This window comes from Scyliorhinus canicula, chromosome 11 (assembly GCF_902713615.1).
Source record: "Scyliorhinus canicula chromosome 11, sScyCan1.1, whole genome shotgun sequence".
Taxonomy (NCBI): Eukaryota; Metazoa; Chordata; class Chondrichthyes; order Carcharhiniformes; family Scyliorhinidae; genus Scyliorhinus; species Scyliorhinus canicula.
In genome coordinates this window covers 105512725-105777896 of record NC_052156.1, presented here as the reverse complement: position 1 = coordinate 105777896, position 265172 = coordinate 105512725, and the positions used below count along the sequence as shown (strand labels likewise).

General features: G+C 46.5%; 3 protein-coding genes across 12 annotated transcripts in view; 1 reads left to right on the top strand and 2 right to left on the bottom strand.

Moving 5' to 3' along the window:
* The window catches only part of ints13 (integrator complex subunit 13), a 106727-nt gene extending 106125 nt beyond the window's left edge, over positions 1-602 (bottom strand). The window contains exon 1 of the mRNA XM_038810978.1: positions 185-602. Within this exon, the coding sequence (XP_038666906.1) occupies positions 185-409 (225 nt within the window). The 5' untranslated portion in view covers positions 410-602. The remainder of the gene's footprint in view (positions 1-184) is intronic.
* A 23091-nt stretch (positions 603-23693) lies between these two features.
* plekhg7 (pleckstrin homology domain containing, family G (with RhoGef domain) member 7) lies at positions 23694-149569 on the top strand. 5 transcript variants are annotated; one of them, XM_038810975.1, is made up of 17 exons: positions 23701-24455; positions 41432-42160; positions 80946-80971; positions 90204-90337; positions 90525-90565; positions 93337-93432; positions 94659-94808; positions 97588-97683; positions 107042-107125; positions 108519-108629; positions 112015-112189; positions 114340-114455; positions 138623-138716; positions 138808-138887; positions 144393-144546; positions 146275-146372; positions 149299-149569. In XM_038810975.1, exons 2-17 carry the CDS (start codon positions 41456-41458, stop codon positions 149407-149409), a joined length of 2271 nt encoding a protein of 756 aa, XP_038666903.1. In that variant the 5' UTR covers positions 23701-24455; positions 41432-41455; the 3' UTR covers positions 149410-149569. The 5 variants fall into 5 exon arrangements, 3 of the variants coding, with proteins under 3 accessions (XP_038666905.1, XP_038666904.1, XP_038666903.1); XR_005462263.1 differs by lacking the exon at positions 149299-149569 and having other exon boundaries at positions 23694-24455; positions 138809-138887; positions 146275-146326; XR_005462262.1 differs by lacking the exon at positions 144393-144546 and having other exon boundaries at positions 23696-24455.
* An 18025-nt stretch (positions 149570-167594) lies between these two features.
* eea1 (early endosome antigen 1) overlaps positions 167595-265172 on the bottom strand; it is a 142556-nt gene continuing 44978 nt past the window's right edge. For 3 of the 6 annotated variants that reach the window (XM_038810968.1, XM_038810973.1, XM_038810974.1), the window contains 25 exons: positions 265116-265155; positions 262871-262984; positions 261124-261245; positions 258755-258910; positions 257879-257896; positions 248657-248773; positions 244515-244853; positions 238837-238986; positions 231359-231478; positions 229770-229973; positions 227543-227743; positions 222531-222644; positions 210836-210991; positions 208895-209013; positions 206734-207052; positions 200990-201091; positions 197936-198130; positions 196957-197139; positions 189927-190112; positions 186986-187117; positions 178846-179031; positions 176655-176893; positions 174916-175036; positions 172254-172352; positions 167595-169609 (listed from right to left, as the gene is read on the bottom strand). In XM_038810968.1, the coding sequence (XP_038666896.1) occupies positions 169487-169609; positions 172254-172352; positions 174916-175036; positions 176655-176893; positions 178846-179031; positions 186986-187117; positions 189927-190112; positions 196957-197139; positions 197936-198130; positions 200990-201091; positions 206734-207052; positions 208895-209013; positions 210836-210991; positions 222531-222644; positions 227543-227743; positions 229770-229973; positions 231359-231478; positions 238837-238986; positions 244515-244853; positions 248657-248773; positions 257879-257896; positions 258755-258910; positions 261124-261245; positions 262871-262984; positions 265116-265155 (3855 nt within the window). In that variant the 3' untranslated portion in view covers positions 167595-169486. The remainder of the gene's footprint in view (positions 169610-172253; positions 172353-174915; positions 175037-176654; positions 176894-178845; positions 179032-186985; positions 187118-189926; positions 190113-196956; positions 197140-197935; positions 198131-200989; positions 201092-206733; positions 207053-208894; positions 209014-210835; positions 210992-222530; positions 222645-227542; positions 227744-229769; positions 229974-231358; positions 231479-238836; positions 238987-244514; positions 244854-248656; positions 248774-257878; positions 257897-258754; positions 258911-261123; positions 261246-262870; positions 262985-265115; positions 265156-265172) is intronic. The other 3 variants (XM_038810972.1, XM_038810969.1, XM_038810971.1) reach the window with 3 other exon arrangements.

Here is a 265172-nt window from a genome sequence, read left to right as displayed (position 1 = left end):
CCCCCCCCCCCCCCCCCCCTCTCTCTGGGGACATTCTCTCTCCCCCCCCCCCCCCCGGACATTCTCCCTCCCCCCCCCCCCCCCCCATTCTCCCTCCCCCCCCCCCCCCCCCCCCCCCCCCCGGACATTCTCCCTCCCCCCCCCCCCCCCGGACATTCTCCCTCCTCAGGCCCCGGGCTCTCACCAGTTTCCGGGCCGGGAAGATGTCGTACATGATGCGACAATACTCCATGGCCGACTCCACGGCGCAGGTCCAGAGGGATTTGGAGATGGGAGCGAGCGGGATGATGCCCGGGGCCCGGTTCTTGGTGAACATGTCGAACTCCACCGTCTGCCTGCAGGACTCGGCCATGTACGGGCAGTGATCCACCACAAACACCGTCTTGTGTGCCTCCGAGAACAGCTTCATCCTGAGCGGCGGGATGGCGACCGAAGGCAGCGAGCCAGGCGGCGCCGTCAAACCAAAAATACAAACTCACAAACACAACAGGCCGCCCGCCCGCACCGAGCCGAGCCGGTGAAACAATAAGACTAGGAAGCCTGGGCTCGCCCAGGCCCTCCCGAGCAGCAGCGGTCACCAGGCAACCGACATCCCTCTGAGTCCAGCATCACGTGAGCGAAAGAACAGCGGATCAAAGATGGCGGCCAGGAAACGCGCATGCGCAACAAGCTCAAGGCCAGGCCACAGATGTCACTACGTCGGCACGCAAGCCTGAGCACCAAACAAAATATCCTGAGAGGGTGGGCGAGGGTAATGTCGACGTGCTGTACATGGACTTAAACTGGCATTCGATACATTGGCATGCAACAGATTGTGAGAAATGTTACAGAATCCCTGCAGTGCAGAAGCAATTCATCGAGCCTGCACCGACCCTCTGATGGAGCACCCCAGCCAGGCCCACGTCCTCGTACTCCCCATAATGCCTCCTAACTGGCAGTGTTTGACTGTGGGAGGAAACCAGAGCACCTGGATGAAACCCACGCACAGAGAGAACGTGCAAACTCCACACTGACAGTCACCCAAGGCCAGATGTGAGCCTGGGTCCTTGGCGCTGTGGGGCAGCAGTGCTCACCACTTTACTACTGTGCAGCCCACGCTCATGGAATAGTGGCACAACAGTGGCACACATATAAACTTGACTGAGTAATAAATTGATGTGTTTTAGACTCAAGGAAGGTTCGTAGTGGGGTTCCCCAGGGGTCAGTATTGGGACCTTTGCTTTCCCTGATAGATTTTTAAAAATTTAATCTCTCAAATTTACGTCTAGATTTCTTTTTCTTTCTTTTCAGGATGTGGGTGTCACTGGTTAGGCCAACGTTCATTGCCCTTCTCCAATTGTCCCTGAGAGGTTGGTGGTGAGTTGCCTTCTTGAACTGCTGCAGTCCATTTTAGGGAGTAAGCTCCAGGATTTTGACCCAGCGCCAGTGAATGAACAGCGATTTATTTCCAAGTTAGGATGGTGAGTAGTTTGGAGGAGAACTTCCAGGTGGTGGCCTTCCATGTATCTGCTGTCTTTGTCCTAGAAGGTAGTGCTCAAAGGTTTGAAAGCTGCTGTCTAAGTAGCCTTGGTGAGTTCCTGCAGACCATGATGTAGGTCGTAAACACTGCTGCTATTTTGGTGGAGGGAGTGGATGTTTGTGGAAGGGATACCAATCAAGCAGGCTGTTTTGTCCTGGATGGTTTTAAGCTTCTTGAGTGTTTTTGGAGCTTCACTCATCCAGGCACACTTTTTTTTTTAAACAGACAATTTTATTGAGGTATTTTTTGGCATTGTAAACAGTAACAATATGCATTACAATATACAAAAAACATAGTGCAAATAACAGTTCATCTCTCGCAAATAGACCCGCCTATTCTCCTCCCCCCCCCCACTCTACACTATTCTTACCCCCCCCCCCCCCCCCCCCCCCGCTGACAATTAGTTCCCCGCGAAGAAGTCAATGAATGGTTGCCACCTCCGGGCGCACCCGACAGTGATCCTCGTAAGGCGAACTTGATTTTTTCCAAGCCGAGAAAGCTTGCCATGTCCGACAGCCATACTTCGGTCTTTGGGGGCTTTGAGTCCCTCCAGGCCAACAGTATTTGTCGATGGGCTATCAGGGAAGCAAAGGCCACAACGTCGGCCTCTATCCCCTCCTGGACTCCCGGGTCCTCCGACACCCCAAAAATCGCCACCTCTGGACTCATCGCCACCCTTGTTTTCAGTACCTGGGATATGACATCCGCAAATCCCTGCTAGTATCCCCTGAGTTTTGGACACGCCCAGAACATGTGGACATGGTTCGCTCCCCCACATCGAGCACACTTGTCCTGCAGCCAAAGGAATTTGCTCATCCGGGCCACCGTCATGTGGGCCCGGTGAACTACCTTGAACTGAATCAGGCCGAGCCTGGCACATGTTGCGGTTGCATTTACCCTCCTCAGAGCGTCTGCCCATACGCCTCCCTCCAACTCCCCACCAAGCTCCTCCTCCCACTTGAGTTTCAGTTCCTCGGTCCCTGTGTCCTCCGCTCCCATAAGCTCCTTATAAATATCCAAGACCCTCCCCTCTCCTACCTCACCCCTGGAAACTACCCAGTCTTGGATCCCCCTTGGTGGAAGGCGTGGAAAGGACGGGACCTGTCTACGTACAAAATCCCGCACCTGCAAGTACTGAAAGTCATCCCCCTCACCAGCCCGAACTTCTCCTCAAGCGCCCTCATGTTCGCGAAGCTCCCTTCCAGGAACAAGTCGCCCATCCTTACCACCCCTGCCCTCCGCCACGCTCGAAACCTGCCATCCATCTTCCCCGGGACAAATCGATGGTTGTCATATATTGGAGACCAGACCGACGCTCCCACTTCCCCCGCATGCTTCCTCCATTGGCCCCAAATCCGCAGAGCTGCCACCACTATAGGGCTGGTGGAGTACCTGGCCGGCGGGAGCGGCAGAAGAGCCGTGACCAGGGCTGCCAAGCTGGTGCCCCTGGACGAAGCAGCCTCCACTCGCTCCCAAACCGACCCTGTACCCACCATCCATTTCCTTATCATGGCTATGTTAGCCACCCAGTACTAGTTGCTGAGGTTCGGCAACGCCAGCCCCCCCTCGCTACGGTTCCGTTCCAGCAACCCCCTCTTTACCCGTGGGGACTTCCCCGCCCAAACAAATCCCAGGATGATTTTATTGATTCTTTTAAAGAAGGACCGCGGAATGAAAATAGGGAGACACTGAAAAATAAACAGGAATCTCGGGAGGATCGTCATCTTCACCGTCTGTACTCTCCCCGCTAGTGACAGCGGGAGTGCATCCCACCTCCGAAACTTGCTCCCTATATGCTGCACCAGCCAAGACAAGTTCAACTTATGCACCTTGCCCCAGTCACGCGCACTTGTATCCCTAAATACCTAAAACTTTCCCCAACCAGCCTAAACGGTAGCTCCCTCAGCCTTTCTCCTGACCCCTCGCCTGCATCACAAACATCTCGCTTTTTGCCATGTTCAACTTGTAGCCCGAAAACCTGTCAAATTCCCCTAGGATTTCCATAATCCTGTCCATCCCTGCCGCTGGATACGACATGTACAAAAGCAGGTCATCCGCGTAGAGCGAGACCTTGTGTTCTATCCCCCCCCTGACCATTCCCTTCCATCCCCTTGCCGCTCTCAGAGCAATTTCCAGCGGTTCTATGACCAACACAAACAGCAGTGGAGAGAGGGGGCATCCCTGTCTTGTCCCGCGGTGTCATCTAAAATACTCAGATGTCGTCCTGATCGTCCTTACACTAGCCTCCGGGGCCTGATACAGCAGTCTAACCCAGTCCACAAAGCCTTCTCCAAACCCAAACTGTCCCAGCACCTCCCATAAAGAGTCCCACTCCACCCGGTCAAAAGTCTTTTCGGCATCCATTGCCACCACTACCTCGACCTCTCTGCCCTCCGGGGGCATCATAATCACATTGCGTAGCCTTCTTAGATTGGCTACCAGCTGCCTGCCCTTAACAAACCTTGTATGGTCCTCCACAATCACATCCTCCACAATCAGGTACGCAGTCTTCGATTCTGGACGGCAGGAGCTTGGCCAGCAGTTTAGCTCAGGGAGATTGGCCTATAGGACCCACAAGCTTCCGGATCTTTATCCCGTTTTAATATCAGCGAGATGGTGGCTTGCGACACCATTGGGGGTAGAACCCAATTGTCCCTCGCCTCATTAAACACTCCAACCAGCACCAGCCCCACTATCCCCGAGAACGTTTTGTAGAACTCCACTGGATACCCGTCCGGCCGTGGGGCTTTACCTGACTGCATGACCTTCAGGCCCCCCATTACTTCTTCAGCTGTAATTGGGGCCCCCAGCCCCTCTACCATCCACCTGCCCACCTTTGGGAAGGTCAGGCCACCTAAGAAGCACCTCATCCCCTCCGGCCCCGTGGGGGGTTCCGAGGTATACAGCTTGCTGTAGAAGTCCCTGAATACCCTGTTCAATCCTGCCGGGTCTCCCACCCGGTTCCCTGCCCCGTCCACTACCGTCCCTATCTCCCTGGCCACCTCCCTCTTCCTAAGTTGCTGCGCAAGCATTCTGCTGGCTTTCTCCCCATACTCATACACTGCGCCCCTGGCCTTTCTGAGCTGCTTTACGGCCTTCCCAGTGGATAGCGCGCCAGCTCCGCCTGCAGTCTCCGTCGTTCCCTAAGTAGCTCTGCCCTCGGGGACTCCGCATTTTCCCTATCCGTCCGTATCATCTCCTGCACCAGTCTGTCCATCTCTGCCCTATCCGTTCTGTCCCTATGGGCTCGGATTGAGATCAGTTCCCCTCTCACCGCCGTCTTCAGCGCCTCCCAGAGCACCGCTGCTGAAACTTCCCCTGTATCGTTGACCTGCAGGTAGTCCTGCATGCATTTCCCCACTCTCTCACACACCCTCTCCTCTGCCAACAATCCCACCTCTAACCTCCATTGTGGGCGCTGGTAACTTTCTTTGCAGACCTGCAGGTCGACCCAATGTGGAGCATGGTCCGAAATAGTGATCGCCGAGTATTCAGTATCCCTCACCCCCTCCAAAAAGTCCCTACTCATAATAAAGAAGTCAATACAAGAGTAAACCTTGTGAACATGTGAATAGAACGAGAACTCCTTCCCCGTCGGCTGGCTGATTCTCCAGGGGTCGTCCCCCCCCCCCCCTCCCCCCGCACATTTGTTCCATGAACCCTCTCAGTTCCCTTGTCATTGCCGGGACCCTGCCCGCTCTGGAGCACGACCGGTCCAGGACGGGATCGAGGACTGTATTAAAGTTCCAACCCATAATCAACTTGTGCAAATCCAAGTCGGGGATTTTCCCCAGCAGCCTTTTGATGAAATCTACATCATCCCAGTTTGGAGCGTAAACATTCACTATGACCACCTTCACCCCCTCAAGCTTGCCCCGGACCATGAGAAATCTACCACCCCCATCCGCAACTGTGCTGTCCGCCTCAAATTTAACCCGTTTGTTAACCATGATCGCGACCCCTCTGGTCTTAGCGTCAAGCCCCGAATGGAAGACCTGGCTAACTCAGCCCTTCTGTCATCTAATCTGGTCTGCCACTTTCAAATGTGTCTCCTGAAGCAACATTACATCCGCCTTCAGAGCCCGTAAGTGCGCGAACACACGTGCCCTCTTGACCGGCCCGTTTAATCATCTATCATTCCAGGTGATCAGCGTGGTTGGAGGGCACCCTGCCCACCCACCCCACCCCCCACGCCGATCAGCCATCCCCCTTCTTGGGCCCACCCCCTGCCCATGTGCTACGCCTTCCCTGGTCCGCCTCTTGGCAGCTCCCACCCCCGACCCCTTCCCTGTTACCTGGTTCAGTTCCCTCCCTCGTCAGCAGATCATCTTCCCCCACCTACCCCCACCCAGCAACAACCCCTTGTAACCTAACCCCTGCCATATACTGGCTGTATACACACCCCCAACCTCGCTCCCGTTGACTAGCTCAAAGCAGCTAGCCTGGTGGCTCTCAACTCCGGCGCCACCCTGTCTCCCAACTATTGCTCCCCCCCCCCGGCCCATACTTTAAAACTTTCAAACAGGCAAACACAAACACAAGAACACCCCCAATATGAAGTAAAAGAGCATGCCGAACGACATTGCTAACACGAAGGGCAATCTGTGAACAAATGCAAACATCCCTTAATACACTCTAACTTGAGTCCATGGGTCCTCAGTTCGGCACCAGTCCATGCCCCTTGGCGAAGTCCATCGCTTCCTCCAGGTCGTCAAAATAATGTTGCTGTTCCCGGTATGTGACCCAAAGCCGCGCCGGGAAAAGTAGCCCGAACTTGACCTTTTTAAACAGAATCTCTTTAATTTATCTGTAGGCTGCCCTCCTTCTGGCCACCTCCTGGCTCAGATCCTGGTAGATGCACAGGACACTGTTGTTCCATGAGCAGTTCTTCGTGCTCTTGGCCCACTGTAGAACCCGCTCCTTGTCCACGAACCTATGGAACCTGACCACCATCCCCCCCCCCCCCCCCCCCCCCCCCCCCCCCTCGCGGCTGCCTCGCCTGCACTCTGTGTGCCCTGTCCAGCTCCAACGGATACGGGAAGAAATCATCCCCTACCAGCTTCTGCAGCATGCCTGCCACATATGCCGTGGCATCCACTCCCTCGGCCCCCTCTGGGAGCCCAATGATTCTCAGATTCTGCCGGCGAGACCTGTTTTCCAGGTCCTCTAGCCTGTCCATCAGCCTTGATTGTTGCTCCTTCAACTTTCTAATTTCCACGTCCGCTACCGTTTGGAAATCCGCCTGCTCTTCCACTGTCTTCTCCAGTGCCTGGACCTTCTTATCCTGAGCGTCCAGCCTCTGGTCCAGTCGCTCCACTGCTTTCTGGAGTGGTTCCAAATTATCCCGCTTCAGTGCTGCAAAGCTCTCTTTCATGACCTGCAGCATGTTGTCCAGTGCTGCCTGGACTGTCCTTTCAGTGGTCCGTTCATCGGCCATCTTTCCTCCCACTTGAGCTTCCACACTACCTTTGTTCAGCCCCTTCTTCGCCTGTTTTCGCTCCTTTCTGCTCCTTAAGTCCATACAACTCTGTATGGATCCAGATCTAGAGTGCTATTGTTTTTCACTCCAGCGCTCAAAAGTTTGAAAAAGTCGAGGGAAAAGGTCTTAAAGTCTGACCGGAGCATGAGCCACCAAATACGCAACTTACTCCCTCATAGCAGCCACCGGAAGTCCATCCAGGCACTTTTGACTTGTGCCTTGTAGATGGTGGACAAGCTTTGGGAGTCAGGAGGTGATTTACTCACGTAGAAGTCCTAGCTTGCGATGAGGTGGTGGCGTAGTGGTATTGTCATGGACTAGTAATCCAGAGATCCAGGGTAATACTCTAGGGTCCTGGGATCGAACCCCAACATAGCTCTTGACTTACTCTTGTAGCCACAATATTTATATGGCTTATTTAATTTCTGGTCAACAGTAACCCCCAAGATATTGATAGTGGGCGATTCAACGATGGTACTGTCAAGAGGTGATTGATAGATTCCCTCTTGTTGGAGATAGTCATTGCCTGGCACTTGTGGCGTGAATGTGAATGGCCACTTGTCAATCTAAGCTGGATATTGTCCAGTTCTTGCTGCATTTGAACATGGACTCCTCCAGCATCTGAGGAGTCCTGAAGGGTGCTGAACATTTTGTAGTCATCAGCGAATATCCCCACATCCAACCTCATGATGGCAGGAAGGTCATTGATGAAGTAGTTGAAGATGGTTTAGCATGGGATACTCAAATAACTCAGTCCTTACTGTATAGGGAACAATTTCAGAATTTTCAAATGTTGGCTAAGTGACAAGAAACATAAACTAGTGGTTAATGGATGTCTCTAGGCTTAGAGGAGTGTTTTTAGTGGAGTTCCCCTAGGGGTCAGTGCTAGGACCTTCACTCTTCCTGACATAAGGACCTAGCCCTTGATGTACTGGGCGCAATTTCAAAATTTGTGAATGATATGAAACTTGGAAACTTTCTGACCTATGAGTAGGATTAACAGTTTGGTGGAATGGCCAGGCAAATGGCAGATAAAGTTCAATGTAGAGAAATGTGATATGGTTCATTGTGGTAGGAAGATCATGGAGATAAACGTAAAATAAAGGGTATAATTCTAACGGATGCGGGAGTAGAGGAACTTGGGTTTGTATGTTGTTACGCCACCCTGGGCAAGTGTGCGGTCACTTCCAGCTCCATGTGCCCCATAGTCAACACAATAATTCTGATAAAAATTCCCAAAGTCTTTGGCCCTTGGCTGCCCACTTATTATACTCACCAGGTTTGTAAGTTTATACACAATTGCTGTTTATTTATAAACGAGAACTATCATGAAATATGAAGTAAATACAACAGGATAACAACAAGCTAATACCGACTACACCCTTTAATCGTCCCATCCTCTACCCACAAACACTAAACAGATAGACTGAGAGGTGGAAGGGGGGAAAATAATCTTTCCTTCAAATGGTGGTTCTTTAGCACACTTTCTGATTGAAGTCTCTGGTTTACAGCTGGTAGTAGTTTTCTTTGCAGAATCATTTATTCAGGGTCCTTGTAGTTTAGAATGAGAATGCAGTACTCACAGGAAGCAGACTTTCTGGAGCGACATTTTAGTACTTACCAAACTGGGCCTTCAGCTCGAAGTTCACATTCAGGCCTGTACCTTTCTGGACAGACACAATTTCACATCAAACCCTGCCTCCAGCTCATGGTTTGACTTCAGGCCTCTGCAGTCTCACGACAATGGTGCCCAAACTTGCTGGAGAGAGAGTCAGCCCTCACATTGACCTTCTGAAGAGTGTTTAGCTGGATATCTTTGGGAGAGAATTAGTTAGATCCCTCCATCACATTGCCAGAACCAAAACTGAAACCAAACTGGAATCCTTGAGACTCTGAAAACATTCCAGTGGGATAAGATCCGATCACCACCTGTTACCTGGCGGAGCACAGCCTTTTGGGCCAATTCATTGGCCACCAGCTAAATCAATCCAACCGAGTCCCAGCTAATCTCTATCATTGGTACCGGACAGTCCACAGCTCCGGTTTGAACCAGCACAGAATAGCACAATGGTCTCTCCTGCTGCTAAAATCCTGTGCTTGAATTAAAGGCACAGGCCACTGCTTTCTTCTGCTTGAATTAAATATACATGCTTTCTTAAAGATACATGTCCGTAAATCATCCATGGATCAAAAATGTAACGGCAAAAATAAAAGAAAGGAGAAATAAGGGAATAAACGGGAACACACAGGAAGGACCCTTACAATGTGGATAAAGAACAAAGAAAATTACAGCACAGGAACAGGCCCTTCGGCGCTCTCAGCCTGCGCCGATCCAGATCCTTTATCTAAACCTGTCTTCTATTTTCCAAGGTCGACTTCCCTCTGTTCCCGCCCGTTCATATACCTGTCCAGATGCATCTTAAATGATGCAATCGTGCCCGCCTCTAACACCTCCGCTGGTAAAGCGTTCCAGGCACCCACCAGCCTCTGCGTAAAAAACTTTCCACGCACATCTCCCTTAAACTTTCCCCCTCTCACCTTGAAATCGTGCCCCCTTGTAACTGACACCCCCACTCTTGGGAAATGCTTGTTGCTATCCACCCTGTCCATACCTCTCATAAATTTGTTCACCTCAGTCAGGTCCCCCCTCAACCTCCGTCTTTCCAACGAAAACAATCCTAATCTACTCAACCTTTCTTCATAGCTAGCACCCTCAATACCAGGCAACATCCTGGTGAACCTCCTCTGCACCCTCTCCAAAGCATCCACATTCTTCTGGTAATGTGGCGACCAGAACTGCACGCAGTATTCCAAATGTGGCCGAACCAAAGTCCTATACAACTGTAACATGACCTGCCAACTCTTGTACTCAATACCCCTTCCGATGAAGGCAAGCATGCTGTATGCCTTCTTGACCACTCTATCCACCTGTGTTGCCACCTTCAGGGTACAATGGACCTGAACTCCCAGATCTCTCTGTACATCAATTTTCCCCAACACCCTTCCATTGACCATATGGTCCGCTCTTGAATTTGATCTTCCAAAATGCATCACTTCGCATTTGTCTGGATTGAACTCCATCTGCCATTTCTCTGCCCAACTCTCCAATCTATCTATATTGTGTTGTATTCTCTGACAGTCCTCCTCGCTATCTGCAACTCCACCAATCTTAGTATCATCTGCAAACTTGGTAATCAGACCACCTATACCTTCCTCCAGGTCATTTATGTAGATCACAAACAACAGTGATCCGAGCACGGATCCCTGTGGAACACCACTAGTCACCCGTCTCCATTTTGAGACACTCCCTTCCACCACTACTCTCTGTCTCCTGTTGCCCAGCCAGTTCTTTATCCATCTAGCTAGTACACCCTGAACCCCATACGACTTCACTTTTTCCATCAACCTGCCATGGGAAACCTTATCAAACGCCTTACTGAAATCCATGTATATGACATCTACAACCCTTCCCTCATCAATTAACTTTGTCACTTCCTCAAAGAATTCTATTAGGTTTGTAAGACATGACCATCCCTGCACAAAACCATGCTGCCTATCACTGATAAGTCTATTTTCTTCCAGATGCGAATAGATCCTATCCCTCAGTATCTTCTCCAACAGTTTGCCTACCACTAACGTCAAGCTCACAGGTCTATAATTCCCTGGATTATCCCTGCTACCCTTCTTAAACAAAGGGACAACATTAGCAATTCTCCAGTCCTCCGGGACCTCACCCGTGTTCAAGGATGCTGCAAAGATATCTGTTAAAGCCCCAGCTATTTCGACCCTCGCTTCCCTCAGTAACCTGGGATAGATCCCATCCGGTCCTGGGGACTTGTCCACCTTAATGTCTTTTAGAATACCCAAAATTGAAGGTGGGACAGGTTGACAGAGGGTTAATAAAGTATGCAAAATCCTGAGTTTTATTAACAGGGGCATAGAGTACAAAAGCAAAAAAGGTTATGTTGAACTTGAATAAGACACTAGTTCGGCCTCAGCTGGAGTCCAGTTCTGGACACCACGCTTTAGGGAGGCTGTGAAGGCATTGGAGAGAGTGCAGAAGACATTCATGAGAATGATTCCAGGGGTGAGGAACTTCACTTATGGAAATAGATTGGAGACATGGGGACTGTTTTTCTTAGAGAAAGGAAGGTTGAGAGGAGATCTTGTTGAGGTATTTAAAATCCTTATTCCAGCAATCAGTTGCTGTGTGCCCAGTTTTTGCACATCAATGGCAATTTTGAACCTGTGCCAGTTTCAGGTTTCAGTCACTATTTTATGGATTTTAGTGCTCAAGTTAATTATTGCACTTCCTTACCTCCTAGTTCCATAGAGAGCGCGACTTCTAAAGCCTTCTTTAGGTCTAAGTTGCTTTCTGTTAACAGCCTTTTCTGGGTAGCTTTGCTTCTTAACCCACAATGGGTTTCCTCCGGGTGCTCCGGTTTCCTCCCACAAGTCCCGAAAGACATGCTTGTTAGGTGAATGGGACATTCTGAATTCTCCCTCCCAGTATCCGAATAGGCGCCGGAATGAGGCGACTAGGGGCTTTTCATAGTTACTTCATTGCAGTGCCAATGTAAGCCTACTTCTGACACTAATAAAGATTATTATTATTCAGTGTGTCTCTAATGGTGTCGTTCAAGACATCTCCAAATTCATAGTATTCCGCTAATTGCATTAAAGTAGCTACGAGTTGTGTGATTCATTCTCCATCGAATATTTTTGAGCCTGTTATTTCTGGTTGCACCAGGCTTCACAGGAGGTTGAAGGTCGAACACCCCCCCATTCCCCATCATGCTCAGGAAAGTCAACCGAAATTTTGTTTCACCAACATGCAGTCCCTGGCTCCGCGATTGCATCTCCACAATCGATGGGATTGTCCATTCCAGAAGCCAAAAAACCCGTCTGGATGGCAGCTAGTCCCTGGGACCGGCTTGCTCTCCGAATGTCCGCTCCCTCATGAATTCCTACCTCCACCTGCTGTACCAGAGTATGTGTGTGATGTGCACCAGATAGTGTACCAGGAGCCTCTTCACTAATGTGCCCAACCGAGGTGAGTGTCTCTGGGATGTGCAGGGTGTTGGAGACAACTGTGACGGGGTGTCAGTGTCTTCCCCAGACGCGAGTTCTGGTGTGTCTCGGGATGCGGGTCAAAGGCTCCCGCCCATGTCAGTCTCACGTTTGTTGTTGGTCAACACATGGGGTTCTGGTTGCAGCTAAGGTCGGGAGTGAGGGACACCAGAAGGACCTGCATCATCACCAGCAGCACCTGCAAGACACAAGACAAGATGCATGATTGCATCGCGGGCTGGGGCGGAGTGGAGTGGGATGTGTGGGGAGAGGGGAGGAGGTGTAGGGGTGGTGGTGGTGGTAGTGGAGAAGGGGTGTGGGGGTGGTGACACGCATGCCATGGGGAAGCGCAACTCAGTGGGGTCTCATTTCCTCGCTAAGTGACACCCCACTGCGGGGGGACAGAATACGCACAGTGTTAGACAGTCCGACACATCCAACTCGGGGTGGGTAGCTGGTGGCTTCAGTGGCCAGGGCACGCGGCCATAGCAGCCAATGTGAGTGCCGGCATGTGGTGGAGGGGGGTGAGGGTTAGGGTGTATGGCACGGTGATTAATGCCAGAGGCACAGTGCTGCCTACTCACCCTGGCCGCCCTGAGAAGATTATGCAGTTTCTTTTGGCACTGCTGGCCGTTCCGAATGGTGTTGCCCACAGCACTGATGACTTCTGCCACCGGCCCTGCGCACAGCGGCAGCTGGCAGCCTCTTTCCCACCCCGGGGTACAGTGTCGCCCGCCTCTCCTCCACGACATCCAGCAGCGTCTCCAGTTCTGCGTCGGTAAATCTGAGTGCCACACATCTTGCTGCCATCTTGTTGGCTGGGATGGCGTGTGTGGGGAGTGCAGTGTGTCTATGCAGCTGCAAATTGTCAGCATCCTGAGTGCCAATCGCTAATCCGACAAATTGGCACCTTGTCTCTTTGGAATCGATTGTGTTCCACGTGGTGCTAGCTCCTTAGCAGTCGTTTAATTGGTCCAGGTGCGGTGCCAGTTTTGCTGTCGCAGAGGTCCACTAATCCTGCCCTAGTGTCAATATGGAAGGGAGAATCTGGCTGCGCATCTCTGACAGTGCTGCAAGCGTGGTTGTGTGTGCTCAGGTCTCTGGGCTGGGGTTTGAACCCACAATCCTCTGATTTAGAGATGTTATCACTGAGATAAGGCTGACACCCAGAAGGGGGCAATATCAGTAGCAAAACAATAACTTTGCTGGAGAGATATCCTTTACTGCGGCACACCTGGAGTACTATATCTACCTGAACAATGATGATGTTGTGTATGTACTTTGTTTTATCACTAGGTGGTGATATAACCATTTGACCATACTTTCTGAGGTAAATAAAATAACTGCATTTTGGGAATCTGCGTCCAACTTTAATATCCCTGACCCTGTTCACCATTCTATCAGGTCATTCGTTTTAAAATTATGCCCCTTGTCCTGAATTGCCCTGCCAGCGGGAATAGTTTCTCTGTATGTACCCGAGTGAAACCTTTTGGCATTTCAAACACCTCGATCAAGTTAATCCTTAATCCTCTAACCTCAAGGGAATACAGGCCAAATTTATGCAAATTTAAATAAACCCGTGAGTTTTTATGATGCTACTTCCTTTGATTCAACAACAATTTGGTCTATGCTAAAGAAAAAGCTACATAGCAATTCTGTTTTGAGCAACTAAACCCATAAGATGGCTCTCTTGATGTAAATCTTCAGATGGGTTTGGAGATTTAAAACATACATTTTCACTGATAATCTCTGTCTTCCATGTAGAGTTTCAGATTTAGGCTCAAATCTTATGTAATTTTACATCACTCTGTCTGGGTAGCTGCTTCACCTTGACAACTTCCCAATTTACTAACAGTTAGATGACTTTTTGTTTGAAATGGAAACTGGTGCCAAGTTTTTTTAAAAAATACAATGGTAAAGGGAGGGGGCAGGGGAGATGGGATAACGGGAAGGGAAAAGGAAAACGTTTACTGGAAAAAGAGAAAAAAATCTCAATGTTTATTTTTTTACTGATTTATTGTTTGTATGTTGTTATGTTCATGCATATTTGAATAAAAATATAAAATAAATATAATTGAGAACATTTCCCCAGAAATCAGCCTGAGTTTGATGTCATCGTCTGTCATCGCCCTGGAGTCTCCATAGGTCACTTAACTCTATTCCGAAGCACTCTGCAGATGAGTCTTGTGTTTCCATTCTGCGCTCAAGATAGTTCATTTATTTCAATGAACAGGTGGCTCAATGGTCAGATGTTTTTCCTCAGAGTTGCTTTGAAATGTAAACAGGTTCATTTTGAAAATGTGGTTTGGGTGGAATCGAGTTGTACCTAAAGGTAAGGTAAAGTCGCCTTAGTCCCTTTGATGGAGGAGAATTGACTGGTGGTGATTTAACCTGAGGATCACCACACCTCAGGAGAGGGGCAATGTTCAGAAGGCAGGGCCTTCATGAATTACTAATAATAGTTGACCTACCCGCTCATCAGCAAATGTATTTCCGTTCTCTGTTTATTTTTTCCTGTTTTAAGCTCCTTCTCTTCCACTTTGGTTGCTAAGAGTCGTGAACACCGCCCAGTCCATCACGCAAGCCCGCCTCCCATCCTTTGATTCTGTCTGCACCTCCCGCAGCCTTGGGAAAGCAAGCAGCATAATCAAACACCCCTCCCACCCGGGTTATTCTCTCTTCCATCAGGCAAAAGACACAAAGGTTTGAGAACACGCACAAATAGATTCAAAAAAAGCTTCTTCCCTGCTGTTACCAGACTCCTGAATGACCCTCTTATGGACTGAACTGATTTTTCTACGCATCTTCTCTACAGTTGTAGCACTACACTCCATATGCTTCTATGTATTTACATTGTATATTTATCTTATGTTCTATGTTTTCATGTATGGAGCGATCTGCATGGACTGTACGAAGAACAATGCTTTTCACTGTACCTCGGTACACGTGACAATAAATCTAAATCTAAGCATTCAGTGTTACCACTCTCTCTACATTCCCAGATTGCTTATCAGAAAGCTTGAATGGGATGAGCAGAAAAGTCTTCCAATTAAGTGTTGCAAAACTGAAGCCATTGTTTCACTCCCCACTATGAACACTATTCCCTCTCCACTGACTCCATTCCTCTCCCTGACAGCTGTGTGAGATTGAACCAGGCTAGTCACAACATTCGTGGTATATTTGATCTTAAGGTGAGCTTCCAACCAGGTATCCGCGCCATCACTAAGCCTGCCTCTGTGACATATTTCTGCCCCGTCTCTGCTCTTCTGCTGCTGAAACCCGCATTCATGCATTTATTGCCTCCTGATTTCACTATTCCAACACGCTTGTGTTCGGCCTCACACATTCTATCCTCTGAAAACTTGAGGTAATTCAAAATTCTGCTGCATGTGTCACTCAGCAAATACTTAACAACACTTCTGTTTACTTTATTCAAGTTGTAACATTAACTTTATGAAGTATTATTCACTCAACACTAAGGTATTATCTGTGATTCAGTAGGTAGCACTCAACCTCTAAATCAAAACGTTGTGGGTTGAAGACCTATCTTAGCTGATAGTCCAGTGCAATACTGACATAGTGCAGCACTGTTGTAAATGCTGTATTTCTGGATGAGACTTTAAACCAGGACATTGTCTGGCCTCTCAAGTAGACGTAAAATATCCCATCGCACCATTTCAAAGTAGAATAACACTTATGCACACAAGTGCTAAGCAATGACCACCCCTAACAGGAGAAAATCTAATCCTCTCTTTGACATTCAGCGACATTACTATTGCTGTATCCCCCACTATAAACATCCTGGGAAGGGGTGGGGCGCGGGGTACCATTGACTGGAACCAAACTGGACTAGCCATATAAATATTGTGGCTACAAGATTAGTTCAGAGGTTAGGAATCCTGCAGCAAGTAACTCACCTCCCGACTCCCTCAAGCCTGTCCACCATCTACAAGGCATAAGTCAGGAGTGTGAGGGAATACTCTCCACTTGCCTGGATGAGTGCAGCTTCAACAACTCAAGAAGCTCATCATTATCCAGGATAAAGTAAACCCCTTTATCGGCATCCTGTCCATCAGCTTAAACATTCACTCCCTCCACCATTGCTGCACAGTAGCAGCAGTATCTGCAATATGCACTGCAGCAACTCACCAAGTCTCTTGACAGCAACTTCTAAGCCTGTGACCGTTACACCTCAAAGGACAAGGGCAGCAGATACACGGGAACACCACCAACTGCATGTTTCCTTCCAAACCAGACACCATCCTGATTTGGAAATGTATCGCCGTTCCTTCACTGTTGTTGGGTCCAAATCCTGGGACTGCAGAGGTTCAAGAAGGGGCTCACCACCACCTTCTCAAGGGCAGTTGGGGATGGGGAAACATGCTGGACTAGCCAGCGATCCCATGAAATAATTTTAAAAAGAGCAAGTGATTTCTCTCTGGTGACCTGGCCAATATTTAGCCCTCAAGCATCATCATTAACACAGATGATGAGGTTAATTATCTCACTTTTGTTTGTGGGACATTACTGTGCACAAATTAGCTGCTCCATTACAACAGTGAATTGTTAGGATACTGGACAACATTTGTTAGGATACTGTACAAAAACCCAAAATAATTTTTCTAATTGTAAAACTGTGAGGAAATGATACTTCAAACCAGAAGTGATGACTCTGACCAATAGGCCAGAGTCTTTTATGTTAAACTTCAATTGTGACACATATTTAACCAAGCTAACCTCAAGAAATAGAATTACAATTATCAATTAAACAGTTCTTAAATAAAAGAAAAAACTTGAACTTGCTAACTACACCTGCTACTAATTCCAATTAAGCAACCTAGTTCAAATGTCACTTATCAATAAACTTAACAAAACAGGGTTCTTACTTAGCTCTGTAGAGACTTTTGGAGAGAGTTCCTTTCAAGAGCAGATCCTGCACACTTCTCTCTTGTCAGACTCAAATCCTATGGCAAATTGCTGTTCATCTTAAAATCTTATAACAGTCTGTAAAACTACAGACAGGCCTGGCTCCTCCCATGAATTCCAATATCTATCTCACTAAATTCCATGACCTACCTATGACTAAATACAATCCCTCATAACTTTGCTACACTCCAGGGAACCATCCAATGTTTCATCAGCTCTTTATTCATAACTATGTAAGTGGTTTGAATGAATGATTACCTCACTCTTTTATGCCACCTCAATTACAGCTTTAGCAGACATACTTCCTGTATGTATTTTAAAGCAGGTTTTTAAAATAACATTACTGCCACAAATATGAATATGAAATATATAACAATTCCCTACATTCATCACAGACTGCATTTCAAAACTACTTCATTAGCTGTAAAGCACTTTGGGGTGTTCTGAAGCTGGGAAAGGGGTGAAAGAAATACAAGTCTTTTTTCCCTTTTATTCTCCTATTTTTGAAGTGAATTATGTATCTGTCGTTGAGGATGCCCAGCTATGTAACCATTTGTTTTTTTTTGAATATAGGTAATCTATTATTTTTCATTGCAATTGGCTGTACATTTCCGATCTAATTTCAGAGGGAGGATTAACCTCTATTGTTCAGTCTCCCTGGGAAAGTAATTGCTTTTATGATGTTGAAATGTTCCATTCCTTAAAATATCCGTTCTACCCAAGTTATACTCTGTGTATCCTGCAGCCTTAACTTAGAGAATGCTGCCAACAGCTGATCAAGGTAGATCTCGCAATTAAAAATGCCACATGTGCGCAGAAACCCAGAGAGACCAGAAAAAATAACTTGCAAATTGGCTTGCAAATAGCAAAGCAAATATTTCAAAATTGTCTTTTTTGAGGTTGGGGGAAGGGGTTGAAACTTCTTTCATTAATGAAAGAAAAAATGTGTTCATGAAAGAAAAAACAAACCTCCCTCTGAAGATTCTGAGATCTGGTGGTGTAATTTGTATTTACTGTGAGATAACCCATTATTAACTTAGCTGAAAATTAATACAGTTAGAAAAATGCCCTTACACTATGCATAATACAGACTCAAACAATCTGATAAAACATAAGTTTAGAAGATTTAGATCTGAGGCTCCAACATTCTTTCCATCACATGGCTGACTAGCATTCTCTCCAACTCTTACCACCTGCCATTGGTGTGTGTTTGAAGGAATTTAAGGTTGATACTCAGCCTGCCTGGCCATGCTAAGAACACACTTTCCTTGGCCATCAAGTCCTGAACAGGGTATTAATCTGGAGATTCTGGCTCAGGGACACTACCCACTGTACCACAAGACCTCCAATAGAGTAGATAAAGAGAAACCCATTTCCTCTGGTGATGGAATTCAGAATAAAACAGATTAAAAGTAGAGTTAGGTCATTTAGGAGTGAAATCAGGAAACTCCTTCACACAGACCGAAAGGCTATTAGAGTTTTCAAGTTTGCCACTGAGGGATTGTTGTTAGCTAAGGATATCAATGGATATGAACCAAAGGTGGTAAATGGAGTTGAAAAACAGATTAGCTGTGATTTGATTGAATTGGAGAACATCTTTAATGGACTGAATGGCCTCCTCCTCTTCCTATGTTCTATCGTACAAAACTCTAATTTTTCTATATTATGCCACAACTGAATTATCTATTGACATTTTTTGTGTGGGGAATTCTTCATATTGTAGACTGCAATCACTTTAATATTACCTTGCGTTGATGGAGAAAAGTGACTCTTTTCAATCTTTTTTTAAAAAAAATTTATTTAAATTTTTTTATTTATAAAAATTTTTTTAGATTACCAAATTATTTTTTCCAATTAAGGGGCAATTTTAGTGTGGCCAATCCACCTACTCTGCACATTTTTTGGGTTGTGGGGGCGAAACCCACACAGACACGGGGAAATGTGCAAACTCCACGCGGACAGTGACCCAGAGCCGGGATCGAACCTGGGACCTCAGCGCCATGAGACAGCTGTGCTAACCACTAGGCCACCGTGCTGCCCATGCTCTTTTCAATCTTGTTCACATCTTGCAGTACGAACCTTGGCCCTTTACTGGTAGTATGGTAAACTGGGGTTATCAATTCTGGCCCAGGAAAAGGATTCAGAGAAATTCCAATTTCATTCTAGAATTTTTGTATAACTAGGAAGGTCTGTCTTCTTCACTTGGAAAACAGTTTGGAAAAGTGGAAAGATTAACAGGATGGTTAATAGTCTGGCAGCACACACTTGTAACCATCTTAAAACCAGCAGGCTGAAAAGTCCTCAAAACAGGGAGGGCTCTTTGGGCGCTTAGAACCTGAATGATGGTGGGGGAGATCACACACACCTACTGCACACATGTATCCTGCAGTATGTTAACCCAGAATTCAGAGCTGGAGCTCTGATTTCCATTTTCTGGGTTGGTGAGGCATTAAAAGTGAGCCACATGTCAAAGTGTACCTCGCCTATACCCTTTTCTTTTAACCACAGATTTGATATTCTTCATCCCATTAAGCTCATGGCTAGTGATGGCCTGCGATTCAAGAGCATGTTGATGCTCTGTTAATGTTAATGGTGACTTAAGTGCCAAGGAACCAAGAGTAGGTCATTCACCTTGGAGCCAGTAAGACTATTCAGTTAGATCATGGCTGATCTGAACTTGAACTCAATTTACGTGGCTTGGTTCCATAATCATTCATACCCTTCCTAAACTAAAATACTTGACAACGGTAGTGCCACTAACGATCAGGGGGAAATGGCTAAGCTAATCCTTGCTAACAATATTCATTGCCTGGCATATATTTAATACAAATGTTACATGCTTCTTGGGAGTGTAAGCCTGGATATTGTCCAAGTTATGCTGTGAGCTGGCTTGGGCTGCTGCATTATCAGAGGCGATGTGAATAGCCCTGAACACAATGGAATATTTGTTGGACAGCTCTTGACAGGAGAATTGAATTCACCCTGAACTCTCCACAGTGTTCATTATTCACCTTCCAGAAGATAACATGGTGGCAAGTACTCGTTTCACACAATGAATAACTTATTATAACACTCGTCTTCTTGTCATGTATGTAGATATTGAGCAATCAAGGTAGTTGCTGAGTCATAGAGAGTTTTCTTTATTATTTCAGGGGATGTGGTAGTCGCTAGCTAGGCCAGCATTTATTGCCCATCCCTAACTGCCCACAAGAAGGTGGTGCTGAGACACCTTAAACTGCTGCAGTACATGTGCTATTAGGGAGGGAGTTCCAGAATTTTGACCCAGCGGCAATGAAGGAACGGTGATATATTTTCACGTCAGGATGGTGTATAGCTTGGAGGGGAATTTGCAGGTGGTGGTGTTCCCAGGTATCTGCTGCCCTTGCCCTTCTAGGTGGTAAAGGTTGCAAGTTTGGAAGATGCTGTTGAAGCAGTGCCCTCCTTACTGATGAGGATGAACCCAAGAGACTACCCAGTGTAGATGTCAAATTTGCAACATCAATCTTTGTTCTATTAAATGACTACCACATTGCACATGAAATGCTAAAGTACAGTCCTGTCTGTCCCCTCTGGTAGACATAATGGATGGGGTTCTCCTGTCTCTCAGCTGCGTGGAGGATGCGTGCCATTCGGTGGAGGCAGGATTCTCTGCTCCTGCCATTGTCAATATAAATTCACATTGAAGCTACCCCACGCCATCGGGAAACCCACGAGCGGTGGTGTTTTCCCAGAGGGACCAGAGAATCCAGCTGCCAGCGAACGGGATCTAGAGATCCCATGCACAGTTTGCGAAAGAGCGGAAGAATTTTCCTTGGTGTTCTGGCCAATGTTTATCTCTCAGCCAACATCACTAAATCACATGAGCTGTTTTTATTTGCTTGCTGATTATTTTTCATTGGCTGCCTTTTTTGCTTACATTAATCAAAAGGATTACATTGGTTATGAAGCCCTCCTCAGGCTCTGGAAAGACCTTTAAAAGAGTCCTTTTCCTCACCAGTTTCAAATTTAAAATCATACAAAGTGCAACAATCATATTGAAATAGTCCCAGAGGGACCATAGGCTACTCTCCCCTTTGAGAGCTGACTGGTGGTGATTTAACCTGCGGATCACCACACCTCTGGCATTATACCAGACCAGACCCCAACAGTTGCTAGGATACTGTACAGAAACCCCAATATTTTATTTTAATTTGTAAGACTGTGAGGAAAGGATACTTTGCTCCAGGAGTGATTTCACACACAAATAGGGATATGGTTTATTAAAACAAACTTTATTATTATTCACATAGTATTAATAAATTTAACATTATAAATACAAATAGCTTTCAATTACCAGTTAAGCAACGCTTAACAATACAATGAAACAATCCTAACCACTATCTTTATCTCACCTCAAACAACACTCATCTCAGGACAAAATCCATTTTTAAATACGGTTAGAAGACGCAGGAATACTTGCTGTAAAGATCTTGGAGAAACCACTTTGAGAAAGTGATATCCTTCAGGAATCCGCTGCAGATTCTTGCTTATCTCAACTTACTGCTTAAACTGCCAGCCTTTGAAATTGCTTCTTTCCTGTTCACACAGGCAAATCTTTAACTTACTGTCTTGAGATGATCTGTTACACATTCAAATATTTCACTGAACTGTTTTGAAAATAAACTGCTAGTCTGTCCACACACAGATCTAAAACCCTAACTGTAGTGAGAGCACAGTTTCTTGTCTGTTCACATCCTAATCCAAAGCTAAACTCAATACCTGACTGCTTCAGCCCCTGGCTCCTCCCATTAACTACATCATCTTGCTAAGCTGAACACAAGTCTCTAATTATGTACTCCTCCGGGAACCCTCTTATATAAACAAAACTCCATTAGCTCAAACTTTTACAATGCTTTGATTGCACCTGTCTCCAAATAGTCTGGCTGTACTTCAAACCAGGATTTTAAAAAACAAGCCTGCAGCAGTCACACACGAACCCAGACTTTTAACCCTTACTGCACCAAATATATATAATACAATATGTCTGAACTTCCTACATTCATCACACAGGCAAGGGGCAAAATTGGGAAAGTGGGGTCTTCATGAATAACCTCAAGTGGTACAGTAATTGAACCTGCTCTGTTGCTATTGCTCCACATCATGAACCAGCCATCCAATATTGAGCTAACCAACCCCCTCAATATTGGAGGTAAGAGGAAGATCAATCTCAGTGAAGATTTAACTTTTAATAGTCAAATAAAAATAATTCCTCCCTGTGAACCTTGGAAGATTTGACCGGTGAGAAAAGAACACATAAAATCATTTATATAGCTCCTTTTGTGGCCAAATAGTTTTACAGCCAATGAAGTACTTTCAGAGCTCGATCACTGTTGTGTGTAGGATACAGAGCAGCAAGTTGGAAAACCAGGCTCCCATAAAGAGCAATCAGATAAATTTAAAGTAGTCAATCAGGACTAGACATCTTTTAGTGTGTGGGCATTTGTCCCACCCTCCCGATGTTCCAGAATGACTATCTCAGAGAATGACTATCTCATTGATAAGATCACTTTGCACTTTTTCTACTTTTAAGGTGCTGATTTCCCAACGCGACTGTCCCCTCTCAAGGAATTACGTTTGGGAGAGACGGAAGGCAAACCAAGCTGGAGCCTCAAGTCCCAGATCTATATTGGAATTTCACAGTCAAGATTTTAAAAATTATTTTCAAAAAGTTATCTTTTAATAAGAGCGGAGTGAGAAATGGGAGTAAGAAATTCAAAAGGGGATATCAGTAAGAAAAATCACAACAGTCCCAGATGACCGTCGGCTGCTTTCCCCTTTTGAGGGGTAGAGCTGACCGGTGGCAGCGCCGGCCCTAGGGTTGCTGGCGCCCCGGGCAAGCTGAACTTCGGCGCCCGTCGGGGGGGGGGGGGGGTAGTGACCTGGTATATGATCGGGACTCACCGATCGGCGGGCCGGTCTCTCTGTCGACAGGCCTCCTTTCTTCCACCGGCGAGCCTGGATCCATCCGCCATGTTTGTGCGGGGCGGCCTGAGGGAGAGCGGCCACCGCGCATGCGCTGGTTGGCACCAGCCCAACTGCGCATGCGCGGGACCCGAGTCTTTTACGCGGCGCCGGGTCTCTGACGCCGGTCACGCACTCCTTGATGGCGCCCCCTAGCACATGGCGCCCCGGGCGACTGCCCGAGTTGCCGGTACCTTGAGCCGGCCCTGCTGGTGGTGATCTAACTTGAGGATCTCAGGCCAGGGGCAAAGTTGAGATGGCAGGACCTTCATGAATAAACTCAGCCGGTTCAGGAATTGAACCCAGGCTCTGAAGCAGGAACCAACTGTCCAGCCAACTGAGCAAATCTGGCAGTGGAGGGTCGATGAGCATTGGAACCGGACTCCCTTCATCCGCCTTTGCTTTATATTCCTCAACACCCTTAAACGATCTGGCATAAAAAATGTTGTACTGACCCTCCGCACCTGTGTGAAAAAGTGCTTTTTACTATCACTCCTCGATGGCCTTGTTCTGGTATTAAAAGTATGCGTCCTTGTTCGAGATCCCCCACATACTGGAGGATTTGCTTTAATTTGAAAGTTGTGCTTTGGGTTTTGTTTTTGCCTTTTGACATGTAAACGACAATTTACAAGTTAATATGAAATATGTCAGCATGCAGTGTTCAGAGTGACCCTTGGAACTTGGTGCTAAGCCCAGTATGAATGATTTAAGAGGCACAAGTATGACATTGGATACTGCACTGACGTTGTTTGCTATTGAACAAGCTGGATGAAGAAATGATTTTGTATGGAGGGAGCACAGCGAACCTACCTAGCTGCCTACCTTAGCAGGGTGGTGTCAGTCAGTGTAAAGACTACAAAATGGGCAAAGGTTAAACCGAATCTGCTGGTCAGCAAGAGATGTAAATATGATGACGAGAGAACTGTGAACAAAGTTTGCAATTAAAAGACAGATTTTTAAAAAAAATACAAAGTTGGAACATATCACACAGGGAGATGTTGGAAACCGTACTTGTGTAACCAGTTTTTGGAAAAGAGGAAGGAATAATATTCCCACTCTGATATGTTGGAAGGGTCCCTATTTAATTTGAGTCCAGTGTAAGCAAAGCGAGATTGGTGATGAAGAGGAACGTACTCAGGAGGCGCTGAGCAGCTGCAGAAAGCCGTGCTGGACACAGTGTGGGCAACAGGAGATGGTTACTTGGGGAGGTGACCGACTCTCCATAGCCCTTTGTCGCTGTCCCTTGGAGCAGGGGAAAGGCGGCGAATTGCCCGACCAAACTTTCTCCCTCCCTCCCTCTGACCTGACTCCGCCCTACACTGGATTCCTCTTGGTTGGACGAACAAGGTAGGAGCTGAAACCGGATTCTGCATCTGCCTTGGAGCACAACACAGGAGCAGAGTCCCAGCTGAAACGTGTGGATCTCGTCCGGAACGACCTGCCGATTCTCCCAACCTAAAGGTGCTTTTTAATATATATATCAGCGCAGGGTTAGGGAGGTGTGTTTAATCATTTGCCACTGGGGTTTTTATTCAGATGTGTTGGAAAGTTTGATCACTATTATAGCAGAGAGCAGCTGAAAGAGCAGGAGTGGGGAATGATGTGGACGTTTTGAGTTTAAACCTCAAGTGCTGTTGCATGAAGCTTCAGAGAAGCAGCCTGTGAGGCTGGCAGCGTCCACTGAGCTTACCCAAGCTGGCAGAGGTCGCTGTTCCTCCGGACTCGGAGTCAGAAGAGGGGGTTTAAGTCTCCACTGGTACGATTTGAGCATTCCATCTCAGCTGGCCCTCAGTGCAGTACTGAGGGAGCACTGAACTGTGGGCAAGCCCTGACCCCCTCTGCCCTCTCGGGGGCACCTCACAGATCGCCTGCCTCTTTTCTAAAGAGCAGGGGAGGTCTACTCAATATTCATCTTTGAAACCAGCATGCTGCTTGTGGGAGTTTGCTGTGCCACAATTTAGCTGCCTTGTTTCCTGGATAATAACAGCGACCGCACTTCAAAAGTACTGACTCAATTGGCTGTGAAAGCACTTTCTTTATTTTTATTTTTTTAAATTTGAATTACTCAATTCATTTTTTCCAATTAAGAGGCAATTTAGCATAGCCAATCCACCTACCCTGCACAGCTTTGTGTTGTGGGGGCGAAACCCACGCAAACACAGAGAAAATGTGCAAACTCCACACGGACAGTGACCCAGAGCAGGGATCAAACCTGGGTCCTCAGTGCTGTGAGGCCACAATGCTAACCCACTGCGCCACCGTGCTGCCCTGTGAAAGCACTTCTGATGGTCCCATGCAGCTGGATAGTTAGGAATCCATTCCTAGTGACCATTTTCCTTCTTTCTGTGCACATTAGCTCAGTGATCATTGTATCCTGTCACAGGATAAAAATATCTATGTCATCAGAATGGTGTTGTTAACCTCCCCAACAACATTGCACTGTACAAGCCAGAGTGCTTCCTATTTAAAACAAAAGGTACAGACAAGGGAACTTGGTATTACTTCAGTTGCTGATTCAGGGATAGATTTATCAGAAACCAGTCTGACCAGAATAATGCCATTCAAGTCGTTATTCCGGGGAGTCAAAGTAAAGTTGGCGGTCTTTATAAGGTGACCCACAGGCGTGCCAGCTGCAACAGGCCAAACTTGACCCCCTTCTTGTGGAGCACTGCCTTCGCCCGGTTAAACCCAGCCCTGCTCTTCGCCACCTCTGCACTCCAGTCCTGGTAGATCCTGATCTCCGTATTCTCCCACTTGCTACTCCTCTCTCTCTTCGCCCAACGAGGCACACACTCACGGTCGACCAAGCGTTGAAAGTGGACCAGCACCGCCCTGGGCGCTCGTTCGGCCTGGGCTTTCGCAGCATCACCTGACAGGCACCCTCCAGCTCCAGAGGTCCCCAGAACAACCCCGCGCCCATCAGCGAGTTCAGCATCAGGACCACGTAGGCCCCCAAATCCGAACCTTCCAGCCCCTCCGGGAGGCCAAAAATCCGCAGATTCTTCCGGCGGGAGCGTTTCTCCATCTCCTCCATCCTTGCCAACCATTTCTTGTGAAGCGCCTCGTGCGACTCCACCTTCATCACCAGGCCCAGGAGTTGGTCCTCATTCTCCGAAGCCTTCTGCTGCAGCTCCCGAATCTCCGCAGCCTGAGCCGTCTGAGTCGCCCCGAGCCTGCCCAGTGATGCCCTCAACAGCTCCAGGACCTCAGCTTTAGTTCCTGGAAGGAGCGCAGCAGCAACTCCTGCTGCTCCCTCACCCACTGCTGCCACGCTGCCGGTTCCCCGCCCGCCGCCATCTTGTCCTTTCTGCTTCGCACCTTCTTCTGCTGCAAAGTTGATTTTCTGGTCGCTCCACTTCTAGTCCAGCCCATCCACCGGCCTCCAAGCACAGAGGCTGCGTTCCCGCCCGGGGAAAAGTCAAAACAGCGCCGTTGCGGGCCCTTAAAAGAGCCCGAAAGTCCAAAAATAGCAGGAGCCACCGAACGTGCGGCTTAGCTCTGCATCGCCGCAACCGGAACAACTCTCACTGTCTTCTGTCGAGTTTGGTAACCTTGTGATGGGTATCACGTTCCCCGCACAATTCGGTTTGAAATAAGACAACAGAAATTAATACGACCAGTATTTTAATTCAAAGCGGAATAAAACTACTTCAGCTAAAGGTCGTCCAAAAGTCACCATTTGAAGGGAGAAACTCCTTGCTGACTTCAAGGATCATTAGCACATTCCAAATAAATACAGGATAAGGAAATCCTTGCATTGACACACCGTAAATTCTCTAGATCACTCCCCAACACCTATAAATATTCAAACCATGAGGACAGAAACATTGTTCAGATAAACAGTACAACAAATCTTTTCTTAACTATATAACTCTTGACACTTAGAATAACACCCTCAAAGAAGTGTCTGTTTGATAATCTATATGTCCAAGAAACTTGGCAACATTGAAAAGAGACAGATCTCTATACGAGTCCCTCTTTGCCAATGTATCTTAAGACACCTGACATTCACACAGACACTAAGATCATTCAAACATATATTGATGATAATACATAAATTAGCCATTTGGCTATAGGCAATGAACCAACAATAAGTGATAAGATAACGGAAACAGTCCTTGACCGATTAAAAGGTTTTATGTATAGAAGGAGGAGGCACTTTAGCGAAAGTTACCTCTCTTCTTCAGTGCTACTGAAGGGGGAAAAGCTCTGTTCAAACCAGCTTGCCTCGTCAAACAAAGACCTCGTGGTTTTTGTAAGTATGTTTCTGTTAAACGTCTTAGAAATGACTTCCGTTGGCGGCTATGAAGGAGTAAGTCACACATTTGGTGGCTCCCGCTTGGGTCGGACGTTTCGACCTTTTTCCCTGATTTTGTACCGGACTTGATTTGAAAAATTGACGACAGAGGCAATTGTGAACTAAATTCCCACATCGGTGCATGGAGAGGAGGACTAGAAGTGCTTGTAAAAGCAGAAACAGAAAGACAGAGAAGGTGTGGGCTGAAGCAACACTGGGAGGAAGCATGGCAGAGGACTGGACCTCTGGCTTGTCGACCCAGCGGTCAACGGAGCAGTTGATGCAAGTGATCCAGGAGGGCTTCGCCAAGCAGAAGCGGGACTGCTTGGACCTGATTTAAAGAGGCAATTTCGCGGCTGGAACTTAGATTGGATGCCCAAGATCGGCCGATCTAGAAAGTAGAGAAGGCACTGGCTGACCAGGAGGAACATCAAACAGCAGTGGAGGTGGAGGTGGGGATGCTGAGAGACCAACAGAAAAGGCTCCTGGAGAAGGTGGAGGACCTAGAGAATAGGTCCTGTTGGCAGAGCTTGAGGATCGCTGGGCTCCCGGAGGGGTCCAAAGGAGCAGACACTGGGGCATATATAGCAGCCATGTTCGAGAAGCTGCTGGGGGATGGGGCATTCCCCTGACCCTTGGAGGTGGACAGGGCTCACAGAGCGCTTGTGAGAAAGTTGCGAATGGGAGACCCCCTGAGGGCAATGTGGTGAGATTCCACAGATACCTAGATAAGGAATGCATTTTACAGTGGGCCAAGCAGACATGGAGCTGCAAATGGGACAACAGTATCCTGCGGATCTATCAAGATCTGAGTGCGGAGGTGACCAGGAGAAGAGCGGGGTTTAACCAGATCAGATCGACCCTTTTCAAAAAAAAGGTGAAGTTTGGGCTGTTGTAACCGGCCTGCCCCTGGGTCACACATGAGGAGTAACATTACCATTTTGAGTCGCCTGAAGAAGTGCTGGACTTCGCGAAAAGGAAAGGACTGGTGTCGGACTGAGAACGTTGAATTTTGCTGTAGTGTTTATGGGGTTAAGTTTCTTGTTTCTTGCTTTTTTGGACGTTATTTGTTATGCCTGCTGCATGGATCTGGGCCCAGCTGCAGAGCTGTGTAAGATAAAGTTTGCATTTGCACTGTTGGGGGATTTGAACGTCGTTATGGCACCGTCAGACGGAAAGGAAACAGAGGTGGTTGTGGCATTGGACGCTGAGAAGGAATTCATCCACTGCTTGATGAAAGTTCTGGAGCTTTTCTCTCCACCGTGGGACTAGGCAGGGATGTCCTATGTCCCCCCTGCTGTTTGCACTCGCGATTGAGCCATTGGCCATCACATTAAAAAGTTTGGGGGTATGGAGAGGAATAGTGTGGAGGGGGGGGATAGATATAGGCTGTCCTTATATGCCGATGACTTTCTGTTATACGTGTCGGAACCGAGTGTGTTGATAGGGGGAATATTGGAGCTGCTTCGAGCGTTTGGGTCTTTCTCGGGGTACAAATTAAATCTAGACAAGAGTGAGTATTTTGTGGTGTATCGGCCGGGGGCAGGGGTGAGGGGGCTGCCATTCCGTAGGGCAGGACTCACTTTAGGTACCTGGGGGTGCAGGTTGCCTGGGAGTGGGGGGGGGGGGGGGGGGGGGTGCTCCGCAGGCACAATATTTCTAACATCATAGAATTTATGATGCAGAAGGAGGCCACTGTGCCCATTGAGTCTGCACCGGCTCTTGGAGAGAGCACCCTACCCGAGGTCAACACCTCCACCCTATCCCCATAACCCAGTAACCCCACCAAACACTAAGGGCAATTTTGGACACTAAGGGCAATTTATCATGGCCAGTCCATCTAACCTGCACATCTTTGGACTGTGGGAGGAAACCGGAGCACCCGGAGGAAACCCACGCACACACGGGGATGATGTGCAGACTCCGCACAGACAGTGACCCAAGCCGGAATCGAACCTGGAACCCTGGAGCCGTGAAGCAATTGTGCTATCCATAATGCTACCGTGCTGCCCACTAGTTTGGTGGGGAGAGTGAAAGCTGATCTGGCAAGATGGGATTGTCTCCCTCTGTCACTGGTGGGTCGGGGGCGGTTAAAATGAACGTGTTGCCGCGATTTCTCTTTATTTTTCAATGCCTGCCGATTTTCCTGCTTTTTTCAGAGAGATTGAGGGAAGGATTACTTCGTTCATATGGGGAGGGAAGGTGGCCAGAGTTAGAAAGGTGCTACTACCGAGGGGAAGGCAGGCAGGGGGTTTGGGTCTTCCCAACCTGATGTATTATTACTGGGCCTTCATATGTTTTGGTCCTGTCCAAAGCTAGAGGATTACTGGAAGGAGGTTTTTAGGGTAATTTCTAAAGTGGTGCACATGGACCCAGGCCCCCGGGAGGCCATGTTCGGGGTGTCGGACCAGCCAGGGTTGGAAATGGGTGCGGAGGCAGATGTTTTGGCCTTCGCCTCGTTGATCGCCCGAAGGTGGATCCTGATGGGTTGGAGAGCAACCTCTCCACCCTGTGCCCGGGCGTGGCGGGGGGACCTGTTAGAATTCTGACTCTTGAGAAGATTCAGTTTGAACTGAGAGGAAGGATGGAGGGGTTCTGCAATTCATGGGCATTATTCATTATGCACTTTCAAGAACTGGATAACATCGAACATTAGTTGGGGGGGTGGGTGGGAGGGTTGGGGGGAGGGGGGTGTGTGTTAATTGCGGCTATGGTTGATTCCTGATTCCTTTTTGTCATTTGGTTATGTGAACATGTGGGCGAACATTTGGCGTTTGGTGGGAGGATGGGATCATTGTTATTGATATGGGGATTGACATATTTGTTACAGATTATTGTTTATTGTTGGTGGGTGTAAATTTGGGAGAAAATGTGAAAAAGGAGGAGAATAAAGAAATATTTACATTTGCACTGTTGGGGCATGGAGGTGTGTTTGTTTCGATGCTAGATCTTTCGCTTGATCCTTTTTTTATTATGTGTTCAACTTGTTTGTTTTTATCTCTGTCAGGCAATTGTGTTGGGATTGCTTTTCATTTGAATATGTATGTATGAATGGGGGGGGGGAGGGAACAATTGGTGGGAGATTGTCTGGCGCTAGGGGTGAGGGCCACCAAGCTAGCTGGGCAGACTAGCTTATGGAAGCGTAGTGGGGAGTGAACAGATGTTAGGCTTATCAAAGGGGCTGATTTATTTTGTGCTTTTACTGGGGGGGGGGATGTTCTGCTAACGAGGGAGGGACTTTTGCTGAGGGACAGTGAGGAGATCGGGGTGGAGGCTGCCTGGGGCGGGCCGGTGGAGGCGTGGAGGTGGAGGCTGTTGACAGCCCCAAGAGAGGGGATGGCTGAAAGGCGAAGTGGGGGGGGGGGGGGCGATAAGCCCCCCAACTAGACTGATCACCTGGAATGTAAGGGTCAAGAGGGCACGCGTGTTCGCACACTTGAGAGGACTGAAGGTGGACGTGGTAATGCTGCAGGAGACGTACTTTAGAATATATTAGGTTAAAGAAAGGTTGGGTCGGACAGGTTTTTCATTCAGGACTGGACTCAAAGACCAGGGGGGTCATGATTCTGATCAACAAGCGAGTGGTGATTGAGGCGGGAAGAATAGTTTTGGATGTGGGAGGCCGGTACATTATGGTCAGTGGGAAATTGGAGGGAGTGCAGGTGGTACTAGTAAATGTATACGCGCCAAATTGGAACAATGTAGAGTTTATAAAGAGGATGCTGGGGAAGATACCAGACCTGGATTTGCATAAACTGGTCTTGGGAGTGGACTTTAACACAGTTTTTGACCCTGGTTTAGATCGGTTAAGCTCAAAAACGGACAGGGTGCCAGCAATGGCTAAGGAGCTAAATGGGTTCATGGAGCAGGTGTGGGTGGGGGGGACCCATGGAGATTTGGGCAGCCAAGAGTAAAGGACTTTTCCTTCTACTCACGTGCATAAAGTGTACTCCCGGATCGATTTATTTATTCTGAGCAGGGTTCTATTGACGGGGGTGGTGGACACGGGGTACTCGGCGATTACAATCTCAGACCATGACCCGCACTGGATTTACCTACAGGTTAGTAAAAACAGTAATCAGCGCCCGCACTGGAGGTTAGACGTGGGTCTTTTAGCTGACTAAGAGGTGTGCGGGCGGTTGAGGAAATGTATTCAGAACTACCTGGAAGTCAACGATACGGGGGACGTTTCGGCAGCGATGGACTAGGAAGCATTGAAGGCGGTGGTTAGAGGGTAGCTGATCTCGATACGGGCCCACAGAGAGAAGGTAAACAGGGCAGAGACGGACCGACTGGTAAAGGAGAAACTACAGGTTGACAGGAGGTATGCGGAGACCCCAGAGGCAGGGCTTTTAAGGGAATGGCAGAGGCTACAGGCGGAGTTCAGCTTGTTAACCACAGGGAGGGTGGTGGGGCTGCTGAGAAAGGCGAGGGGGGGCGATCTATGAACATGGAGAGAAGGCCAGCAGAATGCTTGCACAGCAGCTTAGGAAGAGGAAGGCAGCCAGGGAGATAGGGGAAGTAAAGGATGGAGATGGGAACCTGATTGGAGACTCAGCAGGGGTGAAAAAGGCGTTTAAGGAGTTTTATAGTAGGCTGTACGGGTCGGAACCCCCAACGGGGCCGGAGGGGATGAGGCACTTCATAGGGTGGCTGAATTTCCCGAAGGTGGACAGGAAGTTGGTAGATCGAAGAGATAGTGGAGGGACTGAAGGTCATGCAATCGAGTAAAGCCCCGGGGCCGGATGGGTACCCAGCGGAGTTCTATAAAAAGTTCTCTGGGATATTGGGGCCACTGTTGATGAGGACATTCAATGAGGCAAGGGAGAGAGGGGTGTTTCCCCGACGATGTCACATGCCACGATCTCGCTGATTCTGAAGCGGGATAAGGATCCGGAGCTGTGAGGGTCCTACAGGCCGATATCCCTATTGAATGTGGACAACAAACTGTTGGCCAAAATTTTGTCCTCTAGGATTGAAGACTGTGTTCCAGATGTGATTGGGGAGGACCACACGGGGTTCATTAAGGAAAGGCAGTTGGTATCCAATGTAAGAAGGTTGCTAAATGCGATCATGACACCCCCAGAAGGTAGGGAGGTGGAGGTAGTGGTCGCACTGGACGCAGAGAAGGCTTTTGATCGAGTAGAATGGGAATATATGTGGGAGGTACTGGGACGGTTCGGATTTGGGCGGGGCTTTATTGACTGGGTCAGGTTGCTCGATCAGGCTCTTGTGGCGAGCGTACGGATGAACAGGACGACATTGGACTATTTTAGGCTACACCGGGGGACGAGACAGGGGTGCCCCCTCTCCCCACTGTTGTTCGCGCTGGCTATAGAGCCGCTGGCAATTGCGCTGAGAGCCTCAAGGGACTGGAAGGGATTGGTCCGGGGGTGGGGGGGGGGGGGGGGGAGTAGAACACAGAGTCTCGCTCTATGCAGACGACCTGCTCCTGTATGTATCTGACCCAGCAGAGGGGATGGAAGAAATCATGAGGATTCTGGAGGAATTTGGCCGGTTTTCGGGGTACAAACTAAATATGGGGAAAAGTGAGATGTTTGTGATCCAGACAAGGGGACAGGAGAGGCGACTGGGGGAACTGCCGTTTTGAGTGGTAGGGGGAAGTTTTAGGTATCTCGGCATCCAAGTGGTGCGGGAATGGGAACGGTTACACAAACAATCTGGCCCGTCTGGTGGACTAAATGAGGATGATTTTCGGAGGTGGGACGTGCTCCCGCTGTCACGAGCTGGGAGGGTCCAGACGATGAAGGTGACGGTCCTTCCGAGATTCCTGTTTGTGTTCCAGTGTCTACCCATCTTTATTCCACAGTTCTTTTTTAAACGGGTTAACAAAATTATCACGGGCTTTGTATGGGTGAGTAAAAAAGGGGCTGATTGAGCGGAGCCGGGGAGAGGGCTGGCTGGCACTGCCAAACTTCAGTAACTATTATTGGGTGGCGAATATAGCTATGATCAGGAAGTGAGTGGTGGGGGAAGGGTCGGCAGGGAGTGTATGGAGGCGGCATCATGTAAGGGCACCAGCTTAGGGGCGTTGATAATAGCGCCTCTGCCATTCCCGCCAGCATGGTACTCCACCAGCCCCGTGGTGGTGGCGGCCCTGAGAGTCTGGGGGCAAAGGAGGAGGCATGTGGGAGCGGAGGGAGCATCGGTCTGGTCTCCAATCTCTAACAACCATAATTTTCCCCGGGAAGGATGGACGGTGGGTTTCGGAGATGGCAAAAAGCAGGAATTGAGAGGGTGGAGGATATGTTTATAGAAGGGAGCTTTCCCAGCTTGAGGGAGCTGGAGGAGAAATTTGGATTGGCGAGGGGAAACAAATTTAGGTATCTGCAAGTGCGGGACTTCCTGCGTAGACAGATCTCAACCTTCCCGCTCCTACCGCCAAGGGAGATTCAGGATAGGGTAGTTTTCAGAGGGTGGGTGGGAGAAGGGACATCTATAAGCAGCTCATGGGGTCAGAGGACACGCAGACTGAGAGCTGAAGCGCAAGTGGGAGGAGGAGTTACGAGGAGAGATAGAGGATGGTCTCTGGGCAGATGCACTGAGTACAGTCAACGCATCCACAACATGTGTCAGGCTCAGACTGATACAGTTCAAAGTTGTTCACCGTGCTCACATGACAGTGGACCGGATGAGCAGGTCTTTGGGGTAGAAGATAGGTGTGCGGGAGGGCCAGTGAACCATGTCCATATGTTTTGGACATGTCCAAAGCTCAGGAGATTCTGCCAGTGGTTTGCGGATGTCATGTCCACGGTGATAAAAACAAGGGTGACACCGAGTCCAGAGGTGGCGATTTTTGGGGAGTCGGAAGATCCGGGAATCCAGGAGGAGAAAGAGGCAGATGTTATGGCCTTTGCTTCCCTTGTGGCCCAGAGGCGGATATTATTAGCTTGGAGGGACTCAAAGCCCCCAAAGTCAGAGACCTGGCTATCTGACATGCCTAGCTTTCTCTGCCTGGAGAAAATCAAGTTCGCCTTGAGAGGGTCACTGTTAGGGTTCGCCCGGAGGTGGCAACCGTTCGTCGGCTTCTTTGCAGAAAATTAAACGTCAGCAGAAGAAGGGGGGGGGTTAGTTTAGATTAGAGTAGGGGGTTAATAAAGGTGGGACCTACAAGGGAGGAAGCAGGCTTTTTGCAGTATGTTTATTGACTTATGTATGCTGTTTATTTTGTCGTTGTTGTAAAACCAAAAATACCTCAATGAAATGTTTATTTAAAAAAAAAACTTCTTAGAAATGTATTAGAAATTGATAGGAGATACTTTAGGATTTTCCATGTTTTAAATACCTCATTCTCTTAAGAACTTAACGTGTTAGCAGATAACAAAGGACTGTTAACGGTTTTACATTATTAACAGATAACAAAAGACTGTTAATCAATTTATATTTTTAATTCTGTATATATCAATTGAGAATATTTTACAATAAAAATTATTAAAATTCTACTGTGTAGACTTACTCTCAAAGTTTAAAATCCTAGACACTCGTTTAAGAAATCTTAAATGACTCGGACCCACGACGACAGAGGTAACGATTTAGTTATGAGTGACACATCTGAACTTTTCCCATCAAAAGTAACTGAGATCCTGTTTAACTGTCTGAGACCCGGAAAAGCATTCTTCCTTCGTGAAATCTATTTTGAGTCTTGGCAGAGAAACGGGTTTAACCTCTTTTGGTGGGTTAACATAAATCATAGGATAATAATAAAGTATTTTCAGGCCCGGAATAACCTAAATCCGTTAAAACCTGCAGACATGTTCCGGGGGAGAACTAACCCCCACCACTCTCTGCACAACATTTCTGCCAAAATCCCCAAAGTTCGGGTAGGAGGGACTAAAACCAACGCCTTCTAACAGGAGCCACCCTGTTTGTGACCACTCACTCCTTGGCCGCCAACGGAAGTCATCGATAAGTTAATCTCCAAGAAATGTGAACAGTCAAGATTTGGAATGATCTGCCTCTGAGAGTGTGGTGGAGACAGGTTCAATCAAGGCATTCAGGAGGGAATTGGATTATTACCTGAAAAGAAATAATGTGCAGGGCTAGGGAGTGGAGGTAGGGGAGTCGCAAAAGGCGCACCACTCACTCGGAGAGCAGGTGTCAACATGACAAGCTGATCTTGACATTCGAACCAGGCCATTCAAAAGTGAAATTAGAAAGATATTTCTTACAAATAGCACAATGGAAATCTAGATCTCGAGAGAGAGAGAGAGAGAGAGAGAGAGAGTAGACTTGACAGCTGGGACCTATTGAAGCTTTCAAGCCCGCGATTGATAGATTTTGATTATCATGGGCGGGTAAATGGGATTTAGGTGTCCATCTGCCATGGTTTTGTTGCATGAAGGCTCGAGGGGCTGAATGACCTGCCTCTGTCCCCATCTCCATAGCATTTCCAACCTCACCCACTGCTGATTTCCCACAGCCTTGTGACAACTACGGCAACCCAGTCTTGTTCAGCATTGACAGTTTTATTGCCATTCCGTTTACCCCACCTTCTTTACCCCAGGGGCAGCACGGTAGCACTGTGGATAGCACAATCGATTCACAGCTCCAGGGTCCCAGGTTCGATTCCGGCTTGGGTCACTGCCTGTGCGGAGTCTGCACATCCTCCCCGTGTGTGCGTGGGTTTCCTCCGGGTCCTCCGGTTTCCTCCCACAGTCCAAAGATGTGCGGGTTAGGTGGATTGGCCATGATAAATTGCCCTTAGTGTCCAAAATTGCCCTTAGTGTTGGGTGGGGTTACTGAGTTATGGGGATAGGGTGGAGGTGTTGACCTTGGGTAGGGGGTAGGGTGCTCTTTCCAAGAGCCGGTGCAGACTCGATGGGCTGAATGGCCTCCTTCTGCACTGTAAATTCTATGTTCTAGTTGAGCATTTTCATTCTGCTGGAGATTCACCAGCCATGATCTCTAGGATCGCCAACCTTTCTACCTTTTGTATTTGGAACTCCTTTCGTCACCCTTAGCTGGCACAATCTTGTGGAGTGGATCACCACAGAATGAACATAATTGGGTTCTGCATCATGAGGGCAATCATCCCTCCTAGATTACCATCCAGGAGCCCAGGATGAAAATAGACCCCCCAGTATTTCTATCTAAAGAGGCTAAAACCAACACAATAGAATACATTGGGTAGGATTCTCCATTCCCCCAGCTGGATGTTTTTCGGCAGCGCGCCATTCACTGCCGGAGGGATTCTCTACTCCCGCCACTTGTCAATGGGATTCCCCATTGAAGCCACCCCACAGCACCGGGAAACTCACAGGCGGGGGTGCACTGCCAGCGGGAAAATAGAATCCCAACGGCCGGAGAATTCCATCCAATATTATCGCTACACATTGAGGTGTGCTGTTTGCCCAGAATGATTAACGACATGGGTGGGGGCAATTTTAACCCCTGCAAAATTCCTTGAGTTTGGTGTCGTCAACATTTTCAAATTGGAACCCAATCCCCTCAAGTCACCTCTCCAGTTTAAATGGAAGCATGTCTGGAGGACGGGGTCTAATCTGCCCTTCGGGGCCAAATCATTAATTTAAATATTTAAATGAAGCTGTTTACTGCAAATTACTTTACAAGCTAAAGAAACAAAGAAAAATGTTACATTTTTCCAACACTTTTCACATCTTCTCGAAGTCCTTCATGACTAAGGAATTAATTTGAAGGCGTTATTGTCATACAAACAGGCAAACTAAGAAACTACATTATACCCAGGAAATTCCAACCGACAGGATTAAGATAAAAGTTCAGATGATCTATTTTAATGATGTTGGTGGGGGTTATGGGCCGCAATGGAGAGCACCTCTTCTATTCTTCAAATTGTACCATGGTATCTTTTATAATCACCCTGAGAGGATCAGCAAGGCCTGAGTTACATCTCATCTAAAAGATGGGAACCTCCGCTAATGCAGCATTCCCTCAGTTCTGCACTGGTATGTCAGCCCCAGATTACGTTCTCGAAGTCTGTGTGTACAATTTTAAGTATGGCGAGCAATTGGCACACACCATCCGAGGAATCAGCGTCTAACGTACAGCCGTCGGCTCTCTTGGTCCCACTGCCATTTAACGCTCACTTGTGCATTGATTGGCAGTGGATGGGACTTCTATCTGCCTTTGGAAGAAGTCCCACCTGTGATTGGCCGACAGCTCTTGAACCAGGCCAGGTACTGCAGTACTGTGCCTGGAACTAAGTTCTGGGACCTTTGAAAATGTACGTCCCAGGAGATCTGTGGGCAGGAGGGTAGGAAACGCCCAGAGTGGTTGGGAGGGGAGGCAGTCGCAGCGACGGGGGTTGACTGGGAGGGGGTCCCAAACTTCAACGCCTCAACTCCAAGGGAGTTTCAGAGTGAGGCGCCATCTCTCCCCGCCCCCCCCCCCCCCCCCCCCCCATTCCTGCCCGAGATGGAGAAAAGCATAAATATCCCTTTCCCACCCTACCACCCTCGCTCCCGCAAGCCTAAAAATTGAGGCTGGGTGGGAAAAGGTGTTTAAGAGGTCCTTAAAGGGCCTTAATAGTTAAATGGTTGGGTTTTTCTGCCTGAGGCCCTGCCCACACAAACGTGAAATTGCGCTTGGATTTGGGCAGATGGGTTCTGGGCGTGGGGTGGCGGGAGGGGGGGTGGGTGGGTGGGGGGAATCCCATTCATTCAGTTTTATGCTCCTCCCCACCCAGCCTCAGAACCCGCCTTGGGGAGAGCATAAAATTCTGCCCTTGCAGTGGGGTGAGAAACTCATCCTGGAGATGACCGCGCCGATACTGAACTAAACCGACACCGAGGTAATAATAACTTCATGCATTCACTTCATGCTCAGTAAATTCTCTACCATGCTGAATAAGGATAGCTGAAAAATGGGCTTGGTATGAAAGGCAGGTGAGAGATTAAAAATAATCTGATAGCGTATTTTTCATGAACCTAAACAAGATAATGAATGGCGTGCTTTTCCCTATGACTAACAGAATAAATCACCTGAATGGCTTGACTTGACAGCAGCATGAATAGCTTATTCATTTATGTTTGGGAACCCAGGCAAAGGAAGCAATGGCAGTTGGGTCTCTCGTTGTGATTCAGGGTGTGTGTTACACAATGGTAAGTCGTTCTACAGGTTTCTCTTCATGACATTAAAGTGTCTGGAATTTCTACACTGGCAGACATAATAAAATGTTGACAGTTAAGTATTTGTCACAACATCAACTGAATTTCATGGACATTGCCTGAAATCACTGATGGGCAACTGAGGCTAGTGAGTGGGCTACATGAGTTCCCCCCCCCCCCCCCCCCCCCCCTTCATCTCAGTGGGCCGCATGTTCACTATAGATTTCATAGAACTTACAGTGCTGAAGGAGGCCACTCAGCCCATAGAGTCTGCACCGGCCTTGGAAAGAGCACGCTACTTAAGCCCACCCCTCCACCCTATCCACATAACCCCACCTAACCTTTCTGGACACTAAGGGCAATTTAGCTTGGCCAATCCATCTAATCTGCACATCTTTGGACTGTGGGAGGAAACCAGAGCACCGGAGGAAACCCACCCAACCCTGACCCTTGAAAAAGACGAATACATTCCGAATAGCTCCTAATTTATTTTAAAAATTCTTAATCATTCATATATTAATAGAATTGTCATCAACTTCAAGTGGTAAAAAGTGGAACACGCAGAGGGAGTCAACGGCTCTCACGGTCAGTGTTGTGAGCAGTCAGCACGCACTTCACTTCACTTGCCCTTGCTTTATGTGCTCATCATATGGCTTCCCGTACCAGCCTCCCCGAACAGGCGCCGGAATGTGGCGACTAGGGGCTTTTCACAGTAACTTCATTTGAAGCCTACTTGTGACAATAAGCGATTTTCATTTTTTTCTTTTCATCATTTTAGTTATACTGGGAGGAAAAATCTACGCTGTGGAAATCAGTGGAATGTGGCAATCCTGCGGGTGGGCACCGGTCAACAACGCCGCACTCAGAACCCTGATGGGTCACATGTGGCTCCCCGCATGTGGTTCCCCGGGTGTTGATTGTCCACCATTGCCTTAACTCATTCGGCCATTTTAGCTACTGATATGTGGCAGCGAGATAAACCAGCCTGTGTTGTACATTGCAACCTTCTCGAGATGACTTCTGATATTCAAAATGCCATAATTTACTTTCAATAACTTCAAAACTCTAGCTGGTATCTTCCCCCTCCCTCCCAAAAAAAACCCTGGCTGGTATCTCTCTCCCCCCCCCCCCCCCCCCCCGGAACAGATGGTGATTAATTCCTTAAAGTAGGTAATACATGGCTGCCACCTCCGGTAGAACTCTTCAACTAATCCTGTACATTCTCTAGGTACAAGAATTCCATTAGTTCCCCCAGCCATACCAAGGTGCTGGGTGGTGAAGAGAACCTCACCCCAGCAGAACCCATCTCTGGGCAATCAGTGGGGCAAAGGCCAGGACATTTGCCTTCGCTCCCATCTGCAGCCCTGGCAAGACCGACACCCCAAAAATAATCACTAAAGGACACGGCAGAAGGTACAGAAGTCTGAAGACCCACACATCCAGACATAGGAACAGCTCTTCCCCACAGCTACCAAGACTCCTCAACGACTCCCCCTCGGACTGATCTTTTCCCTGTAAGAACACTATTCACGATGCCCTATGCTGCTCTTGCTCATATATTTGCTTTGTTTGGCCCATTGTTCCGCACTGTAACCAATCACTGTCGATGTACCATTTGTCAATGTTCTCTGTTGATTATTCTCTTTGTCTACTATGTACGTACTGTGTACATTCCCTTGGCCGCAGAAAAATACTTTTCACTGTACTTCGGTACATATGACAATAAATCAAATAAATCAATCGATCCACCCCTTTCAGCACTTTGCCATGTTCCTTTACAACCTCCAAAGTCTTCTCCAACTTTTCAGGAACAGGACCCAGCATCTCCTCCGTTGACTTACGCATTGCCTCTCGACATGCTTCTCAAACTGTTCTTTGAACTCAATGGCCAGTGCCCTCTTTAGCATATCCACCGTGATTAGGGTGGCCCTGACTGCCACACCCACCGCCGCCACCTTCCCTGCTAAGGCTTGACACGAAGCCTCCGAGTCAGCTGAAGAATTTCCATCTGCAGACTTCTTAGTTATGGTCGTTTTTGACGTACTTCCCATCTCGGACGTCCCTCTTATAAAAAGAGATTGTCCACCAAAAGCCCTGGGATCCTTGCAGAGAGGTCCAAAAAATATGGTGGAAGCTACCTAAGGCACAACCTCATCCGACATTCCGCCACTAGAAGTCACCTTGGGACTCAGTTTGTGGCATTTCTGGATGACAATGAGTTGGGTGTAGATCAGTAAAATTACAAAACATTGGGACTGCAATTTTAGGACATGAGTGAAAACATCCAAGGATATTCATTTCCTTGCCAGGGATGGGGTGTTGGTGGCTAGCATAAAACAAAAGGTACCGGTGAGGTACAGCTGGGTGTGGTCAGTGTACATGCAGAAACTGACCCTATTGTTCAGTTCATGTCACCGAGAGGAAGCATGTAAATGATTTGGAGGGGGTCTAGGACAGATCGCTGGGGGACATCAGAGATAATAGCAGGTGAAAGAGAAGATTCTCTGGCTACAATCAAAAAAGGAACCAGGCCAGTGTAGACTCATCCATCTGAATGATGACGGAGAGGTGTTCGAGGAGAGTGGTGTGACCAATCTTATAACAGGTAGCCGAGATGGATGAGGAGGGAAAGTTTATCTTTATGACACCATTTGTGACTTTGAAAAGATCCGTTTCAGTGCGTTTTGGAAGAGGCGTAATCCTAACTGGAGAGATTCAAGCATGGAGTTCTGGGAAAGCTGGGGACTGATTATGGGTGGCAACGAGGTATCTAGGAAATTTGAAGGGGAAAGGAAGGTTGGAGAGTTGGGGGGGGGGAGGGTTTTGCATGAAGGGTGGAGTTAAGGTTTTCTTTGAGGAGTGGGGAAATGGCGGTGGACAAACGGAAGCTGAAGGGAGAGAACTGTTAACAATATTTGCTAACATGGGGGCCACGAGGGGGAGGCTTCCTTTATCTGAAGACTACGCATGGTGTTATGACAGGAGTGATTAACTATTATATGATTTAAAGTACATCTGTTTTCCTTTTTGAATAGGTTAGGCTCTACAAGCAATAATTCATGGAAGTTAATGTGCAAAACCTGCATGCTGGGACCTATCTGGAAATGCGAGACCGAGGGTGTGAAGCAGTGAACTTAGACGCCGATGAAAATACCTTGGAAGAAAAGAATGGTTTGAACGAGGGTATTTGTGCCTGGAAGCATGACACTGAGGCCCGGACAAGTCCATTTCAAATGGAAGACAACGAGGGCGAATGCATCAAAAGTTTGGCAGACAAGAAACCATTGCCCATCTTTAAATATTCCTCCTCCCCAGACCTCGAGGTTTCCCAAAGTCCCTGCTTTCAGTTTGACAGGTCAGCCCCTGCCAGGGTGTCCTTATCTCCATCTCTTCGAAGAATGAGGAAAAACATGTTGGCGTCACCAGCACCGCAGGAACCTAGTAGGGCAGGGAGGCAATTCAAAGACACAGAAGAGCACGCCCCTGACAGTGACACCTCTGTGCCATCAAATTACTTACAGATTCCTCATTTTGCAGTCGGTCCATCCCTAGATAGCCAAAGACCTTTGAGTAAGGAGACTCCAACGCAACTACAGCAACAGCAAGACACTGTGAAAAGTATGGAAACCCTGTTATATGTGAACCAGCAAAAAAGTAACCATGTTGGTGATGCAGAGGTCACCCCTCATACTGGGAAAGACACTCCTCTATGGGCAAGGCGAGGAGGTGAATGCAAGTTTGCTTTATTGGATAATCTTCAGCAGGTAAAATATACATTCACATTATATTTTTGTGCTTTGTCACTGTATTTAACTATCCTTAGGTTCAGGATAATAAACAATTTTCAGGTATTTACCATTTTATACATAGGAGGGGCCACTGGCTTATACGCATTCTCACTTTGTGACAACATTTGAGTTTCCTTTGCTTCTTGGAAATGCTGCCTGTTCCTTGGCCACCCAGAGGGTTCTGATCCTTTGCTGCTATCCGGTTCCTTCTGCTACCGTAGCCAGTTGACAGTTTATTTTGGTGTGAGTTTTGACAACGAGATTCATTGGGCTGTCAGACCAAGGGAATGGAATTTGCCAGCTCAATCCAGTTGTTATCCGATGCCTTATTTTCATGAGGGCTTGATGATCAGGATGGGGACCCAACCTGATTTCCCTCTTGCCAACCCAAAAATGCTGAAACTAATTGTAGCACTTCTATAACTAACCCAGCAAAGATCTGATAACTCAGGAGAGATCAAAGCTATCTTGTACCACCTGGTCTTCATGGCCAAGTACTTGGGAAGCTATAAAGAATACTCTGTTTCCAATTGTTACAAAGCCGATAATGGGTACATAAAACATGATAAGGGGTGTCATTTATGCAGATGATCTTTTCTAGTAGGTTAGAATCCCTACAGTACAGAAGGAGACCATTCGGCCCATTGAGTCTGTATCGAACTTCTGAAAGAGCACTCCACTCAAGGTCATTCCTCCGCCTTATCCCAATAACCCCCTAATCTAACCTACACATCTTTGGACTGTGGGAGGAAACCAGAGCACCCGGAGGAAACCCACGCAGACACGGGAGAACGTGAAAACTCCACACAGACACTCACCCAAGGCTTGAATTGAACCCGGGTCCCTGGCGCTGTGAGGGAGCAGTGCTAACTACTGGGCCACCGTGATGCCCATGAAGGCAATATTGCAAGGATTGCAGGTAAATTATCATTGCATTTCACGGACGCGCTTGCTTGATCGGCACCCCATCCACCATCTGGAAGATTCACTCCCTCCACTACCGAGGCACAGTAGCAGCAGTGTATACCATCTAAAAGATTCCTGCGGCAACTCACCAAGGCTGCTTCAACAGCAGCTTGCTAAACCGTGACCTCCACCACCTGGAAGGGCTCACCTCCAAGTTCCCCTTCAAGCCACTCACCATTCTGACTTGGAACTATATTGACCCAGCAATCCTGTCTTGCTGCTGAGCCCAAACCCTGGAGGTTCCTCGAAGCGATTCCATAGTCAATTAATCAGATCTAAGCTCCTGCCACATCCAGTTGTGAATGGTGGAGGTCAATTAAACAACTCCTCCGAAGGAGGAGGCTACACACATATCCCCATCTTCACTGATGGAGGTCCTCAGCATCACAGATGCCAGTCTTCAGCCAATTAGATTAACTCCACGTGATATCAATAAATAGCTGAAGGCACTGGATACTACAAAGGCTATGGACCCTCACAATATGTTGGTAACAGTGCTGAAGACTTGTGCTCCAGAACCTGCTGTACCTCTAGCCAAGCTGATCCAGTACAGCTACAGAACTGGCATCAACCTGGCAATGTGGAAAGTTGCCCAGGTGGGTCCTGTACACAGGAAGCAGGACAAATCCAACCCAGCCAATCACTGCTTCATCAGTATACTCTTGATCATCAGTAAAGTGATGGGAGGGGTCATCAACAGTGTTAACAGGCATCACTTGCTCAGCAATAACCTGCTCACTGATGTTCAGTTTGGATTCCGGCTCTGATTCCTCCAGCACCCTGGTTGATCAAAACCTCTGGTTTACAGCTGGTAATAGTCTTCCTTGCAGCATCATTCATTCAGAGTCCCCACAGATTGGAGAATGCAGTACTCACAGGCAGTAGGCTTTCTGGAGAGACACTTTATGTCTTATCAAACTGGGGTTTCAGCTCGAGGTTCGCCTCTGTAGAGATATTTTATTTCACCTCAAACCTTTCATTCAGCTCGTTTGACTTCAGACCTCCGCAATCTCAATAAAATTACACCTAGACTTGCTTGAGAGAGCGAGTCAGCCATCACAAAGGCCTTTTGTAGGGAATTGGTTGGATCTTTTTGGAGAGAGTTAGTTAGGTCCCTTCATTCAGGCTGCCAGAACCAAAGTTGAAACCAAATTGGAATCCTCGTAACTCTGAAAACATTCCAGTGGGCGCAGATCCAATCGCCACCTGTTACTGGGCAGAACACAGCCTTTTGGGCAAATTCATTGGCCACCAGCTAAATCAATCAAACCCAGTCTTCACTGACACTGGCCAGTCTGCAATTACCAGTCTAAAACAGCACAGCCCTCCGGAATCTTCTGTTTGAATTAAAAGCACAGGCCACTGCTTCCTTCTGCTTGAATTAAAGATGCATGCTGCCTTAAAGACACATGACCATAAATCTCCGATTGATCAAAACGTGACGGCAAAAATAAAAGGTGAAACGAGGGAATAAACAAGAACAAACAGGAAGGACCCTTACAATGGCAAGTAATATTCACAGCACACAAGTGCCAGGCAATGACCATCCCCAATGAGAGAATCTAACGTTTTTGTCCCTTGATATTAAATGGCATTACTATCACTGAAACCCCACTATTAATATCCTGGGGGGTTACCATTGTCAAGAAACTGAACTGGACTAGTCATATAAATACTATGGCTACAAGAGCTGGTCAGAAATCCTGCAGCGAATAATTCACCTCCTGATTCCCTAAAGCCTGTCCACCATCTACAAGGCACAGGTCAGGAGTGTGTTAGAATACTCTCCCCTTTCCTGGATGTGTGAAGCTCCAGCAAGACTGAAGAAGTTCAACCCCATCAGGACAAAGCAGCGTAAACTACTTATTGATTTCTTGGTTGAAGACTTTCCTTCCCAACATCTGGCCTAAATTCTTCCACCGATGTTCCCTTGTCCTGTGTGAAGGCTTACCTTGAGGCAATGACACAGTTACTTTATCTAGAAATTTAGAAAGTTCTTGCGTTTATAAATGATATCGAGATTCTGCAAAGTGTTTCCCAATATTTATACTTTTTAAAGGGGGGGGGTGGCACGTTGGCATAGTGGTTAGCATTGCTGCCTCACAGCACCAGGGACCTGGGTTCAATTCTAGCCTTGGGTTTCTGTCTGTGTGGAGTTTGTACGTTCTCCCCCGTGTCTGCGTGGGTTTCCTCTGGGTGCTCCGGGTTTCATCCCACAATCCAAAGATGAGCAGGTTAGGTGGATTGGTTATGCTAAATTGCCCCTCAGTGTCCAAAAGATTAGCTGGGGTTACTGAGTTACAGGGATAGGGTGGGGACATGCGCCAGATAGGGTGCTCTTTCAGAGGGTCGGTGCATATTCGATCGGCTGAATGGCCTCCTTCTGCACTGTAGTGATTCTATGATTCTAATCTAAAGTGTTGTACAAAATGGCAGCCAATTTGTGCTCAGCACACTCCCAGCAAACAGCAATGTGATAATGACCAGCTATTTTGTGATGTTGTTTGAGGGATAAATATTGCCCAGGACACTGATGAGAGATCCCCCTGACAGAATGATTACAGCACTAACGGGAGCCTTGTTGTCCATTGGGTCTCTTCAGCTCTCTGCAAGAGCAACTCAGTTGGTCCCACCCTCTGCACTTTCCCCAGCCCTGCATTATTTCTCTCCGGAGATAATTATCAAATTCTGCTTTAATGGCCATGATTGAATCTGCCTGCACCACATTTGAACATGTGCCACCAACATCACCTGAGAGAGCAGACATGGTCTCATCCAAAAGATGGCATGTTCAACAGTGAAATATGAAGGTTCACCACATGTCTAAATTACAGAATCACAGTGCAGGAGGCCATTCGGCCCATCGAGTCTGCACCAGTCCTTGGAAAGAGCACCTTACCCAAGCTCACAGCTCCACCCTATCCCTGCAACCCAATAGCCCCACCTAACCTTTTTTGGACAGTAAGGGCAGTTTAGCATGGCCAATCCACCTAACCTGCACACCTGGACTGTGGGAGGAAACCGGAGCACCCGGAGGAAACCCACGCAGACACGGGGAGAACGTGCAGACTCCGCACAGTGACCCAAGCTGGGAATCGAACCTGGGACCCTGGAGCTGAGAAGCAACTGTGATAACCACTGTGCTACTATGCTGCCCACTAAATTAAGGTTTCTCCCCTGTCTGGGTGAAGTTTTCCCCGTTCTCAGCCCCACCTTGTGTCCGTGTTAAGGGCCGCCAACCCCCTTCCAGTGTCGAGATGGAGGTTACGAACATACAAATTAGGAGCAGGAGTAGGCCACTCAGCCCCTCATGTCTGCTCCATTAAATAAGATCATAGCTCATCTGATTGAAAACTCAACCCCACTACCCGATAACCTTTCACCCCCTTGTTAATCAAGAATCTATCTAGCTCTGCTTTAAAGATATTCAAGGATTCTGCTTCCACTGCCTTTTGAGGAAGAGAGTTCCAGAGACTCATGACCGTCTGAGAGAAAATATTTCTCATCATCTCTGTCTTAAATGAGTGATCCCTTATTTTTAAACGGTGACCCCAGTTCCGACAAGAGGAAACATCCTCTCCACATCCACCCTGTCAATACCCCTTAGGATCGTAAAGACCTCGATCAAGTAGCCTCTATTCTTCTAAACTTTTGTGTATACAAACCTAAGAGTGCGATTCAGTGGACTATTTGCTAAAAATTCACCCGGATAGTCAATGGCACTTGTTGTTTTTTTGGGCTTGAGGGGATTCTCTCTGCTGATGCTGCACTCAGAGGGATTTCCTGCCAATCTTCCAATTCCTCCCTTTCAGGCCCTCCCCACCCCATTTTCCTGACCCCCCTAACCCCCCCAACCTTGAGGAGGCCCCCGGGAACCCGTCTCTCACCCTCCCTCAACCTACAAGGCCACCCCCGGGCCTGGGTCTGGCACCTGGCAGTACCAACCTAACATCTTGGCACCTTGGGGCCAGTCAAGGACAGTAGTGGGAAGTTGTGCGTAGAGTCCGAGGAGATAGGAGAGGTGCTAAATGAGTATTTTTCATCAGTATTCACGCAGGAAAAAGACAAAGTTGTCGAGGAGAATACTGAGATACAGGCTACTAGACTAGAAGGGCTTGAGGTTCATAAGGAGGAGGCGTTAGCGATTCTGGAAAGTGTGAAAATAGATAAGTCCCCTGGGCCGGATGGGATTTATCCTAGGATTCTCTGGGAAGCTAGGGAGGAGATTGCTGAGCCTTTGGCTTTGATCTTTAAGTCATCTTTGTCTATAGGAATAGTGCCAGAGGACTGGAGGATAGCAAATGTTGTCCCCTTGTACAAGAAGTGGAGTAGAGATAACCCCGGTAACTATAGACCAGTGAGCCTTACTTCTGTTGTGGGAAAAGTCTTGGAAAGGTTTATAAGAGATAGGATGCATAATCATCTGGAAAGGAATAATTTGATTAGAGATAGTCAACATGGTTTTGTGAAGGGTAGGTCGTGCCTCACAAACCTCATTGAGTTCTTCGAGAAGGTGACCAAACAGGTGGATGAGGATAAAGCAGTTGATGTGGTGTATATGGATTTCAGTAAAGTGTTTGATAAGGTTCCCCACGGTAGGCTATTGCAGAAAATACAGAGGCATGGGATTCAGGGTGATTTAGCAGTTTGGATCAGAAATTGGCTAGCTGATAGAAGACAAAGAGTGGTGGTTGATGGGAAATGCTCTGACTGGTGTCCAGTTACTAGTGGTAGATAGAGAAATACAGCACAGAACAGGCCCTTCGGCCCACGATGTTGCGCCGAACTTTTGTCCTAGGTTAATCATAGAATTTTGGACAATTTGTCATGGCCAATCCACCCAACCTGCACATCTTTGGACTGTGGGAGGAAACCGGAGTACCCGGAGGAAACCCACGCAGTCACGGGGAGGATGTGCAGACTCCACACAGACAGTGACCCAAGTCGAAATCGAACTTGGGACCCTGGAGCTGTGAAGCAATTGTGCTATCCACAATGCTACCGTGCTGCCCTTAAGAAGTTAACCTACACTCCCTTATTCTACCCTAATCCAAGTACCTATCCAATAGCCGTTTGAAGGTCCATAAATTTTCCGACTCAACTACTACCACAGGTAGTGCATTCCATGCCCCCACTACTCTCTGGGTAAAGAACCTACCTCTGACATCCCCTCTATATCTTCCACCATTTATCTTAAATTTATGTCCCCTTGTAATGGTGTGTTCCACCCGGGGAAAAAGTCTCTGACTGTCTACTCTATCTATTCCCCTGATCATCTTATAAACCTCTATCAAGTCGCCCCTCATCCTTCTCCGTTCCAATGAGAAAAGGCCCAGCACCCTCAATCTTTCCTCGTATGACCTACTCTCCATTCCAGGCAACATCCTGGTAAATCTCCTCTGCACCTTTTCCAAAGCTTCCACATCCTTCCTAAAATGAGGTGACCAGAACTGCACACAGTACTCCAAATGTGGCCTGACCAAGGTTTTGTACAGCTGCATCATCACCTCACGGCTCTTAAATTCAATCCCTCTGCTAATGAACGCTAGCACACCATAGGCCTTCTTCACAGCTCTATCCACTTGAGTGGCAACTTTCAAAGAACAATGAACATAGACCCCAAGATCTCTCTGCTCCTCCACATTGCCAAGAACCCTACCATTAACCCTGTATTCCGCATTCAGATTTGTCCTTCCAAAATGGACAACCTCACACTTGTCAGGGTTAAACTCCATCTGCCATTTCTCAGCCCAGCTCTGCATCCTATCTATGTCTCTTTGAAGCCGACAACAGCCCTCCTCACTATCCACAACTCCACCAATCTTCGTATCATCTGCAAATTTACTGACCCACCCTTCAACTCCCTCATCCAAGTCGTTAATGAAAATCACAAACAGCAGAGGACCCAGAACTGATCCCTGCGGTACGCCACTGATAACTGGGCTCCAGGCTGAATATTTGCCATCCACCACAACTCTCTGTCTTCTATCGGTTAGCCAGTTTGTTATCCAACTGGCCAAATTTCCCACTATCCCATGCCTCCTTACTTTCTGCATAAGCCTACCATGGGGAACCTTATCAAATGCCTTACTAAAATCCATGTACACCACATCCACTGCTTTACCTTCATCCACATGCTTGGTCACCTCCTCAAAGAATTCAATAAGACTTGTAAGGCAAGACCTGCCCCTCACAAATCCGTGCTGACTATCCCTAATCAAGCAATGCCTTTCCAGATGCTCAGAAATCCTATCCCTCAGTACCCTTTCCATTACTTTGCCTACCACCGAAGTAAGACTAACTGGCCTATAATTCCCAGGGTTATCCCTATTCCCTTTTTTGAACAGGGGCACGACATTCGCCACTCTCCAATCCTCTGGTACCACCCCTGTTGGTGTGCCACAAGGATCTGTTTTGGGGCCGTTGCTGTTTGTCATTTTTATAAATGACCTGGAGGAGGGCGTAGAAGGATGGGTGAGTAAATTTGCAGATGACACTAAAGTCGGTGGAGTTGTGGACAGTGCAGAAGGATGTTACAAGTTACAGAGGGACATAGATAAGCTGCAGAGCTGGGCTGACAGGTGGCAAATGGAGTTTAATGCAGAAAAGTGTGAGGTGATTCATTTTGGAAGGAATAACAGGAAGGCAGAGTACTGGGCTAATGGTAAGATTCTTGGTAGTGTGGACGAGCAGAGAGATCTCGGTGTCCATGTCCATAGATCCCTGAAAGTTGCCACCCAGGTTGAGAGGGTTGTTAAGAAGGCGTACGGTGTGTTAGCTTTTATTGGTAGAGGAATTGAGTTTCGGAGCCATGAGGTCATGTTGCAGTTGTACAAAACTCTGGTGCGGCCACATTTGGAGTATTGTGTGCAGTTCTGGTCGCCACATTATAGGAAGGATGTGGAAGCATTGGAAAGGGTACAGAGGAGATTTACAAGAATGTTGCCTGGTATGGAGGGAAGATCATATGAGGAAAGGCTGAAGGACTTGAAGCTGTTTTCGTTAGAGAGAAGAAGGTTAAGAGGGGACTTAATTGAGGCATACAAGATGATCAGAGGATTAGATAGGGTGGACATTGAGAGCCTTTTTCCTTGGATGGTGATGTCCAGCACGAGGGGACATAGCTTTAAATTGAGGGGAGATAGATATAGGACAGATGTCAGAGGTAGGTTCTTTACTCAGAGAGTAGTAAGGGCGTGGAATGCCCTGCCTGCAACACTAAACGCATTCAAATAGTCATTGGATAGGCATATGGACGATAAGGGAATAGTGTAGAGGGACTTTAGAAGTGTTTCACAGGACGGTGCAACATCGTGGGCCGAAGGGCCTGTACTGTGCTGTAATGTTCTATGTTCTATGTTCTATGTTCTTGGTACTGCCACTCTGCTGTCTGACCACCCGGGGTCTCCAATGGCCTGGGTGACCTCCTCCTAGGTGCCGTTACGTCTGGTCCAGGTTTGTGCGAATCAGTACTAAACGACCTCCGACGTCCTGGCGAGGCCTCCCCGGAACCGTTGGTGAATCCCAGGCCCCGATGAATCTGGCAAACATACATTTAGATGAGCCTTATTTAAATATGCAGATCCCGATCTTGCCCAGCAAGAGCGAGATCCATCTCGCGACCCCTCGTGAGATTCCATTGAGTCATGTGAGGCACGTCGAGCGTCGTGGATCTCATGAGAGGCCTCTCGTGAGATTCAACGGCTTCGTCCCAAAGCAAGTCGGGACCGATGAGGCCGCTGAATCGCTCCTCTAATCCCTCCAACCTTAAGACAACCCGCCCATTTCTGGTGTTAGTCTAGTAAACCTTGTCTGAACTGCTTCTAAAGCATTTACATCTTTCCTTAAACAAGGAGACCAATACTGTACACAATACTCCAGGTGTGGTCTCACCGATACCCTGTACAATTGAACCATAACCTCCCTACTTTTGTAATCAGTTCCCTTCACAATTAACAATAACATTCTATTAGCTTTCCTAATTACTTGCTGAACCTGTATCCTCGCCTTTTCTGATTCATACACCAGAACACTCAAAATCCGTCAGAATCTCAGAGCTCTGCAATCTCTCACCATTTAGATAATCTTTTTTTAGCCAAAATGGACAATTTCACATTTTCCCACATTTTCCTCTTTTTACCAGATCTTTGTTCAGTCACATAACCTATCTGTATCATTTGTAACCTCCTTATGTTCTCTACACAATTTACTTTCCCACTACCTTTGTGTCATCAGCAAACCTAGCAACCATGCCTTCGGTCCTTTCATCAAAATCATTATTATAAATTGTAAGAAGTGGAGGCCCCAACATTGATCCCTGTGACACACCACTAGCATATCCTGCCAATCAGAAAAAGATTCTGGGCGAGATTTAATGGTCACGTTTCTCTTCAGCGAGAGTGCAACTCGGCGGTTAGATTGGGGGAGATGCCAAAATTGGGAACCGCGCTGGGCGGCGATTGGTTTGTGATTTTTTTTTTTTAGAAAATATTTTATTGAAGCATTTGTAATTTTCACAGTTTAACACATTAACATTAACCAACACACGCAAAACACCTAAACGAACAAAAAACAGAAAACAACGTCCCCTACTACCCCGCCCTATTCCTTAATTACCCGTGTACTAAATTCCCGGTTTCCCTGTCCTTATCTAACATCGCATGCCTCCTGTTTTTCCCCCCCCCCCCCATTTCCCCACCCTCCCCCCTTACTGCTGACGTTCAATTTTCCTTGAAGAAATCGATGAATGGTTGCCATCTCCGGGCGAACCTCTGAGTTGATCCCCTCAAGACGAACTTGATTTTTTCCAGACTGAGAAATCCTGCCATATCGCTTACCCACACACCTGACTTTGGGGGCTCCGAGCCCCTCAATCCCAGCAAAATCCGTCTCCGGGCCACAAGGGAGGAGAAGGCCAGGACATCGGCCTCCCTCCCCTCCTTGGCCTCCGGATCTTTCAATACCCCAAATATTGCCAGTTCTGGACTCGGAGTTACCCTCCCTTCCAGGACTGCTGACATAACATCCGTAAATCCCTGCCATAATCCCCATAATTTTGGACATGCCCAAAACATATGTACATGGTTCACCAAAGGGCTTGTAGAGGCGCCATTAGTAGAGCCTCCAAACTTGTACCCTTGCAGGATGCCGCTTCCATTCACTCCCAAACTGACCCCTCCCCCACTACCTATTTCCTGACCATCGATATGTTGGCCGCCCAGTAATAGTTAATGAAGCTCGGGAGGGTCAAGACCCCTCTCCATGACCTCATGCCAGAAGTGCCTTCTTTACTCTCGGGGTTTTACCCGCCCACACAAAACCCAATATAATTTTCCTGAAAAAAGCCTTTGGGACAAAATCGGAAGACTTTGAAAAAAGAAGAGCAGTCTCGGAAGGACCATCATCTTCACCGTCTGAACTCTCCCCGCCAGCATCAGCGGGAGCATGTCCCATCTGCGGAAGTCCCTTTTCATTTGACCGACCGCTTTGCCCAGATTTAACTTATGAAGCTGCCCCCAATCCTTAGCCACTTGAATCCCCAGGTATCTAAAACTCCTCACAGCCACTTTAAAAGGTAACTCCTTCAGTCTCCTTTCCTGCCCCTGTGCCTGGATCACGAACATCTCACTCTTTCCCATATTTAACTTGAAACCTGAAAATCGCCCAAATTCTCCTATTATCTCTATGATATCTCCCCCCCCACCCCCCGAAAAACCGGGTCTGTCACATAGAGCAGCAAGTTGTGCGCATAGAGAGAGGCCCTGTGCTCTACCCCCGCCCCCTCACTATCCCCCGCCAGGCATTCGATGATGTAAGGGCCATTGCCAAGGGATCTATGGCCAGGGCAAATAGTAATGGGAAGAGCGGGCATCCCTGCCTTGTCCCCCTACAGAGACTAAAGTATCCTGACCAGACTCGGTTGGTTCTTATATTTGCCACCGGAGCCTGATATAACAGCCAGACACAATCCACAAATCCCGTTACCTCCGGGACACACTCCTCTATTCGGGTGGCCAAGATCTTTGCCAGTAATTTAGCATCTACATTCAAAAGGGAAATTGGCCTGTACGATCCACAGCTCTCCGGGTCCTTGTCTCACTTCAGGATGAGAGAGATCGATGCCAGTGATAGAAGTGGGGGAAGCACTCCCAACTCCTTGGACTCATTAAAAGCCTAGACTAACAGAGGTCCCACTAGACCCGAAAACTTTTTATAAAATTCCACTAGGAATCCGTCAGGTCCCGGGGCCTTAACCGATTGCATAGCCCCCAATCAGTCTATCACCTCCCCAAGCCCAATTGGGCCCCCCAGGACTTCCACCAGCTCCTCGTCTACCTTCGGGACCTCGAGCCTCTCCAGGAATATATTCATACCCTCCTCCCCAACCAGGGGTTCCGACTCATGTAGTCGACTATAGAATTCACGGAACGTGTCGTTAACCGCCCCCAGGTCCATCACTACCTTCCCCCTCATATCCTTTATTTTCCCTATTTCTCTCGCCGCCTCCTGCTTCCTCAACTGATGCGCCAGCATCCTGCTAGCTTTCTCCCCATATTCATATATTGCCCCTTTTACCCTCCCCAACCGCCCCTCCGCCTTACCTGTGGAAAGGAGCCCAAATTCCATTTGGAGTCTCTGACGCTCTGTTGGTAGCTCCTCATTCGGAGACTCCACATATCTCCTGTCCACCTGTAAGATTTCTCCTACCAACCTGTCCAGCTCTGCCCATTCAGTCTTCTCCCTATGGGCCCGAATCGAAATACATTCCCCTCTAATAACCGGCTTCAATGAAATGAAATGAAAATCGCTTATTGTCACGAGTAGGCTTCAAATGAAGTTACTGTGAAAAGCCCCTAGTCGCCACATTCCGGCGCCTGTTCGGGGAGGCTGTTACGGGAATCGAACCGTGCTGCTGGCTTGCCTTGGTCTGCTTTCAAAGCCAGCGATTAGCCCTGTGAGCTAAACAGCCCCTCCCAGACCAACCCAGCCCCAGTCTCTCCCGTGTCATTGTTCTTTATATACCCCCAAATGGCCTCCCACATTCGCTCACAGATCTCGTCGTCCGCTAACATCCCTGCATCTAATCTCCACTGCGGGCGCTGGGACTTTCCTGTGCTTACCCGCAGATCAATCCAATGTGGCACGTGGTCTGACACCACAATTGCTGAGTACTCAGTGTCCTCCGCCCCCTCTAACAGTGTTTTATCCAGTACAAAGAAATCTCTCCTGGAGTATACCTTGTGCACGAAAGAGTAGAATGAATATTCCTTGCTCCGTGGCCTCTTGAATCTCCACGGATCCACCCCTCCCATGTGCCCCATGAACCCCTACATCTCTTTCACTATTGCTGATACCTTCCCTGACCTAGAACTCGACCGGTCGATTCTTGGATCTCGGACCATGTTGAAGTCACCCCCCATAACCAACCAGTGCGAGTCAAGGTCCGGGACCTTTCCCAGCACCTTCCTGACAAATGAGACATCATCCCAGTTTGGGCATATATATTTACCAACATCACTGCCATTCCCTCAGGTTTCCCGCTAACCATAATAAATCTGCCTCCCGGGTCTGCCTCTACCTTCCCTTTTGTTAACCAGGATGGCCACACCCCTTGTTTTAAAGTCCAGCCCCAAATGGAATACCTGTCCGACCCATCCCTTCTTCAGTCTAACTTGGTCTCCCAATTTCAAGAGTGTCTCCTGCAGCATGGCCACGTCCGCTTTTAGCTGGCTCAAGTTCGCGAACACACGGGCGCTTTTGACCAGCCCATTCAGTCCATCAACGTTCCACTTAACGAGTCTGGTCGGGAGGGCTCTTGTCCCACCTCCCCTGTTGATCAGCCATGACCTAGGAAACTAGGCCAGCCCTGAGCCCATGTCCCGCACCTCCCCTGGCCCGCCCCTCAGCAGCCACCGCCATCTGGTCTCCATCTCCAACCTCCTAAAAGTCCACTAGTAGTCAGCAGTCCCCTCCCACCCCCTCTCCCCACTCTGTCTCTCTCCAGCTGTCCCCCCACTTTGTTCCCGTGAACCAGCTCTCCCAGCTAGCCTAGCAGCTCCCGCCCCTGGCGCCTAGCATCCTACCACCTGCTGGATCCTCACCCCCCCACTCTTAACATTAGTTCTCAAAACAATAGCAATAAACACAGAAAGTAGGTGGCACCTGGGTTAGCACCCAGCTCCCCCTCTCCCAGTCGGTGCCCATAGGGCCCTGGGGGGTCACCTCGGTCAGAGGGGCAGCTGGATTGAGCCCTGGCTGCCCATGCGTCACCTGGCTCTGCCAGCCCTGGTGGCTCCCCAATGCCTCGTAAAGATCCACCTGGGATTGGGACACATTCCCCAGCAACCAGGACATGCTCTGGAGTGCCTCGGCAATGCCCACCTGAGACTGGGACATGCTCCCCAGAATGGTCCACCCGGGACTGGACACATTGACCAGCAAGTCAGACATGCTGTTGAGGTGCTCAGGCATGGCCATCACTGACTGAGCCACGACTTGGACACCACCACTCATGCTGCTGATGTCGTGCAATCGAGTCTCCACTGCGGTTGCCACCCTAGCAGTGTTGGCCTCGGTGCCACACATTGCCGCCGCCATCTCCTGCGGCCACAACTTCTGGGACTCCTCCAATCGGCTATGGACCTGCTGGAATGTAGCTGACATGCCCCTCTGCATCACACGGCCGCACACTATTGACTGCATCAGCTCCGGGTAAACCTGGTCCAGAGGCTCAGCATCTGACTGGGACCCAGCTGGGACCTGGGATCCAGCAGACCTCCGACTGCTGTCTCGCTGGAGTTCCTGCCTCCGCCTGATGTGCTCCAGAAGCCTGACCACTACTGTCGCCCACCGAGGTGTGTGTCTCTGTGCTGTGGAGGGCGGGGCTGACAGCTCTACAGCTGTAGCACGAATATGGTGGTCTTCTCGGGGCCCCCTTCCGAAATGTTCTCTTGGGAGGCGGAGAGCGGCACCGTCAGATGGTGATCCTGCGGGAGGCTGGATATGTGGTCACTGGGATGGAAGGATCATTCTGTCCGGCATTAACATCTCACGTGTAACAGGTCATCTGGTGGGGGCTTGTGGGGGATCCTCACCTTTGCTCCATATGCCAACCTCTGAGCCGGTGATCGGTCTGCTCTCAGCCATCCCTGCAACCTCCAGGGCCCGTCCCTCATAGGGGGTGAGGACTCTGATTACCGGTACCCCTCTGCCCGTCTGGGCCCTCTCCCGTTTGTTGTGGCCCATCTTCTCCTGTGGGGACACAGAGACGGCATTGTGAGCTGCACACTTCATTCATTGCAGAGGGGGATGGGGTGGAATGGGGAGGGGGGGCAAGTGTGTGAGCACTATTGGAAATGGATGGGCCAGGGCACGGTATGGTGCTAGGTGGCACTATTTCCTGAGTTAGTTATATCCGGGACGTTTTTTGGTTCCCCTGTAGTAAAGACCGACGGAAAATACCTGTTTAATTAATCTGCCATCTCCTTATTTTCCATGATTAAGCCCCCAAACTCACTTCAAAATTATTTTCTTATTTAAGTATCTGTTGAAACTCTTACTATCTATCTTTATATTTCTAATAATCTTTCTCTCATACTCTGTTTTTCCCTCCATATTAACCTTTTTGTCATTCTTTGCTGTTCTTTATATTCTGTCCAATCTTCTGAGCTGTTACCCATTTTCGGCACGGTGGCACAGTGGTTAGCATTGTTGCCTCACAGAACCAGGGACCCAAGTTTAATTCCAGCCTTGGGTCACTGTCTGTGTGAGTTTACACATACTCCCCATGTCTGTGTGGGTTTCCTCCGGGTGCTCCGGTTTCCTCCCACAGTCGAAAGATGTGCAGGGTAGGTGGATTGGTCATGCTAAATTGCGCTTAATGTCCAAATATGTGTAGGTTAGGGGGGGTTATCGGGATAGAGCAGAAGATTGGGCCTAAGTAGGATGCTCTTTCAGAGTCAGTTCAGACTCAATGGGCTGAATGGTCTGCTTCTGCACTGTCTAAATTCTAATTCTGATTGCCTTTAACTTTTTTATTTAACCACAGATGGTGGGTCCAACCCTTGGAATATTTATTTCTCATTGGGACATATTTTGTGTATTCTAAAATATACCTTTAAATGTCTGTCACTGCATAGAATCCCCACAGAATCATAGAATCCCTACAGTGCAGAAGGAGGTTATTTGACCCATTGAGTCTGCACTGACCCTTTGAAAGAGCACCCTATGCCCCCACCTCTTCCTGTAACCCCACCTAACCTTTGAACACTAAGGGACAATTTAGCATGGCCAATCCATCTTTGGACTATGGGAGGAAATCAGAGCTCCCAGAGGGAACCCATGCAGACACGGGGCAAAGGTGCAAACTACAGAAAAACATCCAAGGTCAGAATTGAACCCAGGTCTAGTGCTAACCATTGTGCTACCATGCTGTGTCTCTGTTGACATGTCCCTTAACCTCATTCACCAATTCAATTTAGCTAGCTCTGCCTTCATGCCTACATAATAGCGCTTATTTAATTTTAAAAGACTAATCTTGGACCCATTTTTCTCTCCCTCAAACTGAATGTAAAATTTCATCCTATTATGATCACTACTACCTAAGGGTGCCTTCACTATGAGGTTATCAATTAATTCTATTTCATTGTACAACACCAAATCTAGTATATCCTGCCCTCTGGTTGGCTCCAGGATATGCTGCTCGAAGAAACTATCCCAAACCATTCCATGAATTCTTCATCTACGCTATCTTTGCCCATCTGATTTTTATATGTAGATTAAAATTCCCCGTGGTTATTGCTGAAACTTTCTGACAAGCTCCCATTATCTCTTCCTTTCTACTCTGATCTGCTGTGTAGTTACAGTTAGGGGGCCTGTACTCCACTCCCACTAAATGATTTCCTGCCTTTATCATTTTTCATCTCTAACCAAACTGCTTCTAAATTTAAAAAAAAATCATTTACGGGATGTGGGTGTCGCTGGCTGGGCCTGCATTTATTGCCATCCCTAGTTACCCTTCAGAAGGTGACGTTGAGCTGCCTTCTTGAACCGCTGCAGTCCTTGAGGTGCAGATACACCCACAGTGCTGTTAAGGAGGGAGTTCCAGGATTTTGACCCAGCGACAGTGAAGGAACGGCTATATATTTCCAAGTCGGTGTGGTGAGTGACTTGGAGATTTTCCGAGCTTAAGTCATCCCTTTTTAACTTACGAATACCATCATTATTTAACAAAGCTACACTTCCACCTTTTCCTAAATTCCTGTCCTTCCTAAACTTCACACTCCTTTCAATATTCAGGTCCTAATCTATGTCAAGCTGTGACCATGTCTCGGTAATGGTTATCAGGTCATACTTATTAATTTCTATTTGCACAACCAGTTCACCTGTTTTGTTTTGAATGACACTTATATTTAAATACAGAGCCTTTAGCATTGTTCTTGTTTATTATTTTTGTAAATTCTAGTCTTACTTGCTGATTTACTATTAGATTTGTACACTCTGTCCTTTCGCTTGATGGTCAGTTTATCATTTCCAGTGTGAGAAACTTGCTCTCTTGCCTTGTCTCAACTCTTTGGCTTATCGCATCTTCTCGAATACGATCGCTTGACCCCACAATTTAGCTGAAAACACCAACATCTGGGTGAAAATGTCCTTCTTCCACCTTCCCGCCTCCAGTGTGTCTGTATGAAGTGTTCCTCCCTAACCAGGCGTCTGGGTGAAGGTTCCCCCAGTTTTGGGGTAATGTTTTGGTCGGTTCTAGATGTAGGAAAAGATTCTCTTTCATTACAAAGAAAGACTTGCATCTTTACAGCGTCTTTCACAATCACAGGGAGACAAACATTTTTATCAGGGAATCCCCATCTCCCAGTTTTGTTTTTAATGCAGTCTAGTTGATTACAGAGTAACTTCCACATCTACTGGGCACAAAGTTCATTGACAAGGTTAACGTGGCCTCACAATAGAAATCTGATAATATTTCAAAGGAAAGGAAACTGACTAAGTTATGCGGACAATAATTACACCCTGAGCAAGTGAAGCTCACACAACCTTGTCAATCCAACAAGAATCTATCTGTTGGACTTACTCTTACTAACCCCTGTCTCCTGAGCTAGGGAGGTGGGCACTGTCCATAAACCCTGGCATTCTTCTGTGGTGCAAAATGGAGTCGAGGCAGAGATTAAACTGAGGTTCCATCTGTTCTCACATGCGGGTGCCTAAGGTCCCCTGGCTCTATTTCCAGAAAGAGCAGTGGATTTCTCCATGATATCCTGGCTGCTAGTTAACATTCAACCAATGTCACTACCAACAGGAATTTGGTCGTCATCACATTGTTGTTTGTCGGACCATACTGTGCACAAATTGGCTGCTATGTTTCCTACAATATAATAGTAACTTCAAAAGTACTTTGTTGTTTGTAAAGCTCTTTGGGCAGTATGGTAGCACAATGGTTAGCATTGCTCTCTCATAGCATCAGAAACCTGGGTTCAATTCCGACCTTGGGTGACTGTCTGTGTGGAGTTTGCACGTTCTCCCCGGTCTGCGTGGGTTTCATCTGGGTGCTCCAGTTTCCCCACACAGTCCAAAGATGTACAGGTTAGGTGGGGTTATGGGGATAGGGCGAGGGAGTGGGCCTAGGTACGGTGCTCTTTTGGAGAGTTGGTGCATACCTGATGCGCCGAATGGCCTCCTCCTGTAGGGATCCTTTCGGATTCTGTGGGATTTGAGATGCTCTGAAATTGTGAAAGAGACAGTCCACCACAAGTGCCTTCTCTGACTGACGTACCTCGAAATAGATTATCTTCAACACAGGAGTCTTTGACTGCAGGAGTGAAAGCCAGCCCTTGTACAGCACCTTTTCATATCATCAGTATTTCAGAATCCTTCACAGGAACGTCACACATGTAACTGTAGCAACCAGTCTGTGTGCATCAAGGCCCCAGAATAATAACCTATGCCTTTAACATAAAAACGGCCTAAGGTGTTTTACGGAGATAGGAGAAAAGTGAACACTAAAGCAAAGGAGATATTAGGAGGGGGGTGGCCAAAAGCTTGATTTAAAAGTTCAACGGAGGGCCCGAGATGAGGAATGAAAGGGATATCTGGAAAAGCCCAATGTCAGAGGAACGGGAAAATTAGATGGGAGTGTGGGGTTATGGGTCTTGAGGAAGCTACAGATGAATAAAGATCCTATGCAAAAGATCCTATGGAGCTATTTTGAAGAAGAACAGGGAAGTTTAACCATGTGTCCTGGTCAACATTTATCCCTCAATCAATATCCCTAATAAACGATTATCTGGTATTTTATCCCATTGCGACTGGTTGGATCTTTGTTTTTGATCCCTTTTACCTGTCTTTTTGGGGGATTTTGGTGACCACACCCCGTTGTGGGGTTAGAAAACTGCTCCTCAATGAGTCATGTTGAGAATGTCAAAAAAGCCCAACTTGAAGAAAGCTCAGGAGCCCATAGAAGTAAGGTGAAGGAGGGAAGATGGCCTCCAATAGGGTGAAGGCTGTTGTTTACAGTAAGGGCCTGTGATTTGGGGTGGTGTACCCAGCAAGGTCACCATGGATTCAAAGCACCATTTTCTTTGATACGCTGGAGCAGGCCTTCATCAGGGAGAAGTTTGGGCTTTTGTGAGATGGGTTATTTGGGACTTGTGTATGAAGGGGGGGGGGGTGCTTGTGTTCTGTACTTATGCCTTTGTGGGTTCTGTGTTTTTGACCTAATTTGGAGGGGGGATTTAATAAAGCTGTGGGGATGGTTTTGTGTGTTTTGGAATAGAAATGGGTGGTTAATGCTGGTGGGATTTGGGTGTGTTGGTGGGGAGTTTGGATCAGAAGGGATGAGGTGGTTGTTGTTTTTGAGGGGATATTGGAAGAGGGCCTTGGCTGGGAGTCACTTTGCGAGTGATGAGAAGGGAGGCTAGCGAACAGGAGTGAAGTGAGAGGAGAGGCTGCGGTCTGTTGGGCCTGTTTGGGTGGGTTACAATGGGTCTAGTGGTGAGGGGGATGGGCGGTTGGAGCGCCAGACAGTCTGCGGACCTGGCCGGGGCAGTGGATTATAAGGGTGGAGGAGGAGCCTGCTAACAGTGCCCAAGGTTTGTTCTTTCTTCATTTTACGGGTGGGATGGGCGGCCATCTTAGGTGGGCCTGGGAACAGGAATTTGGGCACGAATGTTAACTCACGGTGATGATGGTTAACTCAAGGGGGAGGGCTGGTGAGAGACCCCTGACAAGGTTCAACACCTGTAACGCGTTGGGGGGGGTTACAGTGAAGAGGGCAGGGGCTTTTTCCCATTTGAGAGGTTTAGGGGCCGATGTGGTGTTCCTGTATAAGACTCATCTTCGGGCGTGGGACCAGATTAGGTTGTGGAAGGCTTGAGTGAGCCAGGTTTTTCACTCGGGGTTCAAGTGGGAAGGTGATTTTGGTTAGTAAGTGGGTTTGGTTTCAGGCGAGGATGGCGGTGGTGGATCAGGAGGGTTGTTATGTGATTGCTATGGGTACACTGGAGGGGAAGGCAGTGTTGCAAGTAGTTGTGTATGCCCTGAATTGGGACGATGTGGGTTTTCTAGCTGATCTGGGTTCTGTGTTGAGATTTATAGGGCCATAGGGGGATACGCAGAATGGAATGATATTGGGACAGTCTCACCCTTAACGTTGTGGGAGATGTTAAAGAGGGTGATCAGGGGGGAGGTCATTTTGTACAAGGCCCATATGAATAGGAAGGCAAGGCAGGAGTGCCAGAAGTTGGTGTATGAGATCTTGGTGGTGGATAGGGAATGTGAGAGTGATTCCACGCCAGAGCTTTGGACACGCAGGAAAATGCTGAAATTGCAGTTAGACCTGTTGTCCCACGGGCCGGTTGGTCCATCAGCTGTGTCGGTAAAGGGGGAAGTGTTTTAGTATGGAGAGAAGGCTAATTGCCTTTTTACCCATCAGTGAGATGGCAAGAAGCTGCTGGATTTCTTCTACGCGCCAGCAATGGCGGAACCGTACAGAGGCCAGCGCGGAGGGAAAGAGTGCCCCCACGGCACAGGCCTGCCCGCAGTTCGGTGGGCCCCGATCACGGGTCAGGCACCGTGGGGGTACCTCCCGGGCCGGATCCCCCCCCCCCCCCCGAGGACCCTGTTAACCGCTCTCCAAGCCAGTTCCCGCCGGGATGGACCATGTCCATTTCACGCAGGCGGGACTGGCCGAAAATGGGCGGCTACTTGGCCAATCGGGGCCCAGAGAATTGCCGAGGTGCCACTGCCAACGGCCCTGACCGGCTTGGGGCAATCCCCGGCCCCGCCCAAAAACCCTCGCCGGAGAATTTGCCCCCCCCCCCCGGGATTCACGCCGGCCCCAAACCCCCCCCCAATGCGGAGAAGGTGTTAGGTTGGTTTGGGGACCAGGATGTTTTCTGGGTAAGGAAGGAGTTGGGATCGTGGAAAGGGTCGTGACTGGAGGCGTTGCCAACGGTTACTCTGCCGTTCGCTCTAGTAAAATATTCCTCAAATCCGATGGTTATCTCCACGTTAAAGATATGGCAGAAGCTCTGCCAACATTTCAAATTGCAGGGGTGGTGCGAAGGTGGTCCCCTATCTGTGGAAATAATTTGTTTCAGCTGGGGAAACTGGATGCCACTTTTGGCATTGGAAAGGTAAGGGACTGGAGTGAGTAAAGGATTTATTTTTGGAGAGTTGATTTGGTGACTGGGTGGAGGTGAGGGAGAGGGCAGGCCTTGGTGAGGTGGATACGTTTACTTTCAGGCGATTGGGCCCAGTGCGCCTTTTTACATTCCCGGTGGCACTGGAAAGGATTGTTTCTTGTGCAAGGTTGGAGGAGGGAAGCACGCCCGGTATATACGGACGGATCACGGGGGAGGAGCAGATCTCGGTGGAGGAGGTGAAGGCTAGGTGGGAGGAGGAGCTGAGTCCCATTTTGGAGGAGGATGTATGGAGCAAGTCTCTTCGTAGGGTGAATGCTACGCCATCCTGTGCGAGGTTAAGCTTGATACAGCAGGTTTTTGCTGTGTTCTTACTGTGTTAGCAGTTCATGGGGGGGTAATTTTGAGTTTGGATATTGTCAGGAAAGTGTAAAAATCAGGTTTAATGATTAACAAGCAGCCAAATGGATATTCTCTGCTACACATTGTAAGAAGTCTTACAACACCAGGTTAAAGTCCAACATGTTTGTTTCAAACATGAGCTTTCGGAGCGCTGCTCCTTCCTCAGGTGAAGGAGCAATGCTCCGAAAGCTAGTGTTTGAAACAAACATGTTGGACTTTAACCTGGTGTTGTAAGACTTTTTACTGTGCTCACCCCAGTCCAACGTCGGCATCTCCACATCACTGCTACACATTGTCACCCAATCTGACACTTCAATTTGTGGGGCGGTAAGACTATTGTTCTGAAAGGGTGTGCGAGGCACTTGTTGCCTACTTAGTTCAATTCAAAGCAACACGGCCTTATCTTCAATGAACTCTTGCAGTGTATTTTGAGGTAAACAAGATCAACAGGACAATCATGATTCACCGAATATCAAGGCAGAGAGGCTGTGGCATTATTTGGTGTTCTCAAGAAAGGAAAGAAATATTTTCATTCCTTATAGACCATCTTTTATGACCTCAAGGTGTCATAAAGGGCTTCACAGCCAATGAAGTACTGTTGAAGAGGCTTCATTGTTTTAAATAAGGAAACCCAGCAACCAAACTGTCCACAACAAGCTCCCACTAACTGCAATGTGATACATGGCCGGATAATCTGTTTTGGTTTTGCTGGTTGAGGGATTAATACTGCCCAGGACACTGTCTATTTGACGTCACTTCTGAAAAATGGTGCCTCTGACAGTGCAACATTCCAATCATGTTGGCCTCTCTTTGAGGGGCCTATGGTTCAGAGCCTGAAACAAACCTCATCTGAAACCTTTACTCAAAGGCCAGAGAAGATAGAATGTTCCAGTTGACAGCCGATTTAATATTGGCAGCACACAGCTTCACAGTGCAGATCAGAAAGAAAAATTACAAAAACTTGAAGCCTGAGGTAGAAAAAAAGATTTTAACCAAAATCTTTGCAGATCTGTTGTGTATTTCCAGTATTTTTGACACTTCATGGCTGGGATTCTCCGAGCCTGCGCCGGGTCGGAGAATCACCAGGGGGGGCGCGCGAATCCCAGCACTCCACTTTGACGCCGGGCTTCCGATTCTCCGGCGACCGGAGAATCAGCGCCAATCTCGCCGGCGCGGTCAGCGTCCATTGTAAGCAGCCCACACCACCCCAGCAATTCTCCGCGCTCGACGGGCCGAGCGCCAGCTGAGACCTGCGGGCGTCGTTTGCATATGGTCCTGCCCGGCGGGACCTCGGCGTTCTGGCTCCGGGGGCCATCCTGGTCTGGGGGCGGGGGGGGAACCGACTCCGGGGGGGGCGTTCACAGTGGCCAGGCCCACGATTGGGGGCAACCGATCGGCAGGCAGGCTCCTTCCGGGGGGGGGGGGGCCTATGTTCCTCCACATTGGGCCCATGTGAGGCTCCGCCATATTGCCAGGGGCCGGCACGGAGACGGCCTTGGCGCAAATGCGCGGACTCGCGCCGGCTGTGGCGGGCCGTCTAGCCCCCGAGGAAGGGGTGAATGCCTGGGCCTGGAGGCCCGTTGACGCCGGCGTCGTTCGCGGCAGTTTAGTTGGCCGGGATTTCGGAGAATCCTGGCTACGGGGTGAATTTCAGTTCAGAGTGTCTACGCCGTCGTAAGCGCCGTCGCGTTTTACAATGGCGTGAACGGGCCGACCCGACGACTAATTCTGGCCCAGACAAGTTGTGAAGTTGTCAGATTAAGGTAAACTATCCAACTGGTTCCCTGTTGCTCTTTAGGGAAGGAAACCCGAGGTATTTACCCAGTTTGGCCTACATATGGTTAACATACAACATGATTGACTCTGAACTGGCTTCTCCTGCAGGCTAACAAATCACTTAGTCATGTCAAACCGGTTAGGGATGGACAAGAAATGCCAGCCTTACACGCAACACTCAGAGAATGAACTAATAATTCGAAAGAAGTGTCAATTGCACCAATGATTGCGTCACTGTCCAATTGCTCATAAACACGGCACTATGGATGACAAAATATATTCCCTGGTAACTATTGCTTAAAGGGTGCTATTATCTCAACAGGCATCCAAAGAGTTTTTTGTTAACTTTATAAGGTGGGGCTTGGTCGAGAGGCGCGACACCCACTCAAATTTATCTTTGCGTTACGCTGTTTGTGTCCATGTGAACCCAATAGGAATGCGTGGTGGTCATCGATTACAGTCACGGCAACTCTGCCATAATACCGTCATCCTGTCATGAAGAGTCTAAGGGATTGGCATGCAGACATGACTGTTCCATGATGGGGATTGGCCACGTCCACAGTGAGGGAGACAGCAAAGCGAAAGGGCAAAAAATATTTGGGATTTCATAAATAGGGGTCAACCTGAAAAGTTGGATAGGGCATCAGTATGGCTGCTGTTAGTGTTTTGTTCAGATTTGGGGACCTCCTGGAAGCATAGTGGTTAGCACAAATGCTTCACAGCTCCAGGGTCCCAGGTTCGAATCCCGGCTTGGGTCACTGTCTGTGTGGAGTCTGCACGTTCTCCCCGTATGTGCGTGGGTTTCCTCCGGGTGCTCCGGTTTCCTCCCACAGTCCAAAAATGTGCAGGTTAGGTGAATTGGCCAGGCTAAATTGCCCTCAGGGTCCAAATTGCTCTTAGTGTTAGGTGGGGTTACTGGGTTATGGGGATAGGTTGGAGGTATGGGCTTGGGTCGTGTGCTCTTTCCAAGAGCTGGTGCAGACTCGCTGGGCCGAATGGCCTCCTTCTGCACTGTAAATTCTATGAAAAAAAGAAAAAATACAAAAGGTATTAAAATTGTAAATAATATACAGCACAGATCCACTGAGATTATATGATGAAAGGAAAGCTGTAGTTATGAGGAGAGATTTGTGATACCGGGAGCACAGAGGGTAGGAAGAATCCCTACAGTTCAGAAGAGGGCCATTCAGCTCATCGAGTCCGCACTAACCCCCTGAAAGAGCCCGGACTAGGCCCACTCCCCCTGCATATCTCGGGAGACTTGAGGGGCAATTTATTATGTCCAATCCACCTAACCGGCACATCTTTGGACTGTGGGAGGAAACCGGAGCACCGGAGGAAAGCCCCACAGACACGGGAAGAACATGAGACACAGACAGTCACCCAAGGCTGGAATTGAACCCGAGCCCCTGGCACTGGGAGACAACAGTGCTAACCATTGTGCCACGTGCCGTGGAGATTCAACTGCGTTGTTTTTGACGTGTTTCAATCAATTTATGTTTGTCATTAAGAGAATTAGGAATTGGGGATTAGAAATTATTTATTTTTGTGGGAACAAAAGAACAGGCGGAAGCCATTCAGCCCCTCAAGGCTAATCACCATTCAAGTAGATGATGGTTGATCTGTACCATAACTCTGATTTATCCATGTTTGCTCCATATTCCAGATACCCCAGTCCTGAAATCTTCAACTGAACTCCAGCACCCACAGCCTTTTGGGGGAGAGAGTTCTTCATTTCCATCTTTTGTGTGGAAAAATGCTTCTTGATTTCACTCTTGTATGACCTAGCTCTTATTTTAAGATGATGTACTTTTGCTTTTGATTCCGCGCCAGAACAAATAGTTCTCCTGCCTTACTAATTCATTCTATCATTTTAAAGAGCTCAATCACATCGCCCCTCAGTCCCCTAAACTCAAGCAAGGAGAGGACAGCTTTATTCAAACCTGTCCACATTATTTAATTCTATCAGCCCGCATATCATTCTGTTAAATCTGTACTGCACCTCCTCCAAGGCCAATATATCCTTCCTGAGTTGCAGTGTCCAAGTTGAAATGCAGTTCCTCCAGATGGAATCTGACCAAAGCACCAAACAGTTGTGAAAAATAACTTTTTTTGCTTATCATCCCAGCCACCTGAGATAAAGGGCCTTTGCAGTCCAACCTTCTTTCACAGAGATTAGTTAAATCGTACAATATTATACCACAGGAAATGTTTGATGGAGAGGCTATTCCATCTTTTGGGGCAAAGGAAGAAAGAACTTGCATTTTTGTAGCACCTTTCAGGACCTCAAGACATCCCAGCATGCTTTCATTTATCCCTTCATTGGATGTGGGTGTCGCTGGCAGGGCCAGCAGTTGTTGTCCATCCCTAATTGGTCTTCAACTGAGTGGTTTGCTGGGCCAAGTCAGAGTCAGCCATCTTGAGTCACATGTAAGACAGACCAGGTAAGGACGGCAGATTTCCTCCCCTAAAGGACATTAATGAACCTGATGGGCTTTAATGACAATGGATGATAGTTTTTATGGTCACCATTACTGAACTCCACTTCCACCAGCTGTCAGAATGGGATTTGAACCCTTGTCCCCAGAGCATTAGCCTGGGTCTCTCGTTCCTTAGTCCGGTGACATTACTGCGACACCACCATTTAACCATTGGCTCATACCCAATGAAATCCCTTTGGAGAGTAGTTACAATGTAGAAAGTATGACAGGTAATCTATGCACAGCAAGCTCCCACAAGCAACCATGTGTTAATGTCGAGTGTTTGTACTTTAAAGGCTGGACTTTTCCGGGTCGGGAAGACTGAGCAATCCTTTAGAAATTGCAGCGGCACACAATTGTGTAAGTCCTGTCCCTGTTTCTAACAGATCCAGGTTTGCCGGTAGGGGAATGTGGCCGGAGTGTGACTCACACAGACAGGAAACCCAAACTCAGCTGGGCCATTCAAACTCGGTGCTGAGTTTTGGCAGTCAAGGAGTCACAAATCAAGGGAGTAGCTGTAAATGCTCTTGAAGGACAGTTAAGTTCTGTAAAACTGTCGTGATATGAAGTTTTTTAAAAATCCCTGACTCTTTAAACCTTATTTTAAAAGCCTGCAGCTGTCACCGAGAGTTAAATAACCCCCTGCTGGGCTGTTGTGATTGACAGGCTACCTTCTGCTGGTTAGTAAAAAAACAGTAGCATCTGGTTGCACAGTTTCAGTAGAGTTCTTTGTTGGCATTTCCCCAAGGGCAATTTTTGGGGGCGATTCTCCGAGTCCTGCTCCGGGCCAGAGAATCGGAGCAACCGCGCCACAACGCCCCAACGCTGGCGCGCGATTCTCCCAGTTGCAGAGAATTGGCGCCATTTGCGCCGGCGCATCTGGCGTGGCGCCAGCCACAGGCCGCTGGAATTGGCGGGGTTGCCGATTCTCCGGCCCGGATGGGCTGAGCGGCCGCTCCGACACGACAAAGTCCCGCCGGCGCCATTCACCCCTGGTCGCTGCCGGCGGGAACGACCGGGGGATGGCCTGTAGGCGGGGGAAAGGTCTCCTTCAGCAGGGGGAGGGGGGGCTCCGATGGGGTCTGGCCCACCGATCAGCAGGCTGGCCTCCCACCCCCCTGGTCTACTTACCAGCGCGGCCGGCCCCTGAACACCGACCCCACGGCGCGCGTAAGAAGTTCCCCACGCATGCGCAGGATGGCGCGGCCCAACTGCGCATGCGCAGGATTGAGCTGGCCCAACTGCGCAAGCGCGGAGCCCAAGGCACCGCGTCTTTTAGGTGGCGCCGGGTCTCCGATGCCGCGCCGAAGCCCCGTCCCCACAATTCGAACCAGGCCCCTACCAGCCCCACAGAGGCCCCAGAATAGGGGTCTGGGAACAGGTGCCGACGCCGGAGTAAAACACTCCGGTTTTTACTCCGGCGTCGGCACTTAGACTCCCGTTGGGAGAATCCTGCCCATTCTGTCTTTATGAATGCTTGGCTAAGTTTCAAAAGCAACATTTATTGCAGCAGGGGGTTCTGAATTGGCAGTTTGAGTGACAATTTAAAGAGACTATTAAATAAATAGTTGTCTTTGATGTGGGACCTGGATAGAAATGTGTTTGTTTTGATAAGAGATGAACCATTTAAAGCTTTGAATGAGTTTTTTTGATAGAGTCCTGCACAATAGACTTTTGAGCAGAATTTGAGCTCATGGAATAAGAGGGATGGTAGCAATTGGATGAGCGATGGGAAACAGAGTGTAGTGGTTGGTGAATGTTTTTAAGGCTGATTAAAGGTATATATTGGAATTTCCCAGAGGTGAATTTTTCCTTTTCCTGTTATATATAAATAACCTGAATCTTGGTGTCCATGACACAATTTCAAAATTTTCAGGCAAAGCAAAATTTGGAAGAATTGTGAATTGTGAGGATAGGTTGGTGGAGCGGGTGGCAGATGAGGTGCAATGCAGAGTATTGCGAATTGATTCATTTTGGTCGGAGGAACGTGGAGAGACAATATAAAATAAAAGATTCAACTCTAAAGGGGTAGAAGAGCAGAGAAACCTGGGTTTATGTGTTGATAAGCTAATGAGGGTAGCAGGACTGATTGAGAGCATGATTAATAAAACATATGTTATTTTAGGCTTAATAAATAGAGTACAAGAGCAAGGAGGTTATGTTGAACTTTATAAGACACTGGTTTGACCTCAGCTGGAATATTATGTCCAGTTCCAGTTGCCACACTTTAGGAAGGAGGTGTTTTTGAGAGGATGTAAAAAGGGATTCATGAGACTGGTTCCAGGGTTGAGAAACCTCGGTGATGAAAATAGATTGGAGAAGTTAGATCTGTTTTCCTCGGGGAAAAGAAGGCTGAGAAGAGATGCAATAGAGGCGTTCAACATCATGAGAGGTCTGGATAGAGTAGCTAGAAAGAAACTGTTCCAGTCCCGAATGGATCAAGAACACGGGGGCAGAGATTTTAAAATAATTGGGCAGAAGAAGCAAACGTGATCTGAGAAAAGCTTTTCCACACAACAAGTGGTTAAGGTCTGGAATGCACTGCCTGAGAGTGTGGAGGAGGCAGGCAGGTTCAACTGAAACATTCAAAAGGAGATGTTATCTGCAAAGGAAGAATCTGTCCTCTGTGAGGTATGTATCATTTTAGGTCAATCATATTTTCAAGTTACTTTAATAAATGTTCTGCCTTTCACAATGTTCGATTTCCCAATTGTTATAACCCTTGTGGAGGTCACAGTATAAGGACTATCAGATACCCTGTGACCTCCACAGAATATGAACTTCTCTGGTAACGAGGTGGGGGATTTCCCCTTAACAAGGTGAAACGTCACCAGTATATAAACCCCGAACCTGGGTGCAGGTCGAGGAAGGAGACCCTTCGGGGAGTGAAGGTTATTGTACATCAAAATAAACCCAGTCTTTGTTTTCTACCTGCTTGTCTATCCAAGCTACTTTGGCAGATTCTACACCAACTACACCAATGCATTACACAATTAAATTAATTTGAAGTACAATCGCGTTGTAGTCACTTGTGGCAACCAATTGCATAGAGTAAGGTCTCACAAACAGCAGTGAGATAAAGGCCGGAATTCTCTGGCCGTTGGGATTTTGTATTCTTGCTGGCACCGCACCCTGCCTGCGGATTTCGCTGCTAGCAGTGAGAGTAAAGAATCCAGCCGCCAGCGAATGGTGCGCCACCGGGAAACCCTCTGTTGGGGGCACGGAGAAGCCAGAATTGGAATAGTCCAGTTCAGAATCAGAATCACTATAGTGCAGAAGGAGGCCATTCATCCCCATTGAGTCTGCACCGATCTAAACCCATGCCTCCACCCTATCCCAGTAACCCCACCTAACCTTTTGGACACTAAGGGGCAATTTAGTATGGCCAATCCACCTAACCTCACATCTTTGGACTGTGGGAGGAAACCGGAGCACCCAGAGGAAACCCACGCAGACAAGGGGAGAAAGTGCAAGCTCCAGGGCAGCTTGGGCAGCACAGTAGCACAAGTGGATAGCACCGTGGCTTCACAGCGCCAGGGTCCCAGGTACGATTCCCCGCTGTTTTATTACCTTGTTCTAGAGTCGCCAGGTATCTTAATGATACCACCACGGGGTTCAAGTTCAAGTGCTGATCAATGACTCAGTACACCAGTTAGTAAGGTTCAAATCAAAACACGTTTATTATATACACAGTTAATCGCTACTCATTCATAAACACTAAGAAACTAGGCTACCTCTACCACTACAGGCCAATACTTATCTTTGGAAAGGAAACCCACTGGGTCAGGGAACAATGGCCTCTTGTTCAATCCTGGGCTGCAGGCTTCCAACTGGTATGGACTAAGGGTCAGGAGCACCTATCCCGTAGCGTGCGTTGACTGGACACTTACTTGGTGGTGCAGCTGCAAGGCAGTTCAGGGTCAAGTGTTGTTTCAATCTGCTGCGTGACCCTGCCGAGAAGTCTATCGTGCGAGACTGCCAAGAGGAACTGCCAAGAGACTGAATTGAACTTGGGACCTGTCTTTTATAGGCCCTAGAGGCTTCGCGCCCTTTTGGGCGGACCCCGTCCATGACTCCAATCGATTGGATCACTGGCCCTCATCGCTGGGCGTTCCTTGGGTGCTCGTTAGCCTCTTTTGTCTTGGACTCCTGCTGGCGCCGAGGATTCTGGCTTTGCTTTGGTTATTCTTGATTGTTACCATTGTGCCCGGGAATTGCTCATTTAATATGTATGGCTGCTGGTTTCAGTGTTGTCTGCTTTCTGCGGACTGGATACAGAAAGGGACTCTGCAAACTGCTTGTTTTTGAACATTGTCCATTTTTCCCTGCGCTCTTTGCGAATCTCCATTTTGACTCGGGAAGTGGCCAACCCAGGTGGCTACAGGTGGAAGTGAGGGCTTAAGTGGGTTGGTGCAGACTCGATGGGCCGAATGGCCTCCTGCACTGTATGTTCTATCCACACAGACAGTGATCCAATGTTGGATTCGAACCCGGGTCTCTGGCTCTGTGAGGAAGCAGTGCTAACCACTGTGCCACCATAGGTTATCTCAGAGGATTGCGGGGCTGGAAGAGATTGTGGAGATAGGGAGAGGCCAACCAAGGAGGGATTTGAAAACAAGGTTGAGACTTTTAAAATCGAAGCGTTGTTTAACTGTGAGCCACTTTAGGTCGTTGAACTTGGGGGTGAGGGCTAGAGGGGATTACCTGTCTGCGGGGAGGGGGATTGGGGGGGGGGGGGGGGGGGGGGGGGTGCAGTTGCGGCAGCAGGTAACTGCAGAAGGATTTCTCAACCCCCTTTCCAACCCCTCCCCTTACCAATGATGCCCTGGTTGATTTTTTTTTACTGTTACTTGAATTTTTTTAAATGTTGGTGCGAGGGTGCCTCCATGTTGAAGCATCCTCTCAGTTGCTTACCCTCTCCTGCTGCACCTCTTAAGCTGGAAGGTCTCCAATTGGCCCAATAGTTTTGATAGCCTGCCTGCCACCCTTAATTGGACAGGGAACCCGACTCTCCATAACCAATTGAGGGGGTACCGTCATGAAAACCTCAGGATAGTAACTGTTCATCCCCCCCCCCCTCCCCCCCCAACCCTCTTGGGAGCAGCTTCAGACTCCTGCTCCCCATTCCCAAAGTCAACATCCAGCCCAGTGGGTTACACAGTTCACCACACAGGGTGCGTCATTTATTTTCTGTCACCAAGAGTAGCAGTAGTATTTTTATGTTAACATTTTTATATTTTGGATTATTGAGTCTGATGAAGTTATAAAATCCAACAATCTGTTTCCCCTTCTCTGCTTTGTTGAGTAACAACCTGAAGGTTTTGACATTTGGCTTGGGGAGGCCTGTTCTTAAAACTTAAAAAAAAACATTTTATTACGGCATTTATGGTTTTATAACAATAGACGATACAAATACAAATGTCAACATAATTCTGTGCGTAACACATCCCTCTATAACAACGAAACAACCTTGTCCTGCATGATGTAGAAGCGGAAAGATCGAAACCTGCCTTCACGTAAAATCCCTCACCTGCAGATATCGAAACCCATTCCCTCCCGGCAATTCGAACTCCTCCTCCAAATCCTCCAAACAGGGAAAGCTCCCATCAATAAATAGATCCCCAACCTCTCAATCCCCGCTCTCTGCCACCTCTGAAACCCCCCATCCAACCTCCCCGGGACATACTGGTGATTACCACAAATTGTAGCCCACACCGACACTCCCTTCACTCCCATATGCTTCCGCCACTGCCCCCAAACTCTCAGCCGCCACCACCACCGGGCTTGTGGAGTACCGGGCCGGCAAGAACGGCAAAGGAGCCATTACCAATGCCCCCAAACTTGCCGCCCAGTGATAGTTACTAAAGTTCAGCAGCGCCAGCCCCCCCCCCCCCCCCCCCCCCCCCCTCCCGGCTCCGCTCCAGCAGTACCTTCTTTACTCGCGTACACAAACCTAGAGATCACCCTATTCACCCGCTTTAAAAAGGCCATTGGTAGGGAAGCACTGGAAATCACACAAAATTCTCAGGAGAACCATCATTTTATGGTCTGTACCCTCCCCGCCAGTGACAATGGGAGCATGCCCCTTCTCCGGGAGCCACCCTTCATTTGTTCAACTAACCGGGCCAGATTTAATTTATGCAATTGCTCCCATCCCCGTGCCACCTGAATTCCCAAGTATCGAAAACTCCCATCCACCACTTTAAACTGCAACTCCCCCAATCTCCTCTCTTGCCCCCTTGCCTGGATCACAAAATCCCCGGACTAGCCCCTTCCAGTCCTTTGACACTCTCAGCGCCATCGCCAATGGCTCTACAGCCAAGGCAAATAACAGTGGGGAGCATGGACATCCCTGCCTCGTCCCCTGGTGGAGTCTAAAGTAGTTTGAACTCACCCGGTTCGTCTGCACACTCGACACCAGTACCTGGTATAGCAACCGAACCCAGTCAATAAAGCCCTGCCCAAACCCAAACCGTCCAAGGACTGCCCACAAATAATTCCATTCCACGGTTGAAGGCCTTTTCCGCGTCCATAACGACCACTACCTCCACCTCCCTCCGCTCGGAGGGCATCATGGTCACATTTAGGAGCCTTCTAACGTTGACGTTATCTGCCTACCTTTAATAAACCGCAGCTGGTCTTCTCTTATCCGGAACACAGTCCACTATCTTTGAGGTCAAAATTGTGGCCAACAATTTGGCTTCAACATTCCATAGGAGATTGGTCTGTATGACCCACATAGCTCTGGGTCCTTCTCCCGCTTCAGGATCAATGAGATCGAAGCCCGAGACATTGTTGGGGGAGGGACACCCCGCTCCTTTGCCTCATTAAATACCCTCACCAGCAGCGGGCCCAGCATCCCAGAAAACCTCTTGTAAAATTCCACATGGTAGCCGTTCGGTCCTTGGACCTTGCCTGACTGTATGGCCTCCAATTCCTCTACTACTTCTACTATCCCCATCGGGGCTCCCAACCCCTCCACTAACCCTGCCTCCACCTTCGGAAGCTCCAACCCTTCCAAAAACTGCCTCATCCCCTCCACCCAGCTGGGGATTCCAACTCATACAGCCGACTATAAACCTCCTTGAACACTCCATTCACCATTGCTGGGTCCAAGACCGTATTCCCCCCCTCTGTCCATCACTCTTCCTATCTCCCTGGCCACCTCCCTCTTCCTTAGCTGGTGTGCTAGCATCCTACTGCCCTTCTTCCCATAGTGAAAAATCTCCCCCCTTGCCTTCCTCAACTGCCCCATGCCTTCCTTGTGGATATCAAACCAAACTCCATCTGCAGCTTCTGCCGCTCCATCATCAACCCCGCCTCCGGGGCTTCAGAATACCTTCTGTCCACCTGGAGTATCTTCCTCAACAGCCTATCCATCTCTACCCGCTCCAACTTCTCCCTATGAGCCCATATCAGCCTCCCCGGACAGGTGCTGGAATGTGGCGACTAGGGGCTTTTCACAGTAACTTCATTGAAGCCTACTCGTGACAATAAGCGATTTTCATTTTTCATTTCATTTCATATCGAAATTAGCTCCCCCCGAACCATTGCCTTCAGTACTTCCCATACCGTTGCTGCCGAAACTCCCCGACCCCCCCCCCCCCCCCCCCCCCCCCCCCCCCCCCCCCCCGCCATCTGTTCCATAAAACCCTTTAGCTCCTTCGCTGCGGCTGACAACCTCCCTGTCCTTAAACTCGACCGATCCAATCTCGGATCAATTACCCTTTTGAACTGTTCCCCCCCCCCCCCCATGATCAGCTTATGCAATCCTCCCCATGATCAACTTATGCGAGTCCCAGGTCCGGAATCTTCCCTAATACCCACCTCATAAACTCTGCGTCGTCTCAGTTTGGTGTGTAAACATTCATTAATCCAGCTTCCCACTCACCATGATATACCTACCGCCCCCCCCCCCCCCCCACACCGAGTCCGCCACTATATTCCCTACCTCAAATGACACCCGCTTATTGATCAAAATCGCAACCCACTTCATTTTTAGAGTCTAGCCCCGAATGAAATACCTGCCCAACGCACCCCTTCCTCAGCCTAGTCTGATCCACTACCCTCAGGTGTGTCTCTTGTAACATTGCCACATCCACCTTCAACCTCCTCAAATGCGTGAATACGCACGCGAGCCCTCTTGACCGGCCCATTCAGCCTTCTCATGTTCCATGTGATCTGCTCCCAACCAAGCCCCACCTCTTCCACCCCCCGATCAACCATCACCCTTCTTAGGCCAACCGGCAGCTCGCGTCCCGAGCCTCCTCAGGCCCGCCCACGGGCACCCACTGTCCTCGGCCTCCAATTTGTCTCCCAGCCCCAGTCCCTCCCCTGAACAATTCCCCCCTCCTCCCCACTAACAAAACAACAATCCCAACCCCCCCCCCCCCCCATATCAAACTAGTCACCTGCTCGCCCCCCAATGTGCTTCCATTAGCTAGCCCGCCCAACTAGCCTGGTAACGCCGCCCAAGGCGCCAAGCATCCTACCCCCCATTGTTCTCCCTCCCACCCGCTCAAACATACATATGCAAAATGTAACAATCCCCAACAAACAGAAAGAAGCAAATTCCACCCACCATCTCCCCACAAGAACGAAGTTAACCCACATACAAAACTGAGCAACGGCCCACAAATTGGTACAAAAACACAGCTCATAAAGAAAATAAATTTTAGCAGCACAGGCACAGAATTGCTCGCCCCTAAGTTCAATGTCCTCCATCACCTGCCAGTCCCCTGTCCTTAACAAAGTTCATTGCCTCATCCGGCAATCCGGAATAAAGTCCTTGACCCTCCTAAGTGACCCACAAACGAGCTGGGTACAACATGCCGAACTTCACCCCCTTCTTGAAGAGGGCCGTTTTAACTTTGTTAAAGTTCCACACCCAACTCCTGGTAAATGCGCAGCTCGTTATTTTCCCATTTACAGCTCCTCGTCTGCCTGGCCCACCTCAAGATCTGTTCCTTATCCAGGAACCGGTGCATTCATACCACCACCACCCTCGGCGGCTCATTCATCCGTGACTTCCTCGCAAGCGCTCTGTGCGCCCTGTCCACTTCCAAGGGCCGAGTAAATGCTTCTTCGCCTAGTAGCTTCTCGAACATACGCGCCACGTATGCCCCTGCGCCCGATCCCTCGATGCCCTCCGGGAGACTAACGATCCTCAAATTCTGCCTGCGTGACTTGTTATCCTCCACCTTCTCCTGCCGCCATTTCTGGTGGTCCTTCATCAGATCCATCTCTACTACCATAGCGGTTAGCTGGTCCTTGTGCTCAGCCATCTTCTCCTCCACCTTTTGGATCGCCAGACCCTGGGCTTCCAATCTTTGCTCCACCCGATTAATCCTTGTCTTAATCAGGTCCAGGCACTCCTGTCTTTTCTTGGCGAAGCTCTCCTGAAGGAATTTCACCAGCTGTTCCGTTGACCACTGGGCCGGCAATCCCAGCTGCTGACCCGCCGCCATGCTTTCCTGTGCCACTGACTCCACTCTCTTCTTTGCCCAACAATCTCTTCTTTGCAGACCACTTCTGGTCCCCGACTCCATAAACTGGTGGGGGATTCCTCTTCTCTACCTCACCAGTCTCCAATTTTAACCGATCAAATCCTCCATAAGTCGGGGGAAAAGGTCCCAAAAGTCCACCACCAGCGGGAGCTACCAAATAAGCGACCTCTCACTCCATGGCCGCCACCGGAAGTCGCCTGTTCTTAAAACTTGAGAACAAAAACCCTCGGCATGAGTCGATGTTGGTGATAATCAGGGAATGTTGCAAACATACAATATTGCACACATGATTTTTAATGAAATACTGGTACATTTTAAAACCGGGAAACAAGATTATTTGTAGTTTTCAGGTAAAGCAATATGAAATGGCATAAGGGCATGGGGACAATTAGACCCAGGATGTTCAAATATAATAGCTATACGAGGCCCACGTGGATACTGTAACTAATCTCCCCATGGGGCTTGTGGAATATGAGCTTCCCCACTCGTGGGCAGTGGCCAGCCCAGCTGGGGTTCGTAGTAACTGAGTATAAAGGCCGGCCCATAAAGGCACGTACAGCATATTGCTTTTACAATGGGACTGTGTTGTATGAATAGTTCACTGTCATGACAGCCTTTAAATGACCCTGATTAAAATCTGTGTTCTTCCTACCGCTGACTTTCTGGGTCTTAATACTGTACCATACATTTGGTAATTATTTAACATCTAATACAAAAATTTCCAGTTCCCATTTCTCACTTTGCAATTACACCCTCCCACCTATCGTGATGCTCCAATGCCTCAACTGGTGGGAGGCTATAATTACCACATGACCTGTTTACGCCCAACCTTCCGACCTTTGGCCTCTGCACCTCCCTGACACATCCTCTTGCCGAACCTCCTGTTCCTTGACTTCACCGTCTTGACACTTCCCTCTCTTGAACCTACATTCCCCTTCAAGATTTGATCTAATGCTGGAGCTCCTGGTTTGTGGAAGTGCAAGCCCCGGTGGTACAGATGTGACAAGCTGGGACTGTCATGATCCATGTTTTCTTTTAAATGCCCCACACATCACTTCTCTCTACTGAACCCTTGCTGTGAGCGAGGGCTCTGAGGAGGAGCGGCTCCGGCAAGAGGCAGGAGGAACAGGAGGACCGGCAGCAAATTGGAGCGTTAGAGAGGAGAGGCCACTCCAAAATGGCACCAATCAGGTCACATGGGGAACGATGGTAAAACAGATCTTGCAATAATTACAGACCCAGTTAATTTGCTAATATTAAAACAAAACATCATTAAGCGGGGACTTGCTGTACTTGTTTCTCACTTTTTCTCCTATCTTTTTAACTGGGAGGTAGTGTGAGATTACACGGAATTCATGGTCCTCAGATGTTTCCTTTTCAACAACCCCCACTCATACTTCCATGTACTTTCTCACTCTGTGTGAAATACTCAACTCTTAAATCTTCTGCACCCCCTGTTCTTCTGATGCTCACCTCTACCTACTGAAACCATTTCCCCCAAATCTTCCCTTCATATCAGTTCCTAACAAAGGGGCTTTATTTGCTTTCATAATTTCAACATTTAAGAAAATCATTTTAGAATGAGGAAAGACACTAACGCTCTGCTCTCTGGAAATGCACCTTTCACTCAATGGTAAAGTGTTATTCTCCACAATAAATTGTATACTATACATCAAGACTCCGTTAGCATTGAAAATACATATCACAGCACCAGCTACGGGGGTGGGGGGGGGGGGGGGGGAGTTGGATGGCGATCAAGAGATGGAACACAGGCTGCAAGGTTCATGATTGAAAGAGTCTATAAATAAGAATATTCAACCTCAAAGAGTCAATGACAAAATAAATCAAAATCACCCATGCAAATAGGGCGGCACAGTGGTTGGCACTGCTGCCTCACAGCGGCAGGAACCCGGGTTCAATTCCAGTTTGGATCACTGTCTGTGTGGAGTTTGCAGTTTCTCCCCATGTCTTTGTGGCTTTCCTCCGGGTGCTCCAGTTTCCTCCCACAGTCCAAAGATGTGCAGGCTAGGTGGATTGGCCATGCTAAATTGTCCCTTATTGTCCAGGGATCTATATCTTAGGTTGTGGGGTTAGGGGAATATGGGGTAAATGCGTATGGGCAGAGTGCTCATTTGAAGAGTTGGTGCAGACTCGATAGGCCGAATGGCCTTCTTCTGCACTGTTAGGATTCTATGATTCTATTCTATGAAATATATAAGGACATTTGAACATCTGATAACAAGCATTTTTTAAAAAAATCAATTTAAACCAAAGAGATTTCCAAGAAATAAATCACCTCAGCACCAGTGGCCTGCCAGAGGAGCAGTGAATGGCCGCAGACTGAGGATGGGGTAGGGGTGGGCAGCTGTATCAACAGAGTGGAAGGAGAAGCAGGCTATACAGTATTGACCGAAATGGAGAGGACCTGAATAAAAGAAGTTAAGTGCATTTATATAGAACCTTTCACAGTCACAGGGTGTCCCCAAAATGCATTACAGAGGATATAGTGCTTCTGAAGTGTAGCCAGTGTTGGATTGTGGCAACCAATTTGCACACAGCAAGATCCCATCAATGCCAATTTGACAGTGACCAGATAATCAATTTTTAGTGATGTTGGCTGGGGGATAAGTATTAGCCAGGACACTGGGGAGAACACCCCTGCTCTTCTTTGAAACAGTGCCTTCAATGTCCCTTTGAGTGAAAAGACGAGGCTTCAGTTTAACACCTCATCCGAAAGTTGCCTCTTGCGACAGTGCAGTGCTCCCTCAGCGCTTCCCTGGAGTGTCAACCTGGATTTTGTGCTCTGGGCTGAGGAACAAACCTACGTCCTACTTAGAGACGAAGATGTTACCTCAGCCATCAGCAGTTAGGAACCAGCTCAGTGAGAGGGACAGTTCTCGATTTTCTTCAGTGAACCTGTCTGTGTTTACACTTTTCAGGATCCTTTATTTTCAGGTCAGAAACCTCAAACCAAGTTTATTTGGGGCATTTTAAACTGGGCCCACCAAGGCAGGCTTACACATCTGGCTTTCTGATTCTGCCAACAATCAGGAATTATCCAACATTGTCATTTGGTAAGCATAAAGACATTCAGAACTCACAAAACAGTTGATAGATTAAACCTATGATTATACCTGTCAATTCTGGATGTATGGACGGGGGAGTAAAGGTGGTGAAGGTGGCCACATGTTACACTGCATCCATTGCTATCGATATTTCACATGGGAGAGGCTGATCTGTTCAAGTAACAGGTTTGGTGAAACATGCAATATGTTGGAATTTTTGTTTCAACTTTATTTTGGACAACAGAAATGACAGTTACTGAGAGGAAAAATATCAGAAAGCATTTTGAGAGAAATGTAGGAACCCAGTGGCCAGCCCACTTGATCACAGTGCTGAATTTTCATTCGGAGTTGCATTATGAATTAGGAACTTGTAATGGAAAAAAATTAACACTAAAATGTAGCCTGAACATAACAACAAGAACCCCCAATGGTGCCCACAGGAAGTGTGTCAAGATTTCTCCCTCAATCAACACCTAAAAAAAAATGGGCGGGATTCTTTGGCCTCACAGCCGCTGGGAATTCCGATCGAAGCCACCCCAAACCGCCGGGAAACCCACGGGCAGGGGTGCACTGCCGGGGGGACCAGAGAATCCCGCCTCCAGCAAACGACCGTAAAATTCCGATCACTATCTGGTCATTATCTGTGAACGTGCTGTGTACTAATTGCCTGCTGTGCTGCCCACGTTCCACCAGGGACTACACTAAACATTTCCACATATGATTTTGAATGCACCATCTTCTTTGCTGTCTCGGAACCACATTAAATATTTTGTTCAAACTAATTACGTTGTGCTTGATCATCTAATCATTTCTATATTGTACAGTTCAATCTTCTGTTGCAAAAAGTATGAAAAGTATGAGAAGACTTTCCCGACTGTTTCCTAATTCTCAATTTTTTTTTTCTTCTCTCTTACCAGACGACCCAAGAAGCAAAGCCTGAGAGGTAATGCAGCATCCCATCCATACTTGATTGCAGCTGTAACAATACCCATTCTGTTTTCTGTGCCTGTAGTTTATATGGGAGTTAACTGATAACCAGGAGTACCTGCAAAAACAGATCTCTTCTCATTAGAACCACACAGGTTACGAGTCATATAATGGAAGCGTTTAAAATAGAAAGGGTGGATGGAAGCAGAGAGGGTGCCATGTGTTGTAGTTGTACCATTCCCTCCCTCTGGGCCTGATGCTCCAGGTTCAAGTTCCACTCCGGCATTTGATGGCCATGGAAGATGCGCTCATAATGTGGTTTATTATCGGTAAAAGCAAATTACTGCGGATGCTGGAATCTCAAACAAAAACAGAAAATACTGGACAATCTCATCAGGTCTGACAAAATCTGTGGAGAGAGAATGAAACTAATGTTTCAAGTCCGCATGACTCTATGTCAAAGCTCTTTGTTTATTATCAGCCTGTAAATCCTTCCAATGTGCCTGATTGGCCATGCTGCAGAAGGCAATAACAAACCACTGCAGTACTTTGATCAGCATAATCATGAACCAACCCAATGGAAATTCATGGTCGCCAACATGGGGGCCTGGTACATGGAGGAGGAGGAGGAGATAAAAGAAGAACAATTCCTGTAGTTCAGGGGCCTAGAGTAAGGGGCCACTGTACAGGATTATATATTTTGGATTAGAACAGAGATGAGGAGAAACCTCCTTACGCAGAGTTGTGAGCTGTAGAATTCACTTGCAGAGTTAGTGGTTGAGGCAGACACCGATGTTAACAGTGAAACTCACAGAATTTCAGAATTGTTACGATGTAGAAGAAGGCTATTCAGCCCATCGTGTCTGAAGTGGCTCGCCGAATGAGCATCCTGACTTAGTGCCATTTTCCCCACAACACTGCACATTGCTTCCATTCATATCATTAATCTCTTACCCTCGATTGAACCTGCCTCCACCACACATCCAGGCCGTGCATTCCAGACCCCAACCACTTGCTGTGTGAAAAAAGTTTTCTCTCAGATCACATTTTCTTCTTTTGCAAATCACTTTAAATCTGTGCCCTCACGGTCTTGACCCTTTTAAGAGGGGGAACAGTTTTTCATCATCTATCCTGGACAGCTCCCTCATCATTTTCAACACCTCTATCAAATCTCCTCTTAGCCTTCTTCTGCCCAAGGCGAACAGTCCCAGCCTTTCCAATCTATCCTGAAACCAAAGTTTCTCATCCCAGGAACCGCTCTTGTAAACCTCTTCTGTGCTTCTTAATGTGTTCACATCCTTCCTATAGTGTGGCACCCAGAACTCTACAAAATAATCCAGCTGAGGTCTAACTAGAGTCTTGCATAAGTTCCTTGCTTATGTACTCTTATGCTCCTGAAGCCCAGAATACTATATGCTTTATTAACTTCTCTCCACCTGTCCCGCTACCTTTTAATGATCTATGTACAGATAAACCCAGGTCTCTCTGTTCCTCCATCCCCTTTAGAATATTACCCCTTATTTCATATTGTCTCTCTATGTTCCTCCTGCAAAAATGGAACAGCTCACACTTCTCAGCATTGAACTTCATCTGCCACCTATCTGCCCACTCCACCAACGTATCTATGTCCTTTTGAAGATCTACACTATCCTCCTAACAGTTTGCCATGCTTCCAAGTTTTGTATCAGCTGCAACTTTTCTAATTGTCCCCTGCACACCCAGATCTAGAGCATTTAAAAACCAGGAAAAGCAAGGGTCCCAACACCAATCCCATTACAAACCTTTCTCCAGCCTAAAAAATATCCATCAACCACTACTCGCTGTTTTCTGTTACTCAGCCAATTCTGTATTCATGTTCCTACCGTCTCTTTTATTCCTTGAGTTATGACTCTTCTTACAAGTCTCTAGTCCAGTGAATGCCATTGGAAGTCCATGTACACCAGGTCACAGATTATTGGAACGATTAGGTGGCTGAAGTGATATGGGAAGAGGGCGGGTAAATGTGAATCGGACAAGTTGCTCATGTGGAGAGTAAGCACTGAGCCAGATCAGGAGAAATTAGGAAGGGTGATCAAAAGTTTGATTAAAATGATGGATTGGGACGGCATGGTGGCACAGTGGTTAGCACTGCTGCCTCACAGCGCCAAAGATCCGGGTTCAATTCCAGCCTTGGGCCACTGCCTGCGTGGAGTTTGCACATTCTACCCATGTCCGCGCAGTTTCCGGTTTCCTCCCACAGTCCAAAGGTGTGCTTGTTAGGTAGATTGGCCATGATCAATTGCCCCTTAGTGTTGAGGGATGTGCCGGTTAGGTTATGAGGTGACAGGGATAGGAGGGAGTGGGCAAGGGTGGAGTGCTCATTCGAAGGGTCGGTGCAGACTCGATGGGCCGAATTGCCTTCTTCTGCACTTTAAGGATACTATGATTTTAAAGAGCATCTGTAAATAGAGAGAGGGGAGTAGTTAGGGGGCAATGACAGAGTTTTATGTCTCAGGCGGTTGAATGTATGGTTACTAATGGCGGAATGATTAAAATTGGGGTTGCTCAAGCGGCCAGAATTGAACGAGTGCAGAAAGTTGATGAATTCTCAGGAGAGGAATGGACACCTTAAACTCCTTTAAGAAGGATGAAATTATAATATTCGCTTTGGTGCAGAAGGGCTGCAAAATCTGAATGAAACAGATACTTGAGAGTCCCTTCTGAGTTTGCATTTACATAGAATTGGAGAAGTTAGTGGAAGTCATGATGAAATTATGCCAGCTCTGATCGGGGCACACAGTAAGTAAATGTCCATTTCTGGTGACTGGGACACAAGGCAGATACTGAAGGATTGTTGGCAGTGCAGAGATCCGAGTTATGAGAAAAAACTGGAGGGATTTGGCTTCTTCAGTTGTGAGAACCTTTTCATTCATTTAACTGCAGCTGGAGAATCTTCATGTTCCCACACCAGTAAAGTAAGATAAAGTCGTCATAGTCCCAGATGACCATGGGCTGCTTTCTCCTTTATGACGGAAAGATGACTGGGGGTGATTTAACGTGAGGATCACCACACCAGTAATGCTTCTGTGAAGAAGCTTGGGACATTTCATTGCATAAAAATAATTTAGACATGCAATTATTGTGGTCATTATTATTATTATGGAGGTGGTTGTATAGAAAGGCACATATAATTCAGGGAATGGAAGTAGCAAATCTGGAATATTACTTTAAACATTAAGAGCAGAACAAGGGCTCATGGTTTACAACTGTAAAATGCAAGTTGCAGAGGTTTTCTTGACACCATTGCCGCCGATCTTAAGTTAGCAGCCCATTTTATTTCAATAAGAATATAAAAACAAATACATTTAAAAATACCATTTCTAAAATTGCCAATGTGAAAAATGAAAATGAAAATCGCTTATTGTCACGAGTAGGCTTCGAATGAAGTTACTGTGAAAAGACCCTAGTTGCCACATTCCAGCGCCTGTTCGGGGAGGCTGTTAAGGGAATGTCACCAAATTGTTGGGGGGCAGTCAATACTGAGGAGAGCTGCGGCAAATTACAGGAGGGCATTAATAAGGCCACAAAATGAATGCACACTTGGCAAATGAAGTTCAACATAGATTAACGTGAGGTGGTGCACTCATTACTTCAAAGGTGCAATTCGAAGTGAGGTGTAGGAACAATAAGGATATTCAAGTATAAATACACCGATCACTAAAATTTGTTTCACAGATCAACAAGGCCACAATAAAGCAAACTAAGAATTAGACTGTATGAATTGACAAATGGGGAATTTATGCTCAACCTGTTTTGTTAGGCCACTCTTAAGCAGTTCTAGTCACCGTATTGTAAAAATGATATAGAAAGGGCAGAGAAAATTTACAAAGAAGCAGCCATAAATATATAAGCCAGGAAAGGATATCAAGCAGCTCTAGCAAAACTGGAGTCAATTGAAATCAGAGGAAAACTCTCCACTGGTTGGAATCATATCTTGCAGGAAGGAAGATAGTTGTGATTGTTGGAGGTTAATCATCTCAGTCCCCAAGCATCGCTGCAGGAGTTCCTCGGGGTAGTGCCCTAGGCCCAACCATCTTCCACTGCTTCATCAATGACCTTCCCTCCATCATAAAGTCAGAAGTGTGGATGTTCACTGATGTTTGCACAATGTTCAGCACCAATCGTGACTCCTCAAATGCTGAAACAATCCATTTGCAATAAGTCCTGGACATTATTCCGGATTGGGCTGACATGTGGCAGGTAACATTTATGCCAAACAAGTACTAGGCAAAGACTGTCTCCAACAAGAGAGAATCCAACCATCTCTCCTTGATATTCAGTGGCATTACCATTTCTGAATCTCCCACTATCAACATCCTGGGGGTGACCATCGACCAGAAACTGAAGTGGACGAGCCATATAAATACGGTGGCTACAAGAGCAGGTCAGAGGCCAAGAATCACCTTTCGACTCCCCAAAAGCCTGTCCACAATTTACAAGCAACAAGTCGGGAGCGTGATGGGATACTCTCCACTTGCATGGGTGAGTGTGGCTCCAACAACATTCTAGAAGCTTGACACAATTCAGAATGAGGCAGTTCACTTACTTGGCACCCCATCCTTAAACAGTCACACCATCCACAACCGATACATAGTGGCAGCCGTGTGCACTGTCTACAAGATACACTGCAGGATCTCACCAAGGCTCCTTCAACAGCACCTTCCAAACCTGTGACCCCCTACTATCTAAAAGGATAAGGGCAGCAGACACATGGGAACACTACCACCTGCAAGTTCACCTCTGAACCACACACCATCCTAATTTGGAAATATATCACTGTTCCTTCACTGTTGCTGGGTCAAAGTCCTGGAACTCCTTCCCTAACAGCAATGTGAGTGTACCCACACCCCATGGACTGCAGCGATTGAAGAAGGCAGCTCACCCATTACTTTCTCAGGGCAATTAGGGATGGGCAACAAATACTGGTCTAGCCAGCGACGCCGACATCCCGTGACAGAATAAATAGAAATAATGGTTTGATAGGCTGGGGGTTTTTTCTTCTGAAAAAAAAAGGAAGGCTGAGGAGTCACCTAATAGCGATTCAGTAAAATGTTGAATGGTTTTGATAGAGTGGATGCAGAGAGAATGGTTACTCTTGTGTTGGAAGAGCATAACTGGAGCCCGTCAATACAGGAAATTCACCAAGAAATTGAATAGTTAATTCAGAACTCCTTCACCCAGAGAGTGGTGAGAATATGGAACTCACTGTCACAGTAAGCAGCCGGAGTGAATAGTAGAGATACATTTAAGGGGAAGCTGGACAAATATATAAATGGGAAGGGATTAGAGGGTTACTCTGATAGATTAAGGTAAAACAAGATGGGAGGAGGCTCAGAGTAGAGCATGAACTCCAACATGTACTAGTAAGGCTGAATGGCTCGTTTATATGGCATATATCCTGTGTCATAAAAGCAGGAGGTGTAATCCAGGCGGCCAACTCATTATCACCCATTCTATACCATTGCACAGCCAGAATCTATCCCAGAGTGAGATCCATCACATTCAATTGTCTTCCAGTGCTGTGCAGCATTAAATAAAAGAGGATCAAACCATTGTCCTTTGTCATTCAGTGGCATTACCATCGCTGAATCCCCCACTGTCAACATCCTGGGGGTTATCATTAACCAGAAACTGAACTGGACTAGGCACATAAATACTGTGGCTACAAGAGTAGGTCAAAGGCTATGAGCCCTGCAAGCAACTCACCTCCTGATTCCCCCAATCTACAAGGCACAAGTCAGGAGCGTAATGGAAAACCCTCCGCTTGCCTGGATGAATGCAGTGCCAACAACACTCAAGAAGCTCAACACCATCCAGGACAAAGTAGCCTGTTTGATTGGTATCTCTTCCACAAACATTCACTCCCTCCACCACCGATGAACAGTAACAGCGGTGTGTATCCTTTACAAGATGCACTGCAGCAACTTACCAATGCTCCTTCGACATGTGCGGAGTCTGCATGTTCTCCCCATGTCCGCATGGGTTTTCTCCGGGTGCTCCGGTTTCCTCCCACAGTCTAAAGATGTGCGGGTAGGTGGATTGGCCATGATACATTGCCCCATAGTGTCCAAAGTTTAGGTGGGGGAGGCTGTGTTACTGGGGTAGGGTGCAGGTGTGGGCTTCGATAGGGTGCTCTTTCAGGGGCCAGTGCGGATTCGATGGGCCGAATGGCCTCCTGTGCTGTAAATTCTATGATTCTATGACATCTCCTTCCAAGCCCATGACCATTACCATCGAGAAAGACAAGAGCAGCAGATGCATGTGAACATCACCACCAGAAGGTTCCCTCCAAGTCACTCAACACTCAGACTTGGAAATATATCACCGCCGTTCCTTCACTCTTCCTGAATCAAAATCCTGGAACTCCCTCCCTAACAGCATTGTGGGTGTACCTACACCTCAGAGATTGCAGCAGTTCAAGAAGGCAGCTCAATGCCACCTTCTCGGCCGCAATTAGGGATGGGCAATAAATGCTGACCTAGCCAGCGATGCCCACATCCCGTAAATTAATTAAGAAAACCCCAGAGTCATTTAAGAACCAATTGGGTGGTGGACCAGGGGCCTTTTCTGGTTGGGTAAGCTGGGATCTGTCGCTCATCCGTTCAACCCCATCTGAGTGACTTTTAACACAAACACTGTTGCAGTGTTCAGCAGCTTCAGGCACTGGGTTTCAGAGCCCCCACCATCACTCTGTCATCCGAACTGGCAGAAAAATCTGTTCAAGATTAAGACTGAAACTTACTAATTTTGCTGTTTTGCTTTATGATATCAAGCAGCCCTTTCTATATATGACACTTCCTGAGGTAATTCATCTGTGTCACACGGAAATATGAATAGGATCTCTCAATTCCTTCTGGCAGGTACCTCAGTCTATGAAGACCAACCCCTTCTAAAAGCCTGTTTATTGAAAGCCTCATACTTGCATTATAAGCTTTCTGAATGGATCCAAATTTAATGTATAAGGGTCCTTCCTGTTTATTCCCTTATTTCCCTTTTGTTTATATTGCCGTTTTTATTTTTGATCCATGGATTATTAATGGACATGTATCTTTAAATCAAGCAGCAGAGAGGAGTGTGGAATGCAAAGTTACAGGAGATTACACTCTGCTAGTTTGAAGAGGAAACCTCAGGCGTTTCAGCACCATAGAGAGAGATGGGAGGGACATGGGTTTGATTGAATAGCTGGTGACCAATGAATTGTCCAAAAGGCTGTACTCTGCCTGGTAATAGGTGGTGACTGGATCTTATCCCTTGGGATGGTTCTCAGAGAACTCCGAGAGTAGTTGAGACTCAGACACACGAAGACAAGGACCTACTTTCTCTCACTTGCCAGACAGGCTGTGAGTTTTATTTCTGAAGCTACAGAGACACGAATGAATCTACGGTTAAAAAAAAAACTTCGAACTGAAAGCAAAGTTTGAAGAGGAATAAGGTGCTGGAAACAACAATCTAAAAGAAAGATTATCTTTCCTTTTACTTATGATTTTCATCCTTCCCTCCCCTCTGTCTGTCTTTTGTGTGTGCAGAGGGTGGGAACAAGTTAAAGTGGAGTGTTAGGAATTAGATAATAGTTAACCTGTTGTTTTTGCTGCATATTTCATTATAGTTCTTGTTATAAATAAACAGTAATTGTGTTTAAATTTACAAAACGGTAATTATTGGGCAGCCAAAGGCCAAAGACGTCAGGTATTTTTCTAAGTATTATTGGTTAATTCACTTGTGTTGCGACTCTGGGTCAGGTGCGGCTGGAATTGACCGCAAACTAGCCCAGGGTGTGGTAACAAATACTAGAGGGGCCCATTCAACAGATCAGATTCCATCTGGTAAAGCAGGTCAGATTAGGTCTTGTAAACTGTGTCAGCGAACATACATGGACTTAAACGGCAATTATTTATTTTAATTGACTGCACAAATATTGTGATAGTTGTATGAATAAAGTGTGGAACACTGAACTATTTGCAGCATGGAACCTTTTTAATGGGTAACTTTTATAATGCTCAAAGTATGCCTCGTGGAAAAACTAGCATGCAAATATTAAAGTCCAAACATATGATGCAAATTTGTAAAAAGCAATAACTCGAGCTGATTATTTTCATCGAGTTAGTTGGAGCTTTGGGATAATAAAGGATTAGCTGGTTTAATTACACCTTGGGTTTCCTATCATTCAAATCGATTGGACACTGGTGATTAATGACGAGTGAGTGACTAACAACCATCGGTCAGAAGGAGCAGCCTGTATAGTAACCAGGCAACAGAAACAAAAGCTGTGTTTGCAAGAAACATTTGATCATATTTCGCCCCCCTTCTTAAAAGATTTCCACCATTTCTACAATGATGAAGAATGTGAGAAGAGCAAAAAGCATCATAACAATAATAATCTTTATTTTCACAAGTATGCTTACATTAACAGTGCAATGAAGCTACTGTGAAAAGCCCCTAGTTGCCACATTCCGGTGCCTGTTCGGGGGCATCCTGGCAAAGATTTTCAACTTGCTAACCTAATGTAAAAGCGGGGTTAAGATTTCGTTCCCAGTGGTAGAAATGGCCCAGTTTAAATTTCCAATGAGATCAATGGTGATCGGATTCAGGCAGCTTCGATCTCGGGTAATCAAACCATGTCCGCAGCTTTACAAATGCTGGGAATTTGAAGAACAGAAAGTGCTGGGAATACCAAGGGGAGATGGTGTGGTTGTTGCAAATGATGGTAGTGGTAATGCCACTGGACTAGTAACCCAGAGGCCTAGGTTAATATCTGGGGACAGGAGTTCAAATATTACCAATGTAGCTGACGGAATTTAAATTCAATTAATAAAATCTGGAATAAAAAGCTAGTCTCAGTAATGGTGACCAGAAAACTATCATTGATTGTTGTAAAAATCCATCTGGTTCATTAATGTGTGAGTGGGATAGGAAGTGGGGCAGCAGAAATTTACTCAGAATCTTCGACACACAGAGTAATTCTCCGACTACTTTGGACAGGGCCACTACAGCAAAGAGGGGTGCTTTGATTGCACAGAACAGGGGTAATAGAAGAGTTCAGTGTGTGCCTGATTGGAACATCAGAGGTTAGTTTATTTGGTACTATATCTTTCGAGATTGAGACGGGTGTTAATCTAATATTGCTCTTGTCCCATGTAAGACCCTCTTGACCCAGCAGTGTTTAAATAATGCCAATTAAAATATTCACTCTGTTCCTTTCTCTGTTGCAGGAGCTTGTCACACCGTCGTCGCAGCTCTTTAGTTGTTTGTTTACCTGGGCTGGAGATATTTCCCGGGGATTTATTCATTTCTAATGGCACTGAGCATCTTTATCGTACAGCGTCAACACCCGCTCTGAGTACAGGTAAGCTCACAGACCTCTATGCCAGTCGTATCGGCTCTTCTAGATCCTGTTTGCGATGTTGACAGCTTGTATTTCAGAAGCTTGGTTTCTTGGGTATTCAGTGGGCTGTGCGTTGGCTAATTTGAAGAAATGTGACCTGCCGGATAAGATGGCAAAATTCTAAAGCCACCCCAATTTTCTCTTTCAGAGTCCAAGAAGTCAAAGTGGCCCTTCACCAAACGAGGAATGGTAATGCAGTGTAATGTTTTAATAGACTGTTTAATGTTCTGGCACTCCTTCAGAATTTGTAGGTGGAATATGATACAGATTGAACAAATAGTTCATGTATATTGGGCAACTTGTGTCAGACACGTCCCAAGATAGCAGTGAGTTGTACCTCAGTCACCTCTTTGTACATGAGATCGGGGAGGTTATCTTTCAGTGATTTTCTCAAACACAGAAAAACGTAGCAGGTACAAACTGGTTTAACCTGTTCTGAAGCTTAATCCTAATGCATTGTACCTCTGGTGGTATTAATTGTCTATTCATGTATCAATAACATCAATGACTAGGGGGATTTCTGATGATAGATTTGAGAAGCATTTACTTGTTTACAGATAGGTGACTAATAGAATATTGTTTTGGTTTGCAGGTCCCTGGGGTGTGGATAATTTATATGATGTTGGGCGGGATTCTCTGGTCCATCAGCCACGTGTTTCTCAGCCACACGTTGTTCGCCGGCAGCGGGATTCTATTTTCCCGCCAATTGTCAATGGGATTTCTCATTGTAACCACCCCACATTGCTGGGAAACCTGCAGACAGCGGTGCACTAGCTCATCCCTGGAACCATTCTTGTAAATCTTTTCTGTGCCCTCACTAATGCCTTTTCAAAATCAATTTATGGGATGGGGTCCCACTGGCAAGGCCAGCACATGTTGCCCATCCCCAATTGCCCTTCAGAACTGTTAAGAGTCAACCACATTGCTGTGGGTTTGGAGTCAGATGTCGGCCAAAGTAAAGACACAGGTTTCTTTCCCTAAAGGACATTAGATAATCAATGATATTGGTGGCACAGTAGCACAATGGGTAGCACTGTTGCTTCACAGCTCTAGTGTCCCAGGTTCAATTCCCGGCTTGGGTCATTGTCTGTGTGGAATCTGCACGTTTGCCCTCTGTCTGCGTGGGTTTCTTCCCGGTACTTCAGTTTCCTCCCACAAATCCCGAAAGATGTGCTGTTAGTAATTTGTACATTCTGAATTCTCCCTCCATGTACACAAACAGGCGCCGGAATGTGGTGACTAAGGACTTTTCACAGTAACTTCATTGCAGTGTTAGTGTCAGCCTACTTGTGACAGTAAAGATTATTTTAAAAATTAGTTGTCACAGACATTATTACTGATGTTAGCTTTCAATTGCAGTTTTATGGATTGAATTTAAGTTCACCAGCTGCCATTGGTGGGATTTGAACCTGTGTCCCCGGATCATTAACGTGGCCTCTGGAATTCCCACTATATTACCATCTCCCCAATAATCAACTTCATATCCTTCTTGATGTGTGGTGCCCAGAACTGGATTCAGTATTCCAGTTGAAGATGAACCAGTGTTTTATAAAGGTTCATCAGAGTCTCCTTACTTTTGTACACTATGACCCGATTTATAGATCTTGGGCTCCCATATTTCATTCTAACCACTTTCTCAGCCTATCTTGTTACCTTCAATGCATTGTGCACAAATGCCTTTAGAGACCTCAACACCTGCATTCTCTTTAAAATTAAATAAATCTGCTGTCCGGTCAATGTGATGCCAGTCTAACATGGGTAACACTTCTCTGTCCTCTGAAGTTGCCCAGCAGGTTTCTCATTTGTTACCAGAACTGTAACCATCACCACTGCCACCAAACTGCCATCACCCACCACTGCCACTGCCATCCCCACCATTGCCATCACCACCGTGTCCCCCACCACTACCATCACCATCGTGTCCCCCACCACTGCTGCCACCATTGTCTCTCCACCACTGTTGCCATCATTGCCACCCCATCACTGCCGCCATCATTATCTCCCCACCAGTGCTGCCACCATCGTCTCCCCAACCATTGCTGCCACTATAGTCTACCCCATCACTGCCACCACCATCGTCTCCCCACCATTGCTGCCACTATAGTCTACCCCATCACTGCCACCACCATCGTCTCCGCCATGACTGCCACCACCATCGTGTCCCCATCACTGCCGCCACCATCATATCCCCACCATTGCTGCCAGTATAGTCTACCCCATCACTGCCACCACCATCGTCTCCACAATGACTGCCGTCACTATCGCCTCCGCCATGACTGCCATCACCATTGTCTCCCCCACCACCACTGGCACCATAGTCTCCCCACCACTGCCATCACCATTGTCTCCCCCACCACTGCCACCACCATCGTCTCCCCCACCACCACCACCATTGACCCCCCACTACTGCCACCACTATTGTCTCCCTCACCGCTGCTGGCACCATCGTCTTCCCACCACTAATACCATCATCGTCTCCCTCACCACTGCTGCCATCTTCACCACCCCCACTGCAACCCTGAGGCAAATTGCGAGAGGGCAAACAATGTCCACCTTGCCAGAGATGCCCACATCCTGTGAGTCAAGATTTTAGGAGGTCCACACAGTCGGGGGAGAGACGTACTAACCGCACATATAAATTAGTGACACCATTGAACAATTTCCAGATTGTTCCTTTTCATATGTCAGTAAGTTGTACTCAGTGTAGGTGGTTTTTGTGGTGAGGGTAGATCGTGAGGCCGAGGAGACAAAGGCCTCCATACTCATGGGCTGCACAAGTGTTCGAGCGGGTCAGGGACCTCCCAGCCTATCTGGAGATGTATTTAAGGATTGAGGTAAATTGATCTTGCCTATCCCAAAATCAATCCTTATACAAGCAAACAACGTCCCTCAGAGTTCTGTCTGACAGATGTACAAATGAAATATTTTATCACATCAAATCCACACATTTCTGTTTTCAGAATAAAGTGAAACAAAAGCAAATTTCGGACCTGGAAGGCCTCCTGGCGTCACTTGAGATTGGGAACTGTACAGATCACGGCTTCAAACAGTACCAGGTATTTTGTTCTGGCTCATCACTAGCACTGATCAACCATCTGTCCTGTCCTCACACACACCCTCTCTCAGTCACCAGAGTGAATGAATTGAAAGCTCAGTTCTCCCTGAGTTCTGACCCCTGAAGGAACCCCACTGACGCTGTTTCTAGATTCTGAACTACTGGTATTTACAAACACACATAAATTGTTATGAACCCCCTCTCATCTTAGGAACAGGAAAAAGGCCATTTAGCCCTTCAAACCTGTGCCACCTGTGCTGGATCACAGTTCCGTTTACACACCATACCCTGAGAATTATAGAATGGTTGGATCACAGAAGAAGGCCATTCAGCCCACCATCACCTTGCTGGCTCTTTGCAACAGCAACCCACCTCTTTGCCTGATTTTCCCCGCATCCCTACAAATCTTTTCTCTTCAGGCAATTATCCAAATTCTCATGAAAACCATGATTAAATCACCTTCACCATGATCTCAGGTCCTAATCACTTGCTGCCTTAATAAAGTTTCTCCTCGTGTCGCATCTGGTTCTTTTGCCAGTATTATGTGAGAGTACCTAGGTGTTTGTCAGTGATGTCAGAGTGTGGGTGGAGCTGTGCTGTCTGTCTGCTTTTTACTTTCATTTAACGCTGTTTGCTGCAGGGTGTGTTTTAGTTTCATTTTCAGCGCTGGATAGCTGCAGTCACAGCCAGAAGGTGTATGAGTCTCTCTCTCTGTAATCTAAGGACTGTAAATCGATCATTTGGTGATTTAAAACTAATAACTGCCCTCAGTAGTGACTTTAACCTGATGTGCATCTGTTTAAAGTTTTTTAAAAAGTCTTATGGATGTTAGAAGACAGCTGAAGGATTATTTGGTGTTGCATTCTTTGGGGGTTATATTTGAATGGATGGTTGTTAAGATTTTCACTATGTTTTAAAAAGGTTAACTTGAGTTCATAGAATAAACATTGTTTTGCTTTAAAAAATACTTTTCCATTTCTGCTGTACCACACCTGTAGAGTGGGCCATGTGCTCCTCATACCACAATCTATTAAACATTGTGGGTCAGGTGAACTCCATGGTACACTGTGAGGTTCTCTAAACCCTGGCCCATAACACCTGTCACCTTCAATCGCCTTCAATCTGTGCCCTTGACCCCTCTGCCGATGGGAACACTTCCTATCTACTCTCTCCAGACGCCTCAATTTGAAAGTTCCTATTTCTGTAATGCTTAATCTATCTTGTCAGGATAAAAGCTGGACGTATGCGACAAAGATCCAGAAGTTTAACCCAGAGACCAGACCTGAGCAAAAGGATAAGAAGCTACAGCAGGCCATGTGGGAAATCTTCACCAGTGAATGTACCTACTTCAGTGACAACCTATTGGTGATGGAGAAGGTGTGTTTGGCAATCTTGTCCAGCACTCCTAACTGTTGACGGTGTTCATAAGAAACAAACCAAGAATAGATCCAATGTGCAGTGAACTTGTTAGATATCTAGAATGTTCTGCATAGCTGGGAGTCAATTAATACAGATTCCTGAAGCATGAAGTCTTTAAATTTTTTTTGTAAACTTAAGAGTACAAATAGTTCCTGTGGACATTTTGCTTCCGTTTGTCCTGGTTTCAGCTACTCATTGCCCCAGTTTCAAATTTTCCCATCCCAATTCCTGGAGCCCTTCCCCCAGCCTATCCCTCTATCCTCCTAATCCCCAGCTCCATGTAGCCCCTCCCCCAGCTCCCTGTAGCCCCTCCCCCAGCTCAACGCAGGTCCTCCCCCAACTCCCTATAACACCTTCCCTAACTCACCATAGACCTTGCCCTACCTTTCCTTAGCCCCTCCCACTTTCCCAGTAATCCCTCCCCAGCTCCCTGTAGCCTGTCCCCATCTACCTGTAACCCCCACCCCCAGCTCCCTGTAGCCAATCCCCAGCTCCCTGTAGCCCCTCCTCAGCTTCCTGTAGCCAATCCCCAGCTCCCTGTAGCCCCTCCCATCTCTGTAACCCCCCCAGCTCCCTGTAACCCCTCCCCATCTCTGTAACCCCCCCCCAGCTCCCTGTAAACCCTCCCCATCTCTCTGTAAACCCTCCTCAGCTCCCTGTAGCCACTCCCCAGCCCCCTGTAACCCCCCCCCCCCAGCTCCCTGTAACCCCTCCCCAGCTCCCTGTAGCCCCTCCCCAGCTCCCTGTAGCCCCTCCCCATCTCTGTAACCCGTCCCCATCTCCCTGTAACCCCTCCCCATCTCCCTGTAAACCCTCCCCATCTCCCTGAACCCCCCACCCAGCTCCCTGTAACCCCCCCCAGCTCCCTGTAACCCCCCCAGCTCCCTGTAACCCCCCCCCAGCTCCCTGTAACCCCCCCAGCTCCCTGTAACCCCTCCCCAGCTCCCTGTAACCCCTCCCCAGCTCCCTGTAACCCCTCCCCCCAGCTCCCTGTAACCCCCCCCCCAGCTCCCTGTAACCCCTCCCCATCTCCCTGTAACCCCCAGCTCCCTGTAACCCCCCATCCCCCTGTAACCCCCAGCTCCCTGTAACCCCCCATCCCCTGTAACCCCCCCCACCCAGCTCCCTGTAACCCCCCTCCCCAGCTCCCTGTAACCCCCCCCCCAGCTCCCTGTAACCCCCCCAGCTCCCTGTAACCCCCCCCCCAGCTCCCTGTAGCCCCTCCACAGCTCCCTGTAACCCTCCCCCCCAGCTCCCTGTAACCCCCCCTCCCCAGCTCCCTGTAACCCCCCCTCCCCAGCTCCCTGTATCCCCCCCATCTCCCTGTAACCCCCCCAGCTCCCTGTAACCCCTCCCCCCAGCTCCCTGTAACTCCCCCAGCTCCCTGTAACCCCCCCAGCTCCCTGTAACCCCCCCCCCCAGCTCCCTGTAACCCCCCCCCCAGCTCCCTGTAACCCCTCCCCACCTCCCTGTAACCCCTCCCCATCTCCCTGTAACCCCCCCAGCTCCCTGTAACCCCCCTCCCCATCTCCCTGTAACCCCCCCCCAGCTCCCTGTAACCCCCCTCCCCATCTCCCTGTAACCCCTCCCCATCTCCCTGTAACCCCTCCCCACCTCCCTGTAACCCCTCCCCATCGCCCTGTAACCCCTCCCCATCTCCCTGTAACCCCCCCCAGCTCCCTGTAACCCCCTCTCCCCATTTCCCTGTAACCCCCCCTCCCCATCTCCCTGTAACCCCCCCAGCACCCTGTAACCCTCCCTCCCCAGCTCCCTGTAACCCCTCCCCAGCTCCCTGTAACCCCCCTCCCCAGCTCCCTGTAACCCCTCCCCACCTCCCTGTAACCCCTCCCCAGCTCCCTTTAGCCTCTCTCCAGCTCCCTGTAACCCCACCCTGATCTCCCCATAGCCCCCCCCCCCCCCCCCCCCGCATCACATTGTCCTTCCCCTAGCTTCCCATATCTCCTCCCGAGAGAGTCCCTTCTGCTCCCTTAGCCCCTCTCCCCTTATCTCCACCTCTGTCTGACCATAGTGACTCATACTGCCGTTTAGCCTTTGAGGCACTCTACGTTCAGATCAGGACAGCATGAGGCTAATTCTAATGAGCCAAAACTGTTGTTCAAGAGCAGTGGCAATTTCATTCTTGGGTTGGCAAACTCACTGGTTCATTACCACTTACATTCAGGCCACCATCATTTTTAAAGCAACCGTCTCCTTGTGGGGTGGGGTGGGGAGTGGGTGGTGAGGGTGCTGGTACAATGATCTGTTTCCAAATCATTAGGCCTCTTCACTATGGCAATAGATTTTCTCTTGTAATTCAGCCATTGATAGCTGTAACAACTCATAAAGAAGCTGCTGTGAATGAAGTTGAATTTTATTACAATTACAGGTTCAGTACAGCATCTCACTTCCAGTGCAGACCTCACTGGGAGGATAGATCTGATCAGATCCCGAGTTGTGCCTGCTTTCATCCTCTGCATTCGCACGCCCCAGGTGATTGGCTTCTGCACCCTACCTAGAGAGGTCATACCGAGTCCCACAGGGAGATCAATGATTGTTTCCTCATTGTCCTCATTGTCATATTAGGAGAAGCAAGGATTCCCCAGAATGGCTCTTTACTGGTTCAGTAATGCATCACCTAGCCCACAGAAAAGTATAAAGGGAACCCTATTTTATTAGTTAATGTGTACTTTGACTCCCTGGTTTTTCAGAAGTTTCACACTGTGTTTCTGTTCTCAAGGTCTTCCTGAACACATTGAAACATCTACAGAGCAGAGGATGGCTTCTGGACATTGATTCGTGGAGACTGTTTGCGAACCTTAGGGAACTGTCCAAGGTGAGCAGAGCAGGGAGGTCGTGCAATGGTGTTACACCAGTCTCACACTCACAATGTACTCAGGCTTTGACATCTCTGTATAGAAGTCCATCTACTTCAGGTAGACAGAAGGAACAAAACTCACAACTCCAAGTGGGCCCTTAAACTCGTGGTAGTGACTTGGCCACTTTTCCTTTCCTTTATGCTCTTAGCATGCTGAGTGAGTGGTAATAGTTCTTAGCTTCAGGCCGTGCTGTGAAACTACAACTTAAATTTCCTATGCCTTTATCGAAGCTTCATTGTAGTTCTAGTTACACTGGAGACTCGCTCTGTATCGGCTTCATCTTGGAATAAAGGGGCAAGAGTATATTGTGTGACACCAGATGCTTTGGTGTAAACTGACACACATCATACTCCCAGTTTAGTTTACGCTGAAAGACTGACAACATTTATGGAACAATGCTGATATGCTGTAAGGGCCATATTATCTGCATTCAGTGGAAATCTTATCCATGAGGTAATGTACTTCCCCTAATTGTTAGCAATAGATTTCTTACCAGTTCTGAAGAAATGTCAATGGGCTCAAAATGTTAAATCTGTTTCTGACCACATATGATGCAAGAGCTGCAAAGCTTATCCAGCATTTTCTGATTTTATTTCAGATTTCCAAAATCCTCAGAAATTTTGTTTTCATTTCTTATCTGTAATATTCATTACATCCTGACCATTGCTCCATGACTGGCAGCCTCTCAAATTCTGTTCCCACCACCCGAGTTCTGTTCTTTGTAATTCCCACCCTGAGCCCCTCCAACTCCCTCCCCCGCCCTGAGCACCTCCAACTCCCTCCCCCACCTTGGGCCCACCCAACACTCCCTTCCCCACCCTGGGCCCCTCCAACTCTCCCTCCCCCACCCAGAACCCCTCCAACTCTCCCTCCTCGCCCCGGAGCCCCTCCAACTCCCTCCCCCACCCTGGGCCCTCCCAACACTCCCTCCCCCACCATGAGCCCCCCCCAACACTCCCTTCCCCACCCTGGGCCCCTCCAACTCTCCCTCCTCAACCCTGAGCCTCCCCCACCATGAGCCCCCCCCAACACTCCCTTCCCCACCCTGGGCCCCTCCATCTCTCCCTCCTCAACCCTGAGCCCCTCCAACTCTCCCTCCTCAACCCTGAGCCCCTCCAACTCTCCCTCCCCCACGTTGAGCCCCTCCAACCCCCTCCAACCCCCTCCCCCAGATCCTGAGCCCCTCCAACTCTCCCTCACCACCCTGAGCCCCTCCCCCACCACCCTGAGCCCCTCCCCCACCCTGAGCCCCCCAACTCTCTCTCCCCCCCACCCTGAGCCCCCAACTCTCTCTCCCCCCCCACCCTGAGCCCCCCAACTCTCTCTCCCCCCCACCCTGAGCCCCTCCAACTCTCTCTCCCACCAACTCTCCCTCCCCCACGCTGAGTCGCTCCAACTCCCTCCTCAACCCTAAGCCCCTCCAACTCCCTTCCCCACCCTGAGCCCCTCCAACTCTCCCCCCTCCACCCTGAGCCCCTCGACCTCCCTCACCCACCCCGAGCCCCTTCAACACTCCCTCCCACATCCTATAAGACATGAGAGCAGAATAATTCCACTTGGCCCATCGAGTCTGCTCCGCCATTCAATCATGGCGGATATTTTTCTCATCCCCATTCTCCTGCCTTCTCCCCATAACCCCTGATCCCCTTATTAATCAAGAACCTATCTATCTCTGTCTTAAAGACACTCAATGAATTGGCCTCTACAGCCTTTTGCGGCAAAGAGTTCCACAGATTCACCACATCCTGGCTGAAGAAGTTCCTCCTCATCTCTGTTTTAAAGGATCGTCCTTTTAGTCTGAGATGTCGGTTTGTCGTGGAGGACTCTCAATGGTCCTTGGTAAGCTGGTCTGTGTCAGCTCCGGGGGAGGAAACGAATCTGAGGCCCACACCTGGTCCAGGTGTTTCTTTATTACATGTTTTCCCACACGTATCTCATACAACACAGGTCCTGCCCTGGCCTTGACTGTTCCTGCTACCCATGTGGGGCCATTCGCATAATTTCTGAGCCATACATTTTCACCCGTGCTGAACAGCCTTTCTCGACGAGTGTTGTCGTGGCCCCTGCATTGGGCCTCTTGGTGTCGCTCTATTCTGCCACCTAAATTCAGGAATAATAGACTCAGCCGGGTTCAGAGTCGTCTGCCCATGAGTGGCTCCGCCGGTGCTATTCCCATTGTGGCGTGTGGGGTTATTCTGTAGCCAAATAGCCGGCGCGACAGTTTGGTGTCCAATGATGCTGCTGACACCCGACTTTTAAGGTCTGGACGGCTCTCTCCGCCAACCCATTCGATGCCGGGTGGTATGGTGCCGTCCTTATGTGCCGAATGCCATTTGACTTCATAAATTTTGTGAAGTCCTGGCTGGTGAAAACCGATCCATTATCCAAAACTAACACTTCCGGGATACCCTGAGTTGCGGAGTTTTTCCAATGGTGGTTGTTGAATTTGCAGAGTTCATTTTGCAGATGTCCAGCCATTTGGAATGGGTGTCTACTATTATAAAATAACCATTGAACCCATAAACGGGCCTGCAAAATCGACATGAAGTCGCGACCATGGTCTACCTGGTCATTCCCATGGATACAGCGGGGCTGCCGGTGGCATCTTCTGCCCTTGTTGGCACTGACCTACCAATGCCGCCGTGCCTGTGTCCAAGTCCGGCCACCAGCCATAGCTTCTGGCCAGCATCTTCATTTTTGCGACTCCTGGGTGCCCATGATGTAGTTCAGCCAGTATGGCTCGACGGCCTAGACTTGGAACTATTACTCGAGCCCCCCATAGCAGGATCCCATCTTCCACGGTGATCTGCTCTCTTCAGCTCCAGTAAGGGTGGAATTCCGCCTGGACCAGTCTTTCCATCTCCCCATGTGTTTTATTTTTCATAAAACCGGGTCTCTTTGGGTCCATAAACGAATGTTTTGTGCGGCCACTGGAAGGGTGGCCAGGAAATGTAACGTCATCACCGTTTCCTCTATTTTGGATACTAATGGCGGGGCGTCCAGTAATGGCAGCCTGCTTAGTGCATCGGCGTTTCCCACCCGGGTTCCTGGCCGATGCTCCAGTTGATACTGGTTCGCTACCAGTAGTAGGGCCCAGCTATTGGTGGTATTGCTTTGTCCTCTTTCAACAAACCCAGCAATGGCTTGTATTCTGTAATTAGTGAATTTCCGCCTGTACAAGTACTGGTGAAATTTCTTCACCGCGAAGATCACAGCCAGTCCTTCCTTTTCAATTTGGATGTACTTTCATTCTGTTGCTACCAGTATCCTGGGAGCAAACGCTATAGGCCATTCTTGTTCGTGTTGCCCTCTGTGTGCCAAAACTGCCCCAACGCCATATGGAGACGTGTCGCACGTGAGCACCAACTCTTTCCTGGGGTTGTAGTGTGCCAAGGCGTTCTCCGAGGAAAGCTGTTCTTTTATCTTCTTGAGACCCCTGTAATGGTGGGCGGACCACTCCCAGGTTTGCCCCTTTTTTAGTAATTGGTGTAGGGGGTCCAAGATGGAAGCTGTTCTGTATGAACTTTCCATAATATGTCACCAGTCCTAAAGACCTTAACTCCTGGATTGTGGTTGGGGCCGGGGCACCTTTAATCGCCCTCACCCAATCCTCCAAATGGTATAGCCCTGATTTCTCAACCTTGTACCCCTGACGGGTTACTTGAGGTGCTAGGAAAACTCATTTCTCCCTCTTTAGGCGCACGCCTGCTGCTGAAAACCTCCTAAGGACTTCCTCCAGGTTTTACAGGTGTTCTGCCTTTGTTTTTCCTGTAATGAGGACGTCGTCCAGGTAAATGGCGACTTGTGGTAGCCCTTGCAATATATTCTCCATTGTCCTCTGGAATATCGCACAAGCTGACGATACCCCGAAGGGTAATCCTGTATCCTGAAAAAATCCCTTAAGGGTGTTTATTGTTGAGAAATTTTGGGACTCTTCGTCCAGCTTCAGCTGTAGATATGTGTGGCTCATATCCAGCTTTGAGAATAGGAGTCCTCCAACCAGCTTTGCAGACAAATCCTCAATCCGGGTGAATTGGGTATTTGTCGAGTTGTGAGTAGCGATTAATCGTTTCTTTGAAATCTCCACAAAAGCGGACGGAGCCGCCCGTCTTATGGATAGGCACCACGGGTGCCGCCCATTCTGCAAACTGGACCGGTTTTATTATTTCCTCACACTCCAATTGTTTTATTTCCATATCGACTTTCTGCCTGAATGCGAAGGGTACTGGTCAGGCCTGGTAGAATTTTGGGACTGCCTCTGGATCTACATGCAATGTTGCCTTTGCTCCCTTTATTGTTCCAAACCCTTCTCAGAAAACCTCTGGGTATTTTCACAGGAGTTCACTCAGGCGGCCATTTTCCAGCTGGAAAATGTTTACCCAATCCAGCTGGATCACTTTTAGCCAGTTTTGTCCCAATGAGCTTGGCCCCACACCTTTCACTACCATTAAAGGCAGCCTAACCAGTTGCTCTCCATAAGCCACAGGTATATGTGTTGCGCCCAACACTCTCAGTGGTTTCTCTGTGTATATCCTCAGTTTTGCCAATGTCCTGGTTAGGAATAAGGATTGGAGTCCAGTGCGAGTTTTATTGAATACTGTTTCCCCTAACACTGATACGGCTGCTCCCATGTCGACTCCCATCAGTGTGGCCAGGGCCGATGCTAGGAATTGTGGGCCCAATTAGAAAATTATGGCGGGGCCCCTACTCTACAAAAGTAAAAATTTATGTATGTTTATATTTCGTGTAGTATGCTCGTCTTTAACCAAAAAAAAACATTAAATGCTTGATATACTAAAATTTTGAAACTTACTTACCCGGGCGGAAGGATTTGGCGGCGCAGGGCTGAAGGATTTGTCGACGGTAATGCGGTGCTTTCCCCAAAAGTAAAAACTACCCTATAGTTCCTCTTAGAATACAGAAAAGGCTTCAAACGGTAACTCTGTCGCCGCTGGCGCAGGGCCCCCTTAAGGTGCGGGGCCCCATTTGATTAAATTGGTCAAATAGGCTTAAAACCAGCCCTGAGTGTGGGACATTCATTCAACCTCATGGTTAATTTAATAGGTTTTGATTTCAACATCGTTACACAATTTAGTTGTTCCTCACCGGAGGTAGGTGGGGCTTCTAGGGTATGCATTTTCCTGTACCCTGGCCTCCATGACCTTCTCCACGATGATGGTTTTGGGTTTCTATTCCTCCTTTCTGTCTCCGATCTCTGGCAACAACTACAATATTTTGCCGGGCAAAAGGCTGCAGGGGCTGCCGTCTGTGTGGACTAATTTTCCCTTGCTTGGGAGGGCTTCTGCGAGTGGGCCTGGTTAACTTATCCGAGTCGTTCCTGAGGGTGGCTATGCAGTTGCCTATCCCCCAGCGGTAGTCCCTTAACTCAGTTTCACCGGTATGGGCGTCTACCTCCATCCGAGTACCCTGTAACTCATGCGCTCCGCTTGCTGCTTTTTCTAAGGACAAAGCCAACTGCAATGCTTGGTTGCAATCCAGTTTGGCCTCTGCTAACAGACGTTTCTGTACTGGTAACTTATTTATTCCACATACCAAATGGTCTCGGAGCATCTCATTTAGCATCAGGCCAAATTCGTACGCCTCTGCTAATCGCCTTAATCTTGTTCAAAAGTTTGTAACTGACTCCCCAGTGTCTCGGAACGCTCAGTAAAACCGGTTCCCTCGCAGGATCAGAGGTAGCTTAGAGTCATAGTACTCTTTTGCTAAGTCCGTCTATTCTTGGAAAGTTTTCGTGTCCGGTGCCTCCGGAAAAGTGAGACTGCGCATAATGGAAAAGGCTGCTGGCCCACACGCGGGCAGCAGAATGACCCATTGCTTTTCATCTGGAATTATATCATTTTCTCTAAAGAAGTACTTCATCCGCTCTACATATTGGGCCCAGTCTCCCCTGCAGGGTCAAAAGAGTCCAACTTTCCAAATAAAGGCATTTTGCCTGTCAGTGGCTTATCTTCAATATGCTGCAGCTGCTGACAAGCAGGTTTCTTCGGGTCATTCCATTTTCTTTGTCACCACTGTAATAAGTCCAGGGAGGCAGAAGTCCCATCACCAGAATTCCTTTTATTTACAAACCCAACAGCTGAACAACCATGACCATTCAGGCTGCTGTCTACACCGGGAGTGCAGAGAATCTGACACTCCCTGTTATATACACAGAAAGGAGTTCCCCGATTGGTCCACTAATCAGGGAACTCATTCTAATTGGCCAATCTCAAAGGACTGGCCTAAATCATTACACCCTCCAACTATTCCACCACCACACTAACCCTTCCAACTCTCCCTCCCCTACCCTGAGCCCCTCCAACTCTCCCTCCCTCACCCTGAGCCCTTCCAACTCTCCCTCCCATACCCTGAGCCCCTGCAACTCTACCTCCCACATCCTGAGCACCTCCAACTCTCTCGGCCACCCTGAGCCCTTCCAACTCTCTGTCCCCCACCCTTACCCTTCCAACTCTCCCTCCCCCACCCTGAGCACTTTCAACTCTCCCTCCCCCACCCTGAGCACTTTCAACTCTCCTTCCCCCAACCTGAGCACTTTCAACTCTCTCTCCCCCACCCTGAGACCCTGCACCTCTCCCACCTGAGCCCTCAACCTCTTCCACTTACAATACCTGCCCTAACCCCCTCCACCTCTCTGCCCCACCTTGAGCCCCTCAAACTCTCAATACCCACCCTGAGTCCTTCCACCTCCCCCTCCCCACCCTGAGTCCCTCCACCTCCCACTCACCACCCTGAATCCCTCCAACTTTCCCTCCCACACCCTGAGACCCTCCAACTCTCCCTTTTTAAACATACTACTGAAAACCCACCTCTTTGAGCAAGCCTTTTATTACTCCTCTGAATCACTCATTTGCTTTGACATGCCTTTTCCTCAATTCTCTGAAATACTTTGAGACATTTTTAAAAATTCATCGTTGAGATGTGAGCGGCACTGGCAAGCTAACATTTATTGTACATAGATAGTTGCCTAGGTGGTGGTGGTTTGTTGTATCTGAGCTTGCTAGATAAAGTAAATTGTGTTGGTGTTGGACTGGAGCCACATATTGCCCAGACCAGGTAAGGATGGCAGGTTACCTTCCCTGAAGGCTAGTGAAAAGTTGTTTCATCGACCTTAAAGGTGCGAGCTATCGTTGAGTTGGCCCATTGTAAATAAGGTACACTTGATGAATCCTGAACCTTATCTAATTGATACTGAATGCAAATTGTACAGGGATCACTATGGTGCCATTAGTTAATGGTGCTCATGATTCACATACAGAAATAGTGACTTAGTAGCACAAAATCTGAGTTTTGCTGAAAAAAAAGACATGGGGCGAAATTCTTCCCTACCCGGCGGGGCGGGGGGTCCCGGCGTAGCGGGGGGTCCCGGCGTAGCGGAGTGGCGCCAACCACTCTGGGGTCGGGCCTCCCCAAAGATGCGGTATACTCTGCACCTTTAGGGGCTAGGCCTACGCTGGAGTGGCTCCCGCTCCGCCGACTGGCACCAATGGCCTTTGGCGCCACGCCGCCCGGCGTCGGGGCTGGTCGAAAGGCCTTCGCCGGTCTGCATGAGTCCGCGCATGCACCAGAGCGTCAGCGGCCGCTACGTCACCACCGGCGCATTCGCGGTGGAGGGCGTCTCTTCCGCCTCCGCCATGGTGGAGGCCGTGGCGGCGGCGGAAGAAAAAGAGTGCACCCACGGCACAGGCCCGCACACCAGTCGGTGGGCCCCGATTGCGGGCCAGGCCACTGTCGGGGCACCCCCTGGGGTCCGATCGCCACGCGGGGTGCGGGTAGGGGGGGGGGGCCAGGACCCCGGAGCCCGCTCACGCTGCCTGCTCCCGCCGGCACAGAGGTGGTTTAAACCACGTCGGCGGGTGAGGCCTGACAGCGGCGGGACTTCGGCCCATTGCAGGCCGGAGAATCGCGCGCGGGGGGCCCGCCAACCGGCGAATCCCGCCCCTGCCGATTCCCGGGTGGCGGTGAATTCCGGGCACAGCGGGGGCGGGATTTACGCTGGCCCCGGGCGATTCCCCGACCATGTGGAGGGTTGGAGAATTCTGACCCCTGTCAAAGTTTTTCATCTTGCAGTCATCAGCACAGAGACAATGGGTGAAATTCTCCCCTACCCGGCGGGGCGGGGGGTCCCGGCGTAGCGGAGTGGTGCCAACCACTCCGGCGTCGGGCATCCCCAAAGGTGCGAAGTTCTCCGCACCTTTAGGGGCTAGGCTCGCGCCAGAGTGGCTCCCGCTCCGCCGACTGGCGCCAATGGCCTTTGGCGCTACGCCGACCGCGTCGGGATTGGCGAAAAGGTCTTCGCCGGTAGGCGTGAGTCCGGCATGCGCCGGAGCGTCAGCGGCCGCTGACGTCACCACCGGCGCATGCGCGGTGGAGGGGGTCTCTTCCGCCTCTGCCATGGTGGAGGCCGTGGCGGCGGTGGAAGAAAAAGAGTGCCCCCACAGCACCAGCCCGCCCGCCGATCGGTGGGCCCCGATCGCGGGCCAAGCCACCGTGGGGGCACCCCCCGGGGTCCGATTGCCCCCCCGGGCCCCGGGGCCCGATCGCACTGCCTGCTCCCACCGGCACAGAAGTGGTTTAAACCACGTCGGCAGGAGAGGCCTGACAGCAGCGGGACTTCGGCCCATCGTGGGCCGGAAATCGCCGCGGGGGGCCCGCCGACCGGCGAGGCGCGATTCCTGCCCCCGCCGTGGCCGGAATTCTCCGCCACCCGGGAATCGGTGGGGGCAGGATTTACGCCGGCCCCGGGTGATTCCCCGGCCCTGCGGGGGGTCGGAGAATTCCGCCCAATAATTCAAAGTTTCAGGGTGTTCAACAATTTATTCTGCATGAGACAAAGATGCTGATTGGTTGGCAAGTTGACTGATTGGTTGAGGTGTTGCAATGTAGAATGCACCAGGGAACTATTGTTCCCCCATCTTTCGTTTAATTCAAGAAAATGCAATGCCTGGACACGTTCCTTTTGCCTGCAGATGACAAATGAATACATTTAGCTTCGAGCAAGTGTAAGTGACTCCCATCTTACATTGGTTATATTTATATTTCTTAACACACTCAAGATTATTCAGATAGTGTTGTCCAATTGTGGAATCACAACTAGCGTTATACATTGTTCAGTTCTGAGTTATTTTACTTTTTGCTTTTTTGAGCCTTCTCAGTCTTTTTTCAACAATACTCCAAAATAGTTCAAGCGTAGTTGTAAATTCTGAACAGAACACAAGTTGCAATTGGGTATCTACAGCACAAGGTGTATCTCACATTTCAAATAATGTAATCCTGTGTATTGTTTGATCATATTAGGTGAGCTTTGATTTCTTGACCAGTCTCCTGGATACAATTCAGAGCTCTTGGAAGCTATCATCACTCGCTGCTGTGTTATCAAAGGTACTTGCTACTAAATAGTTTCTGTGTTTGATTTTTAATGCTGAGTGTAGAAGCATAACACCCCAGCTCTGAAATCAGAAGAAATGAATCTTGAACAATTGCCATGGTACCACCTTTAACCATCTTACCCAGTGTCCCCTGTTTTATACAACACTGGAGTTCATGGTCTCAAAATGCTTCTCAAGTCTCTTTGCCATGAAAGGTCACTGCACAGCATGAGCCTTGGCTGGTTTGCTACTCAAAGGGTTGCAGAAGTCAATTAAAGCACCCTTAATGCTAGTCAGCTGAGATGAGCTAACTTAGACAGGTTGGGTATGAAACCTAGCATGTTCTTTTTCGCATGTTTATTGTGGTTTAGATTTCAGTCTTGAGCAATCCTAATCCAATGGACAATCCCAAATCAAAGGCACGTTTTACATCTCTCTAGATTTACATCTCCATTAACCGCTGTAGAAGTCCAGTGTACACTCTCACAAAGTTAAACTGATCTCCATTGTATTTACCAGTGCAGGAGGCTGAGATGTTCGGTTGACCAATATTCTGTATGGAGAAAAAGGACAGAACATTTGAATTGCTCCAGTAACTTTCACAAACTCAATTCCCCATATACATTCCAGCCAATGAGGCAGCCACTATTGTAACATATGTGCTAACCAGTGTACGCACAGCAAGACCCCACAATTTGATAACAACCAGATAATCTGTTCTGGTAAAGTTAGATGATGGATAAATCTTGCCTGGGACACTGGGAAGAACCACCCAGCTTTTCTGTGAACAAATGCAGAGGGATATAACTAGCTTCTATATAAATACATTACAACATTCGATTGTTGCAATTATGGAAACCTCAGGCGCTTGTAGCCCAGGAGGAGGCCATTCTGCCCATCCAGACTGTGCTGGTTAGTTGCCAGAGCAACACCAAATGCGTTAAGAGGCTGATCATTGTGAAAGCAATTGGTCTCATTTTCAGAGTCCATGAGGATCACTCTGCAAAATTCACAGAATTGTACATTTGAGCCTTACATTGTACCAGACGTAAGCAGATGAATTTTATCATATCATTCAACGTTGTTTTGATATCTCCATGGCCACCCCTTCCTATCTGTGTAACCTAGTCCAGCTCCACAAATCTCTTGCTGTATATTTGACCAGCGAGTATTGGTGCCGAGGAAAAATAGATAAGAAATAGAAGCAGGAGTACACCAGACAGCCTGTCCCGCCTGCTCCGCCATTCAACGCCAGTCCATTCCCCTTCAGTAATGTCACTGCACCTGATGCAGAGAACCCATGTTGTATTTCATTTTGATGTGATCACTGCTTCCATATTTTTAGATTTACTGTGTTTTGATGAAAATGATTTTCTTTCCCTGATGCAAAAATGTTTTTCCATCAGTTTCAGGAGAGAGTATGCTGCAGTCATCATGAGTATTGCCTGAATTATTCCTCAGCTAGTCTCTACCTCAATAACCTGAAGACGAGGGAGGACTTTGGCACCTTTCTTAAAGTATAATACCTATTCTGACTCTCTACAGTGCTTTTTTACTTTATTCTTTCATGGGATGTGGGTATCACTGGGAAAGCCAGCATTGTTGCCAGTTCGCTAATTGCCCCTTGAACTGATTGGCTTGCTCGGCCAGTTGAGAATCAATCACATTGCTGCAGATCTGGGAGTCACATGTAAGCTAGACCGGGTAAGGACAGCAGAGTACCCTCTGAGTCATGGTTACCTTTTGTATTAATACAAACTTTAATTTAAATACAGAATTGACCACATTAACAACAGAGAAAAACAGTTACTATTTAAGTGAAAGAAGAAACTTTAACTTATTTCCTAAACCTGTCATTACATTCCAATTAAACAATTAGCTCAAATGCCACTCATGAATAAAGTTAACAACCAGGTTTTTACTTGCTGTTCTCTGTGCAGGATCTTTGGAGAGAGAACCTGTCAGAGCCAAAACTGAAACACCTCTGTTCAGATTAAAATCCTGGGAAGAACCAATATTTTCAGACACACGTGGCTCCTTGTCTTAATTACATCACCTGTACCCAAAGCATAAGGCATTCTTCTGTCTCCCCCCACAAGATGTCCCATGACCTGTTCAGCCAGGACCAAACACAATACCCCTCATAAATTATCTTCACCCCAGTTGTCCTTTATATGCAAATAATATTCCATTAGCTAGCCAGCTGTAAACCACTAAATAGTCCTCAAATCTATTAACAGGACACTTCACCTGCAAAATCAATGATTACTTCACTTTTACCACACCTTAATCACAGTTTTAGCAGACATACTGTCTGTATGCATCTTAACCCATGTTTTAATTGCATTACTGCAAAAATATATATAAACTATAAAACAATTTCTTACATTCACCATAAATTTGTGTTGGTACCAAGTGTGATGAAGAAATGAGCTTTGAAAAATTGGCAGATTGTTGTAAAAACCTCACTGGTTCGTTGGTGCCCATCAAGGAAGAGAAGTTGTTTGGGTTGACACCTGTCTAAGTTGACACGAAATCTCCCAAGAAGTGATGAGTCACTCAGTCGGAACATGAATCGCTATGTTCTCAGCAATACTGTCACAATGACGAAAGAGCCAGAGACGACATCAGGAAACATGTGGAATGTACCACCTCAGAGTGGGTGGAGGCAGATTCAACTGAGCTTTACAAAAGGGAGTTTGATGCTTATCTGAAGAGAAAGACTTAGCAGGACTAGAGGGAATAAGGAACGGAGTGGGACTAAATGAGTTGTCCTTATAGAGAATCAGCACAGATATCATGGCCTCCGTCTATGCCATAACCATTCAATGGTCCTATATATTCCATATCAAGCCAACTGCCTATGGGGCCATGGTAGCGCAGTGATTATATTACTGGATTAGTAATCTGGAGGCCAGCATGAAGAATTCAGAGAGCCTCAGCACAAATTACACCATCAGAATTTGAGGATTGGAATTCAGATTAAAAGGTTTGCGGCACGGTAACATGGCGGTTAGCACAAATGCTTCACAGCTCCAGGGTCCCAGGTTCGAATCCCGGCTTGGGTCACTGTCTGTGTGGAGTCTGCATGTTCTCCCCGTGTCTGCGTGGGTTTCTTCCATGTGCTCCGGTTTCCTCCCACAGTCCAAAGATGTGCAGGTTAGGTGGATTGGCCATGATAAATTGCCCTTAGGGTCCAAAATTGCCCTTAGTGTCCAAATTGCCCTTAGTGTTAGGTGGGGTTACTGGGTTATGGGGATAGGGTGGAGGTATGGGCTTGGGTAGGGTGCTCTTTCCAAGAGCCAGTGCAGACTCTATGGGCCGAATGGCCTCCTTCTGCACTGTAAATTCTATGAAAATATTAAAATTTACCATGAGAGTTATAAAAGACAACCGATACAGTCATGTCACAGCAGGGAAGGAAACCTGCTGTCCTCACCCAGTTCCTGGTTATGTAGCTAGGACTTCCCCACCCTCTAACATTGCCCAGCAAACCACCCCATGGCCTCAAACCTCAAGGGAACACGTGTAGGGCAATAAATGCCAACATCCTGACAATTACCGTAATTGAAATAAAGGAATGATGAAACTTCCTTCCAGTATGAAAATGTGTAGATCCACCAAGAGATAAAGGCTACAATCGTAGGGCCTCGGACATCGCGATCTTGACCTCAATGAGGCAGGATCCAGATTTGCATACTAAAGTGAACAGCTAACGTCACTTAAATATGTCAATGCCGGAGTTTCCCACGGCTGGGATCGAACGTACATGCCTGGAAGACCTCTCCATGGCGCCATTTAGCACTGGTTTCCAGAAACGTGGACCAGACGTAACGGCACTTGGGAGATCTCCCAGCATTTAAAAATGACGCCCCTATCTCTTCCTACAATGGCCAGCAGAGCTCGTCAGTGCAGGAAATAAAGCTAAGAGCAGCCTTGGTGGGACGTTTTTTGCCGAGGCCCAAAAAAGAAACATAATCCTGTTTAATAGCGGGGTTGTTCTTGGCCATGCAGGTGCCTGTCAAACGTTTTTTTCTCATTAAATCGTGCCCAAAATCGTGAGACAAGTTTAGACAATATTACCTTTTGCCATTTTTAATAGTGTATCTTAAACAAATTGTCTTGGAAACTAGACTTGTGGACAAGAGATTCAAGTCATGAAGACTTGATATGTCAATTTTCTATTCATTCTTCGGATGTGGGCATTGCTAGGCTGGGCTAGGTCAGCATTTATTGCCCAACCCTAATTACCCTTGAGAAGGTGGTGGTGAGTTGCCTTCTTGGACCGCTGAAGTCCGTATGGTGTAGGTGTACCCACAGTGTTGTCAGGGAGGGAGTTCCAGGATTTTGACTCAGCGACAGTGAAGGAACGGCCGATATATTTACAAGTCAGGATGGTGTGTGGCTTGGAGGGGAACTTGCTGTTGGCAACGTTCCCATGTTATCTGCTGCCTTTGCCCTTCTAGGTGGCAAATGTCACAGATTTGGAAGGTGCTGTTGAAGGTGCCTTTGTTAGTTGCTGCAGTGCATCTTGTAGATGGTGCACACTGCTGCCAGTTGGTGGTAGAGGGAGTGGATGTTGAAGGTGGTAGATTGGGTGATAATCTACCGGGTTGCTTTGTCCTGGATGGTGTCAAGCTTTACGAGTGTTGTTGGAGCTGCACTCATCCAGGCAAGTGGGGAGTATTCCATCACACTCCTGACTTGCGCCTTGTAGATTATGGGCAGGCTTTGAGGAGTCAGGAGGTGAGTTACATGCCACAGCCTCTGACTTGCTCTTGAAGCCAACGAGAAGGCAAAACCACTTCTACATAACCTATTGTTTGCTGTTTTAAATAATCTGCTGGTGAAGCCCTGCTGTTTCTTCAGAAATGTTCCTCTTTTTTCTTTGCATGGTGACAGTGGTGTGAACAGAATGAGCTGTGCAAGCGACTGCACTTGTCCGACTTGCTGGTTTCTCCTCTGCAGAGGTTGACAAAGTATCCGTTACTCCTGAGGGGCCTTTGGAAGAGAAGCAACGACACAGCAGAGAAACAGAGTGTCCAAGCGATCATCAAACAGGTGGACAATTCGATATGTGAGTGCGCATTTCTAACTGCAGGAGATTCTGTTCAAATTCGCCTGCTTGGGGTTTTCAAACCGCGTGAAGCCAGACTCACTCAGCCCCTTGGCGCTTTTGCCACACAGCAGAGATTCCCCAAAAGCTTTGGTTTTACCGAAGACTATAAGAGAGGGGAGACATCACTTAACTGGAGAATACATCAGAGTAGCCCAGACCTATAGAACATGAGGATGTGGCACTTGAAAGGGGAAACCTGGATAAATTCAAAATTAATCTACAGAAAAGTATTTCAATGAGTGGTGGTGTTGCGGAACATACTAATGATGGTGGAAGCAGTTTGTATTGATTCACTCAAATGCAAAATAGTTTCCTGTTCAGAAAATAACATGTTGCGCATTTATGAGTAATTTGGGACATGACATGTAGTGAGTATAGCCTGTTTAGGAGATTCCGGTGTCTCCAGTCTGCTGTAGACTAATTGATAGAGATTAATTTGTCAACAAATATGTTATTGTATCAGGCCACTGCTAGGATGGTGGAGAGATTAGATGGACATTGATCTTTTTTCTCCAGCTGTTTCTGTGATGTTGCACAATTTTAACTCACCCTGGTTGCCAGGAAGTGGATTAATAATCAAGCAGCTCTGTTTCCCGCTAATTCACCCGCAGTCTTCATCCTATTGCCTCCCCTTCAGCCAGCTGCCTGCTTATCACCAGAAATTGTCATCGACTGACTGGCGGTGTTCCCAGTCCTCAAAGAACAAAGAAAAGTACAGCACAGGAACAGGCCCTTCAGCCCTCTAAGTCTGCACCGACCACTGTGTCCATCTAACCTAAAACCGTCTATACTTCCTGGGTCCGTATCCCTCTATTCCCATGCAATACATGTATTTGGCAAGACGCCCCTTAATCATCACTATCATACCTGTTTCTACCACCTCCTCCGGCAGTGAGTTCCAGGGACCCACTACCCTCTGTGTAAAATACTTCCCTCACACATCTCCTCTAAACATTTCCCCTTGCACCTTAAACCTATGTCCTCTCTTCCAACCTGGGAAAAGCTTCTGACTATCCACTCTATCCATGTCTCTCATAATTTTGTAGACTTCTTTCAGGTTTCCCCTCAACCTCTGTCGTTCCAGTGATAACAAACCGAGTTTATCCAACCTGATTGATTGATTTATTGTCACATGTACCGAAGTACAGTGAAAAGTATTTTTCTGAAGCCAAGGGAATGTACATACATAGTAAACAAAAGAATAATCGACAGAGATCACTAACAAATGGTACATCACCAAATAGTGATTGGTTACAGTGCAGAACAAGGGCCACATAAAGCAATACATGAGCAAGAGCAGCATAGGGCGTCGTGAATAGTGTTCTTACAGGGAACAGATCAGTCCGAGGCAGAGTTGTTGAGGATTCTAATAGCTGTGGGGAAGAAGCTGTTCCTATGGCTGGATGTGTGGGTCTTCAGACTTATGTATCTTCTTAGGGGCTGGTTTAGCACAGTGGGCTAAATAGCTGGCTTGTAATGCAGAACAATGCCAGCAGCGCGGGTTCAATTCCTGTACCAGCCCCCCGAACAGGCGCCAGAATGTGGCTACTATGGGATTTTCACAGTAACTTCATTGAAGCCTACTTGTGACAATAAGCAATTATTATTATTATTATTCTGCCTGATGGAAGGGTCTGGAAAAGGGCAAAGCCTGGGTGTGAGGAGTCTCTGACAACCTCTCCACTTAGCCAGTGCCCTACATACCAGGCAACATTCTGGTAAACCTCTTCTGTACCCTCTCCAAAGCCTCCACAACCTTCCGGTAGTGTGGCGACCAGAATTGTGCACTATATTCCACGTGTGGCCCAAAGTTCTATGTAGCTGCAGCATGGCTCACCAATTTTTACACTTAATGTCCCGACCAATGAAGGCAAGCATGCCGTATGCCTTTCTAACTACTTTATCCACCTGCGTTGCCACTTTCAGTGACTTATGGACCTGTACACCCAGATCCCACTGCCTGCCAATACTCTGAAGTAGTGTATATTTCCCAAATGTATTAGACCTTCCAAAATGCATTACCTCACATATGTTCCAGGTCATGCACAAAGTGTTTCAATGTGAAAATCCCCTTGGTTCATAGATTTTTGTTGTGTTGTGTGTGTCAGGTGACCTTGAGGGGAAAGTGAAATGGTTGGAAAGTTTTCAGAAATTCCAGCAGATTCAAGAGATGATTGTTTGGCCTCCAATCTGGGAAAGAAATAAGAAAGTGTTTCTGCCTGAGGTGAGTCTGCTCTTCTTGCCGTTCGAAAACCCGGGAACTTTAGAATGATCATTTTATGTTTTACAGTTTTGGATTCTTGTCTTTCTGACATGTTACACCAGGTGCCATCAACAGGCCTTGTTGCTCTCAGTTCATTTATTCTTTAATAGGACATGGGTGTTGCTGGCAAGACCAGCATTTGTTTCCCATCCCTAATTGCCCTTGAGCTGAGTGGTTTTCCAGGTCATTTCAGAGAGCAACTAAGAGCAACTAACATTGCTGTCACATGTCGGCCAGACTAAATAAATACAGCAGATTTCCTTCCCTAAAGGCATTGGTGAACCAGATGGGTTTTTATGACAATCGAGGATGGTTTCATGGTCACCATTACTGAGAAAAGCTTTATATATTCCATATTTTATTCATTGTATTTAAAGTGCACCATTTACTGTGGTGGGATTTGAACCCATATTCCCAGAGGATTAGCCTGAGCGTCTGGATTGCTAGTCCAGTGGCATTACCACTACACCACCCTCTCCCCAGTTGTCTCTGTTCCAATAAATCTTCCCTAATTTCTTTCTTCTTTCCTCATCACCAAAGCCTCTCACCAGGGATTGTCTTCTACACTCTTTTTCTCTGATCATGACATCTTTCTGAAAGGAAGGTGCCCAAAACAAGACACTACATTCCAATGGTGGCCTAACCCATGACTTGTGCTGACCAATCATTCGCCTTTACGTTTGTATAGTAGGTGATCCTATTTATAAAGTCTAGTATTCCATTGGTTTTCTTACAGCTTTATCAACTTATCCTTCCACTTTTTAAGATTTGCGTTTCAAAGCCTCTAAGTTCCGCCGCTCACCTGGACCCTTTAAAGTTGACCCATTTGTTGCTCAGCGCGAGATTCTGCCCCCCCCCCCCCCCCCCCCCCCCCCCCTCCCCTCCATCAGCGTTACTTATAATGAGACATGTTTAGAATGTGCCGTCACCATCTCTAAGTGTTTCCAACTGTTTGTGCACTGACCTTTGGACCATCTTGTACAAGTGATGCAATCATCAATTCATGCGAGACAGAGAGTTGAAGTGAACAATAGCTTTAATCGACTAGAACAGTGCCTGCCTGCGACTGCTCTGCCAGTGAGAGCCGCCTACAGGGCAGCTGCTCTTTATACCTCCCCTCAAGGGGGCGGAGCCCACAAGGGCACCAAAATGATACATTCTATGTAATATCGTACAATGGTCCATAGGTGGAGCCCACATGGGCAACAGCGTGATTCAGTGTAATACATGGTGAATGGTTAGTACAATACGTTCACCACAACAAGCTTGTTCATTTTCTAACTCATTGAAATTGGCTTTTGTTTCACCTAAACAGCTTCCCTATTGATTGAGTCTTCACCTTTTCGATACTCAAATCAATCCTGTTACATAAGGCTCCATTTGTTCAGTGTGGGCAAATGTATGATTGCTCAATTTAATCCAAGAAAGATAAATGTTCTCATTGGTGAGACACAGAACTGTAAAGGGATTAAACACTCCCCCCCCCCCCCCCCCCCCCAACCTCGCAGAGGGCATCAAAGGCAATAACAACAACAACCCGCATTTATGCAGCACCTTTACATAGGAACTGAGGAGCTGGAGGAGGGCATTCGGCCCTTTGCAGCTGCTCTGCCATTCATTAAGAACATGGCTGATCTGGTGGTGGTCTCAACTCCACTTTCCTGCCTGGCTCCCATAATCCTCGACACCCTCGTCTGTCAAAAAGCTATTTAACTCTGACTTGAATAAATTCAATGGTCCAGCCTCCACTCTTATCTGGGAAAGAGAATTCCAGAAACAAACAACCCCCGAGGAGAAAACATTTCTCTTCATCTCGGTCTTAAATGGTAGACCTCTTATTGTTAAATCGTGTCCCCTGGTTCTAGTCTCCCCACAAGAGGAGGTATCCTCCCTGTATTCACCCTAAAGTCCCCTCAAGATCTTATGTGGTCCAAAAAGATCACTTCTCATTCTTCTAAACTCCAGCGGATTTGCCGGCCCAACCTGTTCAACCTTTCCTTACAAGATAACCTCTCAACCCAGGACTGAGTCACGCGAACCTTCTCTGAACGGCATCTAATGCAGTTCTACCTTTTTTCAAACATAGAAACCCAAACTGTACACAATATTCCAGGTGTGCTCTCACCAAGGCCCTGTACAACTGTAGTATAAATTTCCCTATTTTTATATTCCATTCTCCGAGCACTAATTCCATTTGCCTTCAGAACCACTTGCTGTACCTTCATAGAGATTATCATAGAATTTACAGTGCAGAAGGAGGCCATTCGACCCATTGAGTCTGCACCGGCTCCTGGAAAGAGCACCCTAACCAAGGTCAACACCTCCATCCTATCCCCATAACCCAGTAACCCCACCCAACACTAAGGGCAATTCTGGACACCAAGGGCAATTTATCATGGCCAATCTACCTAATCTGCACATCTTTGGACTGTGGAGGAAACCGGAGCATCCGGAGGAAACCCGCGCACACACGGGGAGGATGTGCAGACTCCGCACAGACAGTGACCCAAGCCAGAATCGAACCTGGGACTCTGGAGCTGTGGAGCAATTGTGCTAACCACAATGCTACCGTGCTGCCATACTAACATTTTGTGATTCATGTACCAGGACACCCAGATCCCTCCGTACCATTGAGTTCTGCAATCTATCTCCAGTTTTTAAAAAATGCTGCTTTTCTATTTGTTATGTTCTTTGTTTTAGCCACAGAGAGAATCAGGTCTGGCACACGATGAGATTGTATAACATGGTGCAAGGAGTTTATTTACAAAATGCTGCTCAAACTGGGTGCAATAGAGAACGCCACAAAAGCCCGCAAACGCTCCGATTACATCACTGTGTAACATGTGACGTGACAGCAGTCAATGGTGTTACTTTGATAGATGACATTATTCTTCCTGCCAAAGTTGCCAAACACATATTTTCCACCATTATACTCCATTTGCCAAAGTTTTGCCCGCTCGCTTAACCTGTCTATATCCCTTTTCAGACTCTCTACCTCCCCTTTACAACTTATTTTTCTGTCTGACTTGGTGTCATTAACAAATTTGGCTATCGCACATTTGGTTCCTTCATCCAAACATTGGTGTATTGAGGCCCCAGCCCTGATCCCTGGGGCCCTCCGCTGGTTACAACTTGCCAATCCAAAAAAGACCAATCTTTCATCCATGCTAATGTTACCCTTTACACCATGTAAACCATAGAATCTAAAGAAACCCTACAGTGCAGAAGGAGACCATTCAGCCCATCGAGTCTGCACTGACCCTCCGAAAGAGCACCTGACCTTGGCCCACTCCCCTGCCCTATCCCAGTAACCCCACCTAGCTCAGCACGGCCAATCCACCTAACCTGCACACCTTTAGACTGTGGGAGGAAACAGGAGCATCCGGAGGAAACCCACGCAGATACAGGGAGAACGTGAAAACTCCACATAAGAGTCAACCCTGGTCAGAATCAAACCCAGGTCCCTGGTGCTGTGAGGCAGCAGTGCTAACCACTGTGCCACCATGCCGCTTGTATAGAAGGAAAGTGTCTCAAAGTGCTCTACAGGAGTAATCAGATCAAAATTGACCTTGAACCAAAAAAGAAGACATTAGGATAGGTGATAAAAAGTTGCTGAAAGAAACAGGTTTTCAGGAGGAGAGAATTGGAAGTCAGGGAGGTTTAGGAGGGGAATTCCAAAGCTTAGGGCTTCGCCATCTGTGGGGGTATTGGGGTGGGTCCGTGCAAGAGGCCAGAGCTGGAGGGAGAGCTCTTGGAGAGAGAGTAACTGGACTCCCAAATGCTTGAACTCTTTTTAAGGCATGGAGATCTAGTCAGTACCAGGTTATAGATTGGCACTGCTTCACTCATCATCCTGATTGATTTGACAGTTAAACTGCCAAACAAATTGTAAATCATTCAGGAGGATAACATTGTCTTAAGAGACATAATAGAATGTAACTGACATAAGTAATGATTACACTTGCCTCTGCTTACTCCATCACCATTACAATTCTATAATTTAAAGCTCACTTGCCAAGACATTGGAACTTTGACTATCTGCCAGAATCTTCTTAGATTTGCATTTGTGCGGGGGAAGGGTAGAATTTGGGGCAAGTGCTTCACGACCTTTATGACTTCAGCCTGGCCAGTGCTTCAATTTAAAATACCACATGAGGTAGTCTTGATTATCCACTAATTTCCATTAACTGTCAATGTTTTCTGTGCCAAGATCAAACCTCTCCTGATTAGACTGCAGGGTGATAGGAAATAACATTGAAGCCAATTCCTCCTGGGAACGACGACATTTGTGAAGTGATTTTGGAATGTTCCGGTGTGATATTGGTTACTGGAACACACAGGAGTGCTTATTAGCTTCTGGCAGCTTCATAGACTCTGACCTGTCGACATGGCAACCACAATCTCGCAAGTGTTTTTTCATCTCCTGTGCCCATATCTGGGGGCGGCCATGACCTGGTGAGAGAGTTTTCATCCCTTTTAATTATTGACTCTCATCTGCACAACAATGTCAGCAGTGTTGTCAGCAGGGACAAAAGGGTGATTTGATTTTAGCCTCAATGCTTTGAGAGTCTCATTGTCCCTTCAGGCAGCTGGTTGTTTGGAGAAGCATCTCCAATTTTCAGATCATGGGCAGAATTCGCCCCCCAAAATTTCTAAGTCTTGTCCCTGATGAGCCATCAGTTGCACGAGAGCCGAGTTGCTATACAAAAGTTAGGCTTTAATAAGCTAGAACTTAGCCCTGCGGTTGACTACAATAAAATGGACGACCGCCGGGCGTTCCGACTATTTATACCTCGGTATGGAGGCGTGGTTAACTCAGCCTCTCGACCAATCGGAGAGCCGTCACATGACTGGTCTCAACCAATCGGTCGAGAGGCACATGACCGACCAGGGCCAATGGTAAGCCGGTGTTCTGCACCAATGGCAGACAGCTATGCAAATCATACCACCACATTCACACCTTGCGGAGAAAGAAGCCGGGGGGGGGGGGGGGGGGGGATCAACGAGAGCCTGGGGGGGGGGGGGGGGGGGGGGAAAGAGAACTGGTGGTATGAGTAGCAGCCGGGAGAACAAAAATTTTCTCTCCTTTTCTTTTATTACATTTTTGGCTTCCCACTGGCCCAGACAATTAGCAATATTACACAAAGTCCCAACAAAGTCCATGAAGCTGTTTAAATTTAGATCGATTCGATCAGTCTTTTCGTGGCCCGTGATGTTCTGGCAGACCGACGCAGTGGAGTAGGTGACGTCGGTTCAGCCGATGGTGGTGGTTCCACTGACGTCCTGGAGTCCGGGAGCGATGGTCCTTGAATAGTCTCTGTCACCCGAGCTGGCTGTGGAGACGCCATGGATGGGGAAGGGGTGACCTGGGTGGGGCGCTGGGGGGAAAAAAACAAGGGGGGGGTCTGTGGTGAAGGGGGGGGAAGGCCGCACGCCGGCGGGTGCCAGGTCCCGGAGGGAGACCGTGTCCTGTCGACCGTCGGGGTACTCCATGTACGCATACTGCGTGTTAGCGTGGAGTAACTGGACTTGTTCCACCAACGGGTCGGACTTGTGCACCCGCACATGCTTCCGGAGCAAGATGGGTCCGGGGGTGACCAGCCACGTCGGGAGAGGGGATCCGGAGGACGACTTCCTGGGGAAGACAAGAAGACGTTCATGAGGTGTCTGATTTGTTGCGGTACAGAGGAGTGAGTGGATAGAATGTAGGGCATCGGGGATAACCTCTTGCCATTGGGAAATAGGGAGATCTCTGGACCAGAGGGCCAGTAGGATGGTTTTCCAGTTGGTACCATTCTCCCGCTCGAAGCGGGAGAATTCGTTACCACCAGGAAGTAAATGTTGCGGTTGTTAGAGGGAAGGGGCCCCTTGAAGTCAATGCTGAGACGTTCGAAGGGGCGGGATGCTTTGATCAGGTGTGCGCGCTCGGGGCGGTAGAAGTACGGTTTGCACTCGGCGCAGATGTGGCAGTCACGGGTTACTGTCCTGACTTCCGCGATGGAGAAAGGCAGGTTGCGGGCCTTAATGAAATGGTAGAGACGGGTCACCCCTGGATGGCAGAGGTCCGCGTGGAAGGAGCGGAGGCGGTCTATCTGCGCGCTGGCGCAGGTACCGCGGGACAGGGCATCAGGAGGCTCATTGAGCTTCCCAGGACGATACAAGATCTCATAGTTGTACATGGACAACTCGATCCGCCACCGCAAGATCTTGTCATTCTTAATCTTGCCCCTTTGTGCATTGTCAAATATGAAGGCTACTGACCGTTGGTCTGTGAGGGGGGTAAACCTCCTGCCGGCCAAATAGTGCCTCCAATGTCGCACGGCTTCGACTATGGCCTGGGCTTCCTTTTCCACAGAGGGGTGGTGGAGTTCGGAAGCCTGGAGGGTTCTGGAGAAGAAGGCCACGGGTCTGCCCGCTTGGTTCAGGGTGTCCGCCAGAGCTACTTCTGATGCGTCGCTCTCGACCTGGAAGGGGAGGGACTCGTCGATGGCGCGCATCGTGGCCTTTGCGATGTCCGCTTTGATGAGGCTAAAGGCCTGGCAGGCCTCTGTCGACGGCGGGAAGGTCGTGGTTTGCATGAGGGGACGGGCCTTGTCGGCGTAATTGGGAACCCATTGGGCTTAGTAAGCGAAGAAACCCAGGCAGCGTTTGAGGGATTTGAGGGTATTGGGGAGAGGGAGTTCCATCAGGGGGCGCATGCGTTCGGGGTCGGGGCCTATCACTCCTTTACGCACTACATAGCCGAGGATGGCTAGACGGTCGGTGCTAAACACGCACTTATCCTTATTGTACGTGAGGTTAAGGAGTTTTGCGGTTTGGAGGAATTGCTGGAGGTTGGGTCATGGTCCTGCTGATCGTGGCCGCAGATGGTGACATTATCAAGATACGGGAAGGTAGCCCGTAATCCGTACTTGTCGATCATTCGGTCCATCTCCCGTTGGAAGACCGAGACCCCATTTGTGACACCAAATGGAACCCTAAGGAAGTGGTAGAGGCGCCCATCTGCCTCAAACGCGGTGTATTTGCGGTCACTCGCGCGGAGGGGGAGCTGGTGGTAAGCGGACTTAAGGTCCACAGTGGAGAAGACCTTGTATTTCGCGATATCGTTTACCATGGTGGAAATACGGGGGAGTGGATAGGCGTCCAGTTGCGTAAACCGGTTGATGGTCTGGCTATAGTCGATGACCATCCGGTTTTTCTCCCCAGAGAAGCGTGCAGGCCAGGCGCGGGGGCCCGGGGGTGGGGGGTGCGCAGCGTCCGGGAAGGCCCGGAGGAGAGAGAGAGGCGCGCAGGCCAGGCGCGGGGGCCCGGGGGTGGGGGGGGGGGGAGTTGCACGGCGTCCGGGAGGGCCCGGAGGAGAGAGAGAGGCACGCAGGCCGGGGGCAGGGGCCCGGGGGCGGGGAGGGAGAGAGTTGCGTGGGGTCCAGGAAGGGACCGGTAGGGCCCGGAGGAGAGAGAGAGGCGCGCAGGCCGGGCGCAGGGGCCCGGGGGGGGAGAGAGTTGCACGGCGCCCAGGAGGGGACCGGAAGGGCCCGGAGGAGAGAGAGAGGCGCGCAGACTGGGCGCAGGGGCCCGGGGGCAGGGGGGAGAGTGTTGCGCGGCGTCCAGGAAGGGCCAGCAAGGGCCCGGAGGTGGGGATCCCTGGTCGCTGCGCGGAACCGCAGCGACCGTTTTGGCCTGGCAGACAGCGGAGAAGTGGCCCTTCTTCCCGCAGCTCTTACAGAGGGCGGAGCGGGCTGGGCAGCGCAAGCGAGGGTGTTTCACGAACCCGCAAAAGTAGCAGCGGGGCCCCGTGGACTTGTTGGGGCGTCCCGCGGCGCAGGCCTGAGGGAGGTCGGGAGTGGCGGATGGCGGTGGGGAAGCGTGCCAGGAGGCTCAGGGCGCTGCAGCGCGGCTGGGGACATAGGCGCGGGCGTTTAGATCGGCGACCTCCAGGGAGGTGGAGAGAGTCCGTGCCTCAGTTAAGCTGAGGTCGTCTTTCTCCAGCATCCGCTGGCGGATAGCGGGTGACTGCATCCCAGCCACGTAAGCGTCTCTGATCAGTAGTTCCATGCGCTCTGTAGCTGAAACTGCCAGGCAGGAGCAGTTCCTCCCCAGGATGGCGAGGGCCTGGTAAAATTGGTCTAATGACTCACCGGGGAGCTGTTGTCTGGTGGCCAGCAGATGTCGGGCGAATACCCTGTTGACTGGTTTAAGGAATTGTCCATTCAGCTTTAGCATGGCGGCATCGTAATCTTTCTCCTCCTTGATTATCGGGTAGGCTGCTATATCCACGCTGGAGTGGAGGATGTGAAGCTTCTGTGCCATGGTGGGGGGGCTGGTTGCAGACTCCAGGTATCCTTCGAGACATGCCAGCCAATGTTGAAAAAGTTCTGCAGAGTTCGGAGTTTGCGGGCTGATGCGGAGGCATTCGGGCTTGAGCCGGAACTCCATCTTCAAAAATCTAGCTTATTAAATTGATGAGCCATCAATTGCACGAGAGACGAGTTGCTATACAAAAGTTAGGCTTTAATAAGCTAGAACTTAGCCCTGCGGTTGACTACAATAAAATGGACGACTGCCGGACGTTCCGACTATTTATACCTCGGTATGGAGGCGTGGTTAACTCAGCCTCTCGACCAATCGGAGAGCCGTCACATGACTGGTCTCAACCAATCGGTCGAGAGGCACATGACCGACCAGGGCCAATGGTAAGCTGGTGTTCTACACCAATGGCAGACAGCTATGCAAATCATACCACCACAGTCCCCAGCAGGGAAAGCGTTGAGTTTTCCGCTGGATGAGTCGGCGCAATGCAGATCACAATCCACCCACACTTGGTCTTTTCTTTGGACCTTTGGGAGATTCCCACCGGGAAAGAGATGTGCAGGACCTAGAGACGCCAGCCCAGTTGACTCCCTGGAGATCAGAAGCTGTTTTTAATGCATGTTCCATCTCGAGACAAACGTACAGCACCCCACTCACTCACTATAGAGACCCCCTCCCCACTCGCAGTCATCAGGCCCCCCCATAACAGGTACCAGCACCCCCGCCTCAAGTTACCGACGCCCCACATTGGGGTTGCCGAAGGCCCCCTCTTTCAGCCCCCCCCTTCATGTCCTCCCCCTGTTCAGGCCCCCCCCCCCCACCCCCGGCAGTTCTGCTTGGCCAGGTTGACACTGCCTGGTGACCAGCTGCCCTGTCCCCGACCTCCCAGGGGCTGCAATGGCCTCCAAGCCCACCGCTCTGGTCTCCATTGATAGAAGAACAGAAATGATTCCTGCCGTCCTCACACTGCGCTGTAAGGACGTGAACCAGATTGCATCTAGCGGGGCCGGGAGCATTGTTCAGCTCTCGATGATAACTCCATTTAGTGGGTCTCCCGCTATTCTCCGGGAATAGTGGGAGGTGTGTCGGGAGCAATGTGGGCGGAGAATCACCACTGATATTTCCTGGCCCAGGTTTCTCCTGTGTTGTGCTTGTCCAATGGAGGGTCAGCAGCATCTTTGCCAAAAAAGTCATCAGCAATGTCAGAGACACACACATCAGTCTAATGAATGGAAGTCAGGCTTTCCTTGTTAGCAAATAATTCATCACTGGGGAGTTTGGCCTCGTGTCAGTCAGCTGGAGGCCTTGAGCAACTGTTCAATCTTAGCTGTTAGATATTAGATTTTGAAAAAGCGTGTGGGATACTTGGAGATAAATAACTTACGTTGAATGTCATTCCCTGCAGGCTAGTTCTGGGTAATGGAAATAAACAGTGTGGGAGATGAGATCACTTTGCTGCTTCCTCCTGTGTTGATTTTGCAACAGTTTACCTCATTCCAGGATAGAGCCTTCATCTTAAAAAGATTCTACATTTTAAAAATACCTTTCATAATCTTGGGACTATCCCAAAGCCCATCAAAACCAATCACTTTCTTATGAAGTGCAGTTGCTGTTGAAATGTAAGAAATGCGGCTACAATTATTGTCTATTTAGCCAATGCTAAGTCCCAGAGCTAAGCAGCTTCTCCCGATGCTGCTGTGTTGAGTGTGGCCTCGGCTGAGTCTGTGGGTTGGACATTCTTCTATGATGTGGTGCATCGTTTGTTTCTCACACATAGGAGGCTGGCACTAATGCCTGTGATGATCGGAATACCTTGCCCCTTTAAGAGGCTTGTGATGATCGGAATACATTGCCCCTTTAAGAGGCTTGGAACCCTGGGGGACTCCGCCTCTGGCCACGCCCCCTGTGAAACAGTACTTAAGAGGAGACTCAATTTTGCGAGCACACTTCTCATGGAGGCTGCCATTGTTCACTGCTTATTAAAGCCTTTGATTACTGACCTAGCTTTCGTGTCGTAATTGAGAGTGCCTCAATTTAATAAGCAGTGCACATCAAGATGGACAGCGGTCTGAAACCAGAGAAACTCAACCTGGATGGCAGGACGCCTGAAGCCTCGGAAATCTTTAAACATTGGCTCCGGTGTTTTGAGGATTATCTGGACTCCTCACCGTCTGATGTCGACAGCGCTCGCAAGCTGCGCTTCCTACATGGCCGGGTGAGCCACCGAATCTCCGCCATGATTGAAACTGCTACGACCTATGAGGCGGCGATCGAAATATTGAAGAAACGCTTCATAAAGACTACCAATGAGGTACATGCCAGGCATTTGCTCTCGACCTGCAGCCAGCGCTCCGGAGAAATGCTGGACGAGTTCGTGGAAAGACTCACCGCGCTCGCGAGGAACTGCGACCACAAAGCAGTGACGGCTGAAGAACACAGGGACTTACACATTCGCGACGCCCTTGTGTCTGGCATCAGGTCATCGTACATCCGGCAGCGGCTCCTAGAAGACGGGGCGAAGGATCTCCAAGGCACGGTAACGCTCGCCTCTTCTCTCGAAACAGCCCACCATAACCTCCGTACGTACTCCGCGGACCTTACGAATCCCTCCCGATCCCCTCCAGACTCGGCCACGCTACAGGGCTGTGCCACGCGTAGATCCACTCACTCCGGGGGCTCCCCATGCTATTTCTGTGGGCAAGGCCAGCACCCACGTCAGCGTTGTCCGGCCCGATCCGCGACCTGCAACGACTGCGGGAAGAAGGGGCACTTCGCGAAAGTCTGCCTGGCTGGGCCCAAAGGCCACAAACAAAAGTCTCACCGGGCCCAGAAATCAAGCTCCCGGCCTCACATACCCCGCAACGCGGCTGCACTGCGGCCAGACACGCCCACTTCTGACGCGTCATCGACCTCGTGCGAGTCATGGGAGCGGCCATCTTGGCGGCGGCCATCTTCGAAACCCGACACGTGCGACCGGCGGCGGCGGCCATCTTGTGACTCCGGGCGGCCATTTTGTGAGTCCGACTCTGACGGTCCGCACCTAGGAGCGATCACGCTTGATCAATCACGGCCGAAACACCTGCGAAACTCGATGATGTGGGTGCGAATCAACGGCCAAGACACTCCCTGCCTGTTCGACTCCGGGAGCACGGAGAGCTTTATCCACCCAGACACGGTAAGGCGCTGCTCCCTGCGCACCCATCCCGCCTCCCAAACTATCGCCCTCGCCTCAGGGTCCCATTTGGTTCAAATCACGGGGTATTGTGTCGCTGACCTCACAATTCAAGGCGCGAAATACTCCCGTTTTAAACTGTACATTTTTCCTCAACTCTGCACCCCCCTGCTGCTTGGCCTCGACTTTCAGTGCAGCCACCGGAGCCTGACACTGAAGTTCGGCGGACCCCTGCCCCCACTCAGTCTGCAGCCTGGCGACACTCAAAGTTGCGCCATCCCGCCTCTTCGCGAACCTCACTCCCGACTGTAAGCCCATTGCCACCAAGAGTCGCCGGTACAGTACCCAAGACTTGACTTTCATCAAGTCGGTGGTTCAGCGGCTACTAAAAGAGGGGGTCATAGAGGCCAGCAACAGCCCTTGGAGGGCCCAGGTATTAGTAGTCCGCTCCGGGGAAAAGCAACGCATGGTTGTGGATTATAGCCAGACAATAAACCGCTTCACACAACTCGATGCGTACCCACTTCCCCGAATAGCTGAAATGGTGACCCAAATTGCCCAGTATCGGGTATTCTCCACGGTTGACCTCAAATCGGCCTACCACCAACTCCCTATTCGCTCAGAGGACCGCCCCTACACGGCTTTTGAAGCAGCCGGTCGGCTGTTTCACTTCCTCAGGGTACTCTTTGGTGTTACAAACGGAGTCTCCGTTTTCCAGAGGGCGATGGATCAAATGGTGGACCAGTACGGCTTACGGGCAACCTTCCCGTACTCGGACAACGTCACCATCTGCGGCCATGACCAGCAGGACCACGACGCAAACCTGAGGAAGTTCCTCCAGACTTCCTCACCTACAACAAAGAGAAATGCGTGTTCCACACAACCCGGCTCGCCATCCTCGGCTACGTCGTGGAGAACGGGGTCCTAGGCCCGGACCCCGACCGCATGCGTCCCCTTAAGGAACTCCCCCTCCCCCGTAGCCTCAAGGCACTCAAACGGTGCTTGGGGCTTTTCTCCTATTACGCCCAGTGGGTCCCCAGATATGGGGACAAAGCCCGGCCACTCATTAAGACCACGGTTTTTCCTCTGACGGATGAGGCCCAGTCGGCTTTCAACCGTATCAAGGCCGGCATCATCAAGGCCGCCATGCACGCGGTGGACGAAGCCATCCCCTTTCAAATAGAAAGCGATGCATCAGACGTCGCCCTGGCTGCTACCCTCAACCAAGCGGGCAGGCCAGTAGCGTTCTTCTCCCGAACCCTCAACGCCTCGGAAATTCGACACTCTGCAGTCGAGAAGGAGGCACAAGCCATAGTGGAGGCCGTGCGACACTGGAGGCACTACCTAGCTGGTAGGAGGTTCACCCTCATCACCGACCAACGGTCGGTCGCCTTTATGTTCGATAACGCACAACGGGGCAAAATAAAGAACGACAAGATTCTGAGGTGGAGAATAGAGCTCTCCACCTATACGTACGATATTAAATATCGCCCGGGGAAGCTCAACGAGTCCCCAGATGCCCTGTCTCGCGGCACGTGCGCCAACGCGCAATTGGACCGCCTGAGAGCCATCCACGATGACCTCTGCCACCCGGGGGTCACCCGGCTTGCCCACTTCATCAAGTCCCGCAACCTGCCCTACTCCACAGGGGAGGTCAAGACCATGACTAAGGCATGCCAGATCTGTGCAGAATGCAAACCGCAGTTCTATCGACCAGACAAGGCCCGCCTGATAAAAGCCTCTGGGCCCTTTGAGCGACTAAGCGTGGACTTCAAAGGGCCTCTCCCGTCCAACAATCGCAACATCTATTTCCTCACCGTCATCGATGAATTCTCCCGCTTCCCTTTTGCTGTCCCCTGCCCCGATACTACCTCGGCCTCCGTGATCAAGGCACTGCGCAGCATCTTCGCTCTGTTTGGTTTCCCCGCTTATATCCACAGCGACCGGGGTACATCGTTCATGAGCGATGAGCTGCGTCGGTACCTGCTCAGCAAGGGCATCGCCTCGAGCAGGACGACGAGCTATAACCCGCGGGGAAACGGGCAAGTGGAGAGGGAGAACGCGACAGTTTGGAAGACTGTCCTCCTAGCCCTACAGTCAAGGAATCTCCCTATCGCCCGCTGGCAGGAGGTCCTACCCAATGCCCTGCACTCCATTAGGTCACTCCTCTGTACAGCCACAAACGAGACCCCTCACAATCGTTTGTTTGTCTTCCCCAGGAAGTCCACCTCTGGAGTCTCGCTTCCACCCTGGCTGACGACTCCGGGTCCAGTCCTACTCCGGAGGCATGTGAGGAGCCATAAAACGGATCCCATAGTCGAGAGGGTCCACCTGCTGCACGCAAACCCTCGTTATGCCTACGTCGAGCACCCCGATGGCAGGCAGGACACTGTCTCCCTGCGAGACCTGGCACCCGCTGGCTCTCCCACCAACTCCACCGATCCTCCCACCGACCCCCCCCCCCTTCTACCGACGCTCCCGGCCCTACACTGAACGCCGACTTCGACAGCGCCCCCTCCATAGCGCCCCCTGCCCCCCAGCCGACACCAACCACCCTAATCACTCCTGATACCCCCCCCCCTCTCCAAGGCGGACAAAGCTTCAGTCAACCGTGCTCCCGGATAGACCACCATCGGAACCGACCGCATCCACGGACTATCAGACCACCACAAAGACTGAACTTATAATTTAAAAACACTTCATCCCCGACGGACTATGTTTTTTTTAAACAGGGGGTGAATGTGATGATCGGAATACCTTGCCCCTTTAAGAGGCTTGTGATGATCGGAATACATTGCCCCTTTAAGAGGCTTGGAACCCTGGGGGACTCCGCCTCTGGCTACGCCCCCTGTGAAACAGTACTTAAGAGGAGACTCCATTTTGCGAGCACACTTCTCATGGAGGCTGCCATTGTTCACTGCTTATTAAAGCCTTTGATTACTGACCTAGCTTTTGTGTCGTAATTGAGAGTGCCTCATTTAATGCCCCATCTGTGGAGGTTGGCCAAGCAGGGGTTGTGGCTTGTACTGAACCTGTTAAGAGTGGACCACTCTTCCCTTGGAAGGTTGAAACTAGGTGGCGAATTTGCGCACAGTGAGCTGCACTAACAGCAATGTGATAACGGTGATGTTGGTGAATTTGCGCGCAGTGAGCTCCCACTAACAGCAATGTGATAACGGTGATGTTGGTGAATTTACACACAGTGAGCTGCCCTAACAGCAATGTGATAACGGTGATGTTGGTGAATTTACACACAGTGAGCTCCCACTAACAGCAATGTGATAACGGTGATGTTGGTGAATTTACGCGCAGTGAGCTCCCGCTAACAGCAATGTGATAACGGTGATGTTGGTGAATTTGCAGGCAGTGAGCTCCCACTAACAGCAATGTGATAACGGTGATGTTGGTGAATTTACGCACAGTGTGCTCCCGCTAACAGCAATGTGATAACGGTGATGTTGGTGAATGTGCGCAGTGAGCTCCCGCTAACAGCAATGTCATAACGGTGATGTTGGTGAATGTGCGCAGTGAGCTCCCACTAACAGCAATGTGATAACGGTGATGTTGGTGAATGTGCGCAGTGAGCTCCCGCTAACAGCAATGTGATAACGGTGATGTTGGTGAATTTGCGGGCAGTGAGCTCCCACTAACAGCAATGTGATAACGGTGATGTTGGTGAATGTGCGCAGTGAGCTCCCGCTAACAGCAATGTGATAACGGTGATGTTGGTGAATTTACGCGCAGTGAGCTCCCGCTAACAGCAATGTGATAACGGTGATGTTGGTGAATGTGCGCAGTGAGCTCCCACTAACAGCAATGTGATAACGGTGATGTTGGTGAATGTGCGCAGTGAGCTCCCGCTAACAGCAATGTCATAACGGTGATGTTGGTGAATTTGCAGGCAGTGAGCTCCCGCTAACAGCAATGTGATAACGGTGATGTTGGTGAATGTGCGCAGTGAGCTCCCGCTAACAGCAATGTGATAACGGTGATGTTGGTGAATGTGCGCAGTGAGCTCCCACTAACAGCAATGTGATAACGGTGATGTTGGTGAATGTGCGCAGTGAGCTCCCGCTAACAGCAATGTGATAACGGTGATGTTGGTGAATTTGCGGGCAGTGAGCTCCCACTAACAGCAATGTGATAACGGTGATGTTGGTGAATGTGCGCAGTGAGCTCCCGCTAACAGCAATGTGATAACGGTGATGTTGGTGAATTTACGCGCAGTGAGCTCCCGCTAACAGCAATGTGATAACGGTGATGTTGGTGAATGTGCGCAGTGAGCTCCCACTAACAGCAATGTGATAACGGTGATGTTGGTGAATGTGCGCAGTGAGCTCCCGCTAACAGCAATGTGATAACGGTGATGTTGGTGAATGTGCGCAGTGAGCTCCCACTAACAGCAATGTGATAACGGTGATGTTGGTGAATTTGCAGGCAGTGAGCTCCCGCTAACAGCAATGTCATAACGGTGATGTTGGTGAATTTGCAGGCAGTGAGCTCCCGCTAACAGCAATGTGATAACGGTGATGTTGGTGAATGTGCGCAGTGAGCTCCCGCTAACAGCAATGTGATAACGGTGATGTTGGTGAATGTGCGCAGTGAGCTCCCACTAACAGCAATGTGATAACGGTGATGTTGGTGAATTTGCAGGCAGTGAGCTCCCGCTAACAGCAATGTGATAACGGTGATGTTGGTGAATGTGCGCAGTGAGCTCCCGCTAACAGCAATGTGATAACGGTGATGTTGGTGAATGTGCGCAGTGAGCTCCCACTAACAGCAATGTGATAACGATGATGTTGGTGAATTTGCAGGCAGTGAGCTCCCACTAACAGCAATGTGATAACGGTGATGTTGGTGAATGTGCGCAGTGAGCTCCCACTAACAGCAATGTGATAACGGTGATGTTGGTGAATTTGCACACAGTGAGCTCCGGCTAACAGCAATGTGATAACGGTGATGTTGGTGAATGTGCGCAGTGAGCTCCCACTAACAGCAATGTGATAACGGTGATGTTGGTGAATGTGCGCAGTGAGCTCCCACTAACAGCAATGTGATAACGGTGATGTTGGTGAATTTGCAGGCAGTGAGCTCCCACTAACAGCAATGTGATAACGGTGATGTTGGTGAATTTACGCGCAGTGAGCTCCCGCTAACAGCAATGTGATAACGGTGATGTTGGTGAATTTGCAGGCAGTGAGCTCCCGCTAACAGCAATGTGATAACGGTGATGTTGGTGAATGTGCGCAGTGAGCTCCCACTAACAGCAATGTGATAACGGTGATGTTGGTGAATTTGCACACAGTGAGCTCCGGCTAACAGCAATGTGATAACGGTGATGTTGGTGAATTTGCAGGCAGTGAGCTCCCACTAACAGCAATGTGATAACGGTGATGTTGGTGAATTTGCAGGCAGTGAGCTCCCACTAACAGCAATGTGATAACGGTGATGTTGGTGAATTTGCGCACAGTGAGCTCCCACTAACAGCAATGTGATAACGGTGATGTTGGTGAATTTGCGCACAGTGAGCTCCTGCTAACAGCAATGTGATAACGGTGATGTTGGTGAATTTGCGCACAGTGAGCTCCCACTAACAGCAATGTGATAACGGTGATGTTGGTGAATTTGCGCACAGTGAGCTCCTGCTAACAGCAATGTGATAACGGTGATGTTGGTGAATTTGCAGGCAGTGAGCTCCCGCTAACAGCAATGTGATAACGGTGATGTTGGTGAATTTGCAGGCAGTGAGCTCCCGCTAACAGCAATGTGATAACGGTGATGTTGGTGAATTTGCGCACAGTGAGCTCCGGCTAACAGCAATGTGATAACGGTGATGTTGGTGAATTTGCAGGCAGTGAGCTCCCACTCTTCTTCAAAACAGTGCCACAGGATCTTTGACTGGGTGAGGTGGGGGAGGGGGGGTGTTGGAGGGAGTGGAGGAGATGGTATAGAAGGGACTTTGGTTTAACTGAGCTGAATGACAGCACCCCTGACCGAGCAGTACTTCCTGAGTACCACACTGGAGTCTCGTCCTTGGTTTTGTCTTTGAGGCTCTTGAGTGGAGCTTTAAACCCAAAACGTTCTGGCTCACGGCTGAAGATTCTACCCATGCTACCCATTGAGCCATGGCAACATGGTCCTGACATTTACACTCCTAACTTTTGCTTTGGGGAGTGAGGAGGTGAGTTACTCACCACAGAATTCCCAGATTCTGACCTGTTCTTGTAGCCACAGTATTTATATGACTAGTCCAGTTCAGTTTCTGGTCAATGGTCAATGGTAACCCCCAGGATGTTGATGGAAGGGGTCATTGCTGAATCCCCCACTATCACTTTGCTGATGATCAAGAGTAGACTGATGGGGCAGTAATTGGCTGGGTTGGATTTGTCCTGCTCCCTGTGAATGGACATACCTGGATAATCTTCCAAATTTCTGGCTCCTGTAGCTGTACTGGAACAGCTTGGTTAGGGGCACGAGAAGCTCTGGAGCGCAAGTCTTCAGTACTATTGCTGGAATGTTGTCAGGGCCCACAGCCATTGCGGTATCCAGTCATTTCAACCATTTCTTGATATCATATGGAGTGAATTAAGTTGGCTGATGATTGGCATCTGATGAGATCTAGCATGCGGAAGTGGTGAAGTCTTGCGACACTAAAACTCAGTAGAAATTGGAGTTAAACTACTCGGATGCAAACAAGAATCTTTATTGCCTCTATTTGATTACAATTGGGAGAAACTTAAATCGATTCTCAATAAAGTCCGACTAGCAAAAGGACTTAAAGAGGAGTAACCTATAAACAATTTAACTTTCATAATAATACCGGAATGGTTTATTGCTTACAGAAAATAAGGATAGCAAGTAGTTAGATCAAAGTATAGGATGATCCTGGATAAAGGTGGCCGTACGGACCATCATGTTTAAGGAGAATCTTATCAGACTTTAGGCATCTATCTACACCTCTGTCGTCCCAATTGGTTTGGTTTAGAATCAAATACACTTGATTTGATGGTTAACTGTCAATCCTTAATGTGCAACATAAGTTCTGAATGTTTCATGTTTGAATATTTGTGTATGCTATAGAATGCGATTCTGTGCTTTTATCAAGACTGGTTTCCACTGATTTTCTGCTGACTTTGCTTTTATCCACATTCTGGACAATGGCGCCTTCATATTGCTATGGTGCTTACTTGGCCTTGATCTGATTACAGGTACAGCTCATTTCTTAATGTCAAACTGACTTTAAAAATATGTTCATCTGGACAATATCTTTTTCATCTTGCTTAGTGAAAATGTTACTTTTATCTCCAATGAGTTTATGCATGTGTCAGGCTTTTTGTGTCTCTGTTGAAGCTGTGTGTTTTGTCATGGCCTGAGGTTATGAGTGCTGAAATCCTCATTTTAAATGGGTATTAAAACTGGGTCTTAATATTTACATTAAAGTAGCTTTTATACCTATCAGATCTATCAGGAAATAGTTGATTACTATCAGCATCTGTGATGCTGGGGACCTCAGGAAGCCATTCCCAATCCTTAGCCCTGCAAATTTTGCATGACGGGGATTGTGAGGAGTTCCCGGGTGATTTTCTTTTTCACTGCCTCTGTCTGGACCGCTCTCCAGCTTCCAGATAGGGTCTCTCTTCTGGGGATGTTCCTGACAGGGGTCTCTGTTCTGGGAAGGGGGGCTTCTGACAGGAGTCTCTGTTCTGGGAGGGGGGGCTTCTGACAGGAGTGTCTCTTTTGGGAGGGAGCACTTCTGACAGGGGTCTCTCTTAGAACATAGAACATTACAGCGCAGTACGGGCCCTTCAGCCCTCGATGTTGCGCCGACCCATGAAACTATCCGAAGCCTATCTGACCTACACTATTCCATTTTCATCCATATGTCTATCCAGTGACCACTCAAATGCCCTTAAATTTGGCGAGTCTGCTACTGTTGCAGGCAGGGCGTTCCACACCCCTACTACTCTCCGAGTAAAGAAACTGCCTCTGACATCTGTCCTATATCTATCACCCCTCAATTTAAAGCTATGCCCCTCATGTTGGTCATCACCATCCGAGGAAAAAGACTCTCACTGTCCACCCTATCTAACCCTCTGACTATCTTATATGTCTCTATTAAGTCACCTCTCAGCCTTCTCCTCTCTAACGAAAACAACCTCAATTCCTTGAGCCTTTCCTCGTAAGACCTTCCCTCCATACCAGGCAACATCCTAGTAAATCTCCTCTGAACCCTTTCTAAAGCTTCCACATCCTTCCTATAATGTGGTGACCAGAACTGCACGCAGTACTCCAGGTGCGGCCGCACCAGAGTTTTGTACAGTTGCTGCATGACCTCGTGGCTCCGAAACTCAATCCCCCTACTGATAAAGGCTAGCACACCATATGCCTTCTTAACAGCCCTATTAACCTGGGTGGCAACTTTCAGGGATTTATGTACCTGGATGCCGAGATCTCTCTGTTCATCTACACTACCAAGAATCTTGCCATTAGCCCAGTACTCTGCATTCCTGTTACTCCTTCCAAAGTGAACCACCTCACACTTTTCCGCATTAAACTCCATCTGCCACCTCTCAGCCCAGCTCTGCAGCTTATCTATGTCCCTCTGTAACCTATAGCATTCTTCAGCACTATCCACAACTCCACCGACCTTCGTGTCATCTGCAAATTTACTAACCCATCCTTCTACACCCTCTTCCAGGTCATTTATAAAAATGACAAACAGCAGTGGCCCCAAAACAGATCCTTGCGGTACACCACTAGTAACTGAACTCCAGGATGAACATTTGCCATCAACCACCACCCTCTGTCATCTTTCAACTAGCCAATTACTGATCCAAACCGCTAAATCACCTTCAATCCCATACTTCCGTATTTTCTGCAATAGCCTACCGTGGGGAACCTTATCAAACGCCTTACTGAAATCCATATACACCACATCGCTTTACCCTCATCCACCTGTTTGGTCACCTTCTCAAAAAACTCAATAAGGTTTGTGAGGCATGACCTACCCTTCACAAAACCGTGTTGAGTATCGCTAATCAACTTGTTCTTTTCAAGATGATTATAAACCCTATCTCTTATAACCTTTTCCAACATTTTACCCACAACCAAAGTAAGGCTCACAGGTCTATAATTACCAGGGTTGTCTCTACTCCCCTTCTTGAACAAGGGGACAGCATTTGCTATCCTCCAGTCTTCCGGCACTATTCCTGTCGACAAAGACGACATAAAGATCAAGGACAAAGGCTCTGCAATCTCTTCTTGGGGATTTTCTGACAGGGATCTCTTTATTTAGGAGGACTCTGTTGGGATCTCTTTATTTAGGGTGTCTCTGTGGGGGGATTCATTTTACTTAGGGGGTCTCTGGTGAGGGGGCGATAAGGGGATAAGGGGGGACTGGTGGGTGTGTGGTGGGCAGGTCCTGTATTGTTTGGGGGGGGGGGGGTTGTAGGGCTGCCCTCCCATGAACTTTGGGGGCAACTCCTTTCAAGAGTTACCCCCTTGGCCCACCGCACAGGGCCATGTTTGTCAGGACCAGCAGTAATTCTCGCCCATGTGACTCCCGGTCCAGAGGACAGGAGAATCATGAGGGCCCGGGGAATACGTGCCCAGCCCGTTAAGTGGATGCAAATGGGTCTTATCCTCCTGGCTGGCATGGGGCACGAACTTCGACCCTGACACCAGCGGGGGTGGGGGAGGGAGTAAGGGAGTATCGGGAACAGATTGCGACTTTCACCCAGACACTGGATTCTCCGCCTCATCGGGAACTCTGCTATTGGCGGCACAAGGCGGAGAATTCAGCACGTTGTATTTTTGACGAATAAACTAGTGGAAAATGCGTTCAACTCAGTGGAGGTTGGAAAATCAGTTCTCCTTATTGTTGCTCCCCATTGAGACAGTTAATTGATGATGTTTAAGGCAAGAACCCCTTTTTATATTTACGTTTTGCTGCGGACAGTGATTGGTTCTGTAAAAGAAAATGCTAAATATTAAACTGGATCTTAACATGCATGCAAATTTCCATTGTGAAAATCAAAAGATTCACTTACAGCAAGAATAAACCTCCCTGGAGGGTTATCGTAGATCCTTCATCTCCACTCCCTTCCAGCTGGACTTTACACATCCGGGAATATTTGTAAAGGGGTGTCGCACCACTTTGAATAATCAGCTACTATCAGCTCTGTCCTGACAGAGATTCACATAAACAAAGTGGTTGAATAGATGTAATCAGCCCAATTTCTACAATTAAATCTATCCTTAAATTCCTTCACTTCCCCTTTCAGACCCTCCTTAAATTCCACCTCTTTCATCAAGCCTTTGGTCACGCCGTCCAATATCTGCATTGATTGCACCTTTGTGAAGCACTTTGAAATGAAATGAAATGAAAATCACTTATTGTCACAAGTAGGCTTCAAATGAAGTTACTGTGAAAAGCCCCAAGTCACCACATTCCGGCGCCTGTTCGGGGAGGCTGGTACGGGAATTGAACCGTGCTGCTGGCCTGCCTTGGTCTGCTTTCAAAGCCAGCGATTTAGCCCTGTGCTAAGCACTTTGGGTCCTTTTGCTACACTCAAGACACTATCCAAATGTTTTCAGTCCTGATTTGTTTCCTGGTCCTTGTTGGGAACTGTCAGTACCTGCCAGTACCTGCAGTGACAAATTCCCCAGGGTTCCTGGAATCATGTAAAGCCTCTGCATGGTGAGCATAGAATCATAGAATTCCTACAGTGCAGAAGGAGGCCATTCGGCTCATCGAGTCTGCACTGGACTTCCAAATGAACACCCTACTTAAGCCCATGCCCCCATCCTACCCCTGTAAACCCAGTAACCCCACATAACCTTTTGGACACTATGGGTGATTGAGCATGGCCAATCCACCTAACCTGCACATCTTTGGATTGCAGTAAGAAGTCTTACAACACCAGGTTAAAGTTCAACAGGTTTGTTTCAAACACGAGCTTTCGGAGCACTGCTCCTTCCTCAGGGTCCCAGGTTCGATTCTTGGCTTGGGTCACTGCCTGTGCTGAGTTTGCACGTTCTCTCCGTCTCTGCGTGGGTTTCCTCCGGGTACTCCAGTTTCCTCCTGCAAGTCCCAAAAGACGTGCTGTTAGGTGAACTGGGCATTCTGAATTCTCCCTCTGTGTACCTGAACAGGCGCCGGAATGTGGCGACTCGGGGATTTTCAGAGTAACTTGATTGTAGTGGTAGTATAAGTCTACTTGTGACAATAAAGATTATTATTATTAGAAAGTGCGAATACCACATAGTCACCCAAGGCCAGAATTGAATCCGGGTCCCTGGCGCTGTGAGATAGCAGTGCTAACCACTGCGCAAAGGGTAAATCAGTCGAATTACCCAATGCACAGATTGCTTGTTGAGGTTCACTGCCTGTATTCACACATGCAGAAAGTTAGCAGAATATGACTTGTTCCAGCACGGATATGGGATTTTCGTCCAGTAACACTGCACCAGTGTTACTATCTGATCCCATTATCCTGTTCGCTTCCCACAATGAGCTTCAGTACTCCTCTTTAGCTGCCTAATAGTTTTTTAAAAAATCCTTAGACACTGCTTCAACAACTGTTAAGAACAGGAAATTCTGAAGAAAGGCAATTTCCCCAAACCTCTCCTTTCATTCTTGCTGTAATTATCTTCAGTTTTGACCTCAAGATTATGTCTCTTTGCCCAATGGGAACAACCCATCCATGTTAACCTCGTCACTCTCCAGAGTCAATGGAGACACCCTCCAGGAAGTCCAGACTAGTTGACGAAGTGAAAGAAAGCTAGAACAGTAACTGAAAAGGTAGGTTGGAAGATATTTGCAGACACCTGGTTTGACCTAATTCATAAGGACGGCTGAGTGGCACAGTGATTAGCACTGCTGCCTCACAGCACTGGGGACCCAGGTTCAATTCCTTGGGTGACTGTCTCTCTGAAGTTTACACGTTCTCCCCGTGTCTGCGTGGGTTTCCTCCGGGTGCTCCGGTTTTCTCTCACAGTCCAAAGACGTGCAGGTTAGGTGGATTGGCCATGCTAAATTGCCCCTTAGTGTCCAGGGATATTTGGGTTAAGCGTGGTTACAGGGTTGCAGGGATAAGCTTCTCCTTCATAGGGTCGGTGCAGATTAAATGGGTCAAATGGCCCCTTTCTGCACTATAGCGATCCTACAGCGCTATGATAACAAATGGAAATGATGGATTGCCGTTTCCTTGGGGAAAGTGAAGTCAACGGAAATTCTTCCATTCATAAAAATGGCAAGAGTGTAAACGTGCTGCCAATTATCTATCAGCCGTTTTTACACAGTCAACATCCACTGCCATCATATTGAAAATATAGATCAGCTGATCCCTCTAACAGGACGGGTTGAAGCCGAGCTTCCTATTCGCTCTTACACCACCTCATTGAGACATACAAGCAAAATGGTAGATGTTTTATTCCTCACGAGAGTTTAAGATGAGCCCGTTACAGTGAGAGTGAAGGGAATGGCAAGTGGTTGATTGTATTATTCCACCGCCACCCCCCCCCCCCCCCCCCTCCCCACACCCACCTCCCCCACCAGTTATAACAGTAGTGCCCTCAGGGGTAAACTCTTTCTCTTTTATAGAAGGCCCAAGTATGGTCTGATTTTGTGATTTTCTATCCCCACCAGAGTCTTCGACATCTGCTGAAAGATAACATGGCAGAAGGACTCCTCTCACCGGTTAACAGACAGCTTTTAAACGAAGGACGATTAAGTCTCGCAGGTACGTGTTATTCATTCCAGATTGGAAATGTAATTACAGCCTCGTCAAATTCTTGCAACTAAACTGTTTTATTGGTGTTCTTTCCTCACAGGGGCCACAAAATTCCTGGATGTCTATCTGTTCCTTTTTGACGATTTACTTTTAATCACAAAGATTAAAAGCGCTAAAAAGGTAAGCAGTTGTTTGACTTTGAAAGAAAACTTCTGCAGCTAAATGTCAAGTTCCCAAAATCATTAAACAGCCTATGATGTGACTCCAAATTATTACCCACTCCTCACTCTGAGGTACAGCATTGACCACTGATCCATTCATAACAATATCAAATCAGTTGATAAAAGAACTGAGGTCCCTTTTGTCATACAGTGATGTAATGGCCTTGTTGGTTAATCATTTGCAATCAGTCTCCATCAATTAACAGACCCAGACAGGAGATGTGAAAACCCCCAGTGATGAAATTATTTGCGAACCATAGATCAACCATACATTGTCAACTGTTCTCCCCAAGAAACTACCCTCACGCCATGTCATGTCTCAGATTTCCCACATATTTGTAAAGAATTACTCAATCCAGATGCAGTGAATCATTTTGCAACCTTGGAGCAAGTCTTACAAGTGGAAATAATGAGAAAAATGACAAACAAATGCACTAGACACCACAAATATACAAATAATTACAAATCATTGAAACCCCCATAGCTAAGGGGTCAAGAATGAGGAGCAAAAGACAGAAAAATAAAACAATTTAGAACAGCGGTCAAGTCAAGTTTCTGCATAGGTTTTGCTTAACGTATGTTGAATTGGGATGCTGTGCTGAAAGATTGGATCACTGTGTGCTCAGAAGAGTTAGGTTCCCAGTTGGTGTTATAACTGGACGGGAAGACCCCAGAATGGAAACCTGGCTCAAAAGATCATAACCGTTACACTTCTTTATAAAATATTGAGGAACAGAGGTTCAGGACTGCTCATTAGTTTTAACAACAAAAACATGAAGAAATGGATTATGATACAATACCCCTTTACTCTCCTCTTAATTTAACAATTACACACTGGTTTTAGGATTAACATGGATTACAAAGCATATCTTAAGCTACAATGGTCTCATTAATACAAAAGGTCCCTTTTAAGCGCAAAAGACAACTGTGGGCAAATTGCTATAGTTTTGAAAACTGCGGTCCCAGTTTAAAACTGGTTACTACAATTTCTCTTTAACTCAGAACACTTTGCTTCCTCTTCTCAACCATGCCTTGGACACTTCTCTTCATTTCTCTAGTTTCATTAATTAGCTGCTCATCAGATCCCTGCAGTTGTTGTCTTAACCATTGCTCCACGGTATGGCTTTTCTTCTAGCAAAGCTGAGAGATGTTCCCTCCTAGAATTTTCAGCCAACTGCTTCTAGCAGAACTGAGAGCTGTTTTCTTTCTGACAACCTATCTTCAACTGAAATCAAATTAGTTAACTAAAAATTATAAGCTTCTCTACCTTACAAGGCCCAAGTTGCTAAGCAGCACCCACATGCATATGTTTTTTTTTATTTATTCTTTATGCTGTAGCCCTATCTAATCACAATAGAAACACAGTTGGAACTTAACCAACCTCCACACCTACAAACAGTTTTATTCTCCAAGAATCTAACTATAGCTTTTACCCTTCCAGGCACAGAAGTATTAAACCAACGTAAAACCTTATTTCAAATGTTTACAAATATAAATCCCTTAAAACTACCATTTTTGAAAGCTAATGTAAAGATACCATATAATATTAATATACAGTATATAATCGATAGTTATATAATATATACTGTATGTTTATATATGTGGTCATTTGGTAGTACAGAACTTGAGTATTGCTGAAAGGAGCCTATCTGAGGTTATCCTGCAAGGGCAATGTATCTCAAAAATCTCAGCGCAGGTTTCACGCTGCTACTATGCAGTAGCAACATAAGAACATAAGAACTAGGAGCAGGAGTAGGCCATCTGGCCCCTCGAGCCTGCTCCGCCATTCAATGAGATCATGGCTGATCTTTTGTGGACTCAGCTCCACTTTCCGGCCCGAACACCATAACCCTTAATCCCTTTATTCTTCAAAAAACTATCTATCTTTACCTTAAAAACATGTAATGAAGGAGCCTCAACTGCTTCACTGGGCAAGGAATTCCATAGATTCACAACCCTTTGGGTGAAGAAGTTCCTCCTAAACTCAGTTCTAAATCTACTTCCCCTTATTTTGAGGCTATGCCCCCTAGTTCTGCTGTCACCCGCCAGTGGAAACAACCTGCCCGCATCTATCCTATCTATTCCCTTCATAATTTTAAATGTTTCTATAAGATCCCCCCTCATCCTTCTAAATTCCAACGAGTACAGTCCCAGTCTACTCAAACTCTCCTCATAATCCAACCCCTTCAGCTCTGGGATTAACCTAGTGAATCTCCTCTGCACACCCTCCAGCGCCAGTACGTCCTTTCTCAAGTAAGGAGACCAAAACTGAACACAATACTCCAGGTGTGGCCGCACTAACACCTTATACAATTGCAACATAACCTCCCTAGTCTTAAACTCCATCCCTCTAGCAATGAAGGACAAAATTCCATTTGCCTTCTTAATCACCTGTTGCACTTGTAAACCAACCTTCTGTGACTCATGCACTAGCACACCCAAGTCTCTCTGAACAGCGGCATGCTTTAATATTTTATCGTTTAAATAATAATCCCGTTTGCTGTTATTCCTACCAAAATGGATAACCTCACATTTGTCAACATTGTATTCCATCTGCCAGACCCGAGCCCATTCACTTAACCTATCCAAATCCCTCTGCAGACTTCCAGTATCCTCTGCACTTTTCGCTTTACCACTCATCTTAGTGTCATCTGCAAACTTGGACACATTGCCCTTGGTCCCCAACTCCAAATCATCAATGTAAATTGTGAACAATTGTGGGCCCAACACGGATCCCTGAGGGACACCACTAGCTACTGATTGCCAACCAGAGAAACACCCATTTATCCCAACTCTTTGCTTTCTATTAATTAACCAATCCTCTATCCATGCTACTACTTTACCCTTAATGCCATGCATCTTTATCTTATGCAGCAACCTTTTGTGTGGCACCTTGTCAAAGGCTTTCTGGAAATCCAGATATACCACATCCATCGGCTCCCCGTTATCTACTGCACTGGTAATGTCCTCAAAAAATTCCACTAAATTAGTTAGGCACGACCTGCCTTTTACGAACCCATGCTGCGTCTGCCCAATGGGACAATTTCTATCCAGATGCCTCGCAATTTCTTCCTTGATGATAGATTCCAGCATCTTCCCTATTACCGAAGTTAAACTCACTGGCCTATAATTTCCTGCTTTCTGCCTACCTCCTTTTTTAAACAGTGGCGTCACGTTTGCTAATTTCCAATCCACCGGGACCACCCCAGAGTCTAGTGAATTTCGGTAAATTATCACCAGTGCATCTGCAATTTCCCTAGCCATCTCTTTTAGCACTCTGGGATGCATTCCATCAGGGCCAGGAGACTTGTCTACCTTTAGCCCCATTAGCTTGCCCATCACTCCCTCCTTAGTGATAACAATCGTCTCAAGGTCCTCACCTGTCATAGCCTCATTTCTATCAGTCACTGGCATGTTATTTGTGTCTTCCACTGTGAAGACCGACCCAAAAAACCTGTTCAGTTCCTCAGCCATTTCCTCATTTCCCATTATTAAAACTCCCTTCTCATCCTCTAAAGGACCAATATTTACCTTAGCCACTCTTTTTTGTCTTATATATTTGTAAAAACTTTTACTGTCTGTTTTTATATTCTGAGCAAGTTTACTCTCATACTCTATTTACTCTTCTTTATAGCTTTTTTAGTAGCTTTCTGTTGCCCCCTAAAGATTTCCCAGTCCTCTAATCTCCCAGCAATCTTTGCCACTTTATATGCTTTTTCCTTCAATTTGATACTCTCCCTTATTTCCTTAGATATCCACGGTCGATTTTCCCTCTTTCTTCCGTCCTTCCTTTTTGTTGGTATAAACCTTTGCTGAGCACTGTGAAAAATCGCTTGGAAGGTTCTCCACTGTTCCTCAACTGTTCCACCATAAAGTCTTAGCTCCCAGTCTACCTTAGCTAGTTCTTCTCTCATCCCCTTGTAATCTCCTTTGTTTAAACACAAAACACTAGTATTTGATTTTACTTTCTCACCCTCCATCTGTATTTTAAATTCCACCATATTGTGATCGCTCCTTCCGAGAGGATCCCTAACTATGAGATCATGAATCAATCCTGTCTCATTACACAGGACAAGATCTAGGACCGCTTGTTCCCTCGTAGGTTCCATTACATACTGTTCTAGGAAACTATCGCGGATACATTCTATAAACTCCTCCTCACGGTTGCCTTGACCGACCTGGTTAAACCAATCGACATGTAGATTAAAATCCCCCATGATAACTGCTGTACCATTTCTACATGCATCAGTTATTTCTTTGTTTATTGCCTGCCCCACCATCTCGTTACTATTTGGTGGCCGATAGACTACTCCTATCAGTGACTTTTTCGCCTTACTATTCCTGATTTCCACCCAAATGGATTCAACCTTATCCTCCATAGCACCGATGTCATCCCTTACTATTGCCCGGATGTCACCTGTTGTACCACAGGTGTACCACATGAGTGGTATTTGCCACAAACATGCCAAAAAGACGTTCTACCTATCACACAAGTAGGTTATGTGGTGTATGAATTTCAATGCCAGTGTGATGCCAGGTATGTAGGCTGATAGTCCCAAAGACTGATAGATTGTATCAAACAACATGCCCCTTCTACTGCCCACTACAGGCAATGTACAGACCATATACAACCAGCCCCAGCTTACAAAACTTAAAACACAGTGTCCAACACTAGATGCGATTCCGTGATTGGACCCTATTTACTAAATAATCCTCACTGTGCTAAAAGCTACGCTGACAACCAAGTTAAGATTGTCAGTTGGGCTCGCAGTGTGGCACTTTCGCGGGTCCTGGAAGCTACACATATTAATACATAGTGTACTGATCCTTGTGGACAGAATGTACTTATTCAAGTTGATTGAGAATTTCCCAGAATATTTTCAAAGTTAGACTACTGAGTCTGCTCGCAGCAGTGCAACCCAGTCAAAAGTGCCTTTTCTCTGATTCTTTCACTTTAAATCTCTGACCTCTGGTTTCCCCCAGTTAATGTTAATAAATAATTTATAACTTTAACTACAAGTGTTCTTGTGATAAATCAGGCCATCCAACAAGAATATTACATGGTACCAGGAGTGGGGGTAAACTATATACAAGACAACAGGTGAACAACAGCACAATCATGCACATGCAAGCTCTCGCCAGCTTCCCCCAGCCAGTGTCTGATCAGCTGACTTTAATTTCACTAGTTGACGCCTAGTTGTCAGTCGTTGAATTATAACACAATCATGATATCATTACAGTAGGTAAGCTGCCGATTTCAGTGCCCGTCTGCCCCCCTATTATGGGGATGAGTTCTGGACTGTGCACAATGGTGGTTGGATGGGTGCCCACCCCATTTTATCTGCCCCTCCATGCATGAAACACTGACACTAGGGGGCAGGTAGGAGTGACCCTAGGAGTGGAGATAAAATGGGTTCTGCAGTCTCGTTGCGGCTGCTCAGATGGGAACTTTGTACACCTGCAGAAACCAGGAGCCTTGGATGCCAGCCTTCGAAGTCCTTCACCGAATCCTGAATTACACGGATTGGGAAGAGATGGAACTGTGTGTTCTGTACTCGATCAACCGATTCCCCTGGACAGATTAGAACTGAAGAACATTGATCCATTCCATTCAGCAGGTATTTTGCTATTTTAATCTCGATATGGGCAAAAGCTATTTGCAATGTTGCTTTAGTGTAACCAGTGTAAGGCAATAATTAGGAATCCAGATGTAGCTAATTGCATTTCTGGTTAGTTGAAAAATGAATAATAGTCACCGTCATTGGGCACATGATCATCTTAAGCATTTTGTTTGCTTATTGGCAAACCATTAAAATGATGAGAGGAAGACCAAAGAGTAACTTCCTCCCTCAGTTACTGAATGGTGGGAGGTGTTTGTTCAGTAAATATTACATGAGAAGTACAATTTACCTATTACCGTGTGTGAATGTGTGATGGGTTTCCTATGAAAATTAGTGCATGTGATTCTGTAAAACTAGCCACTTGTGAATGCCCAGTCTTAGCGACAATCAGTGGAAATCTTTGGCTCAGATATAATTGATAGAGGGCGGTACGGGGGCGCAGTGGTTAGCACTGCTGCCTCACGGTGCTAAGGACCCAGGTTCAATCCCGGCCCCGGGTCACTGTCCATATGAAGTTTGCACATTCTCCCTGTGTCTGCGTGGGTCTCACCCCCACAACCCAAAAAGATGTGCATGGTAGGTGGATTGGCCACGCTACGTTGTCCCTTAATTGTCAAAAAAACAATTGGGTACTCTAAATGTATTTTTAAAAAGATGTAATTGATAGAATAAACCATGGCGGTTTCTTTAAAAGAAGAAAAGCAGCAATAAAGTCAATATTTTCCTGCTAACATTGAACACCCTCCCAATCTCAGAGGGAAGGAAAGAAAGATTTACAACCAGATACCTACCTAGACACGGAGCAGCCGGCAGTTATAAACTTACGATTTAACGTGTCAATTTAGAGCTTTTCTTCCAGGAGAACACGGGGGGGGGGGGTCTAAAGGACCAATTAGATGAACAAATCTTCACCCCAACTCCATCCCAGGGTATTCATGAACAATGCCACGGGATGTCAGCATAGATTCAATCATAGAATCCCTACAATGCAGAAGGCCAGAGTCTGCACCGACCCTCCAAAGAGCATCCTAACGTAGGCCCACATCACCCTCCCCGCCCTCGCGAGATTCGTGCTTCACCTGAAAACCCAGGCCGGCGCCAGGTGCCCGATAGAATGCCATGCTCTGGTGCCTCAACAGCGGCGCATGCCTGCGTGGGCAAGCAAATTGTATAGTAAATGCCATTGGCATATCATTAACGGGCCCTACCTGGCAATTTCCGGGCCCCCTGTGATGCTTCGCCGCCGCCAGGAGGAATTACCGATGGCGAGATTCACTTGAGGTATTTAAAATCGCCTTGGCTGCTGAGAGAGGAGATACGAAAAGTGTTCAACATTGTTATAGTGAGCTGTCAGTGTGCCGCTGGCCAGAGCTTCTGCCAGGATCGGGAGGAGTAGTGGGGGGTGGCCAGTAGGTGGGCTGTGGGGTCAGGGTGGACGGGCACAGACACCATTGCCGCAGCCTGCAAGGCAGCCTTGTGGCTTTGCATGCCACTGTCTGCCCACTGTGAACTTAGTGCCACGGGTTGTATGGGAGCAGCGCTGCGTTTGGGGCCGTAGAACTCACGCAATTCAGTCCTGGCATCAGCATTTAGTCTCTCAAACGTAGGATCCTCCTCCTTGTCTGTCCAGAGTTGGTCACAGATCCAATGTAATTTGGTCCACTGCATTGTTTTGTGCCATTGAATAAATTCAGTTGATGGTTGATGCACCTCCTTCTGTTGCAGGTTGTGGACTACAAAATGCTTTCTTAGTAATTCATCAAAACAGATATCAGCAATGTATAGGAATCTTCACACTTCAAGCACCTTCAGAAGCTGTTAAGGTAAATCCACAAATGAACAAGGCATGAAAACTGACTTATATTGGTGTGGGTTGGGGTGAGGGGGGCTGGACCGGGGTGAGGATGCGGTGGGGGAGAGGGAACCTCCAAGGGGAGGTCAGTATGGGTGTGTGCAGGGTGTTAAAACCCTTAAAAATGATGTTGGGTTGAAATGATCCTGCCCAATTCTGGGTTTTACCTGGACGGTTTGCAGGTGAGCAGGGAACCCCCTTGAAGCTGTCAGGTAAGCTATTGTCATTATCTGCTGTTTTTTTCACCCATTCTGGCTTTAATAGACAGTGCACCTTTTTCTCAAACTGTGCGGAACTCACTAGGGTGACCGAGGCCAGTGCACACTAGGGAGAGCATCTTCAGTGAAACTGACAGGCTGGGAAGCCTTTGATCAGTGACACTGAAGAGCTGCAGCCATGGCCAGGTGAGAGGTTGCTGCTCCTTCTCAGAGGGTTCGTCAGGTGTTCTCTGGCCATGTACTCACCTTCAGCAACATGTCCCCGCTGTCAATTGTAACCATGGCATAGGGGTGGCTTACGCTGCTGTACCTTACACCTCTAATGAGGAACACAAGGAATAGCAACACCAAGTCAAAAGCACCAATGGCAACAGTACCAACACCTCTTTCGTCATCTACCACTCCACAGGACAGAGGAGATGGGCACACAGATCTAGGTGGAAGCAGTCAGAGCCCCCACCACAGGGTCTACAGGTACAGGATCAACTCCCTGACCTGTCTGACATGTGTGTTAGCACCAGTGGATCAACATGGTCAGGCTTTCACAGCAGGTCATTGCTGATATCTGTTGCATTGTGAAATCTCGTGGAGTAGGTGGGCACACATTGCCAATGACCAGCAAGGTGCCTATCCCTGAAAGACCACCAACAGCCCAATAAACCACCCGCTCCCCTATGTAGTTCAGCAAGCACAGGGCTGAAGGGTGAACGAGGCTTGATGCGAATTAGGACATGTGCAGCAGGGGTTTTGCATGAGTTGACGTTTATGGAGGATGGAAGGCTGGCCAAGGCTGACTATGAATAGTCTAGCCAAGTGGTAACAAAGGCATGGGTGAGGGTTTGGTCAGTAGAGGAGCTGAGGTAGGCGTTACCGAGGTAGCAGTAGGCAGCATTTGTGATAGCGTGGACACATATCCAGTAGTGGTAATGTCACTGGGCCACGAATCCAGGGGCCAAGAGCTAATGCTCTGAAGATGTGGGTTCAAACCCCACCACGGCAGCTGGTAGAATTTAAACTCAATTAATAAAATCTGGAAATGAGAGCTAGCCTCAGTGATGGTGACCATCAAACCATCATCGATTGTCATAAAAACCATTAGGTTCACTAATGTCCTTTAGGGAAGGAAGTCTGCCATCCTTACCCGGCTGGGTCTACATGTGATTCACAGCAATGTGGTTGACTCTTAACTTGGGGCTAGTTTAGCACAGTGGGCGAAACAGCTGGCTTGCAATGCAGAACAAGGCCAGCAGCACGGCTTCAATTCCTGTACTCGCCTCCCTGAACAGGTGCCGGAATGTGGCGACTAGGGGCTTTTCACAGTAACTTCATTGAAGCCTACTTGTGTCAATAAGTGATTATTATTATTATTATTATTATTATTATTATTAATGAATTATCTGAAGGGGACCATCAGCTGTAAACTGGGTGGCATTCCTGGCCCTTTTTTTCATTAGAAGGATCACCATCAGCTGCTTAGTGTCTGTCCTCCTGTCCCCTTCCCTAAATACCTTTTTTAAAAAATTAAACATTCAAAAGATACAATTAAAAGATACATAGTTAATCACAGTTGGTAGTCAACTCGGGGTCCTAGGGACTGCACGGTGACACAGTGGTTAGCACTGCTGCCTCATGGCGCTGAGGGCCAGGATTCGATCCCAGCCCCGAGTTACTGTCTGGGTGGAGTTTGCATATTCTCCCCGTGTCTGCGTGAGTCTCACCCCCACAAACCAAAGAAGTGCAGGGTGGGTGGATTGGTCACGCTAAATTGCCCCTTAATTGCAAAGAAAAATGAATTGGATACTTTAAATTTAAAAGACAACTCAGGGTGCTAACAAAAAGATTTAATCTCAGTTCAATACTCTCTCCAAATCTTGTCCATTGTTTTCTCTTCACAACACTCAGACAAACGGAGCAAAATGGGATTTATTCAGTTTTGTGAAGAACATGGGCGGGATTCACCGTTCTCCGACGCCGATTTCATAATCGGCGATCGGGCAGAGAATCCCTTTTGACTCCGAAAACGGGGGCGGCACCTCTTTGACGCAGGTTGTGTATGCTCCGTCCTCTCCAAAATGGCATCATCGCGTTATGCGCTGCACGTCATTGGGGGGCAACCTTAGCACATCACCTGAAGGCCCTCCCCGATGTTCTGCCCCCCCTTGGGCCGAGTTCCCAACCGTGTGGTCTCGGCGGGTGGGAACCCGGCGTGGCGGCTGCGGACTGTGTCCAGCCCCGCCACAGTCGGGCGGGAACCGTGCTGCTGGCCTGGGGGGGGGGGGGGGGGGGGGGGGGGGGGGCTGGATTCCAAGAGGGCTGGGGGGACTGGTGGGGGGTGGCCAAGGAAACATTACCTGGCAGGTCGGGTCTGTGCACAGCCCGGCCCCATGTTTTATAGTGCGACTGCTGCAGGTCGTCACCGTGCGCATGTGCGGCCGTGGATCCATCCATCTCCGGCCGTTTATATTGTGGGAGCCGGGAGTTTAATGCGGTGTGGCAGCTAGCCCTCACCAGCCGCAGGATCGGTGAAGGGGTGGCCACGATTGTTTTTTGACGTAAAACGCCACAGATCCTCCGCACTTAGCCTGAAAAACGGTGAAACCAACCCCATGGCTTTATAATGTTTCACAGAATGAATTAGTAATGTGAGTGAAAACGGTAAAAATGAATCCTTCCTTTCAGAAAACGTGGCTATCAGACATCAAGACTGCAGCGACTGCCTACAGGAACGTTATAGAACCACCACAACCTTTGCTGAGGAGATTACCGGTGAATGAATCATCTGAAATTTAACTTCCCCAGACATCTGTTAAACTCGCAAAAACTCTGTTCTCAGTCTAACTAGGCCAACCAGAAACTCAACTCATTGCTGGGCCAGCGCACTTTGAAGAAATCTACCTCCTGTATTCAATTTAAAAATCGTTCTTGTTTCTAATAAAAGTATTGTAACAAAGCAGCGTGTATTAGTTTAATATTCGGCGAGAGTACTGAGTATTTCTCAGGCTGGAGGATGATAACAGACAGTGGAGTTCTAATGGGTCAGTGCTGAGCCATTGTTTGTTTTGATATATATATAAATTACTTGAATATTAGGATGGAGTAAAACTTCAAAATTTGCTGAAGAAAGTGAAAATGAAAGTGTGGCAAAGAGTAAGGATGATAATTGACTAAATATGAGAACTAGGAGGAGTAGGCGATTCAGCCCCTCCAGCCGGCTCCACTATTCAATGCAATCATGGCTGATCTCCTCTCGGGCTCAACTCCAGTTTCCTGCCCGTTCTCCATAACCCTTCAACCCATTACTAATTAAAACCCTGTCCATAACATGTCCGTCTCCTCCTTAAATTCATTCACTGTCCCAACATCCACTGCACTCTGGGGTAGTGAATTCCACAAATTCACGACCCTTTAGGAGAAGTAATTTCTCCTCACCTGTTTTAAATCTGCTACTCCTTATCCTAAAACTATGACCCCCTTGTTCTACATTGTCCCACAAGAGGAAGCATCCACTCCACATCTACTTTGTCAATACCTTTTATCATCTTCTCTACCTCAAATAGATCTGCTCTCATTCTTCTAACGTTGAGCTGCTCAATTACTGTCCTGCAACAGGACATAGGTGGAATTTAATATTCAATTATTTGAATATTGCTGAAAGTTGCCTGAAAGTGTAGTGGGGGCGGGTTCAATTCCGGTGTTCATGCAGGAATCTGTTACGGGGAGCAGGTAGGGGAATGGCACTCCGCACATTGCTCATTCAGAGGGCTAGCGATCACATGATGGGCTGAATGGCCTCCTGTGCTGCAACAATTCCGTGTTTCTATTTTGCCAAACCTTTTCATCTTGCACTCATCAGGTTAAACACAAGAATGACAAATTTCAAACAATTTATGCTACAGGAGAAAAGGGTGCTGATTGGTTCGCAAGTTGATTCTCTTTGGCCAGGTTGTTGCCATGGATAAAGCAATGGGGAACTATAGGTCCCCCAGGCTCCAGCATAATTCAAAAAAGACAGAAGGCCTTGTTCCTTTTTTTGCAGACAATGGAAGCGCGATTCTCTGACAGTGTGTCCGCGCCGCCATGGGCACGGGCAGGAGTGATTCTGGCCACACTGGAGCGGTTTACGCCGCTAATGCGCGGTGGCCTTACTGAACTCTCTGGCTCCGACGGGACATGGCGTGGGGGTTCAGAGGCCGGATGCACAACAAAGTAGGCCCGGGGCGGGAGAGGTTGGCCCGCCGATCAGTGCGCCCTGATCGTGGGCCAGGCCCCATCAGAGCCCCCCCCCCCCCACACATGCTGTCGCCCCGACCTTTCGCGCAGTTTCCGTTGGCAGCGACCAGGTGTGGATGTCGCCTGCAGGCTCTCCCTTTTTAAAGCAGCTGCTCGGCCCATCTGGGCTGGAGAATCGGCGGCCCCGCCGCGTACAGCGGCCCGTGACCGGCGCCGCACCATACGTGCCGGCGCAAATGGCGATCGGAGAATTGCGCGCCGGTGTCCAGGCGACATGGCGCAGTTGCGGCAATTCTCCGACCCAGCGCGGGGCTGGGAGAATCGCGCCCTGGGTCCCTGTTTATGAATGGATGTTGCTTCAAGCAAATATAAATGAGCCACGTTGCAGGCTCGAGCCATTATTTCAAATTGGTAGTTAATGTAACTATTGGCACGCTCAGGATTATTCATACAGAGAGGTGTAGGGTGCTGCAGTATGGCAGAAGAGATGGAAACATAATGGCCCAGCTCTAAAGAGTGTACAGTGACAGAGGGACTTGGTGGTTCAGTTGCAAAGACCTTTGAAAATGGTAGGTCATATTGAGAGAGTGGTTAGAAACTAAATATAGACACTGAGCACAAAAGCAGGGAAGTTATACTGAATCTTCATAAAGCTCTGTTAGGCCCCAATTAGAGAATTGCATCCAATTCTGGTCACCACACTTTAGGAACAAGTTGAGGGTCTTTGAGAAGGTGCAAAGATTTACCAGTGGTTCCAGGGAAGGGGGATTTTAACTCCCACGGTTAGGTTGGTGAAAGTGGGGGTTGTGAGAGTACCTTTAAGAAATGGGTGTTTATAAATGGGTGTGGAAATAAATATCTGCAGGGAGAGCACCTTTAAGAAATGGGTGTTTATTACTGCAGTGATGTCAGAGAGTGGGTGGAGCTGGGCTGTCTGTCAGCTTTTTACTTTCGTTTTTCAGCAGGCTGCAGGGTTGTTTTCAGTGTTGGAGCTGAAGCCAGATCAAGCAGGTGTACTGCTGTTCTCTCTGCCATCAACAGACTATCTCTTGATCATTTGGTGAATTCAGAATTATAAATGTTTTCAGTAGTGACTTTAACCTGATGTGCTTCTGATACAGGTTTTGTTTTTAAGTTGTATGGATGTTAAAAAGGAAAGCTTAAATGTTTACTTAGTGTTGTAGTCTTTGGGGGTTGTATTTGAATTAATGGTTGCTGAGATGTTCACTATGTTTTAAAAAGGTTCATAGTTCATTGAATAAACATTGTTTTGCTTTAAAAAAAATACTTTTCCATTTTCTGCTGTACTGCACCTGTAGAGTGGGCCGTGTGCTCTCCATACCACAATCTAGTAAAAGTTGTGGGTCAGGTGAACTCCATGATACACTTTAGGGTTCTCTAAACCCTGGCCATAACAAATTGGGGGCTGGAGGGGGTGAAAAGTCTATCTATTGGATTGGCTTAGTGAACTTAAAGACAGTGAGGGGTGAGCCTATTGTGGTTGCTTTTCAGGTGTGGTATTTCAGTTTAAGTAGGGAGTATGTTGTGGACAATGGGTCTTTCAGAGGCTCAGAAGTTTTAGGGGGTGGAGACGGTCACACGCAGTACCTTATGGACAGAGACTAAAAGCAGACTGTTAGATTTGGCAAAAACATTGCAGTTAACATTACCTGACAAAATGCAAAAAGAAGAGGTCATTATGGTGGTGGCTAAGCATTTAAAGTTGCCTGAGATACAGTCTGACTCATTGGAAATAGCAAAAATTCAGTTGCAAATTAACTAAATGGACAATGAGAAAGAATTAAACCAACTTGAATACGAAAGAAAGAGAGAGGAAAAAGAAAGAGAACTAGAGAGAGGAAAAAGAAAGAGAAAGAGGGAGAGGAAAAAGAGAGAGAAGAAAGGAAAACAGAAAGAATAGCCCGATCAGAACAAAAAGAAAGAGAAAGGGAGATACAGATCAGGGAAAAAGAGAGAGTTTGAACTTCAGAAAATGGCCAAGAAACATGAGTCTGTTAAAATTGGCAGGCATAAAGGGAAACATACAGTTGGGTGATAGTGATGAGGATAGTGAGAAAGAGCGTCATAGTCGAAGGCTTGGTGGGGATCTATTTAAATATGTCCAAGCATTGCCAAGATTTGACAAGAAGGAACTGGAAGCTTTTTTCATTTCATTTGAGAAGGTAGCTAAACCAAATGAAATGGCCACAGGACATGTGGGTATTACTGATTCAAACAAAGCTGGTTGGTAGGGCTGGTGAAGTGTTTGCATCACTTTTCCGGATTGTGTAGTAACAAGGTCGCAAATTCACAGGTTAAGACAAGAGGAGAAATCAAAGAGTGAAGATGAAGTTGAAGTGCAATTATCAGAAACGATTTTTGATCAGATGGTTCAAAAAGAACAAGAACAGGTGGAGGATGAGGTGGATATTTTTAGTTCAGGAAAATTGGCAGAGTTACAACAAAGATATAGAAACTGGAGGAGGTATCTGGGAAGTATGAGGAAGTGAAAAAATCCACCTTGGGTGCATCTGAACTAGTTCCTGAAGCCTACAGACAAAAGTTTAGAAATTTAAGGAAAGAATTTGGTCAAACATACAGGGCGAGATTCTCCCAAAACGGGGGAAATCGTAAAGCTGCCGTTTTACGGCAGCGCGCCCCTTCCCGACGGGGGACCGATTCTGGTCCCCGGTCGAGGCTAGCAGCCCGACGCCGTAGGCTCCGGCAAGACGGGCTTAACGAAAATCGTTAAGCCCGCTTGCCGGAGTTAGCGCCGGCTGACGCGTCATATGACGTCAGCCGCGCATGCGCAGTTTGGAAGACTCCAACCCGCGCATGCGCGGGTGACGTCATCGCGTTTTTGCGCGAAACCCGCGCATGCGCGGGCCGGGTTGCCCCTCAGCCGCCCCGCGAATGGATACTGCGGGGCGGCGGAAGGACAAGTAGTGCGCGGGCATCGGGCCCGCTGCCCGCGATCGGTGCCCACCGATCACGGGCCCATGGCACCCTTGGCACGGCCGTGGTACGGCCGTGCCAATCGGTACCATGGTTATAAAAAGCGAGTTTGTGACGCCGTTTTTACGAACGGCAAGACCAGGTGTGTTTGCCGTTCGTAAAAACGGCGGAAAGGGCTGGGACTTCGGCCCATCTAACAGCTGAGAATCGCTGCCGGCCGTTAAAAAAAACGGCGGCAGCGATTCGGGTCGGGACTTCGGCGGGGGGGGTGGGAGAATAGCGGGAGGGCGGCAAAAATGTCGGGAAGGCCCTCCCGCTATTCTCCCACCCGTCGTGGGGGGCGGAGAATTTCGCCCACAGAGTTTGAAAGGCTCAAACAGAGTAATTTTGATAGGTGGATAAGGGCTTTGAAAATAGACCAAACGTATTAAGCTCTCAGAGAAATTATACTTTTGGAGGAGTTGAAAAGGTCAATTCCTGACGTAATGAGAACTCATGTGGAAGAACAGAGGGTTAAAACTGCGAGTTTAGCAGCAGAAATGGCAGATGATTATGAATTAGTTCATAAATCAAAACTTGGTTTCCGACATGTGAGGCACAGAAACTGGGGACATAAGAAATACTCACGTGGTAAAGGTAAAGGTGATCTTATGGGAGATAATAAGGAGAATGTACCTCAGATTAAAAAAGAAACCCAGGAGGGTGGAAAAGAAAAGAAAAGTTTCACATGTTTTCACTGTAATAAACTAGGCCATGTAGACTCACAGTATTGGTAGTTGAAGACAAGCACTGGGAAGACTGATGTGGTAAAACAGGATAAGACAGTGGGGTTTGTTAAAGTGGTAAAAGAAAGCCCAAGGGAAGCGAAGGAGGTGCAAAAGATTGTACAGCCTGATCAAGAGGTGATTGATTAGAAGGTGCCAGATCTCTTTAAAGAATTTACTTGTGTGGGTAAAGTTTACTCATGTGTATCAGGAGGAGCAGATAAAGAAGTCACAATTTTAAGAGATACGGGAGCTAGTCAATCTTTAATGGTAAGAGATGAGGAGTTATGTAGTTTGGGAAGAATGTTGCCAGAAAAGGTGATAATATGTGGAATTCAGGGTGAGAGGAGTAATGTTCAATTATATAAGGTAAGGTTGGAAAGTCCAGTGAAGAGTGGTGAAGTGGTAGTAGGAGCAATAGATAAACTATCTTGTCCAGGAATACAATTTATCTTGGGTAATGATATAGCTAGATCGCAGGTGGGAGTGATGCCTACTGTGGTTGATAAACCAGTAGAAAATCGGACAACTGAAGTGTTGAAGGACGAGTATCCTGGGATTTTTCCGGATTGTGTAGCAACAAGGTTGCTAAGACACAGGTTAAGACAAGAAGAGAAATCAAAGAGTGAAGATGAAGTTGAAGTGCAATTATCAGAAACGATTTTTGATCAGATGGTTCAAAAAGAAGAAGAGGTGGAGAATGAAGTGGATATTTGTAGTTCAGGAAAATTGGCGGAGTTACAACAGAAAGATATAGAAATCAAACGGATGTATCAGAAGGCATATATGGAAGAGGAATCTGAGTGTATGCCAGAGTGTTATTACCGTAAAAGTGATGTCTTGATTAGAAAATGGAGACCTTTACATATGCAGGCGGATGAAAAGTGGGCAGAAGTTCATCAAGTAGTATTACCGGTAGGGTATAGAAAGGAGGTGTTGTGAGTAGCACACGAGGTACCAGTGGGAGGTCATTTGGGAATAAGGAAAACTCAAGCTAAAATCCAGAAACATTTTTATTGGCCTGGACTACATAAAGATGTAGTTAAATTTTGTCAATCATGTCACACATGTCAAGTGATAGGGAAATCTAAGGGCAGCACGGTGGCCTAGTGGTTAGCACAACCGCCTCACGGCGCTGAGGTCCCAGGTTCGATCCCGGCTCTGGGTCACTGTCTGTGTGGAGTTTGCACATTCTCCCCGTGTCTGCGTGGGTTTCGCCCTCACAACCCAAAGATGTGCAGAGTAGGTGGATTGGCCACGCTAAATTGCCCCTTAATTGGAAAAAATAATTGGGTAATCTAAATTTATAAAAAAAAAGCGATAGGGAAATCTCAAGCAGTGATAAAACCAGCACCCTTAATACCCATTCCAGGATTTGAGGAACCTTTTACAAGGGTCCTAATTGATTGCGTAGGACCGCTTCCTAAAACAAAAAGTGGGAATCAATATCTTTTGACTATAATGGATGTGTCTACTAGGTTTCCAGAGGCCATTCCAGTATGTAATATTACAGCTAAAAAGATTGTGGAGGAGTTACTTAAATTCTTCACTAGATATGGACTACCCACAGAAATACAATCGGATCAAGGATCAAATTTTACCTCAAGGTTATTCAAAGAAGTTATGGATAGCTTAGGAATAAAGCAATTTAAATCAACTGCGTACCATCCCGAATCGCAGGGAGCGTTAGAAAGGTGGCATCAGACATTAAAGACAATGTTGAGGGCTTATTGTCAAGATTATCCAGAGGATTGGGATAAAGGAATTCCATTCGTATTGTTTGCAATTAGGGATGCACCTAATGAATCAACCAAATTTAGTCCTTTTGAACTAATTTTTGGTCATGAGGTAAAATTGATTAAGGAAAAATTGGTCGGTGAGAAATCAGAAATTACATTATTGGATCACGTATCAGATTTTAGGGAACGATTAAATAGAGCAGGTGAATTGGCTAGACAACATTTAAAAGTTGCACAAAATGTGATGAAACGGCTAGTGGACAAGAAATCCAAAGTTTGTAGTTTTGCCAGTGGAGATAAAATTTTAGTTTTGATACCAGTGGTAGGTGAACCTTTAAAAGCTAGGTTTTGTGGACCTTATCAAATTGAAAGGAAATTAAATGAGGTGAAGTAAGTGGTAAAAACATTAGATAGAAGGAAAACTCACCAAGTGTGTCATGTGAATATGTTTAAAAGGTACTTTGAAAGGGAAGGAGAGAAAAAGGAGGAGGTTTTAATGATTCTAACTCAAAGTGACGAACCAAATCCAGATGACTGTGAATTTGACATACCTCCAATTAAATTGGAAAACGAGAATGTTCTTAAAAGTTGGGATAAATTGTTGAGTTACCTTCCACAGGAAAAACGGATTGACCTGAAAGAGTTATTGATATCACATGGGCAAGTTTGTGGAGATAAATTGGGAAGTACTAAAATGGCTATACATGATGTAGATGTGGGAAATGCTGTTCCAATCAAACAACATCCATATAGACTTAACCCTTTAAAATTGGCACAGGTTAACAAAGACATTGATTATGCTTACAAATGGCATAATTGAAGTGGGTTACAGCCAATGGAGCTCACCCATAGTGATGGTACCTAAACCAGATGGTACCCAACGGTTGTGTGTGGACTATAGAAAGGTTAATGCAGTTACAAGAACGGACTCTTATCCTATCCCACGTTTGGAGGATTTCATTGAGAAAGTGGGACAATCAGCTTTTATTTCCAAACTGGATTTACTTAAAGGTTACTGACAGGTACCTTAATCCGAAAGGTAGAAGGGAAATAATGCGATTTCTTGGCATGAGTGGGTTTGATCGAACATTTGTGAAATGTTATGTAGCGTGGTTGCTCCACTGATGGACTTGCTGAAGAAACGTCGAAAATTTCAATGGACAGCGGAGTTTCAACAGGCATTTGACTGCCTGAAAGCTGAGATAACCAATGCTTATGTCTTGGAGAATTACAAGGGACTCTGTGATCAAATTGAACTAAAGTATCTGACTTTAAAGAGAAATGCCGAGGCGTAGAGAAATGGACGATTCGTGCAGAGACCTTCTTGTTCAAAGACACTGTCAATCAGGAAGGATTTCAGTTGGAGAAAGAAAAACAAAAATGGACTATATTATTGTACCTATTTGCGTGTATTTTTTTTAAACAAAAAAGTATATTTACTGTGTGCATTTCTTAAAGGATAGTGAAAAGGTGAAAAATGAAACCATCTTGAAGTTGGTGGGTTTTGTTTCTTGGGGGGGGGGATGTCATGTGAGAGTACCTTTAAGAAATGGATGTTTATAAATGGTGTGTATATAAATATCTGTAGTGAGAGTACCTTTAAGAAATGGGTGTTTATAAATGGTGTGTATATAAATATCTGTAATGAGAGTACCTTTAAGAAATGGGTGTTTACTACTGCAGTGATGTCAGAGTGTGGGTGGAGCTGGGCTGTCTGTCAGATTTTTACATTCGTATTTGAGCAGGCTGCCGGCTGTGTTTTAGTTTCGTATTCAGTGTTGGAGCTGAAGCCAGACCAAGCAGGTGTACTGCTGTTCTCTCTGCAATCAAATGACTATCTCTTGATCATTTGGTGACTTTAACCTGATAAGCTTGAGAAAGGTTCTGTTTTTAAGTCATGAAAGAAAAGCTTAAAGGTTTACTTAGTGTTGTATTCTTTGGGGTTGTATTTGAATTGATGGTTGCTAAGATGTTCACTGTATGCTTTAAAAAGGTTAACTTAAGTTCATAGAATAAACATTGTTTTACTTTAAAAAATACTTTTCCATTTCTGCTGTACCGCACCTGTAGAGTGGGCCATGTGCTCCCCATACCACAATCTAGTAAAAGTTGTGGGTCAGGTGAACTCCATGATAGACTTTGGGGTTCTCTAAACCCTGGCCCATAACAGGTTGTTCTCATTGGAGAGGAGATTGAGGGGAGATTTGATGGAGGTACACAGATAATGACAGGTTTGGAAATGGTAGACAAAGAAAACTATTTCCATTAACTGACAGACTGAACACGGAGATTTAAAGTTTTGGGCAAAAGATGCAGAGAGAATGAGAGGCAGATCTTTGTTCACAGTGAGTGGTAATTGTGTTATGTACTCTGGGATAACACAGGCTGCAACTCGATGCAGCTTTGACCAAAAGATACTCCAGACTTTGAAATAAATTCAATGTGATTTATTGAACCATTAGCACAGTTCTCTATGAGTTCGACTCTCCTGCTAATCTTGCTGTAGTAACTCAGTCTGCTCTAAGCCACGTGGTGGGTGTGATGCTTCTGATCTGTCCTACTCTCTAAGTGTCGCCTGTGGAAAGAGAAAGAGCATGTGTGCCCTGTCCTTATATGTGGGCTGTGTAATGCCCCCTTGTGGTAATGCCACCTCTGGGTGTCTTGACTGCTCATTGGTTGTGTCCTATTCTATGTGTTCATTAGCTGTATGTCTGCATGTCATGACGTCTCTGGTGCTCCCTCTAGTGTTTACTTAGTTGTAGTGTATTTACATTGTGTATTTACAGTGATGCCCTTGTGTATTTACAGTGATGCATATCACCACAGTAATGACCTGCAACTGGCTGCCAATGAGGGTGGTGGATGTGGAAATAATCAATGATTGTAAGCGGAAATTGGATGAGCAAGTGGGAAAATAAACCCGCAAAGCTATACGGTTAGAACAGGGGAATGTGACTGGCAGCATTGCTCTGCTGAGGTGGCATGGGCCTGATGGGCCGAATGGCCTCCTTCTGTGCAATAATGACTCTACGCCTACAATACAAGCCTAAATTGCATCTTATGAATGTTAAACTATTGCCATCTGTGAATCAGTGAGGTTGCAGACATCCAATTACCCACTGCGGTTCCACCAAGGGTACACCCCATGTGAACAACTCAGTAATTTGCTTCTCTATAAAATGGCTCCAGCTAGACTCCCAACCTGGAGCACGTGGTCAAATTGTGCACCAACATTACAAAATGATGGACAGGAAACGACAAACTGGTCCATCAAGGTCGCCCGACACTCACAATAACTAGAGTGTCATAACTAGACACTTCCCGCTCCCTTACAGTCATGGACTTTCCTGAAGAGGCAAAATGAAAACCCTTCTGAAAAACACAGGTTTGATAAGGGAAAGAAAAAAACCTCTGTAAAATTCCTCTCCAGCTGCCTCAGCCATTGAAACTAACCCAGGAGTTCACATCGAGCATTCATTCATTGTAAGCCAGCTACTTTCTATACAATATCTCAGCGGCAGACATGAATCTGACCATCTTCCTCTTGAACACAAACCCACCCACCACATCACCTAGCAAACTAATCCTGAGGCTTGATACTCTCTGGAAATATTAAACCCGAATATCGAGTTGAGTTCTACACTTGTGCAGTTTAAAGTGATGTCCCCGGCTCTCTCATCTGCAATAATTGATCAATAGGGGTGTAATTCAGCCCATTCATTCTATCAGCCACCTTTCAGTCAACACTGCTTTGGAGTAAATGGACCTGGTTCCTGAATTTCCTGCTTGTCGGGCACACGTAGGACGGGTTACTGGGTTACGGGGATAGGGTGGACTTAAGTAGGGCGCTCTTTCCAAGGGCCGGTGCAGACTCGATGGGTCGAATGGCATCCTTCTGTCCTGTAAATTCCATGATCTGTGAATATTGCACTAAATTCCAGCTCAAACTTAGGGAGCAGCGTCTCATCTTTCGACTAAGCTCGTTACAGTCCTCAGGACTCAACATCGAGTTCAACAACTTTAAACTATGACATTTCTGCTCCAACTTAAAGTCTTTCTAAAATATCACAAACACAAAAGTACCCCCTACACCCCCCTCCCCCCATCATGTCTTTTGTTAAGGTTGCTACATCTTGTTGCAAACTCTCCCAGCTACAGAATAATATCCAACACATTTTCTCTCTTTAGTTGTGATGAAGTGTCAAACAGACTCGAAATGTTAATCTATTTTGTCTCCCTACAGATGCTGCCAGACTTGATGAGTTTTCCCAACATTTTGTTCTGGTACAAAACATTCTGTTTGCCCTGGCTGTAGCTTTTCTGCATTAGTTTGGATCTTCAGTGATCTGTGACCAGTAACTTCTAAATCCTTCCCTGCGTCATTTTTAGTATTGCTCCTTAAAACGAAGTGTATTTGGTGTTGGTGCTGCCCACATGCATCATACTGTGATGGTTTAGGTAAAAGGCCGTTTGACTCAGTACTCCAATGCACGCAAATTGTTTCGCAGAAGATCGTACTCTCCGTCAGCCTTCATTCTTGTTCAGAGTGGGTGTAGTGATATTGTCACTGGATTAGTAATCCAGAGACCCAGGGTAAAGTGGTTTCCTCATCAAAAACTTGAGCAAGTTTCTAAGAGGTGGCCTTTTTCTGGAGATATGTTGAGTATCTTGAATGGTCCTTCTTCCTTGACCAGGTATACCAGTGTTGTCCATCATGCTCGACCAAGTACAGGAGTGGTTCTGGAACTAGACAAGCATCCCAGAGATCATGAATTCAAATCCCATCATAGCCAATTCTGAAAATTTAATTCAGTAGATCTGATTGGAGTTGTGGGCTAGAACCAGAAGCTTTTTGGGTGGTTTTAGAATCCCCCTGTTGTCCTTCAGGAATGGGAAGTTTCCACCCAAAACATCACTCCAGTACCACACTATCCGGCTTGAATCTTCCTGAATCTGAAGTGATCCAACAATGACAACACAACTAAGTCAAATAAATTGTACATTAAATAAACAACCACTCAACAAGTTATTACTCAAGACAGTTCCCAGTCTCTCCCAGGACAGAGGAATGGATGATAAACATTGTTCCATGGCACCACAACCCCAAGAGCAAATCTAAATAAATCCCTTGCTAATATCTATCTCACAGCTTCATTGCCAAAGACCCTTTCTCAGCCTTTCAATTATAAACGGGAGAGTTTTTGTTTTTTACGTCTTAAGGGTATAAAAAAATCTTTATAACTTAACTTAGTTTAAAATAAATAGCAGAGTGAAGGATCACAACTGCCCGCAATATTTTAATTAAGCTTCGGTACACATATGTACTAAACTTGAAATTGATTCAATCCTCTTATTTTGTTAAGAATTCTCAGAACGTGGGTATCATAGCAAAACCAACATTTATTACCCCTTGAGAAGGTGGTGTTAGACGTATTCGATGCTGTGGTATGAAGAGACAAAAGTTCTGTTCTTTTTTCACCAACACTCCTCTATTTCTCCCAACAGACTCTGCACAAACCTCTACACATCACCTGACCCAAAGGCCACCTGAAGCCCCTTTACATATCAGTGCCAATTATTGGACACTTAACATAAATGAGAAAACTAATTGCAATGTCTCTTAACCCATTACTTAACAGTCTCCCCTTCCTTGGAGAAAAAAAACCAATTAGGTGTAAACAACATTCCAAGAAGCTAAAACACACACGTTTTTTCCCAGTTTTTTTTAAAGAAAAAAAATCACAATATCCAAATGTTTCCGTGAACTAGCCCCTCTTTTCGTAAAACAGTCTGACAGTTGATAGCTACTGTCAACCCATTTAAATTTTGTTATTTCCCCTCTGTCCAACATCTGCTTCAAACTTGCGATGTCTATCCGTAACCTCTTTTCATTGACACTTTTTGTAGAGTGCACATTTTCCTACAGGGATTTGTCAATTTGACAGTCAATAGGTCTATTACCCAAATCCCCTAATCCCCAAATTTCTGTCAATATCTGACTTATATAAAAGGCCATATCCAACGCTTCCACAAGACTTAACGTCTCAGCAGCCAAAGTGCTTTTGACCACTCTCTTTATTTTCTTTATATCCCACACAAGAGGGCAACATTTACCATTGTTCCCCAAAAGGAAAATTATAAAACCTCCTGCGCTTGAATCCCCATCACATAAATTTGCATAGGACGCATCACTATAAACTATGAGTTTCAAGTGCCTAAGGTCACCTAAAACAGGGAACTTGAAAACACACTCCTGCATTTTTAGTTTGGCCAACGCTTTATTTGCTCTTATTATGTCTTCCACTTTGGGATCATTCATTTTTGTACTCAAATCTGTCTACCTAACCAGTTCAGTTGCCCAATTAAACTTCGCAGTTGCTCTTTTTCTATCTTCGAAACCATTGTGTCTTTTTGTGAAGCCCGGCCACGGCTAATTGCTATTGGGCTGATGCTTTCCAAATAAGATTGCTGACGTCAAGTTGCCCCTAACTTAGTCTGTCCGATTTCCAGTCCAATATATTTAAATGCACCGGAAGCCTGTCTTCCAACCCTGAATTCCTTTCTCAAACCAGAGATTACAACAGCTTCAAAATCACTAGTCCCACCCCACAAAAAATCATCGACATGCATCATAAAGATGCCAGAAAGATTTCCTTTATAGTGCCAGTAAAACATTGCAGGATCTGCTTTCAACCGGCAGCAGCCTAACTTTAACAAGACTGACCTCACCGAAAAGTACCACACTCTAGATGCATCATTTAATCCATATACACATTTGTTCAACTTCCACAGTACCCCTTCTGTGTTAGCTGCTTCTTTAGGTGGATGGAGAAAATGTCTCTCTGGAGCTGATGCCCCAGCAAAAAGGCAGCTTTTATATCAATAGATTTGCATTCCCATGCTTCTGTGGCTAATAGAGCCAAGAAAATCTTTAAAATAATCTTTCCTGCTGTAAGTGAACTACCCTTAAATCCTGATCTTCTAAGTTTTCTTCAAATCCCCTTGCTACAAGCCTGGCCTTTGCCTTATAAGTTCCATCCTGAAGAACCTTTTCCGTGCAAATCCATCTGTGGGATAGAGCTTTTTGTCCCCTATCTGGTACTTCCGTGTATACCCCAAATTCACTCCAACTATGCAATTCTTGCTGTTTAGCATCTTTGATAACTTTTTCATCTAATTTATTTGAAGCCACCAAAATCTCACGTGCATGTGGGCTTCTACTCCTATCAGTATTTGTAGTCTTACTCATGTTCCGAGATCTTGATAAACAACGTCCCCTCTCCCGCCTGGTATCTTGTTCTGTACTGCTACTGCTTGATCTTTCCCTTCTGCTGTGGGATGTCCTTTCAATAGTTCTCGACCTTTTCCTGCGAACCTGTTCACTATCCGATGTACTATCTGAACTGGCACTGCGTTTCTGTGCCTTCCATTTTTGAACTTTGTTTTTCCAATCCATTGTTTTAACTCTCTCCCCTGAATGCTGTACATTCAACCAATGTTTATACTTTCCAGTGGCCTTCCCTGCTCTACTAATAACAGTTGCATCCTTCCATTGACTAGACCCTTCAGGCAGGTATGTCACTTTTGTACCAACTTTTGGCTGTTGCCCTTTTGGAAAAATGGTCTGTTCTAATTTATCAGACGTGTTGTGTTCCTCGACAGAAATCCTGTCTATATCAGTTAACTGGTCCTCATAGTTCTGTAACACGTGCGTACCAGATGACTCTGGTTCCTCGTCATGTCTGTCTGCTCTGTCTAAATTTGAAAATTTGTAATCGGTACCCATTATCCTTGATGAATGTACCCTAACAGTTTGATTTCCATGTTGCAAAATAATTGTTTTGCCATCTATGCCTATGATCTTCCCTGGGTCTTTCCATTCATTAGAATTGTCTCTCTTGTAGTATACCATGTCTCCTTGCTGAAAAACGGCATCTAATGGCCGTACATTATGTCTTAAAGCTCTGCGAATTCTTTCAGACTTCTGCTTTCAAAAAAGCTTTTCTCCTGCTATGTAATGCATTTAAATGTTCAGCAAAACCAGAGCTAATTGTAGTCCCCTCCCAAGCTGGAGGCTGGTCATCCAAAATGGACGGAATTTTAGGATTTCTACCAAATACTAATTGATAAGGACTATAGCCCCCAACCATCTGCAATGAATTCTTTGCATGTACCGCCCATGCTAAAGCTGAATTGAGCCTGCAGTTTGGTCGATCTGCCAAAATTTTCCGAAGCATGTCATCGATGACAGCATGATTTCTTTCACAGACACCATTACTAAATGGGCTTTCTGCAGCCGTGTTCATAACTCTGAAATTCATGTTTTTACACATATCCCTAAACTCATCATTCGCAAATTCTCCCCCATTGTCCATAAGGAATTTTGCCGGTGGACCCAGTCCTGTCCCGATCCATTTTTCCAGGATTTGATCCAGAATTACTCTCTTTTCTGTACTTCATTCAATCGTTGATTGACTAAATCTGGTTGCTAAATCTACAAAATAAATATATTATTTGCTTTATCCCAGATCTTAAGGTCCATGGCCACAATGTCATTAAAATCCCTGGCCAAAGGTAGGGTTACTATCGGTCGTGCTGGTGTCCTTCTGTACTTCCTACAAACTTCACAACGATCACTAACCTGTCCTATCAGTTTAGTATAGTCGTCATCCCTTACCCCTGCATCCTTTAATAAATTTTTCAGCCTCTGAGGAGACGGATGTGCAAATTGCCTATGCAGTTTTACTACAAGCTTTTTAATCAGCTAAAGTCCCATTTTCAACTGCCATTAACACATCCTTAACCACTCTACTTGAAATATTATTTGTCAGTAATGGAATACAACAGTGTCCCCAACTGTGTAAATTGTAAGTCCACCACCTTTCCAAAAACTGTTGCCTTATCCTGTTCCATATCCAGTTTCATGTGTGCTTTCTTCATCGACGGTCTGCTCAGAAGCAAAGGTATCTCACTTGATACAACATCCGTGATAATGAAATGATTCACTCCGGCAATATTGCAAGGGATCACCACTCTTTTCAGCAACTTCAGAGTATTATCATCTCCAAACCTGAAACTTGTGGAACTTTCAAATTCCTTAACCTTGTTACGATTTTCAGCATTCAAGGAGTCCAGATAACATTTTAACCAGTCAATCCCACACACAGATGTGCAGCCACTGTCCAATACAGCACAGTTGGAGGATTCTGCAACCAACACCCTCATTACCGGCATAAAACTGCTTGTTAATAGGCCAATGCCTTCTTTCTGGTCACTATCTTTTTCCTCTTCTGACTCTTCCGTGTCATGTGTCGCTTCAAACACTATCATAACGAGTTGGACAGTTGAAAGCATAATGGTATTGAGAGTCACATCGAAAACATCGATTTATCATGCCACGTGCATTTCTGGGGTTCATCTTCCTCTTGTAGGTTCTAACTGGGTTTCTGTCTTCATAATTTCCTTTACTCGGTCTCCTTTTATAGTCTTGAGGCCTGTTCGTAGCCATACGATTTCGCCATCCTGTTAGTAGTGTATCTTCCATATTCTGCCTTATTGCAGGCTGACCTATTTGGGCCATCAGATTTGAATGTTTCCCCATAAACTTTTGTAAAGCTTTTGTCATCTGTTCGAATAAGGTATCCTTATCCGTAAACTGAACTCCTGTCAAAACCAGTCTATCCATGTTGCTCACTCTAGCGCAGTCAAGTAATTTAAAGGCCAATACAGACTGTGGAAATTCCAGGTTGTTTCTGCAGCCTTTTATATAATCTGCCAAATTCCATTATATAATCTTCCACGGATAAATCCTACATTTTCCAGAACTTATCAAAATCCGACCATGCTTCATACGCACTTAACAAGTCATCTTTCATATAAATCTTATCCATATAATGTAATAAAGTCACCAGACCATCTTCTGAGCCTAACTCTTCTAATTCCAGCTCAGAAAGCACTTTGTTTCGGATTTTACTGCCATGCGGTAAAGAGCCAATGCCATACCTTGTTTTCTCTTTCCCAAAGCAGTTACCTTAGTCCACATAACTACTGCACTTCTCCATTGGTCGTATGATTCCCTTTCAGAAAATAAGGGAGGATAGTCATATCCAGCCATCTTCATCCTGGGTTGAGCCATATATCCCCTTTTTTTTTCACTCACTCACTCCTTGGTTTGATCTGGAAAACTTGTATCTTTCAACCCTTCACACTTACACAGCAACCGTCCTCTGCTACCAATTGTTAGACGTATTCGATGCTGTGGTATGAAGAGACAAAAGTTCTGTTCCTTTTTCACCAACACACCTTTATTTCTCCCAACAGACTCTGCACAAAACTCTACACATTACCTGACCCAAAGGCCACCTGAAGCCCCTTTACATATCAGTGCCAATTAGTGGACACTTAACATAAATGAGAAAACTAATTGCAATGTCTCTTAACCCATTACTTAATAGGTGGTGGTGAGCTGCCTTCTTGAACTGCTGCAATCCACGTAGTGTAGGTACACCCACAGTGCCGTTAGGGAGGGAATTCAGGATTTTGACTCAGAGACAGTGAATGGTGATGAATTTCCAAATCAAGATGGTGAGTGGCTTGGAGGGGAACTTGCAGGTGGTGGTGTTCCCATGTGCCTGCTGCCCTTGTCCCTTCTAAGCTCTGCCAATCATGGGTTTGGGAAGTGCTGAAGAAACCTTACAAAATGCTGATTTTGAAATGTCGTTGATTTACAAATACACACCCGTTGAATCACGTCATGTAATTTGTATGTTAAGTAAACAATGGGGTTAGAAATAGAATGATAGCAGCGGTTGACAGCTTTAAATAACTTGTAATGCACAAAATTCTGTTGGCATGGAATGCTGCAGTGAAGGGCACAACAGCATCTAACAATATCATGTTGGCTTTTTGTGGGCACTGACTCATCAAATAAGTAGGAGATTGATCAGAATCGCAGACTGGCTACAGCAGTGAAAGGAGACCATTTGGCCCACTGTGTCCTGCTGGGCCTTTTTAGTTTGTTCACTCTTTCCTCATAAGGTGATTATCAAGTTCCTTCTTGAAGCTAACATTAGGTGAAATGAATTATTCTAAACTGCTTCAATGATACAATTCAGCTGTAATTGAAGAGAAGCTTTTGCTGAATTGAAATGCTGGATCAGTCACATCCAGCCTGTATAATATAATACACGCTATGTGAACATTAACAGCAGAAAGTTGATAAAGAATGTCTTTCAGACCGCATTTCACATCCATTGAACATTTCTTAAATAAGTGACCAGGAATACTGTTTTACTAAACAAAAACTTTTATTGTGGAAGTTACATCACTGTCCAAATTAACATTTTTGCTATAAACAGAACACAATCTTTATTCAATATTGAGAATTAAACCTTTGGATATCTATACACAGGCTCACATGATAATACCGAAGTTAATACAATTTTTGTACACAATTGTCTATTATTCACATCATTTGTTTAAAACAATAAGCAGGAAAGCAACTAGATTCCGTTACCGATTTTCCATGCAGGCACAGACAGTCGCAAGAATATCAGCTCCTTGCTCATCTCTTCACCATCGGTGTGATCGACATAACAAGCCTTCCAAGATCGCATCCACTGCTAGAGTTTTATAATGGAGGAATCAGCCAAGTGAAGTAGTGAGTGTTTGCAACATTAGGTCTGTGTGCAGCAATCTCACTCGTGACACTGTCACCCGCACTATCCTTGTAGAACGGTCATGTGAATTTAGCACAGACTTTATTTTGGCCACAGGGGCAGATCAGATCCTTGTGAAGTGGCCCTCCTGAGTCTAGTTTGCATGGGGTGGGAGGGGGTGCATATACCAGTTAGTAAAAGAAATAATTGGATTCATTAGTGCATATAGGCCACAGTTAATCTCTACAGGAAAATACAAAGCAGAAAGCATTTGGCCTAGGTTTAACATTTTAGCATTCCCTCCTGCCCTGCTCTTGGTAAAGTGACAAAGTCCAGAGAGAGCAGCACCTGCCGGATTTCAGACAGCGATTTGTAGAGACCGATTAACACACAGGAAACATTTACAGTGGACTTGCAGTGCCATGAGGAAGTGGTGGGTTGCAGCGAGGATGGAGGAAATGGGCCATCCCTGCACACATTCTAAACCATAGCACGGGCAGCCAATATGAAACTCTCCGTGCCAGAATTGGCGATCTGGAGAAAGCACTTTCAGATTTTGTTCGACCACAGCTCAGAGGCACCACCAGAGGGCAGCCCCATCCAGTTGAGCAACTGCCGTGTACAAGATGCTTGCCAAGCTGCCACAATCCAGGCAGGGGAGGGGGGGCGCTGTCACTCAGACATTATCCAGAGGTGAATTCAGGTGAACACTGCAGTGCAGGTCTACCCACAGCCCACCCACCCACCCACCCACCACCCTCTATCATCTTCACTCTAATCCATGGCATTGACTGACTATTTACTGAACAGCAGAAGGAAAAAAACAGGTGATGAAATCAGGAAGAATATTAACTATGAAAGCCAATCATTTGAAGAAAACAACCAGCTTAAAATAAGCAGTGCAGAATGGAGATGCTATTCAATATTATCAATTAAAGTAGTGACCTGCACTCTGGATGAGAGGTTCTCCCTGTTGCAGTTTTCAAAGGAATTTAATGGGAATTCAGGGAATACTGAATCAAAGTGCTTAACTCAAAACTTTACAAAACTCTATGTGGTTACCCAATTGTTTGAGTTGCTCCTGTCTCAGAGATTGCTCCGTCTGATGAAGAACCCCTCCAGTGAAGGAATTAACACAGCTGAATTTGGAGGAAGGGAATTTTTATCCCCTGGTGGAGATCGGCTGCCAATTACTGAACTCGCCCAATTTCCATTCCCATTTAGGTCAGCAGGTTAAAAGTGGACGGCTTCTAAAAAACAGGTGAGGGAATCCTCTCAGATGCTCAATTCCAGAAACTCCCGTTTCCCTGGCCTGAAGCCAGACTGAAGAACCCTGGCTCGTGCAGAAATTGGGACTGTCGGACACATCAACGGGTTCCCCAGTGACAGCAACTAATTACAGCCGCCGCCAGGATTTATTACACTTTCAACATACAGTCTCTTTATAAAATACAAAACGAGTGCGTGAATACAAGAAGAATAAGTAATAGCGTCTCAGTTGCAAGCAAAGGGCTGGGACAACTCATCCTTGCAGCTCTTCGAAACACGTGTTGCAGACTCGTACAGGTTTCTTTGAGGAGGGGGTTAAGGCATTCCGCGCAGAACATTCGGCACAGAAAATGTTTCCACAGTTCCTACAGTGATGCTGCAAAGATAAAGAATTGGAGCATTAATTTAATTGAACTTGCAAGTAAATAACAATAGCAAAGTGGTTAGCACAGCTGCCTCCCAGCACTAGGCCTCCTCAATAAAGAGATCCCCAAATGCCCAAAGATATGCAGGTTAGGTGGATTGGCCATGATAAATTGCCCCTGATGTCCAAAAAGGTTAGGTGGGGTTACAGGGGTGGGGTGGAGGTGCGGGCTTAAATAGGTTCTCTTTCCAAGGAACGGTGCAGACTCGATGGGCTGAATGGCCTCCTTCTGCACTGTAAATTCTATGATTCTATGAATCTCCCGATCTCTGCGCGCTGCCACCTCCTAAAGTCCCTGTCCACAGAGCGAACCGATGGTTGTCACAGATCGGTGAACACACCGACGCCCCCTCCCTCATGTTGCCTCCGCTGTCCCCACACCCTCAGAGCTGCCACTGGGCATATGGAGTACCGAGCCAGCGAGAACGGCAGAGGTGCCGTCAATAAAGCCCTCAGACTCATGCCCTTGCAAGATACCACCTCCACCCACTCCCACACCTCCTTCTCCCCCACTACCCACTTCCTGACCATTGATATATTAGCCACCCAGTAGTAATTGATAAGGTTCCCTCGCTCCCCAGGCCCCCGCTCCAGCAGAACCTTCTTTACCCGTGCGGTTTTTACGGCCCATATAAAACCAGAGATCGCCGCATTCATCATCCTGAAAAATGCCTTTGGGATGGAAACTGGGAGACACTGAAATATAAACAGTAATGCCGGGAGGACTGTCAGCGGGAGCATGTCCCACCTTCGGATGGCTCCTGTCATCTTTTCAATTAGTCTACCCAAATTAAATTTGTGGAGCTGACCCCATTCCCATGCCACTTGAATACCCAGGTACCTAAAGCTCCCTCCCACCACCTTGAACGGCATCTCCCCCAATCTCTTATTCTGCCCGGATCGAAAAAACTTCGCTTTTGCCCATATTCAATTTATAACCCGAGAACCGACCAAATTCCTCCAGTGTCCTCATAATCCCTCCAATTCCTCCTTGCGGGTCTGCTTTATAAAGGAGCAAATTGTCCACATAGAGCAAGACCCTGTGTTCCACCCGCACCCGTACTAGCGGCGATGGGTTTGTTATGTTATTTTCTTCTTTCTTGTATTGCCATTTGTTATAATTTATTTTGGGGGGGGGGGGGAAAGAGTTCTTTTCTTGTTTTGTTTTGGCGTGGAACCACGCCTTGTTTGTTTTAAATTGCGGGGAGAAAATTTGTTATTGTTATTAAAAAAAACTTGAATAAAAATTATTTTAATAAAAAATAAGGAGATTGGCCGATATGACCCACAGCTTTCTGGATCTTTGTCCTGTTTCAAGATGAGAGAGATCGACGCCTGCAACAACGTCGGGGGGAGCACTCCCAAATCCTTTGACTCATTAAAAGCCCTTATCAAAAGCGGCCCCAGTACCTCGGAAAACTTCTTAGAAAATTCCACGGAGTATCCGTCCGGTCCCGGGGCTTTGCCTGATTACATTGCCCCCAGCCCCTCTATTACCTCCCAAACCCGATTGAGGCCCTAGGCCCTCCAGCAACTCCTCATCCACCTTCAAGAACTCCCGCCCCCCCATAAATCGTCTCATCCCCTCCTCCAGGCTGGGGGTTCCGACTTATACAGCTCACTTTAAAAATCTTGAAACACATCATTCACCCCCATCGGGTGCAAAACCACATTCCCACCTGCATCCCTCACTTTCCCTATCTCTCTCGCCGCCTCCTGCTTCCTCAACTGATGCGCCAGCATCCTACTAGCTTTTCCCCCATACACTGCCCCCTTTACCTTCCTCAGCTGTCCCTCCGCCTTAACTGTGGACAGGAGCCCAAATTCCAGCTGCAGCCTATGGCGTTTTCAAAAGCCCGTTATCCGGAGACTCCGCATATCTCCTGTCCACCTGTAAGATTTCTCCCACTAAACTTTCTAACTGTACCCGCTCCTTGTGCGCCCAAATAGAAATAAATTTCCCTCTGATAAATGCCTTCAGCGCCTTACAGACCACCCCCACCAACACCTCACCCGTATCATCGATCTTTATATATCCCTGGATGGCCTCCCTCACACACCTCCTCCTCCGCTAATAGCTCCACATCCAACCTCCCTCACACACCTCCTTCTCCGCTAATAACTCCACATCCAACCTCCCTCATACACCTCCTCCTCCGCTAATAACTCCACATCCAACCTCCCTCACACACCTCCTTCTCCGCTAATAACTCCACATCCAACCTCCCTCATACACCTCCTCCTCCGCTAATAACTCCACATCCAACCTCCCTCACACACCTCCTCCTCCGCTAATAACTCCACATCCAACCTCCATTGGGGGCGCTGGGCGCTTTCTTTACTCACTCAAGTCCACCCAGTGCAGGGCATGGTCTGACACCACTATTGCTGAATATTCAGCATCTACCACCTCTGCCAGCTGCGAGGGAAAGGCATTAGTGAAGATGGAGAGAGAGAGAGAGAGAGAGGGCGATCCGCTTAATCTAGTGCCTAAATCTCTAAAGGGATATGAACAATGCTGTGAAACCGTAGGGAGAGCAAATAGAGTGCGGCGGCATTCATGGGTAAAATGATGAGATGAACCATGAGTACATACCTTTCTTACAGTGACTGAAAACCCTTTTCCACAGGCCATACAATTCATCACATCGGTATCTTCAGTCCATTTCCTATTTACTGCTTGTGTATGTTTAATCTAGCAAAGGAAAAAGGAAATCATCATCATTTTATTTTCAACATGGGCCATGCAAATATTGTCACAGTGCCAGGGTCCCAGGTTCAATTCTGATTTTGTTACCTTCCAAAGCATCATTTCTCACATAGCTCCCTTTTCCTCAGCCCAGGATTCCACCGCGGTTTGACAGGGTCTGCAAGCATATCCACCCCATTTCCTGTAATTCTGTCCTCTTCCCTTCCGCTCTCTTCTGGAACCATGATCAGGGCCCCCTTGTCCTCATTTTCTACCCCATCATCCTCTGTATGCAAAGAATCATCCTCCGCATTTCCACCAACTCCAGCATGATGTCACCATTGAATACATCTTTTCTCACCTCTCCTGTCTCTTCTCTTCCCGTCATGGGACTGCACTGTCCGAGATACCCTGGTGCACTCCTCTATCACTCAAACATCTGATATTCTTCCCACAGAATCTTCCCATGAAACGCAGGGGAGTTGAACTCCTTCCCCATAACCTCGACTCTACTCACTATCAAAGACCCCAAACACTCCCTCCAGGAGAAGCAGCGATTTACTTGCCATTCTTTCAATTTAGTCTATTGTATTCGCTGCTTACAATGTGGTCTCCTCTATTCTGGAGAGACCAAACAAAGAATTGGTGACCGCTTTGAGGAATTCTTTGCTCAGTCTGCAAGCATGACCATAACCTTCCAGTCTCTTACCATTTTAATTCACCGTTTTGCTCACATTTCTGTGCTCGGCCTGCTGGAATGGTCCAGTGAAGACCAACGCAAGCTGCAGGAACTGCACCTGGTCTTCCAATTAGGCACTTTACAGCCTTCTGGACTCAACACGGAGTTCAACAACCTGAGACCATGAATTTGGTCCTCCATTTTGCATTTTTCTTCCCTATTGCCAGTCTGTAGCTTGTTCTCCTGTTTTGCTTTCAGTCAGTGCTGACCTTGATTCTGCTATTAACGCCCACTCTGGACTAATTGGGGGGGGGGGGAAGGAGGAGAGCGCATGGGGGGCAGGGAGGGAGCAGCACGGTAGCATAGTGGTTAGCACAATTGCTTCACAGCTCCAGGGTCCCAGGTTCGATTCCGGAGTCTGCATGTTCTCCCCGTGTGTGCGTGGGTTTCCTCCGGGTGCTCCAGTTTCCTCCCACAGTCCAAAAATGTGCAGGTTAGGTGGATTGGCCATGCTAAATTGCCCTTTATGTCCAAAATTGCCCTTAGTGTTGGGTGGGCTTACTGGGTTATGGGGACAGGGTGGCGATGTGGGCCTGGGTAGGGTGCTCTTTCTAAGAGCCGGTGCAGGCTTGATGGGCTGAATGGCCTCCTTCCGTACTGTAAATTCTACGAGACCAAGGCCTAATAATCCTCAATGCAGACCCAGTAAAATCTGGCAGCTAAACCAGTTGTATGCCAGTTTAGGCGTAAGTGAAGGTGGGGGCTGTACTGTGGGTAATCAACTGGACTGAGGAAGATTAAAGGTTACAGGTGGGATAAGGACATGAAAGCTGCAGATGTGGGAATGATCTAGTAAATGGATAATCATGGAAGGTGAAGCAAGAGACATACTGTCGAAGCTTTTTCATCGCATATTCATCAGGACAGATGCCAAATGAGCAACGTGGTTATATGAATTTCAGTGCCAATGCAATGCCAAGTGCATAGATTATGTCCCAAAAACTGGTGGATCATATCAAACAGTACGTCTCCTTGGCTGTTCACAACAGGCAGAGAGTACTGACTGTATTCAACAAGCCAGAGCTTGCAAAACCCAGAACATACTGTCCAACATTAGATGTGATTCTGCGATTAGCCAGCACTTACTGAACAACCCTGAGTGCTAAGAATTAAATGAACAAACAAATTAACATAATTAGTCAAGCCTGCAATATGGCTCACTTTAACTTGCTAGACCACATATATTCATAGACCAGGCCTGGTATTTGACAAAGAGAAAGAATATGCCCAGGCATTGCTCTTTTTCAGTTAAACAAAAGTTTGGGGGACAACTATTCCCTGGTGCATCTTCCATGGCAATGCCTCCACCAGAATCCACTTGCCAACCAATCAACACCCATTTTCCCATGCAGTACACATTGTTGCTCCCTTTGAATTTTGGTATTCTTGAATCTGTCTTGATGAGTGCAAGATGAAAAGCTTTAAGCGTGTCTTTTCTTTCCAGAAATATTCAAGTTCGTACTACCAAGCAACTAACTGCATAAACATCGTGGTGATTGTGTGGAAATTCAAAGGTTGGCCAGTTCAGAGTTTAATATTGCTGTGAAGTGGTTTGCACTTTGCACTGACGCTAAACTTATTTAGTGTTAAGTAGATGCTGAGGTCAGAACTGGTTCTGATGAAAAGCAGAGCATGATTCCTTCCAGTAGGGAGTCTCAGGATCGACTACAGCATCAGCCCCAGGACCAGTCCCAGATCCATGGGCTGCCGCACCAGGAAAGGAGACGGCACAGTCTCAGGTCATGGACAAGAGCAGCTGGAGACACCAATTAGCTCCAATGCGATTTGTGTCACTCACTGCAGTTCCTAATCCACCACTTATCTGGTTACCTGAAGAGCTTGGTTCTCTCGCCCCAACTCCTGCATAGCAGCCGTTGTATCATCCAGTTTCCGTCTCAGATCCACGACCTTCGCGTGCAGCTTTTCTGTTTCTCCTTCACTCTTGAGGCACCTAATTGACAGGAGCAAGAGTTTCAAACAAGACTTAACGACACACTGAGTCACGGAGGGACATCAGCTCCAATGAAGAAGTGTCAAGCAAACATTATCCTGCCATATTGGAGACAATCTAATACGTAGGTGTACATAGAGCAATAAACTATCTTGCCAAAATACTTTGAAATGAAGACCGTATTCGGTTTCAGAGTTTAATATTCTCTGCTGTCTCTGTCCCTTTAAGCAATGTCTACAACCCTTTATGAAGCAGCGTTCCCACCTTCACATCCCACAAAGACGAGGCTGAAGGAACCACCTGCTTTGGACTTCAGTAGCTCGACAAATGTTCCTCCTGCATCCTGCGTGAGCAACTTTGTTCTCATCCCAGTGACAGGGCTCTGATGACAAATAGTGTGAAGATCCCATCCCTCCCCTGACTTGTGTGTTGTAGACAGCAACCAGGCTTTGGGGAATCAGGAGGTGAGTTACTCACCACAGGATTCCCAGAATCTGACCAGCTCTCAGAGCCACACTATTTATATGGCTGTAAGGCAAAAGCAAATTATTATGGGTGCTGGAAGCTGAAACAAAAACAGAAAATGCTGGACAATCTCAACAGGTCTGACAGCATTTGTGGAGGGAGAAGGGAGCTAACGTTTCGAGTCTGGATGATTCTTTGTTAAAGCCAGAGGGAACTGGAAATAGGGTCAGATTTATACTGATTTTGGGGGGGGGGGGGGGGGGGGAGCATGGAGCAGTGGGGCTGGACAGAGGGCCCGTGGTAGGTGGAGATTGGCAAAGACACCATGGACAGAAAGACAAAGGGAATGTAAATGGCGTGATCAAGGCTAAGAAGGGTGCTGATAGTGGCACATTAAGAGATTATAATGCGTTAATGGCAGAACAAAGGTAAGCAGTGTGTCAAAGAACAACTAGGAACAGGGAACAGATGGCCCAAATGGGGTAAGGGAAAAACAGATTGATGGAAGAAATGAAAATAAATCGATAGAAATAATAATGGGATGAAGGTGGAGGAGAGATCAGTCTGTCACAAATGTAGGTGGGAAGGGTCTGGACAAGAGGAGAGAGTATGGAGTCAAGGCAGGATATCTTGAATGGAGTCAAGATATATGGCTAATGCAGTTCAGTGTTTGGTCAATTGAAGCCAGTGAAATGTTAAGTTGCAAAGAGTCAAAGGAGCAGCGGTCTGATGAAGTTGTATTGGAACTTTATGATGCATTGGTCAGATCACACTGTGAGCATTGTCTCCAGTTCTGCCTCAGTTTAATGTCTCCTTTAAGGTTTGGCAGTGCAGAACTCCCTTAGTGCTCCACTAGACTGTCAGCCTTGATTACATGATAAAGTCTCCAAAATGGGCCTTGAAGCCACAATCTTTGGACTCAAGAGGCAAGACTGTTATCCAATGAGCTGCAGCTGGTATCACAATATAAACCATGCTTCTTTTGCCCAGGAGGTCAGTGCCTTACTCTCGGACACTGACACTAACTGGCAGCAGGGTTCCAGCTCTTTATCCTGCAAATTATTGAGGGACCAGGTCAGCATTCCTGGACTGGCTGCAGCTCAGATTCCAGCCAGGCAGATATAGAGGTCACAGTGAATAACGGCAGACACACCTTTCCAACAGAGCTCTCCTCTCCTCCTGGTTGTGCTGCACAGTAGCTTCCAACACGGCAATCTCTCCACGGAGGTCGTCTGTCTGCTTCTCCAGCTCACTAACCCGCCGCTGACTGCCCTGCCACTCCCTCTTCAGTGTAGCCATGTTTTCATTCAGCGCAGTGATCTGCATGTTGAGTTTGATCACGTCCTCTTCGTGCTGTTTACCTTGTCCTTCCTTATCCTTCAGCTCAATCTGCTGCATTGTAACAATGAAAAACACCATCAACTTCATTGCACTCAAGGTACATCAAAACCTTTCAACATTCAATCCTATCTCAAATAAAACTGTTCAGTCAGTGCCCCTCACATAGTCCTTGCCCCCAGGTCAGGTCCATGATAAATTATTAGTCTTTGATGTTACTTGCATTCCAACATAAGACAGGTAAATCCCAACACAAAGAGAGAACCAAGTTGCAGTGCCACAAATCCTCAGCACTTTCTGTTGAAAGGTCATCAACCTGAAACAACTCTGTTTCTGAAACACTAACTCTGTTTCACTCTCCACAGATGCTACCAAATAGAATCATAGAATTTATAGTGCAGAAAGAGGCCATTCGGCCATCAGGTCTGTACCGCCCCTTGGAAAGAGCACCCCACTTAAGCCCACGCCTCCACTCTATCCCCGCAACCTGTGGGAAGAGGCCGGAGCACCCGGAGGAAACCCACGTAGACACAGGAGAACGTGCAGACTCTGCAGAGACAGTGACCCAAGCTGGGAATCGAACCTGGGGCCCTGGAGCTGTGAAGTAATTGTGCTAACCACTGTGCTACCATGCTGCCCAAATATGCTGAGTAATATGCGGCATAGTCTGTTTTTATCATAAGCCTCCCCTTTTTCTGTCTAATTTTAAGACATCCGGTGAGCCATGTTACTATCCCAGTCTGTATAAGGATAACTGAAGTCTATCATTATCCTTACTCGGTAGTTTTTGTCTCTTTCTGTAATTTACTCTTCCACGGCCTTGACACCATTTGATGCCCTATTATATACACAGGATCAGTTATCTCAGTTGGCTACATGACTAGAGCGTAATTCAGAATAATGACAGCAGCACAGGTTTGATTCCAGTGCCGGCTGAGGTAGGGCATAGGACCTGCCTCCTCACCTCAAATCCAATCCAATCCTTGGCCCCGAGAGGGGAAGGCAATGGCAAACCCTCCATCAACAAAATCTGCCAAGAAAGTGACTCAGGATGAAACATCAGCAGACAATGGGTGGAGGATCTGCCTTCAGGCAGAAAACACATGAAGGAATGAAATAAACTGTACACACCCAGCAGCATAATAGCTCTCCTGAAGATTGCTGTCCTTGAACTCTCAACTATGTCTCCCCTCTCCAGTGCTGGAGCAATACCGTTGATCAATACTTACCATCCTCTCCCTTCGTTTTTTTATTCTTCCCACCATCATTCCCAAATATTTTGCAGCCAGGAATATTAAGTTACCAATCCTTTTCTTAGTCAATCTGGGTCTCTGTTGTTGCTCCTATACCATGATCCACGTAGTTGCCAGATTCAGCTGCTCACCAATAGTATTTAACATGCTTTTGCATTTGCACACATTTAGACTGCTTTGCATTTCCCCCATGCAATAACTTGTGCCGCAAAGGTTTTCATAGTTTCATAGAATTTACAGTGCAGAAGGAGGCCATTCGGCCCATTGAGTCTGCACCGGCTCTTTGAAAGAGCAACCTTCCCAAGCCCACCACTACCCTATCCCCATAACCCAGTAACCCCACCCAACAGTAAGGGCAATTTTGGACACTAAGGGTCAATTTAGCATGGCCAATCCACCTAACCTGCACATCTTTTGACTGGGAGGAAACCGGAGCACCCGGAGGAAACCCACACACACAAGGGGAGAATGTGCTGACTCCGCATAGACAGTGACCCAAGCCAGGAATCGAACCTGGGACCCTGGAGCTGTGAAGCAATTGTGCTAACCACAATGCTACCGTGCTGCCCTTTAGCACCCAGGTTCGATTCCCGGCTTGGGTCACAGTCTGTGTGGAGTCTGCACGCTCTCCCGTGTCTACGTGGGTTGCCTCCGGGTGCTCCAGCTTCTTCCCACAGTCCAAAGATGTGCAGGTTAGGTTGACTGGCTATGATAAAGGTGTCAACGCCTCAGATTTTATAATGGGCTACGAACCAGTTTGGCTTCCAAATCTGCGAACTGCTTCTTCATGTCCACTTGTACCTCACTGAGTTTATTCTTGGTGAGTTGATGGTTGCTCTTCTCCTGCTCTATCATCGACTTCACGCTGTCTGCGTTAGCTTGAAGTTCCAGCTTCTGTTGAATCAACAACTGCTTGGCCTCTTTCAACCCTGTCAACTCCTGCCAATCACAAGCGTACCATCAGTTTTTTAACAGGTGGATAAAATGGTTAAAAAGGCACATGGTATACTTCTCTTTATTAGCCGAGAAATAAAGTTTAATAGCAGGGAGGTTATGCTGAAACCGTACAAAGCATTGGTTAGTCCACAGCTAGAGTATTGTGCTCAGTTCTAGAATCCACATTATAGGAGGGATGCGATAGCTCTGGAGAGGATGCAGAGGAATTTGTCCATGACGTTGCCTGGACTGGAGAGTTTTAGCTACAAAGAGAGACTGGATAGACTGGGGTTGTTTTCCTTGGAGCAGAGGAGACATGATTGAGATGGATAAAATAATGAGGGCCAGAGACAGGAGACTGGAAGGAACCTTTCCCCTTGGTGGAGGGATCAATGATTTACGTTAAAGGGCAGGATGTTTAGAGAGGATGTAAGAAAAAACCTTTTGGTCTGGAACTCACTGCCTGAAAGGATGGTGGAGACAGAGATCCTCATAACATTTAAGAAGTATTTAGATGTGTGCTTGCAATGCCAAAGCATACAAGGCTGAGCCAAGTGCTGGAAATTGGGATTAGAATAGTTAAGTGGTTGTTTTTGACCGGTGCTGACAGGATGGCCAAAGGGCCTTTTTTGTGCTGCAGAACTTCATGACTATAACTATGAGGCTGCCTGCTTGGGACCCAAGAAAGATAAATCATGAATATTTACTGAATGATGGGAAATTTGGAAGCAGGGAAGCAAAGTGATTTGAGGGTCTGAATGCACAAATTATTAAAAGCCAAATGATTAGCACAAAAAGCAATTGTGAAGGTTAATGTAATGCTGGCCTTCATTAACAGCAAGCTAGAATACAAATAAAAGGAAGCAATACTCCAGGTGTTCAGGGCCTTAATCAGACCCCATCTGGAGTTCGCGGTTCTGTTTTGGAGAACTATAGGAACGGTATGCTGGCCTGGGAGAAGGTACAATGCAGATTCGATGGAATAACATAAGGGTTTAGAGGCTTAAATTATGTTAGCTTGTATTCACCCAAGTGTAGAAGAATGAAGCATTTAAAATGTTTGTATTGAGTGCTGAATTTGGGTGCATACGAGTGCGAGAGTGAGAGTTTGCTGACTGAGGAATATTAAGGGTTCATTTTTATCTAAAGTCTAGTCTTACTTTTATTTAGTTAATTAACTTAAAAGTTGCTGTTTGGTTTAGAATAAGGTGAATTTTCAATCAGCTTTAAACAAAGGTTCTACTTGCAGCTACAGCTTGTTAATTAGTTAATTCGATTAGGCCAGTTTTCAGAGGCTAGAGTCACAGGAAAAGGTGAGCCAGCTTGCAGTGCTGACTTTGTTTGCACTGGGTGCTGAATTTGGGTGCATTTGAGTGCTATAGTCAGAGTTTGGTGACTGAGGCAGTTAGGTGAGGAGGGAGCAAGGTGCTCCTTTCATTTCAGTTCCTACACTTCCTCAAAGAGCGAGAAAGGAGCCAGGAGTTTACAGAGAGTACAGCTGACTGGGAGCAGAGTCGGAGGGCGGAGTTCCAGTTGGTCCACAGGGCAGCTACGTTCTGTAAGGTAAGAGGGGATGGAGGCTAGGGCAGTTGCATGCTCCTCCTTTAGGATGTGGGTGGTGAGGGATACCACCGGTGTCCCTGCTGACTACACCTGCGGGAAGTGCACCCAACGCCAGCTCCTGAGGGACCGTGTTAGGGAACTGGAGCTGGATGAACTTTGGATTATCCGGGAGGCGGAGGGGGTAATAGATAAGAGTTACAGGGAAGTAGCCACACCCAAGTACAGGACAAGAGTAACTGGGTTACAGTCAGGACAAGAAAAACGAATGGGCAGACAGTACAGGGATCCCTCGTGGCCTTTCCCCTTCAAAACAAGTATACCGTTTTGGCTGCTGTTTTGGGTGGGGGGGGGGGGGGGGGGGGGGGGGAGAGAGAGAGAGAGCAGTCACTTTATTGGGCGTTGTCTATAGACTCCCCAATAGCAGCAGAGAGATAGAGCAACAGATTGGGCAGCAGATCTTGGATAAGTGCAGAAGTAACAGAGTTGTTGTCATGGGTGACTTCAACTTCCCTAATATTGACTGGAACCTCCTTAGTGCAAATGGTTTGGATGGAGTAGATTTTGTCAGGTGTGTACAGGAAGGATTCCTGACTCAATATGTAGATAGGCCGACTAGTGGGGAGGCCATATTGGACTTGGGGCTCGGCAACGAACCAGGCCAGGTGCCAGATGTCTCAGTGGGAGAGGATTTCAGTGACAGTGACCACAAATCCTTGAGTAATGAAGAGGGACCGGAACACACAGTATGGGAAGGTATTTAATTGGGGGAGGGTAAATTATACTGCTATTAGACAGGAGCTGAGGAGCATTAAGTGGGAACAATTGTTCTTGGAGAAATACACAACAGTAATGTGGGGATTGTGTAAGGAGCACTTGCTCCGAGTGCTGAATTGTTTTGTCCCACTGAGACGAGGAAGGAATGGTAAGTTGAAGTAGCCTTGGATGACGAGAGAAGTGGAGCTTCTCGTTAAGAGGAAGAAGGAAGCTTACGCAAGGTCGAGGAAGCAAGGAGGGTTCTAGAGGGTTACAAGGTAACCAGGAAGGAACTCAAAAATGGACTGAGGAGAGCTAGAACGGGGCATGAAAAAGCCCAGGTGGGAAGGATTAGGGAAAACCCCAAGGCGTTCTAATCTTATGTGAGAAATAAGAGGATGATCAGAGTGAGAGTAGGGCTGATCTGGGATAGTGGAGGGAACTTGTGCCTCGAGTCTGAGGAGATGGGGGAGGCCCTAAATGAATACTTTGCTTCAGTATTCACTAGAGAGAGGGACCTTGTTGCCCATGAGAACAGTGTGAACCAGGTTAATAGACTCGAACAGGTTGATATTAAGAAGGAGGATGCGCTGGAAATTTTGAAAAGCATCAGGATAGATAAGTCCCCTGAGTTTGACGGGATATACCCAAGGTTACTACGGGAAGCGAGGAAGGAGATTGCTGCGCCATTGGCGATGATCTTTGCGTTCTCACTCTCCACTGGAGTAGTACCGGGTGATTGGAGGGAGGCGAATGCTGTTCCCCTGTTCAAGAAAGGGAATAGGGAAATCCCTGGGAATTACAGACCCATCAGTCTTACGTCTGTGGTGAGCAAAATATTGGAAAGGATTCTGAGAGATAGGATTTATGATTACTTAGAAAAACACAGTTTGATTAGAAATAGTCAGCATGGCTTTGTGAGGAGCAGGTCATGCCTCACAAGCCTCATTTAATTCTTTGAGGATGTGACGAGACACATTGATGAAGGTCGGGCAATGGATGTGGTGTATATGGATTTCAGTAAGGCATTTGATAAGGTTCCCCATGGTAGGCTCATTCAGAAAGTTAGAGGGCATGGGATAGAGGGAAATTTGGCTGTCTGGATACAGAATTGGCTGGCCGAAAGAAGAGTGAGTGGTAGTGGATGGGAAATGTTCCGCTTGGAGGTCGGTGACCAGTGTTGTCCTACAGGGATCTGTTCTGGGACCTCTGTTCTTTGTCGTTTTTATAAATGACTTGGATGAGGAAGTGGAAGGGTGGGTTGGTAGGCTTGCTGATGACACGAAGATTGGGGGAGTTGTAGATAGAGTTGAGGGTTGTTGCAGGTTCCAACAGGACATTGACAGGATACAGAGCTGCGCTGAGAAGTGGCAGATGGAGTTCAAACTTGATAAATGTGAAGTGATTCATTTCGGAAGGTCGAATTTGAATGCTGAATACAGGGTGAAAGGCAGGATTCTTGGAAGTGTGGAGGAACAGAGGGATCTTGGGGTCCACGTACATAGATCCCTCAAAGTTGCCACCCAGGTTGATAGGGTTAAGAAGGCATATGGTGTGTTGGCTTTCATTAACAGGGGGATTGAGTTTAAGAGCAGCAAGGTTTTGCTGCAGCTTTATAAAACTCTAGTTAGACCACACTTGGAATATTGTGTCCAGTTCTGGTTGCCTCACTATAGGAAGGGTGTGGATGTTTTGGAGAGGGTACAGAGGAGATTTACCAGGGTGCTGCCTGGACTGGAGGGCACGTCTTATGCAGAAAGGTTGAGGGAGCTAGAGCTTTTCTCACTGGAGTGAAGATGGCAGAGAGGTAACTTGATAGAGGTGTACAAGGTGATGAGAGGCATGGATAGAGTGGATAGACTTTTCCCCAGGACAGAGATAGCTGTCACAAGAAGACATAATTTGAAAGGTAATTGGAGGAAGGTATAGGGGAGATGTCAGAGGTAGGTTCTTTATACAGAGAGTGGTGGGTGTGTGGAATGCACTGGCAGCAGAGGTGGTGGAGTCAGTCATTTGGAACATTTAAGCGACTCTTAGACAGGCACATGGACAGCAGTAAATTGAAGGGGTGTAGGTTAGGTTGATCTTAGATTCGGATAAATGGGCGGCACAACATCCTGGGCCAAAGGGCCTGTACTGTGCTGTGCTGTTCTATGTTCCAAAATGTTAAAAAAAGACTTGATAGAGTAGATACTCCTTGGTGGAGGATTTAAGGATTAAAAAGTTCAAAAAAACATCCTCCCATACAGAACCCACACACCCATCAGAGTCAGCATGGTTTTATGAAGGGCAAATCATGTTGAACTTTCATTGGACCTCAGGTGGAATACACTGTACAGTTCTGGGGACCGCATTTTAGGCAGGATGTGAAAGCAATGGAGGAAGTGTTGAAGGGGTTTGTGAGAATGATTTCAGCAATGAGAAGCATCAGTCATGTAGATAGATTGGAGAAATGGGGTCTCTTTTCCTTGGAGAAGAAAAGGCTGAGAGATTTGATAAAGGTATTCAAAATCATGAGGGGCCTTGACAGGGTAGATAGGGGGAAATCATTCCTACTTGTGAAAGGATTGAGAACAGGGAGCATAGATTTAAGTAATTGGTTGAAGAAGCAAAAGGGATATGAGAAAAACCCTTTCACACAGCGAGTGGTTAGGATCTGGAATGTACAGTCTGAGTGTGGTGGAGGCAGATTCACACAGCAAGTGGTTAGGATCTGGAATGTGGTGGAGGCAGGTTCAAGAGGGAATTAGATGATTATTTGAAAACAAGCAATCTGCAGGGTTATGGGGAGAACAGTACAAGGTAAAAAGCTTAGCCACTGCAAACATGATGGGCTGAATGGCCTCCTTTTGCACTGTGATTCAGTGAAAGGAGGATTATAACACAGATACAGTGAGCACAGGGACTTTTCAGCAGAGCCCTCAAGCAAACTACGGTCTTAAGTGTCTGCCAAATCTCAGATTTTTTTTAAAATGATCTCGTGCTGACTTCCTATTGCTTTGAATTCAATTATTCGGAGGTGTATTAGTGTCAACCACGGTTTCCAAGATGGGGTTATTTTTAAATGGAAAGAAGCTAGGTTTAAAGGACTGACAACGCCACCATCTGCGAAAAAGGTCTCGGGCAGGTTTTAAAGAAAGGGGTCAGTTTGTGTCGAGACACAGCTGGTGAAGGTCATGATGTCGCTGGCCCAGGCTTGTCTTTGACACTCACCAGTGACACTGAGATAGTATTAAATGTCACTCTTGTGAGCGGCTTATTCAATAAAAAGATCAATTCCTGAATATCTCAGGGTGATGTAAAGGGAATCACCAAGAATCTTACTCAGGCATGTACCGTAATGATCATTTCAGTGTACTTTTGCAACACATTTAATTTATATTTGCACACGAGCTTAATGCACTTAAAATGGTGGCTCACCACCACCTTCTCAAGAGCAATTAGAGATGGACAATAAGTGTTGGCACAACCGACATGCCTACATCCTGCAAAACAAGTTAAAAATGCTTGCAGTTATCCAGTGTAACACAGTTGCGGGTTGCGTAGCTTCAAGTAGGATTGTAACATCAGAGGTATTAATATAGTTCGAGAACTTGACAGACAGAGGCGTGCAATCTGCTTGACCTCTTGCTGGAGATGCAGCTGATATAAAAATACATTTCATCGGAAATTATGGCACCAGATTTCTTAATATGAAGAAAATTGTTTCCTGGTTAAATGAGCGACAGGCTTAAAAACATTAAATTATAATTTTCTGGTTTAAAACCACAGAGTTCACAAATATTAACTTTGAAATGTTCTGTTCTTCCGGTTTGATGCAAGTTTTCAGGTACAAGAAGCAAATCCCAACTGAACACAGAGATGGAGATTTAAATATTTATCGAATTGGGAAAGATGACTTGATAACCGTATAGTGGCTATCGGCCATTTCAAAGCTGCAGATTACTAATATGCATAAAATGTCCAATTATTTTAATAAAGACGAGTGAATTTATTAAAGATGCTCATTGCTCAAATTCCTTTTCCTTATTTTATCTTTCGATAAATAAATACAAACTCTAAGAAGCTGCCAAATGTGTTAACACAACTGTTTACATAGAATACAAATTTGTAAGTGAAACCTTTGAATTTTAAGAATATTGAAACCAAACCGATGTTAATTATGGTTAAACGGCTGACATTTAATTCTCCCAAATGCTTAGATTTACACCTTCACATGTCAGAATACATCAAACTCAAAAACAATCCCCTCCTAAAAATGAGGTCAGTTGTCTAAATTAAGATATCTGATGGCTTGGGATGGGGTTTCTGTCCCAACACATATCCTCCTGCTCTTTGTAAATGGATTCATAATATTGTTACCTGAATTACTGAGGGTGATATTCCAGGTGAACAGTTTGAAGGATACCATTTATATTCAGACTGTACAGAATGGATGTACAGCGGCCCGAATTTTGGGCCCAATATAAATTAAAGTATTGGACATTTTAAATCAAACCACAATCAGCTCCAAGACTGGCCTGAATGGAATTTAACTTGGCCAAGTTCAAATACACTGAACACAGAGACAGCCAGGGCAAGTCTCGGCCTGCCCCGTCAACAACACATCAGGAGATAATTGGTCCTATTCATATGGAAGGATTGTTTTGGATTGCCCAGATAAAGCTAGATTTTCTGGCACCCAGTTACCATGTATGGAGTAAGGTTACGTGCGAGCAATACACCTAGAGATGCACCCTGGGGGTGGGTTCCTGGTGTCCTGCAGAGTTGCAATCGGCAACTCCATTGGGTGTTGCGACCCCTGCCCCAAGACCTCATTGGCTGAGGGCCAGAGAACGTTCTGGAAAGGCACAAAGAGGGGTATAAAGATTGACCACCCAGGACCCTCCCCAGCGAAGACTCCGCACAGAGGTAGCAGAGAAAATTGGATGACCGACCAGAGATGGAAGGAAGCAGCGTGCAAGACTCACCTTCTTGGATGAAGGTCCTGAGACAACTGAGACGCAGAGAATTGGACCCACAGCTCGACTGAGCTCATCTGCATGGGTAGTATTAAGAATCTTGGGATTATAATTATTATTTCAGATAATTTAAGGGGGGGGGGGTTACTGTGATACTATGTTTAATGATAAATTTGGTTGAATCATAAACTTGTATTTGTCCTTTGTTCATCTCACAAATAAGGGAACCTGGTTAAAGAGTTTGAGTAATAAACTGATCAAAGTGTCTGAGGTTTTACAGATAACACAATGAAGTCCTGGAGGAGGCCAATCGTGTCTGTGCTGACTGTTTGTTTAATTACAGAACTCACTTCAATGCAGAAAATAACTCTTGCGTTTGTGTTAGTGAGTTGGGATGTTTTGTAACACAGAAGGGGGAAGATCCTCAAGGGAAAAAGTTGGGATCCCTACTCTAGACATCCCATAATGCAGCAAGTATAGTGCAGGTGGACAATTCAGTGATTCCAACATCCTTAAATTTAACTGAACAATTTCAAGCCCAGCTCATGTTACAGTTAGCTTCTCTGGTTACGCCAATAATCAAATAAAAGCCAACAATATAAAACCGACCATTTATTGGTTAGATGTGCCCGATTTAAATGCTGTTTAGTTGTAGTGACCGTGCCAAGTCCTCAACTCACCTTCTCCGATTTCTGTTTGCAGATTCGTGCGTCCTCAGTAAGTTTGTTCAATTCTTTTTCCAGAGTTGCCTTGGCTCCTTGTAGCTCGTCATTTCTGAGCTTTTCTTTTGCTAATTCATCTTCTTTTGAAGTCTTATGTGGGGAGGAACAAGGTGTGCATTTGAAAAACAATTCCAGAAAATCGAGAGACTGTCCACAATGAATCTCAATATGGTATCCAGGGTTTCACACATTTTACCTCCAAAACAACCTGTGACCTTACTGTAAGGGAATAAGGGTCATGAGGATAAGGTGGGAAAATGGAGTTGAGGGCTATCTCAGAACAATCACAATCTCATTGAATGCAGAACAGATTGGATGGGCCGAATGGCCTATTTCTGCTCCTACGTCGTATGCTGATAGTTCACTGAGGCAAGTGTCATTTAAAGATGTAATAGACTAATGCTGAAACATTAAAAATGGCAGAAACCTATTAAATTATACAAACATACAAATTAAGAGCAGGAATAGGTCACTTAGTTCTTCTAGTCTGCTCCATCATTCAACAAGATCATGGCTGATCTGATTGTAACCACAATCCCACATTCCTACCTTCCTGATGACCTTTCACTCCCTTGTTGATCAAGAATCTATCGAGTTCTGCCTTAAGAATATTCAAAGATTCTGCTTCCACTGTCCTCTAGAAAGAAAGTTCCAGAGACTCACGACCCTCAGAGAAAATTTCTTCTCATTTCGGTCCGACATGGGTGACCCCTTACTTTTAAACAACGGCTCTATTACTACAGACTAGATTCTCCCAAAGGAGGAATCATCCTGTCCACATCCCACCCTGTCAATGCTCCTCAGGATCTTATATACTTCAGATCCTAAAGGGCATAATAGATAACTGTATTACAAGACTCAACAGACAAAACTACAATATTAGCCTCAAGTTGTTGCCGATTCACCGATAGAATTCTAAATTATCTGCGTACTGTGCATGGTTGGAGCAACAGGAGTGAGGAACGAGAAGTATCACCAAAATTTAAGCGTCTTTAATATTGCTGGTCAGTGGTCTCCTGCAGCCAATGGTAACATTCTTCCCCCACTCCCTTCCTCATGCATCACCACCCCCCCCTTCTCCACCAATGCATACCCCTCACCCATCGCACCCACCCCCACTCCCCCCACACCACCACATTATCTTTCCTCCACCTCCCCTCGCCTTCAGAGTCTGGTCAGCCATGAAGCTTGTTGGGAAAAAACTGGTAATGTGACCACAAGTGGTCTGGACAGAAATTTTAAAATGACACCTAAGCCGCAAAAGAAAATACAGCTTAATAAAAAGGGATCCGCTAAGGTGACCTATCTCCTCACGAAGGTTTGCGGAAAGCTCTTCCACAAAATCTATGGATTTTGGAGGTCAGTTGGAGCTTTCAGGACAGAGATCGATCGATTGTTCTTGAGTAGGGGTACCGAGGGATATGCAAAATGGTGGGAAAATGGGGATAAGCAATAGACCATTCATGATCCAACTGAATGGCGAGGCAGGCTCGAAGGGCGGAATGGCCCACTGCTGTGCCCATTCACTGTAATGGAGTGTTTTTTTTTAAAACTTAAGAGTACCCAATTAATTTTTTCCAATTACGGGGCAATTTAGCGTGGCCAATCCACCTACCCTGCACATCTTTGGGTTGTGGGGGCGAAACCCACGCAAACACGGGGGGAATGTGCAAACGCCACACGGATAGTGACCCAGAGCCGGGATCGAACCTGGGACCACGGCGCCGTGAGGCAACAGGGCCAACCCACTGTGCCACCGTGCTGCCCGACTGTATTTGAGTGTTGAAGGAAAATAATATATAACATAAATTTTTCCAATGAACAAAACATCAGTTGTTAATGAAACAGTTAATAATAATAATTATAATAATCTTTATTGTCATAAGTAGGCTTACATTAACATTGCAATGAAGTTACTGTGAAAAGCCGCTAGTCACCACATTCCGGCGCCTGTTCGGGTACACAGAGGGAGAATTCAGAATGTCCAAATTACCTAACAGCACTTCTTTCGGGACTTGTGGGAGGAAACCGGAGCACCCGGAGGAAACCCACGCAGACACAGCTAGAACGTGCAGGCTCCACACAGACAGTGACCCAAGCTGCAAAAAACAAACCTGGGATCCTGGAGCTGTGAAGCAACGGTGCTACTGTGCTGCCCTTCTAAAGTAGAGTGGGGGAAGAGGAGGTATTGGGTCCATCTATCCTATCTGTGTTGGAGCATGATAAAACATTAAAATATTGCTAAAAAGAGACGTTACCAAAGTTTTTCATCTTGAACTCATCAGGACAATCACAAGAATGCCAAATTTCAAACAATCGTAACGATTTATACTATAGGAGAAATGGGTGCGGATTGGCTGCTGCTTAGACAGAACTATAGGCTCCCCAAACTCCTTGGTAAAAAAAAATGGCACAAAGCCTGAACAGATTCCTTTAGTATGCAGAGAAATGTAATGTATGAATGAAAGGCTTCTACAAGAGCAAATAAGCCATGCTACAGGCTGGTAATCTTAAATTGGTTGTTGGCGTAGCTATTAACACATTCAGGATTGATCAAATGCTGCCCAATTGTAGGATCACATCTAACAGCAGATGTTTTGTTTTGAGTTTTGCAAGCGCAGAATTTTGGGTATGGTCTGTACTCTGCCTGTTACAAACAACAGGACTGTTTGATTCAGTCAGTTCAGCGCTTGCCAACCAATAACGGTATCCTTTTCTCCTGTAGCATAAACTGTTGTGATAGTTTGAAATTTGGTATTCTTGCATTTGTTCTATCAGTGCAAGATGAAAAGCTATGGCAAAATGTTTAAATTTTCAGCGATATTCAGGATCTGTATTACTAAATGACTGTTTTATAAAATATTCCTTTTACATTCCTCAATTTAGTTGGAGATGTTACCTTTTCTTTCTTCGCCTGCTGCATCGCTTTCTCCATGTCCTTTATTTTGGTTTCTCTGCTGGCCAGGTCTGTCTCCAGCGAAGCCTTAGCTTGTTTCAGTTCTTGAACCATCTGATGATTGCTGCTGGCTTGATTCCTGCTGGTAACCAACTCCTCCTCAGCCTGGAATAGCTTCTCCTCCTTAGCCTGTGGATGTATGCATTGCCATTATTCCCTCACCCCTCAGGTATGACATGCTGCTGCGGCCGATTTCCGGAACTCAATCCCTCTACCAATAAAAGCTAACACACCATACGCCTTCTTAACAACCCTCTCAACCTGGGTGGCAACTTTCAGGGATCTATGAGGAAGGGTTTCAACAGAAGTCAGACAATGCTATAGAGATGGAAACAGGTGGTCTCTGTGATGGTGCAGATATGTGGTTTCTGGAGTCAGGTATGGCAGCAAGATTGCAAACAGTCTGTTTTTTAGCCTCAGACAGTTGCCAGGGATAGAGTCAGTAGCTGGGAATAAACTATGTTGCGGGCACTGAAAATAATGGCTTCAGTCTTCACAATATTTAGTTGGAGGAAATTTCTGCTCGTCCAGTACTTGGTGTCGAAGAAACAATCTGATAATTTAGAGATGGTGGAACTGCCCTTTCAGGGCACAAGTCAATGGAATACTCTCCACTTGCATTGATGAGTGTAACTCCAGCAACACTCAAGAATCTTGACACCATCCAGGACAAAGCAGCCCACTTGAGTGGCACCCTATTCACAAACATTCACTCGCTCCACCACCAGTGGCAGCCGTGTGTACCATCTACAAGATGCACTGCAGGAAGATGACAGCATCTTCCAAACCCACAACCTCCATCACTTAAAAGGACAAGGGCAGCAGAGGCACAGAACACCACCACCATGTCCCACACCATCCTGGGTCAAAGTCCTGGAACTCCCTCCCTAACAGCACAGTGGGTGTACCTGCACCACATGGACCACAGCAGTTCAGGAAGGCAGCTCAAGGGTAATTAGGGATTGGCAATAAAGGCTGCCTAGCCAGCGACGCCCACATCCCATGATAGAATTTTTTAAAAGAGCTTATTGCAGATCATAACTCTGCATTAAAACATTTCTCTTCCCTCTAGCTCTTTAAAATTACTTAAATCGGCATTCTCCAATTACAGATCAAGGCAATACAAAACTCAAGTTCTCTCAAGAATGCAAACACATGCTATTGATGATACAGTTAACAATTTATTCGCGAATAGGAGAAATTACAGGAAATTGCACAGGTAGTCATTACCAGAGTGAACAAATCCCCAATTATTTGGGATTTTTGAATCTTTTACATTGAAATTACAACACAGGTCTCAGCCCAGCTGTCTGTGTTGGGAGTTTATAACCCTCACGAGCAGTATCCTAATCCCATTTGTCTGCCCTATCCTCGCATCCCTCCATTGCCCTTTCCTTCGAACACTGACCTAACCTATTCTTAAATGCTAAGGTTTCCAAAAAATTGCACAGAGTGCTGGATCAGACGAGGAAAGCTGTGAGAAACTCGCCTTCTTCACAGACATCTTTTCTCGCCTGATTAGACAGAAATTTCATAGTGCTGGTGAGCTTCACACACAGACAGCTGGGGAGGGACAAGTAAAACTTAACATGCTCGCAATGTCGGGATTCTGAGACCGAGGCGCTCTTCCCGATTTCAAATGTACAATAAAGGCCCCTCCAGAGACTGGGACCCCCACACGGGACATCTGGACCCCCCCAGCAGTCAAGGAGAGCACCCCCAACCCTCGCACGCAGAAGGGCAATCCCACCGTCACCACCACTCAAAGATCTGGTCTCCCTGACAACCCCGCTCTGCTGGCACCCCTCTCCTTTTCTAGGCGTGAACCTGATCACGACACCGGTGGGGGAGGTGGGGAAGATTGCGTTCTAAAATCCCGTCGGAGCAATCCTGTTATTGCCCTCTCCTGAGATTTTGTGGCCATAACAGGATTTGCGCCCACAGCGAACGGTATTGTTAAATTCTTCCCATTGTCTCTACTTCAATAACTGACCTATTCAAGCATTATATAGTCTCATGAGCCCTGTGCCTAAAGAAAAGCTGCATTTTCAATTGAATACAAATATCTGGCAATAATTTGTGCAAATGAACAAAATCTTTATTTTAACATTATAAATGTATTAACAAGCGCATGATCATTCAAACTATTTAAATGTGACTTTTACTGCCATGCTTTACCATCCAGAATCGTTCAGCATAGGGGGCCACCATTCGGCCCACTGTGCCTGTACCATCCCTTTGAAGGGGCTATTTAATTAGTCTCACTCGCTGCTCTCCCACCCACCCCCCCTCCCTCCCCCTGTTCTGCAAGTCCTTATCAAGAATTTATCCAATATCCTTTTGAAATTGACTACCCTTTCAGACATCCCATTACAGACACTACATCGCGGTGCATAATAAAACATTCTTATCACCCACTTTTCTGGAGTGACCAATGACCTGGCGGTCTGGCTTAACAAAATTAGATTGGTGAAGTCAGGCCTCGAGGTCACAACGTCACTGAGCAAATGGGCTTCGAGTCACAAGTGAGGGAACAGGAGACACTGTGCTGAATGTCATACTGACTGGTCACCTGACAATGTGAGTCAAGGATGCCCCAGAGTGTGCTTATAAAATATACCTAAAACTCAATGAAGATACTGTGCAACTTTAAACTGCTGCCTCTCTGGGCATAGAAAGATGAATTTAGGAGTTCCTCAAATTAATCAAAGCTGGCATAATGGCTTGAATCAGCCGAGGAACGACGATCACCGTCAGATTGCTGCTCCACCCCTGTTTTCCTGCTCCACGCCAGAACTTCAGATCCTTCTTATTCAGAAATACCTTCAATCTAACTGCTTTCTTGTAGTGCTCAGGGGTACATCCACACTCCCTTTTTACAGCATATGCTGCCATATTCTTATAAATGTTCACTGACATACTGAAGATCTGGGACAGTTGAACAGTTTTTCAGTTTGTTAGTGTAGGAGTGAACGGGTAGAAGTGTAGAAGTGTTCAGGTGGGTAAAGGAGTAGGGTGGTGGGAGTCAGTGTGAGTAATTGGAGTGTCAGATGTACAGTTACCCAGGAGTTAGACGAGGATTTTTCTTTCTATTATTACCTGGGTAACTATCCAAACAAGTCAGTCAGAACTGTCCGAAGGCTCTGACTCTAACTCAGGCTTTTTCCAGAGGGCACTGGGAAGTTCAAACTTCCCAGCAATTCGCAGAGTTTGAGTTTTGGGACTTCCAAGGGATCCCGTAGTCTAACTTGGGATGATACCATTTGGGGACCGAAAGATATGATCCGTAATTTCAAATTCCAAGTTGGAATTATCTATCAATTAACTATGAATTACCTATCAATTAACTATGAATTAACTATTAATTTTAACTCTCCTTTGCTTCTAGGAGGTCCAGGCGGATATTCAGCACATTTCATTGGAAGTGCAGGACTGTTGGAGGTGCCGTCTTTCAGGATAAGACGTTATAAAAGGAGGCCCCATCTGCCCTCTTGAGGTCGATGTAAATGGTCCCATAACATTATTTGAAGAAGAACAGGGCAGTTCTCCCTGGTGTGTTGGCCAATATTTAACACTCAATCACCATCATTGTTTCATCTTGTGGGGTAATCTAGAAACAGTTTAAAAATAAGGGGTCACCGATTTAAGATTATAATAATCTTTATTATTGTCACAAGTAGGCTTACATTAACACTGCAATGAAGTTACTGTGAAAAGCCCCTAGTTGCCACACTCCGGCGCCTGTTCGGGTACACCGAGGGAGAATTCAGAATGTCCAATTCACCTAACAAGCACGTCTTTCAGGACTTGTGGGTGGAAACCGGAGCACCCGGAGGAAACCCACGCAGACAAGGGGAGAACATGCAGGCACCACAGAGACAGTGACCCAAACCGGGAATCGAACCTGGGACCCTGGCGCTGGTGCTAACCACTGTGGTACCGTGCCGCCCGTACCAGTTCAGCCATGATCATATTGAATGGTGGAGCAGGCTCGAGGGGCCAAGTAGCCTGCTGCCGCTCTCACTTTGTATGGAAAGTTTGCTGTTGGCACAAAACCAACAGATCACCCACGTCTGCAATACAAAGATGTCTCAAAGCGAGACCTCAAGTTAACTGGGATCGGAGATGATGCATGGAAGTCTGCACTGCTGTCTGGAGTGCAGACAAGCAGGCAGGAAGGGCAAAGAAAAAGCAGAAGAAATGGTGGAAAAAAAGCAGAACAATTGGTGGAAAAGAGAGGCTGCCAGAGAAACTAAACATCAGTTGATATTGGCCAACCCTCTTCATCTGTGCTAGCTGCGGACTGCCAATCACAAATTCATCTCTCCAGCCATGATAGGCGACATCAATTCCAAAAATGACACACACCATGGGTATAATCCATCATCTCCCAATAGTGCTGAATGCAGCATCGCTGTAAAAGATGGGCATGGGCAGGGTGATAGCGAGAAGAACGGCACTGACAATGGTGTATTTCGACCAGTTTCATTGGTGCATGTGGGTGGGTGGGTGGGGGGGGGGGGGGGGGGAGGGGAGAAGAGTGTCTCAGTGAGTGAGTGAAATGGCTGAGACTCTGATGCATTCATCCTGTGCTGTTGCAAGGTCTGGAATGTGAATACGGTTCCATAGTTCGCCATTCATTATGGAAGCTCTGCTGCTCAAACACATTTGGCTTGTCCAGGCCACAATCAACATATCACCCTTGTGAAAAACAGGAGTTCAGGACATTGGTTCAACCCACCAGCCATTGCCAATCATACAGAAATCACTGCCAGAGAGAGAGAGAGAGAGAGAGTGTGTGTGAGTGGGTTAGAGAGAGAGAGAGAGAGAGTGTGAGTGGGTTAGAAAGAGAGAGAGAGAGAGAGTGTGTGAGTGGGTTAGAGAGAGAGAGAGAGAGAGTGTGAGTGGGTTAGAGAGAGAGAGAGAGAGAGTGTGAGTGGGAGAGAGAGAGAGAGAGAGTGTGAGAGAGAAAGAGAGAGAGAGAGAGAGTGTGAGAGAGAAAGAGAGAGAGAGAGTGTGTGAGTGGGATAGAGAGAGAGGGAGAGAGAGAAAGTGTGAGTGGGTTAGAGAGAGAGTGTGAGTGGGATAGAGAGAGAGAGAGAGAGTGTGTGAGTGGGTTAGAGAGAGGGAGAGAGAGAGTGTGAGTGGGATAGAGAGAGAGTGAGTGTGAGTGGGTTAGAGAGAGAGAGAGAGAAAGAGAGAGTGAGAGAGAAAGAGAGAGAGAGTGGGAGAGAGAGAGGGAGAGAGAGGGGGAGAGAGAGAGAGGGAGGAGAGAGAGAGAGAGAGTGGGTTAGAGAGAGAGAGTGTGAGTGGGTTAGAGAGAGAGAGAGAGTGTGAGTGGGTTAGAGAGAGAGAGAGAGAGAGAGAGTGTGAGAGAGAAAGAGAGAGAGAGAGAGAGTGTGAGTGGGATAGAGAGAGAGGGAGGGAGAGAGAGAGAGAAGGAGAGAGAGAGAGAAGGAGAGAAGGAGAGAAGGAGAGAAGGAGAGAGGGAGAGAGGGAGAGAGGGAGAGTGAGTGAGTGAGTGAGTGAGTGAGTGAGTGAGTGAGTGAGTGAGTGAGTGAGTGAGTGTGAGTGAGTGTGAGTGAGTGAGTGAGTGAGTGAGTGAGTGAGTGAGTGTGAGTGAGTGAGTGAGTGTGAGTGAGTGAGAGTGAGTGAGTGAGTGAGTGAGTGAGTGAGTGAGGTGAGTGTGAGTGAGTGAGTGAGTGAGTGTGTGTGAGTGAGTGTGTGAGTGAGTGAGAGTGAGTGAGTGAGGTGTGTGAGTGTGAGTGAGTGAGTGTGAGTGAGTGTGAGAGAGAGAGAGAGGGGGGAGAAAATTACATAAAATTAACGGAGGGCAGAAATTCAACTTAGTTGATGGCAATTTTAGTGGGCATTTGGTGTCATTTTTTCAGTGGCTGTGGTACGTACCTGAATTGAGCTTCATTTCAGAATCAATATGGGCCCTGCACCAATTTCAAAATGAAAAGAATAACTTGTATTTCAATAGCACCTTGTACAAACTCAAATCCCAAATGTTTTGCAGCCAGTGAAGTACATTTTGAAGTGAAGCCACTGTTGTAGTACAGGAAATGTGGGAGCCGATTTATACTAATAATAATCTTTATTAGTGTCACAAGTAGGCTTACATTAACACTGCAATTAAGTTACTGTGAAAATCCCCTAGTCGTCACATTCCGGCACCTGTTCGGGTACATGGAGGGAGAATTCAGAATGTCCAATTCACCTAACAAGCACATCTTTCGGGATTTGTGGGAGGAAACCGGAATGCTTGGAGGAAACCCATGCAGACACAGGGACAAGGTGCAGACTCTGCATAGACAGTGACCCAAGCCAGGAATCGATCCTGTGCCCCTGGTGCTGTGAAGCAACAATGCTAAAAACTGTGCTACCGGGCTGCCCATTGGCACACAGCAAGCTCCCACAGACAGCAGTGAAATAATGACCAGATAGTGTGTTTTAGTAATATTGATTGAGGGATAAATATTGGCCAGGACAAAAGGGGGAACTGCCCATCTCTTCTTCAAAGTGGTGTCTCTGGGTCCTTTATGTCTATGGAAGTGGACAATCAAGCCTCAGTACTGCACTGGAATATCAGCCTGGATTTATGTGTCAAGTCTTTAGATAGAATGTGAACCCACAACCTCTTGACTCAGAAAAAAATTCTACCCACCTAGCCACAGAAGATAGGACCAAAATTTAAGCAACAGTTTGACAAGTTTGTCTCCAAACTAGTCAGAGCTGGCATTGTACATCCCTCTGACTAGTTTCTCGGGCTGAAATGTAACATAGGCATCCACCCTCAAAGGGGTAGCTGGAGGCTGCTGAAGGAACATGCAGGTAAAAACTTATCTTAACAAGGAGCCAGAAACAGAGGGTAATCATGCCCCACTTAATTCTGGAAACTGCTGGCAGCTGATGCACAAACACCCCTCCCCCTGGAAAAACAGAGGGTGGGGGGAATTAATTAATTTACCTTTAGGTCATGTCTGGTTGAAGACAGTTCCGATTCTTTCCCGTAAATATCAGACTGAAGCTTGGCCAGGTTGGTTTGAGAGGCTTGGTAATCCTTCTGCAGCTCCGAAAGCTTCCCTTCATTCACAGACAGCTGCTCGTTCAGCAATGCCAGCTGCTGCTGCAGTTTGGGCAGTGTGTCAGCCTGAACAGAAAATAGAAAACAAAGACCAGTTGTACCCTTTTTACATTGGGTGTAGATGGTTACAAGGGCATGCACACGAGAGAGAGAAAAAAATGTGGACAAGAGCAAGAGAGAGAACGAGAAAGAGTGAGAAAAGAGAGCAAGTGAAAAAAGTGAGAGAATGAGAGAGAGTAAAAGAAAAATGGAGATTAGTGTAGCACCTTTCATGACTTGCTTGACAGGCAATGACATAGTTTTGGAGTGCAATCATTGTTGCAACGTGGGAAATGGGTTTAACCAATATACGGATAGCAAACTCCTACAAATAGAAATGTGATCATGACTGGATAACCTCCACAGAATTTCAACAGTGCAGAAGGAGGCTTGCACCGACCCTCTGAAAGAGTACTCACCTGGGCCCACTTCCCCGCCCTATCTCCATAGCCCCACCTAACCTGCACATCTTTGTGGGAGAAAACCAGAGCACCCAGAGGAGACACACAGACACAGGGAGAGCATGCAAACTCCACAGATAGTCACCCAAGGTTGGAATCGAACCCTGGTCCCTGGCGCGGCGAGGCAACAGTGCTAACCACTGTGCCACCATGCCACCTTTGGGTCAGAGAATAATAATATTGACCAGGACATTGAGAAGAGCTGTCCTGCTGCTGTTTGAATAGTGCCGTGGGATTTATATCAATCACCGGGGAAATCAAGACTATACACTGGCGATCGCTTCCCAGACACCATAAAATGAGTAAAAGACTGAACTGTAATCTTACTATTACTTGCTTTAAAGCCTCCTAAAATGGTGCACCTTTTGAGAAAGTTCCATTTTTAAGTCTTTCAGCTGGGCCTCATGTTCCTTCTTCTGCTGCTCCTGCTTTTCCAGTGATTCTTTCAGTTTTGTGTGTAGTTGTTGTTCAGCTTTCTGCTTCTCTTTCAAACACTCTTGCAGCCTGACCGTTTGGGCTGTTAGTCCGTCAGTGCTCGTCTTCAGCTGCTTCTCAAGCTGAAATAAGAAGCACCATCATTACATTTAGGATGAGGAATAGTAAGTCCTTTGTGACTGTGCAGGACATTTGACCCATCATGTGCCGTGCAGACAACATTTTAACTGCTTTCAGCCATGAGCTTGGAAAGGAGGTTGGGATGTTTCAGATGTCCTTCAGATTCTGGGACATCCAGAACTGCCGAGCCAGGTATCACCCTGAACCCCGTTCCAGGTAACCAATACAAAAGTTAGCTCCCAATACAAGTTAGCCCCCAATATTCTCTCCCATAGAGATTGAAAATCTTGCTCCCTTCGAATCTTTCATTTCCCTTCAATCCAAGCAGCACTTTGCTTTGTTGGTGCCACTCTCGGCCTCCCTTCTATAACGGAGATGTTTGACACATTTCCTTCGACCTCATATGAAATGCAATGGTTAAAGGGGCCTTCAGAAAGCTGCTACCCAGGTTTATATCACAGTTATTAATTCTATTTGGCGTAATATTTGGGTGGGTGGTGGCATTTTGACCACCTGGGATTGCTATACAGCTCTTGGAAATTTGTGTATTTCTTAAGAGCGGTTGAGGGGAAAACAAGTTCTTGGCACGTTGGAGGAACTCTGCCCATTCTCAAGGCTCCTTCTTTGGCTCAGTATCAATTTGTGTCTGATTACATCCCTGTGACAATACTGTGGGATGTTTTAGTATGTTGAAATCTCTATTTAAACGCAAGCACTTGATGGGATTTACAGTATTTCTAATTTATTTTAGTGACTTGGTTTAAAAACCTGAATGACAACTGGTTCAACCTTGCAAACTAGGAAAATGAAATGAAATGAAAGGGGGAAGGGGGATCTCTAAACATGGGGAGGCAGCTCAGAAAGAAATCGGGCAAAATATCAAAGTGAGCAGAAGATGAGGCAATGCAGGCAATTGGGATTTATTGGACATGAGCAGGAAGTGCAAATACTCCATAAAACAGGGCTGGACAGATCAAAGGGGTTCAGGAAATTCAACAATGGAGCAAAAGCAAGCAAATAGGAGGGCCGATTGGTCTTTCATTTGTATCTATCTTGTAATGTGGGAACAGGAGGTCACTCAGCGCCACCCCCACCCCCCCAACCTCGCACCCCACCCCAAGCCAGCACCACCATTTAACTATCTGTACCCCAATTCCATTTACCCACCTTTACTCCATATTGCTTGGTACCCATACCTAACAAACATCTATCAATCTCAGTCTTGAAATTTTTACTTGACTCCCAGCAAATACAACGCTTCTGGAAGAGGAAGTTCTAGTTATCCACTACCTTTTGTGGGGCAATGTCCTTCTGAGTTCAGTACTACACAGTCTGGCCTGGATACGATGATTATGTTTCCTGGTTCTGAACATGGAAGTTTTTAAGGAGTGTCACAAGGAGACAGAGGCACAGAGGTTTAGGAGAAAGAGGCACAGAGGTTTAGGAGAGTAATTACAGATTTTGGGGCCTCAGCAGCTGAAGGCATTGCTGCCAACGGTGGAGCAATTAAAATCAAGCACGCAGAGCCAGATTTGGAAGAGAAAGGTTTTGAAGGGTTGAAGGGCTGGAGGAGGTTACAGAGATAGAGCGGTCATAGGATCATGGAATTCAGCCCGTCACATCAGTGCCGTGTCTCTGCAGGAGCAATTCAAGCAGCTCCCGTCACCTTGAAGATGTAAAATTCTTTCACTTTCCAAGTTCACACCACTCTGGGATGCACTGTTCCTGTTATTTGTATCTTACAAGTTCCCACCAATTAGATTTCACCATCACCAACAGCTCTGGAAATAGGACACAAGAACCAAGATTTTTTAAAAATACAGAAAAGAATATTTTTAATGTTTCCATAGAATTCCTACAGCGCAGAAGGAAGCTATTTGACCCATCAAATCTGAATCAACCGTCTGAAAGAGCGCCTTATCTAGGCCCACTCCTCACCCTATCATGGCGGGTTTAGCTCAGTGGGCTATATAGCTGGTTTGTGATGCAGAACAAGGCCAGCAGCACGGGTTCAATTTCTGGACAAGCTTACCCGAACAGGCGGCGGAATGTGGCGACTAGGGGCTTTTCACAGTAACTTCATACTTGTGACAATAAAAGGTTATTATTATTATCCCACCGAACCTGCACATATTTGGACTGTGGGAGGAAACCAGGAGGAAACCCACGCAGATATGGGGAGAAAGTACAAACTGCAGGCAGTCAGTCACCCAAGGTCGGAATTGAATCCGGGTCCCTGGCGCAGTGAGGCAGCAGTGCTAACCGCTGCACCACCATGCCGCCCAGAACAACAGCATAGGCCTTCTCCGGGATTTGAACCCGATCCCTCTCACAAGCTCTCTGACTGCAGCACCCAAAGCAAGAATCATACCCCCTGGACAAATAAGCCACCACTACCTACATCAGAAAGTGTTAACATTTAGTGAGATCGCAATGCAGCATTTCAACGTTTTCAAAACATTCACACTGAAATTAAAAGATTTATTTAAAAGAACAGAAGTTGCTGAATGGCCAGAACTAACTTTTTCCAGTTCTGAAGAACATTCATAAACCTGAAATATTGTTTCTTCACAGATGCTGCTCCTGCTATTTCTGTTTGTAATTTATTTCCAGCATCCGCAGTATTTTGCTTTCCTGGGCAGCCAACTAAAGCGCTCATTCCCACTGTAGCTGCAGTTGACAGGACCTCCCATCACAACCTGGCGACATACAAACCATTTCAACAATTGCTCTGATAAGTGGAGTTATTTATCCATCGTGTGACAACCCGGTGTTACTGAACTATTTCCATCACCGGATGCACACAGGGAAATCCTACAGATCGGATGGCGTAGATTTGAAGGCAATCCCATTTTGCTCACCTCTTCTTTCCGCTGCACCAAACTCTTCAGCTCATTCACTTCATTGGTTGCACTCTCAAACTTCTTCCGCAACTCTTGTTTGGCTTGCTCGTATGATTTTTCCTAAACAAACAGGAATTGAAATCAGTTACTCCTGAAGGAGTGAAACCGCTTCCCCAGTAAAGCGGTGTTGGAGTGAAATACTGACAGGCTTGGCGTTCAGATAACCTGCTGGTTCAAGGCAGAACCGGGCAAACAAAAAGACTGGGATTTATAAAGGGCTCTCTAAGATGCTTTCCACCCAATGATGTATATTTTTGAAGTGTAGTCACTGTTGTAATGTAGAAGTGTGGCTGCCAATTGGCACTCTACAAAATTCCAGAAACATCCATGAGATAAATGGCCTCGTGTTTCTCTGCTTTAGTGAAACTGGTCGAGGATGAATATTAACCAGGACAATGGGGAGCATGCCCATAGTCCCCTTTGACATGGGATCCTTTACATCCACCTGAAAGAGAAGTTGGGCCCTTGATTTCAATCTCATCAAACAGACGGTACCTCTGACAGTGCAGCACCCCCCGGCACTGCGGTGGAGTATCAGTCTGCATTTTTGTGCAAGTTTCTGGATCACATTATGCAATCTGTGGAGTCACTAGAAATGGAGAGGGTAGAATTTTATTGTACCAATCAGTCATAATGCCTTGTTATCATAAAGAAAACAAATAAGCTTCTTAAATACTATTTATCCATGATTAAATAATCTAGTCATCTCGTCTTTTTTTTAAAAATTCATATAAATATATTGAATGTCAAATCATCTAGTCAGCTAGCCTTTCTTTTAGAAAAAGGATTTTTAGATAAATTTAATGATTGTTTGATAACTCTTCCTAGTGCCTCGTCTAAATTTTACATCTCGATTATCATAAACAGATGATCTGGTCATTTTTAGATTTGCCCCAAAAATCTAGTTCATGGCCTGGATTCTCCCCTACCCGGCGGGGCCGGGGGGGGGGGGGGGGGGGGGGGGGGGGGGTCGGGGTCCCGGCGTGGTGGAGTGGCGCCAACCACTCCAGCGTCGGACCTCCACAAAGGTGCGGAATTCTCCGTACCTTTAGGGGCTAGGCCCGCGCCGGAGTGGTTGGCGCCACGCCGACTGGCGCCAAAACCGGAGCCAACGGCCTTTGACGCCTGCCGCCCGAAAGGCCTTCGCCGATTCGTGCATGCGCCGGTGCATCAGCGGTCGCTGACGTCACCACCGGCGCATGCGCGGTAGGTGGGTTCACTTCCGCCTCCGCCATGGTGGAGGTCGTGGTGGCAGCGGAAGAAAAAGAGTGCCCCCACGGCACTGGCCCTCCCGCCGATCGGTGGGCCCCGATCGCGGGCCAGGCCACCGTGGGGGCACCCCCCGGGGTCCGATTGCCCCGCGTGCCCCCCAGGATGCCGCAAAACCCGCTGCCACCACGTCGGCGGGATTGGCCCGTCAGTGGCGGGACTTCGGCCCATCGCGGGCTGGAGAATCGCCGCGGGCCATGATTCCTGCCTCCGCCAATCCCCGGGTGGCAGAGAATTCCGGCCACGGCGGGGGCGGGATTTATGCCGGCCCCGGGCGATTCTCCGACCCTGCGGGGGGGTTGGAGAATTCCGCCCCATAATTCATGTTTTGGCATACGACTTTTAGTTTCAGGAATTAAAGTTTTAGTTGTATGTATAGGGGGTTATCACATTCAGAAATTGATAAATACAACTCAAACAAGTCCGAGGTTATTCACAGTTAAAAGCTAACTTATATTTATATTTATGATGAGTGTCAGAAGTGTTAATACTGAACATATGACCCATTATCTGCATTGAAGAAGCTAAAAGCTAGCAATACTTAGAAAGAGAGTTGTAATACCCCATTAGTGATTGGAATTATTCATAAGGATTTGGAAAATCACAAGATTGTGTTGAAGGTAAAATCATTTGTTTTCATTTCTGTTCGAGGAAATCCAAAATCATTGTCATAGAGATGGGCTGTAGTGGCTAGAAGTTTCATTAGTTATCTAGACATTTGATCAGAAAGCAGGCAGCTGCAGTTTTGCTTTGGTGCACACTGCATCTCACTGGATTGAGAGAGATAACAGGAGGCAATTGTTTGTCAGACCTGCGCTTTGAGCAGAGAAAATGCTAACTTTACTGTTCACTGCAGCAACACAGGTAGGACTCAATCTTGTTTGGATTTCGTAAGGGAACAGCAGGTGGAAGACTTGCCTAGTTTTCCGTGGGAGGAAGAAATCTATAATGATCCTCACTGAGCTTGTGACAGAAAGCAGTCAGCGGAATTAGCTTGGATGTTGTGAGAAGGCGGTTGGGTATCTACCAGCAACCAGGACAAGGAGCTGAGGCATTCACGAGTCTTGCTTTATTTAATTCTTATATACAATAAAAGTTGTTTTTGTTTAAAAACGTGATGTCTCGTGGCTCCATTAATCACAAGGGGCGGGATTCTCCGAACCCCCCGCTGGGTCGGAGAATCGCCGGGGGTCGGCATGAATCCTGCCTCCACCGTCCTCCAAATTCTCCTGCCACCCCCCCCCAAAAATCGGCCCACGTGAGCCGTGCCACCCGCCTTGGAGAATAGCGGGGTCCGCTGCGACTCAATGGGCCCTGGAGCTGCCCGAATTCTCTGGCCTGCGGTGGGCCGAAGTCCCGCCGGCGTAAATTGGAGTAGATCGTTACCGGCGGGACCTGGCGGCGCAGGCGGCCTCCAAGATTCTTTGGGGGGGGGGGGGGGGGGGGGCTGGCCCCGGGAGGTGACTCCACAGTGGCCTGGCCCGCGATCGGGGCCCACCGATCTGCGGGCGGGCCTGTGATATAGGGGAACTCTATTGTTCGGCACCGGCGGCTGTAGCAGTCCGCCATTGCCAGTGCGGAAATGAAGCCCTCTGCGCATGCGCGGGGATGACACCAGCACGCGCTGGCACTACTGCGCATGCGCCAACTCGCGCTGGCCGGCGGAGGCCCTTCGGCACTGGTTGATGTGGCGCCAAGCCTCTTCCCCGCCAGCCAGCGGGGCGCAAACCACTCCGGGGCAGGCCTAGACCCTGAAGGTGCGGAGGATTCTGCACCTTTGGGGCAGCTCGACGCCGGAGTGGTTCACGCCACTCCGTCCCGCCGGGACCCCCCCGCCCCGCCGGGTAGGGGAGAATCCCGCCCAAGGTGTTCGGATTTCTCTTTAAACATTAACAGCCCCTAATAGGATCGTAACACATTACTAATTGTAGAAGCTTGCTGTGCACAAATTAGCTATACTGTTTTCTACATTCTAACACATCAACAGACCCTGAATGGCTTGAAGGACCTATATAAATGCAGGTGTTTTGTTTAAATGTATTTACTAAGCAAGTTTAACTCATCGTGAACAGTTTTCACACTTTTGATTTTAATCAATTTTACCACCGAGTGAAAATAACTTGATATAGTCTGGTCTCCTCCATGTTTTACCTCTCCATTCCTGAATCAAGTACAATGATCATTTCCAGTTTTTGCATTTAAAAGACAATTTGGTATCTTTCGCCGAGCCTCAGAGAAGACCGTCCTAAGATGAGCATGAGATAAGCATGAGGAGGATAACAAGAAACCACCTTTGTCACTCCTGATCAAGATGTGGGGATGCCAGCATTGGACTGGGGTGAGCACAGTTAGAAGTCTTACAATGCCAAGTTAAAATCTAACAGGTTTGTTTCATACACTAGCACTGCTCCTTCCTCAGGTGAATGAAGAGGTGGGTTACAGTAACATATATAGACAAAGTCAATGATGCAAGATGATACTTTGAATGCGAGTCTTTGCAGGTAATTAAGTCTTTACAGGTCCAGACGGAGCAACTGGAGAGAGGGATAATCGCAGGTTAAAGAGGTGTGGGGCAGAATTCTCCGCAAAGGCTGACGCCGTTGTGAAACCCGGAGTGTTTCACGACGGCGTCGGAGGCCGCTCCTCGCCTCCTATTCCCCCCCCCCCCTTCTCCCTCCAGGGGGCTAGGAGCGGCGTTCCATAAATCTCGGCCGCCGGGCCTTGACGCTGGCGTCAAGGTGGTGCGCCAAGAATGACGCAGCCAGCGGCGCCTAATGATGGCAGCCGCGCATACGCAGGTTGGCCGGCTTCAACCCACGCATGCGCGGTTGCCGTCTTCCCCTCCTCTGCACCGCAAGACGTAGCGGCTTGATCTTGCGGGGCGGCAGAGGGGAAAGAGTGCGTCCCTTGGAGACGCCGGCCTGACGATCGGTGGGCACCGATCGCAGGCCAGTCCCCTCCCGAGCACGGCTGTGGTGATCGCTCCCCTCTCCGCCCCCCACAGGCCCCATACTCACATTTGGCATGCTGTTCATGCCGGCAGCGACCAAGTGTGGTTGCCGCCGGTGTGAACAGGTCGGGAATGGCAGGCCGCTTGGCCCGTCCGGGCCGGAGAATCGCGGGTCGGCGTGAAAAACAGCGACCCGCGATTCTCCGAGCGCCGTGTCGCAAAACGCGACACGCCATTTTTGGGGAGGGTGGGAGAATCATGGGGGGTGCCAGAACGGCCCTCCCACGATTCTCCCACCCGGCGTGGGAGCGGAGAATCGCGCCCGTGAATTGTCTCAAGAAGGATAGTTGGTAGGATTTTGAGGTTTCAGCCCGATTAAGGCTGTACTCAGGTGTGCAGAACTTGGCTATAAATTTCTGCTCGGCGATTCTGTGTTGGCTCTTTAACCTATGATTATCCCTCTCTCCAGTTGCTCTGTCTGGACCTGTAAAGACTTAATTACCTGCACAGACTCGCAATCAAAGTATCGCCTTGCATCATTGACTCTTATATATATATATATATTATATATATGTTTCTGGAACCCACCTCTTCACTCACCTGAGTAAGGAGCTGTGCTCCAAAACCTGGTGATTCGAAACAAACCTACTGGACTTTAACCTGGTGTTGTAAGACTTCTTATTGTACTCCTGATCAATAACAGGCTCAAGAATCTTTTGTTGGGACCTGCCTTGGGGGCACAAGACTTTGGCTAGATGTAATGGAACTGAGATAAGGAGGAACTACTTCTCGCAGAGTGTGGTGAATTTGTGGAACTCGCTGTCCCATAATGCGGTGGAATCTGAGTCATTGAATAGTTTCAAGAAGGAGATGGAAATATTTCTGATAAAAACAGGTTAAAGGGATATGGGAAACAGGCATGATCTGATTGAATGGCAGAACAGGCTCGAAAGGTTGAATTGCCTACTTCTGCTCCTAATTCCTATGTTCCTAATAAAATAGAAAAGTCAAACTCAGCAACTTTATAGCACAGGTAAGTCATTCATGTTGAAATCCTTTGAGTATGGTAGTTGACAGGAGTAGTAATCCAGAGGACTGGACTGATAATGCAGAGAATAGGGGGTCATATCACAGGAATTTGGAGACGTTTAATTTTCCTTCTAAAGAATCTGAGAAATAAAAGACTGCCATCAGTAAATGTGTTGGCATGTCTCATTAAAAACCGGATTGTCTTCAGGCAAGTAAACCCATCGGCGTTACCTTTTCTGGTTTGTAATTGCAGTTGCACAACAGGGAAGTTCTCGACCTCTAACTATCCTCTCAACCTGGCCTATCAGGTTAAACGTGGCTCACCACTACCTTATTGAGAGCAATTCGGGAAAGGTAATAAATGCCAACCTTGTCATAAATGTTCACTCCACAAGAATGATTTTTTAAAAAATCCAAGTTATGTACATTTACCAAGCAGCTAGTACACACTGACCGTCTCATCATTGGCAGCTTTCATCAAATGACGCTCTTTCTCCAATTCTGCTTGTTTTTCCGCAAAGGCCTTTGAAAACTTAGTGAGACTGTGCTTGGTTTCCGTCAGCTCCTTGGATGAAGCCTCTTTCTCTTGTCTGAGTGCCGTGAGCTCCACTTTCAGTCGGCTCTCGCTCGCTTCCTTCTTCTTCGCATCCTCCTTCAGACGCTCAAGCCCCTGGCCCAGCTGGGCTCGCTCTTTCTCGTGTCCCAGTGCCTGTTTCCTTGTCTTGTCCAGGGCCTCTGATTTCTCCTGCAGTTCCTGCTTTATACCACAAACACTGGAAATAAAAAAAAGTTAGTTACAAAAACAGCGCAATAATTTGTGAATATGTCCGTTGAAAACATTCGCAATTCAAATTCCGTACACCTCTGTCGCCAATAAACTGAAAATATTAACCCTTTGCACATAGGTCCAAACTGTACTCCTTTCCCTCCAGGGCCTTCGAAAGGTCAGCACTTTGAAAACAAATGTGCAACCCACAGATGCAACTGGGGTTAAAGTCCCTGGGATGAAAAGGGCAGTCACAATATGGATGCGGGATTGGCTGAGGAACAGAGAGTAGTGCTGAATGGTTGTTTCTGCACAGGAGGGTAATATGGACTGGTGCTCCCCTGGGTTCAGTATTAGGATCGAAAATAAAAACACAAAGTGCTGGAAACACTGGCTGAATCTGTGGAGAGAGAAGCAGAGATAATGTTTCATGTCGAATACGACTGCTCTTCAGAACTACAGATTATTTCAGATTTCCAGTAGATAAAGTATTTTGCTTTTTAGTATTAGAAACACTGCTCTTATGTTTATGATATATTTTAATGGCCTGGACTTGGGTAGCAGAGCATAATTTAAAATTGAGGGGTTTGAGGGGTGACCTGATAGAAGTGTACAAAATCATGAGAGGCTTGGACAGAGTGGATAGTCAGAGGCTGTTTCCTGGGGCCGGGGGGGGGGGGGGGGGGGGGGGGGGGGGGGTCAATTACTCGGGAACATAGGTTTAAGGTGTGAGGGGCAAAGTTTAGAGGAGATGTGCGAGGGAAGTTTTTTTACACAGCGGATTGTGGGTGCCTGGAACTAGCTGCTGGAGGACATGGTAGTGGAAGCACGTACAATAGTAATGTTTAAGGAGCATCTTGACAAATGCATGAATAAGATGGCAATAGAAGGATATGGACCCCAGAAGTGTAGAAGATTATAGGTTAGATGGGCAGCATGGTCAGTGCAGGCTTGGGGGGCCGAAGGACATGTTCCTGTGCTGTACATTTTTTTTGTTCTTTGTTCTATATTAATAGAGAGATAGAGAATAAATGCACCAAAGTTAGAGTAAAGCTTTATAAAATACTGGTTGTACCCCAACTTAGAGTACTGTGCCCAATTAGATTGTTCGTCTTAAAGCTAGAAGGTTAAGGGTGATTTAATGGCGGCATTTTAAATCATGGGACCTTCTGGTTAAATAAATAGGGAGAAAGTATTTACAATGGCAGAAACGTTAGTAGAGGACACAGATTTAGCATAATTAGCATTAACATTAAGGGAGATCTTGTTTTTCTGCACAGCAAGTTATTGTGACCTGGATTGCAGTTGGGAAGGGCAATGGAAACGGCTTCAAAATGGAATCAAATACATACTTGAAAAGGAGAACTTTGCAGAGCTATGGGGAAAGAACAGGGAAACGAGTCTAATAGACCTTTCAAAAAAATCGGTACAGATAGAACATAGAACATAGAACAGTACAGCACAGAACAGGCCCTTCGGCCCTCGATGTTGTGCCGAGCAATGATCACCCTACTTAAACCCACGTAACCCGTATACCCGTAACCCAACAATCCCCCCATTAACCTTACACTACGGGCAATTTAGCATGGCCAATCCACCTAACCCCGCACATCTTTGGACTGTGGGAGGAAACCGGAGCACCCGGAGGAAACCCACGCACACACGGGGAGGACGTGCAGACTCCACACAGACAGTGACCCAGCCGGGAATCAAACCTGGGACCCTGGAGCTGTGAAGCATTGATGCTAACCACCATGCTACCGTGAGGCCCCTAAAGAGATACAAGGGGCCGAATGGTGCACAATGATTCCAAGCCAACAACACAGACAGTAATAATCTCACTCCTTACTTTTCCTTCTCGGCCTTGAGCTGTTGGTTCAGTTCTTTGATTTGGCTCTCTTGGGAGGAGTGCTGTTTTTGGAGCTGACTTTGGTCATCTCGGGCCTGTTTAATGTCAGATTCCAGTTTCTAAAAAAGAAGCAGCCTCATTATTGCACAGGAATAACTAATTCAGCAGTCTCGGTGTAAAAACTCTCATTTTATAATTAAAGATTACTAAATGGTTTTATTCAGAGGACTAGTGAACTGGGTTCTAACTTTATTTTGGTTTAAATTTACAAAAACCATCAAGTTATACCCAATACACTGTAAACTTCATTTTGACATTTTGTTGCCTTGGGCGCTTTAATGCAGGTATCTGCTCGCTAATGGTTAATGGAGGTGGTGCCCATCAGTTTCTGGCTCCAAGCAGTTTAACTTTTCATTAATTCATTCTCAGGAAATGGACAGCACAGCATTAGTTGCCCATCTCAAGTTGCCCTCAAAAAAGTGATGGTGAACTGCCTTCTTGAACCACGCTGCATGTGATGCAAATTAGGAAGGAGTTGCAGGATTTTGACTCAGTAACAGTGAAGGAAGAGCAATAAATTTCCACGTCAGGATGGTAAGTGACTTGAGGGGAAACTTGTGGGTGGTGGTGTACCCAAGCATCTGCTACCCGGGTTTTTCGTGGTGGTTGAAGGTTATGGATTTCAAAGGTGCGGTCAAAAGAAGCTTGGTGAGTTGCAATAGTGCATTTAGCATATTGTACACACTGCTGCCACTGTGCGTTGATGGTAGAGGAGGGAGTGAATACTTAAGATGGTAGGTGACCAGTCAAGCAGCCTGCTTTGTCCTGGATGGTGTCAAGCTTCAAGTGATGTTGGAGCAGCACTCATCCAGGTAAGTGGAGAGTATTTCTTCACACCCATGACTTGTGCCTTGTAGATGCTGGACAGGCTTTGGGGAGTTAGGAGTTGAGTTATTTGCTGCAGCTGCTCTCGTAGCCACAGTATTTATAAAGCTGGCCCAGTTTCTGATCAATGGCTTCGCCTAATTCCAATAAAGATGATTTGGGAAAATAATATTTATCTCCATTGCAGCAATACTGTTTCAGTTTGTTTTAAAGAAAAACATCACATCATCACTGACAGTTGGAAAAAAATCACAATGATCTTTTACTGTGATATGGGGAGTGTTGGGTCTGTCTTTCGCACATATAGTAATTAGCACTCTCTTGAGAAACCTGGCTATTTTATTGGAATTGAGAATGGGAGGGATAGAAAAAACACCGTTTCCTGCCAAGAATGTGGCCAAGCAAGACGGCCGCTGATTACCCATCTACGCATGTGTAGAAATCCAATAACGTCACTATTTTTAAATTCGGTCTCACTATCCCAGTAATGCAAGCGGATTGTAGGTTGTGTTTCTGCGTTTCATGAGGCAATATAGTTGCCCCTATAAAGATGGCAGACATTGATCTGGGCTTGTTATCAGCGAACAATTGCGCATGCACAGCACTGGCAGCAAACGCAGCCTAGAAAAAAAAAATGCAAGAGTCTGGTTTCAGTCATCCCAACAGTGATAAGAAAAAGGACCGATCCAATTATTATCGGAAGTATATATTTATATCCCCAGTTAACTTCTGGTGACCTCTCAAGCATCACAGCAGAGAAAAGATCGCTATGTACCAATTGTGCGATCATATTGCCTTTGACATTGCCTTCTTTTTATTCATTTGTGGGGTTTGGGTATTGTTGGAAAAGCCAGAATTATTATTCAGCTCAGAAAAAGACTTTATACCATGAATTAGTGATATAAATTGCACATATCAATATAAAACGAAAGTAAAAATACGGTCCCTTTCTCAGCCCTCGAGCTCATACCATATAGAGCACACTATTATGCACATTATACACTACTTTTCAGGATCAACTTTATCGATAAACTTTAAAGTTGTTTTAATTTTGACCTTAATCTGTGTTTCCAGTTGTTCTACTTTCTGCTCAGAGGTCAGTTGCTTCCCCTTGTATTCCTTAAGACTATTGTCCAGTTGAGTGCAATACTCGGTCTTCTCACTGAGTTTTGCTGCAGTCTGATCCAGCAGACCCTGGGCTTTGGTCAGCTCCTGCGGAAATACAACATGCCAAAGTAATATAAAAACAAACAATTTACTACCAATGAAGTAGTTTTGAAGTGTAATCACTGCTATAATGTAGGAAACACAGCAGCTAATTTGTTAAACAGCAAGCTGAAGCCATGGTTTAAGGTTTCATCTGAGGACAGCACCTTCGATAGTGCAGCACTCACTGGGAGATTCAGTTTTGATGTTAGTGCTCAAACCCTGAAGTGGGACATGAACCCGGAATCTTGTAAGTCAAGAGGCAAGAACGCTATCGGCAATAACTATTTATATAGTGCCCTTATCATGATAAAATGTCCCAGGCGGTTTCACAGGAGTATTCTAAAGCAAAATCTGACACCAGGACACATATGGAGATAGAACGGGTGATCAAAATTATGATCAAAGAGGTAAATTGACGAAGTGAGAAAAAAAAAAAGAGGTGGCGGTAGCAATTTAGACAGGAATCCCACATCTTAGGGCCTGGCCAGGCAGCTGAAAGCTCAACCACTTCTGGTGGAGTGACTAAAATCACAGATACACAAGAGGCTAGAATTGGAGGAGCTCAGATATCTTGGTGGGTTCGTGGGCTAGAGAAGATTACAGAGAAAGGGACAGGAATTTGAAAACAAGGATGGAAATTTTAAAATCATGCTGTTGTCAGACCCTTCAACTGATATAGGTTAGTGGGTACAGGGATGATGGTGAATGGCATTTGGTGAAAGTTAGGATACAGGCGGCAGAGTGGGTTGACAGTAGAATGCAAGGTGGGAGACTGGCAGTGCAGTGCAGCCCCGTAATAGAAGAGTCCAAAGGTAAGGATGAGGATTTCATCAACAAATAGGTTACGGCAAAGGTAAACTCAGACAGTGATGGAGGTGGAAGCAGGTGGCGGTGCTGATGATGGAGAGGACACTGAGGAGAGAATGAGAGTTTAAAACCCACTGGTGCAGTTTGAGAATGTGCACTCGTGTAAAAAGCTGGTGTCAGTAAAAGTGACCACAAAGTTGTTTGATTGCCGTAAAATCCCAACTGGCTCACTCATATCCTGTGGGGAAGGAAGCCCGTTATCTTTTCCTGGTCTGGATTATACGCAACGTCAGTCACACACTAACATGTCAGACTCTAAGCTGCTTAAAAAGCCACTCAGCTTATACAAGGGTCAGCAGGGCTAGTGTTAGGATCCCAAATAAGAACCCAACTATTTTCACTTTGTGAAACTGTGAGGAAATGTTATTGTACCATAGAACATAGAACTATACAGCGCAGTACAGGCCCTTCGGCCCACGATGTTGCACCGACATGGGAAGTCAAAAACTAAAAGGCCATCTAACCTACACTATGCCATTATCATCCATATGCTTATCCAATAAACTTTTAAATGCCCTCAATGTTGGCGAGTGCACTACTGTTGCAGGTAGGGCATTCCACCACTGTTTGCATAAAAAACCTACCTCTGACCTCTGTCCTATATCTATTACCCCTCAATTTAAGGCTATGTCCCCTCGTGCTAGTCACCTCCATGCGCGGGAGAAGGTTCTCACTGTCCACCCTATCTAACCCTCTGATCATTTTGTTTGCCTCTATTAAGTCACCTCTTAACCTTCTTCTCTCTAACGAAAACAACCTCAAGTCCATCAGCCTTTCCTCATAAGATTTTCCCTCCATACCAGGCAACATCCTGGTAAATCTCCTCTGCACCCCTTCCAATGCTTCCACGTCCTTCCTATAATGAGGCGACCAGAACTGTACGCAATACTCCAAATGATGCCGTACAAGAGTTTTGTACAACTGCAACATGACCTCATGGCTCCGGAACTCAATCCCTCTACCAATAAAGGTCAACACACCATAGGCCTTCTTCACAACCCTATCAACCTGGGTGGCAACTTTCAGGGATCTATGTACATGGACACCAAGATCCCTCTGCTCATTCACACTACCAAGAATTTTACCATTAGCCAAATATTCCGCATTCCTGTTATTCTTTCCAAAGTGAATCCCCTCACACTTCTCCACATTAAACTCCATTTGCCATCTCTCAGCCCAGCTCTGCAGCTTATCTATGTCCCTCTGTAACCTGCAACATCCTTCCGCACTGTCTACAACTCCACCGACTTTAGTGTCGTCTGCAAATTTACTCACCCATCCTTCTGCGCCCTCCTCTAGGTCATTTATAAAAATGACAAACAGCAACGGTCCCAGAACGGATCCTTGTGGTATGCCACTCGTAACTGAACTCCATTCTGAACATTTCCCATCAACCACCACTCTCTGTCTTCTTTCAACTAGCCAATTTCTGATCCACATCTCTAAATCACCCTCAATCCCCAGCCTCCGTATTTTCTGCAATAGCCGACCATGCGGAACCTTATCAAACGCTTTACTGAAATCCATATACACCACATCAACTGCTCTACCCTCGTCTACCTGTTCAGTCACCTTCTCAAAGAACTCAATAAGGTTTGTGAGGCATGACCTACCCTTCACAAAACCATGCTGACTATCCCGAATCATATTATTCCTATCTAGATGATTATAAATCGTATCTTTTATAATCCTCTCCAAGACTTTACCCACAACAGACGTGAGGCTCACCGGCCTATAGTTACCGGGGTTATCTCTACTCCCCTTCTTGAACAAAGGGACCACATTTGCTATCCTCCAGTCCTCTGGCACTATTCCTGTAGCCAATGATGACATAAAAATCAAAGCCAAAGGCTCAGCAATCTCTTCCCTGGCTTCCCAGAGAATCCTAGGATAAATCCCATCAGGCCCCGGGGACTTATCTATTTTCATCTTGTCCAGAATAATCACAGGAGATGATTCTGGCCAATAGGTAACTATTCTGTTAAAACAGATTTTAAATTAAACACAGAATTAACCACATTAGCAATAAAGAAATAGCTTTTTAGATGACAGTTACAACAGTTCTTAAGTAAAAGAAGAAACCTTAAATTACTTCCTAAATCTGCCACTATATTCCAATTAAGTAAACCGATATATGTCAAGTACCACTAATGAATAAAGTTAACAGCCAGAATTTTACTTGTTTTTCTTGGTGCAGAACCTTTGGAAAGAAACTTTCAGGACCAAACTGAAACACCTCTGTTTAGATTAGAGTTCTAAGACCCATTGACTCTTCAGACAGACCTGGCTCCTCCAATTAACTACATCATATGTACCCAAGGCAATGTTGCTGGTACATTCTTTATTCCAAACAACAAACTGCTACAGATCATTTGGCGTTACAAAAGCCAAAACTTCCTTCGCCCTTTCCGATAAAAATACACAACTTCTTACACATAAATCATGGAAAATCACCTTTGTTCTTCCTAGTTCATTCTCACATATAGCTCTATATGACTGTAATAACTCTTTCAGGTCACTCTGATTTTGTTCCGGAAGGTAACTCAGTAATTTATCCAAATTTCTCATTACTTATTCATTGTCCAATCTTATTTGAGAATGTTGAATTCTGAATCATCTGGATTTATCTCTTCTCCCCGAGTTGTAACTACTAATATATCCTCCTGCTTCCCTCACCCATCAAAATACCTTTTGAGAATATTAACACAGTGAGTTTTCCTTCTACCTGGCATTGTTATCAAATAATTCACCTCACTCAATTTACTTTCAATTTTATAAGGCCCATTACATCTTGCTTTTAATGGTTCACCTACCACTGGTAATAACACTAACTTTCTCCTCACTCACAAAGCTACAAGTTTTTGATTTCTTGTCTGCCTTTTTGCATCAAATGCTGTGACAATTTGAAATGCTTTCTAGCCAACTCATCAGCCCCGATTTAATCTCTCCCTAAAGTTTGACACATATAGCCCAACTCACTAACTTCTCCTTAATTAACTTAAGTGGTCCTCTTACCTCATGAACAAAAACCAATTCAAACGGACTAAGGTTTAGTTTATTCATTAGGAGTATCCCTAATTGCAAATAGTACAAAAGGAATTCCTTTATCCTAATCCTCTGGATAATCCTGACTACAGGCCCTCAGCCACCTTTCTAACCCTCCTGTGATTCTGGATGATACGCAGTTCATAGAATCCTAGAATTTACAGTGCAGAAGGAGGCCATTCAGCCCATTGAGTCTGCACCGGCCGTTGGAAAGAGCAAACCATCCAAGTCTACAACCCCACCCCATTCCCGTAACCCGGTAACCCCACCCACGGCTTTTTGGGCACTAAGGGCAATTTATCATGGCCAATCCACCTAATGTGCACATCTTTGGACCGTGGAGGAAACCGGAGAACCCGGAGGAAACCCACACAGACACGAGGAGAACGTGCAGACTCCAAGCCAGGAATCGAACCTGGAACCCTGGAGCTGTGAATCCACGGTGCTAACCACTGTGCTACCGTGCTGCCCTTGAATTAAGTTGCTTTACCCCATAACCTATCCATAACTTCCCTGAATAACCGCGACATAAAATTTGATCCTTGATCTGAATGGATTTCTTTTGATAGTCCGCATATGGTAAAAAATTTAGTTAACTCCTCAACAACCCTCTTCGCTGTAATATTTCGTAATGGAATGGCCTCCAGAAATTTAGTAGACATATCCATTGTAGTCAACAACTATTGATTCCCACTTTTCGTCCAGGGAAGGGGTCCCACACAATCAATTAGGACCCTAGTAAAAGGTTCCTCAATTGCTGGAATAGGTATTAAGGGCGTTGGTTTGATTACCGCTTGATGTTTTCCTATCATCTTACATGTGTGACATGTAACACAACATTCAACCACATCCTTTTGCAGTCCAGGCCAATAAAAATGTTTAGTATTATCACTTGAGTTTTCCTTACTCCTAAATGATCCCCTACTGGAACCTCAGGCGCTATCCGCAAAACCTCCGTTCGATAACCCACTGGTAATATAACTTGATGAACTTCTGCCCATTTCTCATCTGCCTGAATATGTAAATTCTCTCATTAATATATTATTTCTAATGCAATGACACTCCAGTATGCACTCAGATTCTATATCTGTGTATGCTTTCTGACACGACGGCTTGATCTCGGAATCGTTCTGTTGTATGCCACCAACTTTCCTGAATTAAAGATATGAGCTTCATGTCTAGCAGTTTTAACTCTTTGCTCTTCCAGATGAGTTCTCACTACTGCAGGAAGTGAATCTTTAAATTCCTCCAGAATAATAATTTCCCCACGAGCTTCATAACTTAGGTCGATTTTTAATGCTCTTATCCATCGATCAAAATTATTTTGTCGGATTCTTTCAAATTCTATATACTTCTGACCTAGTTTTTTCCTTATATTTCTAAACTTCTCTCTTTAGGCTTCTGGCACTAGTTCATATGCAGTTAAAATGGCTTTTCTCACCTCTTCATAAACCCTCGATACCTCCTCTAACAATGGTGCAAATACATCATTAGCTCTACTGACTAATTTTGACTGAATCAATAATATCCACATGGTTTTTGTCAATTAGCTACTTTCTTCAATTAGATTTTTTTGAAATGCCTCCACATCTTTCACCTCCAGCCTTGGCAGTGTTTAAACATATTTAAATATATCCCCACTAGAATTCAGGCTAGGAAGGGTTGCTCTAAACGTTTACCTGACATACTACCTACCTTTCCAACTTTCTCTCCTTCAGGTCTATTCAAATTCTCTCTTTACTTGCCACTGTCTCGCTCTTTTTCTTTCTCTCTTTGCCCTCTTTTTCCTTTGCTTCTGCCATTGTCTCTCTCTCTTTCTTTGCCTTTTGTTTCCAAGTCCAGCTGTCTCATTTCATTAGTATGTTGTAATTGTTTAATTTGTGACTGGATCTTAGCTAACCCCAATGATTCTTACCACAACTCAGGCTACGCCTCTGGCATCTCTGCCAAATTTAAATGCTGAGCTATCGCTTTAGTCTCCTCTACCTTCCTCACCCCTGCAAGTGAATTCAACTGCAACTTGTCCACCAATTCCATAAGTTTTGCTTCAATCGCCTTTTGTAAACCACCCAGAGTTATATCTTTCAACACCAAGGCACCTTAGCCTTTGAAAGAACCATTTTACCTGTCACTCCCTATTAACACTTGAAAACAGCAGCTCCTCACACTCAAATGTTTTTAAACTCAATGATCCCAAGCCAAACAAGGAATTACACTTTTCAAATCCCGCAAAGGGACCCAATTTTGTTAGGATCCCGAAGGAGAACCAAACTATTTTCAATTTGTAAAACTGAGGAAATGTTACTACACCACAGGAGTGATAGCACTCACCAATAGGTATCTTTTATGATAAAACAAACTTTAATTTAACCACATTAGCAACAAAGAAATAGCTTTACAGTTTGTTACAGGGATCATTGGGGACCACTCGCCTGAGGCCTCGGCAAATATCAGAGGCCATGTAACTGCCCGGCCAATGAGACCAAAGCGCGTGACAGTTCAGCTGCAGAGGGGCCTTAAAAAGCCACAGACTAGGTTTGGGAGAAGAGTTGGGAGTCGTTGTCTGGTAACGTGTAGAAATAGTTTCCGCCTGTAAACTGTTGTTGCTTCTTATCCACTGGTGGTCACCTGGAGTTCCGTTGTTACACTGGCTACGAGGGAAAAGGAATCGACGCTCCGATTGTAGGGACAAGTACCTTTTCGGTCTGATTCCAAGGTATTTCCAGCACAGCAGGAATGTCATCACGTCACTTTTTGGTAAGCTTGAGCCTTTTAATGCAGATGAAGAAGATTGGGTGCAATATGTGGAAAGCATGTGATACTTTTTCCAGAGTGAATGGCATAGAAAGGGAAGACTTACACACAGACTTACAGTATAGCAAGAAGCTTGACCTACCCAGAGGCCCCGGCTCAAAATCATTTAACGATCTTGTGGAATTAGTTACAGATCATCATTCATCCTGCAGCAGTACAAGTTTAATTCGATGGGGAGGGCCCCAGCAGAATCTGTTTTCATGGCCAGACTTAGGAAGGTGGCAGAATATTGTGATTTTGGGATATCCTGAATAATATGTTATGATACAGACTCATGTATGGGGTAAATAATGCAGCTACAAAAAAGAAGTTAAAGAGGGCGATGGAAATATCCGGTGTCCACGGAGGGCCAAAAAAGATGCACAGGGATTGCAAAGCATGTATGGGGGCGAGGTTCACCAGCTGGAGCAAGGGGCTGAACACAGCAGCTCCAGGAGTGAAGCTTACAGTGCAAATAGGGGAAGGTTGACCAGCGGAGGAAACTGAGCAGGGGCCACCGTTTTGATCAGAGAACAAATTTCAATGCGTGTTTCAGGTGCAGGGGAAACCACGCCCCAGGGAGGTACAGGTTCTGGGATGCCGAGTGTTTCCGATGCGGTAAAAGAGGTAATTTGAGGCATAAATGCAGGAAGACGCAGGGCCTGCCCGGCCCTGGAAGGAGACAGAAGCCAGCTTCAGTCCACAATATGGAGTACCAGTCACCTGAGCGAAACATGTTGGCATTAAATTACATGGGCAAAGTGGCCCTAATTAATGTAGTATTGCTCGTCAATGCCCTTTAAACATGGAAGTGGACACTAGTGCTTCAGTGATTGTTTTGGGGAGCAAAACTATTTACAAAATGAGGTTGAAAAACACTGTGGCCTGATGAGCCACATAAAATCAAGGGGATCACGATGGCCCTGGTAGCTTATGGACGGCAGTCGGCTTGGCTCTCGCTTGTCAAGTTGGGACAAGGCCCAAGTTTGATGGGGCGGGGTTGGCTCCAACATGAGCTGGGTAGAAATATTCAAAATGGGCGAGGGGGGCCTCTAAGATATCATCCGGAAGTATTCTGAGGTCTTCCGAGATGAACTAGGGAAGATAAAGGATCTCCAGGCCAAAATAAACACACACCCTGAGGCCACACTAAACTTTTACAGGGCAAGACCAGTCCCTTATTCCATGTTGGAAAAGGTGGAAGTTGAGCTTAAGCACCTTGAAGACCACGGTATCATAATACCGGGATGGCTCGCAGAGTGGGCCACACTCATCATTCCAGTCATCAAGCCAGACAAGATGGTCCACATTTGCTGACTTTAAAACTGGCGGTCAATCAAGTGGCCAAATTAGACCAATACCCCATACCCAAGATTGAGAACCTGAGCACTATACTCCCTGGGGTTTGACATTTACCAAACTAGACATAAGCCACACTTACCTGCAACTAAAATTAGATGAATAGTCCCAAGAGTTTGTGATCTCCCCATTGCCTCTGCCCGAATACAATGCCAGGCATTGCTGCTCTCAGCATATGAATACCCCTTGGAGCATCGACTTGGGGCCCAGATATGTCACATAAATGCTTTGAGCTGTGTCCCATTACTCGTAAGCTCCACACTCCCATTGGTGCCTCAGGAAGAGATGACTTCAAACTTCTTAGGGACACTGCCTATATCAGTGAAACTACTCAGGACCTGGATGCAAAGGGATTCTGGCCGGTCAAAGATCAACAATATGGCTTTGAGCGAGGGTTTCTGTGGTCCTGCTTCAAAGGCATTGAAGCCTTATTTGACCTGGAGAAATGGGCTGAGCTACAAGGATAGTGTGCTTCTGTGGGGTTGGGATGTCGTTGCTCCGGGTCCCGATAGGCAATTGTTGTTGGAGTTGCATAATGCACACGGACATATCTAAAATAAAGATGTTGGCACGGAGTTACGCGTGGTGGCCTGTCATCGGCATCGATATAACGACCATGGTCGACGGGCAGCGTGACCAGTGCCAGGGACAGTGGACCTGCCCGCTACAGTCTTTCAAATCCGGAATGAGGAAACAGTTGCCTGCCTCCTTTGATACCAAGATTTCATGATTTTTGCATCACATAGGACCACCCCGCACAATGACAGGCATTGCCCAGGCTAATGCGCGTTGATTGCGAAACAGACCGAGTCTCATATTGCTGGGAAGGGTAGAGTCTAGGCAAGATTTTCAAAATTAGAAACACTGACCCGTCGAAGAGAGTGAGAGCATTCAAAGGAAATGATCCGGTGTTCATTAAAAAAAACTTTGGAAATGGACCTAGCTGGGTCTTGGGGATTGTTGTGGCTAAGATGGGGCTGGAATCATATGAGGTGCGGACCCAGGATAATATCCTGCAAAAACATTTAGACCATTTAAGGAGAAAAGAGCTTCCACTAGAGTCAGTAACATTACCAATATCCAACATGCTCACTGTTAGTACCGATCAAGGTACCAAAGGGCCTGAGCAGGCTGTTGTAAGCCCAGAACCCACTGGGCACGGAGGAGCAGCAGCCGAGGAGCTACCTGTGCCTACAGAAGAATTGGAGCACTCCCACCGAGCAAGACAACTACTGAGGAAAAATCCCAACCAGGGTCACTTTGTCGCTCTCAACATAACTGGGGCTGTTTAGCTCACAGGGCTAATCGCTGGCTTTTAAAGCAGACCAAGCAGGCCAGCAGCACGGTTCGATTCCCGTAACAGCCTCCCCAAACAGGCGCCGGAATGTGGCGACTAGGGGCTTTTCACAGTAACTTCATTTGAAGCCTACTCGTGACAATAAGCGATTTTCATTTCAACTGGAGGGCCCCTGATAGACTGGGCTATTGAGATCAAAATCTCTCGTACCCAGGGAGTACAAGAGAACTTGAAGAGGAAAAGGATGCTGTGGTAGCATCGAAGGCCACATGACCTCCTCAACCGATGACTTGGCAAATCTCGGAGGCCACATGAATCCCTGGCCAATGAGAACAAAGCATGTAAGATCAGCTGCTGGGGGGCCTTTAAAACCCACAGACTAGGTCTGGACTGGGAGAAGAGTTGGAGTCATTGTCTGTTAATGTAATGTGTATAAATAGTTTCCACCTGTAAATTAACCGATGTTGCTTCTTGACGCCTGGAGTTCCGTTATTACACTGTTAACAGTTACAACAGTTCTTAAGTAAAAGAAGAAACTTTAACTTACTTCCTTTAATTTTCATGCTGAAATCGGACCCGAGAACCGGCGTGTTCGCGGAGTACTCCGTGGCTGGGGGGCCATTGCCAGAGTAATCCTCCACTCCCAACCGGCCGAGTTCCTAATGGCATGGTTCTAACTACCTATCGCCGTTCGGGCAGCTCGCGTGGTCCGCGGCCGCCCTGGTGGGGGGCAGGGGGATCAGACACAGGGGGGCCTTATAGGCGGCCGGGGGACAGATCGGCGGGCTCATGGCTGATAGGGGGGGGGGCCTACATTTTTCAGCTGCCTCCGTGGGCCGTGTCAGCCATGGCGCTCGGCACGGCCGCTGGAGGCTGTGCGCATGCGCGGACTCAAAACCGGAAGTGCAGGGACCCGTATCCGCATCTAAAGCTGCATGTATCACTCCGGGTCCCTGCTGACCCCCTGCAGGTGAGTGAATTGACTGATCTTTTTTAAAGAAAACTCCAGAGTGAAACGCCAGCGTTTTTACGCCGGCATGGGGACATAGTCCTATTTTGGGAGAATCCAGCCCACTGTCTATATGCATCTTAACCCAATAATATAACTACAAAAAATATAAAATATGGCAATTTCTTACGTTCATCACACTGGGCAACAAATTGCCAGCAACTCCTATATCAACTCCTATATCCTACGATGGAATAACAATATCTAACAATCAGTTCTCCAATGCCAGTGGCTTATGTTGAAAATAGGAACACAATCTGCCCTCTATTTCCCCTCCATCCCCATCACAAAGTAGATTTTCTAGCTGTTGTGTGGAAACTCCCCCCACAATAATGAGTTACATGAAACAAACATTAGTCTTTCCTCTCTGTACATTTTAATTTGCAAAACGCCGTGTAACTAATAGTCAGCTCGCTTAATTTTTTTTGCATGAATGCAAATAGTAACTATTGCTTTGGAGGACATCAGCAGATGTTGCTAGAACTGACATGACTTAACATTTAGCCCTGAAGCAACAATGCAAAATAAAAGAACACACATTAATCATTTATAATATTTTCATCTTAAATCTGCACTAACCTCTTGTCACAGAATTACTACAGAGGAGGCCATTCAGTCCATCATATCTCCATTGGCTCTCCAAATGAGTTCACTTAGTACCATTCTCCCACTGTCGTCCCGTAACCCTGCACATTTCTCTTTTTCAAAGAGTCTAATTCCTTTCTGAATGCTCCAATTGAACCTGCCTCCAACACACTCTCAAGCAGAACCTACCAAACCCTAACTAGTCACTGCATAGATCTTTCTCATGTCGGTTTTGCTTCTTTTGCCAAATCTGTGCCCTCTCGCTCCAGATCCCTTCAAGAGGGGGAACAGTTTCTCCCCATCTACTCTCTCCAGACCCCTCTATATTTTCACTTCCTTTATCAAATAATGCCAATGTGTTCCATTATAAATGTGAATTTCAGATGGAGAAATTTCATGGACAACTTGTTACAAGGCAATCACGTTCCTGCTGTCATGACTGCTGCACTGCCACCACTGGTGGGAGAATGCAATTGCATCATGACACGTTTACATAGGCAGTCTCCATTGTAATACGGACAAAGGAATTTAAAATAAAAGGCAGAATGCATGACTTTAAAAGTCACTGAAGCAGCGAAGTCCAGTACCTGCTCCTTATCCTGCAGGGCATGCTTGGCAGTTTCTAAATGGCTTTCCAGGTCAGCTCTTTGTGCGGTTTTGGATGCTTCTGCAGACAGCAACAGCTCGGTTTTGCCCTTCACCTGAAATATTTACAAAAACAAAACAACAAGGATGAAAGCGGCTCATCTAAGTTTGGAGAATGGAACATACGAACAGCCTACTCGGTCCGTCATCCCTGTTCCTCTGTTCTAACCGAGGTTGTGTCTAATCTGCACCTCAGCCCTATGTACCTGTCTTTGTCCCACATCTCTTCATACCCTTGCCCAGCATAAAACCGATCGATTTCACCACCTTTTGGTGGAAAAAGATAGGATTTTCAGTCCCCCTCTGTTTACAAAGTGCTTTCTGATTTCATTTCAAACGAGCCTAGATCATGGGGAGGCAGTGGTGCTGTGGTATTGTCACTGGAGAGACCCAGGGTCATGCCCTGGGGACCCGAGTTTGAATCGCACAGCTGCAGGTGCTGAAATTTGCACTCAATAAAAATCTGGAATTATAAGTCGAATGATGATCATGAAACCATTGTCGCTTGTTGTAAAAACCCACTAATGTCTTTAAGGGAAGGAAATCGAGCATCCTTATCTGGTCTGGCCTACATGTGACTCCAGACCCACAGCAATGTGTCTGACTCTTCACTGCCCATCAATTGGGAATGGGCAATAAATGTTGGCCCAGCCAGCGACATCCACATCCCATAAATGATTAAAACAAATACAAATGAAACATTTGATTTATTGTCACCATACTAAATAGGAATAAGTTATCCAGTTTAAAAAGGGGAACATATCTTGAGCAGATACATGTGTGGAGAATGGTAAAGTGCATTGCTCTGCTATGCTGACTGTGTGATGAACACTACATTGTGCAAACAAAATCTGTATTTTTGGTAATATTCCCTTTCCAAAGTGAAACCAAACTAAGCTTCTGGAACGGCTGTAACTAGAATTCTTGGTTGAGATATCAGTTCTGAGAAGTGAACTTGTGACCCAAGGTTACTATAGAAATGAAAGCTGGGTGACCAAAAAGGACAAATAGAAGCTATTTGGAAAGATCAAATTAGCCTTGGCTGCAGGACCCACACACAAAGCTCTCCAAGAAAAATAGTCAGCTCTCTGTTCAGCAGAAAAGAGGGTAGACAGGGGCGCTAAGTGAAGCAATGTGCAAGCTGGTTAAAAGGACTGAAACCTAAACTTGTGCAAATAGCTCAGGCATGCTCAAGAGCGAGACACTTTTACCAAGGTGACCATTTCTGGGTGTGAACCAGGACCTTATTGGTTGGTCGGTCGAAAATGAACTTTGAAAAGCTACACCATCAGGACTATTGTGACCTGAGAAAGAGGAGGTCCGTAGAAGCTCACCTTGTTAGTATCCGGGGAATTCGGATGGCATAGAGCTGCAAATGACACAAGGGCCAAATGCATGGAGTGGAAAGCGTGAGTGATCTTACATTTGGACGGCAGAGTTTGAAGAACTATGGGACTGCACGGGAGGCCATGTACGTGCTAGGTGTGCTGCTGAGAATTGAGGAGGTTTATTCTTGTTGTATTGGCTATTTAAAGTTAAATTTATCATTTTGACTGAAATAATATTTGTTGATTAATGCATGCTTAATTTATGTTGATTTTGGTTTAATTGTTACAGTACAAATTTCAAAGAGTGACATCTTGTTCTTTGGTTCCTTCCATCTGGGTTGTTTGGGGATTTTCTTTTTTGCAGACTATTGGCCTTTACTTGGATCGTGGCACTCGTCTTTCACAGTAGATTCATCGCCCACTTATTACTGCAGCAGAACGTCTGTGGGAAAAGCAATGGTATTGGATGTTCACAGCAGAGAAGGGGATCAAACAGCTATTGGGCCTGTGCTGGCATCAACTCTTCAATGGATGGGATTGGTCACCTCTTGTTGCATTTTGTTCTGTCATTTCCCACAAACAGCAGAGGCTGCATAAAATGTAACATGTATTAGATGTTTGTTTGCACTAATAACATGATGTAGCCAGAGGGCTTGACAAAATAGTTCCAAAATATACTGCTGAAAACTCAATTGCACCGTTTCCATCAGTTATGTATAATTAAAACCGGACAAACATTTTGAGATATACAACACACTTAAAACTAATCATGGCGAAGGAGAGGAGCACAATAAAGAGCAGGCTAATAGATTTGAGAATAGCTGATTTAAAAATATTGAGAATTAAACTTGGGATAATAAATGGACAAAAATACTGGCAAACAATGATGTGAATCAGCAACAAGAACATTTAGCATTATGTTCAACAATCCATGAAAAATATACTCCAGCATAAACAAGATGAACACTCAGCAGACACCATAGGTGAATTAATAAAATTATATAGGTTATTAAAAATAACAATGCAGGTTAATAAGGCCGAGAAAAAGCAAAGCAAACACTTGGGTTTATTTCGAGAGGGCTATAATTGTAAAGTTGAGATGTTATGCTAAATATTTTAATGAAATTTTGGTTCAACCATCCTTGAGAATGCTGTGTACAGTTCAAGTCATAACAGTATAAAATGGACAAAGGCACTGCATATGATGTGAAAAAGATTTACACTGACGATACCAGGAATGCGAAGCAAAATGAAGAACAGATGGGGTTTGTTTGCTTTTGAAGAGATAATAAGAATAATCTTTATTGTCACAAGTAGGCTTCTATTAACATTGCAATGAAGTTACTGTGAAAAGCCCCTAGTCACCACGCTACGGCAGCTGTTCGGGTACACAGACTGAGAATTCAGAATGTCCAATTCACCTAACAAGCACGTCTTTCGGGACTTGTGGGAGGAAACCGGAACACCCAGACATGGGGAGAACGTGCAGACTCTACACAGTGACCCAAGCCGGGAATCGAACCAGAGTCCCTGGGTGCTGTGAAGCAACAGTACTAACCACTGTGCTACCTTGCCGATGACGGAGGAAGACCTAGCAGAGAGCTTTAAAATTATCGTTTTGATAAGGAGTGGGGAAGAGCAAAACTAGAGGCCACCTCTACCAAGAAATCAAATAGAGTGGTGAGAATGTGGAGTTTGCTCCCACTAGGAGTGGTTAAGGTGAAAAGTACAGATTCATTTAAAAGGAGGCTGGATAAGAACACAAAGGAGAAAGGGATAGAGGGTGTTAGGCTGGATAGGATTCAATTAGAAAAGAAGAAAGGAGGCTCAATTGGAGCATCAACAGCTGCATGAACTGGCTGGGCTCAATGGCCTGATTCTATGCAATTCAACCAAGAAAGTGCAGTGCCTCTTTAATAAGTCAACACCACAATTATGTTGACAGTATATCAATGTGTGTATTTTTTGATCTGCATTTAATATGGGAAAAGTTAACCGGTGATGTCCAATTTTAAAATGGACATGCCTTCGTCAGACTGGCATCCTTCCTGCCACTGGAGTTGCTGCAGCAGTAACCTGTAACTACATCGACAAGTTTACTTGGGAAATTCCTATTATAAATGTGGATATTGGGGTCCATCATGGAAATATATATGAGAATTTATAACTTGAAAATGAGGTTAGAAATTTCCTTTGCAGGCCCTGATCTCGTTAACCTCATTCTCTGAGTTCACCTAATGACCATATTTGACCTGAATTTCCCACGTCCAACACCATGAGATGGATTACCATATTAAAACCCATTGTCATAGTATCAGGGCAGTTAAATGGATCTTACGAAATAGCAGAACAATTTTGAGGGGCTGAACAGCTTCCTCCTGTTCCTTGATCTACATCATAAAATTGCTTCAGCTGCATTAAGTTTACTTTAGCAATTTGCCTCCTCTGATCATGATGTAAATTCAAATAGAAAAATTCCCTTAATAGCAGTGATGAAAAAGAATTATGCAAATTAACACATTATGTAAAAAATTCAAATTAAGTTATGTATTTTTTCTGAACTACTCCAGTTTTATGGTAATTACTGAAGAAAGCATTGAATGTTCCACCTCCAGCATGAAACCGGCAAGTGGACAGTTGATTTCTAGATAGCACACGGTTATGCCCATGTGACATACCCTGAAAATTGAACATAGTCTCGTGCTAAAGCAGCACTGCAGAATGCAATTCAACTTGCAACTCAACTGGTGCCAATGTCTGGAAGTGAAAATGCCATTCAATACTTGAAGGACCCAGTATATACAAGGACCACTATTCAAGGTCTATCGCTCAGTGCGTGATTGAGTTGATCGATAAAGATCTCAGCTTTACCTTTTATAGTTTACACGGTCATCTGAAAACCTCAACTGGGATTCTGTTTCCCAATCAATATTAGAATCTTAAATCTGCACCTCTTCATTTCCCTTGAATGACAATGCTTATTTTTTAAAAGATGTCACGTGCAAAATTCAAGAATCATGCCATCAGAGAATATAGCCATTTGGCACATTGCGCCTCTATGAAAGAGTGGCTCTTTCCCCAGAACCCAGCATTTTTTTTTCCTTTTCAAGTATATGTGCGTCCTTTTGAATGTTACTACTGAAGCAGTGGCGACTGGTCTTTCAGGCAGTGCGTTCTAGATCTTAATAACTCGCTGTCATTAAAACAAAATCTCATCTTACCTCCGATTCTTTTGCCAAAGGTTTTAAGTCCGTGTCCACCGGTTACCAATCCTCCTGTCAGTGCAAACAGTTTCTCCCTATTTTATCTATCAAAATCCTTCATAATTTAGATATCACTGCCAAAGCTCCCCTTATATTTCTCTTCTGCAAAGAGAATAAACCCAGCTTCTCAATATAAAGTTAATTAATCTGAGCAAATATTTATTGGTGCCAGGGTATGTTCAGCAATTGCCACTTTACGTTGATCACATGGCTCATCATTCCAGTCTGTTTTACAGTAACTATATGAAGGGCAGACCTTGGGTAATTCTAATTAATTTTACACAGAGACAGACAATACACCAAGGTCTGCATTCAACTGTCAATGAATGAATAAATAAATAAACAAAAAAGCCCACACTGCACCTGCAAGTCAAGTTGAGTTATCTTCTCCTTGGTTTCACCGAGTTGATTAGTAAGTTCACTAATGGTAGACTCAAGGGATTGAGCTCGGTCTTCAGCAGCGTGAAGCTGAGATTTCTGCTCCTGCATTTGCTTGTGTAAATTCTCTTGTGCCTGGTTGTGACTCTCCGTTTGATTTTTCAGCTTCTCAGTTAACTGAGCAACCTAACATTTCGATACAGAGAACGGTCATCAGTGTGGAATTAACATTCATGCGGTTACAGCCACACTTACGCAGCTTTAATTTACATTGGCTGAAGTGCATTTAACACCCTGATGTAAGGCAAGAGTTAATCAGACTGCCCTGAAGACTACTACTGTTGTGCTGCTATTAATCTCTCTGTATATTGCAGTAATGCTTTCACTTATCCTTTCCCTGTTAAACACGAAGGTCAAAGTTAATGTAAAGAACTGAGCTGCTGGATCAAGGCCATCCCTGTAGCAATAGTAATTAGAGATACAAGATGTTGAATATGATTCCAGTGTGGAAAATAGCTTTGCAGAAGAAAACATCTGGGCACATATCATCCTTTAAAATGATAGAAGCAAAAATAGACTTTTAATTTAAGGTTTCATCGGAAGAATAGTAATTCTAAGAGTTAAATTATTAATAAGATAAAGTGATGGAATTGTACTTGTTGGATCACGGAATCATAGAATTTACAGTGCAGAAGGAGGCCATTCGGCCCATTGAGTCAGCACCGACCCTTGGAAAGAGCATCCCACTTAAGCCCACGCCTCCACCCTATCCCCGTAACCCAGTAACACCACCTAACCTTTTGGAGACTAAGGGTCAATTTAGCATGGCAAATCCACCTAACCTGCACATCTTTGGACTGTGGGAAGAAACCTGAGCACCCGGAGGAAACCCACGCACACACGGGGAAGAAGTGCAAACTCCACACAGACAGTGACCCAAGGCTGGAATTGAACCCGGGACCCTGGAGCTGTGAGGCAGCAGTGCTAATCACTATGCTACCGTAATTTCTTTCCTCCCCCCAATTAAGGAGCAATTTAACATGGCCAATCCACTTACCCTGCGCCTCTTTGTGTTGTGGGGGTGAGACCAATTCAGACATGGGGGAAATGTGCAAACTCCACACAGACAATGACCCATGGCCAGAATTGAACCCTGGACCACAACGCCGTGAGGCAGCAGTGCTAACCAATGTGCCACCCTTATTGAATCAATGGAAAAATAACTTAAGTCAGGAAAATAAGTTATTAATTAGGGATAAGTCAATTAAACTCTCCTTTAGTGGTGTTATGGAAACATGTGTGGGCTGTCACATGGAGGGAGTTAAGAGAGATGTATAAAAATTGGATGTTTACAATGAGTGGTTGGATTTGTAAAAGTCTAAGGCTCAGAGTTAGAACTGTAACATGTTCTGGTCCGTAACTAACTAACCATGAGTGTGTTTGAAGTGCAATCTTTAGATTGTATGTTTAAGTACTGTTGCAATGTTTGAGAACATTGATGACTTGAGGTGTGAACTAGAATTAAGAACCCCTCCTCCAATCCTGGTGTTGGTCAGTTTGCTGGCCAGTGTGGGAATGGGACAGACAGACAAGGAATTTGCCAGCCCATTCCCAATCCGTGTTGAATTATTGCATCTCAGTTGAGGCAATAGTGGCAAAAATGGAAGTGGCCTCAGCATCCCCATGGGAAAGAAAGGGACAACACTGTGACTCCTGCATGCAGGAGCAACAATGAGATAGACTGTACCACCCTCCATCTCCTCACAAACATACTCAGTCCAGATTCACATATGGGGAAGAGACACTTGGAGAGGAGGGCAGCTCCTCAGAAATATATTTCAGTGAGGATGACCAGAGGTGAGATTGGACACAAGTGTGACTTCAATCAAACTGAATACCTGGCAGGGCGTATGACATTTGGCAGAAGTGGCTACCAATTCTGCGTCCCTGCTCAAATCCAATCTTACTCCACAATTCCTTCAGGAAGAGGGGAGAAAATATTGATTTAATAAATGTAGCAAATTCATTTGTGATTGTTTCTGGAGACAGACAAACATCAGTAGAATTCACTGTGCAATTATAAAAATCACTGTCTGTTTACCTACATGATGATGCTGCCCCCAGATCCACACCTCGTTAATGGGTTTACTTAGATTTGGTATAGTGAGGGCCAAGCACATATAGACGTTAAACGGAGGGCCAACAGGTGTACCTGGTCTTGCAGGCCATGGTTCTTCTCCTGCAGCTGATTCAAAATGGCCACCTCGCCCTTGCCATCTTGAATTTTGGTAACAAGCTCCTGCCGCTCAGTTTCAAGTTGCACCATACTGTCTTTACTCTTCTGCAGCAGAGCTTCCAGGTTCTGAATCTTCTGATCCTTGTCCCCAATTTGGCGCAGCACCTGTTCCAGATCATTCTAATGCAAAACATGTCAGAGGCGATAAGAACTCTAGCAGTGACTAAAGTCAACAAAAACACAATTTTTTTTTTGGGACTAAAACTGCTTGGCTATTCTAAAATCAATAAAGACTTCTAGGTGTTGGGAATATTTTACCTGCGGGTTGCGACTGAACTAAAATCACTGCAGACCCCATCAAGTTCATACACAACAGAAGCTCCTCTTCAGTATTTTTAATTCTCTTCACAAACAGATGGCAAACACCTAACTCAGTTTCTTGAGATCATCAGGTACAGCGTGAAAAAAAGGATTAAAAAAAAAAAAAGAACGGTTTGCATTTCTACAGAAACCTTTCATGAACCCAGGCTGTTGCAAAGAGCTTCACAATCAATGAAGAATGCTTGAAGTGTAGTCCATGTTGTAATGTAAGAAACGCAGTAGCCAATTTATTTGCACAGCAGTGTAATAATTACTAGATAATCTGTTTTAAGTACCATGTAGGTTGAGGAAAAAGACTGACTAGCACACCAGGAATAATTCCCTTTTTTCCAAAATAGTGCTGTGGGGTCTTTCACAACCGGCTGAGAATCACAGAATCCCTACAGTGCAGAAGGAGCCCATTTGGCCCATGCCGTACCTAGGCCCACTCCCGCGTCCCATCCTTGTAGCGCCCAACTAACCTTTGGACACTAAGAGGTGATTTATCATGGCCAATCCACCTAACCTGCATATCTTTGGACTGTGGGAGGAAGCCGGAGCATCTGGAGGAAACCCACACAGACACGAGGCGAGCGTGCAGACTCCACACAGTCACTCAAGGTCAGAATCGAACTGGGGTCCCTGGAGCTGCGAGGCAGCAGTGCTAACCACTGTGTCGCCCCAAAAGGCAGTCAAGGTCTCAGTTTGACATCACATCCGAATGACAGCACCTCGGATAAAGCAGCACTCCCTGAGCACTGTAGTGGAGTGTCAGCCCGGATCCCTTTGCTCCGATTGCCAAACTACAAGAAACACTGAGCATCTCACCTCGACTTCTTTGACAGAACTCAGCAAACTCTGCAACCTCTATTTGTTAGAGCTAGGGCAACAGACGCATGGGGGCATCACCACCTACAAGTTCTCCACCATTCTCACTCAGAACTACAATTGCTGTTCCTTTCTATCACTGGATCAAAGTCCTGGAATTATTTCTTGACATCATGTGGGTACACTCATAAACTGCAGGAGTTGAAGGTGGTGGTGACTCATCACCTTCTAAAGGGGAAATTAGGGATGGACAATAAATGATTTTGGCAGTGATACCTAAATCATGATTAGAGTTTTTAAGAAATCTAACTGCACAACTTACTATTCCCCTACGCGACACCTGTTGAATGACTCAAGACTGACACTGAGCCGAATACCTGAGTTTCTCTCAGCTGGGATGTGGTGTTCTGTTGACCAGTCTGTAACTCCTGGTGCTGCTGTCTTAGTTTGTCCAATTGATGCTGTACTTCAGTCGTAGCAGCTGTACTTTCCTTTACCTGAAAGGAATCCAACATATATGGATTAAAAAAAAACCAAAATCTTTCAGGAGAGTATGAGCCTCAAAAACAGCAAAAATACTTGACCGTTGTGTGGGTGAAGAACCACACACTACAGCAGATAATAAGCCTCTTCAACCTCTTCCAAATACTGTTTTAATCTGGGAACTATGACACAGAGCGCGACATCTACAGTATCTTCAGGCTCTCCCTAGTAGGTTTTGCCTTAATACAAACATAGGGCACCGTTTACTGGCCGTGTCGCACGGATCGCGGGAGAGGCCAAAGTCGGGAACCACGCCGGACGCCGATCGGTTTGCGATCTCACCGGACCGCTACCTTTAATGGCAAATTAAAGCCAATCTCCATACAATTAACAGGAACTACACCCTATCTAATGGCCTCCTGTAATCTAACTACCTCCCCACCAAGTGGTCATGGGTGACGATTTTTTTAAACGTGAAGCTGACAGAGTAGCTGCTGTGGGGATCTGAGGAGGTAAGTAGCCATCTTCAAACCCAGGTGGTGAGCCCGGGCTCATTGGGATTGCAGCCCCCTGTCTAAGTAACATTGCCAGGGGGTGTCTGCGATACATAGTCTGAGCTATGGTGGCCGGGGGCTCCAATTTATATCTGATCGCAAGTTAGCTGTCATTATGCACTCCATTAGAACTGACTTTAATGTGGTTCTAAGCACCATTTGTAAAGGCTCTTGTTAATGTCCTTCAAGTCTTTAAACTTGAGAGCTCATTATGAAAATGAAATGAAAATCGCTTATTGTCACGAGTAGGCTTCAATTAAGTTACTGTGAAAAGCCCCTAGTCGCCACATTCCGGCGCCTGTCCGGGGAGGCTGGTACGGGAATCGAACCGTGCTGCTGGCCTGCTTGGTCTGCTTTAAAAGCCAGCGATTTAGCCTTGTGAGCTAAACCAGCCCCTGCATTATAGTGTAGGCCCCATTATTGATGTCATTTAGTTGGGAGTTTGGAAGAAATACTCGAAACACTGCCTCTTCTTGAACCCCCCATTTCATATACAGTTCATACCCAAGAAAACAGCAGCAAAAATCGCTGCCAGATTCAAAAAGTAATTTAAAAACATATTAATGCGCATTTAGCTTTTTAATTTCCTCGGACGACAAGAATAGTTTTAAACAACGGCTCAGCCTGTAGCAACAGGTATTAAAATCCAAACAGAATGAATTTGATATCCGCAAATAATTTGTTGTCCTTATTACAAGACTGCCAAAATTTCAGATGAATTATAGCAGGGCTTTAAGGTTTACTGAAGAGATTTCAGGGAAGGCTGAAAATAAATAGAACTTTTTTTGTGGCACACTTCATAGTGTCCAAAGGGTGTACTCTGTGTATACACTTATCGATTATTTAAATGAAACACACACATAGCACCTTCACAGATGATGTCAAATATCATTGGTCATTACAACATTAATTTCATTAATTTCTCAAAGCAAATAAACACTCCTCAAATTCATTTGATATGAATTTCACCTCCGCAGATTGATCTGAATTTGCAGCCTATTTTCCAGGTGGCTCTCTCTATGATCTTCATGAGTAAGTATTAATATTGGTGAAGACACAGTTCTCGCCTTCCCAGCCTCCCTCGTTATTTCCAGGTGTCCAGCCGATTTCTTTTTGTAATATGCCGCAGGGGGGCTGTTGCTGGCTGTAAATGGGAAATTGTCCCTGGATGGGGATGCATGTGCAGCACGTGTTAGACGTCACCCTGAGGGATGGCAGGCGATGTAGGGTGGGAGGCCGAAGGGTACCGGGCTGGATGCCATCGATGGTTGTCTGTCTTTTACCCTTTCCAATTCGTTACAGATATTACATGGGATGGATGATATCTTGGACTCCGTGGCGGCTGCCATCACGGTTCTGGTGGCAGGCCAGGCGGACAGATGCCAGAGAAGGTAGCGACATCAACAGAGGCTCGAGGCAGTGGCCCAAGTGCAGGGCCCCGCCCCATACCGAGGACCCAGCTGCCAATCAAGCCAGGGAAGGACCCAGAGGGGGAGGCTGGCTACGGATCAAGGTGTACAGGCATCACCGGTCCTTCGAACAGACAGCATGTGCACAGGAGGCTCAACCTCAACAAGGAGATGGTACAGCACTGGTGCAACCCCGTACCACTCGCTGGCGGATCGTTCCTTCTTGTCACCATGTTCCGCATGCCGACTCCAAGACGTGTGGTTGTGGGGAGTGATTCGGGGCTGCTGGTGGCCGCCGTCGCCACCAATAGGGAGGCTCCAGGTTGGCCCCAGCACCCCCCTCCTCCCAGCCAGTGCCCGTAGGATCCTGGGGGTCACCTCATGATGGAGCGGCAGCTGGACTGAGCTCTGAATGCTCCTGCATTATTTGCCAGCCCTGGCAGCTACCCAATGTCTGCACCATGGTTTTGATGCTCTTGGCGATGCCCCTCTGTGAGCGGGCCATGCACTGCAGTGCCTCACCAATGCCCACCTGCATCTGGAACAAAGTCCTGAGTGACTGGGACATGCTCTGGATCGTCACAGCAATGCCCACTTGAGATTTACAACACCAGGTTAAAGTCCAACAGGTTTGTCTCAAACACGAGCTTTCGGAGCACTGCTCCTTCCTCAGGTGAATGAAGAGGTATGTTCCAGAAACATTTATATAGTTGAACCAGGAACATTCCTCGTCACAATGGATGTCTCGGCACTCTACACCAGCATCCCCCATGACGACGGCATTGCTGCAACAGCCTCAGTCCTCAACACCGACAACTGCCAATCTCCAGACGCAATTCTGCAACTCATCCGCTTCATTCTAGATCACAATGTCTTCACCTTCGACAACAAATTCTTCATCCAGACGCACGGAACAGCCATGGGGCCCAAATCCGCACCTCAATATGCCAACATCTTCATGCACAAGTTTGAACAAGACTTCCTCACCACATAGGACCTTCAACCAACGTTATACACCAGATACATCAATGACATTTTTTTCCTTTGGACCCACAGTGAAGAATCACTGAAACGACTACACAATGAGATCAATAAATTCCATCCCACCATCAGACTCACCATGGACTAGTCTCCAAATTCAGTTGCATTCTTGGACACACTCATCTCCATCAAAGACGGTCACCTCAGCACTTCGCTTTACTGCAAGCCCACAAATAACCTCACGATGCTCCACTTCTCCAGCTTTCACCCGAAACACATTAAAGAAGCCATCCCCTATGGACAAGCCGTCCGTATACACAGGATCTGCTCAGACGAGGAGGAGCGTAACAGACACCTACAGATGCTGAAAGATGCCCTCGAACGAACGAACGGGATATGGCGCTCAACTCATCAATCGACAGTTCCAACGCGCCACAGCAAAAAAACCGCACCGACCTCCTAAGACAAACACGGGACACAACTGACAGAGTACCCTTCGTCGTCCAGTACTTTCCTGGGGCGGAGAAACTACGACATCTTCTTCGCAGCCTTCAACACATCATCAATGAAGATGAACAGCTTGCCAAGGTCATCCCCACATCCCCACTACTGGCCTTCAAACAACCGCGCAACCTCAAACAAACCATTGTTTGCAGCAAATTACCCAGCCTTCAGAACAGCGACCACGGCACCAGGGCAATCTCTGCAAGACAGGCCAGATCATCGACATGGATACCACCATTACACGTGGAAACACCACCCACCAGGTACACGGCACATACTCGTACGACTCGACCAATGTAGTCTACCTCATACGCTGCAGGAAAGGATGTCCTGAAGCGTGGTACATTGGCGAGACCATCCAGACACCGCGACAACGAATGAATGGGCATCGTGTGACAATCACCAGGCAGGAATGTTCCCTTCCAGTCGGGGAACACTTCAGCAGTCAAGGGCATTCAGCCTCTGATCTCCGGGTAAGCGTTCTCCAAGGCGGCCTTCAGGACACGCGACAACGCAGAATTGCCGAGCAAAAACTTATAGCTAAGTTCCGCATGCATGAGTGCGGCCTCAACTGGGATCTTGGATTCATGTCGCATTACATTCACCCCCCACCATCTGGCCTGGACTTGCAAAATCCTACCAACTGTCCTGGCTTGAGACAATTCACACCTCTTTAACCTGGGATTATCCCTCTCTCTGGATCTGTAATGATTTGATTACCCGCAAATGCTCGCATTCCAAGCATTGTCTGGCATCTCTGACTTTGTCTATATAAATGTTTCTGGAACATACCTCTCCATTCACCTGAGGAAGGAGCAGTGCTCCGAAAGCTCGTGTTTGAAACGAACCTGTTGGGACTTTAACCTGGTGTTGTAAGACTTCTTACTGTGCTCACCCCAGTCCAACGCCGGCATCTCCACATCACACCTGAGACTGGAACACATCCCCCAGAGCCCTGGAAATGCTCCACAGCGCCTTAGCAATGTCCACCCGAGACTGGGACAGGCTCTGCAGTGCCTCAGAAAGGTCCACCTGCATCAGGTACACATCCCCCAGCGACTGTGAGGGGGGACTGGCACCACTGCTGGCATGGTGCTAGGCAGTTCCAGGCGCATGGACTTCGGGATGGGTTGACAGTCTGGACCAATGGCAACTCACTCATGCCGCCCAGTAGAGGCCGTTTAGCTTTTTACGGCACTGTGTGGCTGTCCTCCTGGCCACGCTCCCCAAGCTGACGGCCGCTGCCAATTCCTTTCGGGCGGCACTAGTTGCCCTGTGGCTGACCCGCCGAGCCCCTCGCGGAACAGGGTGTCCTGGCTCGATTCTACCGCTTGAAACACTTTGGCCAGGTCTGCATCTCTGAATCTTGGAGCTGGTCTCCTTGGGAGCATGGCTGCGTGCTGTGTTTGGTTTGCTCTGCAGGATCACTTTAAGGTGCTGCTCTCCCCCGTTACTGGGGGCTGCGAAGCTAAGCCTAACCCATGGGGCCTCGTTAAGTGGAGCAGTTAATGTTAGATACCGGTGAGGCCTCACCAGGCTTGCTGTCGGGAAACTCCCGGCAATTGCAGTTTTCCACCACATTTGGAATAAATCTGGTTGAATCATGCCCATAATCGCCCCATTCTCCTCCTCTCCCCAGGAATGCGAGGAGCCACAATGTCAACTTCCCATAGCCTCAGGATCTTTCAATCAGGTCCATACCACATGAAACCAGTCCCAATGATTAAATTTCAATTTTGAAAATACATTTCTATTTTATGTCAACCAATGAGGATGGCTCGGTTGACATTCTAATCCTCTACACTGGGCAATGTACAAGAGAAACTGGTAGATTGTCAGTCAATGGGGTTGACACATAATTGCTGTGGGTATCATTTGTACCGTGCTAGTATTTGCTGAGCCTCTACTGGTCATAGCCGAGGACCGATATCGCTCACTACACAATTTCAACGTCAAAGCTTGGCACAGGTCAAATATCATTTGAAATATATCCAGGGTCGAAGTTTACTTTCAACGACAGGACACAATCTACACCATCTGTTTCCGTTCACAGAAGCAGCATCAATAAGACAGTTGCTGAAAATGCAAATGAAAGCAGAAGAGACCACAGGTGTTCACACAAGGGGTAAAACAGAGTTGGTTAGAAGGACTCAGACACTATTGCCAATTTCAATAATTGCATGTTGAGTAAGAATGAGTCTGACACCAGCCGGACCTTAAAACAGGTTTATTTCCAAAGCAGCAATGCAAGGCTACAGACTCCCCCATTTCCTCCCACACACCCAGAGTGAACTCTTGTCTACTCTTACAATAATTCACTAATCCTTGCAAATTGGGGGCAGCTGTGCTTAATTATCAACTTCAAACATGCATTCTATTGCAGCACAATTTCAACATCAAGTATTACGGGATAAGATTAGGATTCTCAATACCATTGCAGGAAAGTTGTTGAAGATTTCCCCTGTGAAAATGCCCATTTTTAATGGAAGATGACTGCATTGTCACTGTTCCATTGTTCTCGCCTTAGCCCACATGCTGATCGATGTGCAATGTTCCAAAATAATTCTTACTCACACTTTGCTTTCTATAGACTCAAGAGCAACTAATTTACAGCACAGCTGGGTAAACAATTTATTTTGTAATTCAAGTTAAAAACACCTCAAGCAGGCAATACACACAAACAGCTTAACAAGTGTCTCGGATGAAATTTTCCAATCGGCTGACCATATTTGAAAGGTTAGGAGTGAGGCAAGGTGCCAGAGATGTATTTACCTTCTGGGAATGAACTCAGGACATTCCAAAAATACTTTCCAGCCAAAGAGTTGCTATTTGATTGGCCAACGCAGCAGCCAACCAGAACACAGTGACGTCCCGCAAACACCAATGAGACTACCAAATTTCAACTATGAAAACAGTTTGGGTAGTCACTACAGTTTACCAGGCATTTGAAATTTGTTAAGTGCAAGAGTGAAGAATATCACTTACTGATTACGAGGGAAAATTTGCAAGTTGCTTATTTTTATCTCTAGTCCACCGAATTACTAATACAAATACAAAATACTGTTAATCAGGATGTTAACTAAAAAAACAAATTGCCACTTTGTTGTGTTGTTGGTGATGTTGGTAAGGGATAAGTGTTGACCAGGACTTCCCTGAGAAATCTTTACTATCCACTTGAGGGGGCAGACGGCATCTCAGTTCAACATCTCATTTGAAAACATGGTGCCATCAGAGTGTAGCACTCCCACAGTACTGGAGGGTTAGCTTACAAAGCTCAGGCAAGCCTTCGGCGTAGGGCTCAAACCCTTAATCTTCTAACTTAGAAGTGAATGGTAGGACTGGAGGGACTTCAGAGAGGGGAGGAGGGGATGCAATGACCAGGCCTTTGAGAATGGCCAATTGGAATAAGAGTTCCCTGATTAGTGGGCTAATCGTGGAACCTCTTCTTTGCATATAACAGGGGGCGTCAGATCCTCTGCATTCCCAGTGTAGATAGCAAGCTGAATGCAATGGATATATGCTGTTGGTTTTGTTAATAAAAGGGATTCTGGTGAAGGGACTTCGGCCTCCATGGACTTATTACAGGAGGTCAAGGCCATGTACAGATTGAAGATGAGAACAAAGTGATTAAACTTCAGGAGTTAACATAACTCGAGGGAAATGGGTGCCATCCATGATGTAAGCCTAGCTACTGAGCCAGATATTAAATCTTGGGCTTTCTGAGTTATTTCCACCACAAGCTCTATACTCTCGCAAATGGCTTAACTCCCACCCTGCCCTCAGGCAAATAATAAATATATTCTAAACTGCTCAGTACACTGGGGTGAAGAATCCCTTAGAAATGAGAGTGAATGAGCTGTGGTGTACTCAGGCCTAAGGAGAACAGGAGTCAACTGTACTGCACATTCGAGATGCATTCCTTACCTGTTCCCCAGTGCGGGAGAGTTTGAGCTGCATGTCAGCCACTTGCTGCTCCTTGTCCTTTAACTTCTCACCAGACAGCTGTCTCTGTTCCTTCAAGCGGCCTTGAACCTCACCAAGCTGCCTCTCCGTCTCCAGAAGCTTGGCGTGGAGCTATCAACAAGACAGGTTCAATGAAAATCTCAAATCACTATGAGCAGGATCACGGCCATCCAACCACACTGTGAATATCACAGCTTACACGTCTAGACATCAACACAAACCGTTCACACAGCCACAAAACATCGGCTAGACATTCCACTTGGAGTGAAACCTGTAAAAATCATTTGTATATCACCAAAAGTAAGATCTTCCACGTACCTGCCCGATTGGGCAGAGTTGTTAAAAGACAACTTTTAAAATATCCCTTGAAATGTTTAAGAAAAGTAACTTAGTGTCACTCAATCCTCGAGTAATCAAAATTTTAAATGATTTAAAATACTTTTTAAAACAAAATGCAGATGTACAGAACTTGAAGAAAATGGTGCCGTGGGCGTTAATGTCATTGGGGATTTCTGTTAATTGCGCTCATTCACAGATCTTTGAGGAGGCTTCAAACTCTAACTTTAGGATACAGGGACGAGTAATGCAGAGGCCAAGATTTCAGCGGCTATGGGTTTAAATTTTACCATGGCAGCTGATGGAACTTAAAGTCAGTCAAATATGGAATTTAAGTTCAATTAATAAATCTGGAATTAAAAGCTAGTCTCGTTATTGGTGACCATGAAAGCATCGTCAATTGTCATAAAAATCCATTTGGTTCACTAATGAACTTTAGGGAAGGAAATCTGCCATCCTTACCTGGTCTGGCCTACCTGTGACTCCAGATCCACAGCAATGTAGTTGACTATTAACTGCCCTCTGAAATAGCTGAGCAAACCATTCAGTTCAAAGGCAATTAGGGATGGGCAACAAATGTTGTCCTTTCCTTAGCTGCCCACAAACCATAAAAGAATAATTTTTGAAAAACGCTAATGTCTAGTTCGGTTGGGACAGGAAACTTAATTTTAAAAAGATTCAAAACCTTTTATAGGTAGTTTCCCTGTATCCTAAAGTTAGAGTTTGACGCCTCCTCAAAGATCTGTGAATGAGCGCAATTAACAGAAATCCCCAATGATGATTAACAAACCCAGGAGGTGGGGCTTGCTTCCAGCATCAAGCTCTCAAAGCTACCACAAAAGACTGAAGTCGAGCAGAATGCAATTTGCGTTCAAAGACCATTGCAGCCAATGAAGCACTTCTGAAGTGTTGTACTGCAAGAAATGTAGCAGGAGATTTGCACACAGGATGCTCCCACAAATGCAGCTAGAGTTTGACCCAATCATTTGATGCTCTGCCCAACTGCCACACATGTTCAAAATGTCCCACCTCTCACTGTTCTTTCAAACAGCCACTGCTCCCATCACTCCACCAGTGTTTAATCCATCACAGCTAATTACAGATAAGGAAGTCACTTCACTGCCTTATCTGGGGGCGTATATCCTCACATGCTGATCTAGCATGCTCAGTTTAACTTGTTCCAGTAGCAACCTGTCCAACTCTCCCTGCTCAGTGCTCTGACCTTATCCCTCCATTTCTTTCAACTGTATGTATTTATTTGTTAAGATTATATAGCTCAAACACTCTTATTTTATCCAACTTTTTTCTCATCCATTAACATCTGCAACTTTCTGTGCTTCTTCAGAACTGAGAGGTTACAACTATTATAGTAAGAAGTCTTACAACACCAGGCTAAAGCCCAACAGGTTTGTTTCAAACATGAGCTTTTGGAGCGCAGCTCCTTCCTCAGGTGAATGGTGACGTATGTTCCAGAAACATTTATATAGACAGCATCTCTGCATCTGTCTATATAAATGTTTCTGAAACATACCTCACCATTCACCTGAGGAAGGAGCTGCGCTCCGAAAGCTCGTGTTTGAAACAAACCTGTTGGACTTTAACCTGGTGTTGTAAGACTTCTTACTGTGCTCACCCCAGTCCAACGCTGGCATCTCCACATCATGACAACTATTATAGGGGCTGGTTTAGCACACTGGGCTAAATCGCTGGCTTTTAAAGCAGGCCAAGCAGGCCAGCAGCACGGTTCAATTCCCATACCAGCCTCCCCGAACAGGCGCCGGAACGTGACGACTAGGGGCTTTTCACAGTAACTTAATTGAAGCCTATTCGTGACAATAAGCAATTTTCATTTAATTTCATTTAGGAAATATTGAACCGGCAGGAGCTGTTTGCTCTAGAATATTCAAGGCCGAGGGTTACGTGACCCAGAGATCTTCAAAACTATGAAAAGGTTTGATAGGGTCGCTGTCAGAAAACATTTCCACAAGTGGGAGAGTTAATAGACGGGGCCAAAAATATCAGATAGATAGTCACTAATAAATCCAGCAGGGGACTCAGAAAAGGTTGTTTTACCCAGAGGATGGTGGAGTGTGGAACTAATGAAGTTAGTGATCAGCTTCCCGTGTAGAACCTTAGCAAAAGCATTCTGAAAGACCCATGTGCCCGGCTTCCACTAATCTTCCATCAACTATGCAACAAACCGTCAAAAGATCACCACTACTGAGTCACAGGAGACTTATGAACAGCAAAACCACATCAACTCTCCTTAAGTAGTTTACACTTTCACAAGTGCTGACTTACTCTGCTCACAGTAATGAATGTTAGCACTTTGCATGGTACAGCCATGAAGCTCTGAAACACACAGCCTGAAAGGTCAGCACAAACAGATCCAATAGTACCTTTGGAAATATGCTTGAAAGGGAAAAATTGCAGGCCGATGGGGCAAGGGACAGAGAAGTGGGACTAATTGGATAGTTCTTTCAAAGAAATAACGGCAGCACGATGGGCCAAATTCCCTCATTCTGTGCTGTGCAGTATGATTTGGAACCACCGAACCTCATTAACCCAAAGTTTAAAGGTCACACCCCTGGGCCACTCATCTCTGAAGAATAACTGAGGGGCTGCCTCAAAGCCAGAGGGTCCACGGTGATAACCTAACAGGATCTTAAAACTTGTTGCTTCCAACCACACCCTTTTCTACTACTAGATATTAACAAATCAATGATAACCGGCACTGTCTATCAGAGGTTAGGGCAGGGGATTCCTGGGACAATGTTCAATTTATATGTGCTCTCCCCATCCTACCCCTTCCACCTCCACCCCCCGGAGCCCCAGGCAGAAAGGTTTCTAAATCACTCCAGTAAAACAAACATTGTCAAATTTTGTTCGAGGAAGAACAAAGATTTAGAGTCTAAAATTAGTGAGAGGCCATTCAGAAGTGAGATCAGGAGGGCTTTTGAATAGTATGTATTTATTTTTTTTAAATTTAGAGTACCCAATTAATTTTTTCCAATTAAGGGGCAAAACCCACGCAAACACGCGGAGAATGTGCAAACTTCACTTGGGCAATGACCCAGAGCCGGGATCGAATCTGGGACCTCGGTGCCGTGAGACAGCAGTGCTAACCACTGCGTCACCGTGCTGCCCTGTATTTATTGCATAGTATTTATAGAATATCTATCATATTATTTATAATATTTGTTTATAGTATTTTATATAGTTATAGTATTCATTACATAAAATCTATATCAGTATTTATTTTATATAGTTTTTATTACATGATATTTATTAATTTTTTATATAGTATTCATTTACAGCACTACAACATTGAATTAGGTCACTTGGTCCATGCTGGTGTTTTACACATAAAGGGTGAAAGAAATCTAGATGCCGAGGAATAACTGGAGCCTACAAAAGTGAAAGTTTAGGAAAGAATATGAAAGTATATACAGTAACTGTCGTGATCTAATCGAATTATGAATGTAGGAACTCAAGATATATCGTATTATATGTATTTGGGGCAGTCAGGGTTGAAAGCCTCGGTTAGTGTGTGACTGCTGAAATCACGTTTTTAAAAATCCTGGTTTGAAAGGCAGCAGATGTTTGCAGAGGTGTAATTAAAGCATCGTAAAAGTTTTGGTGAATGGACTTTTGTTTATATTAAGAGGGTTCCCTGGGGAGTAGATAATAAGAGATATTGGGTGCGATTCAGCAACCCTGTTGTGTCCGGCGTGGATCCGGGCACGACTGGCGAATTGTGTGAGAGCTCCAAATTGGGCTCCTCGCTGGCCAATCGCGAGTTACTCGACTTGCTATGCCCGGCGCAATCTGGATACCTCCGAATGAGGGCGAGATCCAGATCTGCATATTTAAATGAGCCTAATGGTTTATTTAAATACCTGTACTCCAGATTCACCCGGTGCCTGGGACTCAACAGCCACGCCTGCGAGATCTCGCCAGGGCACCGTTTAATACACGTTCACACAACATGGACCAGGCTTAACGGCACCTCAGGTGGTCTCGCAGGCCATTGGAACACCCCGGGTGGTCGAGGGCAGGGCACCTGGGTATTACCAGCTTGGCACTACCTCCCAAGTGGCACTGCCAGGGGAACTGTCAGGGTGGCACTACCAGGGAGGGTGGCAAGACTGGGGCTGCTGATCAAAATGGCACCCCAGCAGCTGTTCCTGCTGGTGAGATTGACATGGGTACGAGGGGTGCACAGTGGCACACTACTGCCTCACAGCACCAGGGATCCGGGTTCAATTCCAGCCTGAGGTGACTGTCCCGTGTTTTGCATGGGTTTCCTCTGGGTGCTCCGGCCCCCCCCCCCCCAAAGTCGAAGGACGTACAGGTTAGGTAGATGATTGGCCATGCTAAATTGCCCCTCAAGTGTCCAGGGGGTGGGGGCGTAGGCCTAGATAGGGTCTCTTTCAGAGGGTCGATGCAGACTCGAGGGGCTGAATGGCCTCCTTCTGCACTGTTTTGCACTGTTCAGCTCGCCAGCAGGAAATCCCTCCAAGTGCGGCCTCGGCAGAGAAAAACTCCCTAAGGCCAAATAAACCCGGCAAAGTGCTGCTGAATACCAGGGTGCTTTCAGCGCTGCCGCCACCAAGAAACACCCCATTAAACACAACTGAAGCAGTTGGGTGTTGAGTTTCTGGAGAAATAGTTCAGTTTGGTTCTGTGAACAGATTAGCTACTTCTCTCAAAGCAGTGAGTTAAAAAGATTTTGCCTGTGAATAGAACAAAAGTGTCTGAAAGACTGGCAGGTTAACTAGTAGCTTGACTCAAGCAATAATCTGCAGCTGTTTCCTGAAGGATCTCTCTTTCTCCAAGTGGCTTATCCAAAACATCTCTTTACACCCGAGTATTCCTGGAGCCTGCTGACTATTTAAAAGTGGATTTTGACCGGAGATAGGTGTTATTTGAGTGGAGATAAAGATAGCATTTAAGGGTTATTGTTTCATTGTATCAGAAATCACTGTTTAACTGGAAACTGAAAGCTATGTGTCTTTTATGATGTTAAAGTTTGTTTTAATATACCATATCCCTCCTGGAGTGAAGCACCCTTTCCTCACAGTCTTGCAAAATTAAAATACAATATTGGGGTTTCTATCTGGTACCCTTGCCACTGTTGGGGTCTGGTCCAGGATTGGAATAGATGGTGGAATAGATGAATTCAGAGTGATTGACTCATGTTCCTCATGGCACTATTTCAATTTCTAGCACAGAAGTGCAGAAAACCTGGGCTGCAGCATTGGAAACTTCTCAGTCACTGCCCTCAATTTGTAACACCTCACCTGATTCATCTCATTCTGCAGCTGAACCTTCTGCTGCTCCTTCTCGTCTCTCTGCTGCTGTGTCTGTTTGAACTCGGCCCGAAGCTGCTGGTAATTGGTTTCGACCTCTGATAGCTCTCCCTTCAGTTTCTGGCTGGTCTCCCCACTCTGGCCCAATTCAGAGTGTGCTCTTTGCATCAGTGCCTCGGCGGCTGATAGTTTCACCTGCAGCTGCTTGCAATCCAGCTCCTTCTCCTGTATATTGGTCTGCAAACTCTTCTTACTTAAAGTCGCCTCATTCAAACGATCGTGAAGCTGTTGGAACTCAATCGCCATCTGGGATCGGTTTTCCGACAGTTTCTGAAACAATGCAAAGACAAATTTGTATAGTCAATGGATTATCAATTATTACGGTATGTGTAATTTTTTTTTTAATAAATTTAGATTAGCCAATTATTTTTTCCGATTAAGGGGCAATTTAGCGTGGCCATTCCACCTACTCTGCACATTTTTGGGTTGTGGGGGCGAAACCCACACAGACACGGGGAGAATGTGCAAACTCCACACGGACAGTGACCCAGAGCCGGGATCGAACCTGGGACCTCAGCGCCGTGAGGCGGTTGTGCTAACCACTAGGCCACCATGCTGCCCGGTATGTGTAATGTTAATGGAACTATTATGGTAGTGTTCTGGTTACGTTAATAAAGTAGGAATCCAGAGAACAAGTTCAAATCCTGCCTTAACGGGGCTCCAGTGACATCGTAGTTACTGGACCAGAGTCCAAAACTAACGATCAGGAGACACGGGTTCAAATCCCAGCATGGCAGTGGAGGAAATTTAAATTCAATAAATAAATCTGGAATTAAAACTGCTTTATTAAATCTGAAACCACTGTCATAAAAACCCATCTGACAGGGAAGGAAATCGGACATTCCCACGCAGTCCGGCCCATGCGCAACTCCAAACACACAGTATCGTGGTAGACCCTTAACAGAAATGTCCCAGCAAGCGATTTGGTCGTTTTCAAGAAAACGGCTTATTAACACTGTTCTTAAGGAATAAATTCTGGCCTTGCCAACAACACACACATTCCTGAATGAAGCAAAGAGGAGTCGGAGAGTTTGAATTCAGTTCATAACAATTTAGAAATAAAATGTAAGCATGAGTAAAAGTGATAATAAAAGTTCTGTCAGACTGTTGTTAGAATACCAACAGGTTCACTAGTGTCCTTTAGGGAAGATGATCAGCTGCCCATGCCTGGTTATGTGACTCCAGTCCCACACCAACATCGCTGACCCTTAACCACCTCTTAAAGTGGCTGCTCAGTTGTATGAAACAGCTAGAGATTGCAAACGTTCACCACCACCAAGGACGACCAGGGATGGGAAATGATAGCAAAGCCCAATCCGTAGAATTAATTAAAAGCAAACTGATGCTGAGCATTGAAACTTGAGTGGTCTTATAGAAACCTACAAAATACTTAAAGGAATAGACAGGGTAGATGTGGGTAAGATGTTTCACTTGGTTGGGGACCAGGGTACACAACTTAAAAGTAAGGGAAATGCCACTTAGAACAGAGATGAGGAGAAATTTCTTTACACAGAGGGTTGTGACTCTTTGGAATTCTCTACCCCAAAGGACTGTGGAAGCTCAGACATTGAGTATGTTTAAGGGAGAGTGTGATAGATTTCTGATTGGCAATAACGTCAAGGGTATGGGGATATATTTACGTATCAGAGAATAACATCTCTGGTGGAACGTCACGTGATCTGTATTGACGTCAAGGCTTCCAGTTCTCCATTTTAAAATTGTAGGAGCAACATCCCCTAATAAACTTCTCATTGCGTTTAAGAATCCAAGAGTGTGGCACCTCTACACCTCTCCCCTTTGTGACACTTACAGAACATGACAAAAGAGAAAACTGACAATGAGGATTGGGGAAAGAAAACAAAATTGCTGAAGAAAAAAAATCGACGACGAGAAAAGTGGAGACGGCGTGGATAGTGGAGAAAAGATCCTCGGGGCCAGGCTCGCATGTCGGGTGAAGCAAAAGCCGCTGATGTCGAAGGTTTCAAAACGGAACACACAACCGTGAATTAGCAGAATAATGGTTTGAAAACTTACTTGCTGTTGAAGCGGGTAGATTTTCAGCTGTAGGGACCGCGCACACGGCGAAGCGAAGCGAGCTGTGGGAATGTGGATCCCTAAGCCTTCTGTACAGGTCACTACTCGGGAAAAGGTCAAAGCACAGCAAGGCAAAAAGAAAATTTCTAAGTTGTATTGTGGATAAGGGGATGCTTGTTCCATACGTAAAAATAAACGGAAAGGAGGAAGTTGGGTGAAGATAAATCCTAGAAGCTGGTCTCCAGAATGGAAGGAAAAACGGGCACCATGAATGCATTTGATGAAGATTTGAGACTTGGAACTCATATGAAGAGAGATTTCAACATTATCTCAAAGCTAAGAAAATACCAGAGGACCTAAAGGATGCAACATTCCTCAGTTCGGGTAGGGCGTAAAACCTTTATGTTGCTGCAAAATTTAGTTCATCCGGCAAAACTGGGAGTTAAGCCCTATAATGAACTAATGTAAGTTCTAGAAGGGTATTTCTCACCCAGCCCTCCGTTAATTGCACAAAGGTTTCAGTTCCACCGCCACAGTCAGGAAAAAGTTGCGAGCGTTTTACAATTTGTAACGACTTTAAAGGTCAGCAAAATATTGCGAGTTTTGTGCAACATTGGACGATACTAATCGTGATAGGCTGGCATGTGGATTGCACAGTGAAGCTGTCAGAGGAAGCTGCTTACTGTAAGCGATTTAACTCTCAAATCTGCTGTGGAAGCTGTCACATTTATGGAGATAGCAACAGCAGAGGCTTCACAGATAGGGGCTGGAGCAAAGATCCATAAGATTGAGACCATTAGAAACAAGACTGCAAGGGTCCAGCCCTGTCTTCGGTGTACACAGATGAGACACTCAGCGAGGGAATGATGGAGCAGAGAAAATAAGTTTAAGAACTGATCCAAGAAGGGGCATATTGCCAAAGCATGCTGCGCTCGGAAAACATCATCAACACCAAGGATGTGCAAGAAAAAAAAAACACATCTAAGCAGACTAGTTGTGTCTGTAAGTTAGTAGACGAAGTTCAAGACCACTCAGGAGATGATGTAGCTGAATAACTTCAGGAGCTGAAACTAGGCGTCTTGTCGGTGCGGGGCGATCAACGTTTCTGGGCATTTCCAAAACTTGAAGGTAACCAAGTCAAAATGGAAGTGGATGGGCGTGCAGTTGTATCATTGATGCCTGAGACCATTTATAATCAGAAGTTGAAACATCTACCGTTAAAACCATCAAATGTTATCCTAAAGATGCTCTCAGAGAAGGGTGCACCATTACAGTGATACATTATGGTAAAAGTAGAAATAAAAGGAAACAACGAGTTATGTCTTCACCTTGTCTGTAGAAATTTTCCTACTTTATTTCAAAGAATCACTGGATACCATAGTGCAGAAGAGGCCCTTCGGCCCATCAGGTCTGCACTGAAGCATGAAAGCCTGGACCTGCCCACCTAATCCCACTTGCCAACACTTGGCCCATAGCCATGAATGTTATGGCAAAGTACTCATCCAGGTACTTTTTAAAGGATGTGAGGCATCCCGCCTCTACTACCCTCCCAGATAGTGCATTCCAGACCTTCACCACTCTCTGGGTAAGAAAGTTTTTCCTCAAATCCCCCCTCACTTTGAACTTATGTCCTTGTTACTGACCTCGTAACTAACCCTTCAACTCAGGGGAACAGCTGCTCCATATCCACCATGTCCATGCCCCTCATAATCTTGTACACCTCAATCAGGTCACCCCTCAGTTTTCTCTGCTACAGAGAAAATAACCCAAGCTTATCCAACCTCTCTTTATAACTTAAATGTTCCAACCCAGGCAACATTCTGGTGAATCTTCTCTGTACCCCCTCCAGTGGAGAATGAAAGGGCCTCCAGCTCTACTTGCTCAAAAATAAGGATATGCTGTTTGATTAGTAATATGTTTAAATGTTGATTTTTAATGTGGTGAAACCAAAATCTAAAGAACGTGTCACCTCCCACCGACAACATGTCACAGGTTACCCAGTAACGAGCCTCAGCTTCCTTGACAGACATTTCGCACACCTGGTTTTGCTGCTTCATTTCCTCACACTCCTGCTGGGCCTTCTTCACCTCCTTGCATCGTGCAGCATTCTCCTGCTGAATTCGAGCAAGCTCTGCCCTCAGCTCAGCTAAGGACGCCTTGAAAGAAAAAAACAAGCAAGATTTATGGCATAAAGTTGTTCGATTTTGATCAACACACAAGGAAACTCAGTCACAATAAAAAACGACCAATTACAATGTTGTTCAAAAAGGTGAAACATGAATAACACCCAAACAATGGCACTTCCTACTTAAAACCTTTCCAAGTTGGTCAGCTGCCACAGAAAACTACTTTCACAAATGACAGCCGAAAATGGGAAGAGAAGTCCATTCAGCCTTTCAAGTTAAGACCACAGTTGACCTGTACGTTAACGGCATGAATTACCCGCCTTGCTTCCTCATCCTTTATCCAACAAGCTCTTTTGATCTGAAACCTGACATTTTTAATTGACCACCAGCCTCAACAGCTTTTTGAGGGAATGCGTTCCTGATTCCCACCACCCTTTGTGTGTGGAAGATTTTCCTGGCATTACCCCTGAATGGCCCGGCTCCAGTACGGTAGCATAGTGGTTAGCACTATGGCTTCACCACCAGAAGCCATAGTGCTAACCACCAGGTGACCAGGTAGTGCAGGAATCTCTTGTGGCCATTCCCCTGCAGAAGAGACATACCGCTTTGGATACTGTTGAGGGGAATGGCCTCTCAGGGGAAAACAGCAACAGCCAAACTCGTGGCACCACGTTTGGTTCTGCTGCAGAGGGGAGGGGTGATAAGTGTGACAGTGCAATAGTTATAGGGGATTCAATTGTAAGGGGAATAGACAGGCATTTCTGTGGCCGCAAACGAGACTCCAGGACGGTATGTTGCCTCCCTGGTGCTAGGGTCAAGGATGTCTCGGACGGGTACAGGACATTGTGTGCTGGCAAACTGTTGGAGAAGATACTGAGGGATAGGATCTATTCACATTTGGAAGAAAATAGACTTATCAGTGATAGGCAGCATGGTTTTGTGCAGGGATGGTCATGTCTTACAAACCTAATAGAATTCTTTGAGGAAGTGACAAAGTTAATTGATGAGGGAAGGGTTGTAGATGTCATATACATGGATTTCAGTAAGGCGTTTGATAAGGTTACCCATGGCAGGTTGATGGAAAAAGTGAAGTCGCATGGGGTTCAGGATGTACTAGCTAGATGGATAAAGAAGTGGCTGGGCAACAGGAGACAGAAAGTAGTGGTGGAAGGGAGTGTCTTAACATGGAGAAAGGTGACTGGTGGTGTTCCACAGGGATCCGTGCTCGGATCACTGTTGTTTGTGATATACATAAATGATCTGGATGAAGGTATAGGTGGTCTGATTAGCAAGTTTGCAGATAATACTAAGATTGGCGGAGTTGCAGATAGCGAGGTGGACTGTCAGAGAATACAGCAAAACATAGATAGATTGGAGAGTTGGGCAGAGAAATGGCAGATGGAGTTCAATCCAGGCAAATGCGAGGTGATGCATTTTGGAAGATCCAATTCAAGAGCGGACTATACGATCAATGGAAGAGTCCTGGGGAAAATTGATGTACAGAGAGATCTGGGAGTTCAGGTCCATTGTACCCTGAAGGTGGCAACGCAGGTCGATAGAGTGGTCAAGAAGGCATACAGCATGCTTGCCTTCATCGGACGGGGTATTGAGTACAAGAGTCGGCAGGTCATGTTACAGTTGTATAGGACTTTGGTTGGGCCACATTTGGAATACTGCGTGCAGTTCTGGCCGCCACATTACCAGAAGGATGTGGATGCTTTAGAGAGGGTGCTGAGGAGGTTCACCAGGATGTTGCCTGGTATGGAGGGTGCTAGCTATGAAGAAAGGTTGAGTAGATTAGGATTGGTTTTTTTTGGAAAGACGGAGGTTGAGGGGGGACCTCATTGAGGTCTACAAAATTATGAGAGGTATGGACAGGGTGGATAGCAACAAGCTTTTTCCAAGAGTGGGGGTGTCAGTTACAAGGGGTCACGATTTCAAGGTCAGAGGGGGAAAGTTTAAGGGAGATGTGCGTGGAAAGTTTTTTTACGCAGAGGATGGTGGGTGCCTGGAACGCTTTGCCAACGGAGGTGGTAGAGGTGGGCACGATAGCATCATTTAAGATGCATCTAGACAGATATATGAACGGGCGGGGAACAGAGGGAAGTAGATCCTTGGAAAATAGGCGACAGGTTGAGATAAAGGACCTGGATGGGAGGGCCAAAGGGCCTGTTCCTGTGCTGTAGTTTTTTTTGTTCTTATTCTGGAGTGGCAGGGTGAACAGCCAGTAGTTGTATCGGTTCAAACGACATAGGTAATAAAAGGGATGAGGTCCTAGAGAAATATATATATATTTGTGTAATTTTAAAATTATTTTTACTACAGTATCAGTTCTCTCTTGTCTGAATCTGAATAGTTGTTTTTTTTCTCCTCCTATCGGATTTCCTTCACGTGCAACGTAAATTAAAAACCATACATGCATCAGTTTTACCATTTTTCTTTTCCTCCCAGTATTCAAGTATTAAGTGATGTTAAAATCAGTGCCAAAATTTACCAGGCGGTCAGTTCTGGTATATTTCTTTACATCACCTTTTGGTACTGCTTCAATGCTGGGGACTGATTGGCTAGGGAGCTTCTCTTTTTTGGGCTGTGATGTTTCAAACAATCTATTTAATGAATTTCTCTGTGCAGGCTGACTGAAGAGGAAGTTAAAATAGTCTTGAGGTTGGATGGCAAAATTAATGGTGACGGTTGCCATATCTCAATCCAGGTGTATTGCATGTGGCTATTGAAGGGCAGCACGGTAGCACTGTGGACAGCACAATCGCTTCACAGCTCCAGGGTCCCAGGTTCGATTCCGGCTTGGGTCACTGTCTGTGCGGAGTCTGCACATCCTCCCCGTGTGTGCGTGGGTTTCCTCCGGGTGCTCCGGTTTCCACCCACAGTCCAAAGATGTGCAGGTTAGGTGGATTGGCCATGATAAATTGCCCTTAGTGTCCAAAATTGCCCTTAGTGTTGGGTGGGGTTACTGGGTTGTGGGGATAGGGTGGAGGTGTTGGCCTTGGGTAGGGTGCTCTTTCCAAGAGCCGGTGCAGACTCGATGGGCCGAATGGCCTCCTTCTGCACTGTAAATTCTATGAATTCTATGAAAAGCAGAATACAGGGAGCTAGGAAGGAAGTTAAGAAATCAGACCTCGAAGGTAGTGATCTGAGGATTACTACCGGTGCCATGTGCTAGTCAGAGTAGAAATGACAGGATATATAGGATGAATACGTGGCTGAAGGGATGGTGTCAGGGGGAGGGTTTCAGATTCCTGGGACATTGGGACCTGTTCTCTGGGGGAGGTGGGACCTGTACAAACTGGACGGGTTACACCTGGGCAGGACTGGAACTGATATCGTAGGGGGACTATTTGCAGAGCGGTTGGGGAGTGTTTAAACTAATGTGGCAGGGGGGTGCGAACCGATGCAGGAAGTCGGAAGGTGGTAAAACAGGGACAGAAACAAAAGGCAGTAAGGGGCAAAGTGTAAGGCAGAGAGGCCATAGTCAAAAATCAAAAAGGGCGACAGTACTAGGTACAGCGACTGAGGGGAGCTCAGTGAATAGGCCCAGTAATACTAAAAGGAATAAAATGGGGAGTAAAAACATAAATGGAAAGCGACGCAGCAGGTTGTTACATGAAGATATGGGTTCAACGACAAGGAAAATTAGGAGAAATGTTAAGAGGAAAAATAACTTAGGAGAGGTTACTGATCAAGGTGTTAAGATTCAAAACAGAGGTATAAAAGCCAACATAAGTGTACTTTACCTGAATGCTCGTAGTATTCAGAATAAGGTAAATGAGTTGATGGCGCAAATCATCGTAAACGGTTATGATTTAGTGACCATTACTGAAACATGGTTAAAGGATGGTCATGACTGGGAGTATCCAACGGTATCAAACGATTCGGAAGGACAGAGTGGGTGGTTTGGGAGATGGTGTAGCTCTGTTATTTAAGGATGACATCCGGGCAATAGTAATGGATGACACCGGTGCTATGGAGTATAAGGTTGAATCCATTTGGGTGGAAATCAGGAATAGAAAGGCAAAAAAAGTCACTGATAGGGGTAGTCTATAGGCCACCAAATGGTAACATTATGGTGGGGCAGGCAATAAACAAAGAAAATACTGATGCATGTAGAAATTGTACAGCAGTTATCATGGGTGATTTTAATCTACATGTCGATTGGTTTAACCAGGTCAGTCAAGACAGCCTTGAGGAGGAGTTTATAGAATGTATCCGCGATAGTTTCCTAGAACAGTATGTAATGGAACCTACGAGGGAACAAGCGGTCCTAGATCTTGTCCTGTGTAATCAGACATGATTGATTAATGATCTCATAGTTAGGCATCCTCTCGGAAGGAGTGATCACAATATGGTGGAATTTAAAATACAGATGGAGGGGGAGAAGGTAAAATCAAACACTAGTATTTTGTGCTTAAACAAAGGAGATTACAATGGGAAGAGAGAAGAGCTGGCTACGGTAGACTGGGAGCAAAGACTTTATGGTGAAACAGTTGAGTAACAGTGGAGAACCTTCCAAGCGATTTTTCACAGTGCTCAGCAAAGGTTTATACCAACAAAAAGGAAGGTCGGTAGAAAGAGGGAAAATCGACCGTGGATATCTAAGGAAATAAGAGAGCATCAAATTGAAGGAAAAGGCATAGAAACTGGCAAAGATTAGTGGGAAACTAGAGGACTGGGAAATCTTTAGGGGGCAACAGAAAGCTACTAAAAAAGCTATAAAGAATAGTAAGATAGATTATGAGAGTAAACTTGCTCAGAATATAAAAACTGATAGTTAAAGTTTCTACAAATATATAAAACAAAAAAAGAGTGGCTAAGGTAAATATTGGTCCTTTGGAGGATGAGAAGGGAGATTTAATAATGGGAGATGAGGAAATGGCTGAGGAACTGAACATATTTTTTTGGGTCGGGCTTCACAGTGGAAGACACAAATAACATGCCAGCAACTGATGGAAATGAGGCTATGACAGGTGAGGACCTTGAGATAATCACTCAGGAGGTAGTGATGGGCAAGCCAATGGGAGTAAAGATAGACAAGTCTCCTGACCCTGATGGAATGCATCCCAGAGTGCTAAAAGAGATGGCTAGGGAAATTGCAAATGCACTAGTGATAATTTACAAAAATTCACTAGACTCTGGGGTGGTCCCGGGGATTGGAAATTAGCAAACGTGACACCTCTGTTTTAAAAAAGGAGGTAGGCAGAAAGCGGGTAATTATAGGCCAGTTAGCTTAACTTCGGTAGTAGGGAAGATGCTGGAATCTAACATCAAGGAAGAAATAGCGAGGCATCTGGATGGAAATTGTCCCATTGCACAGACGCAGCATGGGTTCATAAAGGGCAGGTCGTGCCTAACTAATTTAGTGGAATTTTTTGAGGACATTACCAGTGCGGTAGATAACAAAAGCTTTTGACAAGGTGGCACACAAAAGATTGCTGCATAAGATAAAGATGCATGGCATTAAGGGTAAAGTAGTAGCATGGATAGAGGATTGGTTAATTAATAGAAAGCAAAGAGTGGGGATTAATGGGTGTTTCTCTGGTTGGCAATCAGTAGCTAGTGTGTTCCTCAGGGATCAGTGTTGGGCCCACAATTGTCCACAATTTACATAGATGATTTGGAGTTGGGGACCAAGTGCAAATTTACATAGATGATTTGGAGTTGGGGACCAAGTGCAATGTGTCCAAGTTTGCAGACGACGCTAAGGTGAGTGGTAAAGCAAAAAGTGCAGTGGATACCGGAAGACTGCAGAGTGATTTGTATAAGTTACGTGAATGGGCTAGGGTCTGGCAGATGGAATACAATGTTGACAAATGTGAGGTTATCCATTTTGGTAGGAATAACAGCAAAAGGGATTATTATTTAAATGATAAAATATTAAAACATGCTGCTGTGCAGAGACCTGCATGAGTCGCAAAAAGTTGGTTTACAGGTGCAACAGGTGATTAAGAAGGCAAATGGAGTTTTGTCCTTCATTGCTAGAGCTATGGAGTTTAAGATGAGGGAGGTTATGCTGCAATTGTATAAGGTGTTAATGAGGCCACACCTGGAGTATTGTGTTCAGTTTTGGTCTCCTTCCCTGAGAAAGGATGCGCTGACGCTGGAGGGTGTGCAGAGGAGATTCACTAGATTAATCCCAGAGCTGAAGGGGTTGGATTACGAGGAGAGGTTGAGTAGACTGGGACTGTACTCGTTGGAATTTAGAAGGATGCGGGGGGGCGGGGGGGGGGGGGGGGGGGGGGGGGGGGGGGGGATCTTATAGAAACATATAAAATTATGAAGGGAATAGATAGGATAGATGCGGGCAGGTTGTTTCCACTGGCGGGTGAAGCAGAACTAGGGGGCATAGCCTCAAAATAAGGGGAAGTAGATTTAGGACTGAGTTTAGGAGGAACTTCTTCACCCAAAGGGTTGTGAATCTATGAAATTCCTTGCCCAGTGAAGCAGTTGAGGCTCCTTCATTAAATGTTTTTAAGGTAAAGATAGATAGTTTTTTGAAGAATAAAGGGATTAAGGGTTATGGTGTTCGGGCCGGACAGTGGAGCCGAGTCCACAAAAGATCAGCCATGATCTCATTGAATGGCGGAGCAGGCTCGAGGGGCCAGATGGCCTACTCCAGCTCCTAGTTCTTATGTTCACAGCGCCAGGGTCCCAGGTTAGATACCCGGCTTGGGTCACTGTCTGTGTGGAGTGTGCACGTTCTCCCAGTGTCTGCGCGTGTTTTCTCCAGGTGCTTCCTCCCACAAGTCCTGAAAGACGTACTGTTAGGTGAATTGGACACTCTGAATTCTCCCTCTGTGTACCCAAACAGGCGCCAGAATATGGCGACTAGGGGCTTTTCACAGTGACTTCATTGCAGTGTTAATGTAAGCCTACTTGTGACAAATAGGATTATTATTATTTTTATTTTAAGGTTACACTTCCAAGATTGTAGATCATTGGGATTGAATGGTCCAATCTTGCTCGTGTGGTTTTCACAAGGTCAGAAATGAAAACAAAGATTCAACTAAAAACCATTAATTTATGCAACTAAAAAAAATTGGCATGCAGCAATAACTGACGCTCGCCATAAACAAAGTAGCAGAATGGTGCACTGTTAGCCTTATATGATGCTTGTGTGGTGCTTGTGTCCTGGACTCAACTTGCAACCATTCCCACCCATCACACAGTTAGACATCAAGAGCAGACTTAATTGATCAACCCATTTGAACACAGGCCACAAGAAAACCTACTCTTAAATCCTACTGCCAACTCTTAAGTGCTGTTGAACTTAAATAATGATCCGTTGGAAGATTTGGCCAACTGCAGCTTCAGTGTTTTAAAGGCTAAGCCAAGTTAAACTGAAGTAAGACCAAAAACAAACTGGAACACACAGGTCAGGCAGCAGCTGTGGAGAGAAACAGAGCTCATGTTCCTGATTGACAACAGTCCAAGTGGGGAGGGCAGGGCAGGAAGAACAAAGGAGAAGGTCTGTGATAGGATGGAGGCCAGAGGAGATGAAATAACAAAAGATTTATGACCGCCAAAGCGAATGGGAATAGACAGTAAAAGAACCAAAAGAAACATCCAAATGAGGGGCGAATGGCTGGGAAAAAACACGGGTGAGATTCTCAGCGGCGGGAGGCAGCCTGCTATTGGCCAGCGACGGGAACCTCTGGTTCCTTTGCTGTCAGTGGGATTTCCCATTCAATCCACCCCACACCGGTGGAAACCCATGGCGAGGGTGTGCCCCTGCCGTGGAGAGCCAGGAGATCATGCCCCATGACTGAATGCAGCATGAAGGAACAAAGAGAGACACTAGATTGACCCAGGAAAACAAAAAGATTTTTAAAAGAACACAGATGATGATGTTTGGGAGACCAAACACAGATCAGGCGACCGCTTTGCAGAACACCTCTGCTCAGTCTGCAAGCACAAGCCCATCATTTCAATTCTCCGCCTTGCTCCCACTCCGATCTTCCTGTTCCAATGAAGCTCAACTCAAGTCTGAAGAACAGCACCTTATTTTACAACTCGGTGCTCTACAACCTTCCGGACTAGAGATCAATAACTTTAGATCATTTCCTCAGCCTCTATCTTGTTCAAAGTGGGATTTTTTCTTCTTTTGTTTTGCTTTGCTGGGTCAGTTTTTGACTTGTTTCTTTCTTTAATAATAATAATAATCACTTATTGTCACAAATAGGCTTCAATGAAGTTACTGTGAAAAGCCCCAATCGTCGCCACATTTGGCGCCTGTTCGGGGAGGCCGGTACGGGAATTGAACCCGTGCTGCTAGCATTGTTCTGCATAACAAGCCAGCTGCTTAGCCCAATGTGCTAAACCAGCCCCTAACCCATCATGCTGCATTCAGGTGTTTTATTTTTATGTAGCCATTCACACTCCTCATTTGAACACAACCTTTCATTGCTATATCCATTATCTTGGGCTACTGCTTCATGGAATCCTTTGTTATTTAATCTCCCCGTCCACCCGACCACAGGGTTTCTTCTGTTCTGCCTGCCCCCTCTCCCTTTCCTCAGGCTACGTTTTTATCTTTCTTCAATTCCGTAGGAAGGTCAAGCGGCCTGAATTGTTAACCTCTGTTTCTATCTCCAAAGCTGCTGAGATTTCCCAGCCATTTTTCATTCTTATTTCAGATATTCAGATCCGCAGCAGTTTGCTTATGTGTTAAACTGAAGGAGTTGTGTGCTACTGATTCTAACAAGAACAAATGTACCAAAGTCATCTTTAGAACAGGGTGTCTTGCAGAGTGTGAGTGTACAGTATTTTATTAGAGCATCTTCACATGTTCCAGCCACAATCTTCACATCACTGACTCATCACTTGGCTGTGGGTGAGATGTCGGGACACCCCAACGTTGAAAATCAGAGCAAACACTTTGCAACACGGCACTGTGCCTCGTGCAAGTCAGTGCAGCCTCAATAATAACTGTTACCCCAACAAGTAATTAAAGAGATGTTAGGTTTTCAATCAAATGGTTAAAATTTTAAACAAAGTCCCATCACATAAATCCACTGTGAGTCAGGTAGAGTCTTTCAGAAATGACTGAACTACAAACCGATTTGCTGCATTGGGTTTGACAATCAGGAGAGGGTTTGGTTCGAGAGGGATAGTGTGAAGGTTTACCTCAAGTTTATGTTTCTCCAAGGGGAAGCAATCAGAAGAAAAACAGAAAATGAAGAATGACAGCATGGCAGATGGAGAGAAATTCAACAACTTTACATACAGCCAAATTATACAGTGAAAAGCATCAACACTTGAGTCCATTATTTAATGCTTTTGAATGATGAGAACTAGAAGTAAATTGATAGGACGACAAAAGACAGCACAGAATCACACGGGCACTGGTTCAGGAGACTCACTCAACATATATGACGCAGTTCTAACCTATCCACCCAGCCAGAAATGGGCAGGATCGGGTACAAGACAGGTTTGACATCCCATCTCATGGGTACTCCGCCTGGGATGTTCGATACGGAGTGCCCCACGTGTAAACACACGCACATGTGTGCAGACACACGCACATACATGCACAATAATGTGGTGATTAAACATGTAATATGAGGTATTGGAGAAACGAAATAACGTGAAATTTGTAGCTTTATGACATTCATTTAATTACATAGGCAGTTTTGATGATTTGGAATACACTGTCAGAAAGGGTGACACAAGCACATGCAATTGGATCTTCGAAGCACACTGGATATACACTTAAAAAGGAAAATAAAATCAGGACTACGGGAAAAGAAGTTGGGGGGTGAGATTAATTGGCTAGCTCTTCTTCAAAGGGCTGGCAAAAGCATGATGCGTCAAATGGCCACTTCCTGAGCTGCAAGATTTTATGAGGCTGTTCAGGAATCAGTGTTTTCATGGGCAAATAATCAAGCAAGTTACAGATCTCGGAGTTCAAAGGCACAGCTTTAATAACAGTTGATTATTCAGCATTTCATACTACAAGCTGTATCAAGGGTCGCTGTCAGACAGTCATGGATGTGATCTTACCTCTGCTGTGTTATGTTGTATCTTCAGCTGCACATTTTCATCTGTCAGTTTGTCCGATCGCCTCTCCTGTTCAAGACTCATCTGATCCATCAGGGTCTGAACCTGCACCAGTTCCTTCTTCAGAACTGTCACATCCTCCAGTCCAGGCCGCTGAAGCTATGATGCGAACACAGCCTCAATGAGATTCCTGACCAATGTTAGTCCAGGAGCTAAGGGCGGCTTCTATTTTATTGCCTGCCAATAATACCAATTAACCATTTCCTGTTTCACATTTACTAACAAGGTAAAGGACGGATTCGGTGGGTCTAAATGCCTAATGGGTCATTTATTTTACCCTCAGGATTCCTCATTTTATGATTCAGCTTGGGGTTTTCTCATAACTATTTAATTTTTTCACATTTTTTTTTATGGGATGTCGGTGACATTTCTTGGTCATCTCTCGCTGCCCTGGATGCATTGGCAGTTAATCCAAGTGGGATTGGAATCACATATAGGCCAGACCAAGTAACATAAGATCATAAGAATCTGGAACAGGAGTAGGCCATTCTGCCTCTTGCGCCTACTCCATCATTCAATGTGATGCTGGTTGATTTAATTGTGGCCTTAATTTCACTTTTTTGCCTGTCCCCCATAACCTTTGACTCCCTTGTCAATTAAAAATCTGTTTAACTCAGCCTTGAATATAACCCACTTCTCGCTGTGTAAGAGAATTCCGAACACTAACAACCCTCAGAGGGAAAACCCCATTTCTCCATCTTTAATGGGAGACCCCTTATTTTGAAACTTGCCCCCTTGTTCCAGATTCTTCCATGAGGGGAGAGGCAGCAATGGTGGCACATCAGTGAGCCACTTGGGTTTTTAACAACCAAATAGCTGCTTTCATCTTCAGTTTCTCTGGCACCAGCACATGATATATTAACTCCAATTTCACAACATGCTACAGTGGGATTTGAACTCACAACTTCTAGTTTACAGTGCAGTACCAGAACCAGCAGATTAATTTTCCTGGAATCTGAAGTAACAAAAGGGAAGCAGATTCAATTGGAATTGTCAAAGGGAAAAATCGGAAATAAAATTGAAATGAAGGAGAGCTTGGAAAGCTCGTACAAAGAGCCTCACAATGGACCCGGCGACCACTTTCTGCCTGGTGGAACTCATATATGCAGCAATGGTCCCAACATACCGCTGGGGTACAACCGTTCAGATTGGGCAGCATCTATTCATCCTAACGGTTTGCTATCCTTTATTTTGCTATCCTTTAGCCAATAGTTGCTGCTTCACTTCCCTTAATGATTTGTGCCTCACTCTGTCTGACCGAGTTACAAGCTGGGAAGAATAATAGTGTTTGGCACGAAAGAGGTGATGCGTCATTCCCATTGGAGGTCAGAGGTGATAATGATAGCTAGAAGATCAATAGATGAAAGAAGGGTGGATATTTTAAAAGTCAAGAGGTGGATGCAACAAAAACTGCCCCAGAACCAAATAATTATAAACAGTTGCTTGGTAATACAGAACTTGAATATTGCTGAAAAGAGAGACATCAGAGGATATAACAGGACGTAGATCAGTTGAAGACTTGGGCGGAGAGATGGCAGATAGAGTTTAATCCGGGCAAATGTGATGTAATGCATTTTGGAAAGTCTATTACAGGTGGGAAATACACAGTAAATAGCAGAACCCTTAGGAGTATTGACAGGCAGACAGGTGTATAGGTCCATAGACAACTGAAAGTGGCAATGCAGGTGAATAAGCTAGTCAAGAAGGCATATGACATGCTTGCCTTCATCAGTCGGGGCATTGACTATAAAAATTGGCAAGTCATGCTTCAACTGTACAGAACCTTAGTTAGGCCACATTTGGAATATTGCATACAATTCTGGTCACCACGTTACCAGAAGGATGTGGATGCTTTGGAGAGGGTACAGAAAGATCTTGTCTGGTCTGGAGGGTATTAGCTATGAAGAGAGGTGGGATAAACTGGAATTTTTTTCATTGGAGCGAAGGGGGTTCAGTGGTGACCCGATGAAGGCTTACAAAATTACGAGTGGCATGGACAGGAGTCAGACACCTTTTCCCAGGGTTTTTCCCAATTAATTGGGGACATGATTGCCGCAGACTTGGAGGGCCAAAAGGGCCTGTTCCTGTGCTGTACTGTTCTTTGTTCATGTTGTTGAAGCTTTTCATCTTGCACTCATCAGGACAAACATAAGAATGCCAAATTTCAAACTATCACAATAATTTGTACTACAGGAGAAAACTAATTATACTGCAGGGAAAGACAAATCTCCAAGGCTTTGCCTGATAGCTTGAATTCTGTAGCTACTTTCTGAAATGAAGCTAGATATCCAAACACGTTAAAGCTCACGCACCAATTCATTCTGGAGTTTTTCAGTTATGGTCCTCCCTTTTTCCAGCTCTTCCATTAAGGATTTCAGTCTTGTCTCTGCAAGGTCCCTGTGGCTTTTCTCATCATCAAATTTTGCCTTAATATCTGCCAAGGAATGAAGAATATTAACCGACGTAGGATGTTCAGTTGCTTTCTAAAGGGCAGGTTTTTTGGAATTGATTTGCCTAATTAGCATCGGATGTCAGCAGGGGCTGGCGTCAGCACTCTTGTCTATGAGTCCGAGGTTGTGGGTTGAAATCACATTTCATAGACATGAGCATGTAAAGGCCCTGTTCAGTCCTGAGGGAGTGCTGGATGGTCAGAGATGCCAACTTTCAGTGAAGACGGCAAACTGAGTCCTGTCTGCTCTCCCGGGCAAACGTAAGAGATTCCACAGCCATTTTGCAGAAAAGCAGGGGAGTTCTCCACAATGTCCTGGGCAATATTTATCCCTCAACCAACATCACAAAGAGAGATATCAGGTCATCATCGCATTGCTACTTGTGGGAGATTGCTGCATACAAATTAGCTACTGCTCTTCCTACATTAGAGCAGTGACCATATTTCAAAAGGATTTAATTGGATGTACAGTGCTTTAGAACATTTGAAGTTGAGAAAATAACTGGGAGCAGTGCAAAGCAGGTCAACAAGGGAGCATTGTGAAGCAGTCCAGGAGCAGTGAGAAGCTGGTTGACAGGGGTGAATTGTAAAGCAGAGCGGCAGCAGTGTGAAGTAGACTGAATAAGTGTGAAGCTGGTGGACAGAGGAACATTGCGAAGCAGACCAGGAGCAGTGTGAAGCTGGTCGACAAGGGAGCATTGTGAAGCAGACCACCAGTAGCGTGAAACTGGCTAACAGGGGAGTACTTTGAAGCAGACCGGGAGCAGTGTGAACTTGGTTAACAATGAAGCAGTGTGAAGCGGATAAGTGTAAAGTGGTTCATTTCAGTTGGAAGAACTAAGTAAGGCAAAATAAAGGGTAAAATTCTAAAGGGGGGGTGCAGTAGCAGAAGGAGTTGGGAGTATATGTGCACATATCATTGAAAGTGGCAGGACAAGTTGAGAAAATAAGTTAATACTGCATTCAACATCCAGGGTTTTATAAATCTGGGCACAGATTATAAGAATAAAGAAATCATGATGAGCAGGTATAAAATACTGGTTTGCCTTCATCTGGAGTATTGCATCCGTTCTCGGCACCACACTTTAGGAACAATGTGAAGGCATGAGAGAGGGTTCAGAAAAGATTTACAAGAATGATTCAGAGGTTGCAATTCAATTAAGTGGATTAGTTAGAGAAGCTGGGGCTGTTCTCCTTTGGAGAAGGGTGGCAGAAGATTTGATAGAGGTGTTCAAAATGGTGAGGGATGTAGACAGAGTAGATACAGAGAAAATGATTCCATTGGCAGAAAGATTGAGAACCACAGAACACCAATTTAAGCTGATTGGCAAAAGAAGCAATGGCGACATGAGGAAAATCTTTTTTTTAAAATACAAACTGGGATTGGTTCAGGTCTGAAATGCACTTATGGCTTTCAAAACAAAATTGGACAATTATCTGAAGAGAGAAAATGTGCAGGGTTCCAGGTAAAGGCGGGGGAGTGAAGGTACAGGAATTCCTCTCGACGAGAAACATAAGCCAAATGGCCTCCCTCTGGGCTGCAACCATTCTGTGAAATGCAAATCTTCCTTTCATGTAACTCAGTTCTTCAGCGAAAAACTCTCACTCACCTACTAATTCAGTCGCTAAAGTGGCAGCTTTCTGTTCCAACAACTCATTCATCTGCTTGGCCTTCATACCTTCTACCTGTGCATCTTCTAATTGGCGCTTGAGATCTGTTAGCTCTATGGAAAGAACAAACAAAATTAGATGAGTAAACTACCTCAGAGTTACTGCTTGACAAAATTGCTGAAACAGGATTAAAAGGATGGCACGGTGGTGCAGTGGTTAGCACTGCTGCCTACGGTGCTGAGGATTTCGGGTTCAATCCCAGCCCCAGGTCATTGTCTGTGTGGAGTTTGAAATTTCTCCCCGTGTCTGTGTGGGTTTCACCCCCACAACCCAAAGTTGTGCAGGTTAGGTGGATTGGCCACACTAAATTACCCCTTAAATGGAAAAAAAAAAATTAGGTACTCTAAATTTATTTTTTTAAAAAGGAACAGGATTGAAGTAATCGGTAGCATTTCTTAGAATCATAGAATCCCATCGAGTCTCCAAAAAAGCACCCTACCTAGGCCCACTCTCCTGCCCTATCCCCGTAACCCCACCTAATCTGCACATGCTTTGACTGCGGGAGGAAACTGGAGCACCCGGAGGAAACCCACAGAGATATGGGGAGAACGTGCAAACTCCACACAGGCAGTCACCTAAGGCTGGGTGAGAAATGTGCTGTTTATAAGCCCTATTTTAATCAGTGGGATGGTGCACTGCCCTGGGTGGGGTTAGTAAGGTGCAGGGCCAGCTGGCTGGTGGATCCGGGCATGTGCTGGGTGTCTTGGAGATACTGACTCCTTTGTCTCAGTGTGTTGGACTCGGCCAAATCCGGCGCTGTCATCGATATCCTGTTGCCCTCTTATACCTAGGATGTTCCTTCTCGAAGGCCCTTATTAGTGACACCCTGAAAGGCTGGCTTTTTTTGATATGCTTGAATATCCTTGGTTTTCTGACTCCTACATGCATGAGGGCCTGGGTTGAGCCGGATCCTGTGCTGTGGCTGATATCCTGTTGCCCCACCTCCCCCCTTATGGGTGGGACGTTCCCTTAAATGAATGAGCAGCTTTTTCTCTTGGGGGTGGGCGTGCGTCAGAGGAATACAGACTTATGGTTTTATCTTGGTCCTCTTTCATCCTGAGAACCTTTGCTCCTGGTAACTCTCCCTTTTTTATCCTGTCTTGTTTAATGTGTTGGAAAGTGCGCTGACCACGATCCAAATTTATAGCTGCAGTATAAATATGTGATTGTTCTGTACTGTACCTGAGGTTGGGATTATGTGGCGTTATATGGTATGTGCAAAACATCTTTCTACAACCGGGGCTCGTGTATTTTCTTTGTATTTTTCTATTTTTGTTATGGTGAGGTTGAAGAAGCTGTGATCAGCTCCTGCAGGAAGGTTACAGTATGTCATTAGCACCACTGGTGTTGTTGGAGTTATGTTCTGGTGCATGCCCGAATATAGCACAAAACGTTCATCCTGAGCTCTCGTGGTCATTATGAGCCATTGTCACGTGGGAAGGTGTGCACCATTTTACCATGTTTCCATGGAATTACCTTCTCTCCTTGTTAGCCCGTGGTGCATATAGGGGCACCAAATTGAGTCCAATGATTGTACTGAGCCAATTATATTGCTGTTCCCCATAGTATCTGGCAGCACAGTGGTTAGCACTGCTGCCTCACAGCACCAGAGACCCAAGTTCGATTCCAGCCTTGGGTGACTGTGTGGAGTTTGAAAGTTCTCCCCGAGTCTGCGTGGGTTAGGGATTTCAGCTACAAGGTTAAGTTGGAGAAGCTGGGGTTGTTCTCCTTGGAGCAAAGGCGATTGAGGGGAGATTTGATAGTGGTGTACAATATTGTGACAGGTTTGGAAATGGACAAGGAAAAGCTGTTCCCAGTAGCTGATGAGACAAGGATTAGGAGGACACAGCAAAAAGATTTTTGGAAAGTGGTGCACAGGGAACAGAAGGAAGAACTTATTTTTCTTTACGCAGCAAGTGGTAACGACCTGAGCTCGAGGGTGGTAGTAGCAGAAAACAATCACCTATTTCAAAAGGAAACTGGATGGGCAATGGAGGGAGATAACTTGCAGGACTATGGAGATAGAGCAGGGGAATGGGACTGACTGGATTGCTCCGTGGACACGGCCTTCTTCTGTGGCATAAATGACTCTTAATATATATATATATATATATTTTTTAAAGACTGGCAATTAGCAGTTTAATTGCAAATTGTTGGAAATATCTTCAGTGGAACTCAATTTACCTGAAGGAACAGGGGACATCACTCCACCGGACAGGAATGCCTGGAAAGAAATGCGGG

What these genes read in the sequence shown, in the direction of transcription:
- plekhg7 (XM_038810975.1), top strand. Translation starts at nt 41,456, where the DNA reads ATGGAAGTTAATGTGCAAAACCTGCATGCTGGGACCTATCTGGAAATG. An exon ending in CCTTCACCAAACGAGGAATG is followed by an intron (nt 90,566 to 93,336) that starts GTAATGCAGTGT and finishes TTCTGTTTTCAG; the next exon opens with AATAAAGTGAAACAAAAGCA. An exon ending in TGATCCATTCCATTCAGCAG is followed by an intron (nt 144,547 to 146,274) that starts GTATTTTGCTAT and finishes CTTCTGTTGCAG; the next exon opens with GTTGTGGACTACAAAATGCT.